We start from the raw sequence: 233,946 nt of genomic DNA, 5'->3' as shown, positions 1-233,946 counted from the left end.
GTTTATTTTCAGTGCAAATTTTTGAAAATTTGATTATTCCACAAGGTAGACTACATGCATCAGACTCCTCTTGGTGTGTATTCATGTTGTAATCTAGTTCTTTTGCTGAATAATTATTAAAAAATTTACACTGGAAATAAACAATTAATTTAATAAAGTAACATACCGTACGGTAGGCTTTCTCGAGTCCTGCTGAATATAAATTGATAATACGGTACAGTGTTGTAGGTAATGAGCCTGCTGTTCAGAGAATGAATTCATTTTTGTAGGAGATTTTAGTTTAAAAAAGCTCAAGCTGTATTATTCAAAAACAGGTAATTTCCTATTATACTACCCATGATGCTATGATAAAGTAATTTATTTGTTAAAAATAAGATAATTATTTTGTTATTAAAAACGAGGTCATTCTCTGTACAACATCGGAATGTTTGGCTATATAGATGTGTGAATTTTCAAGATAAAAGCAAGACATACAACTTAAAGAATTCTTTTATTTTTAATAGAAAAACATCCTACAACAAATTTAATAATTGTATGCATTAAAACATGCATAAAAATCAGATTTACTAAAGAAATCCATCTAATATAAACTTTCTATAGGGAAACAAAATGGCAAATGCCAAGTCTAGTGATCCAACAAGCATAACTGGCAAAAATTTTAGAAAGAATTGCTGATGAAATGTAATACAATAATATTAACTTAGAGATACGGAACATTTATAAAACGGGCCATCTTTTGTAAACAATCGTTAAGTGGATATAACATCTAGAAGGAAGGAGTCTCATAAAAATGCCAGAGCCTGATAAAACTTGATAATTTGAGCAAACGAGCTTATGGAACATCAAGTTTGAAAACAAGAAGATCGGTACAAGAAATATGTATTTACATGGACATCAGTTACTTCAGGTGCAGTTTGAATTGGATTTGCTCACATTGATTTATATATATTAACATCACAGAAACTAAAATTAGTATCTTTGAATATTATTTGAACATGATGCTAATAATAATACATTACGGAAGGTCAATACAATCGTGTTTAGTATCTTACATAAATCGCGCTTTTACGATTTTTCATCACAATAAAGCAAGTTAATAATAAAGTTAATTGGTAAGTTTAAATGATACTTTATTGAGATCGACTGTGATTCTTATCAGAAAACATTGTAAATACTAAATTAGACATGAGCTTTGAAGTAATTTATATAGAAAAAACGGCATGTGCAAGTAAAAATGTTAATTCAGAAAACGAAAGCTGGTATGGTAAGAAAAACAGAGGAAAATAAGTTACCGTATTCAATTACAAGGAAATGCAAATTCAGATGCAAACTTTTAAAACATGTTTGAAACGTATGTTGAAAGCTTCAAGTTGAAATAAATTACCTTACTTTACTTTCTCTTTGGAAACAACAAAACGGTACTTAATATTCTTGTCAAGTGGCCATTTAAGGCTAAGTCTAATGGAATTGAAACAAAAATAAAATGATAACTGATCAAAATAACAAAAACCTACCATTACACAGTCATGTCGTCGAGAGACCACAAAATTTACTTATGCCATTCATCCCCCACGAAAATGTCATAGCCGAAAATTATTATACACTAAATAGAAACATTCATAAGCGTAAAAATACTTGCTCGAGGCAATTTCGAAAATCGCAAATACATCAGTAACTTCTACCCATTTCTTCGACCACAATTTATTCACTCAGTAACAGCACCATATTACACGCAACACTATATATTATTCCGATCCAGGCTGGGGAGACTGATTATGAAGTCTTCTAAGGGAATTGAATTTCGTATCATTCACTGCAGACAAGGACGCATGGGGCTGCGAGAAGACTCTTCATCAGACTCGTAGAGATACCTCTGCTTTGGAGACAATCCTTTTTGAAGCCTTCGGACAGCTTCTTTGATAAGGCTGCCATCACGAAGTAAGTCTTGTAGCATTTCATAGGGGTCGTCACTCGTCGTAGACTTTGAAGATTTTTTTGAATAACAGGAATGAATACTGCAAGTTCTTGGCGACTTCACACACAATTCACAAGTTGCATCGCTCCAACTTCGACTAGGAATATGATATGGCGATGGTCTAGTAGTCCTTTTGTTGTGCTTAGATTTGTATCCAGAAAGTCTCAAATTTTCTTTAATTTCGGAAACTAACTCCTCCATATCACGAGCTAAAAAGTCCTGAGTAGTAGTATTACCGGTTGATAAGATACACGCTTCCTCTATACTAGGCATTTTGTAAACACTAGCCACACACGATTTCAGCTGACGTTCAGTATCAACGCGACTCGGTAAGTGAATGCTGAATGGGTCAGACATGAGGCGGCTGTGTTATTGTTTTGCTTTGCACGGCGTGAACTCCCCACCACTCACCAAAAGCTGTCTGCTCGCGCAGAAAGTAGTCCATGTAAACAAATGATTAATTCACCATATTTACTTGTTTGAAAACCTAATTTAATCAAACGAATAATTAAATTCAGTTCGAATGAGCAGTATATCAATAAATGAGAGTTTTTAAAATTGTTTGAACATAATGTAAACACAGTTTTTTTTCTGGAACAAAGGTTGCGGATTGATACACTATCAAGGTTACTCCACCCCGTAACATAGTCAGCCAGAGCCTGACGTCATTCAACGTGGCCCAAGATCAACACAAAACGGTAGTGTCAAGTGGTGGGGGTCTGTTGTTATTGACTGTGGGGGGACAAGGAATGACCGAGAAAGAAGGAGAGAAGAACATAGTATGATTGCAGGTGACTGGTCTAGAGAGAGAGAAGGAAAGACCGAAAGAGCAGAATGAGCAAATTGCCGGGGTCAGGGAACCAACAAAACTGGAATAGCAATTGATTGCTGATGTAATAAAATGTTGAGTCATGTTTGTATTTTGTTTCTCAACAATCAAAGAAAGGCTAATCGGCTAATATAAATCATGCATTCTACCTAATAAAACTAAATATTCACCTTGCCTACCGCGTACCCGATGGAATACAAATTTTGAATTGACCGAAACGATTTAAAATTAGCCAAAAATAGAACATAAGTCTAAAATATTCCAAATTTGTATAACAATGGAGAAATAGAGCATAGAGAAAATATATCATAAGAAGATATTCCATGATGATAGCCTATAGTGCGTTTATGATCCATACCTATTACACTGTTAACTCAAGTTGATAATAGTAGTTTTTTATCGTGAAGCTGCTGCTGGTATTCTCATACTGTGCCGTTACTCTCACCCGGCCAAAACAGTAATAATACTAAATATAATTTATAATAATATTATTAATAATACAGTAGTATATAATACTAATATATTAATATATGAAGGTAGTCAACTTGAGATATCAAAAATCGGCCTGAGATTTGAAACATAAACGACTCATACTACCATGGGATCTTCTTATATGCTATATTTTCTCTGTGGTGTATAACCAAAGAATGGTAAGAAGTTTGAATTATTATAATCTATTTTTCTATTATGATTCGTATAAGGTATAAAATACATATTTGCAATATTTTACCTGCGTAGCAGACTCTACAAAAGTTAGTTATACCTTCCTATACTTAAAAATTGAAGCAAAATTCCAGTGTCACAAGAAGTTCTAGGCCCCGCACTAGCTGTTGAGATTTGATGGATAGATAAGGTTGTACCAAAAATTTGTCTCCTTCAACATTCGTTCATTCAATGGATTTTGGGAGTATTCATTTAGTGTTACCTAAGGGAAAAGGATATAAAACGAATATTATTTTCCCTTTCTGATGATATAACTAGTAGTTCTGTGAACAGTAGACCTCGCGCAGTTATAATGACGTCTCAAACCATAAGCACTTCCACACTGATACACTAACTATTTACTTGATCAGATCATGCTTATACAAGATTTAATTATCATATAACGCTTTCCGGAATTTAGCGCGAGAAAACCAGAAGATATCTAGGCGCCCAGACGAGCTGTTATAAATTCTTTGCATCCTATTATTTTGATAGTGCATAAAAATTGCATTCAATGAGGCATGTAATTTATAGTCTACACAGCTGTTAATTTTTTACCAAGTTACATTGAGATATTGAATTGCATGCGTCATGGCATGCAATTTATAGTCAACTCGACAGCTGATTTATGATGAATAATTCTATAGTCTGATTTTTATGGTAATATTGGCGTATGAAGGAGGCTCCTTTTTCCTTTTATATTATCCTTGAAATGCAAAATTTCCAAAAACATTGTATATACGTCGACGCGCAATTTAAAAAGGAACATACCTGTCAAATTTCATGAAAATCTATTACCGCGTTTCGCCGTAAATGCGCAACATAAAAACATATAAACATTAAGAGAAATGCCAAACTGTCGACTTGAATCTTAGACCTCACTTCGCTCGGTCAATAAATATCTTCTATTCGCGATCCTCTTAGCACAAGGGCAGATTTCTGAGTTCTTTCTAAGAGCAATATTTTACTCTTAAGATGAAATCTTCGGTAAAATAGGTACTACATTTAAATAAGTTAACCGTTGAGTTGTTCGGGTTGCCTCTTTATAGTTTTTATTCATTGCTATGTCCTCTATGTAATATTCTAAATTGATCTTGTCTACATGATTTTTACTTTGCAGTTCCTAATATTTAGGTTCAGTAATGATTATAATTGAATAAAATTATATTCAAGCTACTATTTTTTATTTTCTGTTAGGCCTATCAGTTTCAATACGTTAGTTCAATATGTTTCGCTTAGTTATATTCTACGGTGTAATATTTCTGTATTGCTTTTTTTTCGAAATAAATAAATAAAAACTGCTTCTAGATAATTTCGGACAAAAGAAATATAAAAATATTGAGTAACCTGGAGATAGTCTAGAAATACTAGGCTATCCTAGCAAGAGATACTGGAGCGTACAGATATTATTATTATTATCAAATTCTCAACTTTATTCTTTTTTGGAATGATTTTTTAAATTGAATTTCAATTATATACATCCCTTTTACATCAAGCGTGTAGAACACTTTAGCTTTCTAAAGAAATAAAATTACCTTTTCCAATTATCTTTTTCCCCTTTCAAAGCTCAAGTGTTCTACTGACTTTATATAATTGAAATTTAATGCAAAGAAATCATTTCCAATAAGAATTGACTTGATTCAAATGAGCAAGTTTCAGTAAAATAATGGTTTTGGATGCCTATCGCCTGTGCTCCATCATGAATTACCTATTGAGAATTTCAGCAAACACAGAGAAACCTATTTGAGGTTAGGAATAATTATTGTATTAATAGGACTAGTATAGTAGGCTATACTAACATGAAGACATTTAATTTTGGAAAAACTAATAACCTAAAATAGTTTTTCTAAAATTTCCATAATTAGCAGAAACAAAAAACTGTGCATTTCAAGATTTCAACTGAAAGGAGGAACCAAGTAGATAGATAGATTAATCAGTAAATAATTGGAAAAATTATTATTGTGTATTTCAATACAATAAATGAGATACAGACTACTACAAACGTTAGAAATGAGCTTAACTCAATTGAAACTCAAAGGAGTTAATTAGACTACTGGCAATCAATCACAGACCATCAAATAAATTATACCTTATTCATGTTCATAAACTAAAGCTATTGAATGAGTAAATTCAAATTGCACAGCAATACCTCGAGATTTGTTGGGTTTTGTAAATTTGATTCACAATGGAGATGATGATGAGTTTCAATTGTTTAATTCATTCAAAATCCAAAGTATGCGGTGATACTACTAATAACGGCAATATTGTTGAAAAGAGCTTGACACCATTATTACCAATAGCTCAATACCATAACAATTTAAAATCACTCTAAATAAAATAGCGAATACAAATCAATAACAAATTTTATTGAAATTTGTTGACACATCAAACAACTGTATTTCATAGAGAATAAAGTCAATCATCAAGGATGAAGATAACAAAAGTAAAAAAATCACAACGCCCTAAATACATTATTTACTGTAGTCTATTATAAATCAACAACCACTCTTTGAAAAAATTAATAAAATTCTTGATTGAGTTGATTTGTTCATAAAATATTGTCCATCGACAGTTCAATAAGTTTTTCCTGGATAAATTATTTAATTTATAGTACTGGTAAACTTTGTACCAATTTTTGGAAGTTGAAATTTTAAATGGCTTGGAACAAATCTCTTGCATTATTTTTATTTTATTTTGCAATGTCTAGAGAGTATTTTTCAACATGAAAAGAGAATATTTTTCCACACTTCAATAAAGATATTATATTTTTCAAATGAGTTACAATGTTACAACGGGTTGGGGTGACTTTTACCCAACTTTGAAAAATATATGGATTCAAGTTGATGTCAAGAGTTGGATAAAGTGAAACCAAAATAATGTAAACATTTTAAATTAAAAACAAATAAAATCCGCTTAAAAAAATCGCACACTATTTATTGAAAATTATTTCAAAGAAAGCTACTCAAAGATATTTTGTAGTGACGAGGCATGTTGGCTGCAGCCAGAGAGTATAGTCTAATGTAATTACAGTACATTCTATCCTCACTGGCTGCAGCTGCCAAATCAGCAACAAATGGATATTCAGATCGTATTAATTTTAAGCAAGTTGGTGGATATTTTGTTTTATTAGATAAAAATACATTATATTCATAATATTTTGCATCATATTCTGCATAATATCAGAATTGGTATATCAATACAAAGTAACCCCACGTATAATCTAAAAGTGACCTTGTATTCAACTAGTAACTAGTAATCACCAATATCAAATTCTTTAGTAAATAGTTTTTCTAATACGAAGTTTTCCGACAACAAAATTACAAGAAGAAGCAAGCAGTTTGGTTTTATGTCGATAGTTCAACTAATATATCGAGAGTTGACAAAATATCGATTGTAGTACCTAGATAAAGATAAGGGCTACTGCTATTGATGTTGGACATAGATTTCAGATTACAGAAATCGGAGATAAACGAATTTGAATATTTTCCCGTGAAGTGGGACAAAGTCATCTAGCGGTAGAAAAAGCCACCCCAGTTGACGTTAGTAAAAATGTACAAAACAGGCTACATTGTAACAATACTAGGATACGTAGAACTTCCTACATAATTAAGTTAAATACATATATTATATCTTCATTGAGTTTGCAAAATTCACTTTAGTGTAAAGTATAGGTAGGTAGCAGCTCTTTCTAGGAGATAATCAGGTTAATATTGATTTACAAAAGAAAAAAAAGTTACGTTCTATGTCAAGGTTCAATTCCTAAGCGACGACTGTAGCCGCACTGTATTAGCTATTTGTTGCTATAGCTTCTATAGTCTATATAATAAACGACTACAATAATAAAATCACACAGTAATGGACTAAAGCCTTTTTACAGTTAATACAGTAGTCGCGAGGCTAGAATCTACAGTCGTCGCTTAGGAATTGATACTGATGGAATAAGTCATTTTTATGAGAAAATATATTGAAAAACAGACAACAATTATTGCCATTCTTTCTTTTCTAAGTACTACAACGCATACTGGTAGGGTAGGGTTTTGAATACAATCCAATATCAAATGAAAAGAGTTTTGTGGGTTAAATTCATTTAACAAATATTATTAGATATCTCGACATCATATTAAATTATCTGTATGAATTTTGATTATTTTTATTTTATTAATTGTTGAAAAAAATAATAATAAAAATTCATACAGATATGATTTCGAGGTATCTAATAATATTAATTTGTTAAATGGATTTAAACCACAAAATTTTCCAGGACTTGAGTCTTTCAATAAAGCTTGAAATGGTCTGCCAGATATTAAATTTCTATCTGCAACTAAATTTGAACACCATTCAACTGATATAAATTTAACAATCACACGTAGGCCTACATTTACTATATTATTCAAGAGGTTGACTGGTATGATAGTTATAGATAACTGGCCAAGCAATTCATCCTTACGGTCGAAATATAGATGAAATACAATACTTCCCTGATATTTATTTACTCTAATGTGCCGATAAATCAACAATACACAACAATATAGGGGTTTTCATTGAGCGTTTCCTTTATTTAAAATTAAATAAAACATTATGTGTGTGAGATATAATGTATAAGATCTATTTTTGTTGAAAAGGTCTATCAATGCATGGAGCATGATAACGTTCAAATGGCCGCCTCCTCGGATTCGCGTAATGATGGTGATCCGAAAAGTCCATCTTTCCATTAGTCTGGCGCATAAAGTGGTTGAATCTAATTGATAGATTGAGTAATATTGACTTATTGGTTTAAGCCTGGGACTCAGCATAGAACTACAAAAAAAAGTTTAGCAAAATCGAATGATATGATCTTAGCGGCCAGTTGACATCGCCTCAGCAAAAAATAACAATATGAGGAAAACGCACACCCAGGATGTCAATAATTGTTTTGTGCGCAGTCTGGTACATTGCATTGTCATCCTAAAATCGCATATTGTTCACATCCATATTGTCCGGATTGGACCAGAATTATTCGATCATCATTGATTGTAATCGCCAAGTTGATGTCAGAGAGGCCGAGATCTTATGCGTGATGACTGCCGCTGATTCTCCTGTACATTCTCATGTAAATCAACAATATTCTTGGCAGACCTTGCGATCAATTTTCTTAGGGGTGTTGTTGTTCGAACATATTTACCGAACCAGTTTCCTCAAACTGGTGGTTCACCACGTTGCGATAAGTCCTCTCGGTAGGACGATTATTGCGATCTCAAAATGGACGAAGCTCTTGAAACATTGCTTGCACAGAAAATAATTGTTTTAATGGAACAATTTCAATATTTTCTATAGGGCAATATATTATAAGGACATAATGAATAGATGAGAACTAATGAGACACCTGCAGCTTCAACTATACGGCCGCAATCGATTGACAAAATTAGAAAATCCTTCAGTAGTAATATAAGAATTAAGAACAAATCACTCTGGAATGATTGAACTGTTTTATATAGCACATTTCTCTCTTCATACAAGAAGTTCGAGATTAATAAGACAGTGTATAGTTAAATAATTGAAAGGAAAAAAACTACAGGAACTCTGCAAAATCATGTGACTTAGGATACTGTTATAAATCCTAAGAGATCTTTAAATAGATTTGAAAAATAACAAACTCCAAAAAAAGGAGTAACAAGATCTAAAAAATTTCATCAACAATTTGTGCAGTGACGCAGTGTGTAGTCTAAATATCAAATTAAATGACATAAGTTTAATAAAAATGTGAGTAAATATAATGAAGAAATTGAACTGTGAAAACTTTGGTCAAAATTTAAAAAAATACATTAAAAAATTGAATCATAAAATCAGTAACAACTACAAAGACAAATAAGTCTGAAAGTTGAATAAGTCTAATTAATAAAACTATATCAAAATTCAATGCTATTCAAACTATCAAAACCGACACACACATAAAGTTTTCAGTGTTGAAGTAGTCCGATTCCCTGTTTTACTATCAGATCAACAAACATGTTGAATTATTACTACAAAGTTTTGGAATATCGTATTATTATTTCAACAATTTTTGTTCTACAGTTGGCATTTTGTAACTATGCATACAAGTTGAAACCCGTCAACTTTACACATAATTTTCTGCTTGATCATGTGCATCTATACATTACATATCTAACAAGTTATCAGTTATCTATTACCAACATTGTGAAAAACAAATTGTACCTATTCAGATAATACTGTCACTATTACACTTGACAGACTGTGTCAGCTACAGGGATCGAAGCTTTTGAAGATATTTGTGAAATTGACGATGTAGAACATAGTGATTGATCCGAGGGCAGCACCAGCCTGAGTCACTGCTCCGTACCAGAACAAGCCTTTGCCTCCTTCCCGCCTGAAGATAGCCGCGATCGACAGTTTCACGTAGGACACCATTCCGGAGAACAAGATCCAACAGGAAACCTGCACAAAATAAATATTATTATATAAAATCTGTCATCATCATAATAATAACAGTGAGTAACCTATAATTTCTACTAAAAAGTGTCTTCATGATATAAAAACTATCATCAAACTGCATGTTGAAATATTGAGTAAAGTTAATAAAAAAACAATATAACAACTTGTAGTACCCTTTATTGAAAACTTTAAAATAATCTCTCGGTATACAAGAATTTTCTTAATAATGATATTTTTCAACATGCTAATAACAAACAGAATATTTGGAAGTTTCAAATACCTTTGAGCATTTCTATCTAATTTCTGTTGAAATCTGTTTGTTGGATAGTTGTATTACTTATAGGAAATTATTTAAGAGAATCTCGAAACGCTTTGGTTCAATGCTCACAGTATTCAATTCTATCATTACTAGCTTTCTTATTGCAATTTCTAAAGGTATGTTTTTCTAGGTGCTGCAGCATGTAAAAGACATTTTTTCAAGTTAAAAAGACCTACGGTCGAAACTAGTCGTTAAAATATTTTAAAGTTTTTAATAAAGGGTACTACAAGTTGTTATATTGTTTTTATTAATTTGAATAAAGTAGCCCATATAAGTGAGTGAAGTTATTATAATTGCGAGACAATTGAAGAACTGAATTATTCTTACGTCAATTAATTGAAGTATTGCTCAGTAAAGGCTGTTTGTGTTGAACACATGCTGCTGGAGTAAGCAATAGGAAATTGTTCTATATTGTGGTCCAGCAGTGAAGACGGGAGAACAGCGTTACCGATTCTCTACCTTGCCACTGCCTTCTGAACTGATACAAGTATATTTGATATGATATCAACTGTATATTCTTGTTTAATATAATCAATTATATTTATTGTTAAAAAATATATTTTTCAATTATCTATATATATATTATATATAAAAGCGAAATGGCACTCAATCACTGACTGACTGAATGACTCACTCACTCACTCGCAGAACTAAAAATCTACCGGACCAAAAACGTTCAAATTTGGTAGGTATGTTCAGTTGGCCCTTTAGAGGCGCAATATGAACGGATTTGGAAAAAATTCCAAAGATACGCCCAAAATCTGCGTTTTTCCAGCGTTTTTTTTAGCGTTTTCTCAGCTTTATCGAGGACAAATAAACATAAATTGTTCAAATTTAGTACAGAAGCTAAGCTAGAGTGTAATAATGTTGTGTTAGAAGGAATTTGAAATAACGCCAAAGATACGCCCAAAATCTGCGTTTTTCCAGCGTTTTTTTGCGCTTTCTCAGCTTTATCGAGAACAAATGAACAGAAAATGTTCAAATTTACTACAGAAGCTCAGTTGGGGTGCAATAATGTTGTGTTAGAAGGAATTTGAAATAACGCCGAAAATACGCACAAAATTAGCGTTTTCTCAGCTTTTCTGCGTTTCCTCACCTTTTTCAATAATTGATGGAAATATATTTAAAAAAATTCAGAACACAGGTTTAGCTGAGGTGGAAGAATTTTGTTCGCCAAAGATACGCCGACATAGTAACAGGTGTTTTTCGAGATCAAATTGACATAATACGTTCAAATTCGGTACAGAGGTTCCGCTGAGGTCTACATGCAGGCGAGCGAAGCGAGCCCGCTGATCTCATTTTTGGACGATCGAGTCGGGGGTCCAGGGGGCTCCGCCCCCTGGCTAGACGGATATGGCGAGCGAAGCGAGCCTGACGGCTAGTTAAATAATAAATTTGTATAATTGGGATTAAATATTTTGTTAATAAATTTATTTCTGAATTGTTGAAGAAAGATGCAGAGCTAGAAAAGGATAGCGCTATTTGCTTCGTTGAATGATAGACAAAGTATTGTAGTAGGTAAAGTATATAAGTAGACAAAAACCCAACTCCCTAAACCACACTTTTACTTTTGAAACATTGATAAACATAACCTTCTAGGTTATATTAATTTTGGCTATTGATCCTTGTCAGGAAGTATGTGCACAACGGTTGATCACAAATCAAGATAGACGTGACTTGCCAACAGTTCATAATTCTAAAATCGTAAATGCAATTTAAAATGTGAATTGGTTCACATTTATGTTGGATCTTGGAGCAGACGAACCACTTCTCTAGGCCTACTGCATGCTGCAGCGCCTAGAATAACATACCTTCATAAATTGCAATAAGAAAGCTAGTAATGATAGAATTGAGTACTGCGAGCATTGAACTATAGCGTTCTGAGATTCTCTTAGATAATTACCTATTATGAAAATAAAGTAATACAACTAGCCAACAAACAAATTTCAACGAAAATTGAATAGGATTGCTCAAAGGTATTTGAAACTTCTAAATAATCTGTTTTTAGCCTGTAAAAAGTGTCATAATAGTGAGCATTCTTGTATACCGAGAGACTTTTTTTATTAGTACCAGAAACCTGTTATTCCTCTGTTAAGCCACTCATAAAAGTAGATCACTCATGACACTATAACAATATCAAATAGTATCCTTCAGCAGGGTAAAATTATTTATTGAGCTATGCATATGAACAAGTCTAAGAAAGACAAAAACTGGATAGCAAGGTACATTCATAGAGAAAATATAGCTAAGAAGAAGATATCTCATCGTATTTTTAAGCCCTTATGTTCAAATTACACTGTTACGCCTATCCGATTATTGTCGACAATTTTTGATTATTACTGTCTTGGCTGGGTGGGAGCGTATAAGTGGCATAGGAGCCGTTCTTTTTAGCAGCGCCAAATAGTTTTTTTGAAAAAGAACTACGTGGACTAACGACTTGGTGTAATAGTGGAATTCGAAACAAAGGCACCCAATACCATGATAAATTTTCTTACGCTACGGTACAATCCAGTGGGAGTCTAGGAACCTCAGTTACATCATTGAACCATCTCAACGATAGCTCATTTGACAGCTGCTATCTATTTCAACACAGATCAAAGATACTTTGGTTTTATTTATGTTTACCATAGATCACAAACATGGTAAAGTATTAATCAATCATGTAAATAATAATCAATCAAGATTTGTCTCTAAGAAACACAAAGTTAACTGAAAGGACTTTTGTCAACAACACTCTCTATGACACAATATTGCTTGTTCACTAAGCACTCTAGTTTAATTTCAAACTACCAAGTTAATTTCTGCTCTATTATAAATCACAGAGTTGATTTTCTGTTTTCATCTTTAGCAATAATAATGACATGGCTTGAAAATTCGATGCTCTTTTTTATCTTTGGTGAACAGCCGATGGGCTGGTTGGCAGCACCTCTCCATGCCACTCTGTCATCCGCCATCCTTTTGAGGTCTCTGTAGTTGGCACATCTCACATCCTTCTTCAGTTGTTCTATGTAGGCTACTCCAGTCTTGGCCTTCCTTGCGCATTCCTTCCCACAGTCATTCCCTCTATTGTTCTTTTTGTTAGTCCCTTTATGTCGAAGAATATGATAAACTACAGTGGAACCTCTGTATAACGAAGTCGATTATCCCGAGAAAAATTCGCTGCAGAGAGGTATTCGTTATTGAGAAGTTGTTCTGTTAAGAGAACTGCCACGATATTATGAATCTTGTAATATCGTATCAAGGCGGTTGAACACAAAATACGGTAATTTTGGCAATAAATACAGTATAAATACTATAATAACTCAACTCTCCTATTTTATTTGAAAAAGAGAGTAATTTTCAGTTGAATTTTGCGTTTGAATGAAACATAATGTTCAATAAACGACTCACATATATTCAAACAGTCGAACATGTTGTCTTGTCCACTATTTTCCAGTTTTAATCCTTGCCTGATAATTTTGCAAGCTTCAAGAACGTCTTGATGTGACGGATTCCTCTCCACAGGTTCGTCACAGCCATCATCATCATAGTCAGTTCAAAGGATTAAAATATGTGACAAGAGCAAGAATGGGGAAGTCCAGTCGTTTACCTACCTGGTCTACAAATGACAAGGTCTTAGAATTCTATTTCCAGTAACTTGCATTCAATTTCCGACATGTGTTTCAACCTCTATTGACTGTCTACCACCCTATCTTCTTCCTACCTGAATTGCCATTATTTTTAGTCTATTGAACTTTCTGCTGAAACTAAACAATTCCTTGAAAATGACCGTCTGCTTCCTATATACACATTGCATATTGTATGTTGAAGTCAAGAGAAAACTTTGTTGTTGAGAGGTCCGAAATTCGTTAAATAGAGGTAAATAAGCAGCCAAAACTCTAAAATGTCATGGAACCAGGTAAAAATTCGTTATGTAGAGGATTTCGTTAAGTGAAGGTTCGTTATAGAGAGGTCCGACTGTAGTTATGCTCTTCTCCTTTTTATTTCTTCCAGTAGACAACCTCTCTCAAACTCTTCGAAACACCTCTCATTCGTTACCTTCTCTCTGTAACTTGTCCTCAGCATTCTTCTGTAGCACCATGTCTCAAAAGCAGAAATTATTCTCTCTTCTTTCACACCAATCGTCCAAGCTTCACTTCCATAGTTTGTAATTCTCCATACATACGTTTTGAGTAACCGTTTTCTCACCTCTAGACTCAATGTTCTTACAGCCAATACCCTCTTTTCATTATTGAAAGCATTATTTACTTGATAAATCCTGCTAGCTATGTCTTTACTACTTCTTCCATCATTAGTGATCTTGCTTTCGAGATAGTTGAACTCCTTCACTCATTTTATCACTTCATTCCTCAGCCTTATTTCTGTACTATTCTCAATGTTCCTGCTACAGACTAGTAATTTTGTTTTAAGAGCGTTTATTCGCACGCTGTATTATTTTTTCATAATATCATTTGTTATGCACAATATTCATCCCAGATCCTCTAAACTTTCTGCCATAATGCGATGTCATCTGCAAATCTCAGCATGTCTAATTTTTCACCATGGATTTCCACACCCACATGCACTTCCTCTCTTACCCTGTCAATTGCCTTCTGAACAATCATATAGATTGAATTAATATGGGGATAAGGAGCAGCTTTGTCTTACACATTTTTGGATGTAGGCGAACTCTTCCCTATTACCACTACGATTAATTCCAATTTTTTTTGTGTATAAGTTTATAGATGAGGAGCTTTCTGTCTCCAAAACTTATGCCAGTTTTTGTGTAAGATGTTGAATAGTGTTTTCCAGTCAACATTGTTAAACGCCTTTTCCAGATCAACAAGTGCTATGAATGTGGGTTTTCCTCCTTTCATTTCTTTTTCAATCACTTGTCTCAGAGATTGCTTCTCTTGTTCCTACTTCCCTTCTGAAGCCAAACTGCTCATCAGACAGTTGTCTCTCTATTTGTCTCTCCATCCGTAGAATAATTCACCGAGCGAATTGAGGTCTAAGATTCAAGTCGACGGCTTTGCATTTCTCTTTATGTATTTATTTATATGTATGTTCTGCATTTGCGGCGAAACGCGTTAACAGATTTTCATGAAATTAAAAAATTTTTTTTTAAATTTTACATTTTGATGATAATATGAAAGGAAGAGAAGCCTCCTTCATGACCTATTATGAATTATTATTGACCGAACGAAGTGAGGTCTAAGATACAAGTCAACGGTTTGGCATTTCTCTTAATGTTTAAATGTTTATATATTTATATGTTGCGCATTTACGGCGAAACGCGGTAATATATTTTCATGAAATTTGACAGGTATGTTCCTTTTTAAATTGCGCGTCGACGTACATACCAAGGTTTTTGGAAATTTTGCATTTCAAGGATAATATAAAAGGAAAAAGGAGCCTCCTTCATACGCCAATATTAGAGTAAAAATCAGACTATAGAATTATTCATCATAAATCAGCTGACAAGTGATTACACAGATGTGTGGAGAAGCCAGTCTATTACTGTATTGATTTGTATAAGGTCTATAGTTTCAATCAAATACATTAAAGAGGTATGCATGTTTAAGCTGGGTTTACACCAAAGTTATTAACAAAATGGTTATAACTTAATCCTTATAGATTCTATTAGATTGAACGGAAGTTGAAAAACACATGTTCATCATGTGTATGATAAGTTATGTTCAATGTAATATAATCTAAAAGGATTGAGTTATTAACATTTTTTTAATAAATTTGGTCTAATCGCAGCTTTAAGGTCTTTGGTTTCAATATTTTGTTTTGCAGTCATGGTATTATTATGCGTGCCCATCAGTATCAATATTCTCACATTCGAAAAAAACTAATTTAATAGGTGAATAAAAATAAACAAATGAACTAAATAATGCTGGAGAAATTATAATATTTTTGATTCTAAAAAATTAATTTTCATCAGATGGAAAGATCATCACGGAACTGGATGAATATATCATATGAAATACAAATTCAAACGTGAACTGAGTTTGTTAACATTTAAAACAGTTGACATCTGGTACTTGTGGATGAGAATACTGCGTGAGGTCTACTGTTCACAGAACTACTAGTTAATCATGGATCAGCTGTCGAGTGGATTATTTATTGCATGCAATAGTTCATTTTTACAATAGTTCACTTTGTATGTCGTCCACTCCTGGAGCCCTCCTATCTTTCAGGTCATTCAAAGCATTATCAAATTCTTCCCTCATTACAGGTGCTTCTCTCTCCTCCATGTCAACTTCATCCTCTCTCTTCATATGCAATTCTCTATTATACCCTTTATTCAATTCTTCAAGGTACTCTTTCCATCGTTTTGCGATACCTTCTTCATCATATTTCATTGTTCCCTGTTTATCCGTAATGTTCATTGTCTTTGCTTTCCTCGGTTCAAAGTATTTCCTAATCTCTCTATATGCAATGTCCACATGACCTCTATTCAAACTATTCTCTATGTCTTTACAGAATTTATTCAAATTCTCTTCCTTGCTTTCTAATAATTACATTTCTCAGAATCTTATATTTTCTTTTTCCTTCATCATCTTTGGCGTTTTTGTATTTTCTTCTTTCCTGGATCATTTCCACAAACTCTTGGCTTATCCATTCTTTCTGTTTTTTATGCTTCTTTTTTCCTAGAACAACTTTGGCTGAGTGTGCGATACTTTATTTTATTCTGTTCCATTTTAGTTCCACTCCTGGTTGTCTTGCTTCCTCAGTTATCTGGCCTGTTTCTTCCATATATTTTGTCAGAATAAACGCATCCTTCAGTCTTGTTACGTTCCATCGATGTTCTTTAGCTTTGGGCACTAATCTCTTGAATAAATTGTAGTTCACAATTCATTGTCACCAAATTATGGTCTCTATTAACATCGGCTCCAGGATAACTTCTACTGTCCTTTGATAAAAGCAGCATACCATGCCCTGGTAGAGTCCTACCTGAGATATGGGCTTATTGTGTGGGGGGATCGTCTGCGGGCAATCTAAAGAGGGTTCTCACGCATCAGAAGAGGGCTATAAGAGTGCTAGCAAGTCTCAAACAAAAGAGACAAGTCGAGATTCCGTCATCTGGGCATCATGACGGTGACCAACATTTACATCATGGAAGTCATCACCCATGTTAGCCGGCTAAATCTCCAGAGAGGCACAGATGTACATACGGCACTCGGCAGGCAGACAAGTATGTACTTCCAAGGCACAGGTCTGCAATCTTCGAAGAAGAAGAAGGCACAGGACAGCCCTTCATACATGGGCAGAAAACTTTGGAACTACCTACCGGAGACTATAAAGAGGCTGGATTGTGTAACATTGAAAAAAAGACTTAGTGAGTTTCTCAAAGGAAGGCCCATGTATGAAGTATGTGAATTTCTTAAAATAAGACACTCAGACTGGCAGTGAAAAAACATACTGAATCTATGTTCAGATTTAATATTAATAATGAAGTATGCTATTTGTAGTTACCAAACAATTGTTATATTTTTCGACAACAATTTCTGTTCTTGAAGAATATATAATAAAGAATTTTGACTATATTTTGACTTTACTTGATTTCTGAACCTTTCTCTAGTAATATGATAATCTATTGGAACTCTTCTATATCACCAGGTGCTTTCCATGTGCATCTTATTCTTGGATGATGCTGAAACATGGTATTTGTTACCACCAGTCGATGCTCTTCACAATGCAGAAACATCAAGAAGTTGCGAAAAGTAGCCTCAACAGAATACAAATAATTAGTTGGAAAATTTTTGTTTTCCCTCAATGCGACCACACACATCCAGGTGATTGGCAGCATTCACCGGGTGACTTGAAAGTTCTCCTCCCCTCATTACAAAATCACGAACTAATTCCCTATCACCGATTTCGACTGAAAGTGACTCATCAGACCTCCACAGACCGATTAGAAATAATACCAAGCAAAGTAAGATATGGGAAGGTTTCTTCACTGAGTTGACACAATTGAATCAGTGAGTAATGCCAAGCCAATTAAAAGAAATTAATATTGTTGGTTCAAATCCAGTCATGTGAGTTGGGGTTTGTGCGATTGGATTCTACAATTAATTACAATTGAATAGTGTATTGACTTGCTTGTATATAATGTGAATAATCACTATTAGCGGGAGATGGGGAAATTGATAATGATCCATAATGTGGATCGCCGAAAAAGATTGGGAACCACTGCTACAGAGTATAGGATATATGTGGTTAGGCGAAGAACTTAGGGTTCCGGAACTCCAGGGCTAGAAAAAAGCCCTAGAGATAACAAAAATTCTTTTGGACTTACTCGCTAATCTCTTTTAAATCTTAACTTCACTGCGAAAAAATGGATTGAAGACAAGAAATAGCACTGAGGTGTAAAAAAATCACTAAACATGTGCATTCAGACCCTGCGTTGGGAGCTGTTCATGTACAAAGCTGCAGCTTTTGTTTTAATGAAATTGACATAATGATTGCACTCTGTTAGCTGAGTGAGGGAAGCGATCTCAGTCAAACTCATGCAGTCCCCTTGTTAGACATGAAGAGTCACCAACGGCCTAAATCAAACCATGTAAATTATACCATTACGTCAAATATAATTGATTAATTATATACTTTACCAGAAATATACTTACAACAAGTATTAATCCGACGAGGTGGTGTTGCAAGGGCGGGTACGGACTCATTAGGGCCGTCGTTATTGCATACACAGTTGTCACCACAGAGAAAGCACTCATACTAAATATAGTCACCAGGGACGTTCTAGGCAAGAAAAAGGCAATGAAACATGAAATCGGATTGGCCATGCTCGACAAATTTACAGCCAAATGGTAGGCAGTGTTACCGTAAGGTAGACACGAGTAGGACTGAATACTGGGTAACGCACCATTGGCAAACATGGATATCACAGCCTGCATCAACAGTAGTCCACAGTACAGAGAAGGGGCTAAAGTTGACGCGTTTGATAGTGGCAATCGTTCAGGGGTATTATCACATTGTAAGTCACTTTCATTGGTGTTTTCTACAGTGGAAGACCTATTAGACACCGATTTATTATCCACCATCTGTTGACAGGTGGGCAGTTTGTTTAGTAGAACAAACGAGATAGCACTACAAAACATTATGGAGAAAATTATTAGGAAGAAAATTTTAGGGGAGAAAAGTGGAGGTAGAATAACATGTTCATACACTGATGTCCCATTGACCACTTCAGTTAGCTCACATTCGGAGTTGCCTACACCTTGAACTAGGGACACTATGCTAGGTATTAATCCACTGAGACCCTCTCCCACGAGGTATGAGACGAGATGGATTTCAGGGTAGTTATTCATGAATGGTATGAACAGTACGGAACTAGTGCAGCCTACTAGGGCAAAACAGAAGGTTAGGGAGAATAGGGGAGTGCTATGGGGTTCGTTGAAGAGTTGTGTGGTGTGAGTGTAGTAGAAAGATATGGTGAACATGGCGACCGTGCCTAAGAGTAGTAGGAACATGATGAGAGTGCTGTCTCTGAAGAAACGGGTATGGCATTTGCGAGTGAAGCTGTAGAGCAGTGGTCCAATGTTGGCGCACTGTATGATGACGGACAGGTAGGAGGGCAGACTCCATCCCTCGGGTGAGGTCTGCACCAGCAGGGGTAGTTGCGTGTAGAGGGCGTTCACCGACAGCCAAGCGCTGATGCCGAACAGGGCGGCCAACACGTCTACCACCAAGTAGTGGTTCCGACCCTGCGCCCTCGTCTCCGCCATATTGGCAGCCGCCTCATGCAGCAGCGACGTGCCTTCGCTCAAACTGCAAAACAATCCAATCATATGAATCAAACATACAACAGATGTAATGCATTAACATTTACTTCATGTGTGCAAGTCATAAATTGGCAACAGCATTATTGTGGGATTCACTTAAAAATGTCATCATTGGTTGCAACGTAAGCATTGATTACTGTCTGAACTGAATTTAACTCTAAGGGCTGTTTGCACAGTCAAAGCTTAAACTCAATTTAATCAGCTGGTGGCTTAGACTCAAAATGAAACACATTATAAGAAACTAGACTTGATACGGATTTAGTCCAGTTCAAAATTAAATTTAGTTTAAACTGTCACTGTGCAAACGGCTCTAAGAGAGCAGCATGGTTGACTTAGTTTATATTTTTTGTTTGAGATGAATAGAAGAATAAATGAATTTAGCTCACGCTAACTTGAGACAACATTATTAATGAATAAATATTGTGATGTTTTTACTGACGGTAATGTCCACATGAGCTCCTGGCTTGTTTGTGGGTAATGATAAGGATGATGATGAGAGATGAGTGGACCTACAGCTTTAGGGAGTTCCGAACCACCGGTAAGCGATTTTCAAACTCATGAATGAGATTTAGAGGAGTCGGCTCTTCAAGTGGTCATCCTTACAACGGGAATAGCAGGCGCATGGATCTTAACTTATCTTATTGATAGCTTATATCAGCGCGACCATCGGGTCATGCAATCACTTCCCAGCCATTAAAATTGAATTAAAAGACTTGAAATTGTCGAAATCGTTCATAAATACTGGAATAACAAGAAGTAATTCTGTTTTTTTTCACTATATCACAGTCCAAATATTGATGAGGGTCAGAGGGTGTGGCCGAAATTATTCAAGATTGATAAGTAAATAGTATAACAATTTCAGATTTTCAAGGATATCTACCACAATATCACCTTTTCTATTAATCAGTAAGTTGAATGTACTTAACCTTGGTAAAAATTGAAAATCTTATCATCAATAAAAAACATAAAAAAAATATTCAACTGAAAATTATAATATATTGTTACTGTAATGCTTATTGCATTATCAATGTTTTGACATAAGAATAAATAAAGAATTGTCAATATATAAAAAATTACTGAGGAAAAATTCGACAATGAGTACTCATAGCTCATAACTTTTGCATTATAATAATTTAAGTAATTTGAGTGGCCTCTTTAAGTCTGTCGAGAAAACATATAATAATAATGTAAAGTAAATACATAAGATATAAAATGTATTATGAATACATAATAGTATTGTTTCCATATTTTTAAGAAGAGGTGGATTGAATAAGAGCTCTGATTGGTTGAACATACTATGATGTCCAGACTGAATTGCAATTTTGTCAGCTGAATTCTTGATAAACCAATGTTATAACCAGCATTGTAAACGATGAAAAGCTATAATGTTCACGTATCAGAAGATTAATTAGCTAATAATACATGATAATTTTTTTTCAATCATCTAATAAGAGTGACTAGTAACATAGTGAATTTCTAGGGATGAAGAATAATGTCCTTCTATCTGTGATTTCTCATTGAATTATGATAAAGAATTTAATATTTGAGGAATTAAATAGAATTTGTGCCAAAGCTGATTCACTGCAAAATGTAGGAAATTAAATACTGGAGTTGGTTGTGATTTGTATTATTATTCAGTTTGATTCAGATTTGATTTATATCAGTTAGTTTGTAGCTGACACAATATTTTCAGTTTTGTAGATGTGACAATTTGAAACTACTATATTGTAATTAGAGAATTAGTTCAAATATTTCTCAATGACCCACATTATTAAAGCAATCGACACAATTGAACAAATTTATTTGGCACCTGAGAGTTCAGTTAAAAAAAAAACAATAACAAAACGCTTCAAGATTTTGAATTGAAGAAGTTGGAGACCTTACTTACAGTGAATGAAGTATAAACAACTTTATGAAAGACTCATCCACTAGTACAAAAAATGTATTGAACTTTTCCATCAGATAAAACCGATAAGTAGAAATTAACTTTCAATCAATATAAAAACGATATAAAGCTTTTATTATATAAAAGTAACTGTTCAATCATTATAAAAACGATAAATGGTTTTATTGTGACTAGAAAGTTGATAAGATCGTTTTAGTGGTTTTATTAATGATTAATGAATTCGTTGTGAACAATAGCGATAGGAAAATAAAAAGTTGAATAAAACTATAGTGCAAACCTATGTGAGAACTGTATTGCGAAGTATCTTCAACGAATGGAAAAATTGCATCTAAAATTGTTTAGTTTGATGGGAGACTTTTTATTTTAGCTTAAACATTGAATTCCAATTAAAGATTTGTTTAAAAGAAAATCTGGTGTGGTACACTCACACAACTTTCCTTGCTCATTGAACTGTAATCCTCATTCTTGAACGAGAATAATTTAGGGGAATAACATAATGAAAATTGGCGGCAACATATTTGAAACTACGATCAGACTACTGTATAAGTTTAAATATAATTTATTATTGTTTTCAGAGTACTTTTTCCTTTGTGTAAATTGTGAAGTTCGATGATTTTTTAAAAGTCGTCAAAACAGCTGTTCTACAGATGAAATATCTCGACTATGTGTTCTTTTCATAAACTGCTCTACCTACCTACCAGGCGGACAAAATACTCATGTCAGTTTACAAAGTCCATTTCTCAAGGATGGGGTGGACCCCATTAGTTTCCCAGGAAATAGACTCGTGCCAGTTGATAGAGCTGATAAATAACTATACAGGGTATGAATTTGAAATAAATCGGTCAAGTCATTTTTGAGAAAATCGTGAAAAACATGTTTTTTTTTTAGTAACTATCCGCCATTTTTCTCAAGAATATTTCGGAGCTCCTGCAATTTTACAAGAAATGAGACTCCAGTCAGTTGATAGGGCTTATAAATAGCTATTCATGGTATACATTTGAAGAAAATCGTTAGAGCCGTTTTCGAGAAAACCGTGAAAAACATGGTTTTTTAGTAATTATCCGCCATTTTTCTCAAGAATATTACGGAGATCCTGCAATTTTCCCTGAAATAAGACTCATGTCAGTTGATAGGGCTTATGGATAGCTATCCATATTATAAATTTGAAGAAAATCCTTAGAGCCGTTTTCGAGAAAACCGTGAAAAACATGGTTTTTTAGTAATTATCCGCCATCTTGAATTGAAATTTATTGAATTTCTTATTGTCGGGTCCTCATGGTATAAGGACCTTAAGTTTAGAATTTTAAGTCAATCGGTTAATTAGGATTAGAGTTATCGTGTTCACAGACATACACACATACACACACACAGACCAACACCCAAAAATCATGTTTTTGGACTCAGGGGACCTTGAAACGTATAGAAAACTTGAAATTGGGGTACCTTAATTTTTTTGGAAAGCAATACTTTCCTTACCTATGGTAGTAGAGCAAGGAAAGTAAAAAAGCATAATTAGCCAAGGAGAGTTTCATGATTACCTATCTGGAGTTTTGCTTTGTTGCTTTGAAAGAAAGATAATATAAATAGGATGAAGAAGGCAATAATATACCAAACGTAAATGAGAATTTAATTTGACCGAAGTTACTCCGAATAAGAAAATTAATACATTTTTCAACTATTTAAAAGTTTGAAAAATCATAATACTACAATCATTATCATATTAATCAAGAATAGTACGGTACAGACTTTTTGAATAATTACTAAGATACTGTTCTAGATTTTTTATTTTAGACTCTAATAGTACCTATTTGATTCAAAATTTACTCGTTTATCTGAGTATTGAAGAGCGAAAATTGAATTTTGAAAAGTGAAAGTGACATAACCAACATTTTGATTTGGACAGTATAGTATAAATTGGAAATGGGACAGTTTTGGGCATGAGCCTGTTGTGCCTTTCCTCATGTTAGGTATTATTTGTACACAATGTGAATGTGAATATATGAAAATTGCATGATAAGATCGTTGTAGTGGTATTCATTAATAAACTGATTGTGTACACTGGGAATAATAAAAACGAAAAGTTGAATAGAATTTATAGTTAATATAGGATTCAACAAAATTTTCATTTTCCAAGTTTGTAAGTTGAATCTTTCTTGTTGAAAAGATGGTGAAACATTGCCTTAACAAACTCATGATAGAACGCACCTATCTGTGCGTTGTAAAACGCTACAAATATTACAATTAAGACCTACATGCATGAAATGTACATTTCTTATGTTTGTATACAGATAAAGTGAATAGAAGTTACACAATAGCGTTTTGTTATGGAATAAATCTGATTTAAGCCTTCTCAGAAGGCCCTTCTGCATCTTAGCATAGTATTTCAAATGTTTTCCAATATCCTATCATTTATCCGTCCCTGATTTATTTTTACCCTCATGTAAAAAAATACCTAATCAAATTGCCTCCAACTCATATGATGATTAAGAATGTTCTTGTATATCTCTTTATTCTTCTAAAGAAGATCAACTTTCTGCGCTTTTGCTGAACCGCTGAAGGACTATAGACAAGTTAAAAGAAATCAATAATTCACCATGAACTGAGACAGCTTGTAAACATTGTAGATATTATTAATTTATATAGGAACGATTTATGTTCAACCAATAAAGATGCGTACTTTTATTTCATACAAGTTTTCATATTTATTTCATTCCCATGTAAGTCATAACAAATAAATTGTCACTATCAGAGTAAAGTCTTCATAATAATTTACTCAGAAACAGTAAAACTTTTCAAAAATGTAATTGAAATGGGATGACGGAGAAGATCATCTTAGTACAGTCACTAGACTTAACTCTCAAAAAGATACGTGAGAAATGTAAGGTAAGATAATACTTGGTCTTATAAGAGTAGGAATTTAGAGGAGATTTATTCATCTGAAACCGGATCACCGGATGTGACAACTTTGTCCTTTTTTCTCAGTTAGTTTTGGTTACAAAAAAGCTTTGAGTTTTTCTATACTTCAATGAATAAGGAGATTTCTTCATTTCTTTGAAGAACATGTGAATTGAAATTAATTAAGAAAAGAAAAAGTAAAGTAGTGAAATTGAAAAAGTAATTCTTCAAAATTATTGTGGTTGTGGACAAAATAGGCTATTTAGAATTGAAAATGGAAATCACAAATTATTTATAAATACAGGATCATAAAAATGATGATGTATAGTGAAGATGAGTTTATTGTGACAATATTACATAATCTCAATCAAAATTACATAATGTTCTGAATAGTTGATGTGATCAATTTTGTAGTACTACAGAAAGTTGTCATAGGTTGACAGGATTAATCAGTCAAATATTGTATCTGTTGCATGATAAATTCCAATTAAATTTGAACGTTCTACTTTAATTTCTAATTAATAAAAGATTAAGTTATTACTTGGTATTTGTATCCATAGTTTTTAGTGGTTGATGAAAGGACTCTTCATTAGAACGGGAGGTATTTTGGTTTGGTCTGTCAATTTCACCCATGATCACCAACATCAACAACAGACTAAAGAAAGAAGGCAGCAGTAGTCCAACTCTAATGATATTCAAACATAAGCTGACAACGACAACTGACAAAATAATGTGGCAATACCGGCATAGGCTTACTGCTTTCTGGAGTACCAACATGACAAAAATATTCCCATAAGTGAGTATATTCATAAATTCTTCTTTCATAGATAGACGTAGATAATTATAGTCATTATGTACAACATTGTTCAGTATTAAATTGTTGAATAATGTTTGATAATGCCTATGACTACTCAATAATGACTGTGCAGTCTAGACATAGCATGTTATTGGAAAATATTACATAACTGTGAGGCAACATTCATTTATGTGTCATGCCTCATGCCTCATGACACACATAAATCTGTCTCAATCAAATAAATGAAATCAAGTGACCAACATTTTTTTGGGGGGTTAATGTTCAATTCATTAACAATGGCCTAAGCCTAGTGACAGATATTTGTTCAGACATGAAGGTAAGTGTGACTGTTTCTCAATTAAAATAATTGATTTTTGCCAACAATAATTCATAAGGGAGAAGATTATTTGAAAATAAACAATTAATTTCAAATAATTAATTCACATTAATATGTCTTGATTCATTATCTGATTATCAGTCAATTTTTCAGTAAGCCTACACATATTCCCAAACTCATTGTTCAATTTTTCTACTATCCTTGACTATTACCCTCAATTGATATCCTTTTTCCCTTTCTAAGGACCGTACCGTATCGATTATGATTATCATGTATGATATTTTCATGACCAAGTCGATTATTGCTAGGTGTTGTTCTATTAATATTTTTCAATTATTACAATATTAATTAACACTTTCAGTTTTAAACATGTTTCATGGAAACTCCCATTTATAGGATTTCCTCGGGAGTATCTAATTTAACAACTCTAATATCTATGGTATGTACTGTTGAATATTATTGCATATAAGTTGTTTTCTTATGAATTGTATGGTGTTTGTGAAATTAAATGTATGATTAGTACTATTATTATCATAATATGCTAGCGTACTAAGTAATACTATTAGGGTACTGATATAATGGGTACTACTATAAGGTACTGATAGTGTAACTTACTGATGTAATATATATTTTGAATTTTGTATCATGTATTATGTTGTATATATTTGACTCTTGTATTGTATCTGAAGACCTCAGATATGGCTGCAATAAAGTTTCTATTCTATTCTAATGTGAGTACTCACAAACAATAACCATATTAGTTATCAATTATACTGAATTATCTTAGTAGGCTATCAAGAACCTGTAGCTATTATTCTAGCAATTATTGGAATAAATTATTTTATATTTGATTTGTTATTATCGAATGAGAACAATACGCATTCCTTTTGTTTATGGTGATTTGTTATAATTATTTTTCTTGAATATCATGATAATCATTTTATTAATATCATATCATTTTATTAACTTATTCTTAAAAACGATTAATTCAAATAGAAAGAATATCATTTTTTGTGCTAGATCATTAATAATTAATATCATGAATGCCTGCGATGTGAATAGGGAAGATATGTTTGATTCCCATATTGTGAAAACTGAAAGCAATAAATCTAATTTATACACCAGAAATAGTACTGACAACCGGTAACTTTTCAATACTTCACAAACGTTTGTTACAATTCAAATATATACGCACAGATTCTGATGGATTTATCACCGATATTCATGTACTTTTACATGGTTTATATATCTCTTGGAATTACTGAAAGTTAATTTCAACTATTTTATGGAGTAACTTCTAATACTTTACTCAAGTTCAAAGTTACAAGCTAATATATCATGCTAATCATTGAGTGAAGTAATAAAACTTCATCCATCCACTAGTGAAAAAAAATCTATACTCATGTTACTCAGCTATTTAGATTAAGATCCGGTTGTACAAACGCCTGTTAAATTTCAATCGTGATTAAATGCCATGACAAGCAATCAGAGGAGTCTTTTTTCTAAAAGAAGGGTTGTGAGGTTGGTTAAGGTGGCATTCAATCACGGTTAAAATTCAACAGGATTTTGTGCAACCGGGTGATATATGAAAAAAATACATTGAAAAATGATGTAAGTGATGACTTCAAAATGTAGATTGTTCGTAGACTCAAAAGTTTAGGTGGCTTCAACAATATTTCATATACAATTGCACGTGAACAGTTTATGAATGGAAAAAAATCTGAATAAACTTCCTGATTTGGATATCAGAGATACCAATATGAAATCCATGCTTGATAGGTAATGTTAACAGAGACTATACTTTCTGTATTAACATCTATAAGGGTAAAGTTGAAAGCCAACTCATCGAGTAGACATGAGTAGTCAATTAGTTTCAATCTCCTTTAATATAAATTAATGTTTCATCAACTTTTTGGTCATCTGAACGGCTCCTCTGCTCAACAACAATGGATAGAATTGATTGATTAAATGATACTGGATATTGCAGACCATAAACTTTGAAATGAATGAACAAGTTACCGTACCTTAATTATGATGGATAAACTCTATAGTTGCCTTCAATTGTACTATATCAACTTTGAATATTATTTGATTTTATGGTTCACTTTGGAAGAAGGACCAGAGAAAAGAACAGAAATTGAAGCGAACACGGAACAGTTAGTTTGAAAGAGGAACGAACAACTATTTAAGCCAGACACTAATAGAATGAGAGCAGCACTCAAATCAAAACTAAATTGAATCTTGTTGAACAGTCGTTAAACAATCACTACTCAGATAAGATTTCAAGTTGCACCTTCACAATTTAAATTCAAGAGCGCCTGTTCGGAGCTTCGAATGTTTAAGCTGGAAACGACTAGAATTGAGTAATTAATGATAAAAGCATTGACAATCTAAATATGGTAGTGGAAAACGATTACATGGAATTTACTTTCTTTTTCTTTTCAAATAAATATTTGACCACATGAGAATTGAATAAGGAATGTAAGGGATGCTGAACACCCAAAATGTGATAAAACTAGTAATTGAGAACCTCGCTCTTTACCTGATAATTTGGTAACCTCTAACTTAATCCATATCTCATAAAATAAGTTGAAACTTCAGCTTCAGTCAATTAAATATCGGCGTTGCAAGATTGTATAAAATTGATAATACTTTATGCAAGCTCATACACTTATGTCTATATATAATAAGAATATATCTGCATCATTGCATTGACTCTGTTGACACATTTAATACATTTTTTTCATTGCGGATGATTCCCACATGAGCTTTTTTGCTTGTGCGTGGGTAATGGGAAGTGCGAGGGTAATTTATGAGATGATAAAACGTCCATGCTTATTCGATGAGATTCAGCGGGATTCGAACCCGCGACCAGGTAGCACTCAAGGATACTGTATAGCGTATAGTGTATAGTCTATACACTATTCTTGGGTAGCACTAGCAGTTGTTGGGTGCAACAACTTAATCGACTCGGTTATCCTGGCCGGCAATTAAAAAAATTTATTAAAAACAAGTTTATCCGATTTGTAATTCAAAGTTTACGTAAGTATACACGCCCAATGAAACAGAGCTATCTCCAAGTGATTGCGTAGATTAAATGGTAGCTCGTGCGACTCATGGATGAAAGGTTGCGGGTTCGAGACCAATCCACCCCATTTTTTTGCTGCAAGTTTTCAACACTGATGAAGATTATCATTAGATATCATTAGATTTAGATTGATTCGTATTGAAAATTTATTTAAGGGTTGATTTATAGAATAAATAAATCAGATTCAATTCTGAAAAATGACTACTCTAATAAAACTTCATCTAGAGAAATGCACTGTTTATTATGTAGCGGTGATGAATACATTTTTAATATTATTGTACCATTTTTAAGGTGGTTTAAACTTAGCTGGACGCTGGATATTTATAAAAGTTTCATGGTCCGGAAGCTTAGTAACTTTACATGCGAACAAGTTATTTCAAGTACTGCCTAGTATTTGTTGATTTTTCAAGTGTTTTCATATTGAAGCATCCGCCGTCTACTCTTGACAAAGAGTCACTTGGAATAGATTTCATGAATCACTCAACACAACAACCCTATTTATAATTAGAATCAGATAAGAGCATCTCTTGTTATTATTATAAATTGAGACACGCTTCGATTAAGTGATTGTACTATACTTCAGACAAAGGATAAGTACAGGGAAATTTATATTGATTAAAATTTTCCGTTAAAAGTAGTCTTACTCAAAAAACTCTTTGAAGAAGAACATTACATTTCGAGTACAACATTATTCTTGTGACTAGAATGAAACAGAAAGTTTATTTAGTGATTACTGAAACTCAATACTGTGAAATTGAGGTACAATTTAGTACTTATGGAATTTAGAACTTATTTAAGACATTGATAATCAGCTTGGTAAAGCTGATTACATTATTAGCTTGGTAAATTCTAGTACCGTAAAGTATTTGTTTATTTATTTATTTGTGAATATAATAGCGAATCATATTTTCAAGTTTCTGCTCATATCTGAATAGAAAAATATTAAAATGGAATAAGTGTAGCTATTGATGAATAATTGATTTTTAGTTCTCTGTTAACTTGGAAGAAGGATAGATCATTTGCTATCGTATCATTTCGAAGGTTTGGAATTATTGTTTGATTATTTAGCATAGCCTATATTGTACATTTTACAATGAACTATCGAAATTGTCAAGTTTTTTTATTGATCTATATCAGTATTAGTACCTTAATTTCAAGTAATTGAAAGAAAAGTTCACTAAGTGGAATTACATAATAATAGGAATAGAACAGTTATCTTCTACAATGCACACTCTTGTACTTTCTTCTTATCATAGAGATAAGAAAATTTAAATTATCCATACAATTAACCAAAGAACAGTAGCTTACTTACATAACTATTCCATGCATACAGCTTTTTCTTATCTAAATGACTTGAAGAAATGTTTAAATCTAAAGGAATTAATTTATATCTATTCTTAGCTTCAAGTTGAACACTAATAGGCCTACTCAATACAATAATATACTATCTATTACACTTAAAGACTGTAACTAATATGAATGTGCAATATTAATTATTTTTGGCCAATTATTGTAGCATTTGAATTAAGAAATTTAGAACAAGTTTCGAAAGCAATGTTGGAAAATTCCATTTCGGTTCCTTATTCCTTACTACTTGTAGTTCTGTGAACAGTAGACATCGCGCAGTTATAAACAACAGCCTCCTCTAAAGGTGGGGTTTGATTCTTAGATAATAAACGAGAAACATTTTTGATCAGCTGTATCAGTACTTTTGGAATCTGGACAATATGAATGTCATCGCACAACAATGCCTGTCGTCGTCGACGTCGGAAACTACTTACGCACAAACGAAAACCCACATTTATACTGTCCATCAGAGTAAATTCTGTCCTGTCCAGTCGTGTCGGCGAGATATTGGTGTGAAAAGCTGAAAACGGCTAATGGCTGTTTGGGTTGGCATATCGACAATGCCTATCATCTGTTACAAACAACTACTATCACCAAAAGCTAATTTCCAACAAGACATACTGGCAACTGGTCAGCTTGAATAGGAAGCAGTTTAATGTCGAGAGAAAAAATACTATGTAACTTTGAGATATTAATTGCATGCAATAATAATAATCCACTCGACAGTGATTTATTATGAATAATTCTAGTCTGATTTTCACGATAATATTGGAGTATGAAGGAAACTCATGTTCCTTTCATATTATACAAAATTAAAAAAACAAAAAAAAAATTAAAATTTTAACTCAAAATTTCAAAAATCCTACATATACATCGACGCGCAATCCAAGAAGGAATATTCCTGTTAAATTTCATGAGCATGTATAGGCTGCGTTCGGCTGTAAATACGCAACAGACATACAAAAATAAAACTAAATCTAAGACCTCGCTTCGCTCGGTCAATTACTATTATATGGTTGAAACTTATATCAGATATAGAGATTCAATAGTAGGTATATAAGTTATCAATAATATTGAGCAATGGAATGAATACTGAAATTTGGATATGTAATGGGAAAACATTGCTCAAGAACACTGATATTCAGCAAATTTCTCAAGATCAATTACTCACTATTTTCATTGGTTACCGTTAAAAAAAAATAAATGCAATTTGATCAGTAAACAATAGGTTGAAATCCATTCATATAGATCAATACAAAGTCCTTTCTTCTTTTATTTTTCGTTGTTGAGAAGATTGTTGTTTATTGGCATTAGTTCAATAAGTTGTTACAAATCTACAATGTACTAAATACGTAACAAGTAAATTGGCCATCTGTCATACTGGTTTGGCATCTGAGCTGAAGCTTATGTGATGTAAGACTGCTCTATAAGTTTGAAATTCTAAATGTAATTTGTATTTTTTTTCTTATGAAAGAATTGAATGTTGAATCAATTACCTTGAACTGAGGAATTGAAGGGATTAATAAGGAAGAAAAGAATAAATTGGTTGAAAGTAGGAGGAAAAAATTATAAGTTCAAAAAGTGAATGAGAAAAAAAGAGGGTAAATTGATAAGGATAGAATACGATCCATCCTAACAATTTTTTAAGCATTAAACGGCAAGTAGCGAGAATATTATTGCATAACATAGGCTATATAAAAACTGTGAGGTCACAAAAATTCTATTTTTCCACATCCTAGGACAACATGCAAAAGTTATAATATGACTATTTACTGTAGAATATGGTAGCACTGATTATTAGTATAGTGGAGAGAAATTAGAAAGAAGTTAGTGAATGGAAAAATTTATTTCTATCAGACACAACGATATGATCAAGAAGACATTCAACTGTTAGAAGCGGTCACGAGATGATTTTTACATTGATTGTTAAAGATGAGTTGTGGAAGCATTCCATAACGTCAATAACCTTGAACTCCAATAAAAAAGGCATCGATATTCGATTACAATATTACCCGTCAAAATTAATTTCTCAGACATTTTCAACGACAGTTCATAGAAACAAACAGCATAATATAAATAATAATTAACTGTTAAGACATGCAATGTTCAAGAGTCGATTAAAAGGTTATTGATATAACGCAAAGACTGAAGCTCTATGGAGATCACCCTCAGCAAAAAAGTATAATTGTTTAGATTTAAAGTACACAGTTTGATGATGATTCATTAAAGAATCGTTTTACTAGCTTATAGAAAAATAAGCTGTATCGTTGATATTTACAATAATTAAGTATTAAATTCTGAATCTTAGTAACGTACACGACAAAATATTTCAATCAAAGGAGAGTTCTTTTTTATAAAAAGGGTTTAACTATTGCTCTCTTGAAGAATTAAGATTTGATATAGATTTATAATGTAGATAGACAAAAAATATAGAATAGATTCAATAAAACATATTTTAGGGAACATAACATTATTTACTCGGGCTCATCTCACACTTACGCGACTCAGGTCGAGAAGAGACTCGACTCTAGTCGAGAGCATGTGCTTTCAAATGGTGACGTCGCGGGGACCAGAATTGACTGGTATGAGTGTCATTTGGAAACATTATGCTCTCAACTAGAGTCGAGTCTCTTCTCGACCTGAGTCGCATAAGTGTGAGTTGAGCTATATTTAGCTATACTTACATAAGTAGAATATAGACAGGTGAAAGTGGTTGATTTTCAGATTTTAAATTACTATGCATTTATAATGCAAATAAATACAATAAAGGTTAAATTAAAAAAAAAAAAACTAAAAAAAAATGCAAAGGTGGAGTAGAGTAAAAGAGTGTACATGATCAGATGGAAGTAATTCTTTTCATTAATAATTGTAAAACATTTAAATCGCATACATTCTCTGATTTCAACTTGGGCTGACCAGTTGACATTATGTCTTTTAGGAAATTGGCTATTGATGACAATTAGTTGTTTAAAAAAGATGATTATCATTATCGATACAACAAACCATTGGCCGTTTTCACACCAATACCTCGCCTAATCAACACAAAGAAGAATTTACTTTACTCTGATGGACAGCAGGCTATAAGAGGAGCCTATGGTTTATAACTACGAGAGAACTACTCTTCACAGAACTACTAGTAGGCTACATATAGCCAGAACTGTGTATTAATTAAAAATATGGCTAAGCTTCTCAGAGCACAAGAAGGAATAATTTTTCAATCACAAACTTGTCACATTCTAATAAATTAATTTTTAAAACTAATTAAATAGAATATACAATGAATCAAATGATCCATAGTAATAATTCTAAGGCAAAGGTTAAGGTAAAATTCCTTAGTTGACTCCAGTGCGCAATTAGAATTTTCACTGTAGCGCTGTTTACATTAATCGAGATTCTATTAAATTCAATTTTTCTAAAAATTAAAATTGAAAGCCGAATAAATGTTATTTAAACTTATGGAAATTATCCTAGTGTTCCTTAGCGTTTGCAAGTAGGCTAGACCTTTTATATCAAACTGACCTGATGCACACAAGAAATCACTGTATAACTCACTTTATGTATTTCTTGAACTAGAATTTTTAACTGATTAGAAGTAGTATTTAGTACAGGTCAAGTAAATGAGAATAACATTGTACAATCCTTTAATACTTGGTTGCATTATGCTGATCTTATTTCAAAGCATAAAATATTAAGCTTTACTAGGCCTATTATGAGATGACTCATGCTTTTCACAAAAAAATATTTTTATAACCCAAATGAATTATGTCTAAATATGTAGTAGCTACAGAAATGAACTCACCAATCAAGATCACTAAAATATTAAGAACATTTTTTCAATGCTGCTGAAACCAATTTTTGAGGTTAGGATTAGTATGTAGATGATGCAACATTTTAATTTTCAAATGCTCTGAATGGCCACATCGATCATAATTTTTATCGCAAGGATCTGTAGTAGAATCTTATTAACTAACCAGAAAACAATATGAAGAAGAATTCAAATTACTATAATTACAAAAGTTATGTTAACTGATAACTTACAGTTCTTCGGCTTGCTTTACTTCGTCCATTGTTTAAAATCATGAGTATTGATTTGTATTACTTGAAATGCAGTTAAACTGAAGTTTTTAAAATATTTGAAGTATATTATACAATAAAAATTTGTATTAATGAGATGACCTCAGGGTTAGGAGAGAATGAAATAAGCATCAATTCGGCATTATGTCATAACTCGCAAAGTCGAAACCTCGCAAACGCAAGTGTCTCTCCAACTCTGCCAATCTTTTAGCAGACTATAACTTAACAGCTGATTCAAAGGTATAGTATAGAAGGTCAATAGATTAGTCATGACATGTGATTTCGAACTGCTTTTGACCGTAGCTTCTCTAAACACACTTTTTTTGAAAAATTCAAATTGCTCGAACTGTGAGTAGAGATAATTTTATCTTCTTGAAAAAGGCATTGAAATAATAAGTGTAAATTATTAAGATTGTTTGAATTGCTCATTAAATTAGGTAAAACACCTACACTTGAATTATTGAATATGAGTATGTCAATATGATATCTACTATTTTCTATTAATAACTTTTTAGTGAGGGCTACTGTTTTTTATCAGTGATTCATTCACTTAAAAAAAAGCATTAATTTTAAAACAAGTTGAGAATAACAGTTTTTAATAAAGGATACTCAGATCCTTATCAAGGATCTTATTCTAAGATTTCCTGATTTCCTTTTCTAATACCCTTCCTTACAAACCTAACCTACAAACCCGCCTAACCTTTGAAACTTTTACATTTACCTGAACTGTATTCAACCGCCAACTTCAAATAGTCGACCACATTTGTATTTTTTACAAACATTCTAAAAAATTTAGTTCTTGATCTGTTATTGTTGTTACGGTAACTAATTTGACTGGACTAAAAAGGCATTTCTCGAGTTAAGATTTTCTGAAATACACGAATTCGAAAAGTGAATCATTGATTATTATAATGATATTCAAAAATCAAAACTTGAACATTTGAGATTCAATATAGGCTATATTGAGAAAATTTTTTTATTGAATAATTCAATTACGGTATTGATCATAATTTCTGGGAGGCTCCTCTTGTTTTTTGTCTTGCTCTCTATTTTTTTCTGGAGCCTTTTGCTGGAATTTCTTATTTTCGAATAATTCAACTATTGATCATCATTTCTATAGTGGGGTCCACGTTATAATAGCAGTGTGTAATTTGCAATTGGGTTGCTATCTTTGTCTATTGTTCAACAAAGCAGATGGCGCTATCCAGGGGTGCCCAGCCCCCCCAAGGGCAATGGCGCATGCCCCCCCCCCAATCCAAGTGTAATGCCCCCCACCACCAAAGTAACCCAATTCTAATTCTACATTATAATCTTCCAAAGGACATTATTTACCTTTGTTCTTGTGAGGAATTCTTTCTGTTTTCATAATATTGTAAAAATATATACCATCGTCTCTTATCTCTTTTAAAATAGAAATGGAGTATCTTTTTGATATTATTTTTGAGACTAGCAGTGCACCCGTTCTTGTTCGGGAGGACTAAAAAGTACTATATTACATCAGGAAAAACTACATGACAAATATTTTATAGGATATTAAAAGATAAGTAAGGGAGGCTTTGCTTTTTAAATGTGAAGGTTACTTATAAAAAGTTGAATAATAATATAATTGATATTCTTTTATTGCAAAAGAATATTGCATAGCAATTTTGGTGAACATTCATACAAATTTGGAACGATTTTATTCATACAATATATAATGTCGGCAAGTTTAGGTATTCTTCTAAATCCTATACTATTAAACGAGCAATTTCTGTTTAGATGTTTAAATGTTTATATGTTTGTATTTCACCGGATCTCGAAAACGGCTCTAACAATTCTCACGAAATTCAGAACATAGTAGGTTGATAATATAAAAATTCGATTGCACTGGTTCTCTTCGCTGGGGAAACTTGCTGAAGGACATTAAAAGAATTTATTCATCCTTGGAAAAACAGCTGATAATTTTGTCGTCTGTTGATGATGGAAGTGAGTGAGCGACAAAATTATGACTCAGCTGTTGAACTTTTTTACCTAATTCAATCAGGTACTGAGTGGCAGTTGTACAAAAGCCGGTTAAATTTTAATCCTGATTAATTCCAGTAGAACCAATCAGATAAGCTATCTTTTTGAGATGGTCTTCTGTGATTTGGTTCACGTGGAATTAATCAGGATTGAAATTTAACATGCTTTTGTGAGAGAAATTTTTGCATTCCTCTGAGAATTAATCTCAATCCACTGTGATTAGATAGAACCTTTCTGTATGAACTATGAATATTCATTATAATTTCTTCTTTCGTAATAATTTTTATATGCTTTAGTAGGTACTCCAGAGCGCTCGGTGCCCCGATATTAATCATAAATTGGAACAGGTTGTCACTGATGTTGTGTTGTTGGTAGTATTTACTTTTTAACATTACAGGAGTAAATAACACAAGACGAACAAAATGTATCTTCAAATGGTTCGGTTTTTGGAATAAAGATATCATCTGAACAAGTACATTTTGTAAATTCTATCTATTAATACCAAATATCGGGGCACCCAGCTTTGCTCGTTATTTATTCATTGATAAACAGAACTCAATTCTTTGAAATGATTGGGGAAGGACTAACAGGCACAGCTCAAAACTTTTTCTTCCCCGAATTTTGATTTATATACACTATAAAATTTATAGTTGGAATATTTAATATTCCAAAAAGTAGGTTATGTTTCATACACTTGAATTCTAGTGAAATTTTCAGTCCAAATATTTGAAAACATAAAAGTTCTAATTTAGATTGTTTACATACCAAATTGAATAACAAAATAGCACTCACTAATCACTTAGAACTGTAAAATAATAATTAACTTTGAATATTATGATATACGGTATACCATCTCATGTCAACAAATCAGATTACTGTATTTTGATTTTTGATCAAGTCAATTAGAATTTCTAGATTTCTCGCAAGATTCGATAAGCTAATTGATTACACAGCTGATCTCCCACAATGGCACACGCATCTTCTGTTATCGACAGACGACGGAATCATCATCTGTTTTTCCAAGGATGAATTATCCTTTTCATGTCCTTCAGGGAGTTTTCTCAGAGATGAGACCTAGTGCAATCAAATTTTAATATCATAAACCTACTATATTCCAAATTTCGTGAAAATCGTTAGAGCCGTTTCCGAGATCCCTTGAACATAAATAACCTTATAACCAGATAGCCAGATATAAAAATATAAAAATATAAACAGATATACAGAAATTGCTCGCTCAATATAATAGGATAACAACTTTTAGTCCAGTCAAATGGTCGTTTTTCAGGAAACAGCCCCGAAAGAATTTTTTTTATGGTTCTATCTGTATTTTGGGGCGCTAAATTCTAATCTGAAATTTGCTGACACGCCTGAGGGCGACTTCACCCCCAACATTTTTGACTTTTTTTAAGTTTACCATTTAATCTCGAGAACCTTGAATTTATCGAGAAAAAGCATTCTCTATATAATATCAAAGATAATAAAATTTCCAATGAATTGACTGGTCGCGCAGGACTACTTTTTGGATTTTTTATCTGAAGTGTTCCACAAGATACACAACTTTGAATGTGCGAGAAATTTGTGATATTTCCCCCATTTTCACAGTTCCGCATATGCAACGTTGCGTATCTTGTGGAACACTTAATGTGCTACAAAAAGTAGTCGAGTTTGTGATGAATTTTCTCCTCTTTTCACTCCCATAAATTATACTTCTGTTTTCAATACCGTTAAAAAGTTACAGCCAATTGAATGATGCTCTTTATTTTCTCACTCTTCTTGCGATTTTACTGTTATTAAAGAGTCTCTAAAATGAGTACAATACATGATAGAAACTTGCGGTTGGTCTTAAATGAGAGAAAATTTCATGCTCTATAAGCTGAGTTGACTTAATTGATCTTGCATCACTGTTTATATCGAAAAACTGTCGAGACTGTTAAAATGAAAAAAATATCGCAAATTTCTTAATTTTTTGAATCGAACGTATCTTGCTTCACGATTATATTTTTACAAAAATCATTCACCTCACATAAAAGAGGAGATAATTTTCTTTAAATCAAGACCAAGTATAATTCTGAGTTACCGAGACACAAAGTTTTGAATATAGAAATCGGTCATTTTTCTATGCATTGAAATATGGGCTAAAATACACTAAATGAGGAATTTCCTATTTTTTAAACAAATTCTAGTGAGATGATACATGATTTTCAACCGCCTAGACGAGCTGTAGTACGAGGAGATGTGATCATTCAGTCAAAAGTTATAAGTGTTTGAAGTTTTGATCCTGGACGTATCCTTATGTGTGCCCCCCACTAGGAAATACTGAAATCTAACTAGTGATTCTCATAGAACATAACCCTCCTAAGGTGATTTCAACCGAAATATGTATCTTTTTTGTTAGGAAGGCCATGAAAAGGTATTATAATGAAAATTTGAATTTTGGCTGTGGGACATGATTTTCTATTTTTGGGTGTATTCCCCCTCCCACCACTACTAAATTCAAAAATAGGTACCTAAGGAATTCTGTTCAGAATTAATATTATTAATTAACTTGATGTGTGGCTTTCTATCATTACTAAAAAGATCCTAGTTTTATAGGGTAGAAGTGGTAGGTTTGCATAATTTTGAAAACCCCTTAAAAAATACCCCTTTTTTGAAAACTCTTAGCTCCAGAATCAAAATTCGTAGAGTCCTGCACGACCACTCAATTTATTGGAAATTCTATTATCTTTAATATTTTATTTATTTATTTATCTATGAAAAACATGCTTTTTATTAATGCTTTTTCTCGAAAAGTTAAAGGTTCTCAAGATTAAATGGAAAACTTGAAAAAAGTCCGAAATTTTGGGTTTTTTTGGGAGTTTTGGGGGTGAAGCCGCCCTCTGGCGTGTCAGCAAATTTCAGATTAGCATTCAGCGCCTCAAAATACATATAGAACCGTCGCGAAAAACTCTTTCGGGCTGTTTCCTGAAAAACGACCATTTGACTGGACTATACGAAACAGAAAAAAGTAATGAAGCATTACAATAATTACTCGATTACTGTGTGGTAAATAGGGTGTAAATTTGAAAGATTGAAATTGGCTTCATTTGATATTTTTAACAAATTTTTGTCAAGAGAAGTTTTTTCTTCTGTCAAATTCACTAGAGTTTGCGATGTTGTTTATAATTCATTCCCATTTCAGAGACATTAATATCATCATGAAACGCCTTCGAAATTAAAATAATTATTAGAATAAAATGTACATTACAATTTAACTTATCAGTGTGCTCTTAAGAAAATTAGGTTGCAACAGCAAGGAACTCAAACACAGGGCCATTAAAAATTAAAATTAAGCAAAGGAAATCAGAATAATAGTGGATGATGAAGTTATAATTTATTTTTGTCAAAGATTTACCTTCAAACTCATAGGCTTAGAAAATTAGGTTGCAACAGCAAGGAACTCAAACACAGGACCATTAAAAATTAAAATTAAGCAAAGGAAATCAGAATAATAGTGGATGATGAAGTTATAATTTATTTTTGTCAAAGATTTACCTTCAAACTCATAGGCTTAAAATTACTAGAATTCCTGCATACAACATAAATTATTATCAATTGTATTTTTTATGCTTTATATTGAGTTGAACTTTGCAAAATATGACATTGTAAAGGTGGGAAAAAGTATTAAAATTAACTACATTGGGATATCTCTATTTAATACCTTGATTTCTCAGCCATGATTCAAAATGTTGACATAAAATATAAAAAAAATCATGCCCCACCCAAAAATGTTGATGGCGCAAATTGCGCCATGCCCCCCCCCCCCTTGTGGGCACCCCTGGCGCTATCTCTTTCACGCATCGCGATGCTGCCACATCGTTTATCAACAATGTAGAAATTCAACTAATTGACAAAATATTTAATCTCAATCATGAAAATTTATTATCACATCTTTGAAAAATATATTTTCCTCCACCTCCTGTCAAAAGTGCTTACTTTACTCCCTGGAACATAATACTGAAGTGTCACTTTTTCGCTCTCGGGAGGAAAAAACAGGAAAACTCCCTAGAGCGTAAAAGTAACTCCATTTAAATAACATGGGAACCATCTCTATTTTAAAAACGTACATTTGAAATAGGTTAGAAGGTCTAAGCTCAGATGAGGAAGCATATTATAATAGAGTAGTCATATTAAACCAACTTAATTCAATACCTCAACCAGACATTTGATCAATATATCAATATATGAAATAATCTATGTTTGTATGCTAGAATTATTACAAACTTTATATCACTATACTAAAAAAATATATAAATATTTTTTTGACCGAGCGAAGTGAGGTCTAAGATTCAAGTCGACGGTTTGGCATTTCTCTTAATGTTTAAATGTTTGAATGTTTTTATGTTGCGCATTTACGGCGAAACGCGGTAATAGATTTCCATGAAATTTGACAGGTATGTTCCTTTTTACTTTCCTTGCCCTACTACCATAGGTAAGGAAAGTATTGCTTTCCAAAAAAAATTAAGGTACCCCAATTTCAAGTTTTCTATACGTTTCAAGGTCCCCTGAGTCCAAAAACATGATTTTTGGGTATTGGTCTGTGTGTGTGTATGTGTGTGTGTGTGTGTATGTTTGTGTGTGTGTGTATGTTTGTGTGTGTGTGTGTGTGTATGTGTGTATGTCTGTGAACACGATAACTCCATTCCTAATTAACCGATTGACTTGAAATTTTAAACTAAAGGTCCTTATACCCTGAGGACCTGACAATAAGAAATTCAATAAAATTCAATTCAAGATAGCGGAAAAAATGGCGAATAATTACTAAAAAACCATATTTTTCACGTTTTTCTCGAAAATGGCTCTAACGATTTTCTTCAAATTCATACCATGGATAGCTATTTATGAGCCCTATCAACTGGCATAAGTCTCATTTCAGGGAAAATTTCAGGAGCTCCGTAATATTCTTGAGAAAAATGGCGGATAATGACTAAAAAGCCATGTTTTTCACGTTTTTCTCAAAAACGGCTCCAACGATTTTCTTCAAATTTATAACATGGATATCATAAGCCCTATCAACTGGCATGAGTTTCATTTCTGGGGAAATTTCAGGAGCTCCGTAATATTCTTGAGAAAAATGGCGGATAATGACTAAAAAGCCATGTATTTCACGATTTTCTCAAAAACGGCTCTAACGAATTTTTTGAAATCCATACCCTGTATAGTTATTTATTAGCTCTATCAACTGACCGTTACTTGGGTGATTTTGGCCGTGGAGGAACGCGGCATGGATCCCATCTGCTGGCTGTCCCAACACATAGGACTGTTATGTTCAATAAGTCGTTCCTTGTGACAGCCTGTAGTTTATGGAATTCTTTGCCTGCTGAGCTGAAGCTAGTTGAGGGACGTCGCCGGTTCGGCGCGGCTGTCTTGCGGTGGATCAGAGGTGGTGGACTCGGCTGGAATGCTCCCTAACCCGTAATTCAAGTCTATATAGTGTATATATGTGTGTGTGTGTGTGTGTGTATGTGTGGTTCCTCTCTTTCTTCCTTCTTTCTCTCTTCCTTTTCTTTTCTTTCTTTTCTCTTCTTCCCTTTCTTCTACCGGAATAATCTATGGATTTGGACTGAAAATTCTCAACTGTATTCACTTTTCTCTTCTTCCTTTCTGCATAACCACCTTTACGTACTCAAATTCGAAAGGAGTTCGAGTTTTCTCTTTTTTTTATTTTTATTATATTTATATATAATTATAAATAATTATAATATAATGAAAATTAAATATAGTTATTATATTTATATATATTTTTTCTTGTAAATTTTCTAAGTTATTGTTTTCTTTTACTTTAGTTCATTGTTTATGATGTTGTTTTAGTTGTAACTTAGAATTGTATGGAGGGTTAAGTGTAAGAGAGGGCCGGCTGCGCCCTAACTTCGCCCTCCTAGGTTTTTAATAAAGGCAGCGATTCAATTCAATTCAATTCAATTCAATTCAATTCAACTGACATGAGTCTTTTTCCTGGGGTACTAGTGAGGGGTCCACCCAATCCTTGAGAAATGGACTTTGTAACCTCCTTCTCGTGCATGAGGTAGGTTGGTACACGGTTTTTACTTTTTCTTCTTCCATATACCGTGGGTAGGTAGAGCAGTTTATAAAAAGAACACAGTCATAGTCAAGATATTTCATCTGTAGAACAGCTGTTTTGACGAATTTCAAAAAAAAACATCGAATTTCACAATTTACATAAAGGAAAAAGTACTCTGAAAACAAATTGTATATACACATATACAGTAGTCTGATCGTAGTTGCAAATATGTTGCCGTCAATCGTCATTATGTTATTCCCCTAAATTATTATCGTTTGATAATGAGGCTTATGGTTCAATGAGCAAGGAAAGTTGTGTGAGTGTACCACACCAGATTTTTTAATTGCGCGTCGACGTATATACAAGGTTTTTGGAAATTTTGCATATCAAGGATAATATAAAAGAAAAAAGGAGCCTCCTTCATAAGCCAATATTAGAGTAAAAATCAGACTATAGAATTATTCATCATAAATCAGCTGACAAGTGATTACACAGATGTGTGGAGAAGCCAGTCTATTACTGTATTTCCATAAGGTCTATAGTTTCAATCAGGATGAGAATACTGCGTGGTTTACTGTTCACAGAACTACTAGTTATATTCCATGTTATTCAAAATACCAGCCAACGAATATTCCTCATTAACTAATCGAATTTGAAACGGAAATTCTAATCATAGTTGTAGTTGCGGCGGCCATTTGTTGTTAAAACTTTTTCTGACAGATAGCGTATAGTGCTGTCGGCGGAGAACTGTGATTACAAGCCAGCCCAGCTGTTTACTTTTAATATTATGTTGTAACACATTGTTTGGTCACGTACGTTTTTAAAAATTATTTTATTTGCAGTTTTTATAAAAATGTAGGTTGAGGAAAAATGTTGTGTATATCACGAGTGAAAAATGTTTTTTCTCCCTCAGGAAAATTGTTGCCCTGGGCTTTAAACTTTTCCCTTAGGGAGGAAAACAGTACTTTTCACTCTAGATATACAAATAACTATTTATTGACAAATAAAATATGATTTAACTATTTTCAACAATGATGGACAGTTAAATTCATCAGATATACCAGTATCAGCTGTTTGGGTGGCAAGGCTGAGATCTGGCAACCCTTTTCTCCTATCTTCCTACACTGCCATTATAACGTGGACCTCACTAGGCCTATAGTCCTTAACTGGTTTGATAAACAATAGTAATGCAACTATTCTGGTGGGGTCAAATATTACCCCAAAGTTATTCAAAGACTGTTATAAAACTTTTTGTTATCAATAAAACTATTTGAAGAATTATTATATTCTTTATGGTTCTATCTTCAAGCACTAACATCCATATAAAAATAAGTAGTTTGTTCGATTTAAGCAGAATCTATTATTTGAGAATGTTCAAAGAATGAACAATTTTGAGAATGTTCAAAATGTCATGGACAGAGCATGTAACGAATGGAGAAGTTTTAAGCAGATAAAAAAATTTTGAACACCATTAAGATCAGTAAACTTTAATACTTAGGACCAGAGCCGGATCTACCAATTTTTCTATGGGGGGGGGCAAGCTTTACTTATGGCGCCCCCTCACGATCGACCATCACCGACCGATTTACAAAAATGTGAGGAATTATTACTATATTAGTCGCAGTGGCGTAACCAGAAAAAAATTTCGGGGGGGATCATAACATTGTAGTAGAAAGCACTTAAAGTTTAAGGGTGACACCGGGGGGTGTGGGTGGTATGGAATACCCCCCACCAAAGGGGGGTCCGGGGGTCCTCCCCTGGAAAATTTTGGAAATATACCTTCAATTTGGTGCTATTTTACACAATTTCCAGTTGAAAGCAAACATTCCATTCAAGTTTTTTGGGTGATCAGTAGGCCAATTATTATTTTGATTCTACTAGTATGTTTATGTTTAAGGATATGTATGAAACTGAATGAACTATAAACTAGAGCAATAAAAGCTATATTGAATATCTTTATAATAATAGATGGTGAAAAGTGATCAAATGTTGTAGTGCTACCTGTAGTTTGTCTATCCCCTGTTATCTAGTCCCTAAGCACTAGACCATTAGTCACTGTCTATAAGAAATAGCTCATTATTATTATCATTGCTATTGCAGTGCTATTCTCTCATCCCTTATATATTTCTGGACTTACATAGTACAATATAACGAAAATATTGTATTAGGTACGGTACTAATTTTTGTGGCTGGATCCAGCCAAAAAAAATTCAGGTTCCATTTCGGAGGGATACATCCCCATATCCCCCCCTCCTGGATACGCCACTGATTAGTCGCATACGAGGTTGAATTAAAAGGCATTTTTAATGATAATATAAGTTGAGTCATTGTCCATTTTCATTTACATTCATAATTGAGAACAATGCTGAAAGAATTAAAGCCCCAACTTTGAAATACCTATTGCTATTGCTGGGGATTAATTACGTATTTTTACAGTACGGTATAGTATAAATAATTAGTATAAGATAATGATCATGAAAAGAATAAAATCTAATCAATGAATATTCACGAAATGCATAATTTACGATAAACAGAATATACAACGAATGACAGATATGGAGTTCTTGATCATTACAGTACGGTAGCAAAATTCACTCATCACAAACATCTCTAGTACTAGTCAACTACTTGAATGAAAAAGTATGGGAGTAAAATTGTCAAAGAATCAACTGATTATTTCACAAATAACTCAAGTGAAAATTATACTTGTAACTTCTTTATGTCATAAGTTTCTTTGTGATGATAAAATGATAATATTCTTCAAAGCAGATTATTATTTTTGGGATCTGCTTCCTAAAACACCTTCATGTGATGCATCATAGTCTCATGTGAAGCTATGAAATTGATCAAGAATTTAAGATTAATAAATGGATGAAGTAAATCGTAAGATATAACAGACTGTTTTTAGCTTTATGTGACAACTTTGCAACCGGGCATAAGTAAAGCTAAAGCGTTATGCAGAGAAGTGATAAGTTAGTTAATAGAGGAAATAATATAGTTACAAGAAAAAATGAATCCACAAGATCAGTATTTGATTAAGTTCTCAAATAATTCTAATTTTTCGGGCTTTCTTTGCTGAGAATGTGTTATTATTTCATAAAAAGAAGCACTTTCTTGTTAAATATTTATGATGCTTAAATTTAATGAAACTTCTCTCTCCAGATGCCACAAAAACTGGAAGTGTTATAAATAAGTAATAAAATGTTGCCAACCCTTGCTTATACAGCGGAAGTAAACTGCAGCCATAAAAATACGTTATTTTATCTTGTTCTGTTGGTCCAGTCAAATGGTCGTTTCAGGAAACAGCCCCGAAAGAATTTTTCTTGACGGTTCTGTATGTATTTTGGGACTCTGAATTCGAATCTGAAATTTGCTGACATATCAGAGGGCGGCTTCACCCCCAAAACCCTCAAAATCCCCAACATTTCATACTTTATTTTAATTTTTCCATTTAATCTCGAAAACTTCGAGTTTTTGGAGAATAATCATTCTCCACAAAATCAAAGATAATAAAATTTCCAATAAATTGAGTGGTCGCGCAGGATTGTACAATTTTTGGTTCCGGAGCTACGAATTTTCAAAAAAGGGGTTTTCAAAATTATGCAAACCTACCAGTTCTACCCTATACAACTTGGATATTTTTCTAGTATAGATAAAAAACCACACATCACGTGAAAGAACAATTAATTATGAACAGGATTCCTTAAGATTTTTCGAATTTGGTATTGGGGGAAGGGGGAATACGCCCAAAAATAGAAAATCATCCTACAGCTAAAATACAAATTTTTTATTATAATACCTTTTCAAGGCCTTCTTAACAAAAAAATGCATATTTCGGCTGAAATCATCTCACGAGGGTTATCTTCTATGAGAATCACCCGTTAAAAACATTTTATTTCAATATTTCCTAGTGGAGGGGTACGTCATAAGGATACGTCAAGGATCAAAACTTTAAACACTTATAACTTTTGACAGAATGATCAGATCCCCACGTACTACAGATCATTCTTCTCAACTCGTCAAGTTGGTTCAAAATCATGTATTATAACAGAAATTTGATGAAAAAATTAAAAATTCCTCTTTTAGTGAATTTACCCCATGTTTAAATACACATAAAAATGGCCAATTTCTATATTCAAAACATTGTATCTCGGTAACACGAAATGATAAAAAATGGTACTTGGTCTTGATTTGAAGAACAGAGTCTCCTCTTTCATGTGAGGTAAATGAATTTTGTAAAAATATAATTGTGAAGTAAGATACGTTTGTTTAAAAAATCAAGAAATTTGCGATATTCTCCTTATTTTCACAGTATCGACAGTTTTTCGATAATAAACAGTCTTGCAAAATGGATTTAAGGCAACGTAGCTTATAGAGCATTTAATTTTCTTTCATTTGAGACCAATCGCAAATTTCTATCATGTATCTTTCTTCATTTAGAGACTCTTGAATAACAGTAAAATCACAGAAAAAAATGCGAAAAATAATAATCATTTTTTCAATTGGCTGTAACTTTTGAACGGTATTAAATTCAGAAAAACACGATCCATGGAAGCGAAAAGAGGAGAAAATTCTCTACAACCTTGACTACTTTTGGGATTTTTTATCTAAAGTGTTTCACAAGATACGCAACTTTGCGTAGACTGTAAAAATGATTAACATGTCACAGATTTCTCACATAGGTATTAAAAGTTGAGAAAAATGGAAAAGTATGTAATTTTGGTGGTTTTTGGGGGTTTTGGTGGTGAAGCCGCCCCCTGGCATGTCAGAAAATTTCAGATTCGAATTCAGCGCCCCAAAATACATATAGAACTGTCGAGAAAAATTCTTTCGGGGCTGTTTCCTGAAAAACGACCATTTGACTGGACTATTGGATCTATTCAACCGCCAACTTCAAATAGTCGACCACATTTGTATTTTTTACAAACTTTCTAAAAAAATGTAGTTCTTGATCTGTTTTTCTTGTTACGGTAATCGGTAATTGATAATAATATGGAAAAATACTCACAGGTACCCATTGAAAGCCAAAAATTATGTTTTTCATCTCTTGATTGAGGTGGATAAGAAAACAATAATGAGATACAAACGTGGCTCTTGCAAGGATAATAATTATGGAACCTGGACAACCGTATTATGAATAATTTTCAAGTTTTGTAGTATTTTTCTTTAGTTACAAACATTTTAAATGAAAGAAATCAAGAGTAATGTGATATTTCTTCAGAATTGCCAATTGGAAAGTGATGGTCCGAAGGATATTATTGAATAAGAAGACTTCCATAATAGTAATTCGTCATATTTTGTGACCTATTCATGGATACCGTATCAATAGTCTACCGGTACTGGAAAAGCAAGAACAAGTCTGTATTGAATTCCAAAATCTGTACCGGTAAGCCTATCCATATGTGCATAATTGTATATCAGATTATTATAGTCTATAGAGGTGAATAAACAGCAATACAAAATGAAATTTTGTTTAGTAATTTTCTCAAAAATAAATGTTTTGAAAAGAGGAGAGTAGTCTTGAAGGCTCAATTAATTTATATTTATAATTTTATATATGTGACGTTTATGAATTCCATCATAAATATTTATTTATTAATGATAATCAGAGTCATTAAGGAAGTTTATCAAATGAGCAGCACACCCAAGATTACTTAACAAAATATAATTATTTTTGGCTGCACGAAAAACATCAAATTCAAATATATTTATTCATAAGATGTAAATTCACAAATTAAGGCTGATCGGTGCACCCATCAACTATTTGCATTTAAATTGGATAATCTTTTTCAATATAATTGTTAAGATCATTATAAGATTGAGAAAAAGTGACAACTGAAATTTTCAACTGGTCTAATAATAGTGTAGCAATATAATGCATATAGGTAACTCACTGCGTTGATGATTTGTTTGTGTGCAGAAAGGACATGGTGAAGCCATGTTACCAGAAAGGACTGGTGCTTACCAGTTCACGGACATGTGAAACAAAAAGTCCTAAAATCCATCTCAGTAAACTTCAATACTTAGGACCAGAGCCGGATCTACCAATTTTTCTAGGGGGGGGGGGCAAGCTTTACTTATGGCGCCCCCTCACGATCGACCATCACCGACCGATTTACAAAAATGTGAGGAATTATTACTATATTAGTCGCAGTGGCGTAACCAGAAAAAAATTTCGGGGGGGATCATAACATTGTAGTAGAAAGCACTTAAAGTTTAAGGGTGACACCGGGGGGTGTGGGTGGTATGGAATACCCCCCACCAAAGGGGGGTCCGGGGGTCCTCCCCTGGAAAATTTTGGAAATATACCTTCAATTTGGTGCTATTTTACACAATTTCCAGTTGAAAGCAAACATTCCATTCAAGTTTTTTGGGTGATCAGTAGGCCAATTATTATTTTGATTCTACTAGTATGTTTATGTTTAAGGATATGTATGAAACTGAATAAACTATAATCAACTAGAGCAATAAAAGCTATATTGAATATCTTTATAATAATAGATGGTGAAAAGTGATCAAATGTTGTAGTGCTACCTGTAGTTTGTCTATCCCCTGTTATCTAGTCCCTAAGCACTAGACCATTAGTCACTGTCTATAAGAAATAGCTCATTATTATTATCATTGCTATTGCAGTGCTATTCTCTCATCCCTTATATATTTCTGGACTTACATAGTACAATATAACGAAAATATTGTATTAGGTACGGTACTAATTTTTGTGGCTGGATCCAGCCAAAAAAAATTCAGGTTCCATTTCGGGGGGATACATCCCCATATCCCCCCCTCCTGGATACGCCACTGATTAGTCGCATACGAGGTTGAATTAAAAGGCATTTTTAATGATAATATAAGTTGAGTCATTGTTCATTTTCATTTACATTCATAATTGAGAACAATGCTGAAAGAATTAAAGCCCCAACTTTGAAATACCTATTGCTATTGCTGGGGATTAATTACGTATTTTTACAGTACGGTATAGTATAAATAAGTAGTATAAGATAATGATCATGAAAAGAATAAAATCTAATCAATGAATATTCACGAAATGCATAATTTACGATAAACAGAATATACAACGAATGACAGATATGGAGTTCTTGATCATTACAGTACGGTAGCAAAATTCACTCATCACAAACATCTCTAGTACTAGTCAACTACTTGAATGAAAAAGTATGGGAGTAAAATTGTCAAAGAATCAACTGATTATTTCACAAATAACTCAAGTGAAAATTATACTTGTAACTTCTTTATGTCATAAGTTTCTTTGTGATGATAAAATGATAATATTCTTCAAAGCAGATTATTATTTTTGGGATCTGCTTCCTAAAACACCTTCATGTGATGCATCATAGTTTCATGTGAAGCTATGAAATTGATCAAGAATTTAAGATTAATAAATGGATGAAGTAAATCGTAAGATATAACAGACTGTTTTTAGCTTTATGTGACAACTTTGCAACCGGGCATAAGTAAAGCTAAAGCGTTATGCAGAGAAGTGATAAGTTAGTTAATAGAGGAAATAATATAGTTACAAGAAAAAATGAATCCACAAGATCAGTATTTGATTAAGTTCTCAAATAATTCTAATTTTTCGGGCTTTCTTTGCTGAGAATGTGTTTATTATTTCATAAAAAGAAGCACTTTCTTGTTAAATATTTATGATGCTTAAATTTAATGAAACTTCTCTCTCCAGATGCCACAAAAACTGGAAGTGTTATAAATAAGTAATAAAATGTTGCCAACCCTTGCTTATACAGCGGAAGTAAACTGCAGCCATAAAAATACGTTATTTTATCTTGTTCTGTTGGTCCAGTCAAATGGTCGTTTCAGGAAACAGCCCCGAAAGAATTTTTCTTGACGGTTCTGTATGTATTTTGGGACTCTGAATTCGAATCTGAAATTTGCTGACATATCAGAGGGCGGCTTCACCCCCAAAACCCTCAAAATCCCCAACATTTCATACTTTATTTTAATTTTTCCATTTAATCTCGAAAACTTCGAGTTCTTGGAGAATAATCATTCCCCACAAAATCAAAGATAATAAAATTTCCAATAAATTGAGTGGTCGCGCAGGATTGTACAATTTTGGTTCCGGAGCTACGAATTTTCAAAAAAGGGGTTTTCAAAATTATGCAAACCTACCAGTTCTACCCTATACAACTTGGATATTTTCTAGTATAGATAAAAAACCACACATCACGTGAAAGAACAATTAATTATGAACAGGATTCCTTAAGATTTTTCGAATTTGGTAGTGGGGGAAGGGGGAATACGCCCAAAAATAGAAAATCATCCTACAGCTAAAATACAAATTTTTTATTATAATACCTTTTCAAGGCCTTCTTAACAAAAAAATGCATATTTCGGCTGAAATCATCTCACGAGGGTTATCTTCTATGAGAATCACCCGTTAAAAACATTTTATTTCAATATTTCCTAGTGGAGGGGTACGTCATAAGGATACGTCAAGGATCAAAACTTTAAACACTTATAACTTTTGACAGAATGATCAGATCCCCACGTACTACAGATCATTCTTCTCAACTCGTCAAGTTGGTTCAAAATCATGTATTATAACAGAAATTTGATGAAAAAATTAAAAATTCCTCTTTTAGTGAATTTAGCCCATGTTTAAATACACATAAAAATGGCCAATTTCTATATTCAAAACATTGTATCTCGGTAACACGAAATGATAAAAAATGGTACTTGGTCTTGATTTGAAGAACAGAGTCTCCTCTTTCATGTGAGGTAAATGAATTTTGTAAAAATATAATTGTGAAGTAAGATACGTTTGTTTAAAAAATCAAGAAATTTGCGATATTCTCCTTATTTTCACAGTATCGACAGTTTTTCGATAATAAACAGTCTTGCAAAATGGATTTAAGGCAACGTAGCTTATAGAGCATTTAATTTTCTTTCATTTGAGACCAATCGCAAATTTCTATCATGTATCTTTCTTCATTTAGAGACTCTTGAATAACAGTAAAATCACAGAAAAAAATGAGAAAAATAATAATCATTTTTTCAATTGGCTGTAACTTTTGAACGGTATTAAATTCAGAAAAACACGATCCATGGGAGCGAAAAGAGGAGAAAATTCTCTACAACCTTGACTACTTTTAGGATTTTTTATCTAAAGTGTTTCACAAGATACGCAACTTTGCGTAGACTGTAAAAATGATTAACATGTCACAGATTTCTCACATATTAAAAGTTGAGAAAAATGGAAAAAGTATGTAATTTTGGTGGTTTTTGGGGGTTTTGGTGGTGAAGCCGCCCCCTGGCATGTCAGAAAATTTCAGATTCGAATTCAGCGCCCCAAAATACATATAGAACTGTCGAGAAAAATTCTTTCGGGGCTGTTTCCTGAAAAACGACCATTTGACTGGACTATTGGATCTATTCAACCGCCAACTTCAAATAGTCGACCACATTTGTATTTTTTACAAACTTTCTAAAAAAATGTAGTTCTTGATCTGTTTTTCTTGTTACGGTAATCGGTAATTGATAATAATATGGAAAATACTCACAGGTACCCATTGAAAGCCAAAAATTATGTTTTTCATCTCTTGATTGAGGTGGATAAGAAAACAATAATGAGATACAAACGTGGCTCTCGCAAGGATAATAATTATGGAACCTGGACAACCGTATTATGAATAATTTTCAAGTTTTGTAGTATTTTTCTTTAGTTACAAACATTTTAAATGAAAGAAATCAAGAGTAATGTGATATTTCTTCAGAATTGCCAATTGAAAAGTGATGGTCCGAAGGATATTATTGAATAAGAAGACTTCCATAATAGTAATTCGTCATATTTTGTGACCTATTCATGGATACCGTATCAATAGTCTACTGGAAAAGCAAGAACAAGTCTGTATTGAATTCCAAAATCTGTACCGGTAAGCCTATCCATATGTGCATAATTGTATATCAGATTATTATAGTCTATAGAGGTGAATAAACAGCAATACAAAATGAAATTTTGTTTAGTAATTTTCTCAAAAATAAATGTTTTGAAAAGAGGAGAGTAGTCTTGAAGGCTCAATTAATTTATATTTATAATTTTATATATGTGACGTTTATGAATTCCATCATTCATATTTATTTATTAATGATAATCAGAGTCATTAAGGAAGTTTATCAAATGAGCAGCACACCCAAGATTACTTAACAAAATAGAATTATTTTTGGCTGCACGAAAAACATCAAATTCAAATATATTTATTCATAAGATGTAAATTCACAAATTAAGGCTGATCGGTGCACCCATCAACTATTTGCATTTAAATTGGATAATCTTTTTCAATATAATTGTTAAGATCATTATAAGATTGAGAAAAAGTGACAACTGAAATTTTCAACTGGTCTAATAATAGTGTAGCAATATAATGCATATAGGTAACTCACTGCGTTGATGATTTGTTTGTGTGCAGAAAGGACATGGTGAAGCCATGTTACCAGAAAGGACTGGTGCTTACCAGTTCACGGACATGTGAAACAAAAAGTCCTAAAATCCATCTCAGAGAATTACGGTTTACGTTGATATGCGGATCAAGTCAAACTCCTGATTATTGCTTTCTTGTATCCATGCTGTTGTTGCAGGGCTGCAGGCTTTCAAAACAAATGGAAGCAACATGAAAGAAAACCCTACAAGAACAGCAAAGATGCCTGAAAGCATCACCACTTCGAGTGCAGAAAAAGTCGGGATAAAATAATTGTAGGTGAGATTTAATCTCACGAACATCACGTCATCACAATTAGCATATCATCAAACATGCCTTGATTATGTGATGAGGTGTTTTAGAACTTTTTCATTTTCCATGTTATATTCTATTTTATCGATAGGATGTGATATGCAAAAAATATTGCATATTGTACTGCTTATTTTGAAAAGGTGATCCTAATGTCAGAAAGTTGTTATCATGAGCTGTAGGGAGTTAGTGGCGGCAGAGCGATGGGTCGTCTCGTTTTCCAGAGAGGCGATCCTAGGGATGAATGTTCATGTGGCGGCTACATCTAAAGCCGAAGAAGATGAGAAGGCAGAGGGTTTTTCCGGCCCTCAGCCGTCCTTGGATCCGGGGTTGGCCCCTTCCGGAGAGATAGCCGTGGCTGGGGGCGGCAGACCCAGTGGCAGAAGCCCCGTCATCCTCTTCACTGGGCTACCGCTGAAGACATGTTCGAAATCGGCCTCTTCCTCCGGTGTCAGCAGTCCAGCAACGCTTCCCCGTTCAATCCCGGGTAGGCCGGGTCGTAGGCCATCAAAACGTCGGCACCGGCTGGAGAGGACACCAATCACCAGTAAACCGCGGTAGTTTCCCTTAGGTTCCGCCACACGGTCTTCAGGCCGTGGTGCTTCTAAGCTAGGTACCCTTCCGCGATTTACCGGGAGTGCCTCACTAGGTACTACCTCGTCAAGCCGTTGGAGACGTTCCTTCAGCTGAAGCGAGGGTACCAAAGTTGTCATGTTGAACAAATAACATAAGTTAACCTTTTTTCAAAATTTTTGTTTTTCCATGAGAGAGTTTTTGTTAGTTGATTCTAATGATGTTCGTATAACATTGTTCGCACGGAAGACTCTATGAAATACCTATCGGAAATTCCAAAATAGATTAGGTACGAACAAATTTTTATTTTTAACATTTATGAATCAAGAGAATAACCATTGTTCATGAATCTTCTGTCCACTATACCGTACTAATTATTTTTATATTTCTCCCAATAGTATATAATATTCGTCAAGCTAGTACGAATAATAGTTTCTAAACTCTGAAGTAGTAAAGACTAGCAAGACAAAAAAATCACATCAATTATGGTTGCAGAAAGTGAATACTGAATAGTTACCGGTAATCAACTAGCAGCATGAGTGGAATTTCTCCATGAAAAAACTATAATGTTAAAAAACAAAAGTTATTCCATTAATGTTTCCCATGTAAGATAGCCTACTATTGAATTGATTTCGACTGAGATGGAAATAATGCCATAATGAGATTGTCACGCTTAGAGTTTTCAAAAATAAGCAATTAAGTTATTCGGGTGATGAGTTATTCTCTTAGTAGTCAAAAGATTGACATTAAAACTCAATAACATTGTTCAATAAGAAAAGTGTGCTAATGCTGAATCATGGACCAAGGCAATTGAATAAAACGTGAGATAGAAAGTTACAATGAATTTTAATAGTGCAAATGATGTTCTATCTTCAACTAAGTAAGTTACATTATTTTAGAAAAATGTATTCTCTTAAGAAGACAGTACAAGATAGAACATTTCATCAACCTTAAAAATAGAATAGTAATTTTCACATCCTTGAACAAAGAAAGCAAGTTAATATGCTTATTAAACTATACAGTTATCGAATTTGAAGACTCTTCACTTGGTTCTTAAGTTTTTTGTAGAGTTGAACAATTCTGTTTAGTCATGTTAATAAGTCGTATATTAATAGGTTTATTCGTGATACAAAAAATAGTGAATTTTAGAAACGTACACAGTTTGGCTTAGAGAATTTGCGATAAAACAAAGAAAAAAAGATTACATGTATAACTTCCCATAATTTATAATACCGTATTTGATTTCGTTCTTATGTTAATGAAGAAAATAGCACTCAATAACTAGATACTGTTTGAGAGTTCATAGTTGAAGAAGCAGTCTAACTAGCTACATAGTTTAGAAATTTACATAGAGAAAGGCACACTGATATAATTTATATTGAACACGCAATTATGAACTGTAGAGAAAATATATATGTATATATTTTATATTATAATTTCCATAATAATATGATAAGTTGTTTAGTGAAAAACGCTGAAGCCATGCTAAGTTACTCATCTAAATAAAGTGATATGTTGAAATTAAAACTTTATTGATTCTGTGGTAGTTATTATTGTATTGGAAACACAATTTTTCATCAGTGTTCATCAGTGACGAGAAAAGTCTACAGATCGAACCGCTATTCTTGTAGAAGCTACGTCACAAATATTAGGCTCCTTCTTCATTGAATTATTTCATGATTTTATACATGTCATAATAATTTCATATAGCGTTATTTATGGTCGATAGGTAAGGAAGTTTTGAGATGTTCGAACCTTATTTACAGAATTTGCCAAAAATTGCCAATCAACCATGAAAAGAGACTAGCCATAGGCTGGCTACCTACCTAGAACGATTTGAGATCTCTAAAATAAATGAACATTATAAGCTCAAGCAGAACGAGAAAATAGAGATTATATATATATATATATAATCACAGAAGCTTCTTATCATTGTCATTGTATAAATATATATTATTTACAAAATTATTGATATTATATATCAATAGTATAATCTATCAGATAGTTTAAACTACACACAAGTGTTTGAAACTCATTCACGGTTCCGGTAGTCATTCTTAAGAAGTAAAAAGTATATCATAGTAGGTGGTCTCTAGTCTATTTTCACATGAATGTTTAAATGAATTTTTAGTATTGTACAGAATTCGTAGTGTTTCATAAGTTGATCATTTTAATATTATGTAAGATAGTACAATATTATCAAGATTATATTTTTAAAATTTACGATTCATGATATACTTAAGATTTAAGAAGTGAGACATTTCAAGTGTTTATTAATTTTAAGATTTACAAATATTTCGACAGTTTCTCTCAACTACTTTAAAATTGACATTGTTCAGAGTCTTGAAGAATTTCACAGTTTTTCGATAGTATTAATATGGCGATTAAAAAAACTCAAGCCCTTCATGCTAATTTTGGCACATCAAATCTGATCTACTGAAATGAAATTTGTACAGTATTTCTAAGGTCATCTGAATTCTAGGTAGTACCGTATTAGAAATCGAATAAACTGCAATACTTCTTCAATTCAACTATCTAATGCTCCGTTAATTGATATTGCAAAACTATCTTTTTTGGAGATTGGTTTATAAAACCCACAATAATTACAATAAAGTGAAAGTTAGGTACCGATAAGTTACTTGATGTAAACCATCATCTACTTTGAAGATTTTATTTTTCCCTTATACTGTAATCAGTTACAATATTATTCCTGAATGTTCCTACAGTCAATCAAAAAATATAAAGGATTATTCCGATCTCATTAGAATTAATTCATTTTTTACGACTTCTTCTTATTAATGTTATCAATAAATTCCATGGTTTCTCATACTTTTACAAAACATGACAAATATACCGTAATATTATACATACCATGCTTTTCTTCTCTGATCTCCAACAATAATGCATTTATATTTCTTATTTCTTAATTATACATACCCTCTTCTCTCAAGATATTGATTATTTATACATTTCAAATTAAGATATCAAGGCAAAAGGCTGCACAAAGTTTCATAATGGATGGTTATTATATAAGTTACAGAATCGATGACATATTTACAGTGGTTTCACAAGAAATTAAATGTTTATAGGTACAGACTAGAGCAGATATTCACAATGAAATTTTTTTTCTGATGGATTTTTTATCCCAAATTACTGTTCTGGCTATTATTAATTTTCATTCACACAATCGCAACATTAAAAAAATGATTGGCGAGAGAATCAATAGGATAATGATATTAAAAAATTACCTAGAATCTATTTTATTACAAAGGCTATAGGCCTAACAATTATGAAGCAATGAACTCGAAAAACTGACTGGGATACCTGGACAAGAGTCCAAAACCTTTACAAAACCACTACAGACTTTGTAAAATAAAAATATAATAGAAATCCGTAGTAAGTTCCTTTATGTTGTAAATAATGTATAATTTATTATAAATGTCATTCAAAAATATCATAGTATTATTAGTTGTTGCTTCAGCTTGAATGTCAAAGAACTTAAATTTTTATAAACTGTATTGGATTGATCATCACTTTTGACTCATTCTATCATTAAAAATAAGGTACCTAGGTACGGTAATTTCAAGAGCTTCCTTACCCACAATCAAGTGAGAAACTGCAGTTTCCATCACTGGCTGAAAGGGAGTCTCAAATGAAGAAAATTTAATAATGTTGATTGTGCAAGATAATTACAAGAATAACAAAGTAGATATAGTACCATATTGTTTTTCATCGCACAATGAAAAGTTTTTATAAAAATAGTGTCCATCATGCTAATATTCTCATATCAAGATATAGAATACTATTTCGAATTCCACTGTAGAATCATATTAGTAATTACTATTTACAATATTATCACTGTATATCCTATCTGAATCAAACTTGACTCAAAAAATGAATTAAAAATTTGAGATTTCGAGTTTTTTTGAGAATTGGTAGGTCAACTGAATTTCTTAATAAAATTTCTTAGTCAACAGAAATTCGTAGAAAATAATAATATGATCTTAGCCGTTGAAACCCAACCAATAATAGAATAAAAATTTATTAGAATGATGTTAGAGAAAATAAGACTTATTTTCTTGTCACTTCTGTATGATACATATTTACATAATATTAGCCTATATAAGTTTAAAAATATCATATCAATTTTGATTACAATAGTTGTTAGTTACCGGTATCAATGTTCTTAGACTTACCTTCCATATCCATTATCTACTAATTATTATGTGGTTGTCATTCACATCTTCCAACATCCATCACCACAAAGCATGTTAAATCAATCACAAAGCGTTACAATGTGTTTCTGATTTTAACAATCTGAATTGAAGATAAGAATTATCTCTCAAGAGGTTCAACATTAGGAAAAGCAGTGAACTAATACGGTAATCTTGTAGTTTTTGAAGTGATACAAGAAGCACTCATATCTTGTCCGAGCCAATTCAATGTTGCAGAGAGTTTCCTGATCATATACATAATTATTATAGTGATAGAAAAATGTTATTTTAACAATACATTTCAACAATATGCAATAGCTTACAAAATAATATTGGGTTCATCCACCATAAAAATTCATAACTGAATCACTAATATGGTAGGATTATTTTTCGCTATAAAACATCAGATAAATGGTGTTGCTAAGATAGGAAGTCAATAATGATACCGTACATCATTATAACATATTTATATGGTAATTTCATGTACATTGAACTCTTATTGGATTATTTTTATTATGTCTCAGTTTTAAAAACATTCTATTCTTTAACGGATAATAGTATATTCTATTCATATTCCACATAATAAAAACTGATAATTTCATATATTTATATAATTTAAATCTCCTTACTTCAGAAAAGAGTAACTTACAATTTATTCAAGAGAAGACTGTGGCAGCGTGGTAGTAGTTTAAAGCTGAGTGGAATATGACTGAAGTTTCTAATATGACTATTTATAATAATTGTGACCACAGATAAAGTTTGGTTATTTACAAGATAGTAGCCTATTTAAATTGTTCCTTGATTCTTTTCCAATCAGAGATCAGTGGAAATAGAATGTTGGTCCCAAGAAGTTGAATGTGTGACATGATTGACATAATGGGATTCCTATTAATATTGATATTTTGAATTGGAATTGAAATTGTGAATATACTTTTAATAAAATCAACCTCAGTGGTATACTATATTTTATTAACTATAACATATATTTCATTTAAAATAAACTTATTAGGTAATTTTAAAGTGTATGCATACCATATCTTTTAAAGAGATAGAGAAATCTTAGTTAGCAAAATTCTATTCCGTCACTTATTCACTTAATCCGTCCAAATGTAATAGTCAAAAAATTATAAAATGAAATAAATTTCTAACATGAATAAGATTAATGATTCATGAGGTACTTTAACAATATTCCAATCAATTTATGCAATATGTATATAGTGAAAAATATGTTTAGTAGTAATCATACTTATAGTTAGCAAATTGATCATACTTTATACATTATCCTTCCATATTCTTATGAGGATTTCAATTCTTGTTTGTCTTGTGTATTATTAATGTGTTATGTTAAGCCGGTATCGACTATTTACAAAATACTGACTTTCATTATTATTCTCATAAGATGAATCTTGGTAATAATTTTACTCTAAACTTTTTGTTGACTTGTAAAAATGAGTTCCAGTAGAAATAAATTAAAAAGAAATATCATTCCTTGTTAATAAGACTACTAAATTTAAATGAAGTAAAAAGTCACAAATTGAATGGAAATCCACGAAGCTATAACAAGACGAGCCAAATATTGAATATAGTATCAAAATAATGCATTACTTTGAAGTTTGTTTGAATTTTACTTTTCTAAATTCTGTATTCTTCTTTTTACTGATTTTCCATACCTACTCACTAATATCCATTTATATTTGATATAAATCAAATATATATATAACTTAAACGGTTGAGTACAGTTCGATTTGTTTTCATACAATGCCTACTCATTTAAAGATTTAAAAATTATGATAACTTAGTGGTTTGTGATTATTTTAATAAATAATGAGTGAGATTGTAATTTGTCGTTTTAAAGATTAATTTTTCTCTATTGGATGATGTCCAATTGAGTCAATAAATAATGAGTGAGATTGTAATTTGTGGTTTTAAAGATTGATTTTTCTCTATTGGATGAATGTAACAAATAACACATTATAAAAGTATGAAAGCAAGGTATATATGTTCATGTTCATTCAACGGGTGTGTGACGATTGTGACACTGAGAGCAAACGCACACAACAGACGGACGTATGTAGACAGACGGAGGAGATATCCCTCCCCATATATATGTTGTATTCGAATGTTGCAACTTTCTTAGATTAATAATTTGTTTCTCGGGACTACTCCAATATTAATTTATATTGAGCAATATATATCCCTTCCACACGAGTACACGAGTAGACAATGTCCATCTGTCAGCATACATCTGACTGTTGTTGTGTGCGGTCGCCTATGGATGGACCGATTGTCATACATCACTATACTTAAAAAAAATCTACTTTACTTGACATAAATATAATCTGTACATGAGATATTAGAGTTAAAATTTGCAAAATGTGGGCAATATTTGAGTCAAACAACTTCAGAACTGAGCATTAGAGAAAGCGATGCAAAAATATGCTTGATTAATTCATCAATTTAAGTGCTGCTAATAGATTTATTAACGGTGAATAAGGTATGTGTTATATTTTTATTTTCTTTTTTAGATAGTGAAGAAGAATGATAGTTACCGGTATTGACTTAAAAGCTATCGCTGACATGATATTATGATGTACGGCATGTGAGAAGTAAATCATACATCATAAATCCGTCGCGCTTCCCGGCTGTAAATTGTCAAGTAATGAAGAAGAGTGATCTACCAAGTTGAGTTACGTCAGGGTTAGTAGCATGGGATAGAATTTCTGAACATTAAGGTTGGATACAAAAGGAATTAGTGGAACATGGTCGGTAACCATGGCAACAGGATGTGGTATAATGACGCCAAGACACACCGGTCGGTGTCTGCCTTTGTTCAAGGCCCTAAATCCTATTTTCGAACAATGAGATCTTAATGCTAGAGCTGTTGTTGTAACGAGGGTTATCCAATGACGATTATTGCTGTTTCTCTCCAGTGCTACTGTCTCGGTCTAATCTCACCGTAAACATTTTGACAGATTATCTCCAGGGATAAATAATAAGGGACCGGGATCAACCGAAACAAGGTTGCTCTTCCACTGGAAGCTAGCAAATGTGCACACATTTAACCCGCTCTTAAAATTCACTCAGTCTTCACGGGCGAATTATATTTAAAGCAACTGTGTGACAGAATTTAGTCGTAATTAATGGTGCAAACATTAAGCTTTCTCATTAGAAAGCAAGCTGATAATAAAATGTTGAGTACGGGAAGACGAAAAAGATGAGGTGAAAAAAGAATGAAGGTATTATTCAAAAGCAGCTTCTAACTTCATTTTTACTGGTGTGGAAGAGAAAAGGATTGGAAAATGAGTTGAGGATTAAGAGTGAATTCCAGAAACGTTCTCCACGTACCGTATTAGTGGGAGAGCTATGAACTGAGAGAGTCTTTTCAGTATGCTAATGTATTTATCAAATTATACAAGATAGATAAAAGATAATAGAGGGGAATTAAAAAAAAATTATTTGTAGCTTCCGTTATATATCATAATAATCTATAATTTTCAGTAGAACCTATTGAAATTCCAAACTTTACAACTCACAACAAAATCACGTTGTGATTATTGAATGGATCTAATGAAATAAAATATTCCTTAAACTCAGAATCACCCTGCATTTTATGAATGGGATAGAAATTATTTCAACAGTTTGCAACACAATGATAGTAGAGAATGTGCATCTAAAACGAGTTCTCACGTGGGGTTTTTGTGATTAAGGGAGTGGGAAACACTTTGAGAAGTAAAAGGAAAACTCTACATCTCAACAAATGAGAAACTACCTACTGTTTATAAAATAATCAAGTATTAGTTTAATTTGATGAAGAATGTACAAACTTGTTGATGAAATTTGTTTAGGTCCACATGAAAAGCTTTATTATAATTCACATAAATTCCTTTATTCAAGATAATATTCTAAAAGTTAGTTTTCATTTATCGAGAAGGTATTTCTAGAATCTTATGCTAATTGAAGAAATTTAAACTAAGAGCGTGAGTCGGAGAACTTTATTTTTAAAAACGAAATATGATTAGGCATTTTAGGTTTTAATCTTTCACAATTCTATTATCAAATTCATTCATCCTTAAACTTAATCTAATTATTACAAAGTGAGCGTAGTATGTTCCCCTTTTATTCTGTGATAATCACATCCAAATTATTTTCTGACATTAATTTAACATATAAAAGGGTCTACTCTAACAATCAAACCCCTACTCTAATATAATTATTTATTTAGACACAGAAGAGAAATGATGTATTTCACTAGACAATTCCTGAAGCGATAAGTCAATAATCAAATTCAATCAGAAATGGTAATTTAACTAGTAAATTTGAGGAGATTTCACATTTTTTAGATAATTCATGAACAAATTTAAAATTTAAATAATATCTCATACTACAAGAAGTGTAAATTCGGAAGATAGATTCAACATCATGAAAAATGGCTTTTGATTTGTGATCTAATTAGTTGATGAGAAATAACTAAAATATGTGCAGCATCAAATCAAGGGCAAATTCATGAATGTTATAAAGACTATCATCCAGAAACGAACTCTGAACAGCATGAGCACCAGATCAAGACTAATATATCAACGGACAACAGCTATCTTACAATCAAAATTTCAATTTTTCAATATTTAGGGGAAAGGATCTATTATGGTTTTATTCCATTCTAGTCTCTATTATTTACTCTAATGTACCAATAGATTTTTTAGTTGTGATAGCATACATATAATAATTATACTTCCAACACCTCAATCACTCTCAATAAAATATATGGAATGCAAAGAAGCCCTTGCATGAAAAATAACAAACAAGGTAAATCAATAAATAATCGTCGAAACATTTCTGCACACTCCGAAGTCAAAAAAGGGGAAATTTTATATCATCATGCTGATTTATTTGGTTCACTTGTTATCTGTCCTGTTTGAATATGATATACTATAATTCACTTCGCAGAAAAAAATGAGCATTTCTCTCTGGAAGTTTGATTTGTAAGAAATAGCAGGGTTCGTAGACACGAGGCTCGAGGGTAATAATAAAAGCAGCCGAGAAAAATGGGCATCACGAACCGATGCTGTAAGATAATCTCCCAGAAGACAGCAGGCCGCTCTTCCTTCTCTTTCTTGAATAAACATGTCAGACCTAAAATAAACTTGTTTTTCTTGTTGGTCATTGATTTATCTCGATCCTTTCAAGTTTCCTGCATCGTTTCCGGGTTTTATCTTCATGATAATAGAGGAAAAGAAGTGTAACAGAGGAGCACATCGTGAAGAGCTGCCACTTTACAAGACAAGAGTCGCAGATTTACAACCCGTTTTTTGTGTCATCTATCAAATTTTGATAACGAGGGTGTTTGCAGCAAGTCACAAAATGCAACATTTTTATCAGCAATGTAGAATGGTTCCAGGATAGAACAATATTACAAAAAAAGACAATGTGTTGTTTTATTATTTAACCGTACCTTCATGAAGTACGGTATTTATCAACACCTTCAGGGTTTGGGAAATCATGGGATGAAAAATGATATTTAAACTATAAGGTTATTATAAAGTCTGAGGTAATAATCTATGGTAACCAAATAATGATTCAAAGAAATGTTCATCATTGTTTAACAATATAGAACGTAATAATAAATTATTTGGTAAAATTTCACATGAATTTGAGAAGGCTCTTTGAGTTATTGGAGTTAGAACTATCTCAAAAAATGCATTCTTCAATGAGAGCTATTTTCTTACTTCTTTCAATTCTATATTATAGTTCAATTCTTAGTTTTTATAAAGAATAGTCTGGGAAATTCAGTTGAGAACGGGAGTTGTCAAAGGTTTTCATAGAGATCTGCAATATTAATTTTGGACTTCAAAGCTCTAAACAACATATTAAATTAGTGCCAGGAATTTGTGGTGAGTAATTGAGTTTGGCTAATTCAATTATTGGTTAGGGCTAAATCCAGAAGCTGATGAGCTATTATATTTCATGAAAAATATTATATTCAGAATACAGTTCATGAATCATCAACAATGACTAAAAATATTCTATTGAAATGATCCCCTGTTGTCTCATTTAAATAAGCTATCAAGGCCCCACTGGAAAGTCAGTGAAGGTATATTAATCACAGTTGATTATTCAGGGGTAGAGTGCGTCATGCTCATTAGTCAAGAGAAAAGTCGGGTTAATTCTTTCAAATTTATGTTAAAATGCGAGGGACGTGGACCGAGTTTACGCTAAATAATGAGCTCTGTTCAAATATTTATTCTAGCCGCTCTTTGCCCCACCCGCTTAATTATTTGAGCGCAGGGGAGAGGTTTGAACTTTCTGAACCTCTTGCAGAGTGCGCCTCTAATTCCTGGACTTTGTCTCTGTTGACATTTTCATGACTCTATTATCATGTTCCATCAGCAAGGCAGATTCAACGTGAGAATACCTCAACTTTTCTAAAATCATCTCTTCATTAATTCATTACTTGAGAGTTTGAAAACTCAGAAGTCATTATCCGGCATAAACTCTTACAACAATGCAAAATCATTATCTTCAAATGATATATCTTTAATATCTTGAATCATTATCTTCCTTTTCATATAACAGCCAGCGGATTAAAATTATCATTCTGTAATAGGTACTGTCTTTAATAAATCTATATGACTACCTCCACAAGTACACAGGTCCATTTTCCGATGTTATGTTCTTTTACTGGTTTTGTTGTATTTTTTCTCAACAAAAGTAAACTCGATTCAATAATTTATTCAGACGGTTAAAACTAGACTTTTCCCATTTATTTGAGAAATTTATGATTTTTCTTGTGGTTTTCAGCAGTGACAGATTTTTTAATTCATCTGAATTAATAAACTTCTTTGAATCTTTACAGCTGTTGTATTCTATTAATGTTGATCAATACAATGGGCAATGTCTTAGATAAACATAATATTCTACATTTTATATTCGATATTGATAGTCAATATTATAGGATACTCAAACTGTCCACTAAGTAGAGTCAGTGGTACCGTACATTTTATATCATGAGGCCTGAGATGCTTGGTAATGTAGCCTACATGTGTAGAGACATTGGCACAAGGCACAAGGCACACAAGGGCATTTACTCTGGTTCTGAGTTTGGGACAGTTAAGTTTGAATGATGTGGTGATTCTGATGATTATGTCTTGATATAATTTGTATCACTATAATGGGAGTCACAATTCTTCTAGAAAATCAGTAATGATTGTTGTTCTGTCAACAATTACATCTTCTGTAATCTGCTAAAGTATATTTTACAAAATTAAAATAATAGCGCTTCAACTGTAAGTTTCGTCTAGGGATGACGACTGTATGGCTCGTCTTATCACAAAAATGAATTCCCATCTTTCGAATTTGAGGTGAAAGAAGAGCTCTGACACTTCAAAAACAATCACAGTATGTCAATTAGTAAATTAGATGAGTAATTTGACTACTAGAAACATAAAAATAAAAACAAGATGCAAAAAATCAGTGGGTGATGAAAATTTACTGCTTGATTCAGTAATAAGATTAACTACAGAAACCTCAATTCAATCATCCATGAAAATTGTTCATATTTTCCAAAATGAAAGTCAGTAGGTTTATTTAAGTAGGTGGTGGAAATTCACTGCTCAATTCAGTATTTTAAGATTAATTACAGAAACCTTGATTCAATTGTCTGTGGAAATTGTTCATATTTCTCAAAGTAGTGAATCATAAATCTTCACTTTTCAGACACTTTCCATTCTAATAATTGTAATTTTTGAAATTGATACTTGGAGTTTATCAGGAATTTGATATTCGGTAGATGGACAATCAGAAACTAGTGTGAAATTCACTGTAATTATTTGAGGCTCCAATGTATGTGAAATGATCAATAGGTCAACTTTTCCCTTCAAAACATAATCAATGCATCAGAGCTCTTCTAGACTTGTCAAGGAAGTCAACACTATACACTCTTTGATGCTGTTCTCCGTCTGGACTTCATAGCTTCCACCTTGGATTCTTTCCCACGCTAGCAAACACTATAGTCAACCATACGAAAATAGTCCGATGAAAATTGGAACAGATGATTCCCCCCTCAGTCACGCGCACCCATAGAGGATGCCAATTCGTGAGGTGTATTATAAAAATATTTATTGATTCTCATTTATAATCGGTTTTGGACAACGTTCACAAATATTATTTGACAACGTTGCACTTATTTGTTCCAATTTCCATGGGACTATTTTCGTGGGGTTGACTTAAGTGGTGTAAAATCCAAGTCCTGAGTACAAGTTACATAGCCCGAAGTACACTAAACTACTTAGAGACTAAAGGCGAACACAGCAGTAGACAGACGTCTGCAGACAAACAGAGCAAAAATTCCTTCCCAGGCTGCAGGAATGTTGCAACGCACATAGACGTCAGTCTGTCTCAAAATAACTGCTCACGTCTGCATGCTAACGTTTGATTTATCTCCGGTTATCTGCTTAAACTGCGCACATACTTATGAACCACGAATTCATGCCTTTCGCTTTTCATCAGCTGCTATGATTATTACATATATGTATCTTACTGTCTCTTCAATTACATATATAATAACCATACACTGATAAAACTGTGTAAGGCTCAACTCACACTTACGCAACTCAGTCGAGACCATTTGGAAACACATGCTCTCGACTAGAGTCGAGACCATTTGGAAACATATGCTCTCGACTAGTCGAGTCTCTTCTCGACCTGAGTCGCGTAAGTGTGAGTTGAGCCTTAAGCGTGTGTTTGTGGCGCATAATACTGTACTTAGCTTCACACACATCGTTGACAAACCAGCATCTAGAACTTGTAGATGTCAAAGAGTTTGTGGTGGGTGGGCTTGATGGCATGCACTGCAATGGAGCCGAGCGAGCAGACGTAGCCGGCAATGGCATCCCACATGCTGCCACGTCTGGCGGCTGCCGCACTGCCGGGGTGGTCGGGGGCGGGTGGAGGGTCGATGCGGGGGGGCAGACGTCGCTGGGAGGGTGGTCTGTTGGTGCGTGGTGGTTGGGTGTGGGTCAACGTCCGCCGTCCTCAGGCGTACTCGGTGTCTGTCGACAGACTCCGCGAATAGGAGAGCGCGCGCTCGTCGAAGTAGGGGGGCTCCTCGTCGTCCCCTCGGCCCCCCTCGGGCGTGCCCTCCTGGTCCGAGTATCCGCCGCCGCGTGAGTGCGCGAACGCTATGCTCTTCTGGTAGCTGAACAGCTGCCGCTCCAGGCTGTAGTTCTCCGCTTGCAGTGTCATTATCTCTCTCCTGAATCAAATGTATACATGAGATGAGAATATATCGTGTTGGAATATGAAATACTACTCATAATTTAATAAACATTTTTATTATTTCAGCTGGGATGTGAATCCAACCCATCACCGGAATAGAAAACTTAATATATGCTCATACGCTCATTCATTCATCTATTTATCGACTATCACTAATAAATTACAAAATTAGGGACAAACCAACAGTCATTTGCCCAAAATTGTCTCTATTTTCGGCATTTCAAGCTAGCCAGGTATAAGGAATGTATTAAGGTATCAATCAAGGGAAAAGAACTACTCCAAGATACTCTTCCAAAACTATACTAATAACTACTATCTTCAACAACAATGAATGAAAGCAAAGTCAAGTTATGTGTTCACTGTTTGATGAAAAATGTTCCTGATTTGGCGATAATGTAGGCCTTGAGTGAATCAAGCTGCTCTACACAAGTAATTCTTCAAACAAGAAAAACCAACATTCAATTTGGATTTGATATGTTTTCTTTTTTCTTCCCTTTTATTGCAATATAGTCTGAAAATATGAATGTGCAATTTTTCCCAAAGAAACAGTTAATGTGGTGAATAGTTCTCTCCAGGAACACAACGACAATTTTAACAAACTATCCATAATATGCTCTACTAAAGGAGTTTTCTATCCATAAAATGTCAGAAACATCAAATAGCGTTCTGGCCGAATGCATTGAGAACATCTCGTCGGGAGTCGGGAGTGTTCCCAAACATGAACACGTTAATGAAGTGGACACAAATCAGGCAGTAACACAATAACATGCAATAATGTCCACAGTAACGAGCATTATGACTTCATTGTCTCTGCCGGCATGTAATCTCATCCTGCTAAGATTCGCCGAGGGACGACAGACAACACTGCACTAAGATTATCAAAGCAACAATTACCTCATCTGTTGATTGTGTAATCTGCTGACGTCATCATATTTATGGTAGGTCGCCTGGAACAGTAAGTAGCTCTCCTCCCATTCCACCTGCACTCGCAGCTGGCCTTTGTCTGTCAGGTAGGGACAATTCGGCTCTCTCAGCTGCAACATTGTGCCAATTATATTCTAGATAATAATTGATGAATATTGAGTCTAATAAAATTCTATTGATTGAAGAAAATCGGACAAAGATGCTAGGAAATTTCACTAGGAAATTAAATTGATACTAGGAAGTTAAACTTTTGTCAATTTTGAAAAATGAATAAATTTAAGTGCTGTAGTGCTAAATACGTGTGGTTATCAAGCTGTTTACAAACTTGAGCGCCACAAACACGCGCATTCCACCCCATCAGCTGATTATAATTATATTTGTACAGATATAATAAGCATATAATCAGCTGATGAAAAGTGGAATGCGCCTGTTCGTGGTGCTCAAATCTGTACACACTTTTAGGCGATAAATTCATTAAAACATACAAAGCACATTAAAACAATATTAAAATAGAACGGTTGCAATAAGAAAAAAGCAATGAGGAATACAGTTTTCTAGATGATGTGGTTTTATAGAAAAAGAAAGAATATCTTGCCAACTATAGGTTACCATAATAATAGGCAGATAAAGAGTGAGAACAACAGGAGTGGGGGAAAATGTGAAAAACATGTGGAGCGGAGAGGAGAAAATGAAAACAAAAGTTATCATGCGAAACAATCTCATAAATTCAATGCTTCATCAAGTTTGAATGTTTAGACACATCTTCTGTTTGATGTGTGTGAAAAGTAAATCAAGTTCCTGAATTGAATTGAATTGCTGCTCTTATTTCAAGCCTAGAAGGACGAAATAAGAATTGAACATCAGAATAATAAACACTCGCTGAATCAAGAGCATTTATATTGAATTGAATAAATATAGTCAGTTTGTTCCTTTTAGATTAACTTTTTGCATTCTCAACACAGAATAATTTCAAGAAAAATAATACAGTACCAACTCCATTGAAAGTAAAACACGTATTCCTCAGCTATTAGAAAGCTTTGTCAAGTGGAAAGAGTTATGGAATTCCTATAGATATGGTACTCTATGAAAAATAAACTCAATAGGAATATTTTTTTCACTGAACTGTCATGGAAGCAACATCGATTTCAACAAAAGTGAATCGAAAAAAATAACAGTATTCAGTATATTCCTTCAAAAGTTTCTTCACACTGAAGAAAAAATGGATACTTGATAAATTGAAGGTGGATTGAAAAAAGTAGAATGGGTATTGAACTCAAGGATTGCTCCCTCATAATGCTAAAGCAATACTGTAGAGTGAGAATGATGGATAATCAATTTCCACAAAAGTGACACTATGTTGAAAGATGATTGAGTTATTAATAAATTTCTAACTATTTCTATATTTAACAAATATGTATATGACACAAGAAGCAAACGCAGTCTAAAACGTATTCTCTTTATTACAAATTCTGCCTCCTGTAGGTTATCACTACATCCCAATCATTGTAAGGAATGAACGAGCCTTTCACTTTCCGGCACATAGAAATGATGATTCACGACTCCAATTCATGAAGCCCCCGTCAGATTGTTGATTTATTTATGAAAGTTTCAAAACATGTTTTCCAAATTGGTAACACTGGTGGCAGAAAAATAGGTTGTAGAAGTAATTTCGCTCATGTAGTACAGAGTGTTGATTAATAATAGAATAACTTTTTCAACTATTTCTACATTACATGAGTGTGCAATGGAAGTACCATTTATTTTTATGGAATAAAAAATGGAAATCATGAATTCCAAAATCAATCTATTGCTTTTCACTTTCCAGCTTTCAGGCAAATCGAGTGCAAGTGATCCCAAGGGTCTGACAACACATGGGAACACACTTACTGTTGGAAAACTTTCCTTCTTCAAGAACTTCTTTGTTGTTGAAGCATCAAGATAACAAAGTACGTGTGACAAAACTCCAATTCAGCACTTCAAAAATAAACTTCTATTCCACAGGAAAAGTATCTCCTTTGTTACATCTTCCCATTCCTTTGTTTAATATCATTTCATCGAATAAGTAGTTTTGTTCATGAAAAAGAGCTAGAATAGTTTATAAAAATGAAGATAATACGAGTAGTGCATTTTGCAAAGCTATGCACCATGCAGTGAGACAAGACAATCAAAAACAAAATTTCAGGACACAGTATCATTTTACTGTAGTAGTAGTAAGACAGTATTGTCAATTCATATACTCCTGGATTCACAATATGATTACAATTGTTGATATTTTACCAATGCTCCACTGCACATGAACCCTGAACGAGTGTTTGCCTCCTTATAGATGTTGGCTCTGGCGAAAGCTACAGAGACTGGAAAAGCCTTCCAGTGTAAGGAATGGTATGATTCTCATGAGAGGGAATGATGATAAGCCTGAGCTAACACTTTAATCAGTGGATGAATTAGATAAGTTGAAAGTAACGAGTCAAGGTGCAAATGTTGAATCAGTCAAGGATGCAAGTGAATCATACACCATATACAATGTTCAGGTTTACGCTGAAACTCTTAGACTAAAATAATAGCCTACTATAGTATTAAAAGTGACAGTTTTTCATCAACTGAATAGCTGGAAAACTACAACTGCTATCCTAAATGATAGACTTTCAATAATTTTCTTGTTTCAATTCAAATATACGAAGTATGCCTAAAAATTTCGATCTATTCTCTATTCATATAGAAAACTATTCTCAACTAAAGGCTGTAACTGTTCAACTAACTGCAATAAAAGATGATACCAATGTTCCTAGGTACATTGGACGATACTATAGAACAAAAGGGAGTGACTGTGTACTTGGATGAAAGTATAGTATAAATGGGCTGAAAGTTATGTTGGGCAGAATAATTCATGATAGGTTTATTCTTCTCTGAAAAATTCAATTATAATTTCTTATACAATCAATTTTCCAACCAACTTTGAAATACCTACTTGAATGATTTAGAAGTATATGATTATCAAGCAAAGACATTCTGCTGGCACCCCTATAGTTTTAATTCAATTTTATAGTCTTTGTAACTTGAAATCCAGATATAACCGCGAGGAGAAAGTGTTGTGAGGATTTGAAGCGAATCTTGCAGATAAAGTTTACAGGGTGTTGGAAATGGTAGGCAGTAGCGGAAGTACGGTACCGTACGCGTGAGGAAGAGAGATACGGGGTGAGATGAACAATGAAATAACGTCGAAGAAGAAGAAGGAAACGAACAAGAAGAGGAAGTAAAAGAAGAAGAAGGAGTAGAAGAAGGAGAAGAAGAAGAAGAAGAAGAAGGAGGAGGAGAAGGAGAAGAAGAAGGAGAAGAAGAAGGAGAAGAAGAAGGAGAAGAAGAAGGAGAAGAAGAAGGAGAAGAAGAAGGAGAAGAAGAAGGAGAAGAAGAAGGAGAAGAAGAAGGAGAAGAAGAAGAAGAAGGAGAGAAGAAGGAGAAGAAGGAGAAGAGAAGGAGAAGAAGAAGGAGAAGAAGAAGGAGAAGAAGAAGGAGAAGAAGAAGGAGAAGAAGAAGGAGAAGAAGAAGGAGAAGAAGAAGGAGAGAAGAAGGAGAAGAAGAAGGAGAAGAAGAAGGAGAATTGAGGGAAAAAAGCAGTTGAGGAGGAATAGAGTAGCAAAATTTGAAAATGGAGCAGGGATGATGTTAGTGGATATCTGTTTGGTGAATCAGTTGAGAGCGAGCTTCGTAGCTTCCCTGTGTAGAATGTGAGTAGCCTGATTCATCATCGAATGCCTATGAGCTGGTAAAATGAGAAGAAGCACCATTCCTTCTGCCAATGTTCATTCCCCTCCCCTTCTGCACCCCTCACAACGGCTCCATTACAGTTCTCAAACTCCAAATCTATTCTTTATCGGGTATCTTCCTTCAACAACAATTTTCCTCCACCCGTATCTTACTCCACACGTTTGATCGTGCAATCAGCCACATATTCCTCCTTCTCCTCGTCCTCCTCCACCTCCTCCTCCTCCTCAACCACCTCCACCTACTCATCTTCAGCCTCCAACTCCTCCTCCTCCGCCACCTCCTACTCCACCACCTCATCCTCATCCTCCTTCACCTCCTCCTCATCATCAAGCTTTTTCTCTCCCCAATTTCAACATATTCCTCTTCTCAACCATCGACGCAACCTCTACACACTTATCCCACACTCCCACACATTTACATCAACTGCTTCTAACATTCTATCTACTCATCAAACATTTTTCTTCTCCTCCTCCTCCTCATACAATTTTTTTCCTTTCTCCATTCCTCCCCCTTCTCCTCCTTTCTATATTATACTTTTTCGAATCCTGCCATACACATAATCATGATTTATTCTTCTCCACCTCTTCTTCCTGCTAATTCAATCTACAACGTTTTATTCGCATCTTCCACTCATCTCTTGCTTTTGCTGATTTCTCTGACTCCTTACCATCATATCCTTTTTTCGCCTTATGTCAATCTATCATTCTACTCCTAGTACAAATTTCTATACTATTTTTCTTCTGTTCCCACCGTTTCATCATCTTCCTACTTCTTTTCCACTATTTTCCCCATCGTTTGCTTCTTCTATTTCCTCTCACCTTCTCTCATTTTTTCCCTCCTACTTTATATTTTCTTTCTCCAACGACAAATTCTGACCCATCTCCTCTCACTTCACCTCCGTGTCTATGCTTCTCACACCATCATCACCAAGTTTTCACTACATCAATTACCATCCCTCCTAGAAAGTTCGCTCACCCCTCTCATAACTCATCATAATCATCATCGTAATCATTTCCATCATCATCGTTCGACTGGCCTACATTCGCCGACAATCGCGCCTCCACTCCGTTCATTTTTAATTGCAGCAATTAATGACAGCTCTTGTCTGCAGGCGAAATGGAGAAGCCGGAAAAAGACGAAGCACAAAATTAGACAAAGGCCTGATTGAGGCTGAACTTGGCAACGTTTCTGTTATGGAAGAATGCTTTTTTCTGCAATTATGAAACAGAATAATATTTTATTCTTACCAGAGACTTCTTCTTATTGTGCCTGCCCGCTACGAACGTGGGAGATCAACATGGTGATTTTCTCTTTATCCACGCTAATACAAAATATTTCTAGTTTGTTTAATATTTTGTAAAATATTGTTTAGTCAAGAAATTCTTCTTCTGGGAGAATACTATTCCTCTACTAGAGACTAATGGCAGAGTATTTGCAATATATTGATCTCACTCACCATAAAATATTATTCAGCGCGATGTATGATGTATATGATATGATAAAAATTGTAATAGTAGATTAGACAACAGTTACCTGCATTGTCTTTGGTAATGTACTATTTTTACCGATAATTGAGTAGTGAGTGTATCATCTTTAACGATACTAGGTATCAGTTTGATTGATTCATCTCAAGTGTACTGTACTCCAGATACATCACGATCGCCCATTGATTTACATATAGCTCTGAACCACTTTTTTATGGATTTCAGCTTCAATAATAGTAAATCATTAAAATGGATAAAATAGGGATACAATAGCGTAGCTAGTCCTCTGAGCAAGTCCTACGAGCAGGTATCAGGTTGAAATGTTGTTGCTTTGAAATATTATCAAAATCGAAAGCACGTACCTTGAGTGAAAAGTAAATTAAAGCGAGATTCACTTCAACCTGCCAGTTTTACTTATAAATAACATAAACGCTTCCCATTTAACCAATGATGAAACTAAATATTGCTCCAGTGAATAAACTAAAAAGAATATATTTAAATTATTTGAATGTATATTTCAAATTTTAGGTATGTTTTAGTCATATCAGTTATTGCATATCTTCAGTTATTATCATGATCAAAGTGAAAAATTAATGCGAGAAAAAATAAAATTCATAGATTGGGAGATTGTTTGATCATGTTTGATCATTGTTTGATTGATTTCATGAAATTGAAGAAGTTTTGGGCAATAGCCAGTTTTTTCTTTTTCGATCATTGTATTGTTTGTGCTAACCTAATAAATAAATAAATGTTTTCAATCACAGTGTGGATCCACGTATTCATATCCTTTCATTTATTGCTTCTGAGAATCACAGAAAGCTAGTTCAATAATTCAGTGTATGAACATATTTGAAAAGAGACGGAAACATTTATTACAATTCGCAAATACGTATCAATAAACATTTCACCGTCCTATTCATCACATCCTATTCATCCGTCTCTATATATTTTACAATAACTGTTTATTCATGAAATCTTATTGGATATATCAATAATATTTGAAGAGCTCTACAAATAATGTGGAGATGGAATATATCATAATTCGGAAGCTTCTGAGATATTTTAATACCAAGTTAACTATGAAACGGGATGCTCCTTTGCACGAATCAACGCCGTTCTCTGTAGCTCGATATTTACTTTCGAGTTTATTGGCAATCAAAAGGGAAAAGTCGGAACGTGACTGTAAATGTTGATCCAGTGAGCTTTGTGATTGATTAATGCCTTCTAACGCTTGATTGCACCTTGAGGCTGGCTCAACAGTCGTCTCTGTATTCAACCGTTCGTGTTTGTACTGCATTGAAAATGCATCCGATTCAAATAATTTTGAGTTCATTATGTTTGAGCGATTTTTAATTCCATCATAAAATCTATGTTTTGATACAAGTAGTTTCAGCACCGTCCATTACTTGCATTCATATTGTAATCTCAAGAGAGGTTCACTGTAGAAACAAATTGAAGTCAAGTGAGACTATAGACTAGCAAGAATATGTCATTTAATAATTTAATTTTACATAATTATGTAAATAGTTAGTTTTTACACAACAAATTGACAGATAATTTATTAGCATAATATAAGACAGTTGTGCATCCCCTCAAAACTATCTATCTAGAATCGATCTATTTTGAGATTTTGAAAGTTCATTTTATCCTCATATTATTTGTGCATTATTGAGAGGATGTAGAAATGAGTTCATTTTCAGTTTACCTGAAATTACTCTCTTGTGATCACATGATCATTCCCCCTATCATTACATTTCTAAAATTCAAACATTTCAACTCATGGCAGCTTCACATTGATTCGAGACATAAAACATAAAATATTATAAGGATTAACCTGTAATTTACTTCAAGATTTATTTCATATACACATAACCTTAAATCAAACAGCTTAAAATGTGTTGATTAAACTAACATCAACTTCTCATTAAAATAATCTATCCCTATTCAACAGAGAACCATGAAACTTGTTGCTCTTTGAAGATTGGACCTGTGTGAATTCAAGAGGTCAATGTAATCTCTTACACATTTATAACGGCTGTATGCTCGCCCAGTTGCCCAGCCTCAGGTGTTTCACGGCTTCATCCTCCTCCTCCCAGCTTACAACAAATTGATGGACATCCATCATGCTCATATTCAGTGGCCCCAATTATCCCAAAGTTCAAACTCACTGTTCCCGGACTGTGTTAGCAAGAGCAAAAACACATTGAATTAACTGGCTCACTCATAATGTTTTAAGCTAGCTTATACAAGATTTTTCTGTTTTTGTTACAAGCACTTCGAAGTAAGGAACGAACATCTCAACATCTTTGTTGTTGAATAACAATGTTTCCATTTTCTGTACTAGCACTTAGTCTTAGACAAAAAAGCTATCAAATTCCATTTTCAAAAGCTATCCAAAGCTATTCCAAAGCTATCAAAAACAAAACTGCTAATGCCACTCAAAATGAATACAAAAGTTTCGATCCGTGAAGGTTATTGAAAAAGTTTAGATTGAAATGGGTAATTATAGAGATGGGATATGAGATATCTCTGTTTGAAACATATCATTCACTGTTGATGAGAATCCGATAGAGAACAAATCATTGGTATTTTTTAACATTTGAAAGTATTAGGAACGATATGATTTGCAGTTAGAGTATCAAAGTAATACATTGAAATAGGAATGAAACACTTGAATTTCTTAAAGCTCCATGTACTATTTTCCCATCAAGTATCCAACACTTCACTGACATCTTGCAGACTAGGCATTCATATGAGAAACTTGTAACATTACTCACTCTTTTTTGATTTGTCCGGATCTATTTGATAAATATTTTCCATTTCTGGAATCATAATAAAAAATCTACAAAGTGTCATCAACTCAATAATATTAGGCTTTCGAGCCTTATCAGTAGTTGGGAGAAATGAAAAACTATTACTATTAATGAGGCTACCTGAACTAATTCATCTAGCACGTCGTGGCTTTCTATTCTGAGAAAAACAGTGAAAAATCTAGTTGAATAATTTAGACAATTATTGATAGAGGAATGAGAGTAATCCAAGATAAAAATATTGGTTAATAGGTTATGGGTAATGGTTGATGGGAATGGGTAATGGTAGATGTGAGGTTGTATACATTTCTCGCTACGTTGAAACATAAAGTGAAGAAATATTTCTGTCTGGTTGAACTGACTGAACTATGAATGGAAATGAAACAGGACGATCTCGATTTCGGGGTTTAAACTTGATAATAGAAACATGAAAAAGTTATAACAAAGCGGTTTTATTATTGATATAAGGTTCATGTTTCATTCACTATGGGAGGCTACAATATTTTTTATCTATGGTGATAACTCAATATTGAGCACATGTTGCACATAAAGGGAACATTTTACGTCTGTTTTATTATAACTGGAATTCCAGGCAGTCGTATTGAAACAAGAGCTAGACTCCCGGCTCAGTAACTCATTTCGTATTCCAGTCACAGCTGAATGTATGATGTGAGCCACCAAATTGTATTATGCAGCAAGTCAAATCATCTTTATGGAGCGGGTTTCACTTTTTCCGAAGATAAAATCAACTAGAACAGAGCTCATTTCTGCCTAGGGGAGGACGAAAGAGGAGAATGTAAGATGAGCAGAACAAGACTGCAAAACAAGCCTTGTTATCATAAGAATATAAAATGACACCGTTTCATTTTCCTTACAGATTGAACTAAGCCTTCCAAGATGCATTTTCCTCAATTAAAAATTGGGAAAACTGCTTCAATCAAGTGGAAAAATAGAAGATTCTAGAAAGAATAGAAAACGATACAGTGAATTAGAAAAATAAGAGCGATGAGACGATTTTTCTCATTCTGACTCCATCATTGGTGATGATTCAATCATTCTTCCATTCTACTTGAAAAAAAATCGAGAACGCACCATCAGATCATTTTCCAATAATTGAATTGGAATTCACCTATACGATTCCATACTTTATAGATAGTGAAATTCCCACTCAATTTTTGCAAATAAAAAATCATCTGAGAAGATATGGCTTGGATGTGTACGATCAGTACTCGAATTCTCATTCCGAATCAATGGGTAGTGCTCAATTCATTCAAGATTTGCAATGTAGAACAGGGAAATTTCACAATCGAGTACTTTCCTCGTGACTTCTGGCTTCAAGAGATGTGATAGAGATAGACTTAACTTGAAAAAAAAATATTTTCCTTATGTATTCTGGCTTCACAAAATGTTAATAGTCTCTTCCATCAATACAGGGAAAATATTGCTTCGGTAAGGTATCATGATCATTAAATCATATTTCACCAGCTCACTGTAGCGAGATTTCCATTTTCATACAGTTAATCGGATTACTTGAGAGGAAAAAAATCAACTGCCAGGTAAGGTATATCGTTAAGAGAAGAGCTGACATAATTGAAAGCGCAAACCATCGAAGTTGGTGCTGGAGAGAAGTTTTGTTTGTTGAAAGATAAACGTACGTCCTCGAGGGACGAGGAAAATCAACACAACTCGAACGCCCTTTCCTGGTTCATCATTCTTCGTTGCTCTAATGGTTGAAATTTTTCACCTGTTTCAGGCAGTCGAGTCGATCAGAGCACCTCTAAAAAGAAGAAAACTCCATTCTCAGACTCGTCCTTAGTCCAAAGACTTGGGATAATGTATTAGTAACGACTTTCCTTCAAGGTAGATTCACTTTCCATCCGCAATGATTGATCACGCCAGATAGCGGTATGTCTTAACAGCAAAATATGTTATAAAGAGTGCAAATTATAATGAGGAAGTGTTCGGTTCACGTGACAAAAATGCCGTAAAATGTATTGGTTTCTGAAATTTGCAACTTTTCAGACTCGAATAATGAGAGTCAAGTTTATATATTTTCAACTTTAAAGATGAAAATCCAAAATTAATAACATTAATCACTGAATGATGGGACCCTGAATGATTGAAAAATGGAAGTTGAATATCATGAACAAATTTCCACATTAGGCGGTGCAAAATAGACGGATACTGTTCTACTTTTTTCCAAACATTAATGCAGTCACTTTCAATATACAAAGTCTGCATTGAATAATGAAAGTTTTTTATATTGTAGAAAGTCAAATTATTGAATAAGAGAACCCTTTGTTCTCTTTCAATCAACACTGAGGATGCAAATCTGTGTAGCATCTGTTACTAGCTCACTATAAATCATAGAAATAAGAAATATGAATGCAAGAACAACTCATTTTGAATAATAATCTACTCACGTATCGCAAGAAGTGTCTACTGGAATATATTACAGAATGAAAATGAGAATGAGAATCCTACATGATTTCCCATATCATTTTCGAATCTCCCTTCATAAGTTACTCCAATTGAGCATAATGAAATATCACTATTGCAGCTACATACTGAAAAAAAATTTTGTCAATAAAAATATGAGAGAGTCTCTAATTTTAAGTTGGAAACCCACAGGTGGATCTTCTGTTTATCAACTCTATTCCCATCAAACTTCCTTTCATATCCCTTCTACAATGTACACTCTCTATTCTCCTCCATCTACGTAACTCCAGCTACATGTCAAGTAAACGATTGCTGAGATTATAAAACTTGGAAACTTCCTCATCTCTTCAGCTGCCTCAATAGACTAGAGATGCTTGACCGCACGCCGTCGATAAAGAACTTTAGTTGAGCGAGTTTATGCGGAGAAACGTGGGATAGAAATAGACAGTGTCCAAAGTTTCTAGATTTATTGCACTTCTTAGACCTAGCGTCTGTAACGGCTTTGTTGTTTGGTACGCCGGCGTCGCGTCTTGTGAAGCAGGTAACTTGTAGTGGCTTGGGGGTCGATATTCTGCCCCAGTAACTTAAAAAGTTTCAAAGACGTTTAAATATTCAAATTACTCTTCACTGAAGCAATTTATGGAGCGCATAGTTGTTTTTTTAATTGGGAATGAACATTACAAAAGTTTGTTGGTTAGTAATGGAGTAGAGGAGTAGTGGAGTAGAGAAGTAATGGAGTAGAAAGTAGTGGAGTAGAAGAGTAGTTTAGCATGGAGTAGTGGGATAGTAGAGTAGTGGAATAGTGTTGAAACGGAGTAGAGTAGTAGGGAAGTAGTGCAGTGGAGGAGAAGTGGAGTATGGAGTAGTGGAGTAGAGGAGTAGTGGAATAGTGGAGTATCCAAACTAGCACTCCGCTAGACAATGGGTGTAAAACAATAGATTACACACAATCTATAAAATTCACTGACAGTCTGCTAATATTTCTCAGTTATTTTTCATTATTGAATTTTTGTCAAGTTACATATTGTGAGGTTATTATATTTCAAACAGCTCTTGAACTACCTGTATGAAGAAGGAGCCCCTCATAGTAGAAGGAGCCTCACATCTCTGGCATATCGTACCTGGACGATGGATGGACTTGTAAGATGGTTAAAAGAATTGATTATCAATATTACTGAATGAACAGGTTCTTCATGCTGAGGATTATGTCCTCATGAGCTCCAGGCTTGTGCAAGTGCAATGAGACGGATGATGATGAGAAATGAGTGGACCTATAACTTTGGGTGGGTTCCGAACCTCCGAGAAGCGATTCTTAAAATTTATTAATTGTATTTAGAGGAGTTCAGCTTCCAGAGTCACTCTTACAACGGGAGTAGCATGTTTATGGAGCTTAATACTTATCTTATCGATAGATTATCAGAGCAACCACTGAGTCAATCGCTTTACCAGTATTTACCTGTTTGTCGAATGATTATTTATCGACAATGATTATTCAACGATTTGATATTGGATGAAAAAAATTGACATTGTTAGTGATGTTCTAAAATACCTACTACTAGAAACCTTTTAACATAATTTCATGTTTATACAGGAAGTCTATATAAATAAATCGCCACTGAAATTATCATTCTATTGTTAATTGATTGTTCTAGAATAAAATCAGATCAATATGCGAGTGAATAAAAAAACTATCTATAAATTCTGAAGTGATAGTAACCTAAGAGGAGGAACAGTTCACTTTTAATTGTAAACGAAGCCTGCTTAAGAATGATGAGTCAAACTGATTTATTACTAGGCTGTCTCCACTTCACGGCACTCATCCATTTTCTCTCACCGCAGCCCTCCTACTACCTTCAAGAAAACCTCACCATGGCAAATTATTATTACGCTGCCACCATTGTGCTATAAATTAATCCCATCTACCCCTTCATTAGCATTATTCTTGTCATGGATAATCCCCTGCTGTTCAGTTTAGTATTCTGCCAGCTCCCTTACTAGAACTAAGAATAATTGAAAAAAAATCCTGAAAGGACATAGAGTGCAATACAATTTTATGTGAGTTTGTCTCAGATTTACGACAGTTCTTAAATGTTTTGTTAAGCTGCGTTTACACCAAATTTTAATAACAAAATATTAATAACTTAATTCTTATGGATTCTATTAGATTGAACATAACTTATCATAGATATGATGAACATATGTGTTTGTCAAGTTCCGTTCAATCTAATAGAATCTATAATGATTAAGTTATTAACATTTTGTTAAAATTAAAATTTTGTTAATAATTTTGGTGTAAATCCAGCTGAAATTCCTGACTTGATTTAAGATGCTGAGTTCTAAATTCAGTGGAAGAATGAACAAAAGAGCAAACGTTTACAGTTACTCTGCTCTTTTCACAAAATGTACAATGTACCATGTACAATGTAAATTTTGAAATAAATATAAACGATGATCCACCAAAAGTTCCTTCCCACATTAAATTAAGCAAATAATTTTTGAAAATAGGTAAATACTGTATTCATATAGTGGCAACCCTGTAGTCATTTTCGTTCAATTACAATCTGTACAGTATACTACCTACTCGCCAACGAGGTTTATTTGTGTTTAATCCGGTGAGTAGCAATATAGAGTGGTAGCAATAATAGAATTGTCGGACTCGTTATTTGTAGATGCCGGCGGGCATTGGCGTTTGCTATTTGCAGTAAAGACCGGGTTTCAATTTGGCCGTGCAGGGCAAGTCGGCGTTAACGTGATCAGCGAACCGATTAGGAGTTTGTAGTCGGAAGTGGTCGACCCCTAGCCGCAAGATTAACTTTTAATAATTGAGTTAGATGGCGGTGCAATACACGCTACTCGCTCGATAGCTCGGATGCTGTGTACTGTGTGTAGTCGATCGCCCCTGGCGCATTACTCGACGCAACCCGCAACGCATCAAGCAGACTGAAGGGTCACTGCTGCAAGGCAGGCACAGAGTGACGTGGCCAAGTGAGTTGATCGACTGCTGCAGGAAATGTTCTCATGGTCGAAATAACCATTTTCCATCGTTGGAGATCGATGGATGAGATTATGTTAAAATTGGATATGAATTTTTGAAATATTGGAAAAAAACTCAAAACAGAAATACTTATTATAAACAAGTATTTATGTCACAACCACTTGTCAGTCTAATACTATAATAATATACAATACATGAATAATAATACATTATAATATATAAATACCAATAGCCTGAGTAAATTTTTATGGATTTTTGCTGAGTAGCCAATGAGGATCGAATGAGTATCAAATTATTGCTTAGATAACGGTAAAAATTGTGAAGAGTGGCGATTCGACCTACTATAATAATTATTATAGAGGGCTCCGAACCAACGGGCTTTGTGAAATGACATGTCTCACTCTGTATAACTGCAACTACATCTATTGTGATTAATCATGGATTATAATTATTTTCTACATACTTCTTCTTTATTTCCGCTGATATTTCTTCTTCCATATTTCCGCTGAGCGTGTTTTGGAATTCACATATATTTATAAATAGTATTTTGAAGAATGAACTATACTATTAGGAAGACTAGGTGAGACCAGTTGATAACTAATCACGTTTATAGAAGAAAGCAACTGAGGACAATAAGTAAATTATAAGTAGCTGTTGTTCTGACTGGCAAATTCAGTGAAATGAAACTGAAATTGAATTTGAAATAGAGGAAATAAATTAATAGCCTACTCTTGAAGATTGTCCTTTTGTAAAGTTGGATGATTCTCATACACACAATAAATAGGATCTCTTCAAAGCTGATAATCAAGCTCTTTCAAACGTAATTCCTGAACTAGTTGACATGCAAATAAGACATCTCACAACAAAGAAAGTTATTTAGTCTCTCAATGTTTCTCAGAATCTCGAATTCTAGTTCCAAAGTAAACTAGTTACTGCTAGATCCTAAATGGAGCACGCCTACAAGAAACTCCCAACTGAAGGGAGAACTTGATTACACAGAGAGAGAAAGAGACGTTGATAGTAAGAGAGTGTGTTCTAGAGAGAGAGAGAGAGAGAGAGAGAGAGAGAGAGAGAGAGAGAGAGAGAGAGAGCGAGAGAGAGAGAGAAGTGAGACGGAAATAAGCTTTCAAAATAACTGAGCCACTTTCCAGATAGATCTTTCGAAAAAGCGAGAGCCTTATCAACGTTTCAAAGCATCTCGTGGGCTGCTGCTGATTCGAAAAAGAGATGCAATCCCAGGGGCGCAGAACAGAGCAGAGCACCATGTGCGCTAATTACAAAAGGGAGGGGGCAAAGGATGTGGGAAGTTTTCGGGAAAGCACTCAAGTACTGTTTGTCGCGAAGGGTGAGAACTGAGAGCTAGTGGATAACTTCCAAGGAAAGATAAATGATTGCCAAGGTAGAGGAATAGTGTAAAATTTTGTCAAAAATTAAAGAACTAGTCGTAAATATCTTAATTGAAACAGTATATATTGTTAGAATTTTCAAAATTGATATAAGTTCTATGAATAGAACTATTGGTGCTTCCAATTCAGGGTACTCGTCAATTATTACCTGAAAATAAACGAAAGAGTGTTGTGGACATTTTAATGAACTTCTATAAATTTTATTTTGGTTTTGAAAAAAATTTACCAACACTGTTATATTGTTGAGGATTTCGTTTATGAATCGTTTGACTATACAAGATCGACAAACTTAAAGAAGCATAACTTTTTCAATTCATGAATGGAGGTGTATGGATTTGCAATTCCAAGGGAATATAGGCTCGAAGATTTGTGTTGAAGATTGAAGTAATGGCTAAATTTCTGACGTATTTGTGGACAACGTTTAGCAAGTTTGGATGAGCTTCTTTGGTTGAAACCCCTCTTCTTAAAACAAGATCCTTTACATTCAATTATTTTTTTGAGTTGACAAGTTAGACGTGAATCGATATGAATAGAATGTAGCTGTTTCCGATTCTGAGTACTCGTGAATTATTACTTGAGAATAAACGAAGAAGAGTTGTGGACATTTTAATAAACTTCCATATACTGGAGTTCTATTGGATGCGGAAGTCAAATCTCCAGACACCATCTACACTATCCTCTCGAGCCCTAGAATGGGTTGCCTGGTGGAATAGAAGGAAATGACATGATAAACAAGAGCTGCCGTACAAGTGATATTCAAAGTGTTTTCATTGTGTTGAAGAGGGCCGTTGACAATATCTCACAGGACACAGCTCCGTCGAACGAAAATAAACTGAAAATGGGGTACAATCGATATCAAGGACGATCGATCCTGGATGAAAAAGGACGAGAAGATCAGCTAAGCGATTCAATTCTTCTTATTCGAATAGCAGGAAACTAATCGGCGGCTGTTGAGCGCAACTTGGTAAACACTTCTCACACTGAATGGCGGGGTGCTGATGGAAAACTGTTCCCTTCTTCCAGAAAACCAAGTGGGTAAATATTTTCTTTCCCGGCGACTTTCCGGATCAACACAGCGGATTACTTCTATCTGCAAACAGGCACACACTTACGGGGTGAACTTCTCGGAAAAGTTTTCCGGACATTGACCAATGATCGTGTGGACAAATGAGTTGAGCTCCTTGAGGCGCTCTCAACAACTGCTCGTTTCCAATAAGCAAGCATCCCAACGTGATCCAATTATGCTCACAATGATAATGTTGGACGGCAAATTGATAACCAATGAAGGTTGAACATCACGAAGGTCTCAAACTCTCATTTGACTTTTTCTAATAATATTCCACTACGTTGTTTATCGGAAACAGTTGTATCCAAATTCTATCATCTTCCGTTATTAATTTCAATTTTTCCTCTCGTCTTCAAAACAGTGATCAGCATCAAAATATCACTCGATCCTCATAATTCAGAATGAATGAAGAAAAGAAAAATTGAGGAGAAATACCTTTGTATGGATAGATCAATAACCAATCAAACATCTTTCTATTGTTTTGTGTTCATTATTTCGATCTATTCCAGTGGAAACATAAAAATATGATTTGTGATTTAATTCTCTTCCATTCCAATGAGAATAAAAATATGGAATGTCTATCATAAAGATAAAATATGAAGAGGAGACAGGACGTTTCTTGATTTGGATGTGTTTTGAGGCAGTGCGATGAGTCGTGGTGTACTTTTGAGGTTCACAAACAGCACTTTGTGGCAAAATGACAAACTCACCTTCAGTACTGAAACTGGAAATGAATTTCAAACTATAATACATCGGTTCAGATACCTTTCTCTTTTACATAATAATTAGGGTTGAGAGAATAATAGAAATAATAACGTAAATTGCTAGCGACGATTAATGAAGAAGCAAACTTTTCAAAAACAATTTCTAAAGGTGGAGGACATTTTTGGTCAACGAAGTACTTGAAAGTTGTTTCTGATTGTATTGTCACTGTATGATTTTTAATCGTTTCAATAAATTAATAAAATAGAAATGGCTGACTTGTTAAAAATCACGACCTATCTGATGAGCTACACCAATGTATTGTATGTAAACCCACAACCAATGGCAGTCCTCTAACATAATTGTTATATAAGCCTATCAGAGCTACTGCTAGCCATCATGCTTTTATCCTCGTAATAATCTGTTCGAGGCTCAGCGTACACTGTGTAACTGTTTTACAACTACCGTCGCAAATCAGTTACAAGCGCAACTGTTTTGCGACCTTCATTATGTATTTTTCTATTGACTTGGCTTTGTGTCATTCTTTCTTTACTCATCTTTTATCTTCCTGTCTGGCCTTCCTTGGTCCCTTCAAGCTTGGTCTCTTCCTTTTCAAGCCCTGGTCCTCAACCGCAAGTTGGGGACAGAGGGCTTATTTTCCTTTCTTATTCTCTAGTACCACCATGTAATGGCTATGTTTACAGCAAAATATTCCGGAGTTTCAAGTCTCCCAATCGGATCTCCGGGGGAGACGGTTATGAACAGAGTCATTGAAGGTACAATGGAGAGTAAATTGGAGATGAATATGAGAATAGGCACTTGGAATGTAAGATCGATGGCACAGGCAGGAAAAATTGATAATGCAATACTGAAAATGGAAAGGTTAAATATAAAGATCATGGGCATTAGTGGAATGCTTTGGCCAGGAGCAAGCTACTGTGATATTGGTAAATATCGAGTTTACCTTTCTGGAACATCAGATGGAAGTTTTCAGTGTGGTGTGGGAATCATAGTAAGTAAATCAGTAGCAGATATTGTCACAAATTACATTCCAGTCTCAGAGCGAGTCGTGCTATTACAAATAAGAACTTCTCCTACACCTCTGAACATCATACAGGTGTATGCTCCAACAACAGACCATCCAGATGAAGAAATGGCTGAATTCTATTCACAGATCACGATGGTGTTGGGGCAGTTACCGAAACAAGATGTGAACATACTTAAAGGAGATCTCAACTCAAATATTGGAAAGGGATGTGATGGTGATTGTATAGGTTCATTTGGACTAGGAGAGAGAAATGAACGGGGAAATCAATTGAGCATCTTTGCGAGAGAAGAAGGTCTTGTAATAATGAATAATTTTTTCACATTACCACCCAGAAGACTTTATACGTGGAAGTCACCAAGAGATTCGCCAGAAAATATAATAAGGAATCAAATTGATTTTATCCTGGTTAATAAAAGATACAGAAACAGCTGTACAAGTGCAAAAACATACCCAAGTGCTGACATACAATCAGATCACACTCTGTTAGTGGGCGATTTCAAGGTCAAATTGATGAAGGTAATCAAGAAGTGTAAACCGAGTTTTCATATGAGTGATTTGATGGAGCCAAACTTGAAAAGTGAAGTGAAATCAAGACTGAATGAGGATGTTCGGTTGATTGCCAATATGGCCTGTGTTGAAGAAGAGGTGGTAGCATTGACTTCCACTGTGGATAGCATCGATCGCATATCTGAAACCGGGTGTCAAAAGGAAAAAGACATGGATGACAAATGACATTCTTAAGATGATTGAGGAAAGAAGGACTTTGAAGAACAATCCTCAGGAATATAAAAATATCAACAAAATCATCAGGAAGAAAATAAGGGAAGCTAAAGAAAAAGAAATAACCTATAAATGTATCGAGATAGAAACTCTCCAAGCACGTCACGACAATTCCAACATCTATAAGAGAATCAATGCTATATGTAGAATCAAAAGAAGATCATTGAATAGACTGGTGGATGAAAATGGAATAATTATTGTTGACAAGGAGAGAGTTAAACTGATATGGAAAAAACATATAGAAGAGTTTTTTCATGATAATAGAGCAGTGCTTCCAAATATAATCTGCGAAACAGGGCAAGAAATATTAATAGATCAAGAAACAGATACAATAAAAAACACAAAAGCTGGTGAAGCAACAGGCCCTGATAACATCCAGGCAGAGTTTATGAAACTTCTAGATGATGATAATATTAAATGACTGACTTCTTTGTTCAACCGTATATATGACAATGGAAGCATTCCAGAGAAGTGGCTGGAGTCAGAGTCTATTCTATTGCCAAAGAAGGCGGAAGGTAGAAAATGTGATCAATATAGAACAATCAGCCTAATGAGCCATCTCTTGAAGATATTCCTGAAAATAATACATAAAAGGATTTACAAGCTTTGTGAAGATCAATTGTCAGCTACGCATTTTGGGTTCAGGAATTCTGTTGGAACAAGAGAGGCCTTATTCAGTATCAAGGTGCTATTCCAAAGATGCAGAGATGTCAACAAGGATATATATGCATGCTTTGTGGATTATCAGAAGGCATTTGACAGGGTTGAACATGAGAGAATGGTTGAGATATTGAAAATGACTGGAATAGATGATAAAGATCTCAGAATAATAACAAACTTGTACTGGAACCAATCAGCATCAGTGACTTTGGAGGATGACAGAGTATAAAAATTGACAGTTGACAATTGAGGAGTGAGACAGGGATGTGTGCTTTCTCCATTGTTATTCAATATTTATTCCGAGTATATCTTTGGAGAATCCTTGGAAGATGTAGAAGTTGGCATTCCTGTGAATGGACAGATACTCAACAACATTAGATATGCTGATGACAGTCATTTTTGCGGAGAGTTTAGATGATTTGCAGATGCTGATGGATAGAGTGACAGAAAGTAGTAAGAGACATGGGTTGAATATCAATACAGATAAGACAAAGTTGATGGTCATCAGCAAGAAAAATGTCCCTAGATGTCATCTTACAATTGAAGGAAAGCCAGTTGAACAAGTTAATAAATACATTTACCTGGGTGCCACTCTGAATGACCAGTGGGATCACTCACAAGAGATCAAGATCCGCATTGAAAAGGCCAGAGCTGTGTTTTTAAAAATGAGTACCATGTTCAAAAGTCACAATTTGACAGTTAATTCGAAAATAATGAGATTTCTTCGATGTTATGTTTTCTCCGTTCTTCTATATGGTGTAGAGTCATGGACATTGACAGCTGCAAGCAACTGAGCGCAAACTAGCACAAACTGGCTCTACCGGAGAATGCTGAGGGTGTCATGGGTGGACCATGTCTCTAATGGAGAAATTTTAAGAAGAATGGGAAGGGGAAAAGAAATTCTCAATACTGTAAAAGCAAGGAAGCTCCAATATCTCGGTCATATAATGAGAAATGGAAGCAGATACGAGCTACTCCAACATGTATTGCAGGGCAAGGTAGAAAGTAAAAGAGGTCCTGCAAAGAGGAGAATATCATGGCTTAGGAACCTGAGGACATGGTATGGAATGAGCACAGCACAGCTGTTCAGGGCGGCAGTCAACAGGGTCATCATAGCCACAATGGTTGCCAACATCCGGAACGGATAGGAACCAAAAGAAGAAGAAGATTATGTATTCAAGTGGGAAGAAGCAAAAGACGAAAACATCTTTGTCCAATATGAAACTGGCTTCAACGTGTAATGGGCTTCCTGGGGGGTTACCTCTTGTAATGATCTCCACGTTGTTTGAGGTTCACCTCCGCCCGGGAGCAGGAAGGCCAATAGAAAGAAAGAGTGGAATGAGTCCGGAGTAATCGGTCTGGGAGGTAGTTATTCTCTCCTTTCAACTCGATTACACTGTCTTCATAGAACTCAATAAAAATATAAAGATAATATCCAATCACAAATGATGAAATGTGGTGTAACGTGGCGTTTGGGAATATATCAATAAGCTCAACACTTCCGGCTGACTCCCACAGCCAAGAATATAGTTCAGGAAGGCCTTTGCTCGTCTTATAACTATACCTTGTGAGTTTGCCAAACACGGGATAAAATGAATTGCTATAAGTTGATAATAAACTGCAAATATAATGCGCACAAAAAATCACACTTTTTACAAAAAATCACAGTCTAATGTGTACAACGCATTCAACACTGTGATGATAATTTGAAGAGTTACTATATTTAAAGTTTTTAGCAGGATATTTGATTGAACAAAGTCCAGATATTAAATTGGAGAGATTTGATAATATTTGAAAAATAAGTTTATTACTAGCCTTGAGCGACTGAGACTCAGGGGGCTGGCGTGGAAAGCAAGGAATGAGATTACAATTAATACAAATTTCATGTATTGTCGGAGACACTCAGTTTCAAATAATTCGTCGTTAGCGCTTTGTTATATTTTATCGATGCACTGCACTGTGCATTGGGCCCAATACAAAATGATGAAATGAAATTACTCACTCGATGTCTTCGGATGAAAATTGACTGGACCTCGGATATGGATCGCTCACCTTGTGGCACAGGCAGAGTGTCGGCGGCTAAGTTCGGTGACTTCTTAATTTTTTTTTATTTTATTCCACTTCACTCCGTAATTAATCAAAAATATATATAAGAGACGGTATTTGGTGCTGATTTACAATTATTTGAGACATTTACTTTAACATTTGAAACAATTAAACGGGGAATATTCAACCATGGTTGTTTACCGCTAGATGATCATCTGGGAAGTGGTTATTCTTCAAAATACTTAAGTTCATACACCCTTCAATAAATAAATCTGGGCTTCTGATAGGTTGATTTAATTCAAAAAGGCTTTCGTCACAATGACGTTTGCAAATAAAGAAAGTAGTTCCCAGATGTAGTGATTCAAAATCAGCAATTTACATAAATATGAAACCGGTATATTTTTTAATACAAACAAAAGTCGAACCTCTTATCACTAGAACTTACCGTATGAAGCTAGCTTCTCCCTTATCAGACATCACATTCACGTGGTGATTACAAGAATCACTGACCTACGATAACATTGGCACAAGCCATGTGATACAGTGATGTGAAGTGCGTGGAAATAAAAAATAATTACAAAAAATACATTTTAATTCTACGAAAATAAAGCAATAGCAAGGGAGGCTAATTTGATAATAACGGTACAAAGATAAGCGCTTGACAGGTGATTGTCTGCTTATAACCACAATTGAACTACTATATACCGGTGAGTAAACACAACTTCAATTTATTTATTTTATTGCATGTTGTCTTTCAATATTTTCTAATTCAACATCTTCAAGATATTTTATAAATTCAAATATGAAAAATAAAGAACATTCTTCTCGTCTTATTGACAGGTAAATAATTTATGAGGCTGGGCTCCTTTGACATATTTTAAAAACATGTTGACTAAATGAGGTTAGTTTTCTAATAATATTCCTATTCATAACAATAATTTTATATGGAAAAGGATGCATAATAGATTCATTATTATGTTTTATTCATTATTATATTTATTATTATCATCAAATGACATACAAGATAAGATACATAATGAAACATTATAAACATAAGGTGAGATAATAGCAGTAGTTATATTAGCTAGGTCTTGTATTGGTTTACAACAGCTTCTCATGATATAAATATGTCTATTTTCTATAATTTGATTTTCCTATAATTTATTTGTCAATTTTAGTTCCTTAAAAAGAAGGATATCGTGACAAACGGTAGTTGAAAACAGTCGAACGGTCACACCGTGCAATTACATTTTGTTCATGCTGAATATTTGATATTCATGTTTGATGAATAATATTTGTTTTTTGACTTGAAGCCGTATTTATGAAAGATTGTTAGATTTCCAGCATAATTATTATAAAATTACGTCTGTGAAGTGATTATATGACTTGCGGTTGAAACTGCATTTAATTCCTCAAAACCAATATTATTATCATCATGGAAATTGATGAAAGTGGAGAATATAGTGCTTTTTCATCAATAGCATCTGATCACATGTACAGTGTGCTGAGAATATAACTGGAATGAGTCTGGTTCATGAGATCTCGGTTAATTATTCTGGTAGGGTGGGGATAGAGTGGCAAACATAATAAAATATGCAGTTCTCTCGAACTCTCACGTAGAGCGGCAGCGTTTCAAGGAGCGGCAGAAGTATTTTTTATTCCCTATTAAAAAAACCATTGACTCTGGAGATGGGTCGTTTATGACTCACTGGGATTATTGAGGGCAATAGTAGGCTACCAAACAAAGTTGATAGCTGCATCATACATTATGGAATTTAACGATGTAAAAATGAAATTCCTAGATTTATAGGGTTTAGTTCGAAAACTCGTTTGATTATTAAGATTAATTTACTAAACTTGGAGTGAAACTATAAGAGAAAATAGTGGAAGAAGTACGAGAAAATATCTCGGCTAATTTATCTCGTACAAACATGATAAATCAGCAGACTACAAGATGCATAGGTATCAGCACATATGTGAAACGATCCATCGAGATTCCAGGGAGACCAGAATTAAGTTCTACAGAATGATTGCGGCACCTACACTATTGTATGGGAGCGAAACATGGATACTTTCCAAGCATGATTAGAGCAGGTTGCAAGCATCAGAGGTGAGGTTCCTCCGTAGAACATATGGGTATAGCAGGGAAGATTGCTACAGTAAAACAGATACACGGACTCAGCTCAAAATCTTTGTTAGAATAGAATGGAAACAGGACCGACTGGTTGGATATGTTATAGGATTTCTAAACATGCCCTTTTGTAGATTGATATTTTGAGCGATTTGGAAGAAGTGATCGCGTGCGTCCCAGAAGAAGAAGAAGAAGTAGAAGAAGAAGAAGAAGAAGAAGAAGAAGAAGAAGAAGAGAAGAAGAAGAAGAAGAAGAAGAAGAAGAAGAAGAAGAAGAAGAAGAAGAACTTCACTCATTTTGCGTACCTCTTCATCTTCCTCTTCATCTGTTCTCTCATATTTCTATGTAAGAACTATAGATTTGTCACTGAAGCAGTGTGTGATTGATATTTTGTTCAAACATCATAGAATAATAAACGGGTTTTTTATCTGCATCGTTTGTCTACTCTCAGTATTGATATCATATTACTATTTAGTTCACTCCAATTCTACCGAAAAATCAGTGTTTCATTGTGTCTGTCACATTGCTGCTTATTCTGACTAGTAGAATCTATCATTACACATTACTTATCAACTCATCCGACAGACCTATAAATGGAGAGTGCCAGAGAAGATCTATGTGATCAAATCCACTCGCTTCATGTGATTTTCTCCTTGCTCCAGCAGACTGAAGAGAAGCGCATTGCAGTAATCAATCACTGGCAGAGAGCTGTTCTTGGTTGCTGTGTTCCATTCAGATAGAGCAACAGGTGAAGTGAATGATGTGCACCTTCTTATTGTGATTTAGCTACACTCGCATCTAGTCTATGCAATGCATTTCCTTTCCTCAGAAACTTGATTCTCAAACAATATCTCATAACATGGCTTTGCAAACAGTACATTGACTGTTTTAAATAGAAATTCTTATTCTGTTAATTTGGAGAGAGTTCAAAGTTTTATAACTATCCACTTATTTTCCAATAATATAGTTACAAAATTACGTTTCTCGTTTGTACAAGTGATTGTCTTCTAGACAAATACTATCGGAATTTATTTAAATCAGTACTAGCAGAAACCCGTGCTCCGCAAGGATCTATTTTAAGACTTGACAAACTGAAAACTTGACGTAATGAAATTTTGAAGAATTGAAAATAGGCCTATAACCATCCTTGGTTAATTAAGAATCTACATGCAAAATTGCAAGTTAGTTTCAGTCCAGTAGCTTAGACGTGATGATGCGTCAAACATAATTTTCCTATTATGTAATTTTCCAATATATCCCGTACGTGTATAAGCCAGCTCTTTACTTTATTATAGATATAGTTAACGACTGCAAGAGATAGGACTGTGGAAAAGAATAGTAGTGAAACTATGATAGCGCCAGAAGTGTCTCAAACACAATAGTAGGTTTCTACATGAAATTTTTTAATATTAGTTGAAAAAAATGTTAAAACAACAGAACTGAGAATTGTCAACCTTATCTTTCTACCTCCATTTAGAGAGACTTTTGTTTGAGTCGAATGTAAATCTATATACATAAAAATAAATGTCTGTGTGTTTGTATGTTTGTTTGTTCCCCATAGACTTGAAAACTACTTGACATAACGGCATGAAACTTTGGGAATATGTTGTGTGAATATCGGGGATGGTTTCTAAAGAGGAATTTTAATAGGGGGGATATTGATAATTATTTATTAATCCATTTTACAGATCTATGTTTCGAAATTGTCGACAGAGTGGCTACCGAAGAACGAAAAGATGATCATGATTCAAGTTCATGAATTGTGATAATTATGATTGAGCATCAATCTGAAGTTACCAGCTGTATAATAAACACGTCACCCTGTGATAAATATTGTGTACTGGTATTAAAACGGTAGTTTGGAGTTGAAGTTAGTGAAGTTGATTGGTACCAGCTGTAGATAATCGTTTCTTAAAATATTGCATCCATTAATTACTGAAGAATGAAAGAATAATTTAAAAAATTTTGAATTTAGTTTGGCTTATATCCATCCTAAAATGGAAGATGGAAAGAATATGGAATTCTGTGTGATTCATCGTACATCGCATATTTCCTGGGCCATCTATTGACAATCAACAACTATAAAAACATTGAATTCATTTCTGAAACACTGATTTAAACTATCTATTTTTATTTTTTTTTAATTCAACACTTTACTGATAGATATTACTACCAATTGGGTAGAATATGTTTCCGAAATAATGAATGCTGCATGACTAAGCACATAGGAAGTCCGTATTGAGATGTAAATAAAAATATTGATTGTCAGATGAATTTCATGATTCACCAAATAAAGTCAAGGGTGACATGAGATACATTGACCTTTTGGCGGTACGAAGTTCGCCGGGTAGGCTAGTTGTAAATAAAGCTTTATTATTAATAGTCAACGCTGGAAAAAGACAGGCTCAATCACCAGGAATACTATAAATTCTAAGAGGGACCAGTAAGCCATTAATTTTGTCACCAATAATCACTTCCACTACGGACACTGGATACATTATGGACAATCAATGAATCGATACGTTTTAGTAATTCAATTCAAAAATACGTATGAAATTTATTAGCTACAGAATAAAAAACTCTTAATTACAGTGACCCCGACTACTACAATATGAATAACCATTTGGATCAAATATAAGGAATTACTCACATCTCTTATCAACTCGTACTTTTCATTCACAAAATATTAACAAAAAAAATATATATAAGTTATAATGAATGTACTCACGCCTAAGGTTTGCCTTTTTCTGGCCGTGCTACAAATAAAATGTATATCTACATTATTAATGTAGGTATATGTTCGACATTTTTTTGTAATCTTGTTGTCTATTAAGAAAGTTTTCAATGTGATTTTTGATGGCAATAGAATTTGAATTTGAAAAGAGAATTATCAACAAACTCCTAACCAAAGAAAATCTCTGTGCTCTGTTTCTAATCGGAATGTATGAGACTCCATATACAGCTGATAGAAGCCGCAAACCGAACTGGCCAAGAATACAACAATGAAACACACACGTGGCAAGCTCGCGCCACAGAATAGGTACTCGCGCTTCCTATTTACGAAGAATTAATTCGATCAGCTGATTGATAAGATTATTTTAAGCTTTCCAATGATTACAAGATATGTTAGAATATCATGTGTCAATATTATCTCAGTTTCATATGGCATTCACCTTACCATGTTCATAACCTTACTTAAAAGGATCCTTTTTCATCCTTTGAAATCCTTAGAGGTAAAATATCTCAAAATCCGTTCTTAGTGCGCGTCTAGTATGTTTGAAGAATATTTGTGCAAAGTTTAAAGTCTGTAGGCCAATCAGTTTTAGCTGTAGTGTGATTTTACATAAAAATTTTCGAAAAAACCCTCTTCTGAGCCCCCCTGTGCTCCTAATCGGAATTTTTCTGCATAAATCTAATTATTTTTCGTAGCTGAACAAAAAAGTTCCTCATGACTTTGCTGTGGAATGAGCGGTTAAAAAGGACAAAATTTTTGGGGGGCCCCAGCTCCCTCAGGGGGGCAAATTTCTGAAAATCCTTTCTTAGTGGATGTTTTGAGGCTACCATAAACAATTGTGCAAAATTTCAAGTTTTTAGGCTCAGTAGTTTGGGCTGTGGTGTGATTTCAGTCTGTCGGGGCTATAGAGAAGAAGAAGGTTGGTGGAGAGGTTGGCAGCCGTGGTTCTCGGTGAAAGGAAATGAGTGGTATTAGTCCGTGAAAGGTTGAATTATAGTGATATATTTAATCTAGAGTGCTACTTTGTGTGATCATCTAAACCTTGAGGACCGATAATGATTGGATAAGTATAATCTTTTCCTCTTAAACACTGTTTTGAATCGTGAGTCAGTTGAAGGGGACGAAGATACTGTTTTAGGTTGGAACGATTGAATATGAGACAATTAGGGTTTGGCTTGGGATGGATATCGACTGATCGAAACTATCGATTAATTTCTAATCGATGTCAGAAAGCTTCGACCTAACCTCAAAACATCGATTCCTTCATACTCGACTGGAAATAAATATCGATTAATTGACAGGGAATAATGAATCAATAAGGCAATCTACAGCTCGAAATCGAAATGGGTACAGTAGATGAAAAGCTAGAGGAAATTCTGAAAAAGCTAGGGAAGCTGGACATTCTTGAAAACAAGGTGGATGCTATTAATGGAGCTCTTGGAAAGGGAGTAGAAAGTATAAAGACGGAAATACAAGCTATTAAGCAGAAGTGTTTGACAACTGATAGGTATAGTGCTGAAAAAGAGATGAGATATAACCTATTATTTTTCGGAGTTCTGGCAGAAACGTTTTTCGCGATGAATGAGGAGATAATGAGAATATTGAAATACCTTGTACCAAAAACCGATGAGAGCTATATCAGAGACATTTGGAAGACAAGTAAGAAGAAGGATAAATCACCAGTGGTTGTAAAAATGAACTCACTAGTCATTCAAAATCTCATCTTGAGGAAGAAACGTGCCCTACAAGAAAGCTCACAATTCGAACACATAAGAATAAAAGAGGATCTAACCAGAGAGGTTCGAGAAACAAGAAAACTGTTTTTTATTTCAATTTATTTATTTATTAAAAACACACATAACAAGACAAAACAAAATTACAAAGAATTTGAAACAAATAAAACACAATAAAATGTTACAAATATAAAAAACCATGGGCTTTGTGGTTGGGTGTGTTGGAGAAGAGAAAAAAGAGAGGAAGATACCTAGCCAACTATGGTTTCCCATGTAATAGGCAGGCAAAGAAGAGAAGAGAAGTAATGAGGGAAAAAGGTAAGGGAGAAATGGGGGGAAGGAAGAAAACAGAGGAATAGGTACTCAAAATAAAGGTAAGCGAGTCCACTGAGAAATGAAAAAACAATGCTGGAGCAGAAATCTCGAGTCATATAATCTAAATGGAAGAAGAAATTACTGTATGTCCAGTTTTTTATATCCAGTTTAATTTTTCCGCTGATCTTATTGTTCATGAGAAAGTGATTTGGAATGAGGTTTATTATTTTAGTACCTATGTAAATTAACTGCCTCCTTATACATTCAATATTAGTGTTATAGGTTACATATTTGTTAGCAGTGGCCCTTAGATTATAATAATTAAGTGTAGAGTTTATTGTGAGAGGAAAATCGGATCTATATTTTATTAAGTACTCAATTACGGTTTTTATGTATAATTGACGTATAGTAATGACCTCAAAATCACTAAAAACCATATCCGTTGGATAGAGCCTGGGTTTGCTTAATATAGTTTTAATTATCAGTTTTTGTGCTACAAATAATTCAGCAATATGACAGTTGAAACAGCCTCCCCAAACAACTATGCCATACTGCAGAATTGACTTGACTAGAGCATGATACATCATCTTCAGGTGGTTCTTATTAAGAATTCTGTTAACTTGGTAAAATTTAAAAGATAAATATCTAATTTTTGTACATATGTATTTAATATGAACATCCCATTTAAGGTTTTAATCAATTATGATTCCCAAGTACTTAGTATTATTGACTTTTTTAATGGTGGGACAATCACAATTACCAAGTTTAAATTGCACTGAGAATGGAGTCTCAAATCTTGATTCTCGTTGGGCTGTTCTACTCTATTTGCAGAGAAAGTTATGTAATTCGTTTTTTCAATATTTAAACTCAAGGTATTCTTATCTAACCACTTCTTGATTAAAAGCATATTGTTGTTCCCACATCTTATAAAACTGAAAAAAGAAGGGTAAAAGGTAGTAATGATAGGAAATAAATTGAAAGTTGACAGTCAACTCTTATCTCTGGAAGAGCTTGATAATCAAGGAGAAACTAGTTCAAAGAGATGCAGGAGTGAAGAGACATCTCCAAGGAACCAGGAAGATAACAACATCCAAAGCAAACAGCCGATAAGAAAAGGAAAGAGAGCAGCAGGACAAGATAATTTAGATAGATTTGTAACAGAAGGAGTGCAAAAAACTACTGGAACAGACCATCGCAGTGTACAGCGAGGGAAGCAAAATGCATCTGCAAAGGAAGAGATGATAGGAGAGCTACAAGAAGAGAGAATTGGAGAACTATACGAAGAGAGGATTGGAGAGGAGTCATAGCAGCCAAAGCGGGAGACAGGTGGGAATTCTCGGAAAAATTTAAACGGAATAAGAAAAAAATGTATGAAATCAATTTATATTGGAGCTTCGAATGTGAGATCCATTTGCGGTGAGGGTAGAATGAAAGAGCTCGAAGAAGCCTTATCAGAGCATTTGTGGGACATTTTAGGAACATGCATCAAATGCAACATGATAAATCTCATGTTCAAGTTCATAATAATGAAAGGTATAACATTTCTGATTTATCTGAATTATTGTCAATTCTTCAATTCACACAGTAATCATCTAAACAGCACAAAAATTCCAAATAGAATAAACAGAGAATAAAATTGAAAGATAGTAGCCTATTGAGAGCTGCAGGAGATTGATTTGCAAATCACAGGATAGGTCCATCCATGCCCTGCATTCTAGAATGAATTAAAATTGAGCTCATAACAGAATCCATGAAGAATTGTATTGAAAGTTGGGTTTTAAAGCAGCTTATAACAGTTTTATTTGAAATTTATCCTTTCACGATATAGTTTTCAATAGTTCAGCCTACTGATAAAATATGCACATTTAAAAACAATGAATACATAGACAACAATAAACCAGTTTCAATAATTGACCGAGCGAAGTGAAGTCTAAGACTCAAGTCGACGGTTTGGCATTTCTCTTAATGTTTAAATGTTTATATGTTTTTATGTTGCGCATTTACGGCGAAACGCGGTAATAGATTTTCATGAAATTTGACAGGTATGTTCCTTTTTAAATTGCGCGTTTTTGGAAATTTTGCATTTCAAGGATAATATAAAAGGAAAAAGGAGCCTCCTTTGTACGCCAATATTAGAGTGAAAATCAGACTATAGAATTATTCATTATAAATCAGCTGTCTAGTGGACTATAATACTACCCGTTCAAAAACATCGAACATCTTGAACATGTATCTTTCCATTAACGTTAGTGGACAGTTGACTATAATACTACCCGTTCAAAAACATCGAACATCTTGAAAATTGTATCTTTCCATCAACGTTGTAGACAGTTGCAGTCAGACCTGATAACAGCGCTCATACTCACATTCCGGGACGACACGTCACGGATATCGTACCGTGACAGAAAGCTCTATGTTTATATAGGATTTTTTCTAGACATTTTTAATTGATAACATTTAAACATTTAAACATTTAAACATTAAACATTTAAACATTTAAACATTTAAACATTTAAACATTTAAACATTAAACATTTAAACATTTAAACATTTAACATTTAAACATTTAAACATTTAAAATTTAAACATTTAAACATTTAAACATTTAAACATTTAAACATTTAAACATTTAACATTTAAACATTAAATATTTAAAAAGGATTAATTCGTCCTTCGAGTAGCAGTCGATTCAAAAATAGTTCTTCATCGTCTGTTGAAACAAGACAGAGAGAATGTGAGCGAATGAAAAATGATTATAAGGTAAATGCACCGGTAGTTTATTCGAGAAATAGAGATTAAACATCTTCAAATTTGAATTTGTGTGAGGTTCAAGACCTTCCATTTGTAGAATAATATTTTGAGTTAGACTTTAAGCCCGGTCCAGAAGCTCAAGTTTAGCTTCAGTCTTTTGCTCAAGCAAAAGTCGGAGCATGTAAGTCGTTGCGTCTGGACGGTAAAACGGATGGGTCTTCAAGCTTAAGTCGTCAAACTTAAAATGTATCGGCCGGGAATCTTTTCCATCAAACCGTCCGTCTTTTGCCTATCCACCAAAACCTAAATCGCGTAAAAATGAAGATAGATAAATTGTGAAATTACACAGCATCATCGGAAATCTTCAACAACAGTTCAATATGGCTGCCTCTGTCTGCCACTTGTGATCAATTCTTGAAGTTTCCATTGGGAAAGCATGTTGATAATGTGTGGTATTTTTAATGGAAAAATAGTTCAATTTTGTTATTCATGGATCACAATCATGTTATGAATGTGAATGTGATTTTCAGTGAGTTTCATGTTATGAAATGTGAATGTGCTGTTCAGTAGGCTCTAGATCATGAATAGCTTGTTATTTATGATGAGAGTGATGAGAGACTGTCTGGCAACTACTAGGACAAAAAAGATGAGGTATTCTAGAAGAGGCCACTATTCAAATTGAAATAAATCTCCAAAATCATCCCAAACTTTCATCAAATATGTTCAATTACTTTAATAATGACCTCTCTTGTTTCTGCTATGATATTATTGATTATTCTAGTAGTGGCCATCTCATAGTCACTTCTGGTGTAAGGCATTGCAACTACTGAATCACCAATGCTAAATGTTAGTGAGAATGATTAGCCAGAGAATGGTGTTCAAGTAAACATTATGATCTCTCATGACTGTTCACACATAAGAGGGAATAGAATAACCAATCATAAGCCAATTTTGAATAACCTGATGGTCACTTCTAATGCGAGGCATGACCTCTACTCTATGATTTTTGGTTATTGATTTTTCATCAATACTAAATAGGAGTGGGAATGTATGGGAGCCATTATATAAAAATTGTGATCAAGTGATTATTATGTTGTCATAAAACTCATTTGAAGTATGGAATTAGATGAAAAATAATATTTCTGAAATTATTCGAATTCCAAAATGGTAGTCCACTAGCAGAAAAAAACAGGATAAAAAAGAAAGCCCCAGTGAGTATCCTCCAAATAGCTGATGTCGTTCATGCATCACCAGATTCTTTCAACATTAATTGAGGGCTGTATCAAGAAGAAAAACTTGCACTGATTTATGCCCGTTCCAAATTCCAGGAAATAACGTGAATATGAACAGATTATATTGAAAAAAAGGAGAAGGATTTTCAGAGCTATTGACACATTCCATCTTAATATATATCTCAACTGAAACTCATTTCCCATACAGCCCAAATACTCCATAATTCACTAATTCTATGAAATTGCTATAATTGATTTTTTTTCAACCCTTTATGAATTTTTCTCCAAAGCTCAATCTTATTTCACAAGTGAATCAGTTCTGAAAATCAAGCCTGGCCACTTGAGAAACAGAAAATTCCAATAGTGGCCAGATATTTGAGCTTTCAATAGTAGTTTGCCGTCTGCTTCCGTTTACTTGTTCGTACAGAATTGGTGAAGGATTATGACTGTGAAATATGCTGCAAAGGTTTTCAAATTGAAGTTTGTTAGCCTCTGGGGCTTACGAGATGGCCTATAAAAGCTTGTTCCTAACAAAAATCAACGCAAATTAGTGGAATAGATATATTATTTGGTCAAAGATTCAAATTTACATCTACAGATAAATTATTAGAGGAAACATTACTCTCGTTATGAATTGAAGTTCTTGGAATTGGAATAGAGAACTACTTCACTACAGTGATGAAATCATTGGACAAACGTATTGACCAGTCAAGATCTCCCCTGTTATCACATCCCAAGTTAATTAATCAATGTGAACTGCTTCATCACTGCATATAATATATTATTATTTTGGTGATAAGCATACATGATTTATCACATTTTTTGAGTATTAATTGGATAATGAAGTACAAAACAAGAAGTGATAGAATAGAATACTGAACTTTTTCATTCGGTGACGTTACAAAGTCTAATAAGACTAATAAGACGTTACAAAAACTAATGTCAACCTCACGAATCAGGAGGGTGGATGAAAGAAGGTGGAAGCTTATTTTTAAGGTTCGCGGTAGATATTTTGTGATTTATTTGCTTATTCATTTGATATTCCGTAGCAGATACAGATATGCTTTCCACAGATTGTTGAACAAACTAGAGGTTTAATAAGGATCTTGTCAATTCCATCTCATCTCAAATTCCAAAAGGAAATACAATTTTGATGAGTCTTTCTAAATATTCAACATACGCCTGCTTGCATTCTGTGGGGTTCATTTCAGGAGGAAGATGATACCAGACACCGACGTTTGTATATTCAGAACGTTTCCAAACAGTCATTCTCAACTTCATTTTCAAACAGTTCTGAACAAACAATAGAGCCGTTCCACAAAGACTCTCCGAAATTTACAGTCATCCCAACTAGCTTCTGTTTCATTTCGAATGAATTAGACTAGAAGTAATTGGAATGTTCATTCTGAAATACACTCATAAACGTGACATCCAGAGTTATATTATGCTTAGACAGTGAGCACATGCGAGAAGAGCTTGACTGATATTGAATGGATCTGTTGATTTGAAATTCATAATTATATGAAGAGAAAGTTTTTCCAATGTGAAATGTGAAATGATCAACAAACATTTTCCTGAACTCGGTAAGCTCCATTATAGAATGGAAGTTTATTCACGATACCGACGTTTCAAACCTTTGATAAAAGCATACGATATAATACTAGATATATTAATTTCGATGGAAAACTGATTGTGACAACGACAGTTTCAATAAATTATTGAATAAAGGATTGAATTTCTAATTCTGGGAGTGGGATTGAAAGATTGATATTCAGTGATTCCGGATTCAATATTCATGTCTTTTGTTGCCTACTAATAAGGAGCAAACATCAAGTTTCTGTAATGCTACGAAAGAAAAGCTCCCGATGAGAAGCCAGGATATCATGGATGAATGGAGAGGAACTTTTAATGACGATAAGAGTCTGTTGATATTTCTCTGTATAATATTGTTTTCCAAAGCAAACTCGAGATCATCAAGTTTTCCTGTTTATCGAACAACAGTCTTGAATATCATCACTTCTTCAAATAAAAATTCTAAAAGTGATACCTATGAAGTTAGTCAATTAGATCCTATAGGCCTACCTAATAATTATGTCAATGGTTTTATTATTTTTTCGAATTGAGAATAAATGGTTCCAATGCTATCTGTCTCAAGTTATTAAAAAACAATATTTTCTGTCATCAATTTTGAATTCATCACGAACTGCGATGATTACTTATCCCGTATTGATTCCAATCACTTGATTAGCTAATTAATTTGACATCGAGATCTTTTTTAAGAGAGATGCAATCATGAACAATTGAAAAAATAAATAAATAGTCTTCTAGTCTTCAATTTATCAAGTATCAAGCGAATATTTCTTCATATTTTGTTCCATATAGAAATTACAAATCACGAATTTCATCATATAGATCACTCACTTATCAATGAACAATTGTGGAACCTAAACTATTCATTGCTTCTAATTTAAAAATATTGCTATTTCTGCAATCTCCTTATGCTATAAGCTTCCAGCCTATAAATTTAAATCAATAGTAAATGAGGTCACTATCAGCATTTAACTAAGAACAATGTGCCAAGAAGTCAATCTAGTTCAAATCTCGATGAAATTGGGCCCTATTTTGGGACAGTGATGGATGATCTCAGTCGCTTGATAGATGTTCAGGACCGCTGGTCTTGTTAATCATTCAAAATCCACTAAGATGTCTTCCTTACAACATACTATCAACTACAGTATTCAGCTGACTGCCTAGGTCATTATCTATTTATTAGTTGGTTATCTTCGAGTGCTGTTTCTAGACAACTGTCTCAGATACTTGAAAACCACTGAATTTATCATGATTGAAGTCGGTATTTGGTATGCTTCATCTTCAGCAGTGCCATATCCTAGTTTCCAATCTGCTTTAGCTATAGAGGCTTAAAATTAAGACGAAGTATTGATGAATATTTCAAAACTATAACATTGGTCTTTCTGAGATATTGCAATTCCGATAAGTTAATTCAGTGCAAGCAATAGACGATTCATAACGATGTAACATTCAACAACGTGAATGATTTGATAAATATGTTTGAAGATACTATTGGAGTTTGTTTCTCATTGAAAATGAAAGATTTACAGGAAAATGTATGAAAAACTTACTCTATAGAATTCGTTGGGAATGGAAATAATTGTGTAATCTGTTATCGAAATGCTACATTCGTGATTAATCCATCAATTCATCAACATAACTAAACCTATGGGACAAAGAATTTCAAATTTGTATGGTTTCTATGAGTAGGGCCTGGTAACAGTTAAAAGAAAAATAATTCTGCATCAGCAGTAAGAATTAGCCCAATCTTGTTGAAAAAGACTACATACTATGTATTCCTAATTCACAGATTGAATTCTTCTAATAGAATAAATTAATTCCAATCTTTCTAAAATGCTTGGGCTTCAAAAGTGATTATTCATTCTTTAGATTGAATTGGAGCAATTTCAATTCTGCTCGATCTCATTCATGTTCTTGAATGTTATTTCGGTGACAGCAGAATCTAACAATTTATAAACTGTAGAGCATTATTAACAGTGGCTAAACTGTTATTCAAAGTAATTGACAATCTAAGAGGCTATAAATGTAGCTAATGCAGTTGGGACCCTCAATAGGCTATAAAGCATTATCGCTATCCAATACGATCGCCCTGGCTTATACCCTATTATAACTGTCATATCATATTAATGTGGTTACTGATAAAGTCTTGCCAATTTATAGACACTATCCTTTATAAGGGCTTGCCTTTGCTGATACAGTACAAATAGAACGTGTTTGTTATTACTTATAATAGTTTAATGGGTTTAGATGCCTAAACATTCTCCATTCTGCAAGCTCACCAAATAAATTTTGAAGTTCTCATAATATATTATTGTGAGCATAGAATATAATTAGTTAGCTCTTATATGCATGAGAATTTTCTCTTAAATTCACTTTCCACCTCACAGAGTATCAGAACTTATAATGATGAATTATTTTATATTACATTGTTTGAATTGTGAACTATGAAGGAAAATTTTTGCAATCATATTCACAGACTGTTCCACATTTATAATGCCTATTTTCTTAATTCTTGATCATTCATCCAAATAAATTGAACTCATCAATCTTGAATTATTGTTCACTAGTCAACTACTCTCTGAAAATGTTATATTCTATATTCATTGGCAAGAGAAAAAACTAAACGCTCTCGCTTATGACTTGTGATAAATCATGCCTTATCAAATGGGTAATGTGGATTCGATATTTTTTCTTTTCCAAACATTATTATGAACTACATACTGTAACAATCTCGTAGTGTATGTTTGACCATTATTTTAATAGATGCATATGAAGATAGCACAATTATCCGTCTTACATAAGATATTTGATATAAGTCTTATCACTTATCATAATATGAAATGGTATGTATTTCACTAAATTTTGCTAACGTCAGTCAAAACTCGTATGGATAGTTGAGCGTAATTAAGAGCATATCAAATTGTAGCCTACAATAATTCTTGCATGGAGTGAGCAAATTTTGGGATTTATGTATGAATATTATTTCAGGGTAACATTTAGTGAAGTCTGGAACGCTATGCTTCGTTTGACTGCTATCTGTAAACGTCCCACATAAGCACGCAAAGCTGTGATATGTTCTGTTTTATGACAGGCCTGCTTTTGTGAGTTATAATAACGATCATTTTAATGGTGGTGGGTTGTTCAGAGCCGTAATCTATTGGGGAGATTAAATTTATAAAGAGAGAGAAAACCATTTACCACTCTCATAAACTACTTTCACGTTTCTGAAGTAAGCTTGTTTGTTTGAACTTCAATGTAGGTGCTGAGTGTAATGCGATTATGTCTTAATATACTTGGGTGCTGGTGATATAATTAAGTTTGAAGAGAATTTGTAATTTTCAACATTTTTAACAAGACAAATGTGGAATGTCATGTTTGATTTTATGTAGATGAAATTGTGAAGCTGTGAACCACATAGTTGTATAACTGTAGGACACGAGGGAATGTTTGTGAAATCCATTAAATTTTACAACACGGCTTGATCTAATCCGTTAAACGAATAAGCTGTATAAATACTCATTCTACTACTCTCCATGTATAATGTAGGATAGAACAGATATTACTAAAAATTACTGAGGCCGACAGTCGCATATGAAGTGACACATACTACATAACAGTATCGATGATTTATCAATTTTAGCTTCGAAGTATATTGTACAATATTATGATATACAAGTCTACAAGAGAATTCTAAAAAAGGTATCTATATTCTCACATCCCATTACAAATCTCTTGACATCTCTTAAAAACCTTGATCGTATCTTGCACTGCCTTATCTCCAAGGGCAGCACTCGCAGCAGGTTGTAGAACTTTGAAGCCAAATAAGAAAAAAAATCATGAAGTGACTTTTATTTGGTTTAGGTATACAAGCTTCGTATTTATTTCTCAAATTATTGTTAATTCATATAGAATACATACATTTCAGGTAAAAATAACACGCATTCGCCTGTTAATATTTAATTTTTGTATCGAACTCGTTCCATTAAATAATATGTTCGAACTTATTTGATTTATGGTATTTGGACCTTATTGGATCTGATGTGAGAATGTGTTAATTTATGCTTCAGTCTACTCACTGTTATTGTTGAAATTGGAATTCCATTCCGAACTAACGCAAAATCAACTCACGAACTTTTATCACTTTCAATAGAACTTTCTAGTTCACTGGGCTGATTGAGGTTCTACGCTGTGTTCATGATGTCTATGTTGTTCGATAATATTATGATCTGATTCAAAATAGTTACAATCTTCTCTAGTTCCTCGCTCCCAGGTCAAATAAGAATATTCAATCCATTATTCATATCTATAGTTTCATTTCAGAAGATGATAGTAGGAATGAAAAAACCAATTGAAACTCTCGTGAAACAGTATCATTATTTTATAACAAGTACTGGTTACCATGTAACCATGTAAATCATAGTATGATTACCGGTATAATTACCATGTAAATCATAAAAATATATTCATATTCAATGAACCGTTAGTAGAGATTTCTCCATCATCACCTATTCCCTCCTTTCCATTGGACATTGTTTCAGTGTGAACACGAAACTGATGCTCCATAACATCCACACAATTTCTCCGTGATAGCAAGCGATGAACATAAGAGAACGATTGTTCAGTGCTATTATGCAAAGCAGGAATGATCTCCCAGAGCGGTGCTGGTTATTTTAATGCATAAACGTACGATTACAAAGAGTGAATGGCTGATGGGAGGGAGTTCTCTTACCTCTTTGACCCCAATATCAGTCTCCATAATGATGCCTTCATCTGAGCTCTCCTGCGCGTAGTAATGGCTGAAGGGGGCGCCGGGGAGGGGCACTGGCTCTACGTGCCCTGATTTGCCGTGGAATCGCAGCAGGTATGCTGTCCAACACACGTACCTGCCAACAAATTTTTAGAAATGTATACGTATAGTATAGTGCTGAGTTTCCATCAACAGCACATTATGCGCTATGGAAAATGTTGAATCACTGTCAAAGTTGGAACATAGCAGTATTACATTGAAGAATAGTTTCAGGAAACACAAGCATACTTATACTTCACAGAGACTTATACTTTAGGAATAATCCAATATTATAATGTTGGCAGGAATTAAGTATTATTCATGATAATCATATTTTTAGAATAATGCATTGCCGCTGTTTCCTGCTAACATAGTAGCAATGCATTATTCTGGAAGTAGGATTACTATAAATAATACTAAATTCCTACCAACATTATAATATTGGATTAGTCGTATCGTATAAGTGTTTGTAAAGTATAAGTATTCTTGTAAAGCATAACCAATAGTGAATTGAGTAAATAACAATATAAAGTGAAAGATTGATAATGATTTATCAACCAAAACTAGTCTCTATAGTCCGAGAGATATAACTTTCAACATGAAGAGGGGAAACCGATTTATCCTTCCACAGTTTGTTGCATGGACAGAATAGTGACAAGGAGTAAGCTTGCTGTACACAATTAGATGTTGACACAAGCATAGGGAGAATGCTGTTAGGTAGTAAGAGTGATCAGTGAAGGAAAAACCATGTGTGAAAAGTTATAGCTCACGGATTGTTCAATTGATCTCGAATCGAAATCATGAGTTTTCAATAATTAAGTGTGGAAACATGAACTCGTTTCATATAAGATTCATAGAGTATTCAAATCTATTTTAATAATAATTTATCAAGTCCATGTACATTCTTGAAGAATAAGCATTATTTTTGAACTATAAGTGTTCTCATTTATTTATTTCGAACAGTATCAAATTTCTGTCGACATAATAGTATTGAAATTCTTGCAGAGTATTCAAGCTATTCAAGAAGTATAAGATTCATCATTTCGAGGAAAGTAGCAGATCTGAAAGTTTGAGCACTGTTAATGATATTGAATTGCTGCAGTCATTGAGCGGCATCGATTAAGTTACTTGAGACTTATGATTTTGAAATCTCTCTTTCTTTATATTCCTTCATCTCCCTTCCTTAGGTTGGCCACTAACGACAGGAAAAGCGTGTTGAACATGTGTGTACGCACATGTTCGTCATGAATGTTGTCATCAGCGAGAGGCTTCGAACAAAAAGCAGCAGTTTGACAGCAACTTCTAACATAAAATGAACAACCAATAGCAATAAATCGACCATTGGGAAATTACAAATTATAATGTTACAGAAATAATTAAACCTCAACAGCGAAGAAAAAATAAACAGAAGGAATCGAAGATATAAAAATCTAATTACAATAAATTTTGTTCAAAGTCACTAGCTGTGATGACACAACAGTGTATGGCGACATGTGTGTACACACATGTTCAACACACTTGTCCTGTCGTTAGTTTCCACACTTATTATTCAATTTTAATGGAATGTATATAACGCTAGGATCGATTCCGAAATTGAAAATCAGGTTATTAATGTATCCTTGCTTGACCTTGGGAATTCAATTCTCACTCACAATCAGCACAGAATTGATAAATTCAGTTGATTATAAGGATATGGTGAGGCTAGATAGGGAGTTAATAGTTTTTCATAGAAGCCATAGCCTCCACCAGCAATAAATTTTTGTAGAAGCAATTCTCCAAAGAAAAAGGTGAATTTTGGTTGGCTTGTGCCCTACTAATACTGGAAAAAGGCCAAATTGGAGTCAATCAAGGAATTATCTATTGGCCTCTTTTTGCACCTCTATTGATTCGATTATTAGTAGTCGATCGAGTTCGTATTGAAAGATATTTGCATAAGCTATGTTGAGATAAATTAATTTGAAAAGCTGAGTTCGATAATAATAATCATTCATAATGCCTACCTGCCACTCTTTGAAAGGGAAATAATTTTCACTGATAGCAAAAACGTGTTGTTGAATACGCTTTGGCTACAAGAGCTCATTTCATCATCAGAACCTTTATTCTGCTTAGCCAGGTGGATATAATGTTTTCAGTTTCATTACTAGCACTCATATTATGAGCAAATTTTTGCCAACCACATCAGAAAATACTGTGATGAAAACTGAACTCGTCACTCCACACCCTGCTATTTTCTGGTTCGTGTTTGATTAAGAGATTAATCACGTGGCGGCTCGTGAAATATGGACTTATAAGTCAAAAGCTTTGATGGATGATGCTTTTATAACAGACAATAAGAGAAATGCTTCAGTGCTTACAGGATATGATGTATTATGTGTTGGAGAACATAAAACTTAATAGTAACAATTAAGAAAACTACTTAGAAAGTAGAAAAAATCTATTCCTGAACAATATTCGAGACAAATGTATTCTATGGAAGAATACTTCAACCCTAAACCTCCCAAAGTTACAAGTCTTGTTCTCTCACCAAGAAATATTGTGCGGGTACAAATGTTTTGAGATTAATTCTCATCGGATGTGTCTGATACCTCAAAGCGGCAATATTAATAATTTCAATGATCAGTGATTGTACAAATGAAAGGAATGGAAAATGAAAAAGATTGTATGGCTTCCGTCTGAATAATGAACAAATTATAATGAGTTCGTGAATATGAAAGCATATCGAAGAAGTAAGGGTATGATGATCACTGGAATATACCATAATTTTCTTGTACCACTTGCTATGAATGACGTTATCATATTCATATCAAAATTCACTTGACAGAAGAAGTAGAATCAGAGCTAAGGATGAAAGATATTCACGGTGGAGGATTTCGATTTGAACTTCCAATTTGTCGATATGATGAGAGGGTTGTAAAAAGTGAAGACAAGTTGTAAAAAGGGGTCAAGTGTGTTGAACGGGAATGATTGGTTTGCTCAGTCATCTTTTTATAGGGTCATGAGCTGAGTATAACGAATCAATCGTTTTGTCTTCGATTACCTTAATACACGCATAGAGTAGCCTACTGAATAGGAAAGAAAAAATGCATTTTAATCAAATTTAACTTATAAGCATTATAGGTAATATTTATAAATGAGATATGAGAACGTTCCTTGAAAACACGCTCTTGGAATCAATCATAATCTTCAAACAAGATAATAGATATTGTTGTGATATGTGTCTGTTATTAGTTGTTGGGCATGTAAAGTATATTTGGAGCTTGGCTGACGCTCTTAGTCAAGCTTTATGAACCAATCATAATTTTTGAACCAGATTCTAGAATAGTTATGACTGGTTCTTATTCATGTATTGATTGTTAGGCGTGCTGGTACGTTTCTAAAGGATACTCACTATCCTTTAGATAGTGTCACGTTATTTTTTATAGTTAAATAACGATTAGCCTCCTGCTTGGCATCAATCGGTAGAGCATAAGAATATTTTGATAATTATAAAAAAATATATATATAAAACTTATCCTATAGTATTGAGGAATAAAAATAAATCGTACACCATAAAAAATTGATACATATATTAACAAATATCTCAAAAATAAATCAGAGCAAAAATATATAGAGGGACAGAAATATATAATATAAGACAAAACAATAATCGAAATCAATAAAATATCACAGGCTAATACTATTCTTTAAGTTCTACAGCACGAAACGCTACCATGTGCTTTCATTTTTATGATCATATGCATTTATTTGCATGTAGCTTCAATATCAGCTTGCTGATACTTGTCGACTTGGACAATTCTATTTCAAATAAATTTCTTAAATCAGTATGATAAATTGATAAACTAATAATTCAAATATATATATATATATATATATATATATATATATATATTAAATTCTATGGTTTCCAATAGATTTCTTTATAATAAATATTTTTTATCTAAGGGTGCGAGATTCGGCACCTGACGGAATAGATAGATCAATTCATCTAGTGAATCAGAGCTACATAGAATTATTGCAAATTATATTGTAGAAATTAATGATCATATAAATAATGTATTAACAGCCTAGATCTTAGTCTTCTTTGATTGATGGATCATTTGATATATGGATTGATTCGTTACTATCTAATAAAATACCTTTTATACTATATTTACTTGCGTAAGTATTTTTACCAAATTCTTAACTTATAAAAAACCCTTTCGACGAGCTAGCTTTGATTCTTATTTCATTTCGAAGCACTGAGGGCGCCCTATCACTATTTCGAATATTTTTCACTCACGTGCTGGAATTTTCTATGAGCTGCTGATGTCGATCCAAACTCCTGGTGGTCCTGGATTATTTGTAGCCGGAGTCGTCTCTTCCAAGGGGTTAAAAAATTCTTTAAAATGACTTCTGCTTTACATTAGCATCACAAAGTCTTATGAAAAGATTTAATAATTCGATTTACTTTAAGTTATTAAAGGTATAGTAAGATATTACACTCTATAATTTTTGGTGACATCTCATGGTGGTCATTGGCAGGCAAGTGTCGAAGTTCTCTTTTCTCAGTTACAATTTTCACTTCCGATTTCCAATTTACATGAAATTTAAATATTCTGTTCCTCCGTCATTCATGGCTCAAATAGACCGTACCAAACTATTAAACTATTACTTATGTTACATCTTAATATTTTATTTGCCTTCGGGCCATATCCAAAACATAAACTGCACAATAATAATTTATAAATTCTTATCATTTGTAGAAATATATACAAATATATTTGAATCGGCTCACTATTGCCGCCTATCAATTGCTAACATTTGATTGGTGCATGCAAATTATTATAGTATTCATGCGCGTAGGAACCTCCTACTTCCTTAATACATTTAATTATTTTTGTTGGGGGTTTTTAATATGCTTTTTACATGCAAAGTAATTTTTTACAGATTATAAGTTGTTTCTTATATAACAATAATTAGCCACGTGGGACGTTTAGTTCCTCAAGTTGAATACTGCTTCGCCACAATAGGTTTCTGCCAAGGTGTTTGGTCAGATTCTACGTTATGCGACTCGGTCGATCATTAGGTCGCCGATCAGTAGATGTTTCACGCCTAACCTCAAATTTTCAATATTTTATATAATATTATACAGGTAGCAAAAATTATTTTCATTCCTATTCGGCTGTTGTACAATTTGGCCATGATGCCTGATATTATCTAATCTTTAAAGTTATCATCTTTGGCGATATTAGCCTATTATTTCACTTAGACCTATAAATTTCTTCAAATAGTAATTTTTATTTATCCATTCGGATTTTTGAACGTTACAATAGCTAGCCAAGTCGAGTTAATTGCTATTTGAATCAGCTACTACATTTTCTTTGTAATGTACTACTATAGCATTGACTTGGCAAATAACAGTAGTTAATTCCATGAGTTAAAAAAGCACTACACTTTTCAAATAGAAAATATCAATTTAAAGTGAGTGAATAATTAAAGATCCTTCTCCAAATTAATGTTTTTAGCAGTAACTATGACTACCATTCTACCAGAAATGTTTCTGTATAGTAATAGTTTCATGTGAACTATGTTCTACCGACCAGAGTGAATCATGTAGGAAGATCCATAAGGTTTTATTGCAGGTTCCAATTGAGTAGAATACCATCATGGTGTATTTCTATATGCTGAAGCTTTGATTTTCCAAAAGCTTCTTGAATTACTTACAATAATAATAGTAGCCTTCCACTGCTCCTTCTACACATGTTTTCCACTTTCATCATGGAATTGTTATCTTTCTTCAGCGTACGAGTGATTGCTCAGACAATGGATTTGAGTTGGATTGCAGATGAACAAAATTCAAGTACATGTCTTATCCAGAGATTTGAGAGACCCGGCTTGGAAATCCCCTTTGAATATCATCTAGGATGGCAGTCCGTATGCAAGGTTCAGTATCGCCGTTGCATTTACGATGAGGGATTTAGAAGTACTCTGGCTCTCTCCCATCACTTTTCAAAAAAACATTCTCTTCTCTTTTCTCAACATCTAGAGATCATTGTTATGAGAACAGCTATTTTCGACAAAAGTCCATGATTGTTGTGGACGTTTCTAGGACGTGAAGATTCCTTGACAACCGACCCTTTTGTTCATCACAATATTCAAGTTATTATGTTGAAAATTGGTTTTGAAATCACTAAAAAATATTAAATTTATATTTCCTGAGGAGTAGAATAATGAATGAGTTTTCTATCCCATAACATGGTGAAGGTTGTACAGCAATCCTCTTTCAGACATGGATCATGCCCATCTGAGGCCTAAGATTGTGTCTGGGTAAACAGAGTAAAGATTATAAGAAATGGATGGATCATATTCCTAGATGGGCTACTTCAAGAAACACTATCCATTTGAAGACACCAGCAAAGTGATGTTTATAACTACCAGTGCAGCTACCTAGTTCATCAACAATCATATTCTATTTTCCAGACAAGTTATTCAATTCTCAAGAAATTCAATTTTCTAAGTTAATCTTACAACTTGATCAACAATGCTTTGCTTATTATTTCCTGCAATACTCTGAACATTAAATTCAATGAAAATATAAATTATTTTTTGAGTGACTATTGAAAATGATTGACTTTACTTACTTAGTGAATGATGAGAGATCACTTGAAAGTGAGAATAGAAGTGGAGAGATAATTGGAGTAAATATTGTGATGTGCTTATGAGGATCAATGGAGGACAATTGATTCCTCATTGGTGAGGTCATATAATTTGAATAGATATTTAAATATCATCAATTACCAATATTTTTTATCTGGGTAATGAAGATTTCTCTACAATATGTTTCGATTCATGGAGATTTTTCGCTCAACATTTCCAATTCCATGAGAAATTTGAACAAAGAAAGTTTTTTCAATTCAAACAATATTAAAGTTTCCTGATGAAAAAATTGCCGGTATTCAAAAAACATTAATATAGCGTTCTATATGGAATTTGATAGAATTCATATGACGGCCCAATTCATTAATACGGTACCAAATAAATCGGTGAGATCCATACAAAATCATCATTGTTACCGAGAGAAAATATACAGAAGAGTGCGACTTAAAGGTATACATGAAAATGTTCTAATGAAAGAATATTATCTCATTGATTCATTAAAATCAATTCCTAAACCTTCTAATCTTTTTATGCCAAATTTGCTTCAATTTGGTCGAATTCAATCATGGGACAGATTCATATTGCAGATTCAATTGAATTAAATTCATTTGCCAAAATAGTATATTTCGCACCTAGAGCAGCAGAAAAATATTTTTTCCTCCACCTACTGTCTAAAGTACTTACTTTTCTCCCTGAAACATAATACTAAAGTGTCACTTTTTCGCTCTCGGTACTAAAAAACAGAAAAACTCCCTAGGGAGTAAAAGTGACTCCATTTAAAGTACATGGGTAGCATCTCTATTTTAAAACTTACATTGTAATAGGTTAGAAGGTCTAAGCTCAGATGAGAAAGCGTAATAGAGGTGTCTGTCATTGAGTCAACTGAATTCAATACCACAACAAGAAATTTGATCAACTCATGAAATATATATGTTTGTATGATATTATATTCTTAATATTAGTAGACGATAAAACTTTAAAACATTTTTAAAATATTCTATTGTATTCAAAATACCAGCCAACAAGTATTTTTGATCTGCAATTCAAATCTGAAACGCGTGATCTGGAGTCAGCCATTTTTGGTAGCCGCTCAGCTGATATAATTGTTACATACAACTTTTACCGATAGATAGCGCAATCGGCAGTGCCAATCAGCCGACCGGTTTTTAGGTTTTAGATTTTAGGTTATGTTGTTAGGAAACATTGTCACCAATACGTAAGTTATTAAAATGATTTTATTTGCAGTTTTTATATAAAAATGTAGATGAGGAAAAATGTTGTGTACATCACGAGCGAAAAATACTTTTTCTCCCTCAGGAAAATTGTTGCCCTCGGCTTCGCCTCGGGCTTCAAACTTTTTCCCACAGGGAGTACTTTTCAGTCTAGATATACAATTAACTATTGCCCGTGGTGCGAACGTTATTTTTCGTCACACACAAAAATAAACAATATATATATGAGAATAGTTGTTTACTAAGCACTTCCGAAAGCAGAAGTGGAAGGTGTTAGCTTTAGCAAGTCTGAGGTAATCTGAATATCAGGAAATTGTCCAAGTATTTTTATTTTTTATTCTGATTTGTCTGAATAACCTAAAAGATGATGTTCAATTATGTGGGAGGTTGAGTTTATACTTTTTTATTCTTTCAAATGACAATAAAATGATATCATTATAAATGTTTTAATTATTGAATAATGAACACAAATAATGAAAAGGTTTTTGATCAGCTGTTTTTTGATCACCTTTCTTAGTTATAAACATATAATCATATATATATATATAATAATAATTGTACAATGATATTTGTAGAGTATGGATACACATCGAAACATGCGTAAAACAATATTATCAATGACATTTTTGGCACTGCCAACATAAATTCCCTTGTGTGACGGCAAATGAATTTAATAGTAGAATCACAAATTAGGTTCTTGGAAAATACTTTGGAGAGTAAGAAAAAAAGTTGAAGCAATATTTTTCTGGATGATGTTCATGAAATATTCCTCTCCCTATTACTTTCTAGAGTTCACAATTGAACCCCAATTTGAATGTCCCAGGATTGAAAAGAAAGGATAGGAATTTACAATTCAATTCCATTGAGTTTTCTTTGTCAACCGTGAACACTACATTCATTCCGAACAGTACATTTTTCTTCTCGTACACACAAACCTATCTACATCATACGCGACGTGTTTTTGCGTTCATTGCCTAAAAGTGGTTGGAAAAAAGGCTCGAGAAATACGGCATGTTGCTAGCCGTACGCTGACGCTCCCTGGTAATTGAAGCGTGCTGCATACTTGCATCTGCTTGCCACATGGAGTGTGTGCCCTTCAACAATTCATATCTCGTCGACAAATTGCCTTTCTGTTGGCTTCTCAAGTCTGCTCACACACATAAGTTTATAGTGAAATTTCTCTGAAATTATAAAAATTGCTCCACACTACTTCTGTCTGGCATTTTTAATACATCAACACACTCAGCACTATAATGAAGTTCTGGTGAAAGTGCTTTGTACATGATACTGGAGTAGGAGATGATGATGTGTATGTTTCTTTCATACAAAGGCTTCACAGTACAGTACATCTACATACATTCAACATGAGAAGTTTGAATGTAATATCTGTCAACTTGCCTGTTCATTTACATGTTGTATATTATACTTATCGCTTTAGCATGTAAACTTCCAATACGACTCATTCACACAGTTATACAAGAGAAATAACATTATTTGAAAAAGATCATCCTGTTCAAAAGAGTAGGTACTTTAAAAACTGCTATTTCAGATAAAAGTTAATGCGAAACATAATCAAAAACAAACTTCTCCGAGTACATCATGAACAAATTATTTAAGAGGGAAGTCTGTTTGTATAATGTTAATAATATATACCATAGAAATATACGAGTATAATAATAATAATAATAATAATAATAATATAATAATAATAATAATAATAATGATAATAATGTTATTTTTATTTGTGTTCATTTAATGATAAACATGATTTGAAATTCTAAAATAAGAGAACTCCACTCGATGATTTGTAGGAACGTAAACGTAAATTGTGAATATTTAAAAAGCTTAGGTAGAAGCATATTGAGAAAGAAGAATATTAATAATTGAAACTAGTTTCCTGTGTGACAGGAGCATCTCTCCCATTTTGTTGAGCTTTATAAAGCAGTTAACAGCTCAGAAATCCTATTAAAACTCTCTCAAGTATAATCAATATCAGATGGAAAATCTTAGAGATTGTGAAAAGATTGGAAAATTCGATTAGAAATCCCGTTATGATTCAATGAAGGTAGACGACATCTGGTGAGCGAGACGATAGAAAACCGATAATATTCCTATTAAATAAGGACGATTCACTCTCTTGTGAGACGTCTGAAAGAAGCTTTACACTCCTTATATACAGACACTACTTTTCTCTCTGAGATCTATCCATTATAATCTCTTATTCCCCAATCTCATCTGTAGTAACACACATCCACATGGTCTTTCCATTTACTCATCAAATCCCTTATTCCTTATTTAATTCTTCCAATGACTCCTTTTTACAGTTTTCAAGTGAACTGAATTATACTTTCTAGCTAGAACAATTGCAAGAATAAATTTGCTCATCACCAAAATCTATTCAAGATTATAATTTTTCACTGGTCCGATTTTGTTTAAAGATGGAGCCAGATTGATTTGATTGTTTTGAACTTGATTCAACATTTCCGGACTTCTGCTATGTCTAATCACATTACTTTTCTTGTTTCTCTATTGATTGTGAAGATATTAAACGATAAAATGACAAGATCTACTCACAATTGGTCATTATCATGGTTGAAATGATTGATATATAAATTACTAGCAGGAACCCGTGCTCCGCAAGGATCTATTTAAAAACTCGACAACCTGAAATTTGACGTGATGAAATTTTGAAGAAAATAGGCCTATAACCATCCTTGGTTAATTAAGAATCTATATGCGAAATTTCAAGTTAATTAGTCCAGTAGTTCAGACGTGATGATGCGTCATACAAAATTTTCGTATCCCGTACGTGTATAAACCAGCTTTTTAACTTATTATAGATATAGTTAACAACATAACGACTGCAAGAGATAGGACTGTGGAACAGAATAGTGGTGAAACTATGATAGCGCCAGAAGTGTCTCAAACACAATAGTAGGTACTACATGAAATTTTTGAAAGTTATTTGAAAAAAGATTGATTCTTATACAGAACTAAAAGTTGTCAACCTTATCATTCTACCTCCATTTAAAGAGGCTTTTGTTTGAGCCGAATGTATATATATATATATATATGAATGTTTGTTTGTTTGTATGTTCCCTATAGACTTGAAAACTACTTGACATAACGGCATGAAACTTTTGGAATATGTTGTGTGAATATTGGGGATGGTTTCTGAACAGAAATTTTTCCCCTATCATTGAAAAACTGGAAAATATTGGGAAAAAATTATTAACCTCATGAAAGAGAGTTGTTTATATTGCATTCATTAATATTAGGTACTGAAGAATGACAGAATAATTTACATTTTTTTTGAATTTAGCTTAGCTTATATTCATCCTAAAATGGAAGATGGTAAGAATATGGATTCGTGCTCCCGATCAGAATTTTTCTGCATAGATCTAATTTTTTTACGTAGCTGAGCAAAAAAGTTCCTCATGACTTTGCTGTGAAATAAACGGTTAAAAAGTTCAAATTTTTGGGGGGCCCAGCTCCCTCACGGGGGCAAATTTTTGAAAATCCTTTCTTAGTGGATGTTTTGAGGCTACCATAAACAATTGTACAGAATTTTAAGTTTTTAGGCTCAGCAGTTTGGGCTGTGGTGTGATTTCAGACTGTCGGGGCTTAGCCTTTTATAGATATAGAATTATATTAGCAATATTTTGAGATAAGAGCAAAGATGATCAACTTATGGCAACTGAACCAGCTACGTACACAATTAATACGGAACAATAAATAGATATCTGAAATAGTTTCAAATTACTACACTTGTCAAGGGACTCATTAATGTTCAAAATACACTAATACGAGAAAACTAACAATAGATACATTCAAGAAGAACATATTGAAAAGAAAAAAATTGCATCCAATAGTTCTTTGAGTATAATAAAATCGCTCACAACATCCAGGAAATTATGAATGAATGTTTTGAAAGAATGAAACGAACATTCTTTAGAAATAATGGATCTCAATAATTATTATTCGTGAATCCATCTCAATTAAATTGACATTTCTTCATGTGCTGTAGAACAGGTGATATTCAAGAATCTCTAATAAACTAATACATACATTATGGGTGATTAAATTGAAACATTAGTGGATCTTCGAAACAATCATAGTTCTTCAAAACATTTTTGAATGAGGAGATAATTATTTTGACCGGGAACACAGTTTGACAACTGCAGACGGTGTCAAAATACTAAGAATGGTGGTGAATAATGGCGTCCTTGAACAACCCCAAACGTAACCGAGCAGACAACCTGAACCATATTTAAAGTGAGGTTTTGCTCTTTGCTCGTTGCCTAGACAAGTGTCGGAGTATTCTGTATGTGTTGTATTGTGAGAGAGAATAATACTCTGTCGTCACTCGTGACTGGAGGCTACACAATAGACCTAATGACTACCGCGTCGCTTGTTGCAGAAATTTGGCAACATGTGACTGACTAATGGCGGTCTGACATTGTCAACAATACGTGAGCAATAATAGTTGCTGCTCATACATACAAACCAACTCACCAATTGTTACGTGCGAATGGATTGCAATTCGACTGTCGATTTTAATCAACATTGTCATTCAGACTGGAATGGATCCTCAACGAATTGAGTGCAGTTATGACCGTTTTCAAAAATTCACGAACAACCAATCGGTGCAATCCAATTTTCATCGACGATTTCACAAACGATACTGAACGACGTTTGAATGTTTTCAAAACGATACTGCATGTAACCTTTGACGCCAATTTCGAAACAATCACCGTTTATTGCATCGTACAACTGGGAAATCGCGGAACTACATTTTGGTAAAAATCCATTAGATTTTGAGCATACATTTCATTTTTTCAGAGTTTTTATCAACGTTGTGCCAATACATGCCAATTTTGTTCGAGAATTAATTGATTGAGAAAAAGTAGATGTGTAAAAAAAATTTGAGGGTGGAGAGCCGGCAGTACTGAGATTCCATGTTTCTAACGTGGGTGACTGATAGAGATTGGCTACTATTTGAGCACTACCTATTCTTCACTATTCTGATGGTGAAGATGGTACATGAAAAGCCGGTAGTGGACAAATGAACTAGAGCAAATTATTACGAATTGAAATTTATCATTTTTATTTCATTTTGTAATTCAACGATGTTTAGATGTGAAGTGGAAACTGCTCGAGCGAAAACTATAAGAATATAGTTTCAGAAATGAAGTCATCTTTTCTGATTAATGAGGATGAATCCCAGAAGCATTCAGAAAACAATGCGCAGAATTTCGTGAAATAGTATTATTCAACAATAGCGAATATATCATTGCACATTGTTATTTAACGAGAAATAATATTTTGTGAGGTGCATTCCAAAGTGAAATGGAAAACTTACTCTTTTTACTCAAATAAAAACATTTTCACTCACTCCTTTGTCGTTGCAAAAGAGATTGCATTCCATACCTGATTTTGAAAATTGAATACGAAATACAGGTACCTTATTCACTCTCTGGAAGATTTTTTTCGTAGAAAAGAAAATAGAGAAAACCATTGTTTTTGAAAAGTGGAACAATATTACTATTTGATTGCAATGCCTGTTACAAAGAGAATTCCGAACGTAATAGCACAATAAACAAGGAAATATGAATGGGACTCACCCCAACTAAGAGGTGAACATTTTTCTTGGATATCTTTGGTTACGAGTGAGTACTTTTACAATTACAATGAATGAGATTCGTGAACGAGAACGCTAGAGTTGCTCTAAAAATATCAGCTGCTACCTTTCAGCAAAGCAAACATGGATTCAGGTTAGGTTTCAGTTGAGGAGAATAACGCACAAACAAGCAAGAGGCATGAGGTAGGAAGGCGCAGGATAGGCAAGCAGCTTATCTCTTTCTGGCAGGCTAAGTGCTATCTGATTCTGCAGTCGGCGTTTCTACAAATGAACGTGACCCGCTACGGTTTCCTTCATGCATTTCGTTCCAAAAATGGAGGCACGTCTCATGCGTGGCACAGGGCAAGGCATGGGAGCTGACACGTGTGACGACAGGGCAGGTGCAGGGGGTATAATATGGTATCGTGCATGTCAGTGGGAGACAGAAAGCAGCTGTTGGCTTGCGAAAAATGGAATGAAGAATAATGAGGTCCTCCTGATGTACTGTGTGCTTATTTATCCACTTGCATTATGGAATAAATATTGATGTGATGCATGGGTATGAAAATGATTGTGAGATCGATGCGATCATAGAATTCAATGGTTCTTACTTGATAATTTGTAGCAGGAAAGTTCTATCAACTATGTGGCTTCTTCTCATTCGACGTTTTTTTCACTCTCATTTGAGAGAAATTTGGCACTGTTAAAATCTTGTTAAACAAATGTGAGTTATAATTTTCCTATTGAAAAATGATAATTATACTGTTCATCTATTTGTCATCATTCATTGAAAGGGTGTACTCATGGTTCACTCCTTCAACTGATAATCTGGAGATTAAAAATTATTCTATACTTGCCTCATGTGAATGTTTCATGAACATGATCATAATCATTATAATCATGATCATCATCACCATCATCTATCACATCAACCGCGCACAAGTCCAGGGTACATGTGTAAATAAGCAAAATAAATAGGGAAATGGCTGCATTATTAATAATAAATGTTTGAATAAGAAATGAGGTACAGTTTCACAGATTCTAATCTTATAATCCACGTCTTAAAATTGAACTCATGTATATAATAAATGAGAAGAATAGACTTGTGTATACAAGTCAGTAGTATATACTATACTAATACTTGTACATTATAGTTTCAAAACACTGTATATTGATTGAATCAGTCCACCATACCATCATGTTTATCATGACCATGGATTTCATGTCTCTCACCAATATAATCAAATTTCTATCAATTTCAGATAAAAAATCTGGTGTGGCACACTCACACAACTTTCCTTGCCGTTATGAAAATTGATCACCTGACGCTAGTGTTCCCGCGCATCTCAAGTCTACTATTCAAAGATTTGAGCCAGCTGGTGACAGGGCAATAACGCTGGAGACACACATGAGGTCTGCTATCTCTTCATAGTGAATGATTTAATAGAATCAACAATAATTTGCTATTGAATAATCACATTTTCTCGAATTTAAAGCTTTTTTTCAATTTTAGGTGAAAATGTTACTGAACATTAATTGTAGAGATTTTCATGCTCAATCTACTCCACTTGATTTTTTTCGTTTCAATTGTATCTGAAGCCTGATAATTGGGAATCTATCTGCATTGATGGGGCGAAGCTCCTGAAATTTTTACAGATATGGGACTTGTGGCAGTTGATAGAGCTTATCGATTACTATTTTAGGTATGAATTTGATCAAAATCGTTGGAACCGTTTTCGAGAAAATTGCAAAAAACCCTGTTTTTGACAACATTTTCGCCATTTTAGCCGCCATTTTGAATTGCATCAGATCGAAATTGTTCGTGTCAGATACTTATATCGTAAGGACCTTAAGTTCCAAATTTCAAGTCATTCCGTTAATTGGGAGATGAGATATCGTGACGCACATACACTTATACACACACACACACACACACACATACAGACCAATACCCAAAAACCACTTTTTTGGACTCAGGGGACCTTGAAACGTATAGAAATTGGGGTACCTTAATTTTTTTCGGAAAGCAATACTTTTCCTTACCTATGGTAATAGGGCAAGGAAAGTAAAAATTAAAGGAAAAAACTATTTTAAAGATGATACTTTTTCTTGGTAAGGGTCGAAGTGTAGCGATAAAATTAGAGGGTGGCGGAAAATGTGGCTGAGAAAATGCATGTATCTGAATTTCTCCGCTTCACTCCACCCTACCGCTCTACGGCTCCACTATGTTTTCACCCTGAAGAGTATAATAAAAAATTTCGACTACTTTTCACTTTCCTTGCCATATTACTATAGGTAAGGAATGTATTGCTTTCCGAAAAAAATTAAGGTACCTCAATTTCTAAATTTCTATACGTTTCAAGGTCCCCTGAGTCCAAAAAAGGGGTTTTTGGGTATTGGTCTATATGTGTGTGTGTATGAGTGTATGTGTGTCTGTGTACACGATATCTCATCTCCCAAATAACGTAAGGACTTGAAATTTGGAACTCAAGGTCCTTACGATATAAGTATCCGACACGAACAATTTCGATCTGATACAATTCAAAATGGCGGCTACAATGGCGAAAATGTTGTCAAAAACAGGGTTTTTTTGCAATTTTCTCGAAAACGGCTCCAACGATTTTGATCAAATTCATACCTAAAATAGTCATCGATAAGCTCCATCAACTGCCACAATTTCAATCAAATGCAATTCAAGATGGCGGCTAAAATGGCGAAAATGTTGTCAAAAACAGGGTTTTTGTGATTTTCTCGAAAATGGCTCCAACGATTTTGATCAGATTTATACCTAAAATGGTAAGCTCTATCAACTGCTACAAGTCCCATATCTGTGAAAATTTCAGGAGTTCCGCCCCATCTATGCAGTTTTATTTTAGAATACCAGTATCATCACCCACTGGCTCAGATCTTTGAATAGTAGACTTGAGATGCGCGTGAACACTAGCGTCAGGTAACCAATTTCCATAACGGCAAGGAAAAAGTTGTGTGAGTGCGCCACACCAGATTTTTGGTATTGTAAAATGGAATGAATTTCTGGTAATTTGAAATCATTTATTTGCCAAGAAAAAATACACAAAAAATAAATATTACGTGAAATTACATTATATTATACCTTGATTATTATATAAATTCTTGTACAAGACTCGTCATGAGAAACGAAACTATTACTTTACAGAGAATGTGCTATTACCTGAGGTGATTGCGAGGGACGTTATGTATATCCTTGTAAACCATATGCAGTCGGACGGTTTCTGATTGGCAGTCGCTCTTGATGCTCCACGCCTGTTTGTCGCGGTCGTAGCACTGTGTGACGGCGGGTGCAGCAACCACCCCTGAGGCCACCCCACCTCCGCCACCTCCACTGCCCCCACAACCAGGGAACACGAAACTCGAGATCACTTCGCTCAACGTGTTGGCCAGCAACATCTCCAAGTGCACTCTCACCACACCCTGCAACAAGTTCACTATTACTAATTAATACTTCATTGTCATGTCCAAACTGTTATAATAGGATTAATCTCCCAATAATAAATGTTCTGAAAATTTATTCACTCTCGTTATATACAAGCACAAGAAGAAAATTGAAAATATTTCAATATAATTGAATCTGAGAATATTGGTCAGAACAAAATACTTATTCACTCAGATGAAGTGTTGTTCAACTCAACGTCAAGTCAACAAATCAACTTACAGACACAGTATATTCCGAACAAGCAGACAATCATTTATAAAAACAAATATTTAATTATTAAGAATGAGTAAAATATCTAAACTTATTTCGAAGAATGATGTGGTGTTGTGAGTGGAAGGTAATGAAAGGTTTTCCATTGTTGGCTACTGGCTTCCAATCTTAAAAACTTCCAGAGAAATTAGGGGAGGAAGAATTTAAAAAATGCAGGAGATTTTACATGATTACAGTTCATTAGAAGAACCAAAACTACTTCTGTGGTTTATTAGTAAATTTCTAGTACATTTAAAACTTCTCAAACGTGACAGAATAGTAAGACCAATAGCCTCAATAACCGAATTATTGACCGAACTAAGTGAGGTCCAAGATTCAAGTCTCTTAATGTTTAAATGATTAAATGTTTAAATGTTCAAATGTTTAAATGTTTAAATGTTTGAATGTTTAAATGTTTAAATGTTTAAATGTTTAAATGTTAAATGTTTAATGTTTAAATGTTTAAATGTTTAAATGTTAAATGTTTAAATGTTTAATGTTTAAATGTTTAAATGTTTAAATGTTTAAATGTTTAATGTTAAATGTTTAAATGTTAAATGTTTAAATGTTTAAATGTTTAAATGTTAAATGTTTAAATGTTTAAATGTTTAAATGTTTGAATGTTTAAATGTTAAATGTTTAAATGTTTAAATGTTTAATGTTTAAATGTTTAAATGTTTAAATGTTTAAATGTTCAAATGTTTAAATGTTAAATGTTTAAATGTGTTAATGTTAAATGTTTAAATGTTTAAATGTTCAAATGTTTTAATGTTTAAATGTTAAATGTTTGAATGTTTAATGTTTAATGTTTAAATGTTTAAATGTGTTAATGTTTAAATGTTTAAATGTTTAATGTTTAAATGTTTAAATGTTTAATGTTAAAATGTTTAAATGTTTAAATGTTTAAATGTTTAAATGTTTAAATGTGTTAATGTTTAAATGTTTAAATGTTTAAATGTTTAAATGTTCAAATGTTTAAATGTTTAAATGTTTAAATGTTTAAATATTTAAATGTTTAATGTTTAAATGTTTAAATGTTTAAATGTTTAAATGTTTAAATGTTTAAATGTTTAAATGTTTAAATGTTTAAATGTTTAAATGTTTAAATGTTTAAATGTTTAAATGTTTAAATGTTTAAATGTTCAAATGTTTAAATGTTTAAATGTTTAAATGTTTAAATGTTTAAATGTTTAAATGTTCAAACGTTTAAATGTTTAAATGTTAAATGTTTAAATGTTTAAATGTTTAAATGTTAAATGTTAAATGTTTAAATGTTTAAATGTTTAAATGTTAAATGTTTAAATGTTTAAATGTTTAAAGTTTAAATGTTTAAATGTTTAATGTTTAAATGTTTAAATGTTTAAATGTTTAAATGTTTAAATGTTTAAATGTTTAAATGTTTAAATGTTTAAATGTTTAAATGTTAAAGTTTAAATGTTTAAATGTTTAAATGTTTAAATGTTTAATGTTTAAATGTTTAAATGTTTAAATGTTTAAATGTTTAAATGTTTAAATGTTTATTTGTTTATATTTTCATATGTTGCGCATTCACGGAGAAACGCGGTAATAGATTTTCATGGAATTTGACAGGTATGTTCCTTTTCTAATTGCGCGTCGACGTATATACAAGGTTTTTAGAAATTTTGCATTTCAAGAATAATATAAAAGGAAAAAGGAGCCTCCTTCATACGCCAGTATTAGAGTGAAAATTAGACTATAGAATTATTCATCATAAATCAGCTGACAAGTGATTACACAGATGTGTGGAGAAGCCAGTCTATTGCTGTATTTCCCTAAGGTCTAAAGTTTCAATCAGGTACTTGTGGATGAGAATACTGCGTGAGGTCTACTATCCACAGAACTACTAGTATATAGAGTAGTATTACACGATGCCATCCATAATACAGATTGTTACGAGCGATCAACTATCTTAAATGTTGTATACTTTGGGTCCAATGCGTAGGAGCCAAGTGCTTGCATAAGACAGAACCAAGCTTGTGAGAGCCATGATAATCCTAAAACATCTTATTTATAAGGTTAGAATATAATATAATGTAATGTAAGGAGTGTAATCCATTACTCATATTGATTTGGGTACAAAAAATAGAAAGTGTATACACTCTCACGACCATTATGATATCATATTTTATGAGGTGCTATTGAAAAATATAGCCTCTATTACGGTTTCATTCATAAGTGAGGCTTTGAAGTGCTATCTATTACCACCTTACTCAGGTAATAAAATATTATATTGCAAATATATTGTAATTGGTTCATTAGACCTATTCTTGAGGTAAAATTGTGGAATGTTATGTATTACTGCGATGCTGCGATAATAAAGTGTGATCTGATCTTATTCATAAAGTTAATCATGAAAATATCTAACGACATTTTTCATGAGGAAGACTTGTATGTTTTATCTATCAGCTGATGCTAGTGATTACATAGATGTTTGGAGAAGTTAGTCTATTACTAAAATAAATAAAAGAAAATAAATCTTATAGCACCCTTTATTTTTATCTGAAGATGGTGTAATATTTCACCGAAACTAGTTGTTCAACTATTTTAAAGTTTTTTAAAAATAAAGGGTGCTATAAGATTTATTTTGTTTTATTAATTTAGAAGTAGCCCATGTCAATGAGTGTTTTCAGTCTATTACTGTATTTGTATAAGGTCTATAGTTTCAATCAAAGACAATAAAGACCAAAGTTATTAACAAAATGGTTATAACTTAATCCTTATAGATTCTATTAGATTGAACGGAAGTTGACAAACACATATGGTCATCATGTGTATGATAAGTTATGTTCAATCTAATATAATCTAATAGGATTGAGTTATTAACTTTTTTTAATAAATTTTGTCTAATCGCAGTTTTAAGGTCTTTGGTTTCAATATTTTGTTTTGCAGTCATGGTATTATTATGCGTGCCCATCAGTATCAATATTCTCACATTCGAAAGAACTAATTTAATAGGTGAATAAAAATAAACAAATGAACTAAATAATGCTGGAGAAATTATAATATTTTTGATTCTAATAAAATTATTTTCATCAGATAGAAAGATCATCACGGAACTGGATGAATTATATCATATGGAATACAAATTCAAACGTGAACTGAGTTTGTTAACATTTGAAACAGTTGATATCTGGTACCTGTGGATGAGAATGCTGCGTGAGGTCTACTGTTCACAGAACTACTAGTTATTTTAATCCAAAGGTGTGTATGAGAATCTGTGTAAGCAATCATCACGTTCAAGTAGTAGAAAGTTTCATCAACTCATCGAACTTTTGTACACCGCTTTAACTTTGATTTTATTATGCTGATGCTGTAGCAGATTTGAATATTTTTGTCCAATGATACTGCTCTATCACCGCTCATGGTACTTCAAGTTGAATGCACGAAATTAGTCTACCCTGGGATGTGGGATGATAAGATTCTACTATATGGTTCATTGTTAGTTTTATTCTTCACTAGTAGGTAACCCGTGCTTCGCAAGGGTCTATTTTAAAACTGCAAAATGAAAACTTGACGTAATAAAAAATTCGAAATTTGAAAATATGCCTATAACCATCCTCGGTTAATGAAGAATCTTCATGAAAAATTTCAAATCAGATGAACCAGTCCAGTAGTTCAGACGTGATGATGTGTCAAACATAATTTTCCTACATCACGTACGTGTATGAGACAGCTCTTTCCATTATTATAGTAAAGATGATGGATAGATGTATGATTTATCAGTATCTTTGAATGAGAATAACTTTTGAACGGTTTGAGAAATCGGTGCGGTTTTGATGCGACAGAAAATCAGTTATTTTTATTCGAATAGGATCCTCAATCATACCTATCATCTAGTGTACTTTTAAAAGAAATGTTCAGCTGCTTCTATACAACAACTGGAAGCATGACAAATTGAAAACTTGACGTAATGAAATCTTTCAGACGTGATGATGCGTCAAACATAATTCCTTATTCCTTACGTGTATAAGCCAGTTCTTTCCTTTATCATAGTATAGAAAACTGAAGAATACATAATGCTTGAAAACCTCACAGAATCATATTGATTTTTCCAATACATCAATAAATTTTAGTTTGATTAGGATCCTCCTCAATTTGAATCAGACAGCCTTTTGTTTTCCCAATTCCAAACAAAATACCTAAAATACTCGTTTCACTGCGAATTCGTGTCTGATAGTACATTATAACTGAAGAATATAAATTATTACTTATTTTATTGTGATCTATTCATGTTTTTCCCATGAAATTCAATCATAGGCCTACAACATGAAGACTATGTCCGTTTCATTTTTTGTACTGGTGGCAAAATTCTACATTAAAAATAATTATTTGATGAAATCCAAGTTCAATTGTAATGAGAACAAATTCCTTCAAAAAATAATTGATAATACTACGTTTCGAGGGAAAAAATAAAGAACTAAAAAATTGGGAAGCATCGGGATTCAAACCAAGGAACCATCGCTCCGTTTTACTGTTGAGCTACACGGCCGTTCGAAAATGATAGTCTTGTAACAGCATTATAACCTCCTCATAAAAAAACACACTTTGGGCTCAACAATTTAGCCTATGGAACTTCATGTGCGGTAGCATGGATGAATTTGAACATTAATTCTGAAAAATCTAGAAGGAAAATTGAAATTTGGGCTTCCAGGTGCACGAGATTGATATTTTTAGAATCTATGTGCAAAATTTGGAGATCCAAATCATTCCCGTTTTTCCGGTATGCAATCCACAAGTTGACATGTTTTGATGCGAACAAACGAACACACGAACAAACACAACCCTACTCTCCTATTATATAGAATATTGTGAATTTAAAGTTTGTCATGTTTTTATGAAAGTTTTATTATCAATCTATCCAAATTTAAAATTGTTTGTTTATTCTAATCTATCTTTTCAGATTGTGATTTGGGGTAGTAATTGAAATGAACATAACCTATGTATAAAATTTGGACAATTTGAGAATGAATTAGGAAATTGAAGAAGTTTTGGGCAATAGCCTGTTTTTTCTTTCCCGTTGATTGAAATGTTTGTGCTCACCTAATAAATAAATAAATAAATAAATAAATAAAGATCTACTCACTTGGGCTATCTTCTCGTCATCATGAACAATTTCGGTAGATCAAATTAGCAAATACGATTATGATATTAATACTGGTGTCCTCACATTCCTTGACTGAAGATTTTTGAAACAATTCATTTCCAAGAATAAGTTACTTGACTATCGTTGGAGCACATAACTTGGATGAAAATAAATAAAGCACTTATAATTTGAATGGAAATCGAAAATATCAATTGAAGTTTTTTTTGGCACATTGCGCCACATTTTTTCAGCTTCAACTTATCCTTGGCAACCTTTCTAGAATGCTGGTTCAATCATTGCAATTCTTATTGAGTTGAAGGGTTGCATTATTCAGGCCGTAATCCAACACGTTTCATCATATACGAGTATTTTCATTATTGTTTCCTCACGTTTTCAATTTTATATTATCGTTTTCGACGCCAATAGTCCTCAGTTCCCCGGTTCATGGAGAATCAAACCAGACACTCCAACAGCGAATGAGTTTGGTTTACTGACCGACTGAGTGCTGAGATTTCTGTTACTTGACCCCCTCAACAATATCAAAGCTGAACTCCGTAAATTTTGGTCCCTTACACTCATGTTGATTTGAGTTTCTTACGTACTGAATGTGTTTTTGTGATTAACATATCATTTTTATCTTCTTTATAATAGTCAGTCAACCGCAAACTACCTATCTTCTTATTTCCTATCCCCTCAAACCAATAGAATAAAGGCTCCATTAACCTGACTCAAATCGGCGGACCTCAGGTTTTCGCTCGACTTTGAAGTATTTTTCCAGATGCACAGAATATTTATTTTTATTATTTCACTCAGTATGCTTGAATGAACACGATCTCTTAATTTTGTCTCTGGTAATAGCAAAGTAAAAATCTTTCATCACATGAATTTTGTCGATCTTTATCCAACATAGATAAATAGAGTCCTAATACCCGAACTGAATAATCATATTTCGATAAAGCGATGACAGCAGAAGAGATAGGGCATAATATTGAACAAGCTCGCCATAATTACGGGATTAGATTCCCGTCAAACAACTATAATAATATATCAAACTATAATATAAACTATAACCGAAATCATCATACTATAAATATCAAACAATGGATACGGTATTAATATTGCTTCTTATAGACCTAGGAACATTGAAGGTATAATTATGCCCTATGCACTATTAGACTAGTTCATAAATAAATTATTTGCTTACTAGTATCCCGAAGCTTGCAGAACATTATAATTTTAATATTGCAGGTTATTCTGCTAATGTTCAATTTTAATATTGCGGGTTATTTTGCTAATGTTTCAAACTAAAATGATGGATACACACCCATTGCTACAAAAGTTCTGTATTACTTTATTCAGATTGAGAATTAGGATTTTTCTTTATTGTCTTGTCTTTTTGTTGAACACAGTCTGTCATGAATTACGAAAATAATAGATAAATATAATCAATCTGTATGAAGATAAACATAATGAAAACATTCACTAACCTTTAAATGAAATATGTCTTTTAGTACTCCAATTTCATTTCACTGGAAGTGAGGTACACGTTTTACTCTCAATTTATAAAATCCTTATACATTAAAGTTTGCTTAATTACACATATAAGAATTATTATGAAAATTGTCTCCTGATCTTAAACAAAATAATTTAAAATAGATACCTCGTATCAAATTTTAAAATTTCAAATATGTAGTTATAAGTTTGAGGTGAATCGTTAATCTAGAATAGATAAGGTATAATGGGTATTAGCTATAATATGATGTATGTGATATATATATATATATATATATATATATATATATATATATATATATATATATATGATACGTGAATAAAAAATATATTGGATTGATAAATGAATGAGCTATTCTATCTTTTTTCTCAATTGTTCAGTTTTGATATTAAGTATTAGCAACTTTTATAACAGCGTAGATATATTATATAATAATTTTTGTATCTTGAAAACCACATGAAGATGAATGCTTTACTAGAAAATTATATGCAGCATCCGTTAACATACTTTTTAATCAGGCGGTATGATGCACCGTTCTTCACCATGAACAATAACAATCAAGATGAGTCCTGATACAATGTTCCGAATTTGCTGACAATGATGATTTAAATAGTAGTTTTCAGCATAACATAGATGTAACAATTAATTGTGTTAGACTCAGATTACTTCATCTCAATATTCGAAGCTATAATAAAAACTTTGATGAATTTCTCATATTGTGGCAGGGTATTAAAACTAAATTTAATGTTTAATTTTAACCGAGGCTGGTTGGACGAGGATAGTGAGCTCATGAGCCTTGACGGGTATCAACTGTTTCGAAGTCACAATGGATTGAATCAATGTGATGGCATAGTTGTGTATTGGATGATAGCTTATCTTCCGTCACCTGTAACCAGTTCTCAATTGGTGGGCTAGCAACGAGCTTGACCTTGAATTTCACCTGGGCCAATACACCTTGTCAACTTCTCTGTATTTATCGTAGCCTGTCTTCATCTCTTCCATACTTTTCATCATCTCTTTTTCAGTTTTTACTGGATCACATTTCGCTCTATCTCCACCATGAACACGATCTTCCACTACTGGATTCCATCTCTCTCTATCTCCACTTGGACTCGATTTTCCACCACTGGATTCCATCTCTCTCTGTCTCCACTTGGACTCGATCTTCCACTACTGGATTCCTTCTCGCTTACCTCCACTTGGACCCGATTCTTCCACTACTGGATACCTACTCGCTCTATCTCCACTTGGACCAGATCTCCCACTACCAGTTCTTCCTCAATCTTCGTCTTATTCACCATTATTATTATTCATCACCGGAGCTCCACACATCTACATCTTATTGTGTTTAGTGAATTTGTTTTTGAACTAGTGCTTTAAATAGTGAAGGGAGCCGAACTGTCAAGGCATGCTGAATGCACTCGAATCAAGAGACTTTTCCATTTAGGTTAAGTTTTATCAGTTTCATCCCCATTTTCCCCGTCATGTGTTGTTCTGAGGTCGGTTCACGATTGGTCTGCTGCTTCCATGATGCCTCTCACTGACACGTCAGCTCGCTCGCCCTCAAGTAGGTATGATTATTTCAATAATAGTAATAATGACGCAGGTATGTTTCTAGCAAATAAGCTCCACTCTTTCAAAAAACTTTTCAAGGCTGCTCACCTTAACGTACAATCCCTCAGTTGCCACATTGATGAACTCAGAGCAATCTTCCGTTTTCAGGACTTCAATATAATCGGAATTTCCGAATCATTTTTGAAGCCTAGTATTTCATCAAATTTTGTTGCATTGCCTGGATATAATCTTTTCCGGAATGATAGATTAAATAAAGCTTGTGGGGGTGTAGCAATTTATGTGAAAGAAGGTATCAAAACAAAAGTTTTAATCACATCTAAACAAGAGTATTGTTCCAGACCAGAGTTTATGCTACTTGAATTATCCTTATCTAGTACTGATAAATTACTCGTTGGTATCTGTTATCGCCCACCAAAAATAGGTCATTTCACAGATTTCGAAAGTGCCTTGCTTTCTCTTATGCCTTGTTATAACCGTATACTAGTTATGGGGGATATGAACACCGACTTGAACATGACAAATCGTAACTTTGACTACTTTCAACTGACTACAATTTTCCAATGCCTAAACATGACTATTTTACCTCTCGATCCAACTCATCATACTAATGAATCAGACACACTCATTGACCTTCTCATTGTTAGTGATCCCAATGAGGTTGTTCAAGCAGGCCAAATCTCAGTCCCAGCTATTTCTAGACATGATTTGATCTACTGTGTACTTTCCCATAAGATACCCAAGCCAGAACAGAAAATTATCACTTATAGAGACTTCAAAAACTTTGATGAAGCCGCCTTCCTGACTGATGTGGCTCAGACTCCATGGCATCAAATTGAAGCATTACCCTCAGTTGATGACATGGTCAAGACTTTCGAGAATTGGACTTTGACTTTGTATGACAAACATGCACCTTATGTGACAAGGAGGATTAATAGAAAACGACGAGTACCGTGGATGACTGAAGACATACTTAAGATGATGGGACGTAGAGACAAAGCACATAGAAAATTTAAAAAGACATTTGACTTGGACAGTTTGATAGAGTATAGGAGCCTTAGAAATAGGGTTAAACAGGAATTACGGAACTCAAAGATTAGGTACTTGAATTCGTTTATGACAAACAATAGACAAGACTCTAAATCACTTTGGCAGGGAATAAAAGAATTCGGGCTTGGCAAAGAGAAATCGAATCCACAAATTGACTTACCATTGAATAATATAAATGACCATTTCGTTTCACACTCTAACCAACGCGACGAAGTTGTCATTGCTAATCACATGATGATCTTGAAGAGCAGGTTACAAACTTAGATTTACCAATCACTGATCAATTTCATTTCCATCCAATCTCAGAAGAAGACACTTTCAGAGCAATTCAACGTATTCATAGTAATGCTATGGGTGTAGACAAAATTCCTATTAAATTTATCAAGAAGATGTTATTTGCTGTTTTACCAACCATTACATACATTTTCAACAAGTCACTTGAAGAAGGCATTTTCCCTGAAAACTGGAAGTTTGCTCTGGTTCGCCCTCTAAATAAAGTTCCATCACCCAATAAAGTTGAGGATTTTAGACCAATCAGTATTTTACCTGCATTGTCCAAAGTGCTAGAAAGACTCATTCATGCTCAAGTTGTAAAATTTCTAGACAACAATAGTAAGCTTCATAACTTTCAATCAGGCTTTAGAAAATTCCATTCAACTGAGACAGCTCTGCTTCGTGTCACTGATGATATAAGGTTAGCTATGGACCAAAGAAAATGCACCATCCTCACCCTATTTGATTTTTCTAAAGCATTCGATACTGTTGATCATACAGTCCTTCTGAATAAGTTGGCTATTCTTGGTTTCAGTCACAACTCGTTAGTTTGGTTTAAATCCTATCTATTAGGTAGGAAACAATGTGTATCTGTCGGTGACAAAAAGTCAACTTGGAAAAACGTTATGCATGGAGTACCACAAGGTTCAATTTTAGGCCCTCTCCTCTTCACTTTGTATGCTAATGACCTTTCTTCCATTATCAAATTCTCCAGTTTCCATACTTATGCAGACGACCTTCAAATCTATTTAAGCTGTCCCATAACAAAAATTAATGAAACAGTTGGAATAATGAATCAGGATATCAATTCGATAGTGGAATGGACAAAGAAAAATGGCCTTAAGCTTAATCCCATCAAAACACAACCCATTATAATTGGATATTCTCGTCTTATAAACAATATTGACCTTGAATCGATTCACAAAATTAGTGTAGACGGTAATGACATTCCTTACTGTAGCTCAGTTAAAAATTTAGGCATTATTATGAATAATACTCTTGACTGGTCAGAACAAGTGAACAAAACTTGTAAAAAGGTATTCTCAGCCATGCATGCATTGAAGAAAATGCACGATATCCTCCCTAGAAACATTAAATTATTATTGGTTCAATCTCTCATCTTCCCACATTTAATGTATTGTAATTCTGTTCTTAACGATATGCAAGTCACTCTGAATGATAAACTACAGCGTTGCCAAAATTATTGTCTACGTTTCGTCTACTCTCTCCAACGCCATGATCATATCACCCCAGCCCACATTGCTAGTTCAACATTAAAGCTTCCCGATCAGAGGCTTTTTCGAATAGTCAAGCTTGTTAGAGATATCTGATATACGGTAATCCGAACTATTTTAAAGATGATTTCAAATTTGTCTCTGAAGGTAGGAGGATAGATGCTTCACATACTAGAACCGGAGAAAGTACTTTAAGGATACCCAATCATCGAACTACTATTTTCACAAAATCCTTCTTAGTCAGTGCCTGTCGTGCATGGAATGCACTTCCTGTTTCTATCAGGTCCATCGAGAGCCGAGCGAGCTTCATCCTAACTTTAAAAAAACATCTTTTGGAACAAATGACTGAAACTGTCCGGCCCTAGAACGATCACATGACATCCATCCCCCACCCATCCCACAAATACAAACCTTTAAACCATGTTATAGAACGAATTGTATATATATATATATATATATATATATATAAAACTCATGTTATTTCAATTATCCACTGCATAATGCTGTATATTACTGAAAGTTGATAACCCTGATCTACTTTCAGCCTACTTCATTTTATTAATCAATTATTTGATCTTATCTACCTATATAATTATTTTACTCTATCAATTTTCTGTTTTTTTTTCTCTTTAATATTCATATTGATTAAAACTTTTACAATATTTCCATTAATAAATAAATCCTTAGTTTAAATAACGAAATTAACGTTTTGGTAGAGAGTTAGTGGGGAGGATATTTTTAATATTCTTTCCGAAGAATGGACATTGATATGTCCAAAGCTCCGCCAATTTATGTAGATGCATAACAATATATTATTATCTATAGTTATTATATTACAAACTGCTTTTTCATATCATATACAGTTCAATAATTATTTTCTTAGTCTATATTATGTAAATTCATCTATAATTTTGCTGTACTGTAAGCTATTGTATATAAGTGTATAAGCCAGTATATATTGTAATCTACATAAATAAAGTACTCAATCAATCAATCAATCAATCAATACTTTATTGATAGTTTAACGAATTTGCTCCATACCGACACTAACCCTTCATATCTAAAAATCATAGCTGGCGATATAAATTGCGATATCCTTCACCCAAATATAAACTCGCAAGAGGAACGCTATCTGGATATGCTATATGAATGTGGTTATATATCATGCATTGACCGGATAACGCGCCCCAATAGCAATACATGCATAGACCATTTCTTATCAAATTGCCGTTCCATTTCAATGCATGTTCTTCATTCTTCAAACGAGCATAACTGATCATTTTGTAATTGGGTTAGAAGTAGAGACTAATTTGTTGATAGAACCGAGTAGAAATAGTGACACCCAATATTCCAAGATCATTAACTGGTCTGGAATTGATGAAGCCTTGAAAGTGGAGAGTTGGAGACGGGTGGTCGAGGCGGCTGATGTTGATGAGGCTGTTGAGAGTTTCAATGAGATCCTACAGAAAAATTTGGAGCAGTTCACAACATCCGAAAGAGTGTGTGCTAAAACGAAAAAAATTAAACCATGGATAACCTCTGGCCTCCTGCAATCGATGCGTCGTCGTGACAAGTTGAGTAAAGAGGTCAGGAGAAATCCATACAATAATCAACTCAGACAAAAATTTATTCGATTCCGAAATACACTTAAGGCAGCTATTAAGCGTTCTAAATACAATTATTATAAGAATAAATTGAGTGAAGCTGGGGGAGACTCTAGGAAATTCTGGAATGTTATTAACGAGGTTTCTGGTCGATCCACGGGCAAGCCGAAATTTCCGCTGCAGGCGTACTGTGAGCGCGGCGGTGAGGCCTCTCCCGCTGAAATTAAACAAATAGGTAATGCCTTCAATGAATACTTTGCCTCGGTTGGCTCGCGGTTGGCCGGGGCACTGCAGCCGACTGGTCCACTCGAGGTGGACGACGCCGACCATGCGACGGACGCTGTTTTTGCTCTTTGTCCCGTCACCCACAACGAGCTTATCGCGGTAGTGGTCAGTATGAGAGGCGGCTCGGCTCCGGGATGGGATGGAATACCGACCAAGTTAATTAAAAACAGCATTAACACACTACAGTTACCTCTGCTACACATAATTAATCTTAGTTTTACAGCAGGTAGATTTCCGAATGTTTTTAAAATTGCAAAAGTTGTTCCTATATTTAAGTCTGGACAAAAAAATGTTACCTCAAACTTCAGGCCAATTTCTATACTTTGCACGGTATCAAAAATAATTGAAAAATGCGTCAAAATACAACTCACAAATTACCTTGAGCGTGAGAAAATAATTTCCAATTCTCAATTTGGCTTCAGACAAGACAGGGGTACCTCCCACGCGCTTTTTGAATTAATAAGATAAATAAGTGGAGAAATAGGCAACAAAAAACGGGTGATTGTCACATTCCTCGACCTGGCAAAAGCATTCGATTCTATTGATAGACATAAATTGATAGTGAAACTCCAGCACGCCGGCGTTGAATCCCTGGGCTGGTTTATTAGTTACTTGGAAAACAGGTCGCAGTTTGTGTCCATCAACGGTACACAGAGTGACCCAAAAAGCATCGAGTATGGTGTGGTTCAGGGTAGTACCCTGGGCCCCCTACTATTCTCTATCTATATTAATAACATAACTAGAGTAAATATTGAAGGGAAACTATTGTTATTCGCCGATGACACTGTTTTAGTGTCGTCTGGAAGTTCTTGGGACGAAGTCTATGAACAGGCCTCCTCAGACCTACTAAAAGTTAAAAGGTGGTTTGACCAGAACACCCTATCATTGAATGTCGGAAAAACCAAGTCTCTGCCTATATACTTTAGACAGGATGGCGATCCTGGGCTGAGAAGGCTTGCAATACACTCCTGTGGTGATCTGCGGTCGGCCGCCTGCGGCTGTGACGAGGTTGAGCGTGTGGAGCAGTATTGCTACTTGGGAATAACAATTGATCACAAAATGAGTTGGTCCCCACACATTGTCAATGTTAAACGGAAATTGAGGAAATTATTGTATGCCTTCTCACAGCTGGCATGGTTGCTGGCTGCGGATCAGTGCAGGAGTGTGTATTTTGCGTATGTTCAGTCGCTGCTTCAATATGGTGTAGTGGCGTGGGGCGGTGCCTCGGCCGCTGTGCTTGAGCCTCTGGCTGTCACGCAAAGAGCGCTTATAAAAATTATTCTAAAGAAACCAGTCAGATACTCGTCAGACCAGCTCTTTTCCGATTTCCAGGTACTGGATATCCGCCAGCTTTACTTGAAATCCATCCTCACATTTATAAAAACAAATAAAACCAATATCTTTACAAACTTACAACATGATTATCAAACCAGACACCGAATAAATTACGGATATAACTTTCCCAGATCAACCTTAACGTCACTGAACAGTAATCCCTTTCTACTTGCCCATTTGATTCATCGAAACCTCCCACAAACAATCATAGATGCAGAAGAACTTGGTGCTGCCGCCTACAAAAAGAGAGTAGGTTTTTGGCTCCGCTCAATCGGCCGGGTGGCCGCCGCGGCGCTGCTGGAGTCGCCATATAGGTGACACGAAGCAGTTGGCACATGCTCAACCACAAATTTCTGAAAATCCTTTCTTAGTGGATGTTTTCAGGCTACCATAAACAATCGTGCAAAATTTCAAGTTTTTAGGCTCAGTAGTTTGGGTTGTGGTGTGATTTCAGTCCGTTGGGGCTTAGCCTTTTATAATCGTGCAAAATTTCAAGTTTTTAAGCTCAGTAGTTTGGGCTGTGGTGTGATTTCAGTCCGTTGGGGCTTAGCCTTTAATAAGTATAGAGAAGAAGAAGATTGTGAATTTAAAGTTTGTCATGCTTTTACGAAAGTTTTATTATCAATCTATCCAAATTTAAAATTGTTTGTTTTATTCTAATCTATCTTTTCAGATTGTGATTTGGGGTAGAAATTGAAATGAACATAACCTATGTATAAAATTTGAAAATGAATTAGGAAATTGAAGAAGTTCTGGGCAATAGCCTGTTTTTTCTTTCCCGATAATTGGAATGTTTGTGCTCACCTAATAAATAAATAAATAAATAAATGAATAAAGATCTACTCACTTGGGCTATCTTTTCGTCATCATGAACAATTTCGGTAGACTAAATTAGCAAATACGATTATGATATTAATACTGGTGTCATCACATTCCTTGACTGAAGATTTTTGAAACAATTCATTTCCAAGAATAAGTTACTTGACTATCGTTGGAGCACATAACTTGGATGAAAATAGATAAAACACTTATAATTTGAATGGAAATCGAAAATATCAATTGAAGTTTTTTTTGGCACATTGCGCCACATTTTTTCAGCTTCAACTTATCCTTGGCAACCTTTCTAGAATGCTGGTTCAATCATTGCAATTCTTATTGAGTTGAAGGGTTGCATTATTCAGGCCGTAATCCAACACGTTTCATCATATACGAGTATTTTCATTATTGTTTCCTCACGTTTTCAATTTGATATTATCGTTTTCGACGCCAATAATCCTCAGTTCCCCGGTTCATGGAGAATCAAACCAGACACTCCAACAGCGAATGAGTTTGGTTTACTGACCGACTGAGTGCTGAGATTTCTGTTACTTGACCACCTCAACAATATCAAAGCTGAACTCCGTAAATTTTGGTCCCTTACACAATCATGTTGATTTGAGTTTCTTACGTACTGAATGTGTTTTTGTATTTGACATATTATTTTTATCTTCTTTATAATAGCAGTCAGTCAACCGCAAACTACCTATCTTCTTATTTCCTATCCCCTCAAACCAATAAAATGAAGGCTCCATTATTAACCTGACTCAAATCGGCGGACCTCAGGTTTTCGCTCGACTTTCAATTATTTTAGCCTGCTCTGACAAAATTGATTTTCATCAGGAACACTGCTTAACTGAATAACTTCAACTGAATAGATGCTTTCGATTATAGCCGTTCAATCACAATGATTAAAGACTGCAATTGCATTGGTAAATCTGGTCCAATTGACATGATGAATGTCCGTCCTTCTGTTCCTAATATAGGGATTCCCGATTTGGTCAATTATCCATTTCATAGTGGAATAGGATACGTCAATGAGATAGAAACAATACCCTGCAGAACGCTAATGAAATAGTGCGCTCTTTAGCTTTCGACAGAATCGCTCTTGTCAACATTTCAGCAAAATGCTTATCATATCATTTCGATATAATTAAGCTGAATATAATGACATCATGTTGATGTAATTCGATTATCTCGGATGTTCATACTAACTGCTCATCAGATTTTGAATGAGAAACGGTTCTACTGAATTGGATTATACTGTACAGTGGGTGCTGTTTCAAATGTCGAATCCAATAATTGGAGAGCAATGATTCGATTTTAGCCTATTTAAATGTTCTGTTGATCATTCAATACGGTCATCATGTTTCTATCTTCAAACTCAAGTCTGTGAATCATTGAGTAATTAAAATTCGAACATTTGAGAGCAATTTAGTGGGTGTTATAAAATAAGTTGAATGTAGGAAGTCAGGAGTGAATAAGCGTTTTGAATTTTGATGGTTCTATAATTCAATTATGATCGTGAAAGCTGTTCCAAAGGAATGTTACTCGATTAATCATTGTTCTCATCCATCCACCAGTTCTAAAAGTTGACTGACCAAATTTTCAGATTAGTGTCAAAATCAGTTTTATTCATCGAAGCCTTTCATATTCCGATACCAATAATATTCGAGAGCAATTCGCATTCACCCTTTTCGAATCAGAAATCAATATCAATTCCACAGAATGCATTATTTCTACAATAATATTAATTCACTAATCTCCTTGTGTTCCTAACAATTCTTGCATATCAGATAATTTTCATCCCATCCTTCAAGAGCTCAACATTTTTTTTCTTATCTTCCACACCTACAATATCCAGAGAACTATCCATACTTTATTCCTCCTCACCATAACACAATCTTTCCATCATCGCATAATTATTGCATTATTAGTGCAGCATAAATTTTCTATTGATATCATCCATTATGAAAAATATGCTGAATTTTTTCATTTAGGACTTTAATCTACCACAGCAAACTAACAAAGCATGAATTTTCCACCAGTTGATAACCATCATTTTTGAATAATTGCTAGATCCTTTCATCCAGAAAACTAGTACAGCGATGAGGGAATACAGCTCAATTCAACAGAGCAGGGTTTTTATTTGTTACAACGTCCATTGTGGAATAGATGCTTTCTCATTTTATGCAGGAAACTATATATTAGTTCAACAATGAGGGAATGCAAACTATTAGCTCATTGTAGTGCGTTATTTTAATGAAATAAAAGTGTTTGCAGAATGAAACCTCATTAGTTTAGCACGCTGCTCCGGCTCCTTTGTTTTGTGTCTCTTTTGAGGGAGAGAGAAATAGCGGAGATAAGGAGAGAAATGAGAACCGGGGAAAAATAATTCATCGCCAAGGAACTGATTCAGTGGAACCGCTTCGGACGGAAATAAAGAGCCTTGAGAAGCGGGAGGAGGCTGATAAAACGAGAGAAACGGAAATCTCGGTTCAGAAGAAAAATCTCGCATCTCAATTAATAAAGCTCTTCCTGGCAGGTCTTTAAAGAATTTCCGGGCCAAGTCTGGTCGATTCCATCCAAAGCTCGCTGCAGTTGACCCTGTCAATCGCATTCACACGGTTTATTCAATTAATACTTCTGCATTGATACAATAATTGATGAACTTTTGATGCTTGGAAGACCTGTTGGATTGAGTATAATGTTTTCACGGTCTATCACGATTGTCCTAGCCGCCAGTAGAAATGTGATACGAAAAATGGATAGATATAACATACAAGTCTTCCTCATGAAAAATGTCGTTGGATATTTTCATAATTAACTTTATGAATAAGATCAGATCACACTTTATTATCGCAGCATCGCAGTAATAGATAACATTCCACAATTTTACCTCAAGAATAGGTCTAATGAACCAATTACAATATATTTGCAATATAATATTTTATTACCTGAGTAAGGTGGTAATAGATAGCACTTCAAAGCCTCACTTATGAATGAAACCGTAATATAGGCTATATTTTTCAATAGCACCTAATAAAATATGATATCATAATGGTCGTGAGAATGTATACACTTTCTATTTTTTGTACCCAAATCTATATGAGTAATGGATTACACTCCTTACATTACATTATATTATATTCTCACCTTATAAATAAGATGTTTTAGGATTATCATGGCTCTCACAAGCACCCATCAAGCTTGGTTCTGTCTTATGCAAGCACTTGGCTCCTATGCATTGGACCCAAAGTATACAACATTTAAGATAGTTGATCGCTCGTAACAATCTGTGTTATGGATGACATAGTGTAATACTACTCTATATACTAGTAGTTCTGTGAACAGTAGACATCACGCAGTATTCTCATCCACAAGTACCTGATTGAAACTTTAGACCTTAGGGAAATGCAGCAATAGACTGGCTTCTCTACACATCTGTGTAATCACTTGTCAGCTGATTTATGATGAATAATTCTATAGTCTGATTTTTACTCTAATATTGGCGTATGAAGGAGGCTCCTTTTTCCTTTTATATTATCCTTGAAATGCAAAATTTCCAAAAACCTTGTATATACGTCGACGCGCAATAAGAAAAGGAACCTCCTCACCTGTCAAATTTCACGAAAATCTATTATCGCGTTTTGCCGTAAATGCGCAACATATAAACATTTAAAAATTAAGAGAAATGCCAAACCGTCGACTTGAATATTAGACCTCACTTTGCTCGGTCAATAATGATAGTTATAGATAATGAGTTGGATAGATCACCGTATTTGATCCTCCTCAAGAAATGCATATGCTATGATACTTCGCTTAATGGTGAGTGATGATACCTTATAAATGAGATCGTTGAAGCGGGCCCTGGGATGCCAGCCATAGCTCTTTCCATCAGAATCGGACACGTCATCAACGACGCCCGAGTCTATGCGTCTGTCGGCGTCACCCAGCACAACACTGTACCTGACGCGACACTGGTGATCGAAGCCCGTACACCGGTTCAGGTAGACCGACACTCGACCTTCGCCGCCACCTGCCAAAACACAACAGTCACACCATCAGCTCAACTTAAACATGCACACACCTACAACGTTTCGAAACACACATGCACACGTTTGTAAAGGCAAACATCGCATTCGGTCGGTCCAGCAAAGCAACAGTTGTTCAACAGTGGACCGAACCACGTTGAATAATACACCCGGGATCAAGGCTTAGATTAGCATGTTCAATTTGCAAATGGAGCACACACGTGTTTGTGGGTGAAAGTGAGAGAAGTGGATAATTACGGTGAGAGGAATGAGAGCGATATAAAGTGCAGTGGATGCTAACATAATACGATATGAAGCGCATCTGTTGATAGGGGGTTCATTGAAAAAAGTCTCGTTAATTCCATTTTTCAAATGAAGGAATATCCTGTTTATAGGGTATACTTTCAAAAAATATTTTTCTCAAATTCAATTACTAGAATGAAGGGGTGATGACTAATGTACATGGGAGAGATTATATGTCATAGAAATAAGTCGCACAATGTCCATCCATTACCTGAGGAGATGATGATGATAGTTAATTTCATGTGCTACTAATGAATAATAATTATTCTCATTGTTTTGTTCAACTGTTTCACAAAATTTATGAAATTTTTCTAAATGACAGTATTACATTCATTTTTCATTTTCTTCAGTTAAAAATCATCTATTAATTCATAGATGGTAGGCGTGATTATTTTGTGTATCATCATCAGATCATGCCAAACTAAATGTTTAGTGCGAAAATAAGTTGAGACCTTATTGGTTTTAGAAGAATCACGTTTCAAAGTGATTTAAGTGATCAGTGAAGTTGAAACTTCTTAGTACTAAAATTACCTACAAGGTATGTTCCACTAAAATAGTTTTATCAGGAAACATATTATTATTATTCGGTCGTTATATTATTGTATCGACTAAACAATCCACATTATAAATGAGTTGCAGATGAGTCACTAAACGTAAATTTTGGTGTAATTAATACCAAATGAGAAAAACACTTAATTAGGAACATAGAATTATAGACTTTTTTAAAAACCTCGAAAAACGTCTAAAATTTTCTCACAACACCTTAAGAGTAGATTCACTTCAAGAATAAAGGAATAAAGTACCATTATTTAAAATTATATTGCTGAGTGTATACAATACCAACGACGTAGAAGAAATAGTATAAAGCCTTCGCTTCTCAGTTTGCAGTGTCTACTATAAAACGATCTTGGGAAGCATTACATTTTTTCTAGATGATGCAGCTCTGTTCAGGTGGGTTGATTGCTCAAGCTAAATTAAAAAAGTTTCAAGAGGTTTGTCGATAAAGTTTCAAGCTGCATATATGAAGCATCCAGGCATCAGATATCGACCACTATTACAAAACTATTGGATGCAATTCGATGCTTGGATTATAGTGTTTTCCTTTCAAATTTTCGATTATAACTAGAAGTTGGATCAATCAGCTCCAGATGATTGAAAATAGCTCCATCTACTATGGAAAACCAAAAAGTGTGAGTTGAGTAGTAGATTGGTAGTGTTGACTTTGGTATAAGATAAGAATAAGTATTATCGTTGGATGTAATTGATCTGATATTATTTTCTTCTTTCAAAAGTTAAAACTTTTAAGTATTTGGAAGATGGATTATTCAATTTCAGATTAATAATGGATACATTATTGGTTGGCAAAATGGAATTAGTTGGATACACGGGGGGAATTACAAAACTTCCAGTTGCATGATTATTAGCAGATCCAGACCAGAGTGTTCCGCTTGACAAATACTTCATTGAATTCAGTTCCTAGAAATGTTTAGAACAACCGATACTGTATTCCCAAGCTCTCCAATCCAGAGCAGTTTTATATAGGTTGCTAATTGAAGGTAATTGATTTGCAGTGTGCTGAAATTAAATTGAATTCCATCAGATAAAGAGAAAAAGTGAGAGAAAGATCGATAGATGGTTCGAGAGAGTGTGTTTGTGTGGAAGGAAGATAGAGACAGAAAGCCGTACAATAATTTAATTAGTGATTCAGGCTTTGTTATCTCTAATGAATAGAATTGTTAAAGTGGACAAAATCGACCTGACTACAGGGAAATTTTTCAATGCACTTTGCTCTCCAATGAATTTAGTTGGTTTTGTCAAATGTTCTTAACAATTCAAAATACTGAATTGAAATCGTATTGTGAAGAAAGGCTTCCAGGAAAAAAACGGATCTCAGTTGTATAAAACCCCTTCTTTTTCAATATGGCCCAGTGAACACGAACTGTGGTGATGAGAATAATGCGATTTATTTGTAGTGAACTCTATTGTATCACTGACAAGCATTTTTCCATGACAAGGTTGTACGCGGTATTACCCCTTAAAAACCACGAGAAGCGTTTTGAACTGATTGAATTTCCTTGTAACATGCTGAATACCAGGTATTTCGTAAATGACTGCTCTAACAATAGTCTACAATACATTGTCGAGTTTAATACACTACATTTTCGTTTCACATGACATTTCAGAGGATAATAGACCAGTTTTCGATTGTATTTTGAATTCTTCAATCGAATTGAAAGAAAATTTGTCAGTGAAATATATTGTTCGTTCTGAAATATTGTAAGTGAAATATATTGTTCGTTCTGAAATATTGTTAGTGAAATATATTGTTCGTGTTCTGAAATATTGTCCTGAATATAAGCACTCTCCATTATAGCTTCCGAGATCACAAAATTCTACAATAGTAGAAAATGTCAATAATTTATTCATGAGTTTTTGAAAACAGGGTTTTCCATGAATATTATCAAATTTACAACTTTACCTTCCCCTTGAATACTCGAAAGAGAAACTCGAACGTTGAAAAAGATGGAAGACAAAGGATGAACGAATCTTGTGCTATATGTTGCACACATTATAATTAGAGTAGGCCTACGTATAAACCTATGCTTGGGCACGGAATAAACATACCATATAGAAGTAGAAGTAGTAGAAGTAGTGATTCAGTAGTATTCAAACATAGAAGTAGTGCTTCTCTACTCTGTGGCTTGGGTAATGAGATAAGATGATGCCATGATTCAGAATCCATGACATCGACGACATTCTTTTCAACGAACATTCGGATATCAGTTACTGAATTGTTTGAAGCGCATAATCTGTCTGATTCATCAAATATGATTCATCACGGGGCAACTACTATAAAAAAAGAAAAAATAAACTATCAGTTATTTCAGTATAAAGAGTGAACGATCTGAACTTGTACTGGAGATTGTGTTGAAGTGTGACAACAAAATCTAATCTCATTCCTCTAAATTTTGAAGAGAAAAAGTTGAGGCCTACTTCTTTTTCTTCCATAACCATTCCAAAGAATGGTAAAAAAAGAATGAAACTTAAAGTGAATTGAAATGGAATAAAAATGAAAAAATGTGAATGGCATAGGAATAGATAGTTCTAAGAGGAATGGTTCACTTCTTATCTTAATGAATGAATGGTTGGAATAGAATGGAACTATAATTGAATTCAAATAGAATAAAGCTGGAATTTGTATGGGATTGGAATAAAATAGAACATGAATAGAAACTTTATATTAAGGGATTTGAAAATAATTTTCAATAATTATATATTAATAATTCAAAATAATTTTGAAAATCAATTATTGAAATCCAATAAGAAGCAATGCATCCACTTTTATCAATGAATGAATAAATATGTAAATGAATGAAAGAAATAAAAGGTTTTCGATATGTCTCTGACTATTTCACATAGTGTTTGTCTTTAGTCAATATTTTTTTAAAACCTTAAATTTCAAGTTTAAAAACTATTCTCATATTATTTTTCATGTTTATCCATAATATCTTTGATTGCCCATTAAATATTTAGTATTCAATAGTTTGAATGATTCCTCCATCTTAATTTATAATTATCCTACTCCACAATCTCCCATTTCCCCTTTCCTTTCATTTTCCTTCTCCTGCACCTCTAGCCTCTATAATTCGTACCCTCCATAATCTGTTGTAAAAGCTGAACTGACCATGCAAATCCTCAATTACGAATTATAGGAGTTCCAATGTACAAACATTTGGACTGACCGTGCAAATCCTTGGTGCCATAGGGGTAGAGCGCGAGGTTCCAGTCGAAGCCACCGAACGTGAAGTAGGATGTCTCGAGCTTGGCGGCGCTGCCGGCTGCCGAGCTTGTCTTGGACGAGGCGTGCGCGTGCCGGTGCGTGAGTGCGTGGCCGAACAGTGTTTGAGGCACGCGGAACTCCGTGTCGAACACGGTTCGCACGTGACCCATACTCAGCTCCAGCTGGAACTCGCCGTTGGCGTCCGTAAAGTTGCGGCCGTACAGGTCGCTCACAGGGATGTAGTTGCGGTTGCCCTGTGCCGGGCACTCCAGTGTGAACTTCACCTAATCAAAACAAAAATCAAATTCATTCAATCATGACAAGATTTCTAATACATAAAGAACCAAAACCACAACAAATTATGTGCATTACATACACTAGAATAGTAATAATCTACTCACTGTTTAGAAACATCTAATGGGGAATGAAAGCAATATAATATTCCTTCTCCCAACACTAAAATATAAATAGTTGTCACAATCTACTGTGAAGTACACGTTGTAATCTGGAATAGAGTGTTCAGTATATTTCATCATGGAATAAATTTAATTTAAACAATTATTTTGTTCACAAAAAGAAAATCGCAAACGTTCAGAGATCCATCTGAAATTACTTTCTGAACAATTTCGTCTACAACAAGAAATTCGCATGCTTCCAGAGATGTATCCAGAGTTACTTTCAATCGATGATGATGACTAAAAATTCGTACTCAACCTTTGTTCAAGCACTATCATGTTCCATTAGTTCTATATATGAATAGAAATCTAGTGCACTGTCAATATTATACTTGATGGATTAAAAAACAGGTCCTAGAAAATGTAATCTACAATGTGGAATATTCATAAAAAGGACTGTAGGAGGCTGAGCATTGAAAGTCATTTAATTAAAAATGGCTGTCATGATTTTATAATTGATGTAACATATTTTATTACAGTTTTAACAGTTATTATTATTATCTCTGTTGAAACTATTCCCCATCTTCAAACAATGTCTTTTGTGTTTTTTAGCTTTTGAATTGTCATGATCTTTACGCGGTATCTTTGCCGCTGGAGCGCTAGTGGGCCGCTGCCGACCTGATTTCGGACATTTCCTTGCATATTTCAATTAACTTTGTTTTAGTTTTCAATAGGTTCTGAAGCTTCTGTCATTTTATTATTCTATTTATCAATTTGTTGTTCGGCTATCCGGATATTTTTGCATCTTTGTGAACATCATTTTCATTGGTGACTTCATGATCAAGGTAGCAGCTAACTAGTTCCTTCTTCCTGTGAGTTGCAGTGTTCATGTCTGGTATCAACTTTGTGTGTGTCTCCAATAATTATTATTCTGCTTCATTCGTGAAAATAGTTTTCACCTCGCCCTGTTTGCTTGTTTTATTTGTTGGAGACATTTCATCGGTTCTTTTGAGCCATCAACCTTAAAATTCGGACAATTAGTTCATTTGTTATTTCAATTCCAACTTTTAAACGTGTTCGTGCGTGTGTGTGTCTATATGCCATCTTATACAATTTGTAAGTTACATTTAAACTCCCATCTCTCATGAAAATAATTTCACCTCACCCTGTTTGTTTACTTCAATTGTTGGATAATCTCGACTGGTTCTGAGGAACTATTATTAGTTTTTCAAGATTTGAACACTGCATTCTCAAAATGGCCGCTTGTGTGTGTCACCACGTCTTTCTACAAGTTTAAATTTGTTTTAAATTTTGTAGACTCTTGTTATATCGAGTGCTAACTTTGTTAGTAGTTCTCTGTTTGCAATCTTTTATGGGACTGAAAGTTTTTACCCATCAATCATTCTATTTCAGACAATCATTGTTATATATTGCCAATCTCACTTATTGGTATGACTCTCAATTGTGAATTAGTATCATAAGTATCATAAGTATTGCAACTGATATTTTCAATACTGGAGAAATATTTCCACTGCTGTTTCATGGGCATTTCAAACAAGTTGGAATCCTGTTTCTCTCCTGATGTGTCCATTTGAGCTATTGGAAGCTCACGCTGTCTTTGAAGGCCCTAGACCAAACCGGGACCTTGACTCTGGCTTATTTGAGCTATTGGAAGCTCACTCTTCTTTGGAGGCCCTAGACCATTACCGGGACCTTGGCCTTTACATTGTTTTCACATTTAAGTATTTGTATCACCTACTTTGTATATTAATACTGTCCTAATTGATTATTTTTCTACCTTGCAGGTTAGGTATTCATTTTTTGTAGTCAACTCTATTTCACTTTGAGTTATATTTGCTTAATCAAATTGCTCTTGAGAATTTTTTTTTAGTTATTTGTAAGCAATTCATGCATGTTCTGTTTGAACATTTGCAGTTATCAATCCTGTTTAATTCTTTATTATTATTCCTAGTTTGATTATTGCTAATGCTGTAGTAGTTTCTGCATTTTGCAATTAGGCTATTTTGGTATAGGCTACTAACTGCTCTTCACATATTATACCTTATGGTTAATTTCAACTTACCTGTATTTTTTATTAGTACCAAAGCAATTCAAATTTTGTGGCTATACATTTCAACATATTTATATTTCATTTTTCCTAGGTGTCACTTGTTCATAAATGGCAAACTATTACTTCAGAAAACTACTTATTATAGACTCTGGTATTCTAGAAACGTTTTGTTCAGTAGCTACATTTCATTGTTCCACATTTTTAGTAACGGAATTATTTTATACTTTATGTACATTGATGTTATATTCATAACTGTTTACTGTCACTCATTAATAATTAATTTGTTTAGGATGTTTGCATAATGACAACATCAGCTCCTGAATATCTTTGGTAACAATTTACTGCTTTCAAATTGCTATATTGCAATTAGTTTTTGCATTCAGATAACTGTTTTACTTATTCTGTTTTTTACTAGAATCATTAATGCAGGTTTCAAGTTTTTATGCTCTGATTTGTGATAAATTTCAATTTCAATTGTTTTCTAAACTCAATCCTAATTTTGTTCATAACAAAGTTGAATTCTATCTCAATTGTATATTGTCAACCAGTCACCCTGATGGGTCACTTCATGTATTCAAAGCTACAGAATATTTTTCTACTTTAAATCATTTTGTTGGCATCATTTTTCCTTATCTCAATTAAGATCAAGAACATGTATTCTTGCTCATGTGATCCAATAGTTTGTGATTCATACTGTTGATGTTAGTTATTTTTACTTATGGGATATTCTTTAATGCTGATTAAAGTTTGTATTCTACTAACCTACCTTTTCATTTGGTATTTCACTTTAGCCTACATTATGTTGATTAGTTTTAATACTGAGTTGCCCAAAACTGTTTTGCATCCATTCCAGTGCACAGGTTTATGAATGCACAACAGTTCCTGCACTCATGTGGAATTTCAGTCAGATGTCAAATCAGTCAAGACACATTGTTTCTTCCTTTTCAGAATTTGATTTATTCTCTCCTATTATACAGTCCACTCTTTTCTAAGACTAAATCTCACAATCGAAGTAGTGGAAAATTTAGTAATTCGGAGAACAACTTTATCTGTCTTGTTTGCTCATTGTAAGACAAAGAGATCTCTAATCGAGTATTCCGCACAAGTTTATTTATCAAGTTTTATTTCTCTCTCTTGATTTTCTGTCTCCGTCAGTTATACAGCTTGTCTGATTTTTCTCTCTTTGTTGTGCTATCATTTGTCAAAACACTACATGTATTTCGGATTGGAGCGGTAAACAAGTTGTCCTTTCAATTTTTGATTCATTCTTACATTGAGTTTAATAGAGTCAACTCACACTCATTTTCTTGCTGTCTTCTTTAATAACTTCTTGATCTCTCATTATTTGAAGAAGATGTGGTCAGTTAATCTTCTGTTTGAAGTTTTATATACCCGAGTGGGGTTAATTATTTTTTTTAATTTTTGTTAGTTTTCAATATGTAAATTTTTCTTTAAAGTAATTTTTCTCACGAACTCTACATGTTTTTTCTAGTTTTCATTTTCTTTTCTCGTAAAGTTTTACAAAAATGTTTTTCTCCTTCAAATCCGCTTGTACAGTTAGTTGTTGTATTTAATTTCTAATTATTATTCGTTGATTTTGTTTTCTATTTCTTGTTCAAGTACTTTTGTTAACTTAATCTGTCAGTAATTTGTAATCATAGGTTTTCTTAATTATTCAATTAATAATCTTTAAAGTTTAAAGTTTATGTTTGGTAACCTACTTCTTTCATCATAATTTTCCTGTTTCTGAAAAGTTATTTTTTTTCTTACTTTTAAGGCATCATTTTATATTATTTTTTTTATATTAAATTTTTAAAAGTCTCAATTCTATTGAAAACTTTGTTAGTAGACTTCTTATTTCACTGTTGTTTTTCTGAAAAGCTATTTTCTTTCCTTTCTTCTATTATAAATTTTCTTTACATAATTTTCTCTCATAATTTTATATTCTTATTCAGCGGTCGGTCGAACCTTCCAATCTACTCGTGGAACTCCTGGAACTATTCTAACTACCCTAACTTCTCAAACGATTCCGACTACGCAAATTATGGGAACTACTAGAACTACCTCGATATCACGTCAGTAGAAGAATATAACGAAGAAATCATCTAAATAAACAGGAAACATCTATCGTCGTCAACTACAAATTGGAATTTGTGCCGCGATACTTCGTGAAAATGAAAAGGTTGTGTGAATTATTATTTTGGGGCCCCTACATAAAATGGTTGAAAAAGGTATTCATATTGAAATTTAATTACTAAACTTGTGTAACTTTGAATGTGTTATTATTTATTGTTTTTCATATTTTTTGTTCTGTTTAACCATTAATAAATCTGTAGAGTTCATTTTATATTATCAAGTCTTTTTGAGTAATCCCTTTCTCACTCAAATGCAAATAACAACTTATTATTACCTTAGATCGTTTGTTAATTTTCACTTATTATTATCTTATGAAATGGTCATCCATAAATTAACCTAAGAACACTTTGTTAGAAAAAAATAAATATATAACGTTATAAACTGCGCCACTCTTTAAAAAAAAACGTAACATTGTCCACTCAACTTGCTCTTCTCATGATCCAACTAACAGGTCTAAACATTAATAGCCAATTAGTGAATTCTACGGGTATCATAAATTTTCTTTGAATAATAGGTGAAAGCAATGCATCATTGCTCTTACTATCAATTCGCTCAAAATATCCCTAATCTCTTGAAATCCTTCACCTTCCTAAGAAGTTAGAAATGATCAAACTTCTTAATTTCAAAGAAAAGCCAGGTCACCAAGCCAGGATTAGTCACCATGAGAAGTTTCTTCTTCAAAGTCAAAACGCAAGTAGTAAATATGATACCCGTATCATCGGTTATTTAGAGAAAAATGTAAGTATTTGTGTCCAAGTTAATCTGTTTCATAATTAGAAATTGAAGAAGATTCAAAGTCAAGCAATATGAATTACAACAGTTTAGCCTGGAATTCCAATTCTTGTAATCTAGTACATGTTTGCTACTATGATATTTCTATTCTAATTCATGTCTTCCAGCTATTCTTCTCGGTATCTTGTTTGATACGAAAGCTTGTTATTTTTATGATCAATTCATGCAAGTCATGCACCATTGGTACCCTTACATTGTTGAAGCGAATGGCCAGGATATCAAGACAATTCCGCCGGTTTGCAGGCAGCAAATTCTTGTCGGTGAAGTGCAATCTGTTCCCAGGGATTACAAACGTATGTGTGGTCGGGGTTGAATCATTATCAAGAGCTGCACAATGGAGATGCAATTTCCAGCGAGATGTTTTGTTCACTCAGATAACGCATGCAAATGTCGATTGCATAGCTTGTCTCATCGTTCTTACTTGTATCTCTCTTTCCCTGGGGGATGTCCTTTGCTCTCAAATAGTTAAAGTGGTATACCATAAAGAGGCAAAGTGCGGTATACCATCAGATTACTGAGCTCAAACGATCTGGATTGCGATCATCTTGTGGCTATCAGCCATTGAGTGCTTTACTGCTTGTAAAACAAGCTGGTTCAGTTGTTTATCACCAATCCCTATTTAAGTTCTCTGTAGCAATTTAGTCCCTAGACTTGACACTCCACCTCTCACATACAATAGTTAGCTATTCAATTATTCAATAATTATGTTTATATATATATATATTATATATATATATATATATATATATATATATATATATGTGTATAGCACATAACAGAAAACACTTTAAAGTTTTATAATATAAATATAAACAGGATACACACGACACGGATAGATTAAAAACACTTAAAAACTTACATTTAAACGAAAATTTTCGGGGGCTGGGCCTCCCCTTTATATAAATATATATATATATACAGGGTGTTTCAGAAGTAGTGTCGAGAATTTTAGGGTATTGTACCTGGATGCTAGGAGACTACAAATGTCATATTTGAAGTGTCCAAAACTCAGCGGTTATCCTTATAGCTGCCATTTTGTTTTTTTCACTTAAAAATTTTATCTCAAGAACGAAATGTTGTATTGATCTGAAATTTGGCATGAATATTTATGCTATAAAGACTCAACTATAAAAAATTAAAAAAAATTTTTTCGTTGAAATTTTTCAAAATGGCGGCCATTTTAAATTTTGATGGCGAATATCTCGAAAACCGTCCATTTTACAGAAAATTTACAAGAGACAAAAAGTTAGCAAATGTTTTCACGATTCCAATGATACCTAATTTATTAAGATTGGTCGAAGAATAACAGAGAAATTAATTTTTTTCGTACTGCATGCATGACCACTTTTCACCATTTAAAGATCAATATTAATTTTTTAATTCCAGATGTATTTAAGATGAAGCTTTGAAACTCGGTATGGCTCCATATGGGCAAACAGATGATTTTACAATGGTTTTCAGATGATAATGTTTGTCTTGTAAAAGTATTGTTGTTTCATTAAAAGTAAAGAACCAGATGTAGTGCTTCCTATTTCTTAGTCTCACGTTTCCTAGGTCTTATTTCTATCTTAAATTTCCAGTTTCAATATTTTCTTACGTTGCTTCTACACAAATATTTAATTATTGTAATGGAATTTAGTTCGCTGGAGTACACCGATATTCACTTCATGTATGGAGCAGCTCTTGGCAATGCGACCGAAGCAAGAAGAATGTATGCAGCTGCATTTCCAAACCGCCGTCTCCCTTCCGACAAGGTGTTCACAAGAACTCACAATCGGCTGAGAGAAGTTGGTTCATTTGAACGGAACAGGGTAATTGCTGGTAGGCCTCGAGCAGTTCGAAATGTTGCTTTTGAAGAGGAAGTATTGCAGAAATTTGATTTCAATCCTAGAACGAGTACGAGAGCAGTTGCAAAGCAAATCAATTCAAGTGCTTCTTCTGTGTGGCGTGTACTAAACAAGGAAAGACTTCACCCCTTCCGCTTTCAAAAAGTTCACTCATTGGTTGAACGCGACTATGAGCCAAGAGTAAACTGTGCCCGTTGGTTTCTTCAGCAAGACATTATCCAACCAAATTTTCTAGAAAATGTGTTATTTACCGATGAGTCCAGCTTTACAAGAGAAGGAATCTTCAACTCTCGCAACAGTCACGTCTGGGCCTTAGACAATCCTCATGAGGTCAAAGTGCGTGGTTATCAGCATAGATTTTCGCTGAATGTTTGGACGGGTATCTTAGGTAATCGCATGATTGGACCATACATTCTTCCTAATCGTCTGAATTCTCTCACGTACATTACTTTTTTAAGAGACATACTACCAGAACTTTTGGAAGATGTGCCTCTTGCAAACAGATATAATATTTGGTTTCAACATGATGGTGCCCCTGCTCATTTCGGAAATGTTGTTACGGACTTTCTGAACATGACCTATCGTCAGCGGTGGATTGGGCGGGGTGGACCAGTACCGTGGCCCGCACGTTCACCTGACCTCAACCCTTTAGATTTTTTTTTCTGGGGCCATATGAAAGACCTTGTTTACAGCACGCCAGTAGAAAACGAAGAAGACCTTGTGGCAAGAGTGGTAGCTGCAGCAGGTGCCATTCAAGATGATGAAAATGCTTTTATAGCAGTTCGACGGTCCATGATTGAAAGGTGCAGACTGTGTAATCAAGTTGAAGGACGGCATTTTGAGCAATTGCTGCATTAGTATCAGTGAACCGATTTGAGTGAAATTAATATTTTTCAATGTAAAATAAAATTTGGAGGAAAGTTATTCTTGTATATTTCTGTAATAAGAACGGTTTTCATGAAATTATAAAAAAAATTAATATTGATCTTTAAATGGTGAAAAGTGGTCATGCATGCAGTACGAAAAAAATTAATTTCTCTGTTATTCTTCGACCAATCTTAATAAATTAGGTATCATTGGAATTGTGAAAAAATGTGCTAACTTTTTTGTTTCTTGTAAATTTTCTGTAAAATGGACGGTTTTCGAGATATTCGCCATCAAAAATTTAAAATGGCCGCCATTTTGAAAAATTTCAACGAAAAAATTTTTTTTAATTTTTATAGTTGATTCTTTATAGCATAAATATTCATGCCAAATTTCAGATCAATACAACATTTCGTTCTTGATCGATTTTATTATCATATCATAACTAATATTATGATATTGACTATGTGATAATAGATACAATTCTTCATCAAATTCAATAACTGATAAAAACTTTCTTGAACCGTCATGAAATATTATACAAACCGTCAATGTTTTCCCCAAGTCTGAAAAGATTACTCCAGAGTATAAACTGAATGCCTTTGACACTTAACCTCAATTTATCACTTCCACGCAGGATTTTCTTCCCCATTAACCTCTCGCCATGCTGCTCACTAAACTGTTTCACCTGCGTTTATTACTCGCATCTTTCTTGCATTCTATTCCCCTTCTTTCATTTTCCCCTCTACTTTTCCACCATTCTTCTGCGATATTACATAGCCCCTCCCCCTTCCAACAATCTTTCTGCCATTAGGTCTCGTCTCTCAGTATCTGTGGCCAAATTCCCTCTTTTTATAGCGTTTTGATCTTTTCTGCACTAATACAGAGTGAGCGAGCTCTGAAGCTAGACAATGTGAGTTAGATTCTTCTTGGTTCATACAAAATTTGCTTCTCTGGATCATTCTTCATGCGAGTGAAATTGAACTATTCTCGCTCCATTGTAGCGAGTTACTCACATCCACAGGAATGAATTGTTCACAGCGTAGCAGAAAGAGCACAGAAGGAACACATAATGAAAAATTCTAGAGCTGCTTGTTACGAGAGAAATGCTGGAATTCCATGCTCATAAGCAGGATTAAAGTCCAATTAACTAATGTCGTAGGGTTCTACTTGGTAAGGAGCTCTGGGCTCCCTATGTTATATTACAGACTTGTTTCCGTTCATTGTTCCTCAGACAATGCTTGTTAGCATCCAACCCCTCAGTTGTAGAAAAGACACTAGCAGTATTATAGCCCCTAGCTTTTTCAAGTGGCAAAAATACATTCCTTCTCCACAGCTTGAAATGAATATGCATAATACTTATAATGTGGTCTGTGTGAGTCAGTGCCGTATAATCTGTTCTCCTTGTTTGCTAGAGCTTTTTCATAGAAAAATAAACATTCTATTATACATATTTGACTCCTCCAGTAAATTGACCTTGCAGGATATCACACAAGAAACTCTTGATAATATGAGAGATATTATGCAGGAGTTATAGTGAACAGCTGAGTTGAAAATTAACCTTCGGTTGTGTAAAGGTTTTATTGCTTCCTGAAGTGATAAATTCAAACTTTGTCCGCGGAAATCCAAACTTGAAGGCGTTGTGATATCTTTATGGCAATGAATTGCTAACAGAACAAAATATTATTATTTCACGCAGTTTAGAACAAAGAGTATAAAACCCAGAATACTATTCAGAACTATTAAAGGAAAATCATGTTTATATTATGTTATAATGTAGCCTACAATGGATACCCGTTGAAAAAAAACTAAAGATTTGAGAAGCGTTTAATGTTACCTATTTTTGATTTAACAGATTGATGCAGTTTATGTTTATGAACACTTCTTGAGAATCTTGTGATATTTTTTTCAAATTATTTTGTCCCAATTATATTTGTGGCGGTTCGAAGGACAATTTTAGCGATTGACAACACCACGCTCTGAATAGTCAAGAAAAAATAGTTTTGGTTTCCGAAGAGTAAAGTGAAACATTCAAGACATTCAGGATCATTGACTCATGGATTGTCTCACGATAAATTACGATGAAAATTGATCCTCTCATTGAATCTGATGTTGGCATTCAAGCACTTTTAACGTGAACCGATGTGTTGATGAATGATTTCTAGCCACAATGTTGTTGTAATTCAGGTACTCGACAAGGATACTCCATAAATTTAGCAATAACTTATTGAAACTGACAGGCAGAGTGTTGAGAGGCTGAAACACGATAGTTGTAGGTTGAATGAACCACTTGTTGCACAATATCCATTGGACAGTTTGACCCTACGTGGGCGATCTGAAACTCTCCTAGAGTACTACTAATAATGTTTGGATGGTATTCCACTCTCCTTATTACCAACAGGGACGATCGAAATTTGTCATAATTATTGACACATTTTACGTTAAATCATCAAGTAGCGTTTTACACACTCGATTCGGCCAAATAAAGCGATGGTTTATTGTATGGGATCCATAACAATTTCTAGTTAATGTGATTTTGAAATTATAGTACAGTGTGAAGAGAGAAAATGAAAGCTATTATCCTAGTATTTTATGAAATATTCGAAGCTGTTGAACAGATTCCAAGGACATCTCCTGGTAAACTCAATTCATTTATCTATTTGTCATAAATTTCACCAATAAATTTCGTGTTTCTGATCCAATTTATTTTCGGCAGAAACTCTTTTGTGCGTCCAAATATTCAATAAAAAATCGATCTGTGATGCTTTTACTTTCTCAATAGAATCGAAGAGAATATAATACTTTCAATACTCTCTTCTAATTCTTTTTAAGTATAATACTCTCTTTTTGTTTGTAGTTTATATTTTCCCATGATAGAATAATACAAACATGAATATAATGAATAGGAAACATTATAATTTCCCGTATCACAATAACGTTTTGCCTCGTAAAATTAATTGGAAACTTGGTAGGCTTCATTCAATTTCCTTATTAAGGAAATGTTTTCTGGGTATTCGATAACGTTCTCTTCCATGAATAGAAACATATAAGATTCATCTCAATCATCTGTTGTCTCTGGACCTGAAAAATGCTTCCAATTCGCAACTCCTTGAACAGAAATCAATTCCAGTGAGAATCTCCAGATCTTCAAGTGTGTTTGTTTCGCCCAGAATTCGCCACAAGAGTGTCTTTGCTTGAATTCCGCCCACAGAATAAGTTTAATTCAACGGTGACAGGTCCGTGGGCTTAAGAGATGGCGTTCGGGATTAAGTTTGGTTGAACAGCTTTCACCAAACGTCACAGCAGACATTAAGCCGTACTGCTATTTGTAGAAAGACTCACTCCAAACTATCAGCATTGGCTTGATGGGAAGCATTCTTGTTACTTATAAGGGATGGTGACAATTTAAAGTGAATCTCACTATAGGGAGCCGAGACTAATCTGGCGTATATCCATTAAACACCCCAGCGGCAGCCGCCTCTAATGAATGATTCTCGTTACCAGAATCCTTTTACTGTTATCAACACCAACGATGGATATCCAATAATTGCTCTTCTCCTGAATTTAAATTGCTGATTACAATCAGATCACAGTTTCATGACTAGGGAGGAATTAATCATGTGATTGTTCCTTAACGTTTATTGTTTGAGAGCAAGTATTGAGAATTTTTGAGCAAAATTGAATCTCTCTGAAGGAAGTAATGAGCATTCAGTGAGGTTTTTCTTGAGAATATAAAATGTAAGTACTCACTATTGCTTCTGGAATCTTTGTTATGTCTATTCTACACACAGACCAGTGGTCTTGTAAGGGAAGACCAGTGTCTTGAAGGGAAGACCAGTAGTCTTGTTCCTTGTATATCTTATTTGTAAATGTAACTCTCATTCAGTATGTAACTTCCTGGGAAATAAGCTTAATCTGAATTGATTTGATGTAAGCAATGATATAGAGGGAATATTAAGCAGAATCATACAGAGGTATAGATTGATGGGATAACTAATTCGAACCATTAGTAAATGCGTTCTCAAGAATTGTTCTTGAATTCACGTATGTCCAATGTCGAACCACAGAGGTGTAACAACCTTCACTCATACTTGTACTCGGTTATAAGTCTGGTACATGCCTTGACTTTCAGTCAGCTAGAGATTGATATATTATTATTATATTTTTGATTGATTTATTGAATGAGGTAAACTCAAAAGTGATAATAAAAAGTGCGACCAACCTGTTTGCCAGAGAAAGCCTCGTTGACACTGAAGTGCTCGCGGTTGAGGAGCGTGAACGTAAAGTCGACGTAGACACGCATCGCTTCCGACGTGGTCCTCCATACCAGATAGACTCCAACCACCTTGTCGGTGCGCGAGAACGTGATCGCCCATCGCTGGTGACCGCAGGAGAACTCCTTGCTGGTGACGTCACGCTCAAGGTCACGCGTCACCGACTTTGTCACGACGAACGTGAAGACGTGCGACTGAGCGCGGTCTTGCAGCTTCACGAATCGGTACAGCAGAGCCATCACTCACTCACACACGCGTGCACACACTCACACCTGCACAGGGCCACCCATCTGCAACAACAAACCAACACCATAAATAATGTGAGGAACAAGTGAAAACTTCTTTGTAATAGGAAGGTGATATTCTGATATCCATATCAAAAAGTGACTTCATCTGCCAGAACCACTTGTTCAAACTTGCAAGTAGAAATAACATTAACTTGCAGGAGTATGACAACATGGTTTATTCTTGAATAAATCCATTAAGATCAATTTGTAACATAAGTTATTGGAAATAAGTATGAATTTGAATCAACTTGAATAATAACTTATTTCTCATTTACTTCATTTCATTTCATTTCATTTATTTATCGTCACATTACATCAATTTTTGAGTAACACTCATTTGACTGGTGACGTGTCAATACTAGAACAAAATTATATTTAAAAGACTTAGTTCTAACTTCTTGAAAGTAATATAAATAAATACACTCTATGATGTATCTCATCAAATTCACATGGAAATGAAAGTCACAAAAAGTTAAGTTACACTCTACAGCCCCTTTTCACAAATTAAAATTCGGCAGCAGAGTATAGGGCTTTCTCTACTAGCATTAATCTGACTGTTAGTTTCAATTTGTTCATTGATCTAGATTTCTGATGGCTGCAGGTAATTTATTAAAATAACGTATTCCAGAGTAGAATGGAGTTTTTTTAGAGCTGTGTGCCTATGTACTGGAAAAGCAATGAGACTACTATTACGTGTATTATACCCGTGATTATCTGTGCAGAATTGAAATTTATCTAAATTCTGTTTAACAAAAACCAACAATTGATAGATAAAAATAGATGCTAGCGTTAGAATGTTTAGGTTTTTGAAGAATGCTTTGCAAGAATCTCTTGATCTCAATCCACAAATGACTCTTATTATTTTTTTCTGGATTATAAAAATTTCACCGCTATCAACAGAATTTCCCCAGAAAATGGTTCCATAGCTTAGATATGAGTAGACATATGCGTAGTAGACGGCCAATGGGGTGCTTTTGTCTAGTGAGTGAGAGAGGGTGAGAATTACAAAATAAGCTTGATTTAGTTTTTTGGCAAGGACCTGAATATGCTCCTTCCAAGTAAAACTCTGATCTATTATAAGTCCCAGGAATTTTGTTGAAGAGGACACTTTAACACTGTCTTCAATTATTTGAAGATGTACTCTGTTCACTGCTGTTTGATTACGAGCAGAGCTAAATTGAATAAGATGGCTTTTATTATAGTTTAACGATAGACCGTTTGCTTCAAACCACTTTGACATTGCTGACAGTGCACTTTTCAATTTACTTGCAAGAGTGATGTGATCGGGGCTTGTTGCCAGAGCAGTTGTGTCATCTGCATACATAATTAATCTTATATCAGGTGCAGCACTTGTCAGATCATTAATATATACTAGGAAAAGCAAAGGTCCTAGTAACGATCCTTGAGGGACTCCATTTGGGACTATAGCATATGAAGAAGATTTCGCGGACAATTTATCTCTCACACATTGTTGCCTATTATAAAGGTATGAGCTGAACCATTTTAGAGCGGTGCCATGTATTCCATAATAGCTTAACTTTTTCAGTAATATCTCGTGATTCACACAATCAAAAGCTTTTGACAGGTCACAGAAGATGCTAGCAGCATGTTGCGACCTGTCAATCGCATGCGACATGACCTTGACAAATTCATACATTGCACCTACAATGTCCTTGCTCCTACTGTACCACAATATAGTACACATTATGATGAAATATAGTTAGTATAATTCATTTGTGGGTAACTTCAATCCGATTATGATGTCATATTTTCCCTAAGAATATGATAGGGTACAGTAGTGCAGGAGTGCCCACAGAAAGGAGGTTTGGAGGCAGACTGCGTCCTTGAAATCCCGGGGGGTTGGGAAACTGCTCAAAATGAAAAAAAATTGGGAAAGAAGAGTGGGTTTAGAATGTGTCAGCAGTGTTTAAAATGACTATTGATGACATTTTTGGGAGATCTCAATTCAAGGTGGAGGGGATTGGAGCTGAATTTAATTTTTTTAAATTTGGGGGAGGTGTGTATAGTCGGGACGCCGCCAACCTGTCTCCCCGACAACTAGTCTCCTCGCTATTTTGATCACAGGCGTCAGAAAAACCCCTGGCAAAGTATACCATTGCCATCAACTAGTCTCCCCGACAGTAAATCCCCTGCTGGCAGGGGTGCCTACAGGGGGGGGCGTGACGCCAACGGCGTCATAAAAATTTTTGGGGGGGATTAATTTTAACCTAGAGAACCGATTCTCTCTGACAACTTTTTCTATGCATTCTTTTATTATTATTTGTATTTATTTATGTTTTTATTTATTACTGCTTTGTATTTCCCAACGATGTAAATGATGAGTTCCTACTGGAATAAATTACTTATGATCAGTGTAAGCGCCAGCTTACTGGTTTTTGGAAATCGTATCGAGAATTTCAATTTGAGGATTCTCCCACACTTGGATCAGCTGACAGGCTTTCAACTTGTCAATCAATCGGAAATATTGTCAATATAGATCAACTAGGTAATTGATAGACATCAAACAGTCAGATTGAACATGTACATGCGCATAAACGCAAGAACATTCATCTACAAGAAAATCTAGGGCCGGTTTCCGAGCTCGGGATTTAGCTAAGTTCTAGACTTTAAACAGCTGGAGTAAGAAAATTGTCTTTCCAAAACGGGGCTATAGTCTTGGGGCGTAGCCGCAGTAAATAAATCTTTATTTTTTATGATCTCTATAATTGGAAACGTTTTTTTTAGAGCTGTGTGCCTATGTACTGGAAAAGCAATGAGACTACTATTACGTGTATTATACCCGTGATTATCTGTGCAGAATTGAAATTTATCTAAATTCTGTTTAACAAAAACCAACAATTGATAGATAAAAATAGATGCTAGCGTTAGAATGTTTAGGTTTTGAAGAATGCTTTGCAAGAATCTCTTGATCTCAATCCACAAATGACTTATTATTTTTTTCTGGATTGTAAAAATTTCACCGCTATCAACAGAATTTCCCCAGAAAATGGTTCCATAGCTTAGATATGAGTAGACATATGCGTAGTAGACGGCCAATGGGGTGCTTTTGTCTAGTGAGTGAGAGAGGGTGAGAATTACAAAATAAGCTTGATTTAGTTTTTTGGCAAGGACCTGAATATGCTCCTTCCAAGTAAAACTCTGATCTATTATAAGTCCCAGGAATTTTGTTGAAGAGGACACTTTAACACTGTCTTCAATTATTTGAAGATGTACTCTGTTCACTGCTGTTTGATTACGAGCAGAGCTAAATTGAATAAGATGGCTTTTATTATAGTTTAACGATAGACCGTTTGCTTCAAACCACTTTGACATTGCTGACAGTGCACTTTTCAATTTACTTGCAAGAGTGATGTGATCGGGGCTTGTTGCCAGAGCAGTTGTGTCATCTGCATACATAATTAATCTTATATCAGGTGCAGCACTTGTCAGATCATTAATATATACTAGGAAAAGCAAAGGTCCTAGTAACGATACTTGAGGGACTCCATTTGGGACTATAGCATATGAAGAAGATTTCGCGGACAATTTATCTCTCACACATTGTTGCCTATTATAAAGGTATGAGCTGAACCATTTTAGAGCGGTGCCATGTATTCCATAATAGCTTAACTTTTTCAGTAATATCTCGTGATTCACACAATCAAAAGCTTTTGACAGGTCACAGAAGATGCTAGCAGCATGTTGCGACCTGTCAATCGCATGCGACATGACCTTGACAAATTCATAAATTGCACCTACAATGTCCTTGCTCCTACTGTACCACAATATAGTACACATCATGATGAAATATAGTTAGTATAATTCATTTGTGGGTAACTTCAATCCGATTATGATGTCATATTTTCCCTAAGAATATGATAGGGTACAGTAGTGCAGGAGTGCCCACAGAAAGGAGATTTGGAGGCAGACTGCGTCCTTGAAATCCCGGGGGGTTGGGAAACTGCTCAAAATGAAAAAAAATTGGGAAAGAAGAGTGGGTTTAAAATGTGTCAGCAGTGTTTAAAATGACTATTGACGACATTTTTGGGAGATCTCAATTCAAGGTGGAGGGGATTGAAGCTGAATTTAATTTTTTTAAATTTGGGGGAGGTGTGTATAGTCGGGACGCCGCCAACCTGTCTCCCCGACAACTAGTCTCCTCGCTATTTTGATCACAGGCGTCAGAAAAACCCCTGGCAAAGTATACCATTGCCATCAACTAGTCTCCCCGACAGTAAATCCCCAGCTGGCAGGGGTGCCTACAGTGGGGGGGGGGGCGTGACGCCAACGGCGTCATAAAAATTTTATAAAAATTTTTGGGGGGGATTAATTTTAACCTAGAGAACCGATTCTCTCTGACAATTTTTTCTATGCATTCTTCTATTATTATTTGTATTTATTTATGCTTTTATTTATTACTGCTTTGTATTTCCCATCGATGTAAATGATAAGTTCCTACTGGAATAAATTACTTATGATCAGTGTAAGCGCCAGCTTACTGGTTTTTGGAAATCGTATCGAGAATTTCAATTTGAGGATTCTCCCACACTTGGATCAGCTGACAGGCTTTCAACTTGTCAATCAATCGGCAATATTGTCAATATAGATCAACTAGGTAATTGATAGACATCAAACAGTCAGATTGAACATGTACATGCGCATAAACGCAAGAACATTCATCTACAAGAAAATCTAGGGCCGGTTTCCGAGCTCGGGATTTAGCTAAGTTCTAGACTTTAAACAGCTGGAGTCAGAAAATTGGCTTTCCAAAACGGGGCTATAGTCGTGGGGCGTAGCCGCAGTAAATAAATCTTTATTTTTTATGATCTCTATAATTGGAAACGTTTCTCCTAGATGAAATGAAACATTCCTAAATAATTCAAAATAGCTGAAGCTTCACACTATTATTCTCTTTATTTTATTTTGTGTTAAATTTTCTAGTTTTTCGAAATTTAATTTAAATGTGACTTTCACTATGACTACGACTACGCCCCGTTTTGGAAAGCCAAATTTCTTACTCCAGCTGTTTAAGTCTAGAACTTAGCTAAATCCCGAGCTCGGAAACCGGCCCCTAGTGTTATCCTCGCCAGGAAAAAGACTGAACTACAGCATCCTTGCAAGCAGCAAGCAGTCTCCTCACCTTCCAGCACCGGGCCCAAGAGGAATTCTAACCAGATACCAGATGCTCGGCTACAGTGAGAATAACAGTTCCAGTTGGGGAAATAAGGTACCAGTTAACCGGGGTGACTTTGTCCCAATTTTGGGAAGATGACATTTTAACAGCTTGCAATCAATACTTAAGTTGCAACAAATCTCTTGCAATATTTTTTATTGCACTCTGCAATGTTTTAAGAGTATTTTTCATTTTAAAAAGTTAGTATTTTTCTTAACTTTAACAGAGATATATTTTTTTGAAAATAAGAGACAATGTCAATCAGGTGTTGGGGTGACTTTGTCTCACTTTGAAAAATATATGGAAAAAAGTTAATTTTCAAGAGTTAGACAAAGTGAAACCAACTGTTAACCTTTAAAATGAACAATGACATTAAAAACAAATGAAATCCACTTCGAAAAATCACAAATCATTTATTGAAAAATACAGTATTTCAGTTTCTGCTGCCTAAAAATATTATGGCATGATCGCTCCAACTGCAGAATCAGCAAAAAATAAATATTGAGAACGTATTAATTTTAAGTAAGGTGGATATTTTGTTTTATTGGGTAGAATACATGATATTTTGAATTGTATTTGCATCATATCACAAGTTTTATACTGGGACAAAGTCACCCCAAGTTTAACCTAAGAATTACCTCATTGTATTTAACTAGTAACAGGACCCTAACCAGTTCAACTATGGATATATTGGTATATTCCAATATACCAATTGAAATATAATAAAAAGGCAAAGTATTAACTTATAGGCAAAGTAATAAAGGCAGTTTGTATACAGGGTTTTGTCAAATGACAGATTGGTAGAGTTTGGCGTGTCTCAGTGCTCTATTTTAGGCCCTATTCTCTTCAATATCTATATAAATGATTTGCCGATTAATATTGATGAAAACAGTCTGATGGTTACCTTTTTGCTGATGACTTTGGCTTAAAAATTAATTGCCCATCCGAGTTTGATCTTGAAAGAGAACGAAACCATAGTTATTTTATTCTAAAGGACTGGTGTGCAGCTAATAATGATGACAAAACCTTTGATATAATTCTAAATTTCAGAAAGCAGAAGGATGCTACACCACTCAAGCTTCTAGGTTTTATGATTGATTCATGTCTGTCATGGGAGGCGCACATTGATTTTTTGTCAGTTAAACTCTTCAAAGGCCTGTATATGCTTCGCAGACTATGTGTAACTGTTGATAGGCCTGTGCTGATGAATATCTATTATGCACACATTCAGAGTCTCCTATCATATGGAATTATGCTTTGGGCTAATAGTGTTAAAGCCAATTCAATCTTCGTCCTTCAGAAGAAGGCTATTAGAATCATTTATGTGATTTGCCTTTCAATGCTCATTGTAGACCACATTTCATAGAACTTGGATTGCTGACATTGCCATCACTGTATGTTTTTAATATTTTATGTCATGTACAAAAAATTTGGATAAATATGATACAAACCAACACCATAATTTTAATACACGAAATAGACATAGACTTAAAATTCCGCAATATAGCCATTCCAAATCTCAGAGAAACTGGCATTACATGTCAATAAAAATATATAACTCCACACCAGACAAATTGAAGTTACTAGCATTCACTCAATTTAAAAATAAAATTAAATATGTATTAGTTAATAAATGCTTGTACACAGTTAATGATTTCTTTTCTATAAACTGGGTACCATTTCTCTTATGATATAATGAGTAACTTGTGATCTATGCTTTACATTACTTGTTAATTGTATTTTAAGACTGACTAATGAATAATAGTGATTTAAAAAAGATGTATTTTGACGAAGTCTATGTATTTCTTGTAAATATTGAATGACTAATAAAATTCTATTCTATTCTATTTAAACATAAAATGTGCTCTCCGATATCCTAAGTCTTTTAGAAATAAGTTTTCTAATACGAAGTTTTCCGACAACAAAATCACAAGATGAAGCAAGTAGTTAGGTTTTATCTCGATAATTCAACTAATATATCGTGATTCGACAAGATATCGATTTTAGAACCTCGATAATGATCAGGGCTACGGGTATCAATGTTGAACATCGATTTCGGATAACAGAGATTGGAGATAAACTGATTTGAATATTTTTTCCGCGAGGTGGGACAAAGTCACCTCGGTCGACGGTACGTACTTGAAGCTACAATATTTCGTATTTAGGACTCCTAAAGTTGTAGTTTTTGAGGCGTACAGCCCCAACATTCAGCTTACTAACTTGTTATCCAACAGTCCCACATCCCATTCTCACTTGTTTAACAGGAAGACTCAAAAATAAGGGGGGATCTTCAGTTCATTCGGGGAGGGATTGGCGTCATAGATGTTAGGGGGGGGGGATAGGCACCCCTGCCTGCTGGATAGGCCTATGAGGGGTCTGGTTGTCGTGATCATACCCGACAACTAAGCTCCCCGACAGCTAATACCCTATTGAACATTGAAACCAGCTTGAAGCGGGCGGGGAAGTAGTACAATCACATATACTGTTGTAGACATTCTATGAATTCGATTATTAGAAGAAAAGCTTGTTGGAGTTGTGACTTCTATCACTCCAAACATAAAATTAACAAAATGAACTATTTCTCTTTCCGAATTCAACTGACTTGGAAATGTTCCTTATTGAATTGGCAAGCAGTTTCAGAATGAGATTGTTTGTCTCGCAAGTGATTCCTGCATCTATGCATAGAATATAACATATTTCATCGAGCAAAACTCTGATCTACTGTCTAGTCTTACACTTATTGCATTCAAAACTTCAGATTGAAACTTCATACTCTTATATTTTTGTTTTTTCATGTAATGTGAATTGTAGGAATAATTCTACATTGATTTGTCACTGTTCTCTTTTGAATAACTTTTCTTTTCTTTGAACTTTTTCTTTGAACTTTATTTTCCCAAAAAATATTACAAACAAAGAAAACGAAAAACAATAAGGGAACTTACTTATTGCATTAGAAAGTAACATTGCTGCTAGAATAAATATAATGTCTATTATAAATAATTACGGGTAATATTTGAGGGAAAATGATACCTGCATAGGTTTAAAACCTGTGCGCAGGTAGGTTATTAAAAAAAAGATCAAACATAGACACAAAGAAAATTACAAATGAGTTGATAATTATAACTAACGTAGGTAGGTACCTAAAAAAATAAAAGTGGAAACTTTCCAGAGATGAGGTGAAAGAGATTATAATTATAAAGAAGAAAGCAAGATTATGAATAAAACAAGCATTAGACTAATTGAACAACAAAGTTCGCATGGCTATTTAATAGTCATGCTTATGGAACCTAATGGTTTGCAATTACCAGCGATGACAATAATTATATTTAATTACATTACGGTACTACTATGATACTATAAACAAGTTAACTAAAAAAAGAAGAAATGAAAAGGAGTACTACGAAACTAAACTGACAGAACAAACAAAACAATTGATAAGTTTCTGAAGCAATCAAATGGGTGCAAACTGTTTTTAATCGTAAGCAAGTAACTCAATATATTTTGATTCAAAACTAGGGAGACTATTGAAATAGGAGTTCACTAAGATTATATTCGAGTATATATTTATCCAATTTTTTCCTTTTCCGATATTCATATTAATATTCAGGAAGTCTCGAGGAAGACTGTTCATAAATTTATTTGATACATAGATGAATTGTCGACGACATACGGTACATCAAGCACGGTCCGATCATTATCGTAGATTATGCTAGAAGGTCTTGAGTGCTATATGGGCTCATGCAGGTTGAAATTATTCTTATTTTTCAATATAAAGTGAAGAAGGCTTTTGGTGTACAACTGTCTCAGCGTTAAAACATTGAAATCAATAAAAAGATCGTTACTGGGGTATCGTCTAGGTTTGGATGAAATAGCTCTAATTAAAAACTTTTGAACAACGAATAATTTATTGAAATGAAGATTTCTGGCACCCCCCATGCAATTATTTCGTATTGCAATACTGATTGTCCATAGGCAAAGTATACCAGACGAGCGATTTCCTTATTTTTTAGCATACCAATATTATAGAATTTGTGAATGAGATAACTATTCACTAATTTGTAACTATAATCTTCTGATTAATTATGATTGATCAAAGTTGATCTTGATTCTATAATATAGCATTTTCTTCTAATATGAAATGTAAAGGGTTGTTTGGCAGCGAGTCCTAAGGCCCGCCGCAAAGTAGACCCACGCTAATCCACAAAAAGCAGCCCACGCCGTTGGATGTTTTGTAAACCATTGCTATAGAATTATTCAAAATCAATCAGCTGACAAGTGGAGCCATATGATTTTGGACATACAAGGAAAATCCACCAAGTCATAGCCACCTCTAATACAGTACCTCTTTTTAACATCAATCATAATTTCCTTATAGTGATTTTTCACAAAATAGTTTCGTGCTTGGTTGTCGGGTTCGGTGACAACAACCAAGCTCCTTGCATGCTAGCGTCAACTAGTCTCCCCGACAGTAAATCCCCTACTGGTTCAGAGGGGACTAGTTGTCGGGACAGTAGACGACAACTAAGCTCATCGGACGCTGACGACAACTAGTCTCCCCGTCATTAAAGCCAATACCTACTATTACTAGAAGTAATAGTAGGTATTGGTAAAGCTCCTCTCTCAGGAACTCAGTTGACGCCGTCAGGAAATCCCCTCGAATGTGGTTTTAAAAGGAGCTTCACTGTCGGGGAGACTAGTTGGCGCGTTCCCCTATAGTCTTGGGAGCAGTGGGCTCTGTGAAAATTCCAGTATATTGAGGTATAGTGTAATATTGAATGAAAAAGACTAAGAAATTGTCAAAAAACCACTGATTTATTGATAATTAGAAAGACCGGTTTCGGTTATTACACCATTGTCAATCTCTGATAAACTAAAACTAAATACAAGAGCAGCAGAATTTATACTAGTAGGCGAGTACTGCTATTGGTAGAGGGCATGAACGCCTGCCATTGGCCTAGCTAGACAGTCTTCTCCCCCTAACGGTGTGACAAAATGGCGGCTTAAGCAACAGAATCGCCATGATAATAAAATTTACTTTTTAGTACAAAATAAAAACCAAGAAAACAAATGTGGAAGATAATAAAACAAATATGTAAATGGAAAAACTATTGACTAATGTATGCTTACATGTTTATGATAAAACTAAATTCGTAGTGTTTTATCATAAACATGTAAGCATACATTAGTCAATAGTTTTTCCATTTACATATTTGTTTTATTATCTTCCACATTTGTTTTCTTGGTTTTTATTTTGTACTAAAAAGTAAATTTTATTACTAAAAAGTAAATTTTATTATCATGGCGATTCTGTTGCTTAAGCCGCCATTTTGTCACACCGTTAGGGGGAGGAGACTGTCTAGCTAGGCCAATGGCAGGCGTTCATGCCCTCGACCAATAGCAGTACTCGCCTACTAGTATAAATTCTGCTGCTCTTGTATTAAGTTTTAGTTCATCAGAGATTGACAATGGTGTAATAACCGAAACCGGTCTTTCTAATTATCAATAAATCAGTGGTTTTTTGACAATTTCTTAGTCTTTTTCATTCAATATGAATAATTACCACAATATTAACTTCTCAACTACACAAAAAGTATAATGTAATATTTCATTTCAGAAAAATTCTGTACATATAACTCCCAATATTCAAATGAAATAGATCTTCAAAAATGTTTTCAATTTTTAACAACATGAGGATAAAAACTCGAAAATCATCCCTTTTTGACGTTCTTGCCAAAAGCATACCCAACGTCAGGTCAATCCGTTGGAAATTATTATTTCTATCGTCTCATTCCGAAGATTCATCGGGAGCGGAAATTGAGTGAGATGCCTCCAGCCTTCTCAATCAATGGCAGAAAATGCGAGTTTGATTAATATCGACTTCATCAGTTTCCCAATCCTATATAATCCTGGCAAGAGATGATGTATTGAGTGAGTTCGAATATACGGTCGCTCACAGCAACCAAAAAAATACAGCAACGTGAGAAGGAAACCAACGAGTGTGAGATGAAAAATCGCTAGGAGACCTTTAACTCTCTTTAGTCTGATTATTTCGCAGTGCTCAAAACCAATAAAGAGAAACTTCTTAATCTAATAACTCCTTTTCCATCCGATGGAGTAAAATGATTTTGTAGTTTATTCTGATAAGAACTGTTATCGAGTTTTTGAAACTAGATCTAGTTTTGAAAAATATGATGTAAGATTATGGATAGATGATGAAGAATCATCAGGATCCTCTCAGGTTTATAAGGCCTAGAGCTGATGTGAGCAATGAGCATCACCCTCAGCAGGAAAAAGTAATGAACAACGAATGTTGTTTCTCTTTTCTGTGCTAATACTCAACAATATTATGTATTCCATTGCAATTTAATTCACTTCACATCTCATTCCAATCTATAAATACCGTACATCAATTTTACAGAGTTAAAAACTATTAACAAATTTCCATAAATCAGCATACGCTGAATTTGTTTTTAGAAATTTATAACTCATTTACAAATCAGTTTGAACTCGTATGCTCTGCTGTTGATGAATTGTTGACAAAAATGATCAGGTATACAGTCTTTGAATAACTGATTGGAGAAAGTAGTTGCATATATAGCAGCAATGCTAGTCTGTCTATAGAAGAAACTTCTTTATAAACTAGATTTTTAAAACATTTCAACAGAAAATAAATGACCCAATTTCAAATCTTCAACATCATTGATTAATTAAAAAATTTAATGTATGTCATTGAATTTCTTTCAGTCGTATTGACATCATATCATAATATTCTGTACTATGTATTGATCAGAAGAGTCTTCGGAAGTGAAACACAAAAAGCATCCATCAAGTGGGCTACTATAGAAACTTTATCTTAATAATACAAAACTGAACGGATATGTGCAATCATTCTAGTAGTGCCAACGAAAGCTTTCCACCTTGAAAGGAAACTATTTGAACTTCAGCCAGTTGAACGAAGATAAGGATGTTAGCGGAAGCCTCCAAGCTTCTGTTCGAACTGTAGCGAATTATTGAAATTGAGTGAAAAGCGATGTTGTGTCGAGGCTGTGGCAGTTGGTTGACGTCACGAGTTGAAGCAACAAGTTGCATAGAATCGAGGTCATGTTGTGCGATGCGGCTTTAACCAAGTCTGTATTGACTGAGAGCGGGTTAGATAAACAATGAGGTCTGAGCCAAATTGCCGCTTTTCTCAGGAGCAAATTGCGGCATGCAGCTTGCGGCATGGAAATCACTTCATTCAAGAGATGCGCTAACGTTTCCTGTCGGATTGGGGCCGAGCCATCGTGATAGAATAAACACAGTTTTTCCATATAGTTAGTCCATTGTGGAAACTGAGAACTTTGATAGCACCGCCTGAACTCCAGGCGTTAGTACCGCCATGTGTTCTCCAACTTGTTTGCATCCAATGCTCCAAATGTCGTCCAAAAATTCAATTTCGGAAATGTTTTTAGCTCTCCTCATTTGATTCCACAAGTAAGAGAATTAGAATATCAAATGCATGGAAATCGAAGCTTGCCGAATCTTTAATCAGTCAATATATTCCTAGATATATTCGTTTGATTGAACGCTCATAATAGAATAACAAAATTATATTCTATTCATATTCATTTCTACTTCTGCAAACTGTGAACTTGCAATTGTAAACTGAGAAGGATTGTGAGCAGACATAATTCCATTCAAAAAGTTCTTGTTTTGACAACAAATGCTTCAGATATCGTCAGTGAAATATCTAATAAGGAAATATGGTCAGCGTTCCTCATGTGATTGATCATTTGATACCAGGAATCCAATTGGAATTTGGAATTGAATTACTATTGAAGAATGCGGTAACATCACCAAACAATAAATCAATTTGTAGATTGTAGAATCTAAGATAACCCAGTTAGTATTTTGTGATTGATGTTCATCTTGTTGATAGGGAAATCTATAGATGCTAGTTGATATGCTCCCATCTTTATTGTATAATTCACTGTTGTACTAGCGTACGAATGAAGAATAGAGTATGATAGACAATTGCATCTGACATGAGGTTAATCTGTTCAAAACTAATAATAATTATCATTGATATCTTAAGGAGAAAAATAACAACACTTATTCAAGCTGCATACTTGGAGTGAGTACATGTGGAGCTTTTAATATGTCCAACGCTTCTTTCAGAGATTGTGCGATTTAATTCTATCTTATCAATTAGACGAACGTTGTACATAAAAACCTCAAAAAATATGTTCAATTATTAATACTAACTTGTACATTAATGTACACTCAAGTCTGTATTCTCCAAGTTCCCCTCAATGATATTATGGTTGTGAATATTATAATTTTCTCTATTTGACTTCTCATACACAGAGATGCGCAAAGATATCATCAGACATTCTTCCAATGTTCGTGATCTCATTAGTTAGGAGTCACATCTTTCCAACTCCTGGTTAATAATACTATTGAGCTTGAACATGTACAAAGATTAGAAAAGTGTATTTGAATTTTTCGAAATCGTTTCTTCTCCCTGTTTCTCAGTCCTAACTAATTTCAATTTTCCCCTCACTTACTTTTATTTTTATTTTTCATACAACATTACATTTTATATTACAAGCACCTGCTAAAAACCTTTTATGGTTAAGCAGACCATTGTATGTGGTTTTTTGTCAATAAAACTTCTCTTCCCAATCACTATTGTTCATTCATATCAGTTATGAACAATTCGTATGAAAAGAGTTCGAGAGATCTAGAGGTTTCAAACAGTTTGATAATTATTGACGAGTATCAAGTTGAAGCTCATTCCTCACTAATGACTGGGACTGTACAACGTGCACTAATGGAACGAAAACAATGAACTCGCAACGAAAAGCACACTCCAACTGGTGGGAGGAACAGAATTGTTCAAGAGGAACTATTCACGGGAAGAGCAACAATAATTGCAAAGTAGACCTTTATGACCTGCAGAACTAAGAGGGATGCAGAACTAACGCCCAAGAGAAACTGAGGTGGGAAGAACAGACAAAGAGAGGAATATGGCATAGATTAGAAGAACAAATTGGAAGGGGAATACATGGAAAGAGGAACATATGGGAAGAGGAAGAAGGTAAGAGAAGATGTATGGTGTTTGATGAGGCGTCAGTCGAGAATTGGGCAGAACAAGCACATTGATCCAGCAGAGCAGAGGTCGTCTTCGTATAGTAAAGACTCAATATTGGAAATCTCTTGTGTTTGGCAGCGAGTCATCGTCAGAGTGTGTGTCCTTGTTAGGGCCCTCGGCAGGCAGGGTCAGCTCTGAACAATGCCTATCCTCCATTGCCTACTGCTCTAAGGGCTCTGATGTTCTGAACTGTGCACTAGAGCTTGCTTCAGCTTGTGCTTGTAAACGCATTCTATTCTCTGCTGGCATTCTCTTGTGCTACTCAGCTTCTGTTGTTCCTTCTTCTTTTTTATCTCCTCCTTCTTCTCCTTCTTCTACTTCTTTTTCTCCTTCTTATTCTTCCTATTCTCCTTTTTCTTCTTCCTCTCTTTCTTGCTCTTCTTTTACTTCTTCCCTCTTCATTCTACTTCTTCTTGCTCCTTTTGGTGCAGCACACGCATCGCAGCTTGTACGGCCTGGAAGCGATGGGATTGCAACAGTAGCGCTAACAAGCTGGAAATTCTATAAATGGAGTATGGTGGAAACCTACATAATGCTGGAATAAAGGAAATAAGAGTTTAGTGTAGTAGCGGGAGCTGCTCGTTACAATTTTCCACATTAACAGTTGTAGTTCTATTACAATGAGCATGACAGTTTTCATGCTTTTAGGACGTTCCCGAATTTTATTCATTGTTTCTGACAGGGAATAAATTCAAGATCAATGAAATACTTGGGTGAAGCAAGGGCTAATACACATAATCAATGTTGGTGTAACTCTAGCCTGATATTGAGTGTTCTCAGTACATTCTACGCGAACATATGATGTTATTTAAATCCAAGGTAGGTAAATTAATTTACACCCTGGATTTACATAGAAGTTCAATAGAAAAATGATAGTCTATCGAATGAATCGTTCATATGGTACAATCATTAATAAACAGATTGGGTTAATTTTAACCAAACTTTTTGAAGTGCTGAAATGAATTTAGCGTGAAATTTTAGTGGAACAAACGAGTCACATTACAATACTTGTAACATAGAAGATACAAATTAAACAGTGATGGAGCCAAATACAGAAAACAAGGAAAAAGTATTCAATCAAGTCAATGTATATAAAGACATTGGGGATAAACTTTTAAAACTTCATAAATACCGGAGAGGTATGTGATCTACAATATCGTTGGCTATAGATGAAGTAATTTATGAACCTGAATTCGTTTTTAACACCCTATCTCAATCATTCAGAGAAACGTGGAGAACATTCTTTAGACGCTTGCGAAATTTCCATTTTACGATAGTATCGTGCACATGAATATACGTGAATTTTATCATGGAAGTTGGAAACTTTATACTTGTTTATATAGGAGTATTCAATGAAGTTTATTCAAGAGTATAATATTTATCATTAAAGTGGGATAGATTAATAATTTTTATACTTGAAACTCTACCTGTGGTAACAGTTTTTTATAGAAACTATTCTTGATAATTTGTAAAATTATTTTACAATTATTTTTGAAAAAATATTAAATGCATTTAATTTGGAAATAATAGAGTTCATTTCAATTCAAAAGAACAGGAGTTTGAAAATGCATAAAATATTTTCCATAAAATTCTTTATTGAATCAAGTCAGTATTAGATATGGTTGAAACCATTATACTAAATTCCTTACAAGATTAAACTGGAATAAAATCTAGCAATCATAATCAGATAAAATAGTAATATAAGGAATTATGGTAATTTTCTCAAATCCAATAGCCTACTGTAGATTACATGATCGATTTTTTCGAATATTATGAAACACCTCAATTTTATCCTTTTCAGCGATCCCCTACTATGACAAGGCAGTGGAGGCTACAACCTCCAACAAAGACCAAGCATTTGGCGGGCTTGGAACAGACAAAGACAAAAAAGATGAAGATAGCACAGCACTGATTGATACAATTGTATCACGCAGCAGAGCTTACTCGCGCAATATTGACCACAAGAACGCACGTGACGATGCCGATTTTGTTGATCAAAAGAAACCGAACAAACCATCTGTTTTGCTAGTCGGTGGTGAAACACGGTTCAACAAGGATCACTTTGAAGACGGACTTGTCTACTATCGACAAGGCGAAGCAATCAGAAGAAAACCTGATTATTTCTGTAGAGGAGTGCTTGTTGTGAGTTGAACATTTCTGAATATTTAAGAGATTGAGAGCTTCACAAACATACAATCGAAACATCATAGTATATTCAATCTATAATTGAAACATTGATATTGAAATATTAATAATTGAACTTCTCTATTCATTTATTGAAATTTAATCAAAAAATATTAACATAGAGTAAAGATAGCAGAAGGAAATATTCAATAGTATGCACCAAAATTTCAAGCCCATCTTTTGTATACTCAAACTAATTACTCTCGACTATTGTCAATTATCGGGGCCAAGTCACACTGAGCATTTTTCATGCTTTCCAGAGTAGTATGGAGGGAAGGAAGCTTTCTGATTGACTGATTATCAGTTTATTCCCGAACGCAAACCCAATCAGACAATCAAAGAGCTTCCTACCCTGCCAACTCATCTGAATACGCCTAAAAAACGCTTCGTTTTGCTTGGCCCTTACTGGCTTGGCCGGCCGGTGGAGAGTGTATGAACGGCATAGTATCAACTACCAATGCGGCAATGAGACTACCAGCATCACATTGCGCGACGTAATAGTATATTTCGCACCTAGAGCAGAAAATGAGATTTTTCCGGCTCGAAATCGGTTTTCAAGTCCGAGGCTGTAGGCCGAGAAAAACATTTTTGCCCGTGGTGCAAACGATATTTTTCGCCACACTACAGGTATTGCTGACAAAATAAATAAAGAATACAAAATAAAGAATACTTGTTAAGTTATCGTACCTATCTCTTGATTTTAATGGTAGAGGATTTGCAGTCAGGATTTCAGATTCTTTTAAAATTTCACTTGGAATATCACGGGCGTCGTCATCTTCAAGCATTTTTGAAAATTCGGAATGCGCTAATCAACAATAAATAATTGAATAAAAATGGTTGTGAAGCGAATGCTGAATTAGTTTGATTCGAAATTCGAACTGAAATAATTGCAACTTCAGATGAAGAAAGTTGACACTCGCCCGATCTAGCGGATGACTTATTAACTACGGACTTCCATGTTAGCGGCTGGAAAGAGTACGTTTTCGGGCCTAGGCCGGAAAGAAACCCTTTTCTGACGTCAGACGAGAGTCGTCTGCAAACAAGGTCTTTCAGATCTACGTAGGGACTGGAAAACAGCTGCTTTCTGTGCAGTGTGGCGAAAAAGAACTACGTGAGCCATCATCGGATTGAGCTGACAGTGACATGAACGCCCTATAACTTGGGATATTTTCTTATGCTATCTATTCTTTAAGCTATTAGGCTTATAACAACATGTAGCAGCAATAGGGAGCAATCTCTATTACTTCCGTAGAGAAGTGCTTGTTGAATGCAGTTTAAGCATTCCGAGAAAACTTTCAGATTCTCTCATGATCCAGGCTATCATGAAAATCTAATCTGTTTAGGGTTGGTTGTTGGCTTCATTGATCATGAACATATTATTAGATAATCCACTTGATATTATGTAGTGAGGTATAACTCATATAGAATACTAAACAGTTGATTTCTTATAATAACAGGCATCAGAAATCATAGAAGATTGTATTGGACGAAATGCTGGAGACATATTCGACTACAACAATCTGGGTGAGACTGTACTGCAGCATTGGATTCATCTGAATAGGATGGATGATGAGCCAAAGCAGCAGTCTGAGCAAGAGCAAACTAAGGTGATTGATTATTTAATCATAAATAATTATTATAATTATTATCTCAGAAGGTGTGACGATTTTATTCCTATGATTGTATGTTGGCTGTTAACAGAAGTTATGAATAATTCTTAACAGATAATAATGAATATGTAACTGAGTATCCTAATTAAAAGATCGTTGAATTCTCCAATTCATTTCGGTTTCCTATTGGTTTCCTATTGAAACATGAGATTTTTATACATAAATTAGGGCTATTCATATTGATTCATGTGGACACATGGATATGGAATTATTTCCAATTGGTCGTGTCTTGATAAAAATATACAAAGAGTATATAAAATTCAAGTAAACTGAATAAATATTATCACAAAAAAAATAATAATCGCCCATAAAAACGAAAATAATCATCATTTGGAGTATGATATATAGAGAAAATTATAGCAATAATTGCTAGCTGAATAACATTAGTCATGGAAAAACGTTTTGATAGTATTTTATGATGAATTTCACTAAAAAAATGAATTCCAATGCCGCATATCCCAGCAGCCTTGAGTAGGTATGATTAGCTGATCCGCAATGATTGATCCTTGATAGTACAATGTGTATTCCATGTATTATTGGTCGAGTTTTATAGGAGTTCAATATTTGTGGAGAAAAACTTGAATGATTTTGAAAACTTGAAAACATTTCTGTCATTTGATGAAACGATGTTTAAATTTCAGAGAGGCGAAGGAAACAGTGGAAAGTGTCTCGCTGAGAAATACCTCTTGGGAGTTGCTCATGATAAGAATTACCTGCAGAGCTGTCTGACAGATCGTCAGCTGTACGCAGGCGACGTGGATGCTTTTCTTAAAGTCCAAGACACAATCACTGATGCTCTAGAAAAGATAGAGCGACAGCAGGTGAGTCAACTCGAAAAGTAATATAAATTGAATCAGATGATATTCATGATACAAGAGATGGAATAGGGGTTGTTTAGAGTATTGATTTTCTACAAATAATGGAATCTTTGCTAGTCAAGTTCTGAATAAAATTTTTTTTTTCTCAATCTTGGTAAACTATCAGGAATCATGCGATAAACGACTGTACTCCGAAATAATTTTCCATGAATCTCGAACCACAAGAATGAAGTCAACTACTTGATGATAATATTCGAGGGAAACAGTCAAATAATAATCCACAAAAATGAAGTCAACTACTTGATGATAATATTCGAGGGAAACAGTCAAATAATAATTCATGTTAACTCTGATGTCAAATCGTTATTTGTGTTCTGAATTTTATGAATGAATAAACATTTTTGTTATGTGATAGGAGCAAAAACGACTATTGCTGCATAATAGACTAGAGTTTCAAATTGTATTTTATCATTATTGTCTTGTCCAATAATTGTTTCATGATTGCATTGAATTCCAAGAAATAAATTATTCATTATTCAGTATTGTTGAAAAATTAGTGAAATGCTGCGAAAAAAGGGGAGAGAGAAAACACTTTCCAATTTAATGTATAAACTATATTGAGAATATTTTGGAGATTATATTTTGTTGTATCTGAAGGTTGTTAAGCACGATATAACCAGTATAATTTGACTTCAATATACTAGAAGCATCATTAATACGTCGTCCAATACCTTATCATTTTGAAGTGTTGTTTTTAAACAGAAATCCCTCTACCGACAAAAACCATTGTACACTTACAAGATGAAGGAGTCTATGAGAAAAATATCTCCTAGTTTGAAAATGAGGACGGAGAATGAGCAGAAAAAGTTGCAGCTTGACTCTGCAAAACTAGTTTTCAAACTTCTCAAGATAACGGACGATGCACGAAAGAAGTTGGATGCCAAAATGTGTTTGAGACATGCTTACAGGACTCGAGAGTACATACTTGACCATCCAAACAGTATTCTACCTTACAAAAAGTAATTGTCCACTTCCATCATCAACTTATTATTTGAAATGTAGATGCTATCTTGAATTCTTAACCATCTATCTAGTGTTCATTTCATCTTGTAGCCTTAGGTAATTTATATTATTCTCATAGCTCACAAAGTAATTGGAGTTTTATTTCTTAGACTGAAAGCAAAAGTTTGTAATCATAGTACAAGAGTAGATTCAATCCCACATATTACATCTATTTCATTTGTAAGCCAATTAACTTTCCAATTTCCTCTTTAGCTGGAAGCATTTATAATTTATTCTTATTCGAGTATGTTTATTTCTATATTTCAAATAAATTTCATTTGAAAGATGAATATGTTCTACTTGAAAAATAATTATGAGTGTAATTATAATGAATATTCTTATCTCATGACAGTAACGCTCAAACTGACCACTTCCACTCACATTTTCCATCTCCTTGTTGGCAAGAAATGAACTGGAATAAATCCAGTCCAAGTCTTCAACTGGAATAAATCGTCAATATCATGCATGATCCTTTTAAATAAAGACATTCAAGCCGATCAATGAAAGTATGATTTCAGTGTATACCTGGAGCATTTGTTCAAGATTGTTGGTGAGCTGTTCTTCTCAATGAAACAGTTTGTGGGACATTGGAGTGAGAAGGAGAATACAGTGCGGGTACTCCATATGATTGGACTGATCATGCTCAAAAAAAGTGAGGAGGCAATAATTAGGTCCACATTCTCGCCGTACATAGCGAATCCACGGTAAGTTTGTCAAATGTTACTCGATCACTGCATTGTTTCCACATATTTTTCTCTACGTATAAATAAACTATCATTCATTTTCTTCATTTCATGTTCTTCATATTATCAACTATCACTTCTCAATATGATAAATTAGTGGACTCTATTGGAGCTCTATTATAACTGATTATCCGCATAATTTCTACATAATAATATGTTTCTGAAATCGATTCACTTTATAAATTGCGACTTTTCCCCTGTTGTCTCAAGTATCGCTGTCTTTGTATCAAGTTGTCGCTGTTGGTATCTACTGTTCTTGATATTATCACTCTCGTATCACAGTAGGCTATGATATATTCATGTATTTTAATGGAGTCACAAAAAGTTTTGCATATCGTATATAAAGGGATGTGCATTATCACTTTAGAAAAACTTTTGGTAATTTTTTATTAATGTACTATGTACTTTCCACTGCAAACCATTCGATATCACAAATCGATCTGCTGTTTTTCTCGTGAAAATACTTACTAGAAAGGTCGTATTCCAGTGATTCAAGGTTTGTCAGACCAAACTATTTTACTCTGCAGAGCAAAAGAGCCGCTCTCTTTTCAGTTGCACTCTGATTCCAAAATTTTCAATTATAACATTTATTTTTCATTTTTTTGAGCAAACGCGAGCCAAATTATTTATTTCAAGCCGCTGAATCTGAAATTAGAATTCTCCTTTCTCCATTCTTACATGATTTAGGTTTTTGATAAGAAATCTTTATCGAGAACGTCCGCTCGGATGCCTGGAGAAAATCACACCCAGAGCGATTCAAAAACATCTGCATGTGAGCAGAGTTTTCTAGGAACGTCGGCTGGCAGATACACAGATGTCGGTGTGAACACCCGCACTGTTTATGCTGACGACAGATCTTTTTAATCCATCCATCCACAGACTCTGCAGAGGTCTGAACATTACTTTAGACACTGGGTTCGTGAACCAGATGTCCCTGGTTCAAATGCCAGACTGCCAGCATAATATTTATCTCGGCCAATCTTTTGTTTTCGATGAACCCATGAAATTCGTCGGTCTAGGCTGCCTAAAAGCAGTCGTTGAGTCATGTCAAAATCCCTGAAATTGAACAGGTGTGTGACAGTGCGACATGAAAATTCTGATCACACTAGCCATTCAGGCACACAATAATCATTCAAACCTACACAAATTTCAGAAAAGTACAAACTCCAAAACGGCTTCCAATTCATATAACAGTTCAAATAAATGTAGCTAGTTTTCTATTGTACGTGTTAACTTCTTCAATCTGATAAAATGTAGTTTTGCTCCTAAGCAAGCTACTGGACAGTTGCGAGAGAGACCTGTCGCTGTCCTCTTCGCTGGTGGAGCGCGCCTTCCTCTACCACGAGATGAGTCGCTGCTTCAACCAGATCGGCAAGCTGGAGCAAGCTCTCACTATGGCTAGGCGCTGCATACAGGAGGCTCGTCAGGCCAGGAACACCGTGTGGATGGTCAACGGCATGTTCATGGTGGCAAGGTTTGTTCAATGGATTCTCATTCAATGATATTGTTAAGTTACTGCAACATTTCAGCGGTGACATCAATTTGAAAACGACTTGAGTGATAGACGAAGATTTCCTCCGGGTTATCAAAGTGCATAGAATTTAAAATACAAGTACCTTTGTAATTGATGGATGCTACTTGCAATATACACCGTGTCCCATGGAGAGTTTTACACGTTTAATTTTACATTACCTGTCCATTCATGCACTGAACTTTTTTTAAATTTTACACAATTTACAAAGTAGATTTTAAAAATATTCTGGGAAAATTTCAGCTCCCTAACCTTCGTAGAAACAAATTGGCGGCTTATTGGAAATTTTAATGAATTTACTGGTAAAAGTGAGAAAAAGACATATCTGGAATAGGTAAACAGAGTTTGCTCTTTAATTGTAATACGATTCGTATCTACTACGTATTACTTCATTAATATTACAATATAAGAATAGATAGATGTATACTAAGGAAGTTGAGTTGTAGCCTAAGTGGTGAGTGATAAGTAGTAAGAAGTAGTGAGTATTAAGTAGGTAGAAAGTCTGTAAGTAGTAACCTCTGCAACCTCTATTTTATTATTGCCTCAGACAGTACTCAACATCATAATTTTTGTCTTTGTCGCTATCTAAATCATAAATTTAAATAATCACTTTCATGAATTCCTGCATACACCTTTTTACGGAAACATCAGTTTGTCATCTAGCTTCATTTGATAACTCTCAATAAAAAGGAATTGATTTTCCTGTCCCAATCGGAATCCATGATATGTGGACAGATTAACATATTTACCGACAATGGAGATCATACACTTATAAGATTGAGATCAAATTGGGTTTACCGGGTTTTACGAAAAGTGGAAGGAGATGAATGGAATTATACTCCGGGTCTACAGAGATTCTCCCATGCACTGGGCTGTCAGACTGAAGCATTGTGAGTGGATGTCACAAGCAAGATGATTGAAGCGTATTGTGATAGGAGTGATAGTGTTGCTTAGCTGTGAGTCGCGTAAAGATGCAATTATCATCAAATCATTCAGAGCCCGGATTTATAAATCCTCCATGATGTCACCACTCGTAAGTTGATGTATATCGCTTCGCTTGCCATATCCGTCTAGCCAGAGGGCTCCGCCCCCTGGACCCCCGACTGGATCGTCCAAAAAAGAGATCAGCGGGCTCCCTTCGCTCGCCTGCATTCTTCATTTGAGCATGCTTCATTCAATCAGAAAGTCAAAGCTGAGAAAGCGCAAAAAACGCTGGAAAAATTCAGATTCTGGGCGTATCTTTGATGTTATTTCAAATTCCTTCTAACACAACATTATTACACCCTAGCTTAGCTTCTGTACTACATTTGAACAATTTATGTTCATTTGTTATCGATGAATCTGAGAAAAAGCAAAAAAAGGCTGGAAAAACGCTAATTTTGGGCGTATCTTTGAAGTTATTGCAAATTCCTTCTAACACAACATTAATACACCCTAGCTGAGCTTCTGTAGTAAATTTGAACAATTTCTGTTCATTTGTTCTCGATAAATCTGAGAAAAAGCAAAAAAACGCTGGAAAAACGCTAATTTTGGGCGTATCTTTGGAAATTTTCCCAAATCCGTTCTTAGTCCGCCTCTAAAGGGCTAATAGTATAGCACCTGAAGCTTTAGACCTTGCATAAAATTTTCTCAGGTTTATTTAAAACTTTTTTGTAGTTAAAATGTTTTGTTAGTATGTTTTAAGTATTCGCTATATATTTTAAGGGTGGGGACTTTCCCCCCCGTGGGGCGGTAACCCCCCCCCGTTTTTTTGGCCGGAAGAAAATGGCCTGTGGAAAGCGAGGGAAATTTCCGAACTGAAAATCCAAATAGCAGGTGCTTAAACATATAATTTCACATACTCACACAAATTTTGATGTACTTGCTAAGTACACTTTTTGATCCAGACAATTTTATGTAATTCGAAACGTGCATTTTTTCAACGAATGTTACAGTTTTCCAGAGTAAATAAGAGTGGGAAATGTATTCAGTATACAATAAAATTACACATATGTTTGCCGCCATTTCCACGAGTTTTCCGAAACTTTTTTTCCCCGTGTAGGACCCGCGTATCTTATAACATGGCCATTCTTATATAACTGGTGTTATAAGAAATACTATCAGAGGAAGCTTGAAACTAGAATCTTTAATACCAACTGAAGATGCTTGCTTACAAAATTTTAAGCGAACATATTTACAGGTTCAAACGTGGTTAGGACAGAATCTAGACCCTACCCAATGGGGTTGGGAAATGAAAAACTCTTTACTGCTTCCAATTCCAATGGAAAAAGCTGCAGCTCCTGATGAACTACTGAGAACTTTATTTTACAATTGTGAGACAGGATGTGGATCCAGATGCGGGTGTAGAAAGGGAGGTGTACACTGTTCACCAGCTTGCTTAAAATGCAGAGAATTTGGTTGTACAAACAATCCACAACCAATCCTCAACAACAACGCTGACATTCTAGAACAACAATTAGCAACTACTATGGGAGACGATAATACTGTTTGAATATATTAAATAATGTAACTTTTTAAACAATTTAAAAAAATTGTAAAAATATTTTATTTATTAATAAAGTGTACTTTGGTTTCATTAATTATTTTTTCAAATTATTTTTTATATCGGTACCCTTTAAAATAAAAAAAAAATTCATGAAAATCGAATGCAATTAAGCACTTTTGCCCTTAAGGGTTGCCCTTTGACCCATAAAATTGCAGGGAAAATTAAATTTATAAAATTTTTGTTCTAATTCTTTAAGTTGCTTCCCATTAAAACAACATTCAAATAAATTTTTATGATAATTTAACGCTACATACACATTTTGCCCTTAAGGGCTGCCCTTTGGGTTTTGGATGATGGAATATATAAGTTTCAAACATTTCAATTCATTTTTTAAATCGCTGCCCTTTTAAACACACGCAGTAAAAATTTTATTGAAATATAATGATAGTTACCAAATGTTGCCCATAAATGTGCCCTTTTTAACCCTTACGTTGGGCTCATTTTGTATCTCACATTGGTATTTAACTAATTTTTAATATTTCAAAAAAATTTGGGCCTTTAATTAATTATTTTCGAAATTTTATAGCTTTTTATTTTTTTACCCATTTTTACCCCTTTTTTAACCCTTAAAGGGTTAAATTCAATTTTCCCCGCCCTGAAAACTTATAGCGTTTTTTCTACACATCCTAACGAACAATTTGAGTTATTAAAGATTAAAATCGAGGCAGTGGTTTTTTTTTGTTTCACTTTTCGATATTTACGGTTTCAGGTGCTATACTATAACTGAACATACCTACCAAATTTGAACGTTTTTGGTCCGTTAGATTTTTAGTTCAGCGAGTGAGTGCGTGAGTGAGTCACTCATTTAGTGAGTACCATTTCGCTTTTATATATATATATATAGATAATATTGATTGTAATATATTCATTCACTTGACGTTGTGTATGAATCTGCGCTGAATAATACTCATGACAATGACAAACTAATTGATTTAAGGTACGAGTGTGGACTGCGCAACTTCGTCAATGCGAAAGACACGATAAATGAGGTCTACGAATATGTGAAAACCATGAACCGTCCCGAAATACAGAGCTTCATTGTCAAGGTAACATTATTCATGAGTGTTCAATGATGGATTCAGTTTCCAAATCCAAAATAGATTAGGTTGGAGTTTGGAGGTTTTCTTTGAACCAAATGGGATAGATATCTCTACTGTCGATGTGTTAATTGAAATGTGTGAACTGATTGTACATAAATCTTCACTTTTTGTGGAGTTGAGAAGTTGATATTGTGGTGATTATTCATATTAAATGAAAAAGACTAAGAAATTGTCAAAAACCACAGGCTCATTGATACTTAGAAAGACCGGTTTCGGTTATTAGACCATTGTCAATCTCTGATAAATCTCTGTTTCTGGTAATCTCTGTTTATCAGAGATTGACAATGTTGTAATAACCGAAACCGGTCTTTCTAAGTATCAATAAGTCTGAGGTTTTTGACAATATCTTAGTCTTTTTCATTTAACATAAATCTTCAGTCTCAATTAATATTCTATCAGAAGAGCTTAGGCGGAATGCACACCGGAGAAACGCGTTTCGTGAAAAAAGTTTCAGGAAACGTGAAGCGAAAGTTGCTCCCAATCGACTGATACGATTAAGCAGGGAACGTTTCTTATGTATGCATGCGCGAGTGAAACGGATTGCATGAAACAAGTTTCATGAAAGAGCGCTTCACGAAATGCGTTTCTCCGGTGTGCATCCCGCCTTACATGGATAGGGAAATATTGAAAACATGTAGGTTAGTATATCATTTATAGACGTTGTTGTATTTATACAGATATCAATAGAAAAGTGATATACAAATATCTTCATCCATATAAATATTATGTTGAATTCTAAAGTGGATGTTCGTATTTCTCCTCATTTGATTTTCTCGAATTGCATTCTCATAGTATAATACCATTCCAATCTACTTCTCATGACTTATTCGATTCTTGGAGGAGGAAAGAGCAATACATTTTCAAAGTGGAGAACTAGATTCATGGAATCATTTGAATGATTTCCCATCGGCATCGTATTTAGTTTATTATGTTATTTCCAAATATTTCAATGACATCACATTTCCACTTATTCATTTTGAAAACATGTCATCCTTTGTTTCAAATTTGGCTTTAAAAGTAAACTACAACTGGATTGATGTTGACAGGCAATCGACTTCTTGGAAGTGGTCGAGGAGATACCGCAGCTAAAGGCATCGGCCCTGGAGCGTCGAGAGAAACGCATGATGGAGTGCATGCCAACTGAGGAGCTGAAGAAGAAGATGTCAATGGTGTTCTTCCACATGCACAACGCGCACCCGTCACGTCGCATGCTATTGGTCCCCGCTGACCCAGTGCCTGTCTCTCGGCGGAGGGATTCGGCCACCGAGGGCTTAGCTACCATGCGGGAGCGCATGCGCGGACGCAGCAAAATATTCAGGCGGCGGCCCAGGATTAGGCATGACAAAAAGTAGATCAATTAAGAAAAAAAAATTGTCAGAATTAATGAAAATGTGTTTGTGATTGAATTGAAGTCTTTGTTTCCTTAATGTGACTATTTAGCTAATAGCAGATATCAAACAAACTATTACCATAGAGCATATCTATGCTATCTTTCCTCTTTGCTATTATTTTGCATATTATTTTGATTGAACAAGATATCCAGAAGTTCATTTCCAAAGATTTCCATTTATGAAAGAGAACCAATGTATCGAATAAGAAAATAGTTCCTTACATTTTATGTTTGGCCTCTGAATGTCTGTCCAATTATTCAATTATATGAACCTATATAAACATCATATCCCTCAAGTTTCAGCTGTAAGAATTTTGTCATTACGAGAGTAGTTTGAGGGCATTCACAAAAACCCTTCATCAATCCCTTATGCAGCTGAATAAATGGGAACGGTTATGGTGGAAACGTTAAAATGGTGAAATGTAAACAGTGATGATCGGCTGCTGTATCTCTGGTCCGCATATCCCTTCAAGTCCGGAGTTCTTTTGATTCTAATATAGTTCGAAGTCTGTCGGTGCATATGTAACAGGAGTAACATGATCAAATGGGTGAATACAACCTTCCAGACACAATGTTAAACAAACTTCTTGAAAAATAGTCGACTATATTTATAAACATATCTGAGCCAGCCTCTGCTGAACCTGAGAATAAGATAAAAAATATTTTGTGTAGATAGTATTTAAAAAAGAAAAGGGAGAAATGGTGGCAATCGTAGATTACGGGCCTAGATTTGTACCTGCTAGAACCCTTTAAACACAATTCCCTAGTCCTCACTTTATAAGTAGAATAATGATAATTGTAAATAACTATTTAAACATGAATAGAATGAAAAAGTTCAAAGCTTTTACTTTCATGTAGATTGTCTTTGCTATTTAAATTAGTTATAAGATGATATTTCAAAAAAAGTAAATATGGATGCATAATTTAAGTGCTAGTAAATGCGTCATAGTATTGATTTAGAATGTTCTGAGGAAGATGTTATAACCATGACTTGTAACTCCCTCTGAAAATGAGGATTATCTTGAATCACAGTCGTTTAGCATGCAATGCAGAATAAATATAGGGAAAAAACTGAAAAGAATACTAGAATAATAGCTTACATTATAGTAGAATGCATCATGGAAGTAAAGTACAGTATTTTTCCAATCTCGTTATTTCTGGATCAACTTGGAAGGAACGAATGTAGGATACAAGTACATCATTATATTTTGTAGTCACAGTGAAATCATGCTCCATAACTTCTCATGAAAGGAAGACACGTGCTGTGAAGTCAATGCAGTAAGCTTCAAATAATATTCATTTTGTTCATTCTAGTACACTTCAACTTGTTACAAAACTCGATTTCTTCATCTTATTGGTTCCTAAGTATTTTAAAATGAAATATTTTCGATTGATTTTTCAATTCCAGTGATCTTACATAATTATACAAATGTAAATAGAAGGACGCTACTAAGTAACGTACCTTATGATCATACACTTTTCCATTACTTTACAGTAATGATGGAGGTCAGTACATCGTGGATCTCTTCAGAACTATTGATATTTTTCCTAGATCTAAAACGGCAATATTCGATGATCATTATGCAATAAATTGAGTTAAATACCAACTTGATGCAACGTTTTGGCTAACAAAATCAATGGCGAAATGGATGATTCCATCTTATCAATTTGATACTTGATCATTTATCATGATTTCATAATTTACTTATTAATAGATCAAACAGAGAAGAATGGTTAAGAGTAAACAGGTGTCAGGCCTCACAACACTTTATAAATCGAAGAATGATTTATCCTACAAGTTTTCAATTATTGATCCCAGGAAAAATTATAGATTTACGAACATAAACGATTGAAAAAATCAAGAAAGTTGGAATCAATCAATGAGAATAAACCAACCATTGAGAGTTGAATAAGAGACACAAATTATTCCTAAACAATGATGTTGCAAGTGTTTTTGAATGTTTCTTGAGAAAAAAAGATAAAATAGTGATCATGGGATGTTTCTACTTTCAAGCTGTAATGTGGTCTATTAGTTATCTATTATCAGTTCAATTTTTATTGAAAAAAATTCAAATGAGAAGATCATGGAATATTTCTATTCTAAAGCTGTACTGTGGACTATTAGTTACCTATTATCAGTTCAATTTTTATTGTCATTACTTGAAATCAAATTATTCAAATTCGCTAAATCACTGAAAGTGACCTTCTAAAACCTTCAAGCACTCGAAAAATAAGCAAATCTCTCAGTGATCCCAATAAATTGTTTTAGCCCCTTAATCGATATGATCCATTCTCATCCACGTTGGAAGATTGTCTCCCATCTCTGGAGTTTTCACAGAAATCTTCGAATTAATGGCTATTCAACGTACCTTAGACACCCATTCTCCGTTTTCATTATTTGCTAGTATCTGAATGTGAAGTTAGTTTTCTTATGCCATAAAGTCATTATCGAAACAGAAAGAAGAATAATGTGCCAAAGCTCTTCTTCATTCCGTTGAACACAAATAAAGAAGACTGTGTAAACTAGACCAGGTGATAACTTTCCCATGATAAAAAGTGCAGGCTGCCCGAAGCTATCGACTTCACAGAATATTTATCGCAAAGCTTTACCTTCAAGAATATTTATCGCTGAGCTTTGGTTCTTTTTCTTATTCTCAATCCACTTTCCGCTTTTGGAAAATCGCGAAATACAGCTCAGGTTGGATGAGCTGATAATGTTTGCATTTTCTCCTCAAATCGATAGTACTGGAAGACAAGCTTTTCAATAGATAATGGGCTACTTCAGAAATCAGACTTAATTTGATGATTAGCCCTGAAGGATATTGCCCGTTTTTCCATCTTCAAAAAGGTATAATGGGCTTCAGAAAGGAAAGGTTGAAGCTTTTTACTGTCTAAGAGTGGAACAATATTCGTTATATAATTTAACTGGAAAAGTCTGATATGAGATTAATTTCAGTTGAAATTTCAAGTAGATTTATACTCGCGGTTCGTGATGGAATCCAAAATTGATGAAAATTATTTCATCATTGGATTTGCCGATATTCAACCCTTCTTAGTTTTCATTGACTTAAGAAAGTTAATTCACTTATTAATTACTCTGAAATACTGTCTATGATGTAAAATAACTAGCACTGCGTAATAATAGTGTTTGATGATCTAATAATAATTGATGTAACTTAAGACTTGGAATGTATTATGTTCCCTATGGATCCTACACGTATTTCTTGTTTCACGATCGGAGATTGCATTAAATAGGATACATCAATGCAGTTCAAGTTCTTAATCTGATAAGGAAACTTATGCTTCCAATTTATAAAAAGTCAATAATTTTCCAAGTGAAGCAATATAAATTGATCACTGGATTGTTACAAAAATGATTCCATACGAAACTTACCACTCAATTATCACAGGTAAGGTTTCAAAAGAAGTTATGGATTGAACTATATCGACAAGATCTTATGACAAAACGTAAGTTTATAAGACATGAAGGTTTATAATGTTCTGAATGGAGCATATCCGTATTCCACGAGTTCTGGCTCGAATGTAAAACGATGAAAATGGATCGATGGAGAGATTAAGAGCTCTCAGAATTGTAACGTTTCTTAACGGATCTGTAACGGATCTCGGATCTAGCGTTTCGATCAAACCTATGCTGAGATTAAAAACGTGTGAAATAAGTTACAATTTCAGTAAAAATAAGTTTAACTTACTTAGAAATAGGGATTGAATATAATAGCTCAACTACCCAAAACATTATTACGAATTTATAAATAAACATCTAACGACAACTTTCAAAAACTTTTAAAAATTAATTATATAATATAAGAAGTATTTCTTCTATGCTGTGAATGTTTTGCGTAGTTAAATTCATCCACCATACTTCAATGGAGTATGATTTTCTTGATGTGAGAGAAACTTCCCCATAATGCATCTGTAATAAATAAATATTGTATAGTTTAAAGAATTCGAGGTGAGCACTGACACTAGAACATTATTTCATTCCCCATTTTCTTACAAGTCATTTTCAAGACAGAACTTTCTACCATGAAACGACTTGCAGTGATATATTCATATACCCTGATTTCAATTATTGATAGAAAAATGTTCAGTACGCTACATATTTGAAATTCCAATGATTGTGACTACAAAGGAGTCTAGGAATAATGTGAGCTTCATAATAAATTCACGCTCTTCATGTGTCAACCAATTTTGCGGACTAACTACGAGTACTTACAGTGAAATTCAACATCAGTATTCAACCATATAGGTTTTAGATAGAACAATCCGGGCCATTAAGTGTACTCAAGATTTTACAAGAAATATGAGGGGATCAAAATGAAAACTCATTTTTCACGTTCTAACATAACTACTCAACAGTGATTTAGAACCTATTTAATTATGCAGTACAACCTCAGCTATCATGGAGCATAATCATATAATATTATATTCCCGACGCTGAAATGTGGTATGCTGATCATTGCCGCCAGTGCTCCAAACAATCATCGTATTCCAATCATGCAGTGAGGCTGAGATTGTGCTGTTATCACTGAATAATCAATACACGCCACCGCCGATAAGGATGTGTGATGTAATAACAGTTTTAGTCGATATTACGGGCTATTAATATAGCAAGATCGTCGAGAATCCCGTACAAGTCTCAGGCCTGCGCCCAGGCCCATCAGTCATCAATAAACGCTACACCTGATAATCTATTGAATTTGCCACGTTTATAGAGAGATTCACTACAAACTGTCAGCATTACCCAAATGGGGAGAATTGATGTTATCCATTGGGGAAGCTGTCAGTTGGAGGTGAATATCATAACAGCATCCTACCCATTTGAAGCGAGTCGTAGCAGACAAGGTATTAACAAGATATTGGGCAATTCATCATGAAAGGAGCCCCCACTGTTAGGCTACACTTCTGAGCTTCTAACCTACCTTGAAAGGCAGGCAACCTAGCTAGATACACTGATAGTATAACAAGGCATGTACTGTGTGCAGCCTAATACACGTTCCGTGTTTGTCAGCGTGTACTGGTTGTAGCACAACAACAGCTTAATCATGTCTAGCAATTAATGAATATGATATATGAGCATAAAACAAACTAAATATTGGACTTTGAAATATTGGGAAAAATTATCACGATTTAAGATTGATTTGATCCATTAGTTTAGGGGTTTTTTTCTAACAATCTTAGGATTGTTTTGTTCAGCTTTTTGTTCCTTTCACTTGTCTCAATAACTAAACAATAAACGATAACTATAATGTCAGTGTTATCCTCAGCTACATAAATTGGAGAGATGCTAATGTTTATTCATTTATAGATCGTATAACTGTAAAAATGAAAATATTCTGAAGATCTTTAACTTCATATTTCATAGTTTTATGTTGGAATGAATGAGTAAAATAGAATTATTTCATATTACAATGTAAAGCTTTCTCTTCAAATTAGTAGTATCAATCACTAAACCTATCAGGTTAAAAGTTTAGAAATAGCTCAAGTAGGCAATATAATTTCTTTATTTTTGAAGGTGAATTCTGATATTCAATTCCTTTGAATACAAAAAAATTGTATTCAATTGAGTCTGGTAATCTTAAACGGTAGTTGGTGATCCCTCATATTTAAAGTTTTCCAATGAGTTCGAATGCATGAGCTAACAGGATTTCTGATTAATCTTCATTTGAAAATGAATCAAAATGTTTTCTATCTAAGAGAGTGGACTCCAAGTTCGCTCCAATGATTTCAATAGCGGAATTGAAAGCAAAACTAATTAAAGTTATAGTTACAACTCGAAGAATATAACTTTTGTACATGAACTTCACTCACTGACAGTTTCAAAACTTGAAACTGTTGAATTATAGTTTGAAATCAAATTTGAGGTGAAGTAAGATTTGTTATAAAATGTGAGCGGTTTTGGGAAGAAGTGGTGTAGTTATCCCCATTCCTAATCAAGCGTCCAAAGTCTGAAGTAGAGTTGGTTCATTCAACTTACGATAGAAGTAGCTAGCTAGCAACCAAGATCTCTCCAACTTTGAAGGTCCTACGTATCTGATTCCGCAATCCTTCAAGCTCACAAGAGAAACTCGCGTGGGCAAGACTAAGTACCTTTCCAATAAAGCACTGGAGGTGAATTGAGGGACTTATAATCTGCTTAATCTGTCAAGCAAATTGAATAGAATTGAAAACTTTCAGGGTCAGAATTTGACTGAGTGGTAGTTTTGAAGCAAATGTGATAAAGTGATTAAAAATCAATCGAACTCGATAGAAATGGCTGAAGTGGGATTGAGAAAGAATGTAGAGCTCTCAATCTTGTTTTGTGTTATGTAGGTAGACTGCTGAACTCTCAAACTTGGGAGAAAATTGAGTGCCATGAACACACTATTAAATTTTCCTGAATCTCCTCCTACTCCTGAAGGAGTTATATCTCCACTTCCTCTACATTATATATTCTCCTCTCTTGCTCTCCTTATTTTCCTTTTCCTCCTTCTCCTCCTTGTATTGCTATTCTCATTCTACTCCTTCTCTTCCTCCTCCTTCTCCACCTTCTTGTCCTTCTACTCCTTCTACCCCTTCTATTCCTTCTTCTCCTCCTCCTTATTTTTCACTCTCATCCCTCCATCCACCCTTTGCACCTTACTTTTTCTCTTTCTTCCATTTTCCTGCTACTCAACCCACATCTTCTTTATCAGACTTCGTTCCCAAACCTCTTTAGCTTCTTCCTCTTACACATCTTCTAAATGATAGAATATTGCTATTGGCTTTGTCAAAACAAATCTACTCATCTACTCCTTTCTTCTTTCCTTCTTCATCCTCCTTTAACTCCTCCCCTTCTCTCCTTCATCCTTTATCCCTTCTTTAGCATCTTTTTAATTTTATTCATATTGGGTTCCACTTCTTTATTGTTGATCACTTTCTAATGGATATGAACATGTATCCAATCATAATTGAAAGCGATTAATAGATTGATTTCACTGGGAGTATACGCTAATAATTTCCAGCAACTAAACCTGCTGTGATGCTTCTTAAAGAGATGGGACTTGAGCAGTTCAATTCAGCAATTCTTACCAATGACATCGATGAAGTTCATTCAACCAATTCTGACAGATTTACGTGAATCTCACTACAGCAAGACAGCAAGTTACTGTTCTCGCCACAAGCAAAACACGCCAACTTTGGCTGCTAGGAAGCATGGAGCGTTGATGTGAGCATGTCAAAACTTCTTGTCTGTAATGCGTGCTCTCTTCGCTCTGGGATTTGACGTGAGACTGTGTGTTGGTGTATGCATGTTGGCACTTGCAAAAACTTACTACCGTATTTAGATAATTGGGATGGCTTTGTGCTCCACAATATACAAATCCTACTATTGGCGTGGATGAGAGTAGCGCTTTAACTACTTGGGATTGATAGAGATAAGGTTGGACAGTGTTCAAATCAAATCAGAAGTATATTTTTCTTGTGCGATTATAATATTGTCAAGCACGATGTTGTAATCATTCCATAGATTCATAGCACCCTTGGTATCTGCATGTATGGAATGTCCTTTCAAAAAGATATGGCTGTTCCAGCCCTGATTCGCGTCATAGGCTAGTTGTCTTTGAAACGACAAATCATCTGTGAACGTAGTATTATTCTCTTCCCATAATAAATAAATGGAACTTGGTGATTTCTCTATAGCCCCGAAGAAAACTCTTAGTAGTTCAGTGTTAACTCTTGTAATGAAGAGTGTTAACTCTTATAATGTTCAGTGTTGAACTGCTTGCTCTGCAAAATACTCAAGTTTGTTGAATGTTTTTATGAAAGAATGTGATGAGATACTCCAGTAAAGACTATTAGGTCTGGTTTTGGTAGAAATCGATGCAAAAATGAATTATCTTGACGAATTATCATCCCTATTGAGGAATATTCAGCACTTCATTTCGTCCTCTTGAATGACATTCTGATCTCATCTCTTCTCCATGGAAAGTGAATTTCTCTGAGGCCTATATCAATGGTGGAAAATTTATATTGTATGGCTTACCACCTGACAGAATGCAGCAATAGAATCTGGACAAAGACTGCTTCTCCAAAAGTGACAGTTTTAGCGTCACTTTGAGCGACAATCTATATTTTGAATGCCGAAGAAGCTTATAATATTGAGAGCAATTTAGTAGAAGAATGCGCGGAAGCCGGAAAATGCTGATGAAGCACGTGCAGCAGGCGCGAAAACTGAAGTTCGTTTTCAAGATTCATCTGGCTGCTTCGTGAAATGCAAGTTGAAATTACGTTTTCAACGAGCACGTTTAAAACTTTCCCTCAATTTAACAAGAGTGACTGTTGTTTTTGTTGGAAGAACTGTTGATTGCATTCAGCTCACGCAAGCCTCTCCAGTTGAAAAGTCAATTCTGCTCCGAACAGAATCGCATTCTTGTTAGCATGAAATACTTATCCAGTCGCAACACACTTGAATAGATATGATTGTTGCACATACTCGATAAAGAATGTGGTTGATTGCCTTTAGAACTGTGTAGCCTTCTGTATTAAAGTGCTTATTCGAGAATGTTTTCAGCGCCAAAAGCGTTACATGTTATAAAAATAGGTAGCTTGAATATACTGAGCTGTACTGTTCATAGTGTGTAAATAAATATATATAGTGCACTGTATTCAGTTCTGATTCTTTTTTGATATTCCTCTTACATTCCAGGTTGCTATTTTCAATGTTTCCACTATCTCAAATCGCTTTTTATTTGATCGTATCCTTATGTATTTTTCCGAAAATCCAGGTCCTGAATCCGAGGCTTGTTGAGGTTTGTTAGTAATTTCGTAATCCCCGAGCCGCGGTACGAACGCTGCGCAGGTTGAGTTCAGTGGTGGGACCGCCACTCACTGCATCTGAGCTTGCAGGACTTTTGTAAGGTTTACTCCCCCTAGATAAGTTGCTTTCACCACAGCTACGAGCCTTGTCCACCCGGTAGGAATAAAATAGAAAAAGAAAATATATATTGTTATTTACAATATATTTTAGTTTTGTACACTTTATTATAGTGTATAATAAATATAAATATATATAGTGTACTGTACAGCCCTGATTAACCTGTAGTCCCCATAGCCCTTATTAACACTTGTAGTATGCGACCAAGTTCCTTTGGTTGACTCATAATTCAACTGTAATGATCATGCATACCAAACTATGAACTGCACATGCACAAGTGAACTGTTTCCTGAACAGCGATATTAGTGAATGTTTACTAAGAGTACCAGAAAAGTTACAACACTAATCTACGGGTATACGTAAAACTGAGCTTCTATGATTGGCTCATTCAATAAAACTCCTAGTAAAATTACAAATATCAAACTACAAGCTAGTTAGATTGCTGATTGAAGTCTGATGCTTTAAGCTTGTCTAGTCTAAAACTAGATTACCTTTCGGAACTGTGCAGCTGCTTATTCACGATTTCTTCCAATATATACCAATGGAGCTCTAAAGCATGTATGATGATCTATCTATTTCAATATAAAACTAAACTTCTATGATTGGATCATAAACTTCGAGATTCAACGAGCATTTACATCAAATCATGAACTTTTCCAACAGAGTTTGCCAACAGAAGATTTTTTTCGAAATGTATACCTATTCGTGATTGTCCACAGCAAATTCCAAAGAAGCTCCAACATGCATGAAAACTATTCCAATCTACAACAACTAAACTCTCTAGTCGGATCACTCGAAACACTTCAAGATTTAATGGGCATGCAAGTAAAACTATGAGCTTCATCCGAAGTGGAGAAGTTCTACATTGTAGTGCACTTTAATCCTTAGTTAAAGTGAATTGCAAGGTTGATTTATAGACATCAGTTATCAAATGAGTAAGATTATTCGTACTAATAAACCGTGAACATTCACTTACGCGAACATAACATCCTCTTATCAGTTCTGGTACCAAGTTGTTTTCAAATTTGCAAATAGTCTCTCTATGACAAATATCATGAGATTCGCCATCGTCCATACTCTTCATTATAATACTATTTCAAGTGCCAGTACCTTAATCCCCAAACTACTCCTCGTTATATTCTCAGCACATCATTTTTCTAGAAAGTAACAGAATTATTGCATCGAATGTGCATTTTGAACATACGAATGAAACTAGGTAGCAACAATTATTATTGACATTCTATCTAAAGCGAAATTAGATAGATTGAGTAAAAACCATATAAATATTGAAATAATTGAAAAGATTGGTCATTCAATTGACCAAGAAAATGAGTTATTTACAGTAATCAATCAACAATTCAACCAAATAATCGTAAAACATGAATCAGCTTATATGTATTGTATCAGTAGGAACCCATAGGGTCCTGACGTTAAAGCGTTTCTCTGCAACGTGGTCATTAAGATGACCAAGAGTTTTTCCGGTGGCAAAGAAAATCCTCCCAGGTCCCAGCTTGGAATTTATATAAGAAAATATTGTTCTATGAACAAGTTTTTTGAAGTTTGGCAATTTCCATTGAATAACAAAGGCGATTTGTTGCGTATGTCCTTGTAGCTTTAAAATTTGTGGATTTCAAGAAACTTTTTTCAATTTGAATTTTTAAATATGTTGCTAGGTCCGTAACAAAATTAAGATTAAAAATTAACATAACTATGTTTGTATGTTCATATGAATATTCTATACAACATAATATACAGGGTGATTCATAATTATGGTAAAATAATTTAATACGTGATAGTAGAGGTAAAAATAAGAAAAAAAGTTCATATAAACATATATCCATAAACGCTTCATTAGCGAGTTATACAGAGTGAAAGATTTCGCCCGGAATTCAGTTCCTCTGGTGAAATACACCGATGCTGAATTGTTTGGGGACTAGTTTTTTTAAAAACTTATGCTGGATTCATATGGAAAATATCTGAAAAATTTAATAAAACTAGTCTGGAAGCTACAGTGTGAGTAGTTTTTGAGAAAAAAGTTGAAATATGCAAAAAAATCAAGTAGAAAAACACAGACTTCTACGTTTGATGCCCAATAACTTTCTTTAATAACCAGTGAACAAATAATTTTTCTCAATAAAAATTGTAGAGAATTTAATTTTGAAAAGAATTATGTAAGCTATGTAAACTAAATTTGAATAAAAGTTGAATAAAATGTATTCTTATGTAGTACATTACACCACAAAAATTTGCTGTTTTATGAGGAGAGAACTAATAACTCATAGGTTGTAGCTGATTGCAAATAAAACATGGATTTCAATAATAGCTGTTCCAAAACAGCTAATTTATTATGTTTTAAATAAGAAAATATTCAAAAGAAATTATCAGCTGAAAATTATTTTCAGAAATATTTTAGTTCACTGTTGAACAAAAAAAAAAAAAAAAAACAAACTGTAAGTTAGGCCTACTGTAACCACGCTGTGTTTTTTGTTCAATCTATTAACCAGTTATTTGTAACCATTCCACTCTGCTTTTGTGTTATGTGCTAACTTTTAAAAAATGGCAGATAATCTTAGACATTATTCATACTCCGAATTAGCTGACATGCATTTAATGTATGGAATGGGACACTACTGTAATAGTACTGAAGCAAGACGTTTCTATCAAGAGAACTTTCCCAACCGAGTATGTCCAAGTTCAAGGTTTTTCGCCACTATTCATCAACGTCTGTCTGAAACAGACTCTTTGATATCCAAAGAGCACATTTATGCAGGCAGACCCCGATCTACTATGACTGTTGAGTTATAAGAACAAGTTCTTAATGAAATTTATGAACATCCAGAGAAGAGCACAAGAGAATTGTCAGTGCAGTTTAATGTCCATCAATCTATTATTTGGAGGAAACTCAAATAGCAATAATTACATCCATACCACCTCCAGAAAGTTCTTACTCTATTGCCACGAGACTGTATTCCCTGTGCTAGTATTTGCCGATGGTTTTTAGTAAAACTTGTCTACCCAAACTTTTTAACAACCGTTTTATTTACCGACGAGGCACACTCTCCAAGAACAGCTATCGTTAACGTCAACAACCAACATATTTGGGCAGCTGAGAATCCTCATTCCATCAATCCTAATCTTCCACAACATCAGTTTTCAGTGAACATTTGGGCAGGAATCATAGGAGATCATCTACTTCTGTTCGAGCTTCCTCCCAGGCTTAATATTCTATTTGCAATCAGCTACAACTTATGAGTTATTAGTTCTCTCCTCATAAAACAGCAAATTTTTGTGGTGTAATGTACTACATAAGAATACATTTTATTCAACTTTTATTTGAATTTAGTTTACACAGCTTACATAATCCTTTTCAGAATTAAATTCTCTACAATTTTTATTGCGAAAAATTATTTGTTCACTGGTTATTAAAGAAAGTTATTGGGCATCAAACGTAGAAGTCTGTGTTTTTCTACTTAGATTTTTTGCATATTTCAACTTTTTTCTCAAAAACTACTCACACTACAGCTTCCAGACTAGTTTTATTCAATTTTTCAGATATTTTCCATATGAATCCAGCATAAGTTTTTAAAAAACTAGTCCCCAAACAATTCAGCATCGGTGTATTTCACCAGAGGAACTGAATTCCGGGCGAAATCTTTCATCCTGTATAGCTCGCTAAAGAAGCGTTTATGGATATATGTTTATATAAACTTTTTTTCTTATTTTTACCTCTACTATCACGTATTAAAAATATTTTACCATAATTATGAATCACCCTGTATATTCTATATAAATACCATTTCATATATATTTTATACAAAGTATGCTCATTTCAACATAAACATGAGTTCTTTCTCAAAAGGCTTTTTGTTTAGTTAAGAAGTTGATATTGGGGTAGTTATTCATATTAAATAAAAATACTAAGAAATTGTCAAATACCACAGTTTTATCAATACTTGGAAAGACCGGTTTCAATTGTTACACCATTGTCAATCTCTGATAAACTGTAAACTTTTTCTCAGAAGACAGACATTTTGAGAATCAGGCCTATTCAAAAAGTCCAATATCCTTATAATGAGATATCGATGTTTGTCCAGTATCACTGTCAATTATTCAGATAATTGAATAATATACTGTAATAGTCTAGTTGTAACACTAATGACATGCTCCAATAGATATCTGTCAAGTACACCTGAACCCAGATTATCCATGCAAATACATTACAGATAATTGAATTTCGACTTGATAGTAAACCCATGCTCATGGAATAGGAATAACCTTAAAAATTATTTTCAAACGAAAATCTAAATTAAAATGCAATATCTCAGTAGTTTCCATCTGCAACCTTAAAAATGTTTGTTATCCAGACTTTTTTCGACTATAGTCTATAGTATTTTAACGTTTCAAGGAGGTCAGTATTACAAAGACTTATTTAATAAATCTTTATTTATTGTGAAATTGCAAACCTACTGCAATTTTGTGAATGTTAGTGAATCGAACATTGAATTATGATCTTATTGAATAATAATAGCCTCATCCTATTATGAACTGTATAGAGTGCGGTCTATAGCAACTAATAACCGATATGCATCAACCTAACAATGGGAAAGGAGCACTTTTTAACAAGCATCAGCCAGTTATTTCTTCTTGTTTTCAAGTTGCACAGTAACTTTTCATCTTCTGGAGCTTCTTCTCAGTACTCTTTTCTCAGGATCAGATATGTATAGAGGGAGAGTTGCATAAAGCTTATTTGCAAAGTACACAACGTTGTCATGAATAAATCCTGTTGTTATATTGTTATTTCTAATGATTCGAAGAATGGAACATAATCCGATTCAAGATTTCGAGTGTATGAGCCCAGTTCTTCTCCTACAAATCATATGAAAATTCATTTTATCAAAATATGAATGAACTATTCTCAGCATAATTCTAATTATTCGATGACTACACTTTTACACTTCTGACAAGAGTTAAAATGTACCTAGAATACAAGGGCAGTAACAAATCCAAACCAGCTGGTCGGTGTCACGTCATTGTTGCTCTAAAAGTCTATTCTTCCTATCTTTTCAATGTTGAATTGAGCAACTTTGTAAGTCTTTTTCTCAAGAAGTACATAACTTTCAAGTCCCATCAACATTCCCTACGATTTATGCAATATTTATCTCCATTTTTTTAGAAATTCAATACATTTGGACGGCTGGATCTTTCAGAATGATCGATTTTGTAAGAGCCTGCACATCGAACCAGTTGCTCTCTTATTGAAAATTAACATGCTTTCCCTGGTTCTTTTGTAATTCAATTACTCAATGCTGATGGATTTGATAAATCGATCATTGAATATGGAATTAAAAACGTGAAAACATTAACTAGAGTATAATATTATTTCTCTCAAAATCGTTGATATCTTGTCTGTGTAATCTACTGTATATTAAAAAGACTCAGTGGAACATCTTGCCGGTTCAACATTTTTAATCCTTTAGGAGTACACTCTTAATTCAGGGAAAAATGATAAAAAATACACATATCCACATACTTTAACCAGGTGATAGTTGTGTGTTACGGTCATATACAATATTTATATTTATTTTTCTCGAGTAACTTTGTAAGTCTTTTTCTAAAAAGTACATAACTTTCAAGTCCTATCGACATCTCCTACGATTTATACAATATTTATTTCCAATTTTTTTAGAAATTCATCACTCTTGAACTCCTAGACCTTCCAGAATGCTCGGTAATGTAAGGGCATACCGGTTTGGAGATTGAGAACTCTCATGGGATATTTGTAAAAGGAATGAATTAATTTAATTTGGCAGCATTTGAAAACATGAATGGCTTCAAAGGTTTTCTACTGGAGGTTTTTATTCAAAGTTTTAATATCCCAACAATTAAAAAGTTGAAAAACGGTACTGATAGTAGCCTATTTCTCCTAGTAATACTTTGAATGATAATATAGGCCTATACTTTTTCAATCACTGTTTCGTCATCATAATAATTAGGCTTGGCTTGAATACTTTAATGATTATTTTGAGCTTTCTCGTTATTCATTACGTTGTACACATGTGAGCTGTCCCTTTGTTCATTGTGATATTCTTCTGCAAACTCAACCAATATCTATCCTTTCAAAATTGATTCTAATACCAATCTCAATGAAGAAGACATATAAATAAAAACTAATATTAATATGATGAAAGTGAAATCAAGAGCGGTTGCAGAGAATAAAGGTTGTTGGTGCAGGGCATTCTATCAGTGATTTGGAAGGAGAATGTGGATGATCATTGGATGAAGATGGTAAGTGTACCACTTTCCTTCCTCATGATAATATAATATGATATTCGATGATTTTGTTTGTTATAAAAAATCAATTAGATTGATCAACAATATTAAATTTCATTTGAATTTTCGATAAAGAACTTTGGATAAACAATTATTTCTACTCAGTGACCAAGGCACAATCTAAAATCATAATTTTTATCACATACACATCACTCACACTCTATGTGGTAGAAAGCCCCGATGTGGAACAGAAGATAGTATGGGGTGATAGTATAACACTCACATCATAAATGCATTATAAACTGAAGAAATTGCAATTTGAAAAAATATCTTAAAATATGCCCAACTATTATCTCTCCGGTTAGAGAAAAATAATGTGGAGATTGAAGAGAATTGGAATTCACCACACATTATTCTGTTTTAAGTGTATGAGAGTTTAATTTCTAGAATGGAAATGCCCTCCGATTTGGTTGAAGAGATTGTCATTATTTCGTAGTCTTTCGAACAGGAATTCAACCGATCACTTGTCTTATAGAATTATCAAGTTTATTAGAAGGAATATATTGTAGGATACTTATAGAATGAATTCATATTCATACGTTGTGGTGCGGTAATTATATTGCCATCCATGTTGGGCGACATATATATACTGGAGCAATTGTTAAGATCCTTAGCTTGCAAATAAATTTGCAAAAAGTTAAGGCCGTCCGGCTCGCAAATATGCTGGGTTCAGACCACAGCTCTAGCTCAGTAATAGATGCATGAATACTCCAAATATAATGAATCACCATAGGGTTCAATAACTGGTGATCAATAATTCTTACCGCTGCTTTCGTAATATTAAAATTGATATTGAAGAATACCAATAAGGAAGTCAAAAAGATAGTTGGTGACTGATTATCAGTAACCATATATTCAATCGAGAACAATGAAAATCAACTATAGTTTTTCTAGTTGATCCTTAAAACGCTCGTCATGAATACAGGTATACACCAATTTATCCTTTCGAAATTCCTTGAAACTTACAACACCAGTTCTTGAGGTTCTCTGGATCCTTATATGATATACTGCAGACTTATTAATGTAAATATCAGTAAGATTTTGCTGGCTGAATAGTGTTACTATCATCAAAGGATGATAAGTAATAAATGCTCTGAATAATATCAATATTAATTGATTCACTAATTATATATGCTGCAGAATAATAATGCTTGGTACCAAGACAGCTCAAACTGTATATCACGAGATGAATTAGGAAATAATAAAAACTTCTAAGATCTTGTATGCTGACATAAAACATAAAATATATTCCCATAAAATAATATATATAAAATATTTCTTGATAATTACAATTTTCTTTGAATAAATAAATTCTCTAACATTCTAATAATTATCACAGAGTTCGTTAGCATTCACAGTATTGTGAGCTGTAAAAATATATATTTTATTAATACTGATATATGGACTTCAAGTCGGTTCAGAATTAGACAAATTGGAACCTGTTCAGTTTATAGATTTAATAGAACATACTTTGACCAATGAATAATAATTAATGAAAGTAATAATTTAAAATCTCAGGGTATGTGTGTTCGTGCCGTGCATGGAAATAAGCTTCCCACCTATATCAAATAAATTCATAAAAAGGGTTCTTATAACTTATATGATAGTGGTCGACACGTTGCGAATTTCTTGAATTTGAATTAAAATTTATATAGCGCTTTGATTAATTCCCCAATTCACTGACAAAAGCATTAGATGAGCTCATTTAAGATAATTTGCACACTCACTATAATGATGTTCTTGAAGTTCTCGTAGAATAATTAATTATCACCAATAATTAATTGGCCGGATCCTTCCATCTCTGCAGGGCACGTGTATGGTCCAGATTTCTTACAAGTTTCCATCAGTATTGAAGATATATTTACGGGAATAAATTACAGTTTAACACACTGTACTCTTTAACACACACTGAGTTCACAAATAATCAAACATTAATTACATATACTTGACATTTAAAAAAGGGATTGGCTTGATGCTTTTAAAAATTAATTGGAAAAAAGACCCCATCCTCCATGTGTTCCGCATAGGACGAGATCACAAGCCAGAGAGAGCAATTCTCAGAAAAATTTCATCTCTTCTTTTAACAATTTATAAGCTTTCCTCTGATTGGCTTTCTGATCTTAGTAAAACGTGATGTAATTGGTTACTTAAGATTCAGGGTTTCTCCAACTTTGTTATACAAATATAAATAAAAGTTTATAAATGAATAAATCAGATAATAGCCTGAGAGCATTCCAATAAATAAATCTCAATATATGAAGCTTTAATGCGATATACATTTAATTTTTTATGTGAGCTTTGTGTACTCTTGGTTTTCATACTTTTTTAGATTCCAATAAATATTCGAGTAACAATAATAATCGTTGTTATCTTATGACATAAACCTTCCCTAATATATAGTATATACATTTTGTGAGTAAAAATTATAATTTAATTCATATTAGTTTTAATAATATTTAATAATAATTTATTTCTCGTAAAAAAGAAAAATCACAATTACAATTTCAAATGAAAACATATAACATAACAGTATGAAGAAACATTTCAATTTTCAATGAAATTATATAACAAAATAATCATACAATTGCTTCCTTATCAGAGAAATTAGGTACTCCCGAGGATTCCTTTATGGGAGTTACCAGCAAATAGTTTTAGTCATTTAGAAAAATTATAAACCTATAAATAATAATTACTACATCCCTGTCGCGAAGAAAACTGTTAGGTACTAGAATCAACAAATCTTGTCTTCTCTATTTAAAAACAAACAATATAATTACTCTTCCACTTATATCCATTCATCATAAGGTGAAAAATTCAACTTAACGTATCCCTTGCCATCTATCTATTCTAGAGCAATCTTAGGGCACTTAATCACTTATATCTACACTCTCCAACTTGGGTTGTTTTACCTTGAATAATAATATCTATTTACATCACAAACAGAAACAAATACCTACTAAGCTTAGATTTGAATATTTCACACATTGAATAGATTTCTTTAAATGATCTGTAACTATACTTCTATTGCAATATTATTAAGTTTTTATCTGAGATCTCTAAACCACACTTCAACATCCTGCTTTTCCAATAACCAATTTTTCAGAAAAAACTTGAAACTTCTCGGATTTTTTTGCTGCCTTATGCTAATTGGAATTTCATTGTATACTTTTGGGGCTATAAATAAATAAAAACGTTTAAAGATTTCTTTGTGTGGTCTTGGTCTAGTTAAATTACTTGCGGATCGGAGATAATATTCGCGGTTAGCAACGTTCACTTGTCCACTTCTAAAAAAGAAAATTGACAATACTTTGAAGAAATACAGATACCTTAGTGGTAGAAATCCCCATTTTCTGAAAATTGGCAAAGAGCTAAATAATCTTGGTTTTTTGTCTATGGTCCTCAATATGTATTTTTGCCCGGTGACAAGAGGTTTAATGTTATTAAAATAAGCTCCTCCCCATACCGCTATTCCATATTGTAGTCTACTGTTTACGAGTGCATAGTACAGCGATTCCATGACATATTCGGGGCATAAATTTCTTATATAGTAAAATTTTCTGCATGCACACGTAAGTTCCCTCTTCAATTTAATTATTTGTTGGTTCCAAGTGAGCTTGGAATCAATTATAATACCTAGATATTTAACTTGGGGTGCTTCTGAAATCTTTTCACAGGTGCAGTTTATTGGACTATCACATTCATTTCAATGAAATGATATATTCATTAAATCATTCCTTCAGGCCTCAGCTTGTGGACAATTATGTGGGATTTACTGGCATTCAGTTCTAGGGCGTTCACCTGCAGCCATAAATTCAATTTCTTCAAATCTTCACTAATCATCTGAGCCAACTGACCCCTATCATCTGCACTGTAACTCAGTGCTGTGTCGTCGGCAAAGGCTGTGACAGATCCCTCAAAGTTGCCGTTACAAAGATCATTAACATACACAAGGAACAGCTCAGCTGATAGACCGGACCCCTGAGGCAGACCTACCCCTGTATCTATAAGTTTTAGCTCGCTTAGCGAATCCCCAATCCTTACCTGTTGTGACCTATTACTTAGAAAGCTTTTAAACCAATTATTACATACACCTCTAACTCCTGAGTCTTGCAATTTTCCCAACAATATATCGTGATTCACAGTATCATACGCTTTTCGGATATCCAAATAGAGGCCGGCACATTTCTTATTATTGTTTATTCCATTATATATTTCAGAGATAAATTTAAGCATGGCGTCCTCTGTACTTAGTCCTTTTTGAAACCCGAATTGATTTTTGCTGAAAAAACTGTGTTTGGTTAGAAAGCTTACTAATCTTATCCTGACAACTTTCTCTAGGATTTTTGCAAATACTGAAAGAAGAGCGATAGGTCGGTAGTTGTTTGGATTTTCTTTATCCCCAGATTTGAAAATTGGTACTACAATTGCATTTTTTAATTTTTTTGGATACACACCAGTCTCCAAACTGAGGTTATATATGTGAGCAAGGGTGCTAGAGATCGATTTTATTACATTTTTAATTAGCTCAATTCTTATATTATCATAGCCTGGAGATTTTCTGGATTTCATTGAGAGTACAATTCCTTCTATCTCTAAATTAGTTATTGGTGTGAAAAACATTGAATGGTAATGGTGAATTGGTTTGTCAAAAAGCATTTTATAATTGTTATAATCGTTGATATTTAGCTTTTTTGTATTCTTAGCGCTGTATATACTGATAAAGTGATTATTAAGCTCATTTGCAATTAGATTCTCGTTTAGGAGAGTCTCTCCATTTGTTGCTCTCATTTTTTTAACTGGCTCTCTCCTGTTATTTTCTCCTAATAGCGTATTCACTACTTTCCAAGTCTCCTTAGAGTTTCCCCTCAAATTGTTTAGAGTCTCGCGAAAATATTTATTTTTGGATTCCTGTATTTCTTTCTTGAGTTTATCCCTGTACCTTTTATAATAATTTAGCAAGTTCTCGTTATATGGTTGTTTTGTGGTTTTTTTGTATAAGCGATTTTTAACTGTTATTCGGTTTAGCAAGTAGGGAGTGAGCCATGGTTTATGTGGTGGTTGTGTAAATATTTTCCTTTTATTACTTTCTCCTGTACATGCTATTTCCAAACACTCACTGAAAATTTCTAGAAATTTATCCAGAGCTAAATCTACGTCTGAAAGATCGAGGACACATTTCCAGTTAATTTTATTTAATTTATTGGCGAGAATTTCAACGTTTATTTTTTTCTGCTTTTTATTGTGATTAGTATTGGGTGAATGATTTATTCGCTTCTTAATCATTTTCTCAAAATAAAACTCTATAGCATAATGATCAGTGATTAGTAAATTCTTTATAATTGTGGAGGGATTGAAAGAATTCCTTGTTGTTACGTATCTAAACCATAAGTGATCGATACATGAAGTTGAAATGTTGGTTACTCTAGTCGGTTCGTTAACATAAGATGTAAACCCATAACTTGACATAATGAATTGGTATTCATCTGATACTCGATTACTATCAAGCAGATCAATATTTATGTCACCTGTTATGATAGAATTATCATTATCTAACTTATCTAATACAGTTTTTATCTCTTTGAAGAACTCATCTACAGGTATATTGTGAAATCTATACACAGCGATAAGGCTTATTTCGACATTACCAAAAATAAAGTCAACTTTTAAGGCATCTACAGAGATTAGAACTATCTTATCGGCTATTGCTGTTATTTCTTTATTCACATAAACCGCTACTCCACCTGCTCTATAATTGTCATTGCAATTTGTAAAACAATTGTATCCATCTATTGGGTAAAGTTCAGACTCGTCACTATATATCCAAATCTCTGTTAAAATTATACATTGCGGTTTTTTTGCATAACTTTCAAGCTCAATTAAAAAAAGGTCAAAGTTTTCTCTTAAGCTTCTTATGTTTTGTACTAAACAGAATAGTTCATTAAGGTCGGTCATTTATTTTTAACTTTCGTGGATTTTTCAAAAATTAGTAAACTTTTATTAAATAAACTAGTACATTTGTAATCATTATAGTTTGCTTATATCACTTACTGAACTCAATGAGATTACCGGTTGACCCTCAGATTTTCGCATCAAAATTTTTCCGTTCCTAATCCAGAGATACTTGTAGTCCTTTTCTTTCTTGGCTGCTCTCGCCAGCGCTAGCACCTTCCTGTTCTCCGGCGACAGACTCTCGTTGAGGTACAGCGGGATGTCTATTGGTAGGTCCATGTGTCGCGTTGAAAAGTTCCTCATCACCCTCCTTCGCTTTAACAGCTCCTCCTTATCGATCCTTCTAGTCAGTTTTATTATAATTGGTGGCACTTTATCTTTTTCACGAGTTGGAAGACGGTGACAATTGTCTATTTGCAGGTCGGTTATTGTATGTCCCAAAGCTTTGCTAACAGATTTCACAACACCAAGAAGATCCTCATTTTCCTCCTGAGGAAAATTATGGAGCTCCAGACAGTTCGATCTTGTATATTGCTGAATATCAGAGATGGCACGACGCAGTTCTTCATTTTCCTTTTTTAGTGCTATTATTTCGGTAGATTGTGTCTCAATTTTATCCAGGCACACCCTGAGTTGACTTTCTTGTATTTTCACTTTCTCGAGTACATCACCGACAGATTCGTGACACGATTGTATAGAATCTCCTAAGCTCTTCTCCACACTTAGTTGATTGAGCAATCTTCTCCACTTAGTTGATTGAGCAATCAGCTGATTTATTCGATATCGATTCAATAAATTGTCGATTGATCTAAGATCGATTAATGTATTAAATCAAAACAAAGAATTCTAACCTCAAATTGTACAAGCAATCTTTTTTTTCATAATCTGCCAATAAAAAACAAGCCGCTTTATAATTTTATTTCTACCAAAGAATTCTCATTATTGCTTAATTACAATTTTGCATGGTTTTCTTATCGCTTTAGATAATATGATTACTCTTTATCATAAATAATATTCGATGTTATTTGAGTGGTACCTTGACTGGGCTATCTATTCTTTCAATTTCACAACTCTACTAAAGCTCAGTTATTTACTTCAAAATTATTTTATGGTGCTAAGACACGACGTCATAACGTATACTTTTCAATGTACGATTCATTTTCATTAAATACATAATTATTGGATCATGAAGAGTTGATTTTCCCTTTCACAAATGAATAAAGAATGAGAGATTCACAATATAGAGTCAGAACTTGGTTTAGATGTGGTGTTGGCTGGTTTTGAAGTTGTGATTGTGGAGGTAGTGCTTGGAGTTGGGGCTTCAGTGTGTGTTTCCTCCTCGCGCAGCCAGTTAACGATGTCATCCCAATTTTTCGATCTCCATTCGAAATTTTAGAACATTTATCAATTGTCAACTTCTCTTACAAATGATAAGTGAGAAATATGTGTTTCACAATACCAGAGCAAGTATTCAATACAATTCTCAATTATTGAGAATTCCCCACGCGGTATACCTGATTTAATATATATTCGCCCTTACATTTTGTTATAGTTTCCAATTAGAGATATTCAACCAGAAAACTATTTCCTGATCAAGTATGTGAAAGACATTATTCTCCTGAAAAAAGAGATTAGGCAATATGTTCTAATGATTCTACATACAATATAATATACAGTACATAATATACAGTACACAGACAAGATAAAGGACTGTGAGAGATATTATATGATATTATCATACTATAATTAATGTTTTCACGTTCTTGATTCCTTATTAAATGATTAATCAAATTCATTAGCATTGAGTAATTGAATCACAAAAGAGCCAGGAAAAGCATGTTAATTTTCAATAAGAGAGCAACAGGTATTTGATGTGCAGGCTCTTACAAAATCGATCATTCTGAAAGATCCAGCCGTCAAAAAGTATTGAATTTCTGAAAAAATTGAAAATAAATATTGTATAAATCGTAGGGAATGTCGATAGGACTTGAAAGTTATTTACTTTTTGAGAAAAAGACTCACAAAGTTGCTCATATTAACATTGAAAAGATAGGAAGAATAGATTTTTAGAGCACCAATGACGTCACACCGATCATCTGACTCGATCAGTAAAAGATCGAGATGCGCGTGATCAGTACCTTCTATTCTAGGTACCTTGAAGAGTTGTATATTCATCAAATTAATATCAAGAATGCTTGTTACTCGTGTCTTCTGTGTCTTTTCCAAAACGTCAACATGATGCTTCATATGAAATTTCTTCTTCTGATATAATTTATAAAGATGAGAATAAAAATTTGCAAGATTGCTTCAATAGAGTTATTATTCAGATGTTATCGTATGAAATTATATTTGAAATGCGAGTCAGTCACTCAATCGCAAACAACTCTATGTATTCAAAGTGTCTCATTTCCATCATTAATATTTCAGAGTTTTCTCACGTCAGGAGTACGAGTATAGGAGTATCAAAATCAAGCTATAGTAATCTGAAGCTGAATCAGCAATTTCCTAGAGGGTATATGGAGCTTAAGTACAATAATTGTACTGTATTTAGGATTGCTATAAAAAAAGGGAATTCGTATGGCTTTAGTTGATGAGGAGTCCCTTGCGGGAAGGTTCCCCCTCACCTGAATATATAATTTAAGCCGTCAATGGGTCTTACGACTGTCATACTTCAGCCGGGATCGACAATTTATCGTGACTATCCGATAACACTGGAGTGACCTGATCAAAAACTTATAGTGATGAGGGGGTTTTAAGCCGGGATCTCTAGGCTGCTACGCAAGCACTCTATATACTAGACCACGGATCACTCGAGAATTGCTGTAATAAATTGGAGCTAGTAGCAAAATGTTGATGCGCAGGTGCTTTCCACAGTAGAGCTGTCCAAGTAACCAACCCTTCTTCCCTATGCTTATTATCAAACGACAGAGTTTTGATAGCGTGAAGAAGAGGGAAGGAAAGAGAAAGATTGAAGGATATGGAATGATAGAGAGTATGAATGAGGGACAGGTAAGTGAAAGACAGTACAAGTGAGTGAGGGTCTGAGAGAAAGAGAGAGAGAGAGGGAGTGAGAGGAGTACGAGAGGTCAAGAGAAATAGAGTTAGTGAGTGAGAGAGAAGGGAAAATCTTCATCGTTTGAGAATTGTCAGTTTCGTTGAGGCTGACAGCCATTGCTTGCTACAGCAGGAAATTTTGAGTCGTGGGTTGTTACTACAGCAATTTTGACAGGATAGAAAGAGGGTGAATCGGTATATATATTCTCCAATAATCTATCATATTTCTATGTAAATAATTCGAATCAAATATCACTGCCAAGAGACGGTATTATGTTGACTTAGATGCAGAATAGTAGGGATCTGATTAGGTCTATTTTGCCTCGATTTGAGTTTCTGATATTACTGCTAATTCCAAAACTGTTGAAATAAATGTCAATTTTGAAAGTTCTCATACTTTGCAAGTTTTCAAGTATCATCGAAGGCAGAGTCTGACTGTGTTCCATAGTTTGCCTTTTCTAAGCAAATCCAAACGTGAATATAACGCTTGCTTATTTATCTGGGCTAAACAATTTTCCACTGTTTTTTATATTTTCATAAGTTACGTCAAGTTTATACAACAGTTTTATAATAGGGGTCTTTAAAGCAGGAGTTAGATTTAGAGTTAAGAAAGAAGTGAGCGAGCGTAGCGAGCGAACACGTGTCCTAAACATCTGACGAGTGCTTTAAAGACCTTATAAAACTGTTGTATACACAATTTTTTTCTTCGACCAATCAAGCAAAGTATCACGTTGTTGACTTGTAGCTAAGGTTAGAAATCAACCAGCTTATCTATATTGTAAGAAGATTGAAATACCAATAAGTAAAAAGTTACTCATAGAGAGTGAACAGTAAACTTGAAATTCTGAAAACGAGACAAAATGATAACTAGACAAAATAAAATATGATGTACTGAAAACTTAAAAACCTGAGAACTTGATAAACTGAGAGCTTGATGAACTGAAAACTTGAAGAACTGAACTTAATAAACTTAAAACTGGAAAATTTTCGACAATTAGTTTACTTGATAAACCAAAATCTTTACGAATTGAAAAATTGCAGAAGTAGCTTTATAAACTAAAATCTTGACGAATTGAAAAACTTGACGTAATACTTGATAGACTTGATAAACTTATGTGGAACTTGATAGACTGAAATCTTGACGAATTGAGAATTCAGTTTGAAAAAAGTCAAACTGAATGCTTGATTTAGTGAAAACTTGACAAACTGGAACCTGCTGCCAGCATCAGAAACCGTGTTTCAATGTTGATGCCACGAGCAAGGAAAACCGTGCTATATATAATGTACAAGTCGTTGCATAAAGTTCTAATATTATAGTATACTTTTGAAAATCCATTGCGAGAAGACCTCTGTTATGGCATTGATTGTGATATAATGTGTATATTATAACATGGTCATAGATTAAGATTTTTTTGAGATATCAGGCTTTAATAAAATTAAGACGATAAAGCATGAGTATTTCAAAATATCACAATCAGAAGGAAATCCTTGTTGATGCTCGTTGAGTAAAATTGCGTTCAAATGATCACCTTATATTGGCTGAAATGGATTCCATCAAACTAATTGAGAGAAAACCATCCCAAACTAAGTCTACAATATTGACATATCAATTAGGCTAATTATGGGGTACACGTAAAACATTGTTCGTGAGTAATAAATTAATGGTGATGAATCAATTTGTTAATGTAATCCCATTAATATACGGTTAGTTGTTTTGTCAAGCATAATGTTTCTTCAGTTTGATGACTAATCAGCGGTTTCGGCTGAGAAAGTTCACAGATCGTCTTCGTCGTCTACGTTGGCTGATGATTGTTGTTTCAGTTGTTCTAGACGATATTTCGCACGAATGTGGCGCAGAAGGCTGAGTAATAAGCTTAATCTCGTATTAGAGGCGCCAAGCTTAGGGTTGAAGCGTTCCAATAAAGCAGACAGCGAATCTGAGCTCATAAATTTGAAGCTGACAGGTTTGTTTATCCGCTCGGGGAATTAATTCTGTCGTCATCAACGTAACACCCTCTAGTGGTATCATAAAACCGTGATGCAAATCACGAGTGATGCGGAAAAAGTTCAAAAGCCGTTCAAAGTAATTCTAATGTCAGAAATGTGTTCCTACTTTCCATATTCTATATGGCGAGTACAAACTTCTGTCACCGACAAAACAATTTCTAGCATTTTGTTCAAGTACTTAGCACAAAATTCCTCTTGAAAATAATAAATCTATTCTTATAATAGAGTTACGCTTTGTTATTTTTTATCGGTTCAACTTTTTTTTGTTATTGCAGTCAAAGTGATTTGGTGCAATTATTGAACTCGGACAATTTTATGACTTCAACATTCGTGACAGTTCGGCTAGAGTGAACATTGAAATACTAAACAGTTCTCAAGTTTCAAGTTCAAGTCTCATGAAAATTCTAGAAACTAAAGTTCGCAAGTTTCTTTCTGTATTAAAGATTCATGGCTTTCAATTTCCAATGGGAAAGTGTTGATGAGACTTTTTAACTTCTCATGACGTGACTTTTATAAGTGAAATTCCTCCATTACTCAAGGATATAATATTGACCTTTATCAAATTTTCAGGTTAGGGGTGTTGATGATGTTTTCTCTTAGTTTCTCTTAGGTTCTTGTTCAGGAATGTTTGCATAATGACAATGCGGAAAAAAATCTTTAGAATAACTTATATTTATCACGTATTGTAGAATATAATTGGATGATCAATGTATATAGAAGCACGGATATGACGGAGAAAAAAGTATGTTAACAGAGTTATTCTCTTTTGAAACTTTTCATATTGGGTATGTACAACGTACACTGTATTTACAACGCTCATTGCATAGTAGTAATGTTGACGCTGCAAATAAAAAAAAAATTTTAATATTGTTAACGACATACAACCTTCTCAGATTAATTCCACTTGTTCTATTTCATAAACTCAGTTTATACATTGTACAAAACACTACAATCATAACATAATTACTATGGAGGAAAAACTAGGTTGAACCAGTACTTTCCCCAAAAATTTTGATGGAATGGTTATGTTATTCATAGTTATTCGATTATGAAATTACCCACTGCTTCGCCACTTGACTTTCGGTCCAGGAATAATGATTTGAAAATTTTATTTCATATGCTAATAAATGAGAGACATTCAACCATATGGAAATTTATTCTAGGAATTGATGGGATAGTCAATGATTTATTCTTTCTAATATATCGGGTGCGGCAGCCACTCAGCGAGCTGATGTCGTAGTAGAGCAAATTTGGTCTCGTTAGAGAAGTCAGATCATAAATATTTCTTCCCGACATGTTCATTCGCAATCATGCATTGGAACCCCAGCGCGCATTTCGACATCGCTGTTATTTAGCCCCTTTGGCTACTGTCCCGGACCGAAAATCAATTGTTACTTTGGTCACTACGTTTAGACAAACTGCAAGTGCGACAAGACATTGAACTGAAGTCTCTGGGCCCATTAGGTTACCTGAGAACATTGAGGCAGCGAGAGTTTCAATGTTGAGATCACCACAGCGTTCTGCGCGCAAACATGCGCCTGCCCTTGGACTTTCCGATCGTTCTGTGAGACGAATTCTCCATGATGATCTTCATTTTCATCCAAACAAGATGGCTACTGTGCATCAACATTTTGAACGTGACTTCAATTGAGGCAGCATTTTCCAGGACGCCCCATCTCGATTAGGAGCGGTTTGGAGTGGCCAGCCCGATATGCCAATTTGAACCCTTGTTATTTTCTTCTATGGAGGTTTTTGAAATCCCTCTCTTATTTGAACCGTCCAAGGACCCTACAAAACTTGAAGACCAATATCAGGGAATGAATAGCTAAAATAACGCCTGCAATGCTGGCAGGAGTCATGACAAACGCCAAAAATCGGTTTAGTCAGTGATGCTTTTATACGGATGCGAAACATGGAAGATTACTGGGCGGATTGTAGGGCAGCTGCAAACCTTCATAAATCGATGTTTACGCCGCATCAGGTGCATCTACTGGCCAGAGGTAATCACCAATGAGAATCTCTGGCAGTTAGCAAATCAATGACCAATCCAAGAGGAACTGAAAAGGTGAAAATGGAGATGGATTAGGCACACATTGAGAAAAGAAGATGGTGCGATTGAGAAGGCTGCATTGAGCTGGAACCCCCAGGGATCACGCAGACAAGGACGCCCACGGATGACATGGAGAAGAACGGTCGAGGCAGAGTACAGGCAACAGGGAAAGACTTGGGCAGAGGTTAAGAGGCTCGCAGCCAATAGAGATGAGTGGAGAACATTTTCGGATGCCCTATGCTCCTCAAGGAGCCGAAGGAACTAAGTCAAGTAAGTCAAGTGTATGGAGAATGGGGATCGTCATCTACCTGATTTGATAATCAAAACTAATTGAAACAAAACTTTATATATGTGTTTTCATTACAAAAAATAAATACAAATTTTCTGATTCCTATAGAGACTTTTATTTACTTTAAAAAAAGGAAGTTTCGCTGCCACACTCTGTATCAGCTGTCTATCAAATAGAGAGGCATGTAGTTCTCTATATATTTATACTAGTACACTAACCAGAACAGCTAATGTTCATATTTCGATAACTGAGTTTTAAGGACAATTAAGAGATTTACTATCTAATAAAAATGGAGCAATATCATCATACACAAAAAGTTTCTGGAATATAGAGACGATAGTTCATGATGAGAATCACTACTGGAGTGATGATGAGGGAGATGAATAGGAAATGATTGTTGAAAAATGAAACCATGAAGAAGACAGACGGAAACTTCTTGATGATGGATGACTCAATGATCTTGTGGGAGAGGAATAAGAGAGAGAGCATGTAGTCTTCTAACTGATTCACATCGTGAAACCCCTCCCTTTCCATCCCGAATTACAGCTCAGGTTTATGCTAATGAAGTATTCGAATACAAGAAAGATAAATAATGTTATCAGGCATTTGTTGTCGAGTCCTATTGAAGTTGGAAATGGAGCCCGTTGGGAAGAAATAGGTTTGCTTTATTTGACCAATTCGTTTCTTGAGGGCGTGCTGAATCACTGACAGATAAGGGCCTCGCAGCTCCCTTTGTCAAACTGCTTTATCTTGATCCATCCATCCCCTACAAGCTTTCCCATCCCAAACACAAATTTCATTAATTTTCTCGCTCAATACCCATCTCGCCGCGTTCTGAATTTGTAAAGTAAGCCGTGCGATAAGCAGATTCTGTTTTCACTCTGTTTGTCTGTTATGTGTCCCCCCACGGTAGGGCGACGTCTTGCTCCAAAAATGAAGAAATGCCTTTCACGAGAGCCAGACAATGCATTTCGTCTCATGTATAGAATAGGCCTACTGTTCTATACATACCTACTAAAATACTGCTCAATAATTTCCACATTCTAGTGTTCCTCCGTCAGGTCTTATTCTTCATTATTTTTCTTCCACAACTATCACTCACAACTTTCAACCGTTTTTGAAGATTCTAAATCTATTTTTGGAATTATTTTGTCTGATAGGAATATTACTTCATATGATAAATGGAATTTTATTGATAGTTGAGGTTTGTTCTCTTATATGGTGCAATATGGGAGAAAATAGAGAATGATAGCTTTATTATCGATAATAACTTCACAAATATGTGTTGTTCAACAAGGTCCCTCAGAAATGAGTCCAAAAAAACAACATGTGGGACAAACAATACGACCGAATTTCATCGTCACCTAAACGATTCCAACGTAATAATAGAATACAGACGTGAGTTTGTGGTGGGTATCTGACGCGGCCCAAATTCTGTCGGTTAGACGATTGAGATGACAAGCAATTCGATAGAGAGAAAGAGAGAGTGAGTTGGTAATGAAAGCGAGGAATTCTCTATCCATTAAAAGCGATCACCGGTTGGCCACGGCTCTCAGGCATTCCCATCCCACCATCACTCAATTATTTGACAAACGAGCATGATATTGACAGATAGAGAAGACCTCATCGAGTGCCCGACGTGTGTGGTGGTCTGCTGAAAACCATACCACAGCAAATCCTCTTTTGCTGAGGAGTGGGGTGAAAAGAACTCTGTTGTGTATGTCATTATAAGCTTTAGATTGTGAGGTGGAAGTTGGGAAAGTGCTTTTTCCTGAGTTAAGTAAGTTTTGTTATAGTAATGTTTTCTCTTATATTGTGAGCAGAGTGAGTGTAATACAGTATTAAAATTAATGAAATACACAAAAATTGAAAGAATAAGACTTTGATATTGTCAATACCACTTTTATTCATTCGAAAATTAATTCATAATATAGAACCAGGTTTCATGGTAATATCTTCAGCTAAAGATGTGGTAGGTGTTACCATGAAACCTGGTTCTGTATCATGAATTAATTTTCGAGTAAATAAAAGTGGTATTGACAATATCAAAGTCTTATTCTTTTAATTATGGAGAAATAACACAACATCTCATCTCTATACTTATAAAAGGCTAAGCCCCGACAGACTGAAATCACACCACAGCCCAAACTACTGAGCCTAAAAACTTGAAATTTTGCACGATTGTTTATGGTAGCCTGAAAACATCCACTAAGAAAGGATTTTCAGAAATTTGCGCCCCTGAGGGAGCAGGGGCCCCCCAAAATTTTGTACTTTTTAACCACTCATTGCACAGCAAAGTCATGAGGAACTTTTTGTTCAGCGACGAATAGAAATTAGATCTATGCAGAAACATTTCGATCAGGAGCACAGGGGGGTCCAGGAGAGGGCATTTTTCGAAAATTTTGATGTAAAATCACACTACAGCTCAAACTAATTGCCCTACAGTCTTGAAACTTTGCACAAATATTCCTCAAACATGCTAGACGCGCACTAAGAACGGATTTTGAGATATTTTGCCTCTAAGGGTTTCTAAGGATGAAAAAGGATCCTATTATTAGTAAGGTTATGAACATGGTAAGGTGAGTGCCATTTATGGAAATGAGATAATTTATTTTCGCCCCACTTGGATGTAATGAGCTGGTTTTCGTGCGTCATATGGAGGCCGAAAGTGATTGTTTTCTGACCAGGCCGGTAAAATTTTTACGGCCCTAGGGCTGTAAAATAGCCTTGAAGTCAGCTGATTCTGATTTGATGTGAACGTGTTTACAAAATAGTTTATGAAACGGAATCAGTTTATGCTTCTAGAATTGAATAAAGTATTTTGCAATAAGATACTATCATTTTATTTGGATGAATGAAATACAAATAAGATATTATAAACTATTCTAATTCAATTTTCAGAGTATAATAGAATCTAACCTCAATACTCATAGTACTGTGTTTATCACGAAACCTGGTGGATAATTTTGGAGCTACTTGGGCAATATCCATGGTACTGAACGTTTTCACAAATAGCTTATGAAACGGAATCAGTTTGAATAAAGTATTCTGCAATAATATACTATCATTTTATTTGGCTGAATGAAATACAGATAAGATATATATTATAAACTATTCAAATTCGATTTTCAGAGTAGGATAGAACTTCTAACCTAAACTTCTGAAGTCGACAACAAGCATTGTTGATGTTGACATTCAGATTGGCCAAATTTCAAGTGTGCTAAAACAGCTGATCAAAAAACTTTTCATTATTCGTGTTTAATATTCAATAATGATTAAAACATTTATAATAATATCATCTTATTGTCATTTGGAAGAATAAAAAAGTATAAACTCAACCTCTTACATAATTGAACATAATCTTTCAGGTTATTTAGACAAATCAGAATAAAAAAAAATACTTGGACAATTTCCTGATATTCAGATTACCTCAGATTTGCCTGAGCTATGACCTTCCACTTTCGCTTTTCGAAGTGCTTAATAAACAATTATTCTCATATATATATATTGTTTATTCTTCTGTGTGGCGAAAAATAGCGTTCACACCACGGGCAAAAATGTTTTTCTGGCTCTCAATCTTTTCTAGTCCTCGGCCTACGGCCTCGGACTTGAAAACCGATTTCGAGCCGGAAAAGTCTCATTTTCGGCCCTAGGTGCGAAATATACTATTATTGACATGTAATATTCTAACATATGTTGTAATCATTGGAAATAACAAAATAATATGATTCAAAAAAAGAACATCTGTTCTATTATTGCTTTCTACCTGATTCCACTCAACCTCAATAATATTGTTCTGATAATAATTGATAAATATGTTTAATAATATTATTATTAATATAATAAAAGTATTGTTTTGATAATTAATTATTATCATTAATATAATAATAGTATTGTTTTGGTAATCAATAAATATTTTTATTTTCACAAACTCTGTATAATTATTTATAATGGTGAATGTGAAACAGCTGCATCAAAGAAATTATCTCAAAAACATATGTTTAGGAAAACCATAGTTTTGAACTTCGTTTTCCTGATGCAATGTATAAGCCTAAACTTGGCATGTATTATTAATTTTCCAGCTAGAACAGTTTTTTGAGACTGCTAAATAAACGTCTACAGTTTTATCAATGCTGTATCGGCAATATGAAAACGCATGCAGTTAATATGTCTTTAAATAAAGGTGTTGATATCTACATGATAATTATTCTCTACCATTTTTATTTAATTAAAATTTCAAAATTATTCAAGCCTTGATAGAATGATTGACTCACTGTAGTCGAAAATTTTAATAATGAAATGAGGGGTATTTTGGCTAGCTGAACAAAAAAGTAAGGTCCTATGCACCTTTTTGATATTATTTCTTCAAATGAAAAATGAGTTTTGTGGGTTGTCAAAACTCCCCCTGAAAGAGAACTATTCATTTTATCCTATCTTTTAGTAAAATAACAATGATTTCTGCGTTGAATAACATCTTTCTTGCCAACAAGAATCGAACTCTTTGTGAATTTAGATATTACCTACACTTTAGATTTATATAATTCTATTAATAAATTCATGGAAATTGAAGTACTTTTTTCAGTTAGTTGATGAAATTGATTATCAATAGAGAAAATGATTATAATTTTATAAATACAGAAGTAGTTGAATGAATTGTCGATGTACTGAGTTCTTGGTCAACAATAATTCAATATTGGTATTTATCCAATCATTATTTTTTTCAGAAGTTATTTCATTTGAATTAGAGAATATTTATGAGCTCCTATAAATTTATCATTCGTAACAATAAATTCTTCAAAACATGAATTTAATCAAATAAAAAATTGCCCATACTTCTGTATTCATGTTCGCATGTTTTCCACTTGTGATGGATAGCCAAAATATTGTGGAGCGAGCTGCACGGCGAATTGTAATCGAGGGCTCTGATTGGCTGAAAAGTTCAGCGTTCGGAGTGAGGTGAGGCGAGCAGTTAGAACAGAGGCAAGCGGCACGGCGAATGGTTCGGAGTAGGGTACGGTGGATGATTAACAGCTGATTTTTAACATTATGAAACATATACTCATGTTCGTTGAAAGGCAAGATACATCTTGCACGGAGGAATGCACGGTTTGCTGCGCGGTTCAAGGTTCGGTTCGGCATTGTGGACGCACCTTCAGTTGTTACAGGACATTTATACAGATCACAAGCCAAAGCAACATAATAATCTATCTTCTTCTTCTTTTTCTTCTTCTTCTTCTCCTTCTTCTTCTTCTTCTTCTTCTTCTTCTTCTTCTTCTTCTTCTTCTTCTTCTTCTTCTTCTTCCTATATCTAAAAGGCTAAGCCCCGACAAACTGAAATCACACCACAGCCCAAACTACTAAGCCTAAAAACTTGAAATCTCACACAATTGTTTGTTGTAGCCTCAAAACATCCACTACAAAAGGATTTTCAGAAATCTGACCCCCCCCCTGAGGGAGCTGGGCCCCCCAAAATTTTCATTTTAACCGTTCATTGCACAGCAAAGTCATGAGGAACTTTTTCGTTCAGGTACGAAAAAAATCAGTTCTATGCAGAAAAATTCCAATCAGGAGCACAGGGGGGTTCAGGAGAGGGCACTTTTCGAAAATTTTGATGTAAAATCACACTACAGCTCAAACTAATTGGCCTACAGACTTAAAACTCTGCACAAATATTCTTCAAACATGCTAGATGTGCATTAAGAACGGATTTTGAGATGAAAAAGGATCCTATTAAGTAAGCATATGGTAAGGTGAACTCCATATGGAACTGAGATAATTGGCACATTATATTCTAACATATGTTGTAATCATTGGAAAGCTTAAAACAATTTCATCAATTAGCTGATTGAATTGATTTTGCGTTGATTGAGAGCGCGAGCTTGCCACGTGTTTGTTGCATTGTTGCATGCTTGGCCAGTTCGGTTTGTGCCCTCTATCAGCTGTATATGGAGTCTCATACACTCCGATTAGAACAGAGCACAAAGGTTTTCTTTGGTGAGAGATGCGAGTAATTCCTTATATTTGATCCGAATGGTTATTCATAATACAGTAGTCGGGGTCACTGCAATCAAAAGTTTTTTATTCTGTACGGTAGCTAATAAATTTCATACGTATTGATTGTCCATAATGTATCCAGTATCCATAATGGAAGTAATTGAACTACTCAAAATTAATGGCTTACTGGTCCCTCATAGATTTATAGTATTCCTGGTGATTGAGCCTGTCTTTTTCAGCGTTGTTTATTAATAATAAAGCTTAATTTACAACTAGCTTACCCAGCGAACTTCGTACCGCCAATGTATCTCATGTTACACTTGACTTTATTTGGTGAATCATGAAATTTATCTGACAATCAACATGTTCATTTACATCTAAATACAGACTTCCTATGTGCTTAGTCATGCAGCATTCATTATTCCGCAAAAATATTATTCTTCCCAATCAATTGGTAGTTATATCTATCAGTAAAGTTTTCAATTAAAAAAAAAGGTTATATCAGTGTTTCAAAGAAAAATATTCAATGTTTTCATAGCTGTAGATTGTCGATATATGGCCCAGGAAATATGCGATGTACGATGAATCAAACAGAATTCCATATTCTTTCGATTCTAGGATGAATAAATAACAACACAACTGCCCGAGATGAGATACACAATGACCTCCTGTCAAGAGACAAAATCAATACTGCCTTAAAAACTCATCTCACTACTTACAATGGATAAATATGAGCTTCGTTCCAGTTTTGTTTTATGAAATTACAATCAGATGCAAGCTAAATTAAAAAAATTGTAAATTATTCTTTCATTCTTCAGTAATTAATGAATGCAATATGAATACTATACAATATATATATATATATATATATATATAATATATATATATATATATATTATATATATATATATACTCTCTTTCATTAGGTGAATATTTTTTTTCAACTTTTTCCAGTTTCTCAATGATAGGGGAGTAATAATTATTTGTATAGGTCTTCTAAGGAACCATTATCAACAGCTGGTACCAATCAACTACACTTCAACTCCAAACTACCGTTTTAATACCAGTACACAATAATTTATCACAGGGTGATGTGTTTATTACAGGAACAAACAAACACACAAACAGACATTCATTCTTTTATAAATAGATTTCCATTCGGCTCAAACAAAAGCCTCTCTAAATGAAGGTAGAATGATAAGGATTCAGTTCTGTTGTTTTAACATTTTTTCAAATCACTTTCAAAAAGTTCATGTAGTACCTACTATTGTGTTTGAGACACTTCTGGCGCTATCATAGTTTCACCACTATTCTGTTCCACAGTCCTATCTCTTGCAGTCGTTAACTATTATCTATAATAATTATATAAAGTAAAGCTGGCTTATGCACGTACGGGATAGGGAAATTATGTTTGAGGCATCATCACGTCTGAACTACTGGACAAATTAACTTAAAATTTTGCTTCTAGATTCTTAATTAACCAAGGATGGTTATAGGCCTATTTTCAATTCTTCAAAATTTCATTACGTCAAGTTTTCATTTTGTCAAGTTTTAAAATAGATCCTTGCGAAACACGGGTTCTTGCTAGTACCATACAAAAGTACACACTGTTCTTGCTGGAAGTGGACCAAACGTCATACATTATTGGTGTGAAAATAGTATTACTGAGATGTACAATGTAACTTGATCGATGATATAATAGATCAAGCTCAATAGATCAAATTCAATGATTTAACAGGCTCTCAAATATAATCTTGTCTGAGAAGGAAGATAAAAACTAATCAAATTAATTATTGATTTGACGCGCAGATACGTTTTCAACATAAATGGTCTACACTATTTCTATATTAAGAGTTTAATATCATAAAAAAATTAAATATTTTGTTATTTTATTATGACATCAAGAATGTACATATTCAGTCGAGAGAATCAGATTACTGTGTTTAAAAATGAAAATGTTTCAATTCAAAATAATCTAAATTCAAATTTACAAATATTAATGAATATTGAGCCCATACTGTATCCCAATCTTGGAGTGAAACGTTCCGGAATGGATAAATATCGAATCTGAATTGGAGGTTTCTGAGAAAATATTTTCAGAAAAGTGATGGTTTCATTATCATGAGAAAATATCGAATTTATTTCTACAAATATGGTGTAATAAGCATGTAATCCCTCAGCATGCACTAGAGAGACTAGCGAAGAGTATAGGCATACTAATCCCAAAGCTAGAATGAGCAGTGAGCAATGAAGGATGAAGATCATTTAGGGAAAATATGTTACATGCCATGTAGGACAATAAATGGGAAAATTGTGACGAGTCATACATTATGGAAGCAACAGCTGTAAGTGAAATAAGCACGCGTTTCCGGCATGTATTGTGATGAGTGCGTTTGATGACCAGATCACAGAATCCCCGATAATAAAACGTGAAATAACGGCGTGTAATTGAAATTCCATTAGCACTAAAACGTCACACGGCAAAAGTAGAAAAGGATATAAAGTCGCAATAAAACGCGTCTCCAATGCAGCAGTCGACGCCCGTTGCTCTTCAAAACCGGCGATAAAATTTTACACTTGACAACTTTTGCAACAAAATTGGAACATGCTGTTCTCAGTGGAAGCAGCTTGACAAATGCACCAACTGGCCATCAATCCATACATCATACATTTTTATATCAAGTCATTCGCCGTTGTCATATAACAGGACTGTCGTCACAAGCCACAACAAATAATAATGATGTCCTTGGCATAGTGATTCTAGGTATGCTACAGAATGTATAAAACTGTATAAGAGCTGTTCCACATTTAATATATATCATCCTTAACTCATATAAAGAGGATAATCCCATGTTTGCTACATTCAAACTCGTCAATAGAGGGCTGAGATTGAACACAAAAGTTTTTAAACTTGAAACTGGAGATTCTTGATGAATTCATCAAGTTTCATATTTATTCCAATTCAAGAAAACATATGAAAGGGTTTATCATGTATGATATACGATTAATATTGAATAGAATATACGTGCAGTTCCTGGGTGTTAATCAATAATTTTCACACTTTGGAATAAGTTTATTCCATTCCACAGATATCACAATATTTATTGTCTCGTTAATAAATTATATCTTTCTTCCCCTGTCATTTTTTTTATCGAACAGGTATGCTTCTCGAAATTAAACTTGATACGTGAGTCTACCTACAGTAACCATAGGCCTATAACCCATAGTATTATAGTTACTGTAGGTCTACCTAGTCTCCAGATGAAAGTTGATAATCTGAACTAATTGAGGTTTGAATACTTAAAGTTTCTGAAAACGTATATATTGTATTTCATTTAATAATCCCAAATTTGATATGATATTTAAGAAAATGAAAACGATTCTTTTATTCCAAAAGTGATTATATTTTTATTGTTCGAGGATGAACATTTCATTAGCGATTCAGCTTGTAGGAGCATGAATAAGCATATGTATAAGCATGTGATCCATAACTGTATATGTACTAATTAATAAAAACAATATAAAAACTTGTATAGTACCCTTTATTATTAAAAACTCAAAAATATTTCAACGACTAATTTTGACCATAACTTACCGTAGGTCATTTTCAAGTTGAAATGTAGATAACAAGTTGATACTATATAATATGAACATATGCTTATTGTCATATCATTATTTTATATGTTGATATTATAAATATAGTATCAACTTGTTTATTTATTTTCTACATTTCAACTTGAAAATGACCTAAGTTATGGTGAAAAATAGTCGTTGAAATATTTCAAAGTTTTCAATAATAAAGGGTTTCTACAAGTTTCTATATTGTTTTTATCAATTTGTACGAAAGTAGCCCATATTAGTGAAGTGTTTTTCTGTAGATATTGTAATGTATTTGAAATTTTGGTAGATGTAAAAATCCCTAGCTGAAGTACTAATAGGTCTGAATAAAATAACTGGCTAATATCGCCAATGAGATAACAATAAAGATTAGATAGCATCAGCTTGTTCTGGCTAAACGGTACAATAACCTAAAAAGGATTGAAATAAATTTTTTGCTAATATATAATATTGTATAAAATTTTTTGAAGATTGAGGTTAGGTATAAACATTCAGTGATCGGCGACCTAACGATCGACCGAGTCAAGCAACGTAGAATCTGACCAGACACCTTGGCAGAGATCTATTGCGGCAAAACGGTATGCAATTTGGAAGAACAAATGGTCACGTGGCTAACTATTAGGAAGCATGAAATAAATAGTAGTATATAGAATATTAACTAGCATGTAGAGAGCATACTTAAAAAACCTAATAAAAATATTTAAATGTATCCAGGAAATAGGAGGTTACCAAGCGCATGAATACTGAAACAATTTGCATGCACCAATCGCATAATGGCAGTTAATAGGCGGCAATAGTATGCCAATTCAAAAATATTTATATATATTTCTATAAATGATTGGGATTTATGTAAAATTATTGTATAGTCTATGTTATAGATATGGCCCGAAGGCAAAGAAATTATTAAACATACAACATAAGTAATAATTTAATATTTTAGTACGATCTATTTGAACCTTTAATGGCGGAGGACTAGGATATTCAAATTTTATGTAAATTTGAAAGTCGGAAGTAAGAATTGTAAAATTGAGAAGGAGAACCATCACTCACCTGCCAAATGCCACCATGAGAGGACCCTAAATATTTTAGAGCGTAATACCTTGCTATAACTTGTAAAAGCTAAAGTTAGATTGAATTATTAAATTTCTTATGAGACTTTGTGATGCTCTTATAAAGCAGAAATCATTTTCAATTTCAAATAATTTTTGTAACCCCTTGGAAGAGACGATTCCGGCTACCATAGTCCAGGACCACCAGGAGTTGGATCGACATCGGCGGCTTATAAGAAGATTTCGACACGTGAGTGAGAAATATTGAATTAGTGATGGGCGCCCTTAGTGCTTCGAATTACCTGATAATCAAAGCTAGCTCGTCGAAAGGGTTTTCTTATGAATTAAGAATTTAATAAAAAATACTTGCGCAAGTAAATATAGTATTAAAGGTATTTTATTAAAGGAATAAATGAATCAGTACATTTCAGAAAATTCTAATGAATCAAAGAAGTATAAAATCTAGGCTATTAAAACATATGCATATGATCTTTAATTTTTGCAATAATCTGCGATAATTTGTTGTAGCTCTAATTCACTAGATGAATTGCTCTACTTATTCCATCAGGTGCCGAATCTTGCACCCTGAGATAAAATATATATTCAATACAAAGAAATGTATTAGATATTAGAGAATTTAATATAATTATATATTTGGATTATTAGTTGCCAATTTATCGAGTCGATCTTAAGGAACCTATTTTTAATTGAATTGTACAAGTCGACAAGTATTAGCAAGCTTATATCGCAGCTACATGCAAAAGGATGTATATGATTTTAACATAAAGGCACATGGTAACGTTTCGTGCTATAAATTTCGAATATAATGTTTAGCCTGTGATATTTTACTGATTTCAATTATTGTTCTATTTTTATATTATATATTTTTATCGCTCTTTATATTTTTGCCTTGATCTATTTTTTGCATTATTTGTTAATATATGTATCAAATTGTTTATGGTGTGCAATTTATTTTAATTCCTCAACACTATAGTATAAGTATCATATTTATATATATATTTATTCTTTTTAATGAATTACAAGAGTTATAGGGGAAGCTCATATCTGGGCCTATAAAGATTTTTATGAGACTGTATCCTTTTAAAAAACCACGACCTAATTTTTATAATTATATATCAAATATTTCATGCTCTGCCGACTGATGCCAAGCAGGAGGCTAATCGTTATTTAAATATAAAGAATAACGTCAGAATATATACTGTATCTATCCATACAGTATCTATCAGTCATACGCATTCTCTTGCATCTATCCAAACCTACGAATTTTTGTGGTTTTGTTTTATTTATTTATTCATTAATTCAATTTTCTCTTGTCTCTAAAAATATTGTAGTGCGGTATATTTGATATAAATTGTAGCAGTTGTTAAGATCCCTAGCTTGCAAATAAATTTGCAAAAAGTTAAGGCCGTCCGGCTCGCAAATATGCTGGGTTCAGACCACAGCTCTAGCTCAGTAGTAGATGCATGAATACTCCCAACACAATGAATCACCATAGGTTTCAATACCTGGTGATCAATAATTCTTACCGCTGCTTTCGGGAAGTTATTGAAGAATACCAATAAGGAAGTCAAAAAGATAGTTGGTGACCGATTATCAGTAACCATATATTCAATCGAGAATAATGAAAATCAACTATGGTTTTTCTAGTTGATCCTTAAAACGCATGTCATGAATACAGGTATGCACCAATTTATCCTTTCGAAATTCCTTGAAACTTACAACGCCAGTTCTTGAAGTTCTCTGGATCCTTATATGATATATTGTAGACTTATTAATGTAAATAACAGTAAGATTTTGCTGGCTGAATAGTATTACTATCATCAAAGGATGATGAGTAATACATGCTCTGAATAAGATCAATATTAATTAATTCACTAATTATATATGCTGCAGAATAATAATGCTTGGTACCAAGACAGCTCAAACTGTATATCACGAGATGAATTAGGAAAATAATAAAAACTTCTGGAATTTTGTATGCTGACATAAAACATAAAATATATTCCCATAAAATAACATAGACAAAAATGTTTCTTGATAAATATAATTTTCTTTGAATAAATACATTTTCTAACATTGTAATAATTATCACAGAATTGATGAGCATTCACAATATTGTGAGCTGTAAAAATATGTATTTTATTAATACTGATATATGGACTTCAAGTCGGTTCAGAACTTAACATCTTGGAACCTGTTCAGTCTATAGATTTAATAGAACATACTTTGATCAATGAACAATAATTAATAAAAATAATAATTTAAGATCTCAGGGTTCGTGGATTCGTGCCATGCATGGGAATAAGCTTCCTTCATATATCAAATAAATTCATAAAAAGATTTCTTATAAACTATATGATAGTGTTCGACATGTTGCGAATTTCTTAAACTTGAATAAAAATTTATATAGCTCTTTGATTAATCCCCCAATTCACTGATAAAGTCCTTAGTGTTAAATGAGCTCATTTAAGATAATTTGCACACTCACTATAATGATGTTCTTGAAGTTCTCGTAGAATAATTAATTATCACCAATAATTAATTGGCCGGATCCTTCCATCTCTGCAGGGCACGTGTATGGTCCAGATTTCTTACAAGTTTCCATCAGTATTGAAGATATATTTACGGGAATAAATTACAGTTAAGAACTCTTTAACACACACTGAGTTCACAAATAATCAAACATTAATTACATATACTTGACATTTAAAAAAGGGATTGGCTTGATGCTTTTAAAAATTAATTGGAAAAAAGACCCCATCCTCCATGTGTTCCGCATAGGACGAGATCACAAGCCAGAGAGAGCAATTCTCAGAAAAATGTCATCTCTTCTTTTAACGATTTATAAGCTTTCCTCTGATTGGCTTTCTAATCTTAGTAAAACGTGATGTAATTGGTTACTCAAGATTCAGGGTTTCTCCAACTTTGTTATACAAAGATAAATAAAAGTTTATAAATAAATAAATTAGATGATAGCCTGAGACCATTCCAATAAATAAATCTCAATACATGAAGCTATAATGCGATATACATTTAATTTTTTATGTGAGCTTTGTGTACTCTTGGTTTTCATACTTTTTTAGATTTCAATAAATATTCCAGTAACATAATAATCGTTGTTATCTTATTACATAAACCTTCCCTAACATATAGTATAAAATTTTACGAGTAAAAATTATAATTTAATTCATAATAGTTGATTGAGCAATCAGCTGATTTGTTAGATATCGATTCAATAAATTGTCGATTGATCTAAGATTGATTGATCTACTAAATCAAAACAAAGGATTCTAACCTCAAATTGTACAAGCAATTTTTTTATAATCTGCCAATAATAAGCAAGCCGCTTTATAATTTTACTTCTGCCAAAGAATTCTCATTACTGCATAATTACAATTTTGCATGGTTCTCTTATCGCTTTATAGATAACATGACTACTCTTTATCATAAATAATATTCGATTTTATTTGAGTGGTACCTTGACTAGGCTATCTATTCTTTCAATTTCCCAATTCTACTAAAGATTAGTTATTTACTTCAAAATTATTTTATGGTGCCAAGACACGACGTCATAATATGAATGACTTATATTCAATACAAAGTAGGAAATCGTAGAGGTAGACTAACTGAAGAAATGAAAAACTCATTGAGAACATAGTGCTACTAAATGTCTGGTAACTCTATTTCCAGGTCTATCAAAGATGTATTTCTTATTGTACTGATAATAAAATCTAGTCCATGATAAATCAGATGAATGATTATTATATAGTCGATGAACAGAAAATGTAATCAGCTCTAATGGTAGATCACCAACAGGAAGAGAGGTGTGGTAACCATCATTTTGAAATGTCAGATCTCACCATTAACAGAGGATAATAATTAATACAATCAGTATCAAGTGGTAAATCTCCACCAAGGAGAGAATGACGTCATGATAGGATTGGCGAAGCAGGGTGGAGGGAAGCTCCTCAACAGGTGGTCCACTTACTTGGCCAAGAGCCAACAATATCAGTGATCACCAACCTTATCTAAGCGGCGTGTCGTGTTTGTTCACTTGAAATGGAGCTTTCAAGTGGAAATTTCTTGAAAAAAGTTCAAAAACTTGGCTAATCTGGTTAGAAGTTCTATAAAGCTAGCTCAATTGTTATATTACACGATAATGCTGCTTTTTACTTTGTAAATTCTTTTTTATGGTTTATTACAGAGTCTTCCTTGTGAAATTTCCTTCTGCTACCTAACCAAAAACCTAGCTATAATATTGGTTATGTAAATAGGATGAATGATAGTGTTGGTCTTTTTATCAAGTGAATCAATATTCTCCAGCTATGGGTCTCTTCATTTATTATATTAAATTGGATTATATCTTGACGGTCTAAGAAATCGTAACAAATAATACAAAAAAATCCAAATTATAACTACGGAATTGTTGAGTACTGTTGCAGAAGTCCTCAATAATACAAACTTCCAAGGTTGCTGAATTTGAAAGAGGGTGATCCTAATTGAGAGAAGTTACATCATACATAGAAGTTGAACTATTAAAAATAATAATATTACTAAGCTTACTTCTTCAGCGTGTCATTTATCATCATAATCTCCATGAAAATTATTTCCTTCAAAAATACTTTTAAAATTGTTTTCAGCTACTACATCATCATTTTGAATCCATTGTTCACTACCAATAAGAAATACTAGTGATAATTTATCATCGCTTGAACTAATAGTAATGAATTTATCTCCAATATTTAAGATTTGATCCAGGTTTTTGAGTTCATAATGGAACGGTCAAGAGTCGACCTACAGTTGCTTGTTCTTAGGCTTAGTTTTCCTAATTTGAGCCTTCAAACGCCTTCTATAGAAACTAATAAAAACAAGGGGAGATACTGTGGGATGACAATAAATCCCAATTCAGCAGTCGTAGTATGACATCGGCTGTGTTTATATATTATACATGCAGTTGTAAGCTGTAGGAAGAGGATAAGGGGAGAAATTGAATTGGAATATTTATTGGGGGAAATGGGAGCCTCAGAGGGATCTGCACTTAAGTAGACCAGACATATGTGAGCTGAAAATATCCCTTAGCTCGAACATCCCTCAGGAAGCGTCCATAACAATGATCCCGATAGCTGGGGCTTCCAATATAAGATGTGAAAACGAACAGTTTATTTGGAAGGACTAACAAATTTTATTATTTTGAGTTATATGCTCATATAAATACATTTTCAAGCAATGTGCTTTAGATCACAAATAAAGCCAAATAATCCAAGTGGACTGAATAGTCAATGCATGATTCATTTTTCGTTGGATGAATTATCAATAAATAAATAAATAACATTCTTTTGTCAAGTAGTAAGCATGCTCGCATATTCCACAAAGTTTTCATGTATGGAGTTTGAATGAGCTAATAGAATAATAGTCAATCGATAAACATGTAAATCACTGACGAATGAGCAAAAACGATTGTGAATTATTTTAATGATTGGTCCAATGACTTAAAAATAATTAAAAATACAATGAGGAAGAGGGATTTGAAATCATTTTGAGGGATTGAACAGCTCATAATTATCCAATTTTTATTTACCTGAAGAGATTCCAGTTACCGCCAAGAGGTACCCGATCTCAATCTTTTTTCAAGGTCGCAAATCACTGATGGAGTCACTTCATAGCCTGCACAGGAAAATGTGATTATGTAAGTTTGTATTTTATACGACAAATAACGAGATCATCCCAAATATTGTCAACTTGAATGATAAAAAATGTCAAATTTTCAAAGTCGAGTGTTCATTCAACAAGTATCGACAGAAATTTAAACTAATATAACAACTCAGTCAGTCAATCTGTAAAAGTACATTCTTATTAGTTCTATAAACATAAAGATATCAGTGTCTATTTGCAAATAATGTAGATTCTGATTTATATAATATGGTGTACATCTGTACAATATTAATAGATTATATTAGTCAAGCCACCAACTATCAACACCATGGAACATAGAAATTCATTGTTGCAGTAATTCGAAGCTAGTTAATAAAATAGTTCGAATAATTAAGTGGTTTTGACACTATAAACTCGTTCTCATGCAATGAAAAAAAATGATGTACAGTTCTACCTTCATGAAATTCAGTAGTTTGAGGTACAGTTCATGGGATACAATATCTATAGATCAAAAACAGTGCTATGATATGTTGTAAGCTACATGGTAAATATAGTAAAGAAAATAGTGTAATAGTGTGATATTGAGAGGGTAGTATTGTAGTTGTTTTTGTGTATCTTATATTATTTTTCAGGTTTTTGAACTGAAATGAACTTTGCTTCTAACTGTATGTTGAACCCTGCGTTTTTAGTGTGAGAATTGACTCTGTCTTGTTTGAATTTGCTAACTTGTTGCCTAGTTGTCGAAATTAAAGCAATTTTCGTGCATTTTTCAAATGCAGTTTCAATTTCTTGTCGAAAAAGCTACTGTATTTGGGAATTGTACGACCATTGACCTTTTTACAGCTTTGGCTTTTCCACTGGAAGTTATGCTCAACGCTCGTAGAGGGGGAATAATTTTCAGTGAAAAGGCGACAGTTGGAATTTAGACGTAACTGGGAAAACATGTAACGGTGTGCGAGCCTCGGTCCTCTGAATGGGCCCATTTCCCATTCAGAGGGACAAATTGTTAAGTTTCCAGCTATCAGTAATTTTATCTAGATGAATAGGGAAGCAAATTTTATATAGTTAGTAGGAGTAGAATCAGAAAATTATTTGTGCGTGTGAGTTCAAGTATAGTAAGTTTTATTAAAGCGTATGTGAGTGTTTCTGAAGAGTCCAAGTTTGAATATTGTTAAAATGGTGAGTGCCAAACTTTTGTTGTTTTTCTTATTAAGCTCAAAATTTAGTTTCATAGAATGACCGAGGCCCAAATTTAAATGCAGCAAGTTAGCAGGTTCCCAAAATGTATAGATTAAATTAATTGAATACACCTTCTTTTTCTGAATCAGTTACTGAGTAACTCTGTTGGAAAATTTGACATGATTTCTATTGATTCGTTAATGAGTTCAATAAACCTGAGGTTAAATTTTAAAAGTATTTTTCATTGAATTTCCTGGCTCGTAGTTACTATAGTTGCTAGAATAGGATCTCCGGTTTCAGAAATAATGTCAGGTGTGGTGTAGGATTAAAATTACCTCCACCGGTTACAATAGAATGAAATAAAACTTTACTGAATACAGAAGTGCCCAAGCCCAATGACGCACCCAGCCCCAAAATATAAAAAAGTTCACCACATTCGTTATAATAGAATGACGCAGTCCCAATAGTTGCAGAGTCCATTGGATCAATGAACTTTGCAGACCTCAACATCTAATTATTCAATTACATCAATAATATTCACAACATTTGATAGAATCATTTCCTTACCAAAAGGGAATTAGTCATTCACACGATTAAAACCACTGAATTATCCAACATTACACTGATGAAAATCAGGCTATTTGCATAGAATATCATTCCAGTGTCAGAACATGTGTATGGATAGAATAGAAGTAATGTCGCTGAATCAATGTAGTAATTACTGTGTAAAAGTAACGATTGGTCGACCGAGTCTAATCAGAGCGGGCTTCATCAATTCGCAATGAGCGTTGATTGTCTCGGGCCAGGAAACCACAAACTACCTGCTCCTGTCCTGAAACAATTAAACCTCCAAAGATTTCCGTCAGGGGCTTAGAATTTAGAGCAGGTCGAGTGTGCTAGCTGGCAACGTTATTCGGAATTCAAATTATATCGAACGCGAGGTTGTCGATAGCTTCATC

The 233,946-nt window shown here is 34.0% G+C and overlaps 3 protein-coding genes across 6 annotated transcripts; 1 reads left to right on the top strand and 2 right to left on the bottom strand.

Moving 5' to 3' along the window:
- Positions 1-5,851: 5,851 nt before the first annotated feature.
- LOC111044021 (solute carrier family 52, riboflavin transporter, member 3-A) lies at positions 5,852-58,159 on the bottom strand. 4 transcript variants are annotated; one of them, XM_039421092.1, is made up of 3 exons: positions 25,382-25,569; positions 18,870-20,025; positions 5,852-9,938 (listed from the first exon to the last, which is right to left on the bottom strand). In XM_039421092.1, exons 1-3 carry the CDS (start codon positions 25,483-25,485, stop codon positions 9,741-9,743), a joined length of 1,458 nt encoding a protein of 485 aa, XP_039277026.1. In that variant the 5' UTR covers positions 25,486-25,569; the 3' UTR covers positions 5,852-9,740. The 4 variants fall into 4 exon arrangements, with proteins under 4 accessions (XP_039277026.1, XP_039277027.1, XP_039277028.1 ...); XM_039421093.1 differs by lacking the exon at positions 25,382-25,569 and adding an exon at positions 34,447-34,714 and having other exon boundaries at positions 7,462-9,938; XM_039421094.1 differs by lacking the exon at positions 25,382-25,569 and adding an exon at positions 27,998-28,244 and having other exon boundaries at positions 7,462-9,938.
- Positions 58,160-59,642: 1,483 nt separating this feature from the next.
- Positions 59,643-231,825, bottom strand: LOC111043531. The gene is made up of 8 exons (XM_039421095.1): positions 231,735-231,825; positions 159,197-159,538; positions 146,832-147,153; positions 142,594-142,790; positions 123,434-123,693; positions 106,699-106,852; positions 68,253-68,392; positions 59,643-67,335 (listed from the first exon to the last, which is right to left on the bottom strand). Exons 2-8 carry the CDS (start codon positions 159,485-159,487, stop codon positions 67,116-67,118), a joined length of 1,584 nt encoding a protein of 527 aa, XP_039277029.1. The 5' UTR covers positions 159,488-159,538; positions 231,735-231,825; the 3' UTR covers positions 59,643-67,115.
- Positions 174,690-186,915, top strand: LOC111043532 (tetratricopeptide repeat protein 25). Its single transcript, XM_039421090.1, has 9 exons — positions 174,690-174,980; positions 175,643-175,983; positions 177,483-177,632; positions 178,337-178,516; positions 179,276-179,532; positions 180,094-180,279; positions 181,589-181,792; positions 185,332-185,440; positions 186,541-186,915. Exons 1-9 carry the CDS (start codon positions 174,881-174,883, stop codon positions 186,844-186,846), a joined length of 1,833 nt encoding a protein of 610 aa, XP_039277024.1. The 5' UTR covers positions 174,690-174,880; the 3' UTR covers positions 186,847-186,915.
- Positions 231,826-233,946: the final 2,121 nt, after the last annotated feature.

The sequence above is a fragment of the Nilaparvata lugens genome, chromosome 2 (genome assembly GCF_014356525.2).
Source record: "Nilaparvata lugens isolate BPH chromosome 2, ASM1435652v1, whole genome shotgun sequence".
Lineage (NCBI taxonomy): Eukaryota > Metazoa > Arthropoda > Insecta > Hemiptera > Delphacidae > Nilaparvata > Nilaparvata lugens.
Note: the sequence above shows the minus strand (reverse complement) of the source record. Positions and strands in the feature narration are given on the sequence as shown.

Coding starts and splice junctions, on each gene's coding strand:
- LOC111043531 (XM_039421095.1), bottom strand. CDS start 159,487: ATGGCTCTGCTGTACCGATTCGTGAAGCTGCAAGACCGCGCTCAGTCG. Junction 123,694..142,593: donor TCAACGATCTCATTTATAAG/GTATCATCACTC, acceptor AACTTGTTGCAG/GGTGTGGTGAGAGTGCACTT. Junction 68,393..106,698: donor CTGATATTGGGGTCAAAGAG/GTAAGAGAACTC, acceptor ACAATGTTGCAG/CTGAGAGAGCCGAATTGTCC.
- LOC111043532 (XM_039421090.1), top strand. CDS start 174,881: ATGGAGCCAAATACAGAAAACAAGGAAAAAGTATTCAATCAAGTCAAT. Junction 174,981..175,642: donor ACTTCATAAATACCGGAGAG/GTATGTGATCTA, acceptor TATCCTTTTCAG/CGATCCCCTACTATGACAAG. Junction 179,533..180,093: donor AGTATTCTACCTTACAAAAA/GTAATTGTCCAC, acceptor GTATGATTTCAG/TGTATACCTGGAGCATTTGT.
- LOC111044021 (XM_039421092.1), bottom strand. CDS start 25,485: ATGTTGGTGATCATGGGTGAAATTGACAGACCAAACCAAAATACCTCC. Junction 20,026..25,381: donor ACTATGGATACAAATACCAA/GTAATAACTTAA, acceptor ATTGTTTTGCAG/TTTGAGCGAAGGCACGTCGC. Junction 9,939..18,869: donor TCGTCGGATTAATACTTGTT/GTAAGTATATTT, acceptor TATTTTGTGCAG/GTTTCCTGTTGGATCTTGTT.